General features: G+C 45.2%; 3 protein-coding genes across 4 annotated transcripts; 2 read left to right on the top strand and 1 right to left on the bottom strand.

Moving 5' to 3' along the window:
* Positions 1-68,136: 68,136 nt before the first annotated feature.
* Parn (poly(A)-specific ribonuclease) lies at positions 68,137-247,034 on the bottom strand. The gene is made up of 24 exons (XM_004652276.3): positions 246,886-247,034; positions 246,327-246,404; positions 242,250-242,329; positions 241,543-241,610; positions 241,377-241,458; positions 233,851-233,911; positions 221,667-221,832; positions 219,900-219,965; positions 219,025-219,063; positions 212,475-212,517; positions 211,515-211,595; positions 205,993-206,049; positions 202,867-202,944; positions 197,066-197,109; positions 194,738-194,780; positions 193,210-193,285; positions 189,941-190,051; positions 189,356-189,425; positions 166,961-167,016; positions 164,573-164,659; positions 160,787-160,861; positions 109,771-109,960; positions 75,504-75,691; positions 68,137-69,112 (listed from the first exon to the last, which is right to left on the bottom strand). The coding sequence occupies exons 1-24, from the start codon at positions 246,902-246,904 to the stop codon at positions 69,060-69,062; spliced, it is 1,911 nt and encodes a 636-aa protein (XP_004652333.2). The 5' UTR covers positions 246,905-247,034; the 3' UTR covers positions 68,137-69,059.
* Positions 247,035-249,321: 2,287 nt separating this feature from the next.
* Positions 249,322-284,732, top strand: Bfar (bifunctional apoptosis regulator). 2 transcript variants are annotated; one of them, XM_045161827.1, is made up of 8 exons: positions 249,322-249,456; positions 267,268-267,512; positions 270,079-270,283; positions 271,069-271,238; positions 273,979-274,123; positions 279,337-279,510; positions 283,113-283,315; positions 283,756-284,732. In XM_045161827.1, exons 2-8 carry the CDS (start codon positions 267,334-267,336, stop codon positions 283,946-283,948), a joined length of 1,269 nt encoding a protein of 422 aa, XP_045017762.1. In that variant the 5' UTR covers positions 249,322-249,456; positions 267,268-267,333; the 3' UTR covers positions 283,949-284,732. The 2 variants fall into 2 exon arrangements, with proteins under 2 accessions (XP_045017762.1, XP_004652335.1); XM_004652278.2 differs by having other exon boundaries at positions 267,268-267,593.
* LOC101603062 (periphilin-1-like) lies at positions 249,346-255,381 on the top strand. The gene is made up of 2 exons (XM_045161829.1): positions 249,346-249,456; positions 253,743-255,381. Exon 2 carries the CDS (start codon positions 254,027-254,029, stop codon positions 254,951-254,953), a length of 927 nt encoding a protein of 308 aa, XP_045017764.1. The 5' UTR covers positions 249,346-249,456; positions 253,743-254,026; the 3' UTR covers positions 254,954-255,381.
* Positions 284,733-288,358: the final 3,626 nt, after the last annotated feature.

Genomic DNA, 288,358 nt, shown 5'->3' with positions numbered 1-288,358 from the left:
TGCATGCACACGTGTGTGCCCACACACGTATGAAAATGCATAGATACACACACACCACATACACATGCCCAAAAATGAGAAAAAGGGAAAAAAATAAACAGCTAACATTAAACCAGGCATAGTGGCATACACTTATGATCTCAGCACTTGGGAGGCAAAAGATTAGGAGTTAAGGTCAGCCTGGACTTTATTATGAGACTTTGTTCCAAAACATCCAGGCCTCCAGCTCTCACCTAACGTGCGAGGCTCTGGGTTCCATCCCCACCCCCCAAAAAAGAAAAAAAACATTATGCTGAACAGAGGAAGAGTGTATGCACGGAGGGGAAGATGTCCAGATGTTATGAAGATCTCCAGAGGGACCGACAATGATCCTGGCTATAGGATTCTGCCTTACACCCTCCCCATCACCTGATCTGCTCAGAACGGGCAGATCAGTGAATGTCAGCACTGGAGTTCCTTTCCCCAGCACTGGAATGACAGGTGTGCATGACCACGCCCAGAATTTCCCATGGGTTCTGGAATAAAAGTCAGGTGCTCAGAAGGCAGGCATTTTATCCACTGAGTCATCTCTCAGCACCGGTTATCTTTCCTCCCTCCTTCTTTCCCTTCCTTCTTTCCCTTCCTCCCTCCCTTCCTTCCTTCCTTCCTTCCTTCCTTCCTTCCTTCCTTCCTTCCTTTTTTTGGGAAGTTAGAGCCTCACCATGGAGCCCAGGCTGGCCATGAATTTGTCATCTTCCTGTCTCCACCTCCCAAGAGTTGGGGTGCAGATGTGCACCACATGTCCTGCTCTGATTTTGCTTTTAAGATGCACACGTGCTCATTACACAGGAGTTTGGCTCTGCACATCTACTGAGCTATGCATTTAAGATGCACTCATGCTTCAACGCATCTGTTCTATTTCAATTAACATATTAGAAAACAGATACCCGGGCTGTCAGCTGATATATACCATCATGTTAGCTGAGGCCTTCCCTGGTGGTGGGTTTATGGATTAATCTCATTTTCTGCCCCATATGTTACAACTTTTCTGCAATCAGCCAGCATTAAGTCCATCAAACAACAGACGGGTGCCCATGATAAAGGAGGAGCTGGCACGGACTGTCACCATTCCCTCCCCGGCCCCAACAGGAGATGGGGATGGGTCTGAATGGAAACTCGGCTGTCTCTAGAATTCTTTCCAAATAAATATTTTTAGTACCATTACCCATCCGGTTCAAATGTCCGGCGGATGCCTTGTGGCTCTGATAATCCAAACCAATTCACCGCTGAGTGAGTCTCATGGCTGGGCAGTTAGCTCCCCTGTCCTCTGCCAGAGGAGGTTAATAATAGACCTAACCTCATAGGTGGCTGGAGGCCTATATGGGATCAGGCACATGAAACCTTGTACACAGGGGCCAGGCTGCCATTGACACCTTCTTGATGACAAATGCCCAAGGAATGAGGTATTTTTTTTAATTTTACTATTATTATGTGTGTGTGACAGAGGACAACTTCAAGGTGCCTTTGTTCCACCTTCTTTGAAAGCTTGTTTGGAGGCTCTAGCAGGGAGCACAGCTACTCTTATACCCATAACAGGAGACCACAGCTTCAGGAGGGACGTGCACAGACTGGAGGGAGGAAGGGGACACCAGCCTAGCCGGCGGTCAACGGGGTGACAGGCGTAGCAGCCAGATCGCACTCACACCCTCCACTTTCTCTAAGATGGGGGTCTGTTGTGCTGTAAACACACTATCAGACTGCACATAAACATCAGACTAGCTTCCGGTTGTCCTGGCCCCATCTCCCATTGGCACTGGGGCAACAGATAAATGTGCCATCTTGCATCCCGCTAACATAGGTGGCTTGGGAATCAGACCTAGACTGGAAGGCTTTGTGTGTAACCACTGAGCCATCTTCCCAACCCCTCTGTGTTCTCCCTCAATGACTCAGCCTGAGGGATGGGAAGGGCTGAGGGCCTGTGCCCAGGGAATGATGTCTCTGCTATTTCCACATGCCTGTCCATCCCTGGGGTCCAATTTTGCCCCATATGTGTGTGTGTGTGCATACACACACACACACACACACACACGTGTTTTTTGACGTAGGGTTTCACTGTAGTCCAGGCTAACCTGGAATTCACTCTGCATTTTCAGGGTAGCCTCGGACTCATGGCAATCTTCCTACCTTTGCCTCCCAAGTGCTGGGATTAAAGGCGTGCGCAGCCACACCCAATGCCCTAGATATATTTTATTTATTCATTTGAGAGAGAGAAGAGGCAGAAGGCAGAAAGAGAGAGAGCGAGAGAGGCAGAGAGAGTATGGGCACGCCAGGGCCTCCAGCCACTGCAAATGAACTCCAGATGCATGTGTCCCCTTGTGTATCTGGCTTATGTGGGTCCTGGATAATGGAACCAGAATCCTTTGGCTTTGCAGGCAAACACCTTAACCACTAAGCCATCTCTCCAGTCCTGTCCCCTTTTAGTACCATTACCTATCATTTTGCCTTCCTTTAACAAATCGTTATCTTTCTTGGCTGTGTGTTATTTCCCAGTGTGTGAGACCCTGTCTGAAAGAGAAGTGGACAGTGCTCCTGGATCAATTGATTGATGGATGGATGGATGCATACATGGGTGGTTGCATGCATGGACATATGAATAACACCCACAACTGTCTTCTGGCCACATACATGTGTACACTGCATACCACACACACCCCCATGTATTATTTTTTAAAAAGATGTTCAAAGGGCAGCACACACACCTGGTGCTTTGTCTGGGAGGTTGGGAAGCAAGGGCTGAGTAGTGACTAAGCCAGCCCAGGTCACATCCATCCCTAGAAAGGCGGTGAGGGGTGGTGGCCCAGGCAGGCAGGCAGGCAGGCAGGCAGGCGGCTGTATCCTGCAGACCAGGTTTGTTCCTTATCCCCTTTCTAGGCAGGTGGCACTCTCAAGGGCAGAATGCTAGGGACTGTTTCCCAAGCTGAAAATGTGAGGGCTACATCTTCCTAACAAGATCAGACAGCCCAGGATCAAGAGGAGTGCCAGGAGCATGTTGGCGCCCGCCTTGGGCAGGGCTGGGCAGGAGCAAGATGGGGCTCAGCCCACATCCGTGCAGCGCCTCCTGGAGCAGGCGCAGCCCAGCAGTGACCCCCACATCAGCAGCACTGCATGGACGGATTGATGGAGGCCTTCACAGATGGTTGCATGGGTCGGCATATGAATGGATACACGTAGGGATGCACGTGTGCATGTGTGCATGGATGGATACATAGATGGATGATAGATGCATGTGTGTGGGTGAACAGATGGACATGTAAGTAGATGCGATCATGGGTAGACAGATGAATAGATGGAGGAAAGGATAGTGTTGGCAGATCCAAGAAAGAAAGGGCACCTCTCAGATTCTGGGTGCCAGCTGGGTCTGGTTGAAGCATCCAGTTTCAAGGCAAGCCTTAGCAGCCGGTGAGTCCGCTGCACAGGGTGACGGGGTGATCGCCATTCACACCTAGGACACATGAGATGGCAAGGGGCGTGTGACCACACCTGCACACCTCCAGGCCCTCCCACGTGCTCTTCCTTCTGCCTGGAACGCATCTGTCTACTCCTCCGTCTGCTTGACCCCACTCAGTCTTTTTGCCTTGTTTATCTAAGACAAGATCTCACTCCATAGCCCCAGATGGCCTAGAATTCAGCATCCTCCTGCCTCAGCCTCTTGAGTGGTGGACTTGTAGGTGTGTGTCATCACCTCTACTGTCTTATTTGATTCTGTGGCCCCTTGTCCTCTGATGGCCTTCTTTCACCTCACTTGGCTGAGTTGGGGGTTCCTCCTGTGACACCCCTCCACTGCCCCACATACTCTCCTAAGCAATAGTCAAGGGCTGATGCCACACCTGGCTTCCCAGTGTCCCCAGCACTGGGCCCGACATGCAATGGGCACCCAGGAAGTACCTACCCAAGCCAAGTGTACCAAGGAAGTCATCCAGTCCTCCCCCCGCCCCCAGCCTTGTAGTATTGTGGTTTCATCAGAAATGCACGTGCTGGAGCTGGAGAGATGGCTTAGCGGTTAAGCGTTTGCCTGTGAAGCCTCAGGTCCCCAGTTCAAGGCTCAATTCCCCAGGACCCACATTAGCCAGATGCACAAGGGGGCGCACGCGTCTGGAGTTTGTTTGCAGTGGCTGGAGGTCCTGGCGTGCCCATTCTCTCTTTACCTATCTGCCTCTTTCTCTGTCTATTGCTCTCAAATAAATAAATAAAAAATAAACAAAAAATATTTAAAAAGAAAAGAAATGCACATGCTCCACTGTACTTTAAAAGTTCCCAAAATCTTTATCAATCCCTACACTGTTCAAACATCCAAAGCCTCATCTGGGACTCAAGGCAGTCTCTTAAATATGAATATTACAAAATCAAAATGCACGTTACATGCTGCCGACATATAATGACACGAATAAACATTTCCATTCCAAAAGCAGGGCATGGAGGCGTCTCAAGGAAAAGTCCAGCAGTGACCCCCACATCAGCAGCACTGCATGGACGGATTGATGGAGGCCTTCACAGATGGTTGCATGGGTCGGCATATGAATGGATACACATAGGGATGCACGTGTGCATGTGTGCATGCTTAGATGGAGAAGCACCTACATGGATGGATACATAGATGGATGATAGATGCATGTGTGTGGGTGAACAGATGGACATGTAAGTAGATGCGATCATGGTAGACAGATGAATAGATGGAGGAAAGGATAGTGCTGGTAGAATCCAAGAAAGAAAGGGCACCTCTCAGATTCAGAGCAAGTCTCAAACCTAGCGAGACAGACACCAAATTTTGTGCCTCCATGTTCAGTATCTGGGACTTGTGCTGGAATCACCAGAAGGCTGGGGTAGCCCTGTCTCTCCAGTCATAGCCGGGTGGCCTGTCTCATGGGTCAGAGCTGCCTTTGCCCACAGCTTTTCTTGGGCAGATGCCTCATGGCTGTGGCCTTGCTGTCATTCCGGAGTCTCTGTTGCAAGTCAGGGTTCATCTTCATAGCTTCTTGCTCCTCAGGGTGCCTCTGCAGGGACCCTGACCCTGCCTCACCTTGCTTAGTCTCAACGGCTCTCTAGAACCATGGTGAAGTACCCCACAACTCCCTACACCTTGCATCTTTGATTCTTCCAGAACCAGTACCTCGTGGGTAATGCTACCAAGTTCGGCCATTGGATCAGGAGGAGGAAGCCGGGCGCTCAGGGAACACAGCTGCAGTAGCCTCTGTGTGCTGATCTTGGGGAGCAGAGACCTAGCAGTGGTCTTTGTTTTTTATTTATTTATTTGAGAGCAATAGACAGAGAAAGAGGCAGATAGAGAGAGAGAATGGGCGCGCCAGGGCCTCCAGCCACTGCAAACAAACTACAGAAGCGTGCGCCCCCTTGTGCATCTGGCTAACGTGGGTCCTGGGGAATTGAGCCTTGAACTGGGGACCTGAGGCTTCACAGGCAAGCGCTCAACCGCTAAGCCATCTCTCCAGCTCCAGCACGTGCATTTCTGATGAAACCACAGGACTACAAGGCTGAGGGCGGGGAGGACTGGTCTTCAGGTCAGGTCTTTTCTTTTCTTTTCTTTTCTTTTCTTTTCTTTTCTTTTCTTTTCTTTTCTTTTCTTTTCTTTTTTCTTTTTGTTTTTTTGAGGTAGGGTCTCACTCTACCTCAACCTGACCTGAAATTCACTATGTAGTCTCAGGGTTGGCTTGAACTCATGCCTATCTTCCTACCTCTGCCTCTCGAGTGCTGTGATTAAAAGTGTGTGCCACCACACCCAGCTCCTTCAGGTCTTTTTCTGTCTAAAGAATTCTCATTTTTTTTCTGTCTCCTGTGGGCTGGGTCTTGCCCTTGGGGCATCTTCCCCATTGTCCTTCTGCAAAAGGTGGTCATCTCTTCAACAACTACAGCCAGTATCTGAGGTTGGCACTTTAAATTTGCTCACATTTCTTTCTGTGTCAAACTTTTAATTTATTTATTTTTATTTTTATTTTTTTATTTTTATTTTTCATTTTTATTAACATTTTCCATGATTATAAAATATATCCCATGGTAATTCCCTCCCTCCCCATCCCCACACTTTCCCATTTGAAATTCCATTCTCCATCATATTACCTCCCCATTACAATCATTGTAATTACATATATACAATATCAACCTATTAAGTATCCTCCTCCCTTCCTTAATTTATTTTTTAATGTCATTCTGTTCTGAAATTTGCTCTTTTTCATTGTAGAACTGAATTGGGGTAGGTAAGAAAAAGCCACACCACAGATTCAATGTTATTCTGCCTTGAAATTTTCCCTGTTAAACACTTTAGTCCATTACTTAAAAAAACAAAAACAAAAACATTCAACTTTGCTCAAGTTCTCAAAAGACATGGGCAGAGCCAGGCGTGGTGGCACACGCCTTTAATTCCAGTGCTCAGGAGGCAGAGGTAGGAGGATTGCCACGAGTTTGAGGCCACCCTGAGACTACATAGTGAATTCTAGTTCAGCCTGTACTAGAGAAAGACCCTTCTTCGAAAAACAAAACAAAACAAAACAAAAACAAAAATCAAAACAGACATGGGCAGAATGTGAGCAGTGAATTCCTTCTATGCAGTCCCTTGATGGAATCCTTTTTCCCCTCTGAAACTTTATGAGCAGAGTTTCCATTGTCCACATTTCTCTTGGCCTTCTGGTCTTCCAACTCTCACCAGAATGGCCCATTAATCTCTGCTTATAGCATTGTCAGGCTTCTCTACTCCAAAGTTCCAGATCCTTCCATGTTCCTCCTGCAAAGCAGTTCCAAAAGCCCCTAAGGCCACTTGGTCAGGGTTATCTCAGCCAGAGCTCCACTTCTCAGTTCCAGATTTTCTGTATCCGTTATTCCCTGATTGCTTGGAACAAATTAGCTGACCAAAAGCTGCTTGTGGAAAAGAAGAGGACTCAATATGGCTTATAGCTCCAGAACGTAGAGTCCATCGTGATAAAGAAAGCATGGCAGGACCGGGAAGCTGGCGTTACGTCAGCAGGGGGGAAGCAGACAAAGAAGATCGTGTGGGGCCCAGCTATGACACCTGGGTGCCCACCCACCCACGGGCACACTTCCTCCCGCAAGATGCCGCCTCCTATAGGTTCCACAGCCTTCCCAAACAGTTTCACCAGCTAGGGATTAAGTAGTCAAACACATGAGCCTTCAGGGGACATTTTTCATCCAAACCACCACAGTGTAGTGTGTGTGTGTGTGTGTGTGTGTGTATGTGTATGAGGTGTATGCACATGTATGTGTGGATGTGTCAACCTTGTATGCATGCATGTAGAGGACGTAGGTGTCCCCACCATTGCTCGTCAGCCTTATTTCCTTGAGGCAGAGCCGCTCCCTGAACCTGGGACTTGCTGTTCTTTGGGTAGACTGGCTGAACAGCCAGACCCCAGTGACCCTCCCGTCTCCATCCCCTTTCGTGCTGGAGTTACAGGCATGTGCATTCAGTTCCAAGTTTTTTTCCCTGTGGGTGCTGGGGATCGAACTCAGGTCTTCATGCTTGTGTACCAAGCACTCTTGCCTGCTGAGCCACCTCCCCAGACTGAGGATGGCATTTGATAATGTGGAAAGAACCATAGCAGAAACAAAGAGAAATATCTCTTCATGATTTCCTGCCAACCTGTGACAAGTTTAAAATAAAGTTTTGTTTTTAACTTTTTAAAAAAATATATTTATTAATTTGAGAGAGAGAGAGAGAGAGAGAATGGGTGCACCAGGGCCTCTAGCCACGGCAAACAAACTCCAGATGTGTGTGCCATCTTATGCATCTGGTTTATGTGGGTCCTGGAGAATCGAACTGAGGTCCTTTGGCTTTGCAGGCAAATGCCTTAACTGCTAAGCCATCTCTCCAGCCCCTGAGGGTTTTTTTTTTTTTTTTTTTTTTTTAGGCAGGAGTCTCACTCTAGTCCAGGCTGAGCTGGAATTCACTATGTAGTCTCAGACTGGCCTCAAACTCATAGTGATCCTCCTACCTCTGCCTCCCAAGGGCTCGGATTCAAGGCGCACGCCACCATGCCCGGCCAAACTGAAGAGTGTTAATAAGAAATGATATGCAAGCTAAGATACTGGCGATTTACTGTGAAATCTCCCAACTGGGAGGGAGAAAGCAGGCGAGGCAGGGACCAGGAAGAGGAAAGGCAGGGTTGGGAAGATACTCCTGCAGCCCAAGCTCAAGGTCAGGGTCCAGAAGCCACTCGCGTGTCCTCTATATGGTATCTTCAACAGCCCTTATAATGAAGATGTAAAGCTCACCGGGTGGGGTGCACACATCCAGTCCCAGCGCTCAGGAAGGTCATGAGTGAAAGCGTACGCTGGGCTTACATAGTACGCTCCAGGCCAGTCTGGGCTATACGGGGGTGAGAACTTGTCTCTAAAGAAAAACAAAAATGTTGTGAAACTTACATGGAAGATATGTGAGTGGGTTCACCTACACCCAGGGGCTGACTCACAGCCTGCTCTGAGCCTGGGAACCCTTCCAGACAGCTGTGACTGCATACTGCCAATGAAGAACTGCCCCCCACCCCCGCCCCAAACTGCTTAAACATCAGAATGGAACCTGCTGTACCGGGCGCATGCTTGTTTATGCAAGGTAGAAGGAGAGGGGCCCAGGTCTGCTTTAAACTTCCTGGAAACTGAATGGAGGGGGGCTGGAATGGCCCCTCATAGGGAGATTTCTTGAGCAAGAGAAGACTGTTGGCGGGGGGGGGGGGGCGTTCTGCCTGACCCCTGCATAGCATATGTCAGGATTATTTTATTTTATTTTGAAAATCTTACATTGCAGGCCAGGCTGGTCTCAAACTCAAGGCAATCCTCGTGCTTTAGCTTCCCAACTGCTGAGGCTACAGACGTGTACCCAGCAAGCCCGACTTTGCCCCAGGGTTTGTTCACAGGTATGTGTGGCTGAGAGTGAATGTATTTTCATGTGTGTGTGGGTGTGGGTGTGTGTGTGTGTATGTGTGTGTGCGCGCACAGGCCAGAGGAATCTTCCTCAAATCACTTTCCACATACATTATCCTTTGAGACAGGGTCTCTCACTGAACCAAAGCTCACTAATTTGCTATCTGGGCAACAAACTCTAAAAATCCTCATGTCTCTGCCTCCGCAGAGCTGGGGTTACAGGCAAGGGCCACCAGGTTTGGCACTTGATGAGGGTGCTGAGGATCTAAACCCAGGTCCTCACGTCTGTGTGGCAAGCACTTTATCAACTGAGTCTTCCCAGAGACTTACCTCATCAGGACTTTTTGTTCTATTTTATTTTATTTTTTCAAGGTAGGGTTTCCACTCTAGCCCAGGCTGACCTGGAATTCACTATGTAATCTCAGGGTGGCCTCGAACTCACAGCTATCCTCCTACCTCTGCCTCCCGAGTGCTGGGATTAAAGGCGTGCACCACCACGCCCAGCACTTTATCAGGATTTTTGAAAGATGCTTCCGTCTTGGTGGAAGTCACAGGCTTTCCATTAACAAACAGGTCCAGTGACAACATCAATATCACAAGGTTGCCATGATGGCCAGGTAGCTGCAGCTGTGCCCTGTGCCATCTCAGTGCCAGGACCTGCACAAGGGCTCCAGGCCTAGGGAAACCTTCCATATACTTTACAGCTGCCGCTTTCATTGGCCATATGAGAAACCAAGGCAGAGAGGTCGGGAAACTCACGTAAGGTCACACGGGCACCAGGTTGGAAGAGCTCCTGTCATTCAAATCCACCAGTAAGTTCAAAGCCTTCATAAGTGTCAGAACTTTCTTTTGGGTGTTTTTTTTTTTTTTTTTAACTAGAGTCTCATCACATAGTCCTGGATGGCTTCAAATTTACATGTCGACAAGTTGGCCTCAAGCCAGTGGTTGGGGTTACAGGTGTGTGCCACCATGCCTGGTTTATTACTTTTTGTTTTATTTGTTTCTTGAGGGAGTGTCTCACTCTAGCCCAAGCTGACCTGAAACTTACTCTGTAGTGCCAGGCTGGCCTCGAACTCACAGCAACCCTCCTACCTCTATCTTCCAAGTTCTGGGATAAAAAGTGTATACCACCACACACCCCCAGCTTTTCATTTAAAAATTTAAAGCCTGCTCATAACTTAAACACTTGTTGAGTGAGAGCTACAAAGTGGGCCAGGTGTGGTGGCGCACACCTTTAATCCCAGCACTCGGGAGGCAGAGGCAGGAGGAGTTCAAGGCCACCTTGAGACTACAGAGTGAATTCCAGGTCAGCCTGGGTTAGAACAAGACCCTCCTTTGAAAAACAAAACAAAAAAAGAACTACAAGGTGGAGATGTCCGTTCCTTGCTTCTATCTTGGCCCTCAGTTATGGACGAATGGGACCCAGCCAACTTGACCCCTGATCTTCAGCTGGAGCCAAGGACAACTTTCCACCAGAAAGGGACAAGCAGATGCTCAGGGAAACCTGGGGATGGGGATCCAGGAGGGATCTATATAAACCAAGCCTGGAGCCCCCAACAAAGTGACCACAGTGCCTAACTTCTGGCACCAAAAAATCTCCAGGAGGCCCAATGCCAGAGACAGTATCAGGGCCTTCAAGCAGCGGAGGTGGGCTTCTTCCACCAACCTCAGGAGCAGAGCCCATCCACTGTTGTACGCCCAAGCCTCAGTTTCCCTCCCTGTACAATGAATGGGGTTGGCCCGGCCTACCGTCTGGGAGTGTGAGGACTGACTTGAGGCCACCACAATGTCTCCATCTTTGATGATGCCACCGAAGCAGACAGGGGCAAAGGATTAGCTCGAAAGGACTAGAAGTGACATCATCTATCGGCCCACGCGGCCTGCAGGGACAGGAAGTTCAGGGATGCCCTGTCCGCGCTGCTGCAGGCCTGACCTGTGCCCACTCCACAGTGGGGCTGGCAGATAACAGCAGCACCAGACGGTGTGTCTTGACCTGCAGGCTCCCTGTGAGGCTTAGAAGAGCTTCGGTTTCTGCGGACAGTGTCCGCATGGGGCGCTGAGTCACTGAGAACCTTGGTCTGACTAAGCAGGATGCACCGAGTCACGCCCTGGGACTAAGCCCTCCCCCCCCCCCCCCACACACCCGGGATTGAAGGCTCCTGAGCAGGGATGCCCTGGGGCAGGGTGCGAGGCCTTCAGTGAAGTCTCATGACAACCTTGGCCTCTTTGATGGTGCAGTTTATGGAGCGTTCAAAGCAGACGTGAAGAAGTCCCTTGCAAGGTGAAAGAAAAGGTCAGCTGAGGGCTGGAGAGATGGCTCAGCGGTTAAGCACTTGCCTGTGAAGCCTAAGGACCCCGGTTCGAGGCTCGATGCCCCAGGACCCACATTAGCCAGATGCACAAGGGGGCGCACGCGTCTGGAGTTTGTTTGTAGTGGCTGGAGGCCCTGGTGCACCCATTCTCTCTCTCTGTCTCTCACACAAACACTCTCTCTCAAATACATAAATAAAAGTAAATAAAAAAAGAAAGCTGAAAGGGGGATAAGGAAGAGGAGAAGTTGAAGGCTGGAAATAAGAATAAGGAATATAAGCCGAGCGTGGTGGCGCATGCCTTTAATCCCAGCACTTGGGAGGCAGAGGTAGGAGGATCGCCGTGAGTTCGAGGCCACCCTGAGACTACATAGTGAATTCCAGGACAGCCTGGGCCAGAGTGAGACCCTACCTCAAAAAACCAAAAGAACAACAACAACAACAAAAGAATAAGAATAATGTTATATATATATGAATAATATGGAATAAGAGACAAATGCAGCAAGTGTCACCAATGGAGCTTGAGGCTGGTGCATCTTCCTTCCAGCCTGTAGCCACTGCCGGGGGGCCAAGATGTCAATGCACAGGAATTGGGGGGGACCATGACGCCACAGGTTTTAGCACATCTTGTCCCTTAGAAGTCCCTACGTCAGCCTCAAGGTCATCCTGATGCTCTTCCCCTGGGTACCCCTCAGATATGACCCCCTTCAGGAACTGCAAAGTGCTCATGGGACCCAGGCTGGAGTCCAAAAGTAGAGAACAAAGGTGGGGACAGCAGGTGCCATGAGATCACTGCTGGTCACATGCAAATATGGGCCCAGGACTGCCAGAATTCATTCATTCATTCATTCATTCATTTTCTCCTTCCCACTCTCCTCTCTTTCCCCTCTGTTCCCTTTTCCTTACTTTCCCTTCTCTCTTATTTCATTTCTTCTCTCCCTACTTTTCTTGCTCTGGGCATGGAACCCAGAGAGGTTCAGCAACACATGCCAGGTAATCACTCTACCACTGAGCTGCAATTCCACTCTCTCTTTACTTTTTATTTTGAGACAGGGTCTCATGAAGTCTAGGCTGGCCTTGAACTCAGGACTTTCTGCCCCAGCCTCCTCAGTGTCAGGATGACAGGCTTGAATCAACATGCCCAGTCAGAATTTCCTATTGTTCAAGCAAGTCAGAAACCTGAATTTTAAAATCCTAATTTTTAAAGTTAGTTTATTTTTTATTAACAATATTCCATGGTAATGTCCTCCCTCCTCCCACTTTCCACTTTGAAATTCCATTTTCCATCATATCCCCTCCCCCTCTCAATCAGTCTCTCTTTTAGTTTGATGTCATGATCTTTTCCTCCTATTATGATGGTCTTGTGTAAGTAGTGTCAGGCACTGTGAGGTCATGGATATCCAGGCCATTTTGTGTCTGGGGGGAGCACGTTGTAAGGAGTCCTACCCTTCCTTTGGCTCTTACATTCGTTCCACCACCTCTTCTGCAATAGACCCTGAGCCTTGGAAGGTGTGATAGAGATATTGCAGTGCTGAGCACTCCTGTCACTTATTTCCAGTACCATGATGCCTTCTGAGTCATCCCAAGGTCACTGCCACCTGAAAAGAGAAGATTCTCTACCAAAAATGAAAGTAGTATTAATATAAGGGTATGAACATTAAGAGAAGTGCTTACTGGGCAGTTTGATAAGCATAGTATATACATTTAGCCAGATAGCAGCAGACGTCATACCCCTAGGGCTTGTGACTACCAATGTTGTAGGTTTTCCATATCAGGGATGTATTCTTTCCCATGGAGTGGGCCTTCAGTCCAATTAGAGGGCAGTCAGTTTCCACCCAGACAGACATGCCACGATTGCACCCGTTGCTCATTTGGCCTGGTTGGCCAAATATAAGGCTTGCAATGTCCACTGTTGAGTATCTTCACTGGTGTAAAATCCTAATTTTTAAACACCATAGTTCTAAAAAGACAAGCAGCAGAGTGGGGTCATGACACGGGAGGCTCGTCTGCCCACAGCCACACGTGAGACAAAGCCCTGGCAACCTGGCCTACGGCCCCTCTCTAGGTCCTTCCCACCCTTTCCTCTGACCCCAAGGGACTGACTTCCTGGACATAAGTAGTGGTCTCCAGCTTCATCTACCCCCCGCCCCACCCCAAGCTGCCAGGTTAAGAACTGCTGCCCTGCTAGGCAGCACACAGGAGTCCTTCTGCCCTCTGCTCTAAGCTGCCGCCGCCACCCTGCCAACCGTGTGTCCCGGTTCCTTAAAATGTGGTCCCTGCCCCGCACCCCCCCCCCCCCGCGCCCTAGTTGCTCTCCCTCACTTTCCTCCACAACAGTCAAACCTCTGCGTGGCTCCCACGTGTACCAAATGCTCCCTCCCACCTCAAGACCTTGGCACGTGCCACTTCCATTGCCTAGAATGCTCTCCCTACAGACTTGGATTTGGAGCCGAGCATGGTGGCACACGCCTTTGATCCCAGCACTTGGGAGGCAGAGGTAGGAGGACCGCCATCCTGAGAACACAAAGTGAATTCCAGGTCAGCCTAGACTAGGGTGAGACCCTACCTTGAAAAACCAAAAACAAAAACAAAAAAAACAAAACAAAACAAATAAACAGATTTGAATTTGGTAGGACCACAGCCCAGCCTCTTAAAAGGATAGCTGTGTGGGTTGGGGAGATAGCTTAGTGGGTAAAACGCTTGCCTCACAAGCTTGTGGACCTGAGTGTGAACCCTAGAGGCCAGGTAAAAATGCCAGGCATGGTGGTATACACCTGTAATGCCAGCACTGGGGAGGCAGATACAAGAGGACCCCTGGAGCTAGTGAGGTCCAGACCAATGAGAGACCCTGTCTCAGAAACAAGGCAATGCCGGGTGTGGTGGCGCACGCCTTTAATCCCAGCACTCACTCAGGAGGCAGAGGTAGGAGGATCGCCATGAGTTCAAGGTCAGTTTGAGAGTACATAGTGAATTCCTAGGTCAGTCTAGGCTAGAGTGAGAGCCTACCTCGAAAAACCAAAACAGATTTAAAAAAAAAAAAAAGGCAGATAGCATTTCTCAGGATGACAACCAAGGTTATTCTCTGGCCTCAAAACACATATATCCCCCCCCCCCACACACACATGCCTTACAAAAAAGTATAGCATTGTCCCCTTCAAGTCAACCCTGCCAGGCTGAATCCTGGGCTACTTCCCTCAGGTAGGGGACACTTGTTTCCATTTGGTTCCAAGACCACCCTCTGTGGCCTATCCCCTCTCCTCATCATCCGACCCTGGCAAACAGATCGACATCACCTCTGTGGGCCTTGCAGAAATCCTTGACCTACAGGGGTCAGCTGCTCAGAGAAGGTTCCCACAGAACTCCCCCAGACACCTCTGTGCCCTTTCCCTTATTTCCTTCTAGAACTCCTGGTTTCCTGACGTCACCTTTCTCTCTTGTCTTTTTTTAGAGACAGGGTGTCACTCTGCAGCCCAGGCTGGATTCCAACTCATAATCCACCTGCCTCCACTTCCCAAGTGCTGGGATTACAGGCGTGTGCCACGGCACCCAGCTGCCTGAAATTGTCTTAATCTATTTCTGGCTCTCCAGCTTCACCCATGATCAGGGAGCACCCAGAGCCAGGGACTTCATGGCTCCTTCTCTCTCCTTATGCCACTGCTGTTAAGCAGGTATGCCATTCGGAAAACATTCAGATGATAGAAACACACATGAGAAGCAAGTATTGTTAAGAAATAGCATGTCAGAAGCACGTGTCTCCTCCGCTGCTCATATGCCTGTAACTACATGCCTTGGTAAGTTTATTTTTCTTATTACTTTAAAAAAATATTTAATTATTTATTTACTTGAGAAAGATAGAGGAAGAGGCAGATAGAGAGAAAGAATGGGCATGCCATGACCTTCAGCCACTGAAAACAAACTTTTTTTTTTTTTTTTTCGAGGTAGGGTCTCACTCTAGCCCAGGCTGACCTGGAACTCACTCTGTAGTCTCAGGCTGACCTCGAACTCACGGTGATCCTCCTACCTCTGCCTCCCGAGTGCTGGGATTAAAGGCGTGCGCCACCACGCGGGCTAAAAACAAACTCTTGATGCATGTGCCACCTTGTGCATCTGGCTTATGTGGGTCCTGGGGACTCGAACCTGGGTCCTTTGGCTTTGCAGACAAATGCCTTAACTGCTAAGCCACCTGTCTAGCCCTTTTTTTTTTTATGAGCAAGAGATAGAGAAAGAGAGAATTGGAGCACCAGGGCCTCCAGCCACTGCAATCGAACTCCAGATGTGTGCGCCGTCTTGCACGCATGTGAGACCTTACGTGCTTGCACCACCTTGTGCGTCTGGCTTATGTGGGATCTGGAGAGTTGGACATGGGTCCTTAGGCTTTGCAGGCAAGTGTGTTAACCGCTAAGCCATCTCTCCAACTCCCTCTTATTACTTTTAAAAAATTTTACTTATTTGTGTTGGGGGGAGGGGTGCATGCCAGGGGCTTTTACTAGTACAAACAAATGCCAGACACTTGTGCCACCTTTTGCATTTGGCTCACATGGGTAGCTTGAGACTCCAACCCAGTTTTTCAGGCTTTGCAAGCAAGTGCCTTTAACCACTGAGCCATCCTCCTCGCCATGGTGTGTGTGTGGAGGACAGAGAACAACCTTGGGTGTTGGTCCTCATCTTCTGCCTCGTTTGAGGCGGTGTCTCTTCTTTTTTTTTTTTTAATTGTTTATTTATTTATTTGAGAGCAACAGACACAGAGAGAAAGACAGATAGGGGGAGAGAGAGAGAATGGGCGCGCCAGGGCTTCCAGCCTCTGCAAACGAACTCCAGACGCGTGCGCCCCCTTGTGCATCTGGCTAACGTGGGACCTGGGGAACCGAGCCTCGAACCGGGGTCCATAGGCTTCACAGGCGAGCGCTTAACCGCTAAGCCATCTCTCCAGCCCCCGGTGTCTCTTCTTGTTCACCAGTGCATATGACAGGCTAGCCGACCTGCGGGTTTCGAACCAACTCCTGTTTCCATCACCCGTCTCCCGTAGAGTGTTGGGATTACAGGTGTGTGCTACTGTGTCCAGCTTTACCTGGGTTTTGGGGAAATCCAAATTCAGATCCTCTGACACTTTGCCCACCGAGCTATCTTCCCAGTGCTTGGGTAACTGTAGCCAGCTCATGGTGGTGAGGGAGCCCTCTGTGCCATGCCCACAGCCCCAGGCCAGGCTTCCGTGCAGAGACCACGAAGCACTGCTGGCTCCCATACACGTCGGGATCCGCACCGCAGCACACCGAGGTGACGGGAAGCAGTGTCCCGCCTTTCAGTCAAGGAAGACAGGCCTTGCCCTCCACTGAGGTCAGGGCTGGGATGCATATACCTCCCCTCAGCACCCTAAGGCACCGGCTAAGGAGATTAGGACCCAGCACCTCATCATCTGCCCTGGCTATGGGTGGGTGGGGGGAGGGAGAAGGAAAGAACCAGCTGCAAGGAGGGGTCGCTTTCCCCTCCCGCTTTTCCACTTGGCCCTGCTGGGTGGCTCCAGAGTTAGGTGTACAGGAAGGATGCTCACGCTCTGTTAACACAGCATAGATGGGACCAGGTATGCAAAGACACTGCTCTCCGTGGCCAGTCTGCAGGGAATCGGACCCTCATGCCTGGACTTGGAGAGGACTGGTTTTCAAATGGGAAGCATTCAAAATACCTGGTCCTTTTCTCTCTCTCTCTCTTTTTAGATCTCAGATGGTGACATTCTTCAGAGACTGGTTGCAGAATCCAAGACACCTGAGGCCACCTGTGGTGGTTTGACTCAGGTGTTCCCCATTAACGTAGGTGTTCCGAACGCTAGGTTCCCAGCTGATGGAGATTTGGGAATTAACGCCTCCTGGAGGCGATGTACTGTTGGGAGCGGGCCTATGGCTGTTATGGCCAGCTCCCCCTTGCCAGTGTTTGGCACACTCTCCTGTTCCTATTGTCCACTTTATGTGGGCCAAGGGGTGATGTCCACCCTCTGCTCATGTCGTCATTTTCCCTGCCATCGTGGAGCTTCCCCTCGAGCCTGTAAGCCAAAATAAACCTCTTTTAACCCACAAGCTTCTCTTGGTTGGGTGATTTCTACTGGCAATGTGAATCTGACTGCGACACCACCCACTTGACCATAACTGACCCAAGACTTCTCCCATCTGTGAAGCAACAGCTGCAACATGGGCTTCAGGCCCCCCCACGCCCCTCCCCCGTGTGGACTACAGCCCAGACTCCTCTACCCAAGAGCCTTTGCACCAGCTGATTTCTCCTCCTCTAACACCTTCCTTGCTTTGTCTCTGGCAGTTTCTTTGTGAACATTTCCCTAAAACTTCCCCTGATGGTGTAGCACTCTGTGGCATCCCTTAGCCCCTGACCAAATGAGCCCCTGTGCATAAGTGCCAAATCTAGCATGGTGTTTCTCAAACCCGATATCGTTCGGTAATGTGCACATCTGCATCCTTTGATTACCCTCCTGATACGTGAATGGAAGGCCTCAAGGGTGTCCATTACAAAGGAATGTCCATGAGGGTATGAGGACATAGTTTATACAGCCCACGGATGACCTGCCAGCAAGCCAGCTCTCGTCCACATCGACTTCCTGGTAAGGTCCCAGGGAGCCACTCCTCTGTGCCTTGTCTCTCTGGGTCTAGCTGGAGACATGTTCCTTACAAGAGGCACCTTGGGCCTCCAGAAGGGAACACAAAGGGCTGACCCTCCTTTAAGACACACTTAAAGGCTGGGAGATGGCTCAGTTCGTAAAATGCTTGCTTTGCAAATACAAGGACCTGAGTTCAATCCTCGGAACTGACATTAAAAAAAAAAAAAAAATAACACTCGGGAGGCAGAGGTAGGAGGATCGCCATGAGTTTGAGGCCACCCTGAGACTCCACGGTGAATTCCAGGTCAGCCTGGGCTAGAGTGAGACCCTACCTCAAAAAACCAAATAATAAAAAAAACACAAATAATAATAATAATAAATAAAATAAAATAAACAAGATGGGTTTGATGGCTGGCACACACTTGCAATGCCAGCGCTGGAGAGGTGGAAACAAGTGGATCTCTGGGCTTTGCTGACCAGCCAGTTTAGCCTGTTTGGTGAGTTCCAGGCCAGTGAGAAACTTTCTCTCCCCAAAAGATGGACAGTGCCTGAGGAATGAAACCTGAGGTTGTCCTCTAGATGCATAGAAACACACGTGAGCCAGGCGTGGTGGTGCACTCGAGAGGCAGAGGTAGGAGGACTGCCGTGAGTTCGAGGCCACTCTGAGACTCCATAGTGAATTCCAGGTCAGCCTGGGCTAGAGTGAGACTCTCCTTTAAAAAAAGAAAAAACGGGCTGGAGAGATGGCGTAGTGGTTAAGCGCTTGCCTGTGAAGCCTAAGGACCCCGGTTCGAGGCTCGGTTCCCCAGGTCTCACGTTAGCCAGATGCACAAGGGGGCGTACACGTCTGGAGTTTGTTTGCAGAGGCTGGAAGCCCTGGCGCGCCCATTCTCTCTCCCTCTATCTGTCTTTCTCTCTGTGTCTGTCGCTCTCAAATAAATAGAAATTAAAAAGAAAAAAGAAAAAGAAAGAAAAGTGCATGCACACATGTGCACCCGCAAAACACAAACATGCACACACAGACAGGAAAAAAAAAGATACTTGGGGGCTGGAGAAATGGCTTAGCAGTTAAGCGCTTGCCTGTGAAGCCTAAGGACCCTGGTTCGAGGCTCGATTCCCCAGGACCCACGTAAGCCAGATGCATAAGGTGATGCATGCATCTGGAGTTCGTTTGCAGTGGCTGGAGGCCCTGGCACATCCATTCTCTCTCTCTCTCTCTCTCTCTGCCTCTTTCTCTCTCTGTCTGTCTGTCACTCTCAAATAAATAAATAAAAATTAAAAAATAAATTTAAAAAAGACACTTAACCCAATGTCTCTGTCTCATTTCTTTTGGCCCCTACACACCTCATTCTACTGCCCGGACTTGGTGTAGGCCAGAATGAGGAGATGCTGAAGGCAGACAGAAGCTCCATCCTACTACCTGCCTGGTTCCCCTATGGATAGCCTTTGGCTGTCTCCAAAGCCTGACACCCAAGGACAGTGACTGAAAAACACAAAGAAGTGACAGCTGCAGCCGGGGGCTGATGGATAGCCACACCTGCCCGTGCTCACTGCGTGCCAGGCCCGTTACAACACATTTCCCTTCTTGTCTTAAATCTGAGCAAGGAGGAGGTGGCACTGTGACACCATGGCCTGGCCACCAGAGCCAAGCTGAGGTTCACTCAAGTAGGGCTAGAGATAAGGCTCTGAGAGCTATTGACCCAGACCTCCCTGACAGGCACGGGCGGAGAGAGCCTGCTCTGCTGGGCTCTAGCCCAAAGCCTGAGAGCTCACAGGCCGGGTACTGGGAGCTATGGTCCCTGACCTCTGTGCCAGTGGGCGTGGTGTGGCTCAGGGGCAGGCACAGAGCCCAGTCTGGCTCACGGTCACTCTGACCTCGTAAGCAGGCTGGCGGGAGTCATGGTTTCCAATCCATCAGCAGGGGTTGGCTGCAGCCCCTGTCGGAAGACCCAAGCTGAAGGTTGCTGCTTCCAGTAGCTTCGATGGAAACCATGCTTGCCAAACTTCATCACTGGCTCTGGAGACTTTTTTTTTTTTAATTTTATTTATTTATTTAAGAGAGAGAAAGAGGCAGAGAGAGGAAGAGAATGGACTCACCAGGGCTTCTAGCCACTGCAAAGGAACTCCAGATGCATGCGCCCCTGGTGCCTCTGGCTTACCTGGGTCGTGGAGAATCGAACTGGGATCCTTTGGCTTTGCAGGCAAACGCCTTAACTGCTAAGCCATCTCTCCAGCCTGGCTCTGGAGGTTTGATGCTTTCCCACCCCCTGCTTTGATGCTTTCTCCACCAGCATTTACACCAGGGGACATCAACAGAATCAGTCTGCATTCGCTAGAAACGGAAACACTGTCTCTATGTGGAGAGGCGAGTAAGTGCGCGCACGCATGCGCACAGACACCCACCCGCATGCCGGTGCACAGATAGAGGTCGATGGACAACCTTGGTTGTTTGCAGTCGCTTTGCTTCTTCCTTGAGCCAGGGTCTCTTGTTATCTGGCACTGTGTGCACCATAAGCTTCTAGGGATTTCCTGCTTCTGCTCAAGCCAGTGTCCGGCTTTACGTAGGGCCAGAGATCTGCACTCAGGCCCTGGGCTTCTGTGGCAAGTGCTTCATGCAGCGAGTCATCGCCCCAGGACCCGCCTGATTCTCAGGTGCTGGGGTCTGAGCCTAGTTACTACAGGGGTTACTACCACGGAGCTACAGCCTCGGGTCTTTCTTCCTCCCTCCCCTTCCCTCCCCTCCCCTCTCCTTCCCCTCCCCTCCCCTCCACTCCCCTTCCCTTCCCTCCCCTTCCCTTCCCCTCCCTTTCTTCCCCTCCCTTCCCTCCCCTCCCCTCCCTTCCCATCCCTTCCCCTTCCCTTCCCTTCCCTTTCCTTTTTTTTGTCTGTCTTTGTTGTTGCCACAACAAGGGGTCCCACTAAGCTGCCCAGGCCATCCTGGAATGGCCTTGTGACTCCCCTGCCTTACATTAGCAGTGATGGCTAGAATGTGCCACCATGTCGAGGGAGATCCAAGTTGGGCAACTTTAGCTCCTCCCACACGGCTTTATGATGATTATCTAAATAAAGCATAGCTCACGGTGGGCCGCGAAAATCACGCTCTTCACCAAGAGCAAAGCACCCCATTCTGTCTCAAGGCCTTCCTCTTGAAACCCAAGACCCCCCACTGCAGATTTAAAAAGTGAGAACGTTCCAGCATCTTCCTTTTTTTTTTTTTTTTCCGAGGTAGGTAGGGTCTCACTCTAGAACAGGCTAACCTGGAATTCACTCTGGAGTCTCAGGGTGGCCTCAAACTCAGGACGATCCTCCTACCTCTGCCTCCCCAGCGCAGAGATTAAAGCCTGCACCACCACACCTGGCTGCAGCATCTTCCTTTGGCCCGCAGTGCAGCAAGCAGCAGGTGTGGGCTCAAAGCTGAGCCTCCACATCCTCCCGGGTAAACAGCCCTTAAAACCCACCTTGAGCTGGCAGAGGGCATGGCAGGCTGGAAAGAGCCTGGTGTGGATGAGAAGCCACGAGTCACAGGCTTTGCTCCAAGCCTTGCTGCAAAGTCAGTGACCACCGCCCCCCCCCCACAAGCTGGTCACTTCCCCGGGGAAGAATCTTTCTTAGCTGCCACTACTGAGACAGCCTTGCCTGGCCATGGTCTCCCCATTCCTCAATGACAATGACATCTGGGCCCTATATTCTGTTCCACTGATCTACGTGTCTGTCTTTGTGCCAGTACCATGCTGTTTTTGTTACTATGACTCTGTAATATAGCTTAAAATCAGGTATGGTGATACCACCAGCCTTACTTTTGGTGCTCAGAATTGTTTTGGCTATAAGAGGTTTTTTGTGCTTCCAAATGAATTTTAGGATTGTTTTTTCTATTGCCATGAAGAATGCCATTGGAATTTTAGTGGGGATTGCATTAAATGTGTAGATTGCTTTTGGTAGGACTGACATTTCACAACATTGATTCTTCCAATCCAAGAACATGGGATGTCTTTCCATTTCCTACTATCTTCTGCAATTTCTCTCTTGAGTGTTTTAAAGTTCAAATTGTAGAGATCACTTCCTTGGTTAGGTTTATCCCAAGGCACTTTTTTTTTTTTTTTTTTGAGGCAATTGTGAATGAGAGAGATTCCCTGATTTCATCCTTCACATGTTTATTGTTAGTACATAGAAAAGCAACTGATTTCTGTGTGTTTAGTTTGTATCCTGTTGCATTGCTAAAAGTGTTTATCAGCTCTAACAATTTGCTGGTAGAGTCTTTAGGGTCCTTTATGTATAGAATCATGTCATCTGCAAATAATGATAATTTGATCTCTTCCTTTCCAGGCTGTATTTCTTTTATGAATGTCTCTTGCTTTATTGCTATAGCTAAGACTTCCAGTACTATATTAAATAAAAGTGGGGACAGTGGAACCCTTGTCTTTTTCCTGAATTTACTAGAAAATTTTCAGTGCCAAGGATGGGATACCTTCCAGTGAGTTCTTGGCCAGGGAGGTCCCTGTTGCCTCCAAAAAATTACAGGCTATTACCAAGGCCCTTGGTTTCCCACGAGAAACAGATGGTAAGACCCTATTACTGAAGACTTTACATGTCTGGATGGCAAGGTCACTGAGAAATCAAGCTGGGCTGAGCTGAAAACCTCCTCCCTGTAGACCAGCCAAGTGAAAGTTGGAAAAAGCTGCACTGCATGCAGCCCTATGGGAGACAGAAGCCATCAGCGGTGAAAACCGCTAGTGGACACTGGAAGCTTCAAGTTTGGCCAGACAGGCCAAATGACCAAATGGGTGCAATAGTGGCATGTCTGCTCTGGGGGAAATCAACTGCTCTCTTACTGGACTGGAGGCCTGCTCTATAGGTACTGAAAACCTAATCAAAAGCCTATGGCAGGGGAGGTCATGAATCTTAGGCGTAGAAAGTCTGCTCTTGTCTGGTTAAATGCATATATTACTTTTACCAAACTGCCCAGTAAGCACTACGTTTAATGTTCATCTTCATATATTAATGCTGCTCCCACTTCTGGTTAGCAAAACTCTTTTCAGATGGCAGTGACCACTGGGATGATCCAAAAGGCAACATAGTGCTGAGAAGAAGTGACAGAGGAGTGTCCAGCACTGAAACATCTCTATCACCCAAGGCTCAGGATCCTTTGCAGAAGAGGTGGTGGAAAGAATGTAAGAGCCAAAGGAAGGCTAGGACTCCTTACAATGCAACTGTTCAGACAGAACTTGGCCTCAATACCCATGACCTCACAGTGCCAAACAATACCTTCCCACAAGACCCTCATAATAGGAGAAAAAGATGATGATGTCAAATAAAAGAGAGACTAATAGAGTGAGGGAATATGATGGAAAGCAGAGGTGTGAAGAGGAAAGTGGAGGAGGAGAGGAAATTATCATGGTTTATTGTCTGTAAGTATAGAGGTTTATTGTCTGTAAGTATAGAAGTTGCCAATAATAAAATTATACATTAAAAAATATGATAGTGGGGCTATAGAGATGGCTTAGTAGTTCAAGCACTTGCCTGCAAAGCCAAAGGATGTAAGTTCAATTCCCCAGGACCCGGGTAAGCCAGATGCACAAGGGGACGCACTGCCTGAAGTTTGTTTGCAGTGGCTGGAGGCCCTGGCATGCCTATTCTCTCTCTCTTTCTACCTGGCAATTTCTCTCTCTCTCTCTCTCTCTCTCTTTCTCTCAAATAAATAAGGTGATACTGGAAAATTCTAAAAATAAGCAATTGTTCTGTGGGATGTGATGGAATGTGGTGCCTCACACTGGACTGTGAACCTTCTCTGTGCAGAGTGTCTGCACGGTGCATGCTAGCCTTCCACGGGTCACACTGAGCCCTCACAGCTAGCAGACAGGCTGTCACGGCAAGGCAGCGCTGTGCTCAGGTAACCCTTACTTTGGTTAAGAATGACCCCAAAGTACAAGAGTTATGATGCTGGTGACTCGGAAGTGTCAAAGAGAAACCATGAAGTGTTTCCTTTAAGTGAACATCTGAAAGTACGCTAAGGTATTTTGGCAGATCGAAAGAGACCACATTCATAACACACACACACACACACACACTCTTACACACACGCACATATTTGAGGCAGGGTCTCACGCTGTATCCTCGGCTCACCTGGAACTCACTATGTAGCCTAGGCTGGCCTCAAAGTCATGGCAATGTCTCCTGCTTTAGCTTTCCAAGTTCAGGGATCACAGGCATGAGCCACCATCAATACTTACCAGTACACTACTTATCAATACTTACTGTTGTGCGTCCCTTATTGTGCCTAACTCCTAAGTTAAACTTTATCCTAGGCATGTGCTTCTAGAAAAAATACTAATCATACATAGGGTTCATCACTATGCAAAGTCTCTGGCCTCCTCTGGGGGTCTGGGGACATATCCCCCATGAATGGCGGGTGAGGTGATCTGCAAAATCAATAGTGGTTATGATTCCACAGTTTTTCTTTTTAGATTTTTTTTTTGTTTATTTTAGAGAAAGAGAAAGAGAGAGAGAGAGAGAGAGAGAGAATGGGCACGCCAGGGCCTCCAGCCACTGCAAACGAACTCCAGATGCCTGCACCGCTATGCGCATCTGGCTTATATGGGGCCTGGAAAATTGAACCAGGATCCTTTGACTTTGCAGGCAAATGCCTTAACTGCTAAGCCATCCCTCCAGCCCATGATTCCACAATTCTAAATTTACTAAAATTAACAGAATCATGCCCTTCAAACCCATCAGTTTGGGGCTGTACAGATGGCCCCTGGGAAGTGTGAGGGCCTGAGACCACCAGAATCCAAATCTCCAAATCCCATGTAAGCAGCGGGGCATGGCTGTACCCCAGTGCTGCAGGGAAGCAGAGGCCCACAGCATAAGACTCAGTAAAGAGACGCTGCTCAGAACAAAGACTGGGTGGAAGAAAGCGCTCCCCGCCACAGGCGAGCATATGGGGGTGCCCCGTCACGCCACACCCCAGCACACGCACAGAAAACCTGTGAGTTTTAATAGTATGCACGGCGTATCTCATCAAAGTTGAAACGAAGGCTCCTCTGGGGCTCAGAGAGCTAGCTAAAGACCTGGGCGGCCTCAGCACCAGCTGGTGACCCCAGCTAGGAAACCTCCTAGTCCCATAGGTGACATGAGGGCACCTCCAGCTTGGGGCAGCCAGAGAGAGGACAGAGCAGCTGTCCTTCCCTCTTCTGAGGCAGAGGAGGCGGGCAGGGCCGGACAGGGGAGTCAGGGAGGGAGGAGGAAGGTAATAAGCTCATTTTGCTGCTGCAGGAGCCTCCCGGGACAGCAACCACAGCTGCTCAGCCAGATGGCTTGGGCAGTGTGCATTTACCTGGGTGCCAGCTGAGGCAAAAAGCATAGGCTGAAGATGGGTTGCTGGTGGCATGCATTGCCCCATTTTCTCCCCTGGTATCAGAGGGTGGTCTCTTGCCATGGGCGTTGAACCTTCATTCCAATGTCGTCCAAGCACAGCAGGATCCCTCTATCCCTGAGTGCCAGAGGGCAGCAAGGGCCCATCCTTTACTCAGTTCTCACCAGCTCAAGGAGAAGAGACACTGGAAGTGTGGACTAGTGGTTAGAGTATGGTCCCTGGAATCAGGCTGTCTGGGTTCAATGCCCAGATGAGCCGCTTTGTGGCTGTTTGACCATGAGCAAGTCTTGTAACCTCACTGAGTCAACTTCTTATCTCCAAACAAACTGCCATGGTAAGAGTCTTACCCCTAAGAGGTTAAGGAACGAAGCTGGTAAGAGTGGGCCCAATGTTCCGTCATACTGTGAACAAGGACCCTTTCTGCAGTTTATGTAGTGCCATGAGTCTTGATTCTTGTATTCTTGTGGTATCTAATATTCCTAAGCAAAAGTGGCTATAATGTACCATACAGAGAAAAATCTGTTAGATAAGCTTCCTTCAAGAACAAGGCTGGATAGGGCTGGAAAGATAGATAAGTAGTTAAGGCTCTTGCCTGTGAAGCCTAAGGATCCGGGTTCCATTCCCATGTTTTTCGTGTGTGTGTGTGTTGTGCACATGCCATGGCACACGTGGAGGTCAGAGGACAACCTCGGGGTGGTGGTCCTCCCCTTCTACCTTGTTTGAGACTGGGTCTCCTTTTGTTTTGCTGCTGGGAAGGCCAGGCTGGTGGGCTTGTGAGTTTCAGGGTTCGCTTCCCTACACCCCCCATTGCTGTAGGCATTGGGATTGCACATACTTGTGCTATATCTGGCTTTGGGACCATGCCGGGACCTGAATTCTGGTTGGCAGGCTTGCAGAGCAAGCACCTTTAACCACTGAACCGTCTCCCTAGACCCTGTATTTTTTGGAGATGGGGCCTCACTGTATAGCCCAGGCTGGCCTAGGATTCACTATGTAGTCCAGGCTTGCTCCAAATCTGTGACAATCCTCCTGATTCAGCCTCCTGAGTGCTGGGATCATAGGTGTGAGCCACCACCACCCTTGGCCCTAAGTCAATGTTAAAGAGTTCTGGTGCAATCGATGTTCATGAGCCATCTTTAGACAGAAACACACATAAAACCAGGTTATATCTAAAAATACCATGACCATAGGTGCACAGAAGCCTATACCACCCCCAAGAGCAACGAGGAAAGGCACTCCTTTATCCCCTGTTCACAGACACTTTCAAAGAAGCATAACTCCCTTGAAGGAGGAGAACCAACAACCCTTAGAAATAAAAGTGGAAGAAAAGCCCTTCTCTCTCTCTCTCTTTTTTTTTCTTTCTGTTTTTGGTTTTTCGAGGTAGGGTCTCACTCTAGCCAGGGCTGATCTGGAATTCACTATGTAATCTCAGGGTGACCTCATACTCATGGCTTCCTCCTACCACCACCTCCCGAGTGCTGGGACTCAAGGCGTCTGCCACCAATGCCTGGCAGGAAGCCCTTTTCTACGGAAGAATGCTAGTAAACACTGCAGTAGGGATGATAGAGCTAAAACAATTACAGCTTGCAGGGCTGCAGAAATAGCTCAGCGGGTAGAGTGCCCGCCGCTCAAGCATGAGGACCTGGGTTCTGGCCCCCAGTGATATCGACGTGATAAAATGACTGGATATGGTTGTGCACACCTAAAATCCCAGCACTGGGGAGATAGGGACAAGGAATCCCTAGGGATCACTGGCTGGCTTATCTAGGTGAATGGATGAGCTCGAGGCTCAGTAAGACACCTTGTCTCGGGCTGGAGAGATGGCTGGGAGATTAAGACACTTGCCTGCAAAACTAAAGGACCCTGGTTCAAATCCCCAGGACCCACGTAAGCCAGATGCACAAGGTGACACCTGCACCTGAAGTTTGTTTGCAATGGCTGGAGACCCTGGAGCACCCATTCTCTTTCTCTCTCTCTCAAATAAATAAAGAAATATGTTAAAAAAAAATTTTAAAGTCGGGCATGGTGGTGCACACCTTTAATCCCAGTAGGGGAGACAGTGGTAGAAGGAACACCATGAGTTTGAGGCCACTCTGAGATGACATAGTGAATTCCAGGTCAGACCCTACCTCAGAAAAACAACAGCAACAACAACAACAAAAAAAACCTCAAAGTAAATAAGTCAGTGAAAATAAAATAAAATGAAAGGAGATTCTGTCTCAAAGAATAAAGTGGAGAAGGGATCGAAGGAGCCTCCTGCCCAGCACTGATCTCTGGCCCTCACATGTACATGCATGGGGTGCCCCCTCCCCCCGCCCAAACACACACGGCCCACACTCACACAAAAATTCATTACAAAGGCCTGGCGTGGTGAAACACGCCTTTAATCCCTGCACTCAGGAGGCAGAGGTAGGAGGATTGCTGTGAGTTCAAGGCCGCCCTGAGACTACAGAGTGAATTCCAGGTCAGGCTAGGCTAGAGTGAGACCCTACCTTGAAAAACAAAACCAAAAACAAATTCATAAAAACGTAAAAAAATAAATTACAGGGCTGGAGAGATGGCTTAGCGGTTAAACGCTTGCCTGTGAAGCCTAAGGACCCCCAGTTCGAGGCTCGGTTCCCCAGGTCCCACGTTAGCCAGATGCACAAGGGGGCACACGCGTCTGGAGTTCGTTTGCAGAGGCTGGAAGCCCTGGCGCGCCCATTCTCTCTCTCTCCCTCTATCTGTCCTTCTCTCTGTGTCTGTCGCTCTCAAATAAATAAATAAATAAAAATTAAAAAAAAAATAAATAAATTACAATTTGCAAGCCCTAGGGGCATAGCTGATTCAGGGAAAAGGTCACAGCCACATGCCAAAGCACTGGGACACGGGGGAACAGGCTACTTCCTCGGTGCCAAGATAGCCTCCCTCCTATGGCTGCGGACCAAGCAAGGGCAACACACTTGACAATGGGCACCCAGTGCAGGCACCAGCTCAATGAATAAATGGGGCATAAAAATGGCATGAGCTGCTGATCTAGATGTCATAACCCCTGACCTTCCATAACCAATGGGCCACCATTATGACTGACAGCATCATGCCCCCTTGTCACCCAAGGGAGACAATAACAGTTACCAGTAACAGCAACCACACGGACAGAAGAGCAAGTCAAACAACGTCCTAAGCAACCAATTAGACCATGACAGAGTCAGAAGTTACCTATGAGGCGAAAGACCTAGCTCTTCCTCAAAGACAAGGAGGGCGGGGGCGTAAGAAAGATGGCAGGGGAAAAATACTTCTACAGATGGAAAAGGTGCAGGAAGCCGGGTGTGGAGGGGGGCGGTGCACATCTGAAATCTAGCACTAGGGAGGCTGAGGTGGGAGGATCATGAGTTCAAGGCCAGCCCGGGCTACATAGAAAGACATGTCAGAGAGGAAGGGAGAGAGAGAAGGAGATGGGGTGACGGAGAGGGAGAGGAAAGATGATACTTGGCTGCTCCCTCTCTTGAGAAGCACACACCCACTGTTTATCTTCCGTGCATCCCTTTCTTAAGCCTCCACACCACCTGAGTGCTCCCCCGCTTTCCCTCTCCCCTCAGAGCCTGTGTCTAAATTTACCCGTGTACTTTTTTTTTATGAGAAAGAGAGAGAGAGAATTGGCACACCAGGGCCTCCAGCCACTGTAATCGAACTCCGGACATGCGTGCCACCTTGTGTGCATGTGTGACCTTGCGTGCTTGTATCACCTTGTGCATCTGGCTTAACATGGGACCTGGAGAGTTGAACATGGGTCCTTAGGTTTTGCTAAGCCATATCTTCAGCCCTGCACATGTACTTTTTAAAAACTTTTATAAAAACAATCCAAAAAATTAGTGAAACAAAGAGTTGGTTCTTTGAAAGGATAAACAAGATTGATAAACCCTTAGCAATTCTGACCAAAAGAAAGAGAGAAGAGACACAAATTAATAAAATTAGAGATGAAAAAGGTAACATCACAACAGATTTCAGAGAAATTCATAAAATCATAGGGACATACTATAAAAGCATATACTCCACAAGGTATGAAAATCTGAAAGTAATGGATGATTTCCTTGATTTATATGAAGTACCTAAATTAAATCAAGATGAGATTAATCAATTAAATAGAACTATAACGAGCATGGAGATCCAAACAATTATCAATAATCTCCCAACTAAAAAAAGCCCAGGCCCAGATGGATTCACTGCTGAATTTTACCAGACCTTCAAGGAAGAGCTAACACCATTGCTTCTTAAGCTTTTCCAGGAAATAGAAAAAGAAGGAATTCTACCAAATTCCTTCTATGAAGCCAGCATCACCTTGATACTCAAACCAGGCAAAGATAGAACAAAAAAAGAAAATTACAGATCAATCTCCCTCATGAACATAGATGCAAAAATTCTCAACAAAATATTGGCAAACAGAATACAAGAATATATCAGAAAGATCATTCACCCTGACCAAGTAGGCTTTATCCCAGAGATGCAGGGATGGTTCAACATACGCAAGTCTATAAATGTAATACATTACATAAACGGGTTGAAGGACAAAAATCACATGATCATCTCATTAGATGCAGAGAAAGCATTTGACAAAATCCAACATCCCTTCATGATAAAAGTCTTACAGAGACTGGGAATAGAAGGAACCTATCTCAATATAATAAAAGCTATTTATGACAAGCCTACAGCCAACATATTACTAAATGAGGAAAAACTGGAAGTTTTTCCACTAAAATCAGGAACAAGACAAGGGTGTCCACTGTCCCCACTTTTATTTAATATCGTTTTGGAAGTCTTAGCCATAGCAATAAGGCAAGAGTCACACATAAAAGGGATACAAATTGGAAAGGAAGAGATCAAGTTATCATTATTTGCAGATGACATGATTGTATACATAAAGTACCCTAAAGACTCTGCTAGCAAACTGTTAGAGCTGATCAAAACCTACAGCCATGTAGCAGGATACAAAATAAATACACAGAAATCAGTAGCCTTCATATATGGTAACAACGAACACACAGAGGATGAAATCAGAGAATCACTCCCATTCACAATTACATCAAAAAAAAAAATAATAAAGTACCTTGCAATAAACCTAACCAAGGAAGTAAAGAATCTCTACAATGAGAACTTTAAAACACTCAAGCAAGAAATTGCAGAAGACACTAGAAAGTGGAGAAACATCCCTTGTTCCTGGATTGGAAGAATCAATATTGTGAAAATGACAATCTTACCAAAAGCAATCTACACATTTAATGCAATCCCTATCAAAATTCCAAAGACATTCTTCACAGAAATAGAAAAAACAATCCAAAAATTCCTTTGGAATCACAAAAATCCTCGAATATCTAAAATAATACTGAGCAACAAAAATAAGGCTGGTGGTATCACCACACCTGATTTTAACCTATACTACAGAGCCATAGTAACAAAAACAGCATGGTACTGGCACAAAACAGACATGTAGATCAATGGAACAGAATAGAGGACCCAGATGTAAGTCCAGGTAGCTATAGCCACCTGATATTCGATAAAAATGCCAAAAAGATTCACTGGAGAAAGACAGCCTCTTCAGCAAATGGTGTTTGGAAAACTGGATATATATCTGTATATATATATATATATATATATATATATATATATATATATATATATATATCTCCATGCACAAGAATTAAGTCCAAATGGATTAAAGACCTTAACATCAGACCGGAAACTCTGAAACTGCTAGAGGAAAAAGTAGGGGAAACCCCTCAACATATTGGTCTTGTCAAAGACTTTCTCAATACAACCCCAATTGCTCAGGCAATCAAACCACAGACTAATCACTGGGACCTCATGAAATTACAAAGATTTTGCACTGCAAAGGACACAGTGAAAAAAGCAAAGAGGCAACCTACAGAATGGGAAAAAATCTTCACCAGCTATACATCTGATAGAGGATTAATATCTAGGATATACAAAGAACTCAAAAAGTTATATGATAAGGATTCGAATAAGCCAATCAAAAAATGGGCTATGGAGCTAAATAGAGCATTCTCAAAGGAAGAAATACTAATGGCATATAAGCATCTAAAAAATGTTCTATGTCACTAGTCATCAGGGAAATGCAGATTCAAACTACATTGAGATTCCATCTCACTCCTGTCAGATTGGCTACCATCATAAAAACAAATGATCATAAATGTTGGAGGGGATGTGGAAAAAGAGGAACCCTTCTACACTGCTGGTGGGAATGCAATCTGGTCCAGCCATTGTGGAAATCAGTGTGGAGGTTCCTAACACAGCTAAAGATTGATCTACCATATGACCCAGCTATAGCACTCCTAGGCATATATCCTAAGGACTCATCTCATTTCCTTAGAAGTACGTGCTCAACCATGTTTATTGCTGCTCAATTTATAATAGCTGGGAAATGGAACCAGCCTAGATGTCCCTCAACTGATGAGTGGATAATGAAGATGTGGCACATTTATACAATGGAGTTCTACTCAGCGGTAAAGAAAAATGAAGTTATGAAATTTGCAGAAAAATGGATGGATCTGGAAAGGATTATACTAAGTGAGGTACAGATGATTGGGCTTCTGCATGGGAAGGAAAATACTTAGTAGCAGAGGCCAGTAAGTTAAAAAGGAGATATAAAGGGAAGAGAAAGGAAGGGAGGAGGGTACTTAATAGGTTGGTATTGTATATTTGTAAGTAGAATGATTGAGATGGGGAGGTAATATGATGGAATATGGAATTTCAAAGGGGAAAGTGCGGGGGGGGGGAGGGTATTACCATGGGATATATTTATTTATTTATTTATTTATTTATTTATTTATTTATTTGAGAGCGACAGACACAGAGAAAGACAGATAGAGGGAGAGAGAATGGGCGCGCCAGGGCTTCCAGCCTCTGCAAACGAACTCCAGACGCGTGCGCCCCCTTGTGCATCTGGCTAACGTGGGACCTGGGGAACCGAGCCTCGAACCGGGGTCCTTAGGCTTCACAGGCAAGCACTTAACCACTAAGCCATCTCTCCAGCCCATGGGATATTTTTTATAATCATGGAAAATGTTAATAAAAATTGTGAAAAGATAAAAAAATTATTTATGTTTTTCATTTTTTACAATTAACAACTTCCATGATTGTAAAAACTATCCCATGGTAATTCCCTCCCTCCCCCCACTTCCTCCTTTGAAACTGCACTCTCCATCATATCCCCTCCCCCTCTCAATCAGCATCTCTTTTATTCTGATGTCATTATCTTTTCCTACTATTATGATGGTCTTGTGTAGGTAGTGTCAGGCACTGTGAGGTCATGGATATCCAGTCCATTTGGGTCTGGGGGTAGCACGTTGTAAGGAGTCCTATCCTTCCTTCGGCTTTTACATTCTTTCTCCCACCTCTTCCGCAATAGACCATGAGCCTTGGAAGGTGTGATAGAGATATTGCAGTGCTGAGCACTCCTCTGCCACTTCTCAGCACCGTGTGCCTTCTGAGTCACTGCCATCTGTAAAGAGAAAGTTCTCTAAAGAAAAAGCGAGAATAGCATTAATATATGGGTATGAACTTTAAGAGAAGTGCTTTCTGGGCAGTTTGATGAGCATAGTACATACATTTAGCCAGATACCATCAGACATTATACCCCTAGGGCTCATGACTACCCCTGTTTTAGGTTTTCAGTATCAGGGATGTATTTCCTCCCATGGAGCGGGCCTCCAGTCAAATTAGAGGGCAGTTGGTTTCCACGATGACAGGCATGCCATTATTGCACCCATTGGCTCATTTGACCTGTTTGGCCAAATATAAGGCTTGCAGTATCCAATGTGGAGTATCTTTACACACTTACTTTTTAAAGTGACTCTTCCCCTTCTGAAAAAGTTGAAACCAAATGCAGTGTATTAACCACATAGTACAGGAAAACTACCAGCATTTGAATGGGGACTGGCTTCTTCATACCTGATGACACTGTAATTTGGTGAACCATATTTAAGGAAGGCATTTCTTTTTTATACTTTGAAAGAGAGGCAGAGAGGTACAGAGGGAGAGAGAGAGAGGGAAGAACAGAAAGAGAAGAGAGAGAGTGGATGAATGGTGTGCCAGGGCCTCTTGCTTCCAAACTCCAGTTACATGTGCCACACTGTGCATATGGCTTTATGTAGGCACTTGGGAATTGAACCTAGGCTGGCAGGCTTTGCAAGCAAGAGCCTTAACCACTGAGCCATTGCCTCAGCCTCAGGAATTATATGTCTTTAAGCCTATAAATATTTCTCTTCTTTGATTCTGTGGGTGGAGTCTGAGGATTACACCTCTAGGCCCTTACACCTTATTTCTATATAACTCCCCTTCCCAGAACAACATGAAATAAGTAAATAAATAATTATTGCTTAGGTGTATAAGTGTTTATGGAACTATTTTTTTTTTAAGTTTTCTGTATGTAGGGGCTGCAGAAATGGCTCAGCGGTTAAGGTGCTTGCCTGCAAAACCTAATGACCCAGGTTCAATTCCCCAGCACCTGCATAAAGCCAGATGCACAAATTGGAGTTCAGTTGTAGCAACTGGAGGCCCTAGCACATCCAGGCTCTCTGTCTGTCTCTCTTCTATTTCTCTCTGCTTGCAAATAAATAAATAAGAATATTTTTTAAAGTTTTCTGTATGTAGTAAGTTGTTTATAAGAAAAAAAATGGAAAATTACCTGAAAAATTATAAAGTTCTCTTCTGCAAATTGTAATTTAAATGTATTTAATTCAACATTATTTTACTATAGAGGTTCTTAGGCCTGACATTTGCAGAAAAATAGATGGGACTAAAAATCATTATCTTAAGCAAAATAAGCCAGAAAGACAAATATCACACTATTTTCTCATTTGCAGAAACTGGATTTTAAAAAAAATATATTTTTATTTATTTATTTGACAGAGAGAGAGAAATACAGAAATAGGCAGGTAGAGAGAGAATGGGCATGCCAGGGCCACAGCCCCTACAAATGAACTCCAGATGCATGTGCCCCCTTGTGCATCTGGCTTACGTGGGGTCTGGGGATTAGAACCTGGGTCCTTTGGCTTTGCAGGCAAGTGCCTAAATGGCCAAGCCATCTGTCCAGCCCAGAAACTGGATTTTTAAAACAGTATATATGTATGTGTTTGTGTGTGTATGTGTGTGTGTGTGTGTGTGTGGCGGTAGGGGGGTATCATGAGAAGAGATGAAGTGTTCTTAAGGGAAGAAACAGAAAGTAATGGAATACATGGGACATGAAAGCAGAAGTGGGACCAAGTGGGGGGAGAAATGTGACCATCCAGAGGGCAGCAGGGGCATGAAGAAGGATGTCACAGGAGGGGAGCAAGTTAGAGTAAAGCTTATGACACAAGTGTATGAAAATGCCATAGAGAAACCCATTACTCCACATGTTATTTTAAAAAACAGAGTTGCGGGCTAGAGAGATGGCTTAGTGGTTAAGGCATTTGCCTGCAAAGCCAAAGGATCCAGGTTTGATTCTCCAGGACCCGTGTAAGCCAGATGCACAAGGAGGCACATGCATCTGGGGTTCATTTGCAGGGGCTGAAGGCCCTGGTATGCCCATTCTCTCTTTCTTTCTCTCTGTTTCTTTCTCTGTATCAAATAAATAAATAAGTAAAATGTATTTTAAAAAATAGAGTTGGACGTGGTGGTGCTCATCTTTAATCCCAGCACTTGGGAGGCAGAGGTATGAGGACTGCTGTGAGTTCAAGGCCAGCCTGAAACTACATAATGAATTCCACTATGAAGATAGAGCAAGACCCTACCTCTAAAAAACCAAAATAAATAAATATATTTTTACTATTACTCTGTGTGTGTGTGTGTGTGTATGTGTGTGTGTGTGTGTGCAGTGAGTATGCATGTGCCATGGAGAGGTCAGAGAACAACCTCAGTGTTTTCCTCTTCTGCCTTGAGACAGAATCTCTCTCACTGCTACCTGCAAACTTCTGGATTCTCCTGGCTCCACTCCCATTGCATTGGAATTAGACTCTTGGTCCCCTTTGCAGCTGGCTTTCCATGGGCACTGAGGATCCAACCCAGGTAGTCAGCAGGCTTGCAAACAAGTTCCTTAACCACTGAGCCGTTTCCCCAGTCCCATAAATTTGAAATGTCACTGTCTGTGCTGAGCTCCCCAAGGTTCTAACTTAGCCAGGCTACTTTTAAGATCTGAGGGCTGGCGAGATTGCTTAGTAGTTAAGGTACTTGCCTGCAAAGCCTAAAGACTCAGATTCAATTCCCCAGGACCCACATGAGCCAGACGCACAAGGTGGCACATGCGTCTGGAGTTTGTTTGCAGTGACTAGAGGCCCTGGTGTGCCCATTCTCCGTCTATCTGCCCCTCTCTCTCTTAAATAAATAAATGATTTGCAAGGAGAGAGCCAGAAAGAGAGAGAAAGGAAGAAAGAGAGAGAGAAAGAAGGAAAAAGGAAGAAAGAGAAGGGAGGAGGGAGAGAGGGAAGAAAGGAAGGAAGGAAGAAGAAAAGAGAGTATGGGTGTACCAGGGCCTCTTTTGCTGCAAACAAACTCCAGATGCATCACGCGGGCACTGGGGAATTAACCCCCCCAGGCTAGAGGCTTTGAGACAGGCATCTTGAACCATTGATTGAGCTGTCTCCCCAGTACCAGACGTGACTTGTCGGGCAGGTGTGCTATCAATCCTCATTGAGCAGCTGCCCACGAGGTGATGACCACAAAGGGCAAAACCACCATACCAGGACCCCTGTGGCTGAGCCTATGGCCTGGAGCAGGCTCCTAGCCACCCCCTTCATGCCAGGGTCCCCGTGAGGTGGAGAGATGCTGCCCAGCTGGGAAGTGACCGTTTACTGTGCTCTGCTGACTAAGTGTTACATCAGGTGGTGCTTTCTTCTCACACTTACACATGTAAATCTGGATTACATACTCTATACATCCACGTACACACTGTTCAATCTGTGTAACTAGGATAGTCCTTTGAAAGGGGCCAGTGATTTCACATGGTCCAACTGTACAGTTAGCTTCACATGTGCATTTGGTTTTTGAATTTACTTATTTACGTGTGTGCGGGTAAGCCACAGTGTGAGTGTGGAGGTCGAGGGACAACTTCGAGGTGTGTGTGCTCCTCCTTCTTTGAGACTGGGTCTCTTGCCACTGCAAACAAACTACCAGACAGTAAAGGAACATCAGAGTAGCTGGCCCCCAAGTTTCAGATGCTCCTGGCTCTGCCTATTGTCTTGGGATCACAGATGCACGTGGCTTTATCTGGGTACTGGGAAATTAAACCTGGGATTTACAGGCAAACACCTTTAATTACTGAGCCATTTTCCCAGGTTCCTTATTTGATGTGTTTTGTTTTGTTTTGTTTTTCGAGGTAGGGTCTCACTCTAGCCCAGGCTGACCTGGAATTCACTATGGAGTCTCAGGGTGGCCTTGAACTCATGGCGATTGTTGCAGTCCGGTTCGCATTGCTGTTAGAAATCACCCAACCAAGAGCAGCTTCTGGGAAAAAGAGATTTATTTTGGCTTACAGGCTCGAGGGGAAGCTCCACGATGGCAGGGGAAAACGATGGCATGAGCAGAGGGTGGACATCACCCCCTGGCCAACATAAGATGGACCACAGCAACAGGAGGGTGTGCCAAACACTGGCAAGGGGAAACTGGCTTTAATACCCATAAGCCCGCCCCAAGAATACACTCCCTCCAGGAGGCATTAATTCCAAAATATCCATCAGCTGGGAACCTAGCATTCAGAACACCTAAGTTTATGGGGGATACCTGAATCAAACCACCACAGCGATCCTCCTACCTCTGCCTCCCGAGTGCTGGGATTAAAGGTGTGGGCCACCATGCCCTGCCTTATTTGACTTTTTAAAAAATATTGTCTTGATTATTTAATGAGACAGGATCTCATGTATCCTAGGCTGGCTTCAAACTTACCGTGTAGCTAAGGTTGACTTTGAACTTCTGATCAACCTGCCTCTGCCTCACCTCCCAAGTGCTGGGGTTACTGATGTGTACCACCTTGCCCTTTTATGTGGTGCTGGAAGTAATGGTTCATCTCTGCTTGTCAATCTAATAAGATTTAGACTATGCCCACGAGAACAAATCTCTGGGCATATCTGTGAGAGGGTTTTTTGAAGTGGTTAATTGAAGGAGGACTCACCCGGAACTGGGGGTGGCTCCATTCTGTGCGCTGGGGTCTCAAAGTGACTAGGAGAGGGCTGTCTGAGCAGCAGAGTCCATCGCTCTGTTCTTCTTGACTGTGGACTGACTGTGGCCATTGGACTCGAGTTCCTGCGGCCAGTGTCCTCCCCGCCACCCCAGAATGGCCTCAAGCTCACAGTCTTCCTGACTCAGCCTGGCCTTAAAGGTATGTGTCGCCTTGTCTGGCAGTGATTTTTATTTTTATTTTTTTATTTTTGATGACCATGTATCCAGGAATAACGACCGTGACAGCAAGCTTTCTCTATTTTGTCTTGTGTAGTGCTGGGGACTGAAGCCAAAGCTTTGTGCATCTTAGACAGCAAACTTCTGTTGACCATTCCCTCACTGTAAGCTGTGCGCTGTCCCAGCGTCATCTCACACCACACAGTGAATGACGGTACAGTCCCCATTTCGAGGAGGAGAAAACAGAACATTGACCTCGTTTTCACAAGGGACACTGGTCTTTCATTGATGGTGGAGATGTGAGTTTCCTCTGTGAAGCAGCTCACTGTAAGTGCAATTGATGGGGAGGCAACTGAAGAGAGAGGTCAGTGTGGGCGGGGAGGGCAGAGCAGGAAAGGAGGTCGGGGTGACTGGGGCGGCTGGAACCCGGGGTATATGAGGGGATGCCTGCCTGGGCTGGGCTGGGCTGTTCGCTCAGTGCGATTTCCTTATGTATCGGTTACACAGTGCACATGCAAGGCTCAGAAGGCTCCAAGTTCTCCTATTGAGCTAGGGGTGCCTGTGGTTACAAAACCTCACTTAGGTACTGATCAACCCAGCAGTTGAAACTAGAGTTAAGGAACCAGGCGTGGTGGCACACACCCATAATCCTAGCACTTAGGAGGCAGAGGATTAGGAGTTCAAGGCCAGCCCAAGCTACATGAGACCTTCTCAACACAAGAAGAATCTGAAGGGTTTGCTCAGTGGTTATAGTCACCTGCTTACAAAGTCCGTTTACGAAGCTGGCCTGAGTTCCCCGGTACCCATTGTAAGACTGAATACCAAGTGCATGCATCTGTGATCCCAATGCACGCCCCCACAATGGGATGCAGAGTCAGGAGAATCCAAAGCTTGTAGGTCAGCTAGTCTGGAAGTTCATTTGCAGTGGCAAGAGACCCTGTCTCAAAGAGGGAAGACACAGACACCTACCTCAAAGTTGTTCTCTGATCTCCACACAGGGCTCAAACACACACACACACACACACACACACACACACACACACACACACGAATAAATGAGAATTAAAACAACAACAACAAACAGAGTTAAGTAGAAGATGCATTTAATAACCTGGACTGAAGAGGACGGCTCGGTTACAAGGCACTCAAACATCTGTTATTTCTCACTGGCTGAGCTCTACGCCTCCCCAGCCCAGCACCGCACAGCACTGAGGGCCAGAGCCACTATTGCTAGCTGGGGAAAACATCCATATTCAAATTCAAAGTGTGAGCCAGAGCCAGGGCGTGGTGGCACACTCCTTCCATCCCAGCATCCGGGAGGCAGAGGTAGGAGGATTGCTGCAAGTTCGAGGCCACCCTGAGACTCCATAGTTGACAGTTAATTCCAGGTCAGCCTGGACCAGACTGAGACCCTACCTCGAAAAGAAAACAGTGTGAGCCAGGTCTGGTGGCACATGCCCATAACACACCAGTACTTGGGAGGTTTAGGGCAGGAGGATCATGACTTCAAGGCCAGCCTATGTTATAGTGTTTTTGACCCTCAGAAAGAAAGAAAAAAAAACTTAGTTTCTTTCTTTCCTTTATTCTTTTCCTTCCTTCCTCCATTCGACAGGGACTCATGTAGCTCACACTGACCTCAAATTGCTATGTAGCTGAGGCTGGCCTTGAAATCATTTTTTAAGGTTTTTTTTCCTTCCTTCTTCATTGTTATTTTATATTTTCTTTCTTCATCTATGAGAGGGAGAGAGAATTGGCACACCACGGCCTCTAGCCACTGCAATCGAACTCCAGATGTGTGTGCCACTTTGTGCATCTGGCTTACATGGGCTCTGGGGAGTTGAACCTGAGTCCTTAGGCTTCACAGGCAAGAGCCTTAACTGCTAAGCTATCTCTCTAGCCCTGTTTTTTATTTTATTTTATTTTTTTTTTAAGCAGGTTGACCTGAAACTCACGCTGTGGCCCAGGCTGGCCTCAAACATATGGAGGTCTTCCTGCCTCAGCTTCCCCAGGGCTAGAATCCTGGGCATGTGTCACCACAGCTGCCTAAAGTCTGGTTTCTATTGGAGCCTACTGTCCTGCTCATCACGGAGTGGAAAAGTTACAAGGTGAAGTCGGGGCTGTATATACACCCCCAGGAGTGACGGCTCAGGACTTGCTTACGGCCCCATTACCACAGACATTCAACTCTGCACACCTGGGCAGCATTGCCAGTTGAGATGAGGAAATAGGCTTGGAAGAGCAGAGTCCCCTCCAGAGCCACCGAGCTGGCTGTCCTCCGGCGTGGGGCTTAATCCCGAGCCTCCGAGCGCCGCCTCTCCAGCCCCACCTTGGTGTCCGCGCACAGGGAACTTCCGTGTGGCTGCTGGAAAGTTTCCACCATGCCAGTGAGGAGCCCTGTTCCAGGCCTGGCATCTTAGAGGAGTAAGGAGATAAGACAGACAAGACTTTCTGTCTGCAGGCGCCAGTCACCTTGTCACTCATTCACAGAGGCCAAGGAGGGCGGGGGGAGGAGCCAGGTCTAACCCTCTCTTTTCCCGGCTGTGACCTGGAGGCTCAAGTCCCTGTTACCTCACCTGTGAACGGGACCCTAACTCTACCCCTGCAAAAGGCCAAGAGGCACAGTTGGGGCAGTTCTTAGATTTTATTGATTTTTAATTTGGTTGGTTGGTGAGCTGGTTTGGTTTTTTGAGACAGGGTCTCATGTATCCCAGGCTGGCCTTGACTTCTCAGTATAGCCAAGGAGGACTTTGAACTTCTGATCCTCCTGCCTCTACCTCCCAAGTGCTGCCATTACATGCTTGTGTCATGTCTGATTTAAGCTGTCCTGGGGATGGAAGTCAGGGCTTTGTGTGTGCTGGGCAAGAGCTCTACTCATTGAGCTACACCCCCAGCTCCTCAGTTCTTAAATTTTAGAGGTTTAGCTGGCACAGTAAGTTGCTGGAGAGTCCAGGGAACCTCTGGGAGATGTGTGCATTTTCCCCACTCATTTCACAGACAAGGAGGCTAAGACTCGGCACTGAGCGCTCAAGCTGGGGCGCCAATATGAGCTCTTCCTATTGCCCCTCACCTCTCTCCTGAATTCTTGTAGGAACACACAAGGTTGGGGACAAAGGGAAGACCACAGGAGGCCCTAGTCTCTCCTTCCTCTTTTGCCAGTTTCTGAAAAAGGCAGTTATTGTTGGGCACTCCCTGGGATATTCATTCTATGGTCATCTTCCTATCTCCTAAGTACAAAATAAGCAATGGCAAAATGCTGCTGCCCCAGACTTAACAAAACATAGGCCCTGAAGGTCTAGGCCAACCAGGAAAGCTTTGTCACTGAAGGTAAAATATTGAAGCACCAGCTCATTACCTTGTCAGCACTGGGTCCCAAAGTCTCATTGTAGAGGACAAATGTGAGGAACCAGGGGATAGGAGAAGGAATCTTTTAGGACAAGAGCCAGCAAGTTACAATCCACAGGCCAGTAAATAAAGTTTTTTTTTTTGTTTTTTTTTTGAGATAGGGTTTCACTCTAGTATAAGCTGGCCTGGAATTCACTCTGAATTCCCAGGGTGGCCTCAAACTCATGGCGATCCTCCTACCTCTGTCTCCCGAGTGCTGGGATTAAAGGCGTGTGCCACCATGCTCGGCATGTAAATAAAGTTTTATTAGAACATGACCATGTTGGTTTATCTGGTTCTTGTTGTAAATAAGGATTTATTAAGAGCTGATTCCTGTTTTTCTTTTTAATTTCATTTATTTATTTGATTTATTTGAGAGAGAGAGAGAGAAAAAAAAAAGGGAGATTGAGAGGAAGAATGGGCATACTAGGGCCTTCAGCCACTGCAAATGAACTCCAGACACATGTCTCACCTTGTGCATTTGGCTTATGTTGGTCCCAGGGAATCAAACCTGGGTCCTTTGGCTTTGCAGGCAATTTCCTTAACTGCTAAGCCATCTCTCCAGCCCTGATTCCTGTTTTTATGAAGTTTTAATAAAGTTTTATTAGAACACAGGCATGTTGGTTCAGCTGGCTCTTATTATTGTAAATAAAGTTACATTAGAATGCAGCCATATTTTCCAGCTGTTTCCTGTTGTAAATAAAGTTTTATCAGAACACAGCCATGCCTGTTCACTTACGCGCTACCTGTGGCTGCTTTCGTATGGAGTGGTTGCCATGGAGACCACATGATTATGGACCACAGAGCTTGGAACATTTGATATCTAGCCCTTTATGGAGAGTGCACTCACACAGACACACGCACACACACACACACACACACACCTGCTCCAGAAGATCCATTACACTGGGCTGGGCTTTGTCAGCTTCCTCCCATCCATCTGTCTCCCTAGCCGAGTTGATGTGTGTAAAGTGATGCGAAGGCTTATATCACTTTCTAATTCTGGGGACATGAGCTTGCAGCATGACATGACAGCGTATAGTCAAAACTGCATCTTTCAAGCACGTGAGAGAGCATGCCGCCCGTCCCCACCCGTGCGGGAGCAATGAAGAAGGTGGACCCGCCAAGCCCACTTCTTGACCTGCCTGGGTCTTCCTGCCCCGCCGCGTGTTATGCGTCTCTGGTTCAGCACTGTGGCCTGGGGCTGCCCTGCGAGCCTCGCCAGGCTGTGAATCACCGAGACTGACTCACTCCCCGGCTAAAAATACAGGTTGTTTCCTGCGGGTGGTGTGGCTTTCATTGCCACTTGCACTCAGCCTCGTCTCTTTCCACAGGACTCAGCTCTTGGCGGGCAAGTTCCTGGGTTTTGCCACTCTGGGTGCCCCCTGAGGACCAGGGCCTCTCTGCAGCCTGGAATGGGAAAGGGAGCTAGGAGGAAGAGCTAGGGTTTGGCGCTGGCCGATTTGGGTGCAGATTCTGTCCTGTCAAACTCATTTTCTGTGTGACTCCGGTCCATCACTCAACCTCACTGAGAACCTGGGCTCTTCCTTCAGCCAGGGGGTAGGGGCGTTTAGGGGCCACCCTGAAAGATGAGTACCAGGGTGAACTCAGAACAGAGATGCTGCTGATCATCCGGGTCCCTCTCCTATCTGCTTCTGGGCAAGGGGAATACAGCACTCACCGCTGCCAATGAAATCGTCTAATCCAAAGAAACTGGAACCTGACCTGACACTGCCAAGTGCTGGGGAGCTGAAATTACAGCAAACCAGTGGAAACCATGGGCCTGGCAGAACCTGGAACTTATTTGGGAGCAGAGAGCAGCAGCGAAACACACCACAGCCCTGGGGAGAGGCAGCTGGACCAAGTCAGGACCCAGGCAGTTGTCTGGGAGGGGCAGACTGGACACTGTGAGGCCTGGGGATTGTTGCTTCCCCTCTCTGAGCCTCAGTTGCCATATCTGTGACATACAGGAACTCAGAGAGGACTTCTTCTTTTTCTAAAATTATTTACTTATTTGCAAGCACACACACATTGAGAGAGAGAGAGAGAGAGAGAGAATGAGCATGCCAGGGCCTCCAGATGCTTCAGATGAACTCCAAATGCATGCACCACTGTGCATCTGGCTTTACATGGGAACTGGGGAATCGAACCCAGGTCCTTAGGCTTTGTAGGCAAGCACCCTAACCACTGATCTATATCTCTAACCCCAGAGAGGACTTCTAATGATGCCGAACACTTAAGTCACTGTACCATAGGAACTTCGAGACATGATCCAAGGATAGGGAGTGGCAGGAACCAGAGGTCAGTAATGTCCCCCTCAGTCATATTCAAGAGGAGTTTATGGTGACACAGGGCAGAGCAGAGAAAAAGACTTACCTGGCCCTGTACTGGAAGGAAAGAAATAACAAAGAGATGATTTCCTAAGAGGCCTGGGCCAGTGAGTGAAGAATGAATGGATGAGGGTGCTCAAGGGGAGAGAGGCACATTGCTAAGATGAAATGGGGCGGGGGATGGTGGCTTGAGGGAGCAGTGAGCCACTCAGTGTGCCGTGGACAAATGACAATGGGCTGGGGTAGAAAGGGCCAGCTTAGAATGGGAGGCCTGAGCAATCTTTGGGACTCCAGAGGAAGGAGGCCCACCCTACAGCTGAGAAGGGAAGTGATTTGCCTAGGGTGGCTGATAAGTTAGCACTCCCCTTACCAATTATATCATTTTATTATTTTTTTTGGTGTGCATGAAATAGGTGCTGTATGTACATATGTTGAGATGTGTACACCCTATGCACACATGGGCAGGGGCCATAGGAGGATATCTGGTGTCCTCCTGTATTATTTCTCTATGACAGGCTCTCACTGAACCCAAAGCTCCCCATGTTTTGGTTAGACTTGATGACCAGGGAGCCTTAGTGATCCTCCTGCCTTGGCTCCCCTCAGTGCTGGGATTATAGGCATGAGAGGTGATGCCTGGCTTTCTGTGTGGGTGTTGGGGATCAAACCCACCTCCTCACGCTTGTAAAGCCAGCACTCCTAGCCGCTGAGCCCTTCCTCACTGAAATCCTTTAAACCAAATAAGAACTGCTGAGCCCACAATGTGCCATGGCCTGAGATGAGCAGATGGGAGGGACAGAGCAGTGATGACATGGACCTTGTCCTAATGTCACCCATAGTGAAGGACAAGGATATATATATATATATTACTACCTGCAGCAAGCCTAGAGCTATGGACCCCTAAGATCCTCCTCCTCTCAGCTCAAGTTTGAGTTACTATCTGTCCTGCCCTACCCCACTCCCAGACCTGCCAGTGTGTTTGGTGCAGAGGCAAAACCTTCAACCCCAAACAGACATTGCCCAGTCCTCTTGCCTTCAGGAAGGTGGCTCAGCAGAAGGCATGATAGAGTGGTGGACAAAACAAATGATGTTCCTTGGAGAAAGAGACAGTGGAACAGGGAGAAGAGCAAAGACACCTGCCATGCCCTGTTTGGTTGTCTATCAGAGATAATCCCAGTGTGGCACCCCAGCAGGAGCCTGGCCCATCTCCAGCTCTCATCAAGTGTGGCTTTTTTTTTTTTTTTTTTTTTTGGTTGTTGTTGTTGTTTTTGTTTTTCAAGGTAGGGTCTCATTCAAGCCCATGCTGACCTGGAATTCACTCTGTACTCTCAGGGTGACCTCGAACTCCTGGTGATCCTCCTACCTCAGCCTCCCGAGTGCTGGGATTAAAGGCGTGCACCACCATGCTGGGCTATGGACTGAATAGCTAGAGAAAACTTCCATCTGAAGCCAACAGTACTCCATGGTAGCCCTTGTACAGTCCTGGTGTGTCCTTGGGTCTCCATTGTAAACCATGGTCCATCTTTTAATGGCTTCACTAACTATCAAAGTCATCAGGGGGCAGAGGTAGGAGGATCGCCATGAGTTTGAGGCCACCCTGAGACTACAGAGCTAATTCCAGGTCAGCCTGGACCAGAGTGAGACCCTACCTCAAACAAACAAACAAACAAAAAAAAAAAAAAAACCACAAAAAACCCAGTCTCTATGTCTGTAAATTTTAAATTTGTTTAATTTTTTTAATTTTAAATCTTATATTTCTCAGTTTTATAGCTTTAGTCAAGTACATCAGTCCATTACAAATTTAACTTTGATTAAACTCTCTGAGCATGGGCAGCAGAACACAGCCAGCCCTTTTGCGAGTAGCTCAGTTCCATCAAAGTTTTCTGTAGTCTCTTCTTTCCCTTTGAAAATTCATGTCAAGCCTCCAAATATAATTTGTTCTGTACTTAGAATGTTCAAATTATCACCAGAATAATCCATAAAACTTGGTTATTTCACTTGAAGGCATCTTCAGTTTCAAGTACCAAGTTCATTTTCATTCTTTCAAAACTAAAGTTCCAAATGACCAGAGTCCACATGGTTAGATTCATTGTGCATTAACACCCCACTCCTGGTACCAATTCTTTCATAGTCAGTTTCACATTGTTGGGATAAACTGCGACAAGGGGAACCACAATTAGGGCATCTGAGATTTGTTTTGTGAGAGATGGTCTCATTCTGCAGCCCAAACTGGCCTGGAATTTACAGTCCTACCTCAGCCTTCCAAAAGTTGAGATTACAGGTAGTTGCCTCCATGCCTGGCCCTTAGGACAGCTGACATTTTATGAAGGCACTTTACGTATGTGACGTCATGTTAAGCCTTACATGAGCCCCAGGAAGAAGGAACTGTCTCCATGTCACTGAGCAGGAAGCTGAGGTTCATGGAGAATCAGTACCTCTCCTGAAACAACCGTGTGGTACACAGCAGAGTCAACCCACAACAGACACCAGTGACAATCAGACCAGTGATGGCAACGACACTCATTTGAGATTTTCCTTGGCCATCCTTCATCTCCAGTGCACATAAGGCCAGGCTCTGCTCCTGTGAGCTGATCTCCTTTTGTCTCTGCCTCCTCTTCTAAGGACCATTGTAATGACAACATCTGGCACACCTGGATAATCAAGGTGACTGTCCTTAGGATTCTTGGGGGCATCTGCCAGGTCCCTGAGCAAACCAGGCTCTGTGGCTCAGGACCTCAATCCCATGGGTAATAGTAGCACATACTTGCTGAGGGCCTGGCACAGGCCAAGTTGCCCAAGTGTGTACACAGACCACCTGAGCATCTGGCTAAAGTACAGGATGCCCTGCCACAGGTCTGGCTTTCTAACCAGCACCCAGGTGACAGTCATACTGGTCCAGTGCCCACTCATGGACCTGCAAGGAACTAGAATGGGACTAACAGACTCCTACCTGCCACAGGCCTGATCGCCAACATTTTCAGTTCCATGGGCCTTGAAAATCGTCTCTGTAGACACTACTCAACTCTGCTGCTGAGTTGTAAACACACATACACACACACACACACACACACATACACACACACACACACACACACACACACACACACACAAAATGGGCATGGCCATTACTAGGAATGCTTTTTATTTTATTTTAGTATTTTTATTTATTCGAGAGAAAAAGGCAGAAGCAGATAGAGAGAGTGGGCATGCCAGGGCCACTAGCCACTGCAAATGAACTCCAGCTGCATGCACCACCTTGTGCATCTGGTTTTCTATAGGTACTAGGGAATCAAACCTGGGTCCTTAGACTTTGCAGTCAAGCACCTGAACTGCTGAGCCATCTCTCCAGCCCAACTTCTTTTTTCTTTTCTTTTTTTTTTTTTTTTTTTTTGTGGGAGGAAGGAGGGCTCAAGGTAGGGTCTCACTCTAGCCCAGGCTGACACAGAATTCACTATGTAGTCTTAGGGTGGCCTCAAACTCACGGAGATCCTCCCATCTCTGTCTCCCGAGTGCTGGGAATAAAGGCGTGCGCCACCATGCTCGACCCAGCTTCTTTTTTCTTAAGTAAAAAAGTAATTTACTGACAACCTTCATACATTTACACAATGTACCCTGATCATAATCCCTTTCCACCACCCTCCTTTGTCTCCCTGTCCCATCTCCCTCCACTGATCAACCTCTTCTTCTCAGCTAGCACTTCTTCTATTTTTTAAACATTTTATTTATTTATTTTTTATTTATTTGAGACAGAGAGAGGGAGAGAGGGAAAGAGAGAGAGAGAGAGAAATACAGAGAGTGAGAATGGATGTGCCAGGGCCCTAGTTCACAGTTCAGAGCCCCAGTCTGCAGACCCATGTTTTAGGACAGTTCCACAGAGCACAGAGCGCTATTTAGATTGAAGTCACATCCCTTCATCTAGAATAGGGCCTAACATCCAGTATTCATCTAGAATAGGGCCTAACACCCAGTATTCCTCTAGAATAGGGCCTAGCGTCCAGTATTCATCTAGAATAGGGCCTAGAATCCAGTATTCATCTAGAATAGGGCCTAGCCTCCAGTATTCATCTAGAATAGGGCCTAGCCTCCAGTATTCATCTAGAATAGGGCCTAGCCTCCAGTATTCATCTAGAGTAGGGCCTGGCATCCAGTATTCATCTAGAATAGGGCCTAGCCTCCAGTCATCTAGAATAGGGCCTAGTGTCCAGTATTCATCTAGAATCAGGTCTAGCATCCAGTATTCATCTAGAATAGGGCCTAGCATCCAGTACTGACTCAAAACGTACTTGTTGAATGAATGCACACCCTCTCAATCACATCACTAAGGTGCTAGAGTTAGGGACCCTGTTTTACAGAAAGGGAGCTGATGAGAGTATTTGGGGTTTATTGATGGAAAATTAACCACATTTTTTTATTTATGAGCAGAGAGAGAGGAGAGAGACAAACAGAGAGAATAGGCACACCAGGGCCTCAGCGACTTTAAATGAATGGGCCACTTTATGCATCTGGCTTTAAGTGGGTACTGGGAAATCAAACCCAGGTCATTAGGCTTTGCAGGCAAGTGTATTTGCTTATTTATTCATTTATTGGAAAGAGAGAGGAAGAGAATGAATGGGCACATCAGGGCCTCTGACCACTGCAAAAGAACTCCAGGTGCATGTGCCACCTTGTGCATCTGGCTTTACATGGATCCTGGGGAATCAGACCTGGGTTCTTAGGCTTCAAAGGCAAGTGCCTTAACCACTAAGCCATTTCTCCAGCCTCTTAGAGATGACCATAGAAATGGTGTGTCCCAGGCTCAAGAAGCGGCTCACTGGGTAACGTGCTTACTGTGTAATCATGAGAACCTGAGTTTGGATCTCTAAAGTCACATAAAAGTGACATGTGACTGTAATCCCGGTGCTAGGGAGGTGGAGATGGGATTTGATGGCTAGCTTGCATAGCCAAATGGGTGAGCTCTGGGATCAGTGACTTTGTCTCAAAAGGTAAGATGAAGGAAAATACCTAGTAGCAGAGGCCAGTAAGTTATAAAGGAGACATAAAGGGAAGAGAAAGGAAGGGAGGAGGGTACTTAATAGGTTGATATTGTATATGTGTAAGTACAATGATTGAGATGGGGAGGTAATATGATGGAGAATGGAATTCCAAAGGGGAAAGTGTGTGTGGGGGGAGGGAGGGAATTACCATGGGATTTTTTTTATAATCGTGGAAAATGCTAATAAAAATAAAAAATAAAATAAAATGAAGGGCTGGAGAGATGGCTCAGCAGTTAAGGCACTTGTTTGCAAAGCCTGATGACTAGGGTTCCATTCCCTAGTACCCATGTAAAGCCAGATGCACAAAGTGGTGCAAGCATCTGGAGTTTGTTTGCAGCAGCTGGAGGCCTGGCACACCCATTCTCTCTCTCTCTCTCTGCTTGCAAATAAATAAATAAAATTATTATTATTGTTTTAAGTATTATTTTGTCCATTTTTATTTATTTATTTGAGAGTGACAGAGAGAGAAAGAGACAGATAGAGAGAGAGAGAGAGAGAGAGAGAATGGGCCTGCCAGAGCCTCTAGCCACTGCAAACAAACTCCAGACGCATGCGCCCCCTTGTACATCTGGCTAAGATGGGTACTGGGGAAGCCTTGAACCGGGGTCCTTAGGCTTCACAGGCAAGCACTTAACCGCTAAGCCATCTCTCCAGCTCAAAATTATTATTTTTTATTTTAGAGAGAGTGAGACAGAAAAAGAGAAAGAATGAGTGCACCAGGGCCTCAGCCATTGCAATCGAACTCCAGACACTTATGCCACCTAGGGGCATGTATGACCTTGCACTTGCCTCACTTCTTTGCATGTCTGGCTTACATGGGATCTGGAGAGTCGAACATGGGTCCTTAGGCTTTGCAGGCAAGCACCTTAAGCACCACTAAGCAATCTCTCCAGCCCAAATAAAATAATTAAAAAAAATAAGGTGAGGAATGACTGAAGAGGACACTTGACGTCAACACCTTTGGCCTCCACATGCACACACACACACACACACACACACACACACAATGGAAGGTTGACATCTTGAGGAAAACAAACCCAGTCTGGTCTCCTGGGCAGTGTGGCACCTCCTCAACAGACTGCCACACATGAGGTTCCTGGGCAATTGGAAGCTCTGTCCCAAACAGCCCTTGGTTACTAAAGGCTCCACCCACAAGTAGTCAGAAGCCCTTCCCAAGCAACCCAAGGTCTCACCTCTAACTACCTGCAGACCTACCTGTAAGTATCCCCAAGTAGCCCCAGGACCAAGCTCAGCACAGCTGTCCATATATCCCCCAGCTCCAGTAGCAGGGCTGGCCTCTGGATGCCCGCTGCTCGGTCCGTTAGGACTCTTGAGCTCTTAGAAGGCGAGAAAAGGCCACAGTAAATTCTCGGGCTTTGTTGGGAACAGCAACCCCCCTGGGGTATAGCCAGCCTTGAGCAACCAGGCCCCAGGCTCCTGCAGATGGGTAGAGGTCGAAGATTGATGGCTACGGCTGCTGCAGATGCCAGCAGGTCAGGGCCTGGCAAGCAGGATGCCTTCAGGGGCCAGTCTGGTAACATACCATGTGAAATGGGTGGAGTTGAAACCACAGGCGCCCAGTTGCGGCTTCTGCCATGAGCAGTCCATTTGCCCAGCTTTGTGACTTTGGAAAGCCCTCTGTGGCCAAGAGGACTCATCAAAAATCATTGTGGCCTGAAAGCTTGATTCTTACAGAGGCGGTGTCCATCCCGAGACCTTTGCCATGCTTCCCTCCCCCGACCGCCACAGGGAATCAGTCTTTCCTGGGCACTGCACCCTTGGCTCCCTGCCGCACAGCATGGTCTCCTTTGTTTGGCCCTCTATCTGATCCATGTCTGTTACTTGTATATTGCTTTCCTAGGACTTCTTAACCAACAGAAACTCGTTCTCACACTTCTGCGGGGCTGAAGTCAAGCATTTGGCAGACTTGTCTGTTTTATCTTAATTCGTTTATTGTGCAAGACTGGGGATTGAACCCAGGGCCTTGTGAATACTAGGCAAGTGCTTTACCACTGAGCTGTATCCTCTAGGCTTGCCTCTTTCTGTAGGTTAGTTAGGGGAGAAACCAGCCCATGCCTCTTTCTTGGAGTAGGACTTAGACATGAGATTTTGGGGCCAGTCTCCTAGATTGTGAATTCCACCCCTAGGTCTGCCACACACTCTCATATATCCTGAGCAGTCAGTAATCATGTGCTGACAGCCAGGTTCGTTTTGAGATCTGTGGGCACCCGTGCGAAATAAAGCTGTGAGGTCGGTTGTGCAAAACAAAGAATTTCAAAATGGTGACAGCTGAGCTTCCAACCCAGCAGCCCAGGGACCTGCCAATCAAAGTAAGTTAGATGAGCGCTTTCCCCTCACAGCCGGTGGGTGGCCTACGTTTGACATATGGCCCCCTTCAATTTCCACAGCCTTCCTGTTTACAGAGGGAAGGCTCCAGGCGGAGTTAAGTTCTGGAGGGGTGGGGGTGTCATTGCCATTTGTGTCCAATTCTTTGTGACTTTGAGAGCAGAGGTCTGATCCTCCCAGCTCAGAACTTCCATGTAGCCCCGCCATGAGGATATTATCATAAACCAGTGTCGTTTGGCCAGGAAAAGCGAGCCACAAAGTAGAAGCCTAACCAAGATTCCATGGCTGGCCACCACGATGCCAAAGGAATGTGTTATGCCCGTCTCAGGAGATGCTGGCCTGCTGGGCAGGTGTATGGCGGGAACAGAAGTCAGCTTACCCACGCCCACCTCCCACCCCCTGCCCCTGGCACCATGTCTCCGCCATCCCGAGTGAGGCCGCTGCAGGTGGAAGCAGGCCCGCCCAGGAAGCCACCCTGCATCCTGATGACACGACATCGGCCATCTCCAGCCATGAGGCTTACTTAACCTGGAGCCTCTGCTTAGAAAACAGGGCCAAGGGGTGTGCTTGCCTCTCCAGTGTGTTACCAGGACTCACCATGGTGCAAAACACACCTCACATAACGCCAGGCCCAGAGCTGACATAATAAAGGCTGAGGACAGCTGTGACCACTGAGCTAAATGACCTGATGCTCTGGTAAGGGTGGTCAACCACCCTGGCTGACCCTGCACCACTTTCAGGATTAAATGGGACAGGCAAACAGGGCTTCCCAGAGTCACAGATTCCGTGTAGCCCCACCCTCTGTGGGTCCCGAGCCAGTCTGAACTTGGAGTAGCAGTGGGGAACTTCAGGGGGTGACTAAGGGACATGGGAGGCTGGGTTCTCCCTTTGAAGTGGTCCCAGCTGAAAAAACACTGTGGCCTTTTCTTTCCATTCGTTCCTCTCTTCTCGCAGAAGGAGGCCAGCTTCCTACTCAAAGGCCACAGGGGTGGACTGTATGTCCCCGAGGACCCTGTGCTGGCTTGCTTGGACTGGTGTCACCAAGTGTCACAAGCTAGGTGGCTAGAAATATCAGAACTATCCTCCGTCACCACTCTGGAGGCCAGAAGTCCAAGATCAAAGTATGGACAGGGCCCTGCTCTCTTTGATGGCTTGAGGGAAGACTAATTCTCCTCCTTGCTATGTGTATGTAATTATATATATATATATATATATAATTATATATATATATATATATATATATATATGAGGTGTGTGTTCATATGTGTGAGGCCATGGGAGTCTTCCTCAATCACTCTCTACCTTATTATTATTATTATTTTTTTTTTTTTGAGGTAGCGTTTTACTCTAGCCCAGGCTGACCTGGAATTCACTATGGAATCTCAGGGTGGCCTGGAACTCACGGCGATCCTCCTACCTCTGCCTCCCAAGTGTTGGGATTAAAGGCGTGCGCCACCACGCCCAGCTTACCTTATTCTTTTTTAAAAAAAATTATTTATCCATTTAAAATTTTTTTTGTTATTTATCCATTTTGAGGGAGAGAGAGAGAGAGAGAGAGAGAGAGAGAGAGAAAAAGAGAGAATGGGCATGCAGGGTATCCAGCCACTGCAAATAAACTCCAGACGTATGTGCCACCATGTGCATCTGGTTTACGTGGGTACTGGGGAATCAAACCTGGGTCCTTAGGCTTCACAGGCAAGTACCCTAACTATTAAGCCATCTCTCCAGCCCCTATACCTTATTCTTTAAGATAGGGTTTCTCACTGATTTGTCTAGACTAGCTAACCAGCAAACCCAGGGGTCCTCCTGTCTCTGCCTCCTCAGTGCTGACATCATAGGCACATCCCCCCATGCCCAGCATTTTATCTGAGTTCTGGGGATCCAAACCCAAATCCTCACTTTCAGGCAGGAAGCACTTTTCCCCACTGAGCCACCACCTTAGCTCTCCAGGGAAGACTTCTCTGCCTCTTCCAGGCTTCTGGTGGCGGCCGCAGTTCTTGTCTTGTCTTCCTCAGCTTGTGGCCGCATTCTGCCAATCTCAGTCTCCCTATTGCATAGCTTTCTCCCTATGCGGACCGTGTCCACTGTCCCCCCTTTTTTTTGTTTTTGTTTATGTTTTTTGTTTTTTTTTTTTTTTGAGGCAGGGTCTCACTCTGGCTCAGGCTGACCTGGAATTCACTATGGAGTCTCAGGGTGGCCTCGAACACTCAGCAGTCCTCCTACCTCTGCCTCCCGAGTGCTGGGATTAAAGGCGTGCGCCACCATGCCCGGCTTTGTCCCTCTTTTTATATAGACTTCATTTCTATGCAGTATGACTTCATCTTAACAAATATCCTATTTCCAAGTAAGGTCATATTCTCTGGTTCTGGATTAATGCAGACCTTGGCAGTCACTAGTCAATCCAATGAAGGCCCCTGGGGTCGGTGCCCACCTGTACCACACTGTGTCTGGAAAGGAGGGATTGGATATGGGCACTAATGCTGAAACACCTTCACTCACTGGGCACCAGCGAAGGGTGAAGGTGAGGGAGTCCAGACAGGAGGAAAAGCCAGTGGTCAGAGTGCCCATGGCCAGGGTGGGAGCTGGACCCGGTAGGAGCTTGAAGGCGCCTTTGAAGATTTGCCCGCACTCAATTCATGTGGTTTGCGTAGAGATGACATCATTCCAACTCAGGGTATGCCAGGCTTCTCAAGCCTGGCCAATTAAACAGTGCGGTCCCTGGATAAAAATCTCTAATTTCCACTTAAATTTTTTTTGTTTTTGTTTTTCAAGGTAGAGTCTCGCTCTAGCCCAGGCTGACCTGGAAGTCACTATGGAGTCTCAGGCTGGCTTCAAACTCACAGCCATCCTCCTACCACTGTTCTCCAAGTGCTGGGATTAAAGGCCTGCACCACCACGCCTGGCTGCCAAGTCCCATTTCTACAACTCTTGTCACTGAGCTCAACAGTTTGAAATGCTCATTGCAATTATGGAATGTTCGCAGTGAACACTCAAGCTAGACTCATGTCCTGGCTGCTTCATAAAAGCTCCTGTTTTGGGCTGGAGAGATGGCTTAGTGGTTAAGTGCTTGCCTGTGAAGCCTAAGGACCCCGGTTCGAGGCTCAGTTCCCCAGGTCCCACGTTAGCCAGATGCACAAGGGGGCGCACGCGTCTGGAGTTCGTTTGCAGAGGCTGGAAGCCCTGGCGCGCCCATTCTCTCTCTCTCCCTCTATCTGTCTTTCTCTCTGTGTCTGTCGCTCTCAAATAAATAAATAAATAATTTTAAAAAAATAAAATAAAATAAAAAAAAAATAAAGCTCCTGTTCTTTCATTTTTATACGTGTGTGCTGTGCATGTGTGCATGCACGTTCATGAGTGTCCAGGTACACATGCGCGTGTGGAGGCCAGAGGACAACCTCAGGGGTTGTTCTCAGGAATGCTGTCTACCTCCTTTGAGACAACGTCTCTTATTGGTTCAGAGCTCACCTATTAGGCTGGACGAGCAAGCCCTAGGAATCCTTTTGTCTTCCCAGCTCTGGGATTGTAAGCATATGTTCCCACACCCAGTGTATTTTGCTGTTGTTTTGTGTGTTTTAAAAATTATTTATTTATTTGAGGGCTGGAGAGATGGATGAGCAGTTAAGGCATTTGCCTGTAAAGCCAAAGGACCAGGTTCAATTCCCCAGGACCCACAGGGACAAAGTGACACATGAATCTGGAGTTTGTTTGCAGCAACTGAAGGCCCTGGTGTGCCCATTCTCATTCTCTCTCCCTCTTCCTCTTGCTCTCTCTCACATAAATAAATAAAATTTAAAATATTGACTTATTTGAGAGAGACAGAAAAAAAAGCCAGATATATATAGAGAGAATGAGTGTTCCAAGGCCACTAGCCACTGCAAACCAACTCCAGATGCATGTGCCACTTTGTGGAACTGGCTTACATGGGTCCTGGGGAACTGAACCTGGGTCCTTTGACTTTGCGGGCAATTGCCTTAACTTCTAAGCCACTTCTGCAGCCCTGTTTGTTTGTTTATTTATTTATTTTGAATGAGAGATTGGGTGCGCCAGGGTCTTCAGCCTCTGCAAATGAACTCTAGCTGCATGTACCTTCTTGTGCGCATGTGCGATATTGCACTCCTGCATCACTATGCATCTGGCTTACATCGGACCTGGAGATTCAAACATGAGTTCTTAGGCTTTGCAGGCAAGTGCCTTAACTATTAAGTCATCTTAACCCCTGGTTTTGTTTTTTTTGAGGTAGGATCTCACTCTAGCCCAGGCTGTTCTGGAATTCGCTATGTTGTCTCAGGGTGGCCTCAAACTCATGGGGATCCTTCTACCTCTGCCTCCAGAGTACCGGAATTAAAGGTGCACACCACCACGCCCGGCTCCCCTGTTTTGTTTTTTTTTAAAAGGTGGGTTCTGGGGATTGAACTCTGGTCCTCATGCTTGCAAAGAGAGCACTTTATTCACCAAGCTATCTCCCAAGCTCTTTTTACTTATTTTATAATTAATTTATTTATTTTCCTTTTTTTTTTTTTTTGTTTTTTTTTTTGGTTTTTCAAGGCAAGGTCTCACTCTAGTCCAGGCTGACCTGGAATTAACTATGTAGTCTCAGGGTGGCCTCGAACTCATGGTGATCCTCCTACCTCTGCCTCCCGAGTGCTGGGATTAAAGGCGTGCGCCACCACGCCTGGCTTATTTATTTATTTTGAGATAGGGTCTTTCTTGTATACAAGGCTGGTCTCAAACTTGTGATTCTTCTGTCTCAGCCACCTGAGTGCTTGCACATAGGTTTCACATTGGACTTGTATGTTCAATGCTCATGGGGTCATTTAGCAATGAGGACCTCATGTGGCTCTCCCATAGCAAGGGCAGCCCCGCATTTTACAATCAGAATCCTAATAAGTCTCTAACTTCATGCTAAAATGACATTCTTTTCTTTTTTATTTTATGTGAGAGTGACAGACAGAGAGAGAAAGAGGCAGATAGAGAGAGAATGGGCGCGCCAGGGCCTCCAGCCACTGCAAACGAACTCCAGACAAGTGCGCCCCCCTGTGCATCTGGCTAATGTGGGTCCTGGGGAATTGAGCCTCCAACCAGGGTCCTTAGGTTTCACAGGCAAGCTCTTAACTGCCAAGCCATCTCTCCAGCCCCTAAAATGACATTCTTAATGTCAACTTTAAAATTTTTTACATATATTATTTTTATTTATATTTGAGAGAGAAAGGGGAGGGAAAGAGGCAGAGAGAGAGAGAGAATGGGAGTACCAGGGCCTTCAACCACTGTAAACTCCAGAAGCATGAGCCACCTTGTGCATCTGGCTTATGTGGGTCCTGAGGAATTGAACCTTGGTCCTTTAGCTTTGCAGGCAAGCGCCTTTACCACTGTGCCATCCCTCTAGTCCAACGTCAACCTTTAAAGCATACAAAAATATGTTAGCATGGCATTGACCAAGTGAACAGTACCTAGTAATATTTCCCCCATGTCCCCAATTTTGATGAAATTGCTGCTTTTTAGAGGGGAAAATAATTTGGAATTATAATCTAGAATGTGTCTTTTCTTTAATTTCCTAGAGCACTTGTTTACACTGAATGGTCTGGACTTCCAGATAGTCTGAAAAATTGGGATTTCACTGTATATGAAATGACTCCAGAGTCCATATCCCTTCAGGGTATCATAAATCCTGATGCCTGGGGGAAAGATGGGAACTTAGACTCAATCCTGGCCTCCGTTAGATGCACATTACCTCAGGACCGGGGACACACACACACTCTACTTTTCTTCCATTGACTCCAGGAGGGACAGAGTCCTGAGGATGAATGCAGAGTCTTTGTTCATACTGAGCCAGAGAGACCAGCACTCCCAAAGCTAGCTGGAAAGTCGTAAGGGAACATGGTGTTCATTCATTCCAGAAGTGCCCTGCCATAAACTTGACCTTGACTTCCTCTTTCTTTCAGTCTGGAACACAATGGCCAGAGCTCTGGCAGCTGCCCTTGACCATGGGGTAAACTTGGTAATGGGAACTAGTGTCTTAGTGTCCTTGGACCCCCTGCCTCAGGAGTCTTAAACCACCGTATTCAGAGCTCTGTACTTACACAACCCACTTCTACACAGAGCAGTGTTATTAGGCACATGCACAGAGAAGAAAACCAAGGCTCACAAGAATGTGGAACTTGTCCAAGGTCAAAAGCAAGCAAGCCGGGCGTGGTGGCACACGCCTTCAATCCCAGCACTTGGGAGGCAGAGGAAGGAGGATCATTGTGAGTTCAAGGCCACCCTGAGACTACATAGTGAATTCCAGGTCAGCCTGGGCTAGAGTGAGACCCTACCTTGAAAAACAAAAACAGGGCTGGAGAGATGGCTTAGCGGTTAAGCGCTTGCCTGTGAAGCCTAAGGACCCCGGTTCGAGGCTCGGTTCCCCAGGTCCCACGTTAGCCAGATGCACAAGGGGCGCACGCGTCTGGAGTTCGTTTGCAGAGGCTGGAAGCCCTGGCGCGCCCATTCTCTCTCTCTCCCTCTATCTGTCTTTCTGTGTCTGTCACTCTCAAATAAATAAATAAACAAACAAACAAACAAACAAACAAACAACAACAAAGCATGCAAGTGGTTGAGTAGACTTCCACTGACAAGACTTCCACTCTACCTCATTACAAGCCATATCTTTCTTCCAGTCCTTCCAGAGAGTTCTAGAGGCAGTCATCTGGAACTTCCTGCTCCATCTTTCAGTGTTGAATTGTGAAGCCCTACTGCTATATGCCAGCAGCTTGGCAGAACAGTCCTTCCAGGAGGGAGCAAGCTTGCTGGCTTCTCAGTCACACTCCCCCGTTGCTCCTGTGCGGACACTCAGCAAAAGAACATTGCAGAACTGGAAATTGGTGGCTTGGGGAGTGCTTACAACTTCAGAATAAGTGACCAGGGAAGGCTGGCATGAGGGAGCAAAGAGTCTGCCCAGCAGACGGTTCAGGAAAAGGCTGGGCTGTGTTGGAGGGCAAGCAGTGTGGCGGGTCGTGGGCTAATGACAGACCTCCGTGGGCCAGGCTACTAGCAATGTATCCTCACCTGGCCAGGTATGGTGATGCACTCAGGAGGCTGAGGTAGGAGGGTCATAATATTGAAGCTAGCCTGGATACATAGTAAGACTTTATCTCAAAAAACAAACCATAGCCCAGCGTGGTGGTGCACGCCTTTAATCCTGGCACTCAGGAGGCAGAGGTAGGAGGATCACCATGAGTTCAAGGCCACCCTGAGACTACATAGTGAGTTCCAGGTCAGCCTGGACTAGAGTGACACTCTACTTTGAAAAACCAAAACCAAAACAAAACCAAAACTAAAAAGAAAACAGGTGCGTGTATGGGGGTGAAGGGACAGGGTTGCCAGCCAGAAAGCTCAAGGCATAAAGTTACCTCCAGAAAAAGATTCTAACCAATTTCTCATAGAGAATGCAGGAAGGTTCTAGATGAGGGTTAAACCTTCCTCAGGGGACTCTAGCCCCAGGATTTATGGGCAAACCCCATCTTGTATTGGTGGTGATACCATGCTCCTAGGTTCAGCCTCCCAGCCTGCTTCCATTTGAGGACTCTCACCTCCGTTCACTGATCCTGACCATGCCAGGACAATGTGGCTGGTTGGGTCAACCAACCCACCAGGACTGGAGGACTCCTTATTGCTTCTCAGTCCCGAGGTCAAAAGTTTCCTAAGGATCCGTAAAGATCTCATGTTAGGTTGACTATGTCTCCTGGCCCCTTTGTACTAGCCTGCGAATTTGCAGACTTTGAGTGCTACAGACTTGGCTGTATTAGCAAACTGTTCACAGCCTGTATACAGCGGCAAGTGTGAGCAAAGTAACTCGGTAAACTAAGATGAGCAAAAGGGGGACCTCACCCTGATTTATGTAACCAGAAAAGACTGGGGTGTACCTAGCTTCCTGAACACATGGCTACTGTCCATACGCACCATTAAACTGGGGCCTTCCCTTCTCCTACTGCAAACAGGTCCCTGGTGTGGGCTAGAAACATACCAGCCACATGCACAGGGAACAGTCTCAAACAGGAAGTCTCCTCTGGGTCACCTGCCCACCTCTTGCAGTGAGGGTCAGTAGGAGAATGGCCAGCTCCAGCAGAATCACGGGATGGAGGTTCAGCTCAGAGAAAAGTGTTTCCAGAAAAAAAAAAAAAAAATCACCATTCCCACTTTCACACAGCAAGTGTGGGAAGGTTTTCCTGTGTGTTTGCCAAACCAAGTCTTCCTCAAACCCCGGCTGCAGATGGATCTTTCCGCACGGCCATCCTGAGTCTAGCCCTCCGCTCCCGTCCCTGCTCACCACCGTCTGTCTTCTGTCTCCTATTTTTATTTTGCTTTGGTTTGTTTCTGACACAAGGTCATATTGCATAGACCAGGCTAGCTTCGAACTCATATTCCATGGGAAAAAGGAACAAGTTGTGGCTGAGACGCACTGGCTCCTTGGACTTCTAAGATATATTATTTTGCATGTGTACATGTATGGTATGGGTGCATGTGTGCTCCATATGTGTGTGGGCACATGTGTGTGGAAGCCAGAGGTCTATGTTGGGGATCATCCTCACTCTCCCACCTGTTTTTTTTTTTTTTTTTTTTTTGAGATAGGATCTCTAGTTGAACCTGGAACTCAATGATTCTACTAGATTCCCTGGCCAGCAAGCCCCAAGGATCTTCCTGTCTCTGCATCCCCAGTGCTGTGATTATAGACAAAGACCACCACATTAAAAAAAAATATGTTTATTTGCAAGCAGAAAGAGAGGTAGAGAGAAGAGAGACAGACAGACAGAATGGGCATGCCAGGGCCTCTAGCTGCTACAAACAAACTCCAGGTGCATGTGTCACTTCATGCATCTGGCCTAACATGGGTATTGGGGAATCGAACCCAGGTTGTTAGGCTTTGTAGGCAAGTGTCTTAACCACCTCTCTCCAGCCCCCCTTTTTTTGTGGGACAAAAGGGTTTATTTTGGCTTACAGGCTCAAGGGGAAGCTCCATGATGGCAGGGGAAAACAATGGCATGAGTAGAGGGTGGACATCACCTCCTGGCCAACATTAGGTGGACAACAGCAGGAGAGTGTGCCAAACACTGGCAAGAGGAAAGTGGCTATAACACCCATAAGCCTGCCCCCCAACAATACACTGCCTCTACGAGGCTTTAATTCCCAAATTAAAGCTGGGGAGATCTAGCATTTAGAACACCTAGGTTTATAGGGGACACCTGAGCCAAACCACCACACTCAGCCCCCCTTTTTTACATGGGTGCTCGAGATTCAAAGTCAGGTCCTCCAGCTGGAGAGATGGCTTAGTGTTTAAGTGCTTGCCTGTGAATCCTAAAGACCCCAGTTCAAGGCTCGATTCCCCAGGACCCACATTGGCCAGATGTACAAGGGGGTGCACGCGTCTGGAGTTCGTTTTCAGTGGCTTGAGGCCCTGGTGCGCCTATTTTCTCTCTCTCTCTCTCTGCCTCTTTCTCCCTCTGTCTGTCACTCTCAAATAAATAAATAAAAATGATCAAAATCAGGTCCTCATGCTTGCATGGCAAACACTTAACCCATTGAGCCATCTCCCCAATCCTTACATCTTAATTTTAATTTTGATGCATGATCATTGCAGCTATTGATGAGGCTCAGCGACATCTTAATACGCACATGCAACGTGTAATGAGCAGATCAGGAAATTGACATAGACATCATTTCAGCATTTACCATTCCTTCGTATTAGGAACCTTCAGAGTACCCTCTGCCAGCTAGTTTGAAATGTTGAACTTGTGGTTATCAATCACAGTTACTCTGTTGTGCTATGGAACACTGGAAGTTACTCATCCTACGTTAACTCTGAACCTGTGAACCATCTTCTCTCTATGCTTCCTCCTTAAGATTTTTGTCTCCAAACTGCTTGGGCCATTGAAATCAAACACTCGTCACATTGTTGATGAACCCATGTATTGTATCTGTTCACACAGGTCAGGACGGGGCATTGGGATTAACTCAACAACCACTCAGAAAATTCCCCGGGCATGGCGCCTGCATGGTGCTATGCAGGTGACTGGTATCTGTGGCTAGTTATTGTTGCTATGGAGAGCCTGGAGCCTGCTCCCGAGAGAACGACTGTGCCTGATAAGAGCCCATGAGCATCCTCCACACCCGGCTGTAATTGTGTCCTCTCCCAGCATCGAGATGGCCACAGAAACCCATACTATAACCCCATCGACCTGTTGTTTTTCTTAGACATCTTGTCTTTTGTTTTGTTTTGTTTTATGTTTATTTATTTATTTGAAAGTGACAGACAGAGAAAGAGGCAGAGAGAGAGAGAGAGAGAGAGAGACAGAGTGAGAGAGAATGGGCACGCCAGGACCTCCAGCCACTGCAAACGGACTCCAGACGCATGTGCCCCCTTGTGCATCTGGCTAATGTGGGTCCTGGGTAATCGAGCCTTGAACCGGGGTCCTTAGGCTTCACAGGCAAGCGCTTAACCACTAAGCCATCTCTCCAGCCGACATCTTGTCTTTAATAGCATCAGACTGAAGGTTATCGCCTCTGTGTCGCTGCGTTCCTTTCTTCTGCACGTTGCGTCTGCCCCATTCCTTTTGTTCATGTCACGTGTGCCACTGTGAGCTGTGGAGGTCGGGGTGCTAGCCCTCACGATCTGCCTTCTTTGGGACGGGACCTCTGTGGCTTTGCCCTGTGAAGACCACACTAGTTGGCCCATGAGCTTTGGGATTCCCCTGACGCTGTCTCTCGGTGCCTTAGATGCACTAGGATTAGACACACGCACTGAAACTAGCTGGCTTCCCGTGGTTGCTGGGGATCCAAACTCTGGTTGTCAGGCTTGTGCAGCAAGCTCCTTGACCTCCCCAGGCCTGAGCCCCATTTTCCTTGTTATCCCTGTAGAGGCAGTGATGTGAACACGAGGAAGTGGCGCTGGCCCTTGGGACTGGGTGCCACATCCTGGCGGGTACTAGGGTGGGCTCTGATCTGCTCTCTCCATTAGTTCTCATTTTAAAAGTTTTTAAATTTTTTTTTTAATTTATTTGCAAGCCGAGAGAGACAGACACACAGACAGAATGAGTGCACCAGGGTTCCTAGCCACTGCAAACAAACTCCAGATGCAAGCACCACTTTGTGCATCTGGCTCCATGTGGGGGTGATGGGGAACTGGACCTAGGTCCTTAGGCCTTGCACGCATGTGCCTTGACTGCTGAGCTATCTCTCCAGCCCAATTCTCATTCTTTTTAAATTAAATTAAAAAATGTTTTTGGTATTTTTGAGGTAGGGTCTCACTCTAGCTCAGGCTGACCTAGAATTCACTATTGTAGTCTTAGGATGGCCTCAAACTCACAACAATTCTCCTACCTCTGCCTCCCAAGTGCTGGGATTAAAGGTGTGCACCACCTAGCTAATTTAATTTTTAAAGAGGGCTGTAGAGATGGGTTAGTGGTTAAGGCCTTACCTGCAAAGCCAAAGGACCCAGGTTCGATTCCCTAGGACCCAGGTAAGCCATATGCACAAGGTGGTACATGCATCTGGAGTTTGTTTACAGAAGCTGCCTCTTCCCCCTCTTTCAAATAAAGAAATAAAAAAAAAATTAAAAAATATTATTTGGGCTGGAGATACGGCTTAGCGGTTAAGGTGTTTGCCTGCAAAGCCAAAGGATCCAAGTTTGACTCTCTAGGACCCACGTAAGCCAGATGCACAAGGGGAACATGCATCTGGAGATTGTTTGCAGTGGCTGGTGGCCCTGGCATGCCCATTCTCTCTCTCTCTCTCTCTCCCTGCCTCTCTCTCTCTCAAATAAATAAATAAATATATTTTTTAAAATATTATTTATTTATTTATTTGCAAGCAGAGAGAGATAGAAAAGAGACAGAGAGAATGGGTGCATGAGGGTTTCTAGACACTGCAAACAAACTCCAGATGCATGCGCCACTTTGTGCATCTGGCTCCATATGGGTACTGGAGAATCAGACCTAGGTTCTTAGGCTTTGCAGGCAAGTGCCCTGACTGCTAAGCCACCTCTGTAGTCCAGCTCTCATTCTTTTTAAATTTAATTTATTATTATTTTTTTTGTTTTGTTTTTTCCAGGTAGGGTCTCACTCTAGCCCAGGCTGACCTGAAATTCACTCTGTAGTCTCAGGGTGGCCTTGAACTCATGGTGATCCTCCTACCTCTGCCTCCTGAGTGCTGGGATTAAAGGCATGCACCACCGTGCCTGGATAATTTAATTTTTAAAAAATATTTTATTTAGGGGCTGGAGAGACGGCTTAATGGTTAAACGCTTGCCTGTGAAGCCTAAGAACCCCGGTTTGAGGCTCGATTCTCCAGGACCCATGTTAGCCAGACGCACAAGGGGGCGCACGCATCTGGAGTTCGTTTGCAGTGGCTGGAGGCCCTGGCGTGCCCATTCTCTCTCTCTCTCTCTCTCTGTCTCTTCCTTTCTCTGTCTGTCACTGTCAAATAAATAAGTAAAAATAAATGAAAAAAACCTTTAAAAAAAGAAAAAATATTTTATTTAAAAATTTATTTTTTATTTGCAAGGAGAGAGAGAGAGAGAAAAGACAGACAGAATGGACGCACCAGGTCTTCCAGCCACTGCAAACAAATTCCAAATGCATGTGCTATCTTGTGCATCTGGCTTTATGTGGTTTCTAGGGACTCGAACCCTGGTTGTTAGGCTTTTTAGGCAAGCACCTTAACCATTGAACCATCTCTCCAGCCCTCATTATTTTTTTCTAAAAGTTATTTGCACATGTGTGTACATGCCAGGGTCTCTTGCTGCTACAAATGAATGCTGTCTGGCTTTACTTGGGTGTCTGGGGAATTGAACCCAAGCCAACAAGCTTTGCAAACAAGTGCCTTTAACTGATGAGCCATCTCCCCAGCCAGTGGCTCTCATTCTGATAGTAAAGTCAGGACTCTCACAAGCCCCTAGCTTTTCCTCAAAATGTTAATCTTTCTCCTTCTTTGGGGGGGGTATCCAGAGGGAAGCAGAGGAGAGGGGCAGAATTTTCTAGAATCTTGGCTGAAGCTCTCCATTCTGTGGAGGGACATTTGCTTCCAGAATTGAGCTGTTTCTCGGCACATTGGTCTATTTTTGCAGTAGAGCTGGCCGCCCCATGCCAAGGTTTCTTACCGCAAATAGAAGTTCTGGAAGGGCCTTCTGCTTTCCTCTGGGCTTTCAGACACCTCTTCACATTTCATTTGCCTTCCCTTCTCCATCCCCAAAAGGAAATATTTGGAGTCTCTTGTTTTGTGGCTCTTGCCAGCATTTTGGAGACTGTCCTTCAGGGTCCCTCCAGGAGTAGCAGCCTCACCTCGCCCTTCAGACACCACCCCAGGACACTAAGTCTGGTTCCAGGGTAGCCAGTGTGACAGTCTGGATGTCACACCACCGAACTATTCACTAGTGAAATAACAAGACAGACCAGTACCAGAAGCCCCCACCGGTGCTCTTGTCTCTTCCAAGAACCCATGTCTACCTGCCATTCAAGACAGGATTTGGGAGTTCCTCGTGGTCAGTGATGCTCAACTGAGGCACTTATAAGCCTGGAGTCCAGATGGTCTAGAAACAATTACTTAGAGTTGAGTTAAAAGAGGTGGAACAAAGGTCAAAGACGTCATTACTGATTGGCTAGGGCTTGTCAATCCTGCAAAGGCTATATGTGGCCAAGGCTAGCTTTGGTTTGTCTGGGAGATGCAGGGGAAGCCACTTCTGGAGGCACTCAGAGTAGATTCCAGAGCAACAGCAAACCCAACAGCTCTTGCCTTATGCAAGAGATTCCACGCCTTCTCTCTGGCAGCGTGGCCATGAAGAGTCCAGGCTCCGGCACACAGACTGGATTTGTATCTCTGTTCTGCCACTGCAAGCTGTGTGACCTTAGAACGTTTCTAAATGGTTCTAAGCTTTTGTTCCCACCCCCACTCCCCTTGAGGGAACAAAAAGAGGTAATAAAAATGTGCCCAGCACACAATCAACCTCACAGCATGAATAACAAGTGTTTGCAAGAGCTAGGCTCTCAACATAAGAGAGAGACATTTTCTATGTATGTGGTCTGAATCATGCGAACCAAAATCACTATCATGCAGACTTGTAATGTGACATTTCCCTGGGACTGGTTCCCTGCCCTAAACAAGTGTGGGACATTTCCCTAGGCCGATGCTTTCCTAACTTGTGTGGGCCCAGAGTCCCCTGGAGGCTGTTTGGAGACTGCTGGGCCACCGCCCTGGAGCTCTGACTCAGTGGCCCTGGAGTGCAGCCCAAGAATGTGCTTTTCTGGCTAGCGCTCAGGTGACGCTGACACTGCTGGACCAGGGCCACACTTTTCTGAGAACAAGGAGCTTCAATGACAGGGCACAGGCTGTCTCCACCTTGCCTGGGTAGTGGAGGAGCTGGGCTAAGTCATTTCATCACTCTGCACCTGAACTTCCTTCTCTGTCATTGTTTTTTTTTTTTTTTTTTATTAGCTGGGCACAGTAGCTCACACCTTTTAAAAATTTTTTTGTTTTTGTTTTATTTTATGTATTTATTTGAGAGCGACAGAGAGAGCAAGAGGCAGAGAGAGAGAGAGAATGGGCGCGCGCACCAGGGCCTCCAGCCACTGCAAATGAACTCCAGACATATGCGACCCCTTGTGCACCTGGCTAACGTGGGTCCTTAGGCTTCACAGGCAAGTGCTTAACTGCTAAGCCATCTCTCCAGCCCATCGTCTTATTTTTTTTATGTGTGTGTATGTGTGCATATAGTGGCCAGGGGACAACCTTGGTGTTATCCTCAGGAACACTGCCCACTTTTTTTTTTCTTTTTTTTTTTTTGGTGAGACAGGTTCTCTTATTAATCTGGAGTTCGGGCACACCCTTCTGTTGCTGTGGTCCATCTTCATCTGGAGTTCACCATACATTAGGCCAGCCTGGCTGGCTAGAGCGCCTCAGAGATCATCCCATGTCTGCCTCCCCAGTGCTGGGGTTATAAGCACATGCCATCACACCTGGTGTTTACATGGGCAAATGGGGATTGGATGCAGGTGCAGGTCCTCATGTTTGCAAAGCAAGCACTTTGCTAAAATGTCTGCTAGACCCTGTTTTCTCTTTTTTTAAGCTTTATTGTTTTTTGAGACAGGGTCTCACTATGTAGCCCAGGTTGGATTCAACTCTCAGTCTTCTCAGAGCTGGACACAACAGGTATGCAACTGCCCAGTAATTGTATGTTTATGGGAAACGGTGTGATGACTAGATATCTGTGGACGTCTCCCACGATCAGGTCAGGGTAAAGCGCGTTTCCGTCTCCGCGAGCATCAGTCCTCTGCTGGAAACCTTCGGGCTGCCTTCTAGTTCTTTATACGGTGCACAGTAAATTGACAGGAAGCATGGCTCTCCCCCTGTGCTGTAGCACGCTAGGCCTCCTTTGAAATTGGACTGGGGTCCTCCCAAGGTGGGGTTCTTCTGTTCCCTCCCCCAGGGGTGGTGGTCACCCTGTCATGTTGTGAGGAGCCCGCAGCCGAGCCAGGCGCAGGCGGCATGACTGCTAATGCACGGCTTCCTCGGCCGCTATGAATGGAAACTCTTCCAGGATGCCGATGGCCAGAGTCCACGTGGGATGAGCAAATGGAAACGGGAGACAATGAGGGCTCTGAGCCTCCAAGGTGGGTGCTCCCCATATGAGGACCTGCTGACTCACACACCAGGTGAGATAAAAATCACTGGATCCTGGAGAACAGAGGTGGCTTGTCAAAACACAGGCCATGCCCACAGACCCTCTCTCTCTCTCTCTCTCCACTCAGACCCAGGTGCCAAACAGAGGTGACTGCCTTGGTTGTCAGTGAGTCACCATTGTGGAGCAGAGGGATCTGGAAGTGCACTTCTCTGAGACGTTGCACAATTTTACCCATTCTGCAAAGGAAGGGTGACCTTTCAGGTAGGAACAGTCCTTCCTGGGGGTGGGGGAGGGAAGAGACTCAAATTCTCACAGAAGTAGAAGCAGGTGGTGATGGTGGGGGGGGGGGCGTGTCAACCCAAGAGGGCTGTCAGTCGGCTGTTGTCAACAACGGTCTTCTGGCTTAGGAGAATGTGCAAGGGTACTTAGGGGAGATCCCCCGCCCCCACCCTGCCTCTGCAGGAAGCAACAAGTGCCAAAAGGCTGGTAACTATTTCTCTGGCTGGTATCAGAACCACGGCGAGGCGTTTCCATGGAAAAGCTGCATAGTCCTGGCACACAAGGGCTTCCTGTGCGCAAGCTCCGTGTGAGCCTACACTTGCATGGCCAGGCAGGGTTTCTTGGCACCCAGCTTGGTCTAGAACGTCTCTCTGTATAAGTTTTAAGATCAGCACAAGGACCCATTTCTCATGAAATTCAGATTAAAGTGTCCCCAACCCCAAATGAAAAAAAAAAAAAAGGCTCTATTGTTTTCCTTCTACATAAGCCATGAACTTGCTATGTAGCCGAGGATGACTTTGAACTTCTGATCCTTCTACGTCTACCTCCCAAGACCTGGCAGAGGTAGGAGGATGGTCATGAGTTCAACACCACCCGGAGACTACATGGTGAATTACAGGTCAGCCTGGGCTAGAGTGAGACCCTGCCTCAAAAAACAAAACAACAACAATACTCGAGGCCAGCTTAGGCAATTTAGTGAGATCATAGCTCAAAATAATAGTAAAAGAGGAGCTGAAGAGATGGCTTAACAGTTAAGGTGCTTGCCTGAGAAGCCTAAGGATCCATGTTCGACTACCCAGTACACACATAAGTCAGGTGCACATGGTGGTACGAGCATCTGGAGTTCGTTTGCAGTAGCTGGAAGCCCTGGCACGCCCATATTCTCTCTCTCAAATAAATAAAAATTAAAAAGGGCTGGGGATGTAGCCCGGCATCAGAGTATTTGCCTAGCATATGCAAGGCCCTCAGTTCAATCTCTAGTACCAAAGGGAAAAAAATAATCCATCACACCAATCAGGCTCAGAGACTCCCGAGATCTTTTCAGAAGTGAGGAACATCTAGTGAGTGAATGCATCACTCACTCATTGAAGAGATTGGCTGGAGAGATGGTTCAGTCTGGACCTGAGTTCAACCCCCAGATTCCACATTAAAAAGGGGAGGGTAGAGAGGTGGCTCAGTGGTAAAGTGCTCACTTGCAAAGCTTGATGGCCTGAGTTTGATTCCCCTGTACCCATGTAAAGGCAGATGCACAAAGTAGTGCAAGTGTCTGGAGTTCCTTTGTGGTGGCAGGAGGCCTTGGAGGGCCCATTTCTCTCTCCCCCTTTCTCCTTCCCCCTCTCTCTCCTTGAAAATAAAAAAATAAATTCTTTTCAAGCCAGGTTTGGTGACACGCACTTGCAGCCCCAGAGTAGCAGGGACAAGGGTCCTGACTGGCTAGAGCTCTTAACTGACAAGCTGCAGACAGCTGCCCGAGGAATGACGCCCAGAGCTGTCCTCTGCCTCCACATGCACATGTCTGCATAAACACTTCAACGTATGATTGAAAAAAAGAAAGGAAAGAACCAGGCAGGCTTCTATGAAAATTTCTTTAATTTCATCTTTTGGAAATACATTTTCTTTTTTTTTTGTCACAATACAAAAATGTTAAATATCCAACAATGATCTGTCATGTGGACCTGCTTAAAGGAGACCTGCGATATTTTGCTGCTGCTGGGATCTGTTTACATAGGGCTGGTGTACGTTGCAGGTTTATTGTGAAGGCACAGACACACACACACACACACACACACACACACACACACGCACGCGCGCGCCACATGCCTCAGACACACACAGAAAGAGAAGCAGGGGGACTCACAGCACTGTGAACACAGCACTGCAGGTGCGGACAGACAACCACCTCTTCACGCAGGCCCTGCCCAGTCTCAGGAAGAACAGCAACCGAACAAATGCGCCCAAAGCCGAGACACTGCTCAACCCCTTCACAGGCTGTGTGGAGAGCTACTTCCTGCCGGTGGTGACAGGAAAGAGGAGACACACACCTTCTCATCAGGAAACAGTGACCGTGACCCTTGAGCGCTGCACAGGCCCAGCAAAGGGGACAATGAGCACTTTCCTACGCAGGAAAAAGCTCGAGCCAAAGCTGTGACCAGGACACTCACAGCCGGTTCTCCATGCTTCATAGCTAACCTCCGTGGGGTGGGCTCGCAGACACTCATCAAGGTGGGACAGGTTTCATGGTAGCAATACACGATTAACTGGTTAATAACACACACATTCATAACAGTCTGCAGCTGTGACATATGTCAACAGTTAGAATAAAAAGAAAAAAGGAGACACAGCCACAGAGATAAAACGCACTCTTCTTGGGATGCACACTTGGTTTCAAACCCTTCTTCCACGCCACATTTTATTAGATGAAATACAGTATGGCTTCCACACAGCTGGCTGGCTCTCTGCGACAAAACCGGAGGTGTGTGTCCTACTTGTCTGGGTTACCATGTGTCAGGAACTTCAAAGAGCTCAGCAGGGCTGTCTGCGACGCTTCCTGGTGGGAAAGGAGAAACACGTAAGGGACAAGGTCAGCCGACCGAGGGGAGGACACCTTGGGGCTTCGCTGCCAGTGCCTGCCCAGTACAGGGCCTTGGGTGGGCACGGTAGGGCAGGCTGCTGCACAGACGGGTTCTAGCTGTGGGGACCGAAGCCGCAGAAGCTGCACAGGGGAGGTGGCCGGCCTTGACTGCCCACTTCCTCCTCTGACAGGAGTCTGAACGTGGACATCTTCAGACCGCTCTTGCTGTGCAGGGTTCCCTGCTGCCACCACCCTCGGCATTTAGCGCACGCACTCTTCATAAAAGCCCAGCAGGGTTATCAATGTCCCTATATTGGAGGTGACATGCTACCAAGTGCCTGAGGGGGTCTTCGGAGCAAGCACCAACTGCTGTGTGAGGTGGACCAGCTGCTACCCTCAAGAGAAATCCCAGGGACAGCGACAGGGTGGAAGGATCCACAACCCCGTGCGTGGTGGGGACCAGAGGCCCCCAGACAGCAAAAGCCGCTGCGCCTCTCCCCAGCTTCAGAGATGCTGGGTGAGCCGTCCTGGGTTGCAGCAGGTCACAAATGGCTCACGAGTCACAAGCCCTGCTTTCCATTTGTGCCACTGGCCAGGGCAGCAGCTGGGCTGGGCTGGGGCTTGTATGGGTGTGGGCCGAGTTGGGAGCAGGTGTGCTTTGCACTGCTGAGGTTACATGCAGGGAGCCACCCACCTAGCTGCCAATCCCCCAGCTGGCAACGGTGCCAATGTCCATACACTGTGGAGGGGTTAACAGTGCCACAGCCTCCAAATGGAGCATTCTCAGCCACAGCCAGGAATGTGCGGTGGCACCGTAATTACTGCATCACGCTCAAGGGAGGAAACAAGGGTCATCGATGTCGGAAAATTCTAGAAAAGCCAGACCTGCAGAGACGGAGAGTAAAGCAGCGGTTGCCAGGACTGGGGGTCTGCAGAAGAGACTGACTATAAAGGGATGTGAAAGAAATTTCTGGAATGACAGGACTGTTCTCTATCTTGTTCATTGTATTATAACAAACTCATCAAAAACTTCAGCCAGGCATGGGTGTGTGCCTGCACTCCCAGCTACTCAGAGGCTGAGGCAAGATGATCACTTGAGCACAAGAGTTAGACCCTGTCTCAAAAGAAAAAAAATTTAAATTTAAAAGAAAAAGGAAGGAAGGAAAGGTCACACACAAAAAATGAAGTCTAGGAGCTGTGGGGGGAATTAGGGAGATGGCTCAGTAAGTAAAGTACTTCCACACAGTGTGAAGACCCCAGGTCAGATCCCAGCACCCATATAAAAGCCAGGTGTGGTGAACCACCCGCAGTCGCAGCACTGGCAAAGGAAGAGACAGAAGGATCCCCGGGCTCGCCGGCTAGTTAAGTTAGCTGAACTGGTGCACTCTAGGTTCAATGGAAGACCTTATCTCAACAAATAAGGTGGGAAATGACTGAGGAAACACTCAACACCAACCTCTAGCCTCCACAGGCACATACATACATCCACACCCACATACACATGAGTACCCATACGCATACATACACACACACCAAAAAAATCCAATAAAATCTCAAAATTAAATATGCTAGGGGCACTGGGGAAATGGCTTAGCGGTTAAAGCAGTTGCCTGTGAAGCCTAAGGACCCTGGTTCGATTCCCCAGGACCCACATAAACCAGATGCACAAGGTGGCGCATGCGTCTGGAATTCATTTGCAGTGCTAGAGGCCCTAGTGTGCCCATTCTCTCTCTATCTGCCTCTCTCTCAAATAAATAAATAAAATTATTAAAAATATTATTTTAATACTTGAAATTATTTGAGCCAAAGTGTCTAAACTGGTGGGAAAACCCCTCAGCAAAATGACAAGAGGCATAAAATACACAACATAGCCAGGTATTGTGGTGCACAGCTTTAATCCTAGCACTTGGGAGATGGAGGTAGGAGGACCGCTGTGAGTTCAAGGCTAGCATGGGACTAGAGTGAGTTCCAGGTCAGCTTGAGCTAGAGTGAAACCCTACCTTGAATAAAACAAACAAACAAAAACAACCAACACAAATAAATGTGACACAAAGCTTTATACAAGGTTCCTCTAGGAAAAGCTCTGGAGGTCAGATGGGGTGGACTTCCCACACCACGAAGATGGAAGCCACCAAGTGTTGCCAGGGGTACCGGGAGGACACAGATTAGCACTAGCAGAGTGAAACTGAAAATCACATTTACAGTGTCACTAGGAGGCTCCTTAGAAGGTGCTGGATGCCCCACCCTGGTCGCTCAGGTGAACACGTGACTTAAAAAGAACTGTAATAATCTGAGGAGATTCTGCATTTTAATGCCAGAACCTGAGGGCTGAAGTGGGAGAACTTTGGTGAAAACTAATAAAACTCAGGGTTTTTGGCAAATGTGTGAAGGTCTCATACGCTGTCTTAGGGTCAGGGCGACAGACTTGCCCAATTGTCCATTTGCAGCATGAGAAATGACCATGAGCTGTCTGTCTCTGTCTCTTCCTTCAGTTGCCTGTGTAAATACAGTCTGGTAAGGGGGCTGCTGAAAGCTCCAGCTAGTCGGCCATCCAGTATGCTGAGAATGGTCAGGCACCCACAGTGATTTCCTGGTGATGGGAGTAAAGCTGAGTTGGGGGTCTCTCTGGGCCCCTGGAACACCCCTCAGAAAGAACAAGTCACTATGGAAATTCATATTTTAGCTTGACCTGGAAAAACGACATTTCCCTAAGACAGGTGATCTCAGCATAAATGGCATGTCCCAGTTTTCTTTTATGCTACTAACCAAGAATGTACCTTAAACTGCTCAGAGGGAAGGGAGCTGGTACTACCAGCCACCAAGCAGAGCACATTTAAAAGAGATCATACCATATAGCTTCTTTCCCTCCTCCTCCTCTTATCCTTTTTAATTTAATTTAATTTTTGAGACAAGATTTCATGTAGCTCTGGCTGGCCTCAAACTTATGACACTCCTATCTCCAACCTCTCAAGTGCTGAGATCACAGGCATGCGCCACCATGCGCAGCCACACTTGTTCCTTGAAAACCAGACATGAACACCCACACCTGTGAGAATCAATCCCTTGCTTCTCTAAGGGACTTCATCGTGCAACAGTCCATCTCGTTCCACCTTGTTAATGAATCCTCTACGTCCCGTAAGGTTTGGCTAAAACTCCCCCTCTCACAGCAGAGCACAGGAACTCTGGAGTCAGAGAGAAACCCCCACCCCCACCCCCACCAGCTCTACACTCCAACTCTGCAAGTAGTAACCTCAGTTTCCTTTCTGGCTGGGAAACCATGGTCCCTATGCCAGCTATGTACATAAGGATCATCCAAAATGATGCAGGACGTTCCTGGAGGCTGGGGCACAACTCAATGGCATAATGCTTGCTTAACATGACTAAGGCCGTGGTTCCATTCCCAGCTCCCCAGAGAAGGGAGGTTCCTGGCATATCAGTAGGAGCTGATTTAACTCTGCATGTATCTTACACTTCAAATGTCTGAGAAGGAACATGGCACTGTCTTGCATGGCACCTGTTGGACATCGGTTACCCAGGGCTGGCCCAGCACACCATGTCTCAGGGTCCTGGCTTGTGCTACTTCCTCCTTGGGAAACTGGAAACTCCCACAGACGGGGCCCTGCCTGTTAGCTCTCTCATGCCCGGCATGTACCCTTGTCATGAATCACCCAAGTGCTGATCAAAGCTCAGAACCCATCCCTCAACAATGCTTCCAGGCGGACAGCCTGGGTTGCACATCTCTAACATAGCTCTTGCTACCCGTGCAATCAGGGCCTCTGTTACCGGCACCTTCAAAACCTTTGAGGGTTCACCACAGACTCATCACAGGGCCTTACTCAAAGAACTGAGCAAAGTTGGTTGACTCAATACCTTCAGCCTCTGAGATTTTCTGACATGATTAGATGCTTAAAACAAACCAGGTGAACAGGAGTCGGTACACCTGCCCCTTGCATAGTCAGAACCTTGCTCAGTGAAAAAAGCCAGAAAAAAAGATTCTCCCAAGTTCTCTGATTCAATGAAAAGTTGTCAAGATGTCTCTCTCTCTTAGCAGTACTAACAAAGAAGTACAGAGTTGACATTTCTTTTTATAGCACAAATCTTTTGGCAGTGACAGCTTTACTGTCAATGAGAGGAAAGAACCTTATTTTATTACAGCATTGTAAGTTCAAAACCCTAAATAACTTATAGAAAGTTTTCATTTAAAGGCTAGAGAGATGGCTTAGTGGTTAAGGCGCTTGCCTGCAAAGTCAAAGGACCCAGGTTCGATTCCCCAGGACCCATGTAAAGACAGATGAACAAGGTGGCACATATATCTGGAGTTCATGTGCAGCAGCTAGAGGCCTTGGCATGCCCATTCTCTGCTTCTCTCTTGCCCTTAAATAAAAATAAAATAATTTTAAGCATTTTCATTTAAAATGATGAAAACTATAAAAGAAACTAATCGACTAATGCAATATATGTGTGTATGTATTTTAATTTTAATACCTCTAGGCTATGGTAATTTAGAAAGTAAAGCCAAAAGGCTTACATACCCAAGAAAGACAAACCAGGAATTTTTAAGAAACTGAGGTCCAGGGACCAGGCTCTGGGAGGGGATATGTACGGGCTTAGCATTATCACTGAATCAAATTAATTCAATACCAAGCTGCTTTTGAGCATGGGTAGCTTGGCAGTGGTAACAAGGCACCACACTTGAAGGCTGTGAAAGTGAGAGATCAAAAACATCTCCAGGGCTGGAGGGATGGCTTAGTGGTTAAGGGACTTGCCTGCAAAAAGCAAAGCCAAAGGACCTAGGTTTGATTCCCCAGAACCCATGTTAGCCAGATGCACAAGATGGTGCATGTGTCTGGAGTTTGTTTGCAGAGACTGGAGGCCCTGGTGCACTCATTCTCTCTCCCCCTATTTATCTCCCAAATAAATAAAAAAAAATTTAAAAATTCCTCAGGGCCGGAGAGATGGCTCAATGGTAAAGGAGCTTTCCTGCAAAGCCTAATGACCTGGGTTTGATTCCCCAGGACCCACATAAAGCCAGATACACAAAGTGGCGCATGCATATGGAGTCCGTTTGCAGTGGCTAGAGGCTCTAGGCACCATTCTCTCTGTCTCCCTCTGCTTGCAAGTAAATAAGTAAAAACAGTAATATGTATATGTCTCCAAAGCTAACTTTAAGGAAATGAGGTAAGGCAAGTAACGGGAGAGGCCTAGCCTTACGGGAGCAGGGGAAATACACAAACAAGAGGCTATTTCTGTAAAAATGAAGCTTTGGCATAGTGTACACAAAGCACTGAAACACTTCTGCTGCTCAGCAGTTTCATTAGCATCAAGAAGACTCAGAAGTCTCCAGCAGATCAGGTTACATGCCACCTCAGAAGCAAAGGGTTCTCGCTAGGCCCAGGACCCATCCCCACTGCCTTCCCGTGGTCTGACTCTGCTCTTCTCCCAGAGCTACTGTCCCTATGTGAGACAAAGGGAGAACAACGGCATGAGCCCAGCGTCTCCCGCTTCCTGAGTACACAACACAGGGCTGAGGGTAAAGACGCAACTGGCTTCTCTACAGGACAGATTTAAGGATTCTCGGACTGGCCAAATCACTGATCCGTGGGGCCTCTGTTTTCTTAATCAATGATGAATAATGACAATGATAATAATAATGACAATGAGGAATACCTCAGAGATCTAAATGACTTCTGCCACCTTCAGAACTGTCCTGATAGAGGGCCCTCAGTAAACAGGAGTGGCCTTCCAGACACTGATGACAAGAAGCCACACTGGCCCTTACCCTGGCCTGAGTAGCATCCAAGCACCCCCTGGCACTAGGCTGTGGCTCCACAGTGTATGTGGGGTGGGCACAGCTGGGCTCAGCAGGCCTGGGTTCTCCTGGCTCTGCCCCTTCACCAGAGTGTGGACCTGCTACTCCCCTCAGCTCTCAGAGCCAGGAGCTTGGGTCTCTACAAGGGTCCTGCACCTCGGAGACTACAGAGGATGGCATGCACTAGGCTCTAGAGTCCAGACTGATAAATCCCTCTGAAACCATGAGCCAAAATAAACCTTTTCTCCCTCAGGTTGTTTTGTCAGGTATTATGTAATAGCAATAAAAAAGTTATAAAAAAGCAGGGCATAGTGGCACATGCCTTTACTCCCAGCACTCGGGAGGCAGAGGTAGGAGGATGGCTGTGAGTTCAAGACCACCCTGAGACTACATAGTGAATTCCAGGTCAGCCTGAGCTAGAGTGAGACCCTACCTTGAAACCCCTCCAAAAAAGTTTAAAACAAAAATCATTCCAGACGCAGACCACACCAGGCTGTACCCTCTCCCAGAACGCTGAAGTGGTACACAACCCCAGAACCAGTCAGAGCTGATACAAACCTGCCAGGGAAAGGTCCTTCTTCATCCTTTTTAACTTCTTGGCCTTTCTCCTTCCCTCTGGGAGGGATTCTGCACAGGACTCTGTCTGCTCCAGGTCGGAAATGTCCCCTGGCGCTCTGTCCTCCGAGCTGCCTTCCCCAGGGCTGGGACTCAGGTTTCTCTTTCCCACTGTGTTGGTGGCTGTGAAGCTGAAATGCACAGGATAAAAGAGCGTGAAAGGTGTGTGAGGAACAGGACGAGCAGCCTATGAAAATGCTTCAGTATTCTCAATGCCACAGACACTGTATTGGCAGTCAGCCAGGAGGCAGCGCTGCCTGTGTGCAAACAGCGACGGTGTGCGGGCACTGGTGTCTAAGTACTCACTGGGAAAGGTGGCTCTGCAGCAAGCTCTACCTTATGCTTGTGACAAACATACAAATCTGAGCCACTCTTGTGCTAGCAACAAGCTTTTATAGAACATTCCTGTCTGCTTTTTTAAAAAATTATTTATTTGCAAGCAGAGAGAGACAGAGAGAATGGGTGTACCAGGGCCTACAGTCGCTGCAAACAAACTCCAGATACATGTGCCACTTTGTGCATTTGCCTCTACGCAGGTAAGAGGGAATCAAATCCAGGTTGTTAGACTTTGCAGACAAGCACCTTAACTGCTGAGCCATCTCTCTAGCCCGTCTCTGCTTTCTGATGAAGCTACAGCAATAGGAGTCAAAACACGGGGATAGGGCCACAAATCCCAGCTGTGATGACACTAAGCCAGGAGGCAGCAAGCACACTGCCTTCAGGACTGCTTATGGACACGCTGCAGAATGGGAGAGGCTTCAATCATCTTCTCTCCTAGCTCAAACCTGACGAGACAGAGAGCCCTATCTTCTTGCAGCTCTCATCTCGCCCAAAAAGGCAACTTGTAAAATTTATAATAAGACCTGGACTTGTTTTAAAGGATTTATAGGGTTTGACATGTTGAATTCAATCTGATTATGTGTCCGATTTTTTTTTTTTTCCTGAAGAAACTATGTTCCCTGAAATATAACTTGTTAAAAACACATTCACATGGCCAGTGAGTCCTGTCTCTTTTTCTAAATGGGTCATACAAATAGATTTTTAAAAAATTATAATAAGGGTCTGGAGAGATGGTTAGTGGTTAAGGCACTTGCCTACAAAGCCAAAGGACCCAAGTTCAATTCCCCAGGACCCACATAAGCACGATGCACAAGGTGTTACATGTTTCTGGAGTTTGTTTGCAGAGGCTGGAGGCCCTGGAGGCCCCATTCTCTCTCTCTGCTTCTTTCTCAAATAAATGAATAAATAATATTTAAAAATTCTAACAAGTATTTTAGGGCTGAAGAGATGTCCTAGCAGTTACAGCACTTGCTTGCAAAGCATAACAACCCAGGTTCGATTCCCTAGTGCCAACATAAAGCCAGATTCACAAATTGGTACATGTATCTGGAGTTTGTTTGCAGCAGCTGGAGGCCCTGGAACACCCAGTCTCTCTGCCTGTCTCTCTTCTATCTCTCTCTGCTAGCAAATAAATAAAATATATTTAAAAAAATTTAATCCATGTTTTTATTGACAACTTCCATAACTGTACAGAATAACCCATGGTGATTCCCTCCATTCCCCCTCTTTCCCCTTTGAAACTCCGCTCTCCATCATACCCCTTCCCCTCTCAATCAGTCTCTTTTTCTCTTTGAATAAAATATTTTTTAAAAAGCATTTTTAAGCCGGACATGGTGGCGTACACCTTTAATCCCAGCACTCAGGAGGCAGAGGTAGGAGGATTACTGTAAATTCAAGGATAGCCTGAAACTACACAGGGAATAACGGGGCAGGCTAGGCTACAGCAAGATCCTGCCTCAGGAACAACAACAAAAAATTATTTAAAAAAATCAAGTCATTCCCTTTATTAGAAAACATTTAAGGTCAGAGAGAAAGGGAGAGAGCAGATGAACACACTGTTCCTGCGAGCCTTCCCTAGGAAGCGGTCCTTACGTGTGCACATGTACAAACTCTGCGTGCTCAGTGAGCCCTGTTCCTCCTGATTCTCCTCACTCCCTGCTGCTCCGCACGTGCCAACTGCCCGACAGCTCCCCACCTGCGAGGGAGAGGTCTCAGCACTTGGTCCTAACAGTTGGCCGGCCTTCCACTTGTCCTGTATCATGTCTGTTACACGGAGGTATTTTTTTTTTACTTTTTTTTTATTGATGACTTCCATAAATATAAACAATATACCATGATCATAGTCCCCTACCACCATCCTCCCTTCTCTCCCTCTCAAACCCCACCGCCACTGAATCCTTCTTTCTGACCCATCTCTCTTTTATTCTGATGTCATCATTTCTTTCCCTCTTATTATGCAGGTCTTGTGTAGGTAGGACCAGCCACTGCGAGGTCATGAATATCAAGGACACTCTAGTCTGGAAGAAAGTATTGTAAGCATTCATCCCTTTCCTTTGCCATTTACATTCTTTCTGCCACCTCTTTTCCATTTTTCACATTTTTGTTTATGAGACAGAGTTTTACTGTTTAGCCCAGGCTGGCCTCAAACCTTGATCCAGCTGTCTCAACATTCTGAGTGCTAGGATTATAGTCATTACACCTCAGTAAACATGGCTTTTGGGGACAACTATTTTACTGAGGATCTATAAAGAAAAAGGAAGGTCAGGCGTGGTGGTGCACGCCTTTAATCACAGCACTTGGGAGGCAAAGGTAGGAGGAATGCTGTGAGTTTGAGGCCACCCCGAGACTTATATATAGTGAATTCCAGGTCAGCCTGGGCTAGAGTGAGACCCTATTTTGAAAAACCAAAAAAAAAAAGGGGGGGGGAGATATCAAGGAGGATGATTATTAAAAATCCATGCTATGAGTTTGAGGCCCACCCTGAGACTACAGAGTGAAGTCCATGTCAGCCGGGACTAGAGGGAGACCCTTCTACCTTGAGAAACCAAAAATAAAAGAAATAATAGGGAGGAGGGTACTTAATAGGTTGATATTGTATATATGTAAGTACAATGATTGAGATGGGGAGGTAATATGATGGAGAATGGAATTTCAAAGGGGAAAGTGTCAGGGGGGAGGGAGGGAATTACCATGGGATATTTTTTTTTTTATAATCATGGAAAATGTTAATAACAAATAAAAAATTTAAAAAAAAAATCCATGCTAAAGTTTATTGCTTAAAATTCTGTTAACAGAGCAGGGCATGGTGGCACACGCCTTTAATCCCAGCACTCGGGAGGCAGAGGGCAGAGGAAGGAAAATTGCTGCGAGTTCCAGGGCACCCTGAGATTACATAGCGACTCCCAGGTCAGCCTGGGCCAAAGCAAGACTCTACCTTGGGAAAACAAAAACAAACAAACAAACAAAAATCTGTTAATAGAGGCTGGGGAGATGGCTCTGTGGTTAAAGGTGCTTGCTTGCAAAAAGCCTGCTGGCCTGGGTTCAATTCCCCAGCACCTTTCTGAAGCTGGTCACAAAAGTGGCACATGTGCCTGGTGTTTGTTTGCAGTGGTAAGGGGACTTCACACACTTCCTCTCGCCATGTGCAAATAAATGGATAATTAACTAAAATTTAAAAATAACTGATGAGGGGCTGGAGAGATGGCTTAGTGGTTAAGCACTTCCCTGTGAAGCCTAAGGACCCTGGTTCGAGGCTTGATTCCCCAGGACCCACGTTAGCCAGATGCACAAGGTGGGGCACGTGTCTGGAGTTTGTCTGCGGTGGCTGGAGGCCCTGGCGCACCCATTCTCACTCTCTCTCTCTCTGTTGCTCTCAAATAAATAAGTAAAAATAAACAACAACAACAACAACAAAACAAACCTGGTGATAGGCTGAGCACAATGGTGTACAACTATAAACCCAGTACTCAGGAAGCTGAGGTAGGAAGATCTAGATAGAGTTCAAAGACAGCCTGCACTACACTGTGACAGTTTCAAAAACCAAACAGGGGCCAGGGAGATGGCTCAGTGGTTAAAGGGACTTGCTTGCTTGCAAGCTGGGCCTCCTGAGTATGAATTCCCAGTGCTCAAACAGAGCCAGATACAAAGTGGTGCCTACACTGGTGACCCCAATTAGCCCACAGCAATGGGAAGTGGAACCCAGAAGTCCATGGGTCAGCTGCATTGACTACACACCCACAAGCCACAGGTTGTTACTACAAAAATTTGAGTACCAAAGATGGGATACCTTCCAGTGAATTGTTGGCCAGGGAGGTCCCTGATGCTCCCAAAACAGTAAGGACCATTGCCAAGGCTCTTGTTTTTCTACCAGAACTAGGCTTGCAATGTCTCCTGCTGTTTACCTCTTGTGGTGGTTTGATCAGGTGTCCCCCATAAATTTGTGTGTTCTGAATGCTAGGTTCCCAGCTGATGGAGATTTGGGAATTAATGCCTTCTGGAGGGAGTGTATTGTTGGGGGTGGGCTTATGGGTATTATAGCCAGTTTCCCCATGCCAGTGTTTGGCACACTCTCCTTTTGCTATGATCCACCTTATGTGGGCCAGGGGGTGATGTCCACCCTCTGCTCATGTCATCATTTTCTCTGCCATCATGGAGCTTCCCCCTCGAGCCTGTAAGCCAAAATAAAAACCTTTTTCCCCAAATAAAAAAAGTGGTACCGAGGAGTGGGGTTGCTGCTAGACACCTGACTATGTGGCTTTGGCCTTCTGATGCTAAATTTCAAGAGGAATGTGGAAGGATTTGAAACCTTGGCCTAAGAGATGCCTTGCAGTGCTGTAAGTACAGCTTGATGGACTATTCTGGTCGGAACCGAAAGACCTCAATGCAGTAAGAACTACAGACTGTGAGGTTTGGCTTATGAGGGTGAGAAAGAGCTTTGCCTGGACTGGGCTAGCAGTTTGTGTGGGAAGTTTGCAGTTATGCCCGTGCCCTGAAAAGTTGTGCAGGGTTGCTTTGTGTGGAAATGAACTGGTGTGAGCAGAGGGATATGGCAAGAAAGAAAAATCTTTGGGTGAACTGTTGCCTGTTCAGCTGCAATTGAGAGGTTATAACCTTTGAGACTGAGCTAGCTGACCTGCACTGGGGCAAAAGGAAGAATGCAGACTCGTTTGGAGGGGCCTGCTAGGACAAATGTGCCAACTGGTGCAAAAGTGGCATGTCTATCATGGGAGAAACCACCCACTCTCTAATTGGACTGGAAGGCTGCTCCACAGGAGGTACTACATGCCTGGTACTGAAAACCTAGTCAAAAACTTATGGCGGGGGAGGTCATGAGCCCTAGGGGAATAACACCTGCTGATGTCTGGCTAAATGCATATATTATGCCCACCAAACTGCCCTGTAAGCTTTTTTTTTTGGTGGTTGTTTTTTTTTTTTTTCCAGGTAGGTTCTCACTTTGGTCCAGGCTTACCTGGAATTCACTATGTAGTCTCAGGGTGGCCTTGAAACTCTCAGTGATCCTCCTACCTCTGCCTCCCAAGTGCTTGGATTAAAGGTGTGTGCCACCATGCCAGGCTCCCTGTAAGCATTTTTTTCTTAATGCTCATACCCATATATTAATGCTACTCTTACTTTTGGCTATAGAAGCTTCTCTTTCCAGATGGTGGTGACCACAGGGATGACTCAAAAGTCACCATAATGCAGAAAAGAAATGACAGTGGAGTGTTCAGCATTGAGACATCTCTATCATACCAAGACCCAGGGTCCATTGTGGAAGAGGTGGTGAAAAGAATTTAAGAGCTAAAGGAAGGGTGGGACTGCTTACAATGTCATCTTCCAGACACAAAATGTCCTGGCACTACCTACACAAGACCATAATAGGACATCAGAATAAAAGAGACTTACTGAGAAGGGGAAGGGATATGATGGAGAGTAGATTTGGGAGGGGGCAAGGAGGAGAGATGAGAGAATTATCATGGTTCGTCTATAATTATGGAAGCTGTCAATAGAAAAAGTTCAAAAAAAAATAAAGGTGTTATTACTTGGCAAAGGGGAATAAAAAAGAAAGAAAAGGAGGGGGAAACACCTTAAGGCACCTCAGACCTCCACATGTGCACTGTGGGGCATGCATGCCCCTCGAGCATCACACAAATACACACAAAATAATGTTAAAACCAGTAATATCTTCAAAAGGTTTCCTAAAATGGGGGGTAGGGGTGGAGAGATGACTTAGCAGTTAAGGCACATGCCTACAAAGCCTAAGGACACAGGTTCGATTCTCCATGTCCCATGTAAGCCAGATGCACATGGGGGCACATGTGTCTGGAGTTCATTTGCAGTGGCTGGAGGCTCTGGTGTGCCCATTCTCTCCCTTTATGTCTCTAATAAACAAATAAAAATAAATGTTAAAAAAGTTTTGTTTTTTTTTTTATAAAGATTCTGGTGGGGAAAATGGCTGAGTGGTTAAGGTGTTTGCTTATACATCTAAAGCTCCTGGTTCAACGCCCTAGTACCCATGTAAAGCTAGATGCACAGAACGGTACAAGTGTGTGGAGTTCTACAGTAGCAGGAGGCTCTGGAGTGTCTGTGTTTATTCATTCCCTCCTACTCCTCCTTTCTCTCTCTCGGCTTGCAAATAAATAAATAAAAACATTAAGAAAACATTAGGCAAACTTTGGCTGGTCTTAGAAAATAATTTGGACAAATCAGAAGTCAAAAGTTAACAAATCATAAGAACCTATTTTTCTACTGAAAACAGCATGAGGCATAAAAATTTCTCAGGTTGTAAACTTTGAAACCTGGTAACTTCTGGGATAAGAATGCTATAATGAAAACTTGGCCAGAACCATGAAATACAATGTCCAGAAATAGTCCCAAGTACAGATAGAAAGGCAGTATATGATAAAGGTATGTCTCAAATTATTAGGAGAAAGGTAGCTCTTTTTTTTTTTTTTTTTTGAGGTAGGGTGTTTACTCTAGCCCAGACTGAATTGTAATTTGCTATGTTGTCTCAGGCTGGCCTTGAACTCAGCAATCCTACCTCAGCCTCCAAGTGCTGGGATTAAAGCTGTGTGTCACCATGCCCAACAGGGAAAAGGTAGCTTTTAAAAAATGCTATTCAATGTGGTACATTTATACAATGGAGTTCTACTCAGCGGTAAAGAAAAATGAAGTTATGAAATTTGCAGAAAAATGGATGGACCTGGAAAGTATTATACTAAGTCAGGTAACCCAGGCCCAGAAAGCCAAGCGCCACATGTTCTCTCTCATATGGGGATCCTAGCTACAGATGACTGGGCTTTTGCGTGAGAATGAAAATACTTAGTAGCAGAGGCCAGTAAGTTGAAAAGGAGACATAAAGGGTGGAGAAAGGAAGGGAGGAGGATACTTAATAGGTTGATATTGTATATATGTAATTACAATGATTGTAATGGGGAGGTAATATGATCGAGAATGGAATTTCAAACGGGAAAGTGTGGGGGTGGGGAGGGAGGGAATTACCATGGGGTATATTTTATAATCATGGAAAATGTTAATAAAAAAAAATGCTATTCAAACAAGTGTAAAAGGATAAAATTAGAGCCACTCACTCTCCACACTACACACACGTGACTGATGGGTCAGATACCTGAATGTGACAACGTAGAAGTTCTAAAAACCTGGCATTCGGTTTTCCAGAAAACCTAGGTGAACTATTCCAGCCTAGCTATAGAAAAAGGTTTTCTTGCTATGATTCACCATCTACATATAATGAAAGATTTATAAATTTGACCATAAAAGCATAAAAACTTTGTGCATGGGCAGTTAAATGAGCATAGTCAAAAAGACAAATAAATGCCAGGATGGTGGCATACGCCTTTATTCCCAGCACTCTAGGAGGCAGATGTAGGAGGACCACCATGAGTTCAAAGGCAGCCTGGGACTAAAGAGTGAGTTCTAGGTCAGCCTGGGCTATAGTGAGACCCTACCTTGAAACAAACAAAAAACCAACAAATAACAAACTAGGAAAATACCTTTACAATGCATATCCCAGATAAAGGCTTGATGTCCCTTTCTCTTCCTATAGAAAAATGAGAATGCTATGAATAAACAACTCACCACACACAACACACCTACATGTATGTATATTCTCCTTACACATGGGAAATGAAGCTGAGTGTGGTGGTCCATGCCTTTAATCCCAGCACTCAGGAAGCAGAGGTGTATGAGAATCCCCATGAGTTTGAGGCCACCCTGAAACTACAGGGTGAATTCCAGAGCAAGATCCTACCTCAAAAAACCAACCAACCAAACAAACAAACAAACAAAAAAAAAAAAAATGAGAGGGCTGGAGAGATGGCTTAGTGGTTAAGGCACTTGTCTGCAAAGCCAAAGGACCCACGTTCGATTCCCCAGGACCCACGTAAGCCAGATAAACAAGGAGGCACATGCATGTGGAGTTTGCTTACTACAGTGGCTAAAGGCCCTGGCACACCCATTCTATCTGCCTCTTCTCTCTCTCTCCCCCTCTTTCTCTCTCAAATAAATAAATAAATGCACAAAATATTTTTTAAAAAGAAAATGCAAAAATACATATGTATGAATAATTCATTACAGTATAATTTGTAAGTACAAAAATAGCAAAAAACGGCCCAATACCTGAATATAGGAAACTGAGTGAATACGCTAAGCTATCTACAATTTGCGAAGCATACAGCAGTTACAGAAGCACAAAGGCAGAGTGGGAAAGAGCAGCGACGAAGCTGGCTTTTCCAGTCTCGGAGAGCTGTGGCAGAGAACTAGGGGCCCGCATGCTTTAGCAGGGCTGCTTCTGCTATGGAGAGTGACGTGACCATGAGGAAGGTGCATGCTAACACTAAGCAGGCCAATAAATGTGATGCTGGTGCAAGACAGACACGCTTGACACTAGAAAGAGGGAAGGAAGGAACTGCGAGGATGGACTGATAACTACAACTGCGGGTTTGTGCTTATCATCTCTATAGCAAGCACGTGTTTAGCCACACGTACACATGCACCCACACAGATGGTAAACACATACACACATGGGTGCATACACACATCTCTTCCAACTGCTCGGTGAGAGGAGCAGGCAATGAGGACACATCAACAGCAATGGGAAGTCCTAGTTTCTGGAACTATTCTTTACCAACTGGATCCAGGGGTTCTTGAGGAAGTGGCTGATTCCAAGTCCAGGGCATATGAGCTATGAAATGAAGTTTAACTATCCTATACCACCAGAGAGAATTGCATTGCTTGTGAAATAATGGGGCATTTCACTGGGATAAAGAAACCATCTTGGAAGGGATTTCACTGGTCAAGTCTGGTATAGTTTGAACACTAAAATAACTAAAGGACAGAACAACTGTAAACTAGAGATATACATACATACATATGTGGGAGGGTGAAGGAGCAAGATAGGGAGGCAGGGAGAGGGAAAGAGGAAGAAAGAAAGAGTGGGAAAGAGGGACGCAGGGCTGGTTATTGGCTACTCTTCGTTGCTGTGACAGAACCCCTGACAAGAGCAATTTAAGGAAGGATTTATTCTGCCCCACTATTTGAAAAGGACATAGCCCTTCATGGTTGGGAAATGCATGGCAGTCACAGACGCTGGGTTCCTGCTAGGTGGGGCGTGAGGCGGCTGGCTCACATCTAGGAGGATCAGGAAGAAAGCCTGGCTGGAGCCTTGGCTGACTGTCTGGCCCTGCCTCTACAGCCTCACACCTGCTGTCCAGACCCCATGTCCTAAGGTCCCACCACTTCCCAAAACAGCACCGCCAGCTAGAGACCGAGTATTCAAACACATGAACCCCATGGGAGACATTTTCACATTCCAACCAAAAGAGAAGTGAAGGAAAGAAAGGGAGCAGGAGAGAAAATAAGAGAGTGCATTTTCATGTGGGTTCTTACACCTGACTCTTAAATACACCATCAGCCTATTAGAACAAGAAAAAGGAATTTTTTTTGTTAACCCATTAACAAAAACTGTCCCATTTTAGTGAAACTTCGTCTCATACTCAGGCTCACAGCCTTGGAGACAGCATCAGCCTCTTCATTCTTCAAATGCCCCAGCCTTTGAGCCTCTAGTGACTTAGGCTTCACTTAACAATATTCTCCTAGGGGTCACCTTCAAACACCCCTCAGGCCCACCCTTTCAGGTCTGCCTTCCACCCCTCCTGCTCTTCTGACACACTGTGGGCCCACACCATCTGGCTCCTAGACTCTGACAACAGAGGCCACGTTGGCCACTTTCCCCCATCTCCTCTTCTTCCTTCCTTTTCAAATTCACTACTTCCAGTGTTGCCAAACTTTTCCAAAGCAGAAACCTCATCAAGATTCTCTCAGCATTTAGTGTTCCCAACGCTTTCCATGACAAACTTAAGTTGAACCTGCTTGACAGGGTCCTCTCTCCGCTAGGGCAATCTGTTTCTTTCTTGCCTTCTCCCCTAAGCATCAGTGAAGGCTTACCTAACGCACTCCATCCTATGCCCTCTCCAGGGTCCCATCAGAGATCTGTCAGCCCAAATGCATTCTATCCTTGCTCTAATGTCAAAGCTCACTCCCTGCTCCTCCCTGCTCAAACGCCACCCTCCCCCCACACCAAATGCCAAAATGTTCATTAATCCTTGTTTTTATATGAATGCCAGTTCAGCTTACATGGGTGGCTGGAGAACTGAACCTGGCTGGTCGGCTTTGCAAGACAGCATCCTTAACCACTGAGCCATCTCCCCATCACCGACTCCATGCAACCCTGCTGAATGCTCCCTTCCTTGTTTCTCAGAATGCTCTACTTGCCTTTCAAGGGGCCTTCAAGTCATCTGTCCTTTTTATTTAGGCGAACAGAAGCCACGGACAGTAGAGGTATGCAGCAACAGAAGAACAGCAAAACAAATGGGAGCTGAAACACTTACACTGTGTCACGTAATTCAGCAACAGAAAAGCCAGGAACTGTGATACATCCACCCTGAGTTGTTGCAAAAGCACTCAGTGAACGAAGCCTTCACAGAAAAGAGTGGGTATTTCATAACCCTGTTATATGAAATTCCAGAGAGGCTAAAGTAATATATAGAGAATATATAGAGAATTCAGAATGATGCAAGGGGGAGGGCCAGGCAGCTTTGGATGGGTGGAACACGAAGGAACTTTCTGGCATGCTGTTACTACTCTGTGTGCGTGTAGTGTTTGTGGTATGAGTGTGGTTTATGCACATACATATACAGATGCGTGTGCCCTATATGCATACATAGGGAGGTCTTATTTCCTTGGAGCTGGGTCTCTCACTAAACATGGAGCTTGTTTTTTGGCTAGACTGACTATCAGCAAGCTCCGGTGAGGCTCCTGCCTCTACCTTGGCGCAAAGCCACACCCAACTTTTTGTTGGTGCTGGGGATGAAAGTCAGGTGCCCCTCTACCCCACTGAGCCATCATCTCTCCAGGCCTAATGGTCCATTTCTTTATGAACTACAGATCCACTCTCAGGAGGGGAGCTGGCAATGTAGCTCAGTGAGAAAACTGCCAGCACGCATGGTCTGTACTCAGCCCCAGCACTGCCCACAACAAAGCACAGGTACTGGCTCGCAGTTTAGCACTAAGTGCAGAGGATGACCTGGTAGGTGCTTGCTAGAGACACTGTTGTTACTAGAACCACAGGTTGCTGTGGGATGTGGCTAAAGAGGCCCATGCATCTGTAATGACCCTCCTCCACAAATACCTGAGTGTTTACTATGCAGAAGGGCTACATAAGATGTGCCTTGGGGTGATTTACAAAGCATTTTCTAACAGCTTCAATGAATTTACAAGATATATCTTTGTTCCTGATCTAGGTTTCTGTTTTCAAGTAAGAATTACATCCGGAGAGCCCTCAGACAGGTGTGTCAATATGCATGTGTATGTGTAAGTAAGCAGTGCTCACACTAACAAAATGTATCAGCCACTGTCTTCTAACAAAAATAAATTTACAATCTTATGTCTTAAACACCTTTAGATCAAAAACATTTTTTTTGAGATAATGTCTTGTTATGTAGCCCAAGGTAGCCACAAACTCAAAATCATTCTGCCTCAGCCTCAAAATGCTAGGATTACAGGCAAATATCACCATGCCCAGCATTTTAGAAATATCACTACATACGTATGCATATCTATACATAGTATGGTCTTCATAACACTTTGAAGGCAATCATGTGTGTATATGTAAAGGTGCCTAATATACACGTATTGATAAAGTATTATGTTTATTGCATAAATTTGTGTTTTTGTTTTTTGGGATGATACAGCATCAGCTTTATGACATGTTCAATCTTCTGCGTACCACAGCACCCACACGGCTGCTTGGCAAAGGCCAGGCCTCAGGCTTGCTGCTGCCATGTAGCACTTGAAATATTCTTCTCCACCTAATTTTTTTTGGGGGGTGGGGATCTCACTCCAGCTCAGGTTTACCTGGAATTCACTATGGAGTCTCAGGGTGGCCTCGAACTCACAGCGATCCTCCTACCTCTGCCTCCCGAGTGCTGGGATTAAAATGTGCCACCACACCCCGCCTCCACCTAATTTTTGAGATGGGTTTCTCTACAGCCCAGGCTGGTCTTGAATTCATAATCCATCTGCCTCCACCTGACACAACAGGTGCAAGCCACTGCAGCCAGGTTCAACCTTTAATTCTTAAAACCTTTGCTGAAAACTTATACTGAGCATCATCGTCAAGCTGACTCATGTTGATTTAGAAGGGTTTCACAGTCTGGACCTGATCAAGCCATCCAAATGCAAACATTCAGTCAATATCAAAATAAACACATAAAACTAAAGCTGGTCCAGACAATTCAGACTCCACCAATTTCAATGTTTTGCATTCTATTCCAGCATGACCATGGCTAGACTGACTTTTTTTGTTTTGTTTATCAAGGTAGATTTAAGTGTAGGCCAGGCTGGCCTGGAATGCACTATGTAATCTCAGGGTGGCCTTGAACTCATGGTGATCCTCCTACTTCTGCCTCTTGAATGCTGGGATTAAAGGTGTGTGCCACCACACCCAGCAAGACCAACTTTCTATTCCAGCCTCCACATGGCCATGGATAGAATGACTTTCTATTCCAGCCTCCGCACAGCCATGGCTAAAATGACTTGCTCTTTAGGATCTCAGTTCTCATCTACCTTTGTCTCAGAAGATGACATCAGAAGCCACATTTATCAGTCCTTAGAACCATTCCAGCCACAAGTGGGTTCATGACCCCAAACTGAATTTTTAACTGTTTATTGACAAGCTCTATACATATAGACAATATAACATGCACAGACTGCTTTTAAATGCCAAAGTTAAAACAAGAGCCAAGTAAAACAACTTATTAGTAAGAACTCATTTTGCAACGATAATGAACCAAGTTAGTTTTGCAGTGAATGTAAAGTGCATATTTAAAACCACTGTAAGAAGCGCTGATTAGAAAATAAGATGTGCTGGGCATGGTGGCGCACGCCTTTAATCCCAGCACTTGGGAGGCAGAGGTAGGAGGATCACCGAGAGTTCGAGGCTACTCTGAGACTACATAGTGAATTCCAGGTCAACCTGGGCTACAGTGAAACCCTACCTCGAAAACCCCCAAAATAATAAGTAAACAAATAAATAAAATGTAAAACACACCCACCACAGCTCAGGGAACTTTGCGGAAGAGGGAGTAGAAAAATTATGAGTCTCATGTGGGGTGGGAGGGGCTATCCAGAGACATTGCTCCCCACTTACAATGACTAGCTGCTATTCTCACAACTCATCACTCACAACTCCATGATGAACACCAGCAAGCCCACTGAGGAGGGCCCTCAGTGGAACCAACACATCATGACCTGTCCATACAAATTTTCTTTTCTTTTTTTTTTTTTTTTTTTTTTTGGTTTTTCGAGGTAGGGTCTCACTCTGGTCCAGGCTGACCTGGAATTAACTCTGAAATCCATTCATTTCAAGGGCAGCATTTGGTTATCATTTGGAAATTGCATACAACTTTGACACGTGTACAAAAATCAATATGTCTGTAAAAATCTAATACGGTGACATGAACATATAATTCCAAAACTTGGGAGGCAGAGGCAGGAGGATCATGAGCTGGAGGCCAGACTGGGATCCACAGTGAGACTTTGTCTCAAAACACCAACCAAAGTACAAACAAGAATGAAACTCAGACTCCTGCTGTTCTGCACTCCTGCACATGCCAGCAACCAGCCGCTTGTTGCCCTCAGTGAACCTGCCTCTTCCAGAAGCTCACGTGCATGGAACCACAACCAGCCGCTCGTTCTCATCTGACCTGCTTTTTCCAGGAGTTCATGTGCATGCAGCCACAATACCGAGTCCTGCACTTGCCTCTTTCCACTTAGTCTAGAGCTCAGAGAGCCATAGCATCGCAAGTGCTGGGATTTCAGTCCTTCTGTACCCAAGTCGTAGTAGTCCATAACAGGGATACATTACAATGTGTTCATTGACTTGCCTGTAGATAGACATTTGAGCTGTTTCCAAATTTTTTTAATATAAATAACGCTGTTAGGAGTATTGGTGTAAAAGCTTTTCTGTGAATATATTTTTAAAAATCTCTCTACAGTCAGGCATGGTAGCGCACACCTTTAATCCCAGCACCTGGGAGGCAGAGGTAGGAGGATCACTGTGAGTTTGAGGCCTGCCTGAGAGACTACATAGTAAATTCCAGGTTAGCCTGAGTTAGAAAGAGACCTTACCTCGAAAAACCAAAAAAAAAAAAAAAAAGGTCTCTTTAGGATAAATACCTAGCTGCTGCAGAAATTTTCAGTGATATGTCACCATACACTTACAATGCATGCTTCGAATTATAAGAAATTCCCAGACTATTCATTGACTAGCAGAATATCTTCTTTGACGTGTCTGTTGAAATCTTTTTGTCTTTCCTCACTCATTTTAAAAACTGGGTTCTTTTTCTTCTCTCCCTTTCTCTTCTCTCCTCAACTCTTAAAAAAAAAATAAAAGGCCCCTCCTCTCTCCTCTCCACTTTGTCTGTCTGTCTTAGGAGTTAACCTAGGTGCATGCTCTATGTAAGCACTCTACACTAAATGATACACCCCTGGGTTTTCTTATTTCTGAGGTCTGAGAGTTCTTGATGTTTTCTAACTATAGCGACTTTATTAGATGTGCATTTTACAAATTCTTTTTGTTAGACTGTGACTTCTAGTTTCTTGATAGCCACAGTAGATAAGCACCAGGGCTCACCAGGATACTAAAATCCAGCCATGCTCAAGTCCCTCATGATTCCTATAGATCCCATGCAACATGTGACACAGAGGACACAACATACAGATAGGGACAATGCTGTCCTGGTAGGGAACAATGACAAGAGGAAGGGTCTGCACGCACATGTTCAGAACAGGCACAGTATCTTTTCAATGATCTCTGGCCACAGACTGGTTGAATCCACAGATGCAGGAGCCATGAATGCAGAGCCCATGAATGAGCAGGCCCAGTGGAGTACCTTTAGAAGACAAGCACACCTCACTCTGTCAGCATCTTCCTTTTATGGTTGTCAGCCAGATCTAAGAAATCTGTGTCCACTCCAACACACTAACACCCCTTCATTTCCCTTCAAGCAGGACTACACTGGGCTCCAAAGTCTCTTCATTTTTGAGCTCAGAGCTTCATATCTTGCACAAATCATCCAGTTATTTCAGCACTATCTGCTGACAATCTATCCTTTGCCTACCAGGTTAACAATGACTTTCTCCACTCTTTAAATTCTTCTACATTTCCAATAATTAATTTAAGATTCAGGAATGAGAAAATGGAATTCCCAAACATGAATCTTTTTTCCACAGCATTTCACCCATGTTTTGAAGAATCAGTGATCATAATCACAAAAAGTGAGCTAGCTGCTTTTCTGTGGCAGGGTTCCATGGGATGCTTAAGGGCTACTTCTGTGAAGTAAGATGTGATGTTCAATGAGGGACCACACTGTCTACCTCAACAATATATAAAAGTAAACTTGACCTGGGGTAGGCATTTGACCAAAAAAAAAAAAAAAAAAAAAAATTATAGGAATAAAATAATAGCAGTGAATAGATATCAAGTAAGTATCATTTTAAAATTGGACATGACAAATGTTCCAAATATTGTTTAAAAGCTAACAGATATCTTAAGACACACAGCTCTAATTACAATGTTTATTTTGTGGCAAGTATTCCAAATTTAGAAGAGTTCCTTCATGTTACACTGATGTTGGTTAAACTCGTCAACAAATCGAAGGTGGGCTTTAGACAAGACAAAGCTTCATATAAGCTTGTTGCTGTCTCCCTGACCCCGGCCCGCCCCAGTGCTGAAAACTGTATCTGCTTGCCGTGGTCCAGTTTTGCTGTCACTCTGACATCACAGTGGTTCCGTGGTACAGAATTCCACCATGACAGTCCCCACCTTCTCATGCATGACCTCTGTCAGAGTACTTACACACACGCCTACAGGACACTCAAGCATTCACACACTGGGTGTCACATCTGGAAATGTTAGTGGCTAGCAGCTCTCCACAGACCCATGTTTCAAAACTGTAAATCCTAGCTGGGAGGGGTGGCGCACAGCTTTAGTCCCAGCACTCGGGAGGCAGAGGTAGGTGGATCGCCAAGAGTTCAAGGTCACTCTGAAACTAGTAAATTCCAGGTCAGCCTGGGCTAAGACCGTACCTCAAAAAGACAAAACCAAACAGAACAACAAAACTGTCAATCTTAGGACTGCTTGCAAAATTTATTCTGTCTTGAAACAAGATTGACGGGATTTTTATGAGTGTTTCTTATGTGTTTAAACTTGGTCCATTTTCCTGGTGAGGACGACTGAGGGCTGCAGCAGGCAGGGCGGACAGCACACTGGCCGCAGTGGCAGTAACAGGCAAGGCTGGGTCTTTCTGGCCTTCTCTCCTCCATGTTCTGGAAAAGTTCATCTTGGACTCTATGTGCCACTGACTCTGTTTTTTTGCTTTTTAAAAAAAATATTTATTTATTTTGAGATTGAGAATGAGGCAGATAGAGGAGAGAGAGAATGGGTGCACCTGGGCCTCCAGCAACTGGAAACGAGCTCCAGACACATGTGCCACTTTGTGCATCTGGCTGATGTGGGTCCTGGAGGATTAGACCTGGGTCCTTTGGCTTTGCAGGCAAACATCTTAACCACTATGCCATCTCTCCAGCCCCACTGATTCTGTTTTTGCTTTTGGCTTGGTTCTAAGAAAAGTCTTTGAACTAGTAATGTTCTATTGACTTTGAACTTTAATTGTTGGTGAATTTCTTTTTCCTGATTTCTCATTTCATTTTTCTCGTAATTTGGAATAACAAGAAAACATCCCTAGAAATGGCAGGAAATGATTCCTATTCACAGCACAGGAGACCAGCTGACCACATGTGTGTTTCCATTTGTGGTTGTACTCTCTTGGGTTTCTTGTCAGCACCATACAGTCTTTACTACAGAAGCTCTACAGTGGGTCCTAAAATCAGGTAGAGGGAGTCCAGTTGGTGGCTAGGAAGCTCATGCTGCCGGACAGAACATCAACCGCCTTCCATGGCGAGGTGCTGCTTCGTTTACAGAGCTCCTGCACAGCATGCCTGCGTATGACCAGCAAGGCAGAACACATCCACACCATCTCTGTGGACAAAAACGGCCCCACCTAAGGCTACAGGCTTCCCTACACTGCAAAGCTGGCTGAATTCACCTGGGGCTGTGCTCCCAGCCCAGTGCTCTGGAGCCACTGCAACCTTCCTCCTCCTCATCCTCCCATCCTCACAGGTCTCCACTGGGAGGGACCCCAGAGCGCCTCTTCCATCCCCACCCCAATAACCCACAGCCTTCTTTCCTCTAGGCGGTTTGACCATTTTGTACTCACCTCTGCCTGCACTTTTTGTTCTCTCCCCCTAACCCTCCTCCTTCTCCAACCCCTGTAAGTTCTAGAATTTGTTTCGTTTTGAGGTAGGGTCTCACTCTAGCCCAGGCTAACCTGGAATTTACTGTGTAGTCTCAGGATGGCTTTGAACTCACAATGATCCTCCTACCTCTGCCTCTGGAGTGTTGGGATTAAAGGTGTGCACCACCATACCTGGCACAGGGCCCTGGACAGAATTAGTCTGCTGAATGGGTGAATTAATAAGGGCATGCACTTCCCCCAAAAACAACAAGGCAAGTGACAAACACCAAGTGACTTATTTTGTCCTAAGTTATATATAACGTTCTCAGGTTTAAATTTCATTATAAAAGCAACTAGCTGGACAAAATGCATTCTAGTGTGGTAAGATTTATCAGTTACAGGAATGAAGGAATGTTCCTCTGTGCAAACAGCCTCACACGGCAAGATGAATGAGAAAAATGTGGGTAAGTGGGAGCGAGATATGCTTTGTCATTATGTTCCAAGGCTCTCGTGCTGGGTTCAAATTCCATGGGCATGACTGTTGCTGTGTTTTGGGGCATGGTCTGGGTGGAAGGTGGGGGATGCTGGACAGCTTATAGTTGGTTCAGAAGCCAAGTACTCAAGAGATTGCAATAAACTCTGATTCTTAGGCTAATTCATGTGATAGATCTCTGCAGTCTCCACAAATATAGGCCTCAGATTCCTGAGAGAGAGGGCTGGGCTGTACTCACAGGAAGCAATCTCTCCTAGGGTCCCCATTCCATTGTAGAAGAACAGTATCCCACAGGCCAGCAGGGTCAGTCTCTGGGGACAGTGACCCTGCTGCAGAAGGCACAGCCTCAAGACACCAGGAAGGGTGTGGAGAGTGAACGTGAGCAACACACGGACTAATGGAGCCGGCAGCCATCCGCACTCTGGAGGCTGGTAAGATGCTTGAATGCCCTCCTTCAGTCTGTGGCCAGAACTTATTATATTCCCCAAGCAATAAATCAGAAAATCCATGTAAAAACATTAGTCCTTACAAACGATACCACATGTAATGCTAAAAGTTCCTCTTAATATTAGCAAAACAACGAAGATGTTGGTCTGTCTTATAATTTCTGTTTAACACTGCAGTAGAGACCCTGGCCAATGCAATACAGCAAGAGAAAGAAAGAAAATGCATATGGTCCATTGGGGAGGGAGAACTATAAAACACTATCCTGAAGTCTCAACATAAGTCTAACTTATGATTTGGTGTGAGCATCTTCCTACACCTTAGAACACACTTCACTGCTAGCCCTCATGTAAAATCAGTAGAGGAATTCACAAAGATTCACATAGCAAGCAAACAACAACAACAAAACAAAAACCTCATGCATCAATAATAAATGAGAGGATGGAGAGATGGGTCAGTGGTTAAGTGTGCTTCCTGTGCAAGCACGAGGGCCTGAGGCCGCCTGCGTTCAAATCTTCAGACCTCACATAAACATCGGGGCATGGCCACTCGTGCCTGCAACCCAGACCCACAGAGGAGACTCTTCGGAGCCCTGCAAGCTCCAGAATTAGTAAAAACAGACTCTGGCAGAGGAGCTATGTACACATACACATGCACACAACGCTCACATATATTACTCATACACATACACACACACACACACACACACACACACACACACACACACACATTACACACATAATGCACACAAGCAAAAATAAAAAATAGTACATTGGTTCTTGTCTTTACATATGCTCAGCTCTGTTTTGTTTCTGAGTAAGACAGCATCTTTGAGCCCCCAGGTCCCCTGTGTAACAGGACACAAGATGGTCACTTCAAAGTTCCCTCCAGCTCCACAAGGACATGGCTTGTCAGGTCACACTCTGGTAGAGATGCCATCCATTACTGGAAATACATTCGCATTTCCTCGAAGCCCATGTGTGTTAGTCCTCAGGCTTCCCTTCCATCCCCTAGATCCCTTGGTCTGGGTCTGCGCCATGACGACTGACAGGCGCAGGAAGAGTGCTCAAAGCACTTCCTCTTTGAGGAACAACAGGGCTTACAATGATTCTTAGTTCTCTGTGCTTCATTCCATCTCTTTGGAAATTGTCATTTTTGGTTCTTTCTGGCTTTTGTTTTTTAACCCCAATAACTCCAACCTGAGAAGGTTCTAAGAAATCCTCCCCCCCCACACACACAGTCACCTGGGCAGGGTCAAGTCTGGAAGTGAACTACTGCTTCACACACAATGGGGAAATGGGCAGTGGTGCCCGGAAGGACACAACCAGCCTCTGACTATGTGTTCCCCTTTATCTGCTGCCCTTTGCAGGCAAAAGGTCAGAGCAAACAGAGAAACTAGGGGCGAGAGAAGGGACCAAAGAAGGCTGCCAGCCAGGTGAACTCTGCTCTAAGGTTCGTGGTTTCACTCTGGGTCACTAACTTAGCTGTCCCAATGAGCAGTGTGGTGGGTGCACCACAGGCCAAGGCCAAATGAGGCAGTATCATTGGCATCATCAACTTGATCTGAAAAATCAAGATGCGACCCCTTCACCGGAGAGACAAAAGGACAATCTGCCTCCAGACAGGTTGCTCATGATGGGGAGAATGTCACTTCTGCTCCCTCACAACAGTGACCGGCCCACTGAAAGACATTCACATGCTCCTTGCACTATGGGCAGGTCTGTGGAGAGGCTGCTGCTGGGGTTCTGTTTACAACTACAGCAAACTAGAAACCGACCTTTTCCAAGGACTAGACCCTTTCCCTCATGAACGAAAGCACCCCATGGGCTAGAGCAAGACGGGACCTGTGCAACTTTGAGAGCAGGCGTGTGCACGCTGGTGTCTGCAGGGTCACAGGGATGGGAGTCCTGCTAAGTTATTTTCCCTTCAAGGAATGTAACAGGGCATGAAGGAAAAGTCTTTGGACCTGAGCACTTCCCAGGCATCGAAGGAAGTCCACTCCCTCCTTCAGATAGCTCTTTCAGTCAAGGTGATAGGCAAGGAAGGCAATGAGGTAAACACTGGTGTGATTTTTAGAAGGAATGCCATTCCTCTCTTATTTTCAAGTAAGCAATTGAAAACATCCTTAGCATGACTTGACTGGATTGAAGAAAAAAGGCATGGGGAGATGGCTCAGTGGATAAAGCGCTTGCTCGAGTACCCGCATTCGGATGGGCAGTGCCCATGTAAAGGCCGAATGCTCTAGCCGGCACCTGTAATCCTACAGAGTGTTGAACAAGAGATACTGCTTCAAATAAGGTGGAAAGCCAAAACCAACACCCCAAAGCACCATGGCTTGCATGTGCCACATTTACACACATGAACTTGTATACACACAACACCATACAAACATACTCACCAAAAAAATTCAAGAGAAAAGGCATGGACCTGAGGAAGGAAGACGTGCTCTAAGTGCGCGTTCTCTTGTTGGCTCACTGACCCCAACACCTTTCTGAGGGAACAAGTGCAATCTATGGATACTGGAATGCTGATATCAATGAGCAAGAATCCCCAACTTGACCCCCTGTGGCTTCTTACTGGAGTCTCCAAGCAGAGAGTGGCGCAGAAGGTTCTTCGCGGGCACTCCTAGTGGCGGAGATCGTGAGTGCACATATGAAGAGGAAGCGGTCTCATTTGGAAAAGTGTGCAGATGAAATTTGAGAAGCAAGAGATAAGGGCTTGGATCTAGGGCATGTCTTTCATCGGGTGTGGTACTTAGAACAAGTTTCTTGATAGAAGATTAACTAAGAAACAAACAAAACTGAGCCAAGTGTAATAGCCCATGTCTTTAAGCCCAGCACTTGGGAAGCTGAGATAGGAGGTCTACCTTGACTGAGACCAACCTGAGCTACAGAGTGAGTTCCAGGTCAGCCGTGCTTCAAAGAAGTAAGATAAGGGCTGGAGAAAATGGCTTAGTGGTTAAGGCGTTTGCCTCCAAAGCCGAAGGACCCCGGTTTGATTCCCCAGGACCCACGTAAGCCAGATGCACAAGGGGGCACATGTATCTGGAGTTCATTTGTAGTGGGTAGAGACCCTGGTGTGCCCATTTCTCTCTCTCTCTCTCTACCTCTTTCTCTCTCTCAAATAAATAAATAAAATAAAATAAAATAAGCCAGGCATGGTGGCATATCCCTTTAATCTCAGCAATTGGGAGGCAGAAGGAGGCAGATCTCTGTGAGGTCAAGGCCAGCCTGACACTACAGAGTGAATTCCAGGTCAGCCTGAGTTAGAGTGAAACCCTACCTTGAAAAATAAAAGATCATTAAATAAAACAAACAGAATTACACTTATGGTGCCTGGCACGTGGCAAACTCCACAAAGGCAGGTGCATTTAATGTTCCCTTGCCTGCTCCTGAGGCGGACATCCATGTTTCTGCGGGTGACACTGATGTGGATCTTGTGAGACCGTGGTCTCAACCTTTGAAAAGCTGCAGGAAGGAGGACAAAGAAGGACGTGAAGCAGGGGGCACAAACAGCAAGCAGTGCCAGTCCTGGCAGTGGGTGGTGAGAAAGCCAGCAAGTGCCTCCAGGTGGGCCATGAGGCATCTTTGGGGTTCCTGGGACCCATGGGTCACCAGGAATCATCCACACTGTCCTACTCTACTGAAATTTACAAAGGACTCCTGGGAGACACAGCCCCACTTCCACAACATCTTACTCTGAAAACTTCAAATATGTAGATAAATTTAAAGACCATATGACCACCATGTACTTTGTACTTTTGCACTTGGAAAAAAGAGACACAAATGGGAAAATCTAGAATATTCTCATCTGACAAACACTTGGAGAAAATGATTCAGCAGCTCATGGTGTCTGCTTGCAAAGCCTGCCAACCCTGGTTCAGCTCCTCAGTACCCATGTAAAGCCAGATGCAAAGTGGCACATGTGAACAGAGTTTGCTTCCATTAGCAAGAGGTCCTGGTACACCCATATTTTCTCTCACATTCATGCAAACAAATTAAAAAAAAAAAACAACCACCATCTGGTGCTTCAACTACAGTGGCGGGAAATAAAAACTCTCTGTTTTGGTGATTCTGTTTGTGTGCGTGGTGGGTATGGCATGTGTAGTGTGTACATGTGTATGTGTACAAGAATGCTCCCAAATGCACGCATGTGGAGGCCAGAGGGGAATGTCTGGTGCCCTTCTCTGTCAGCATGCTTCCTTGAGACACTTTCTTTTTAAAAAAAAATATTTTTAGCTGGGTCATATGGTAGATCAATCTTTAGCTGTTTTAGGAACCTCCACACTGATTTCCACAATGGCTGGACCAGACTGCATTCCCACCAACAGTGTAGAAGGGTTCCTCTTTTTCCACATCCCCAGCAACATTTATGATCAGTTGTTTTCATGATGGTAGCCAATCTGACAGGAGTGAGATGGAATCTCAATGTAGTTTTAATCTGCATTTCCCTATGACTAGAGACGTAGAACATTTTTTTAGGTGCTTATATGCCATCCGTATTTCTTCCTTTGAGAATGCTCTATTTAGCTCCATAGCCCATTTTTTAAATGGCTTGATTTCTTATTATTTAACTTTTTGAGTTCTTTGTATATCCTAGATATTAATCCTCTATCAGATATATAGCTGGCGAAGATTTTTTCCCATTCTGTAGGTTGTTGCTTCTTTGCTTTATTCACAGTGTCCTTTGCAGTACAAAATCTTTGTAATTTCATGAGGTCCCAGTGGTTAATCTGTGGTTTTATTGCCTGAGCAATTGGGGTTGTATTCAGAAAGTCTTTGCCAAGACCAGTATGTTTAAGGGTTTCCCCTACTTTATCCTCTAGCAGTTTTATAGTTTCAGGTCTGATGTTAAGGTCTTTAATCCATTTGGGCTTAATTCTTGTGCAAGGAGAGAAAGAAGAATCTATTTTCATCCTTCTACAGATATATATCCAGTTTTCCCAACACCATTTGCTGAAGAGACAGTCTTTTCTCCAATGAGTATTTTGTCATTTTTATCAAATATCAAGTGGCTAGAGCTGCTTGGACTTACATCTAGGGTTCTCTATTCTGTTCCATTGATCTACATGTCTGCTTTTGTGCCAGTACCATGCTGTTTTTGTTACTATGGCTCTGTAGTATAGGTTAAAATCAGGTATGGTGATACCACCAGCCTTATTTTTGTTGCTCAGTATTATTTTAGATATTCGAGGTTTTTTGTGATTCCAAATGAATTTTTGGACTGTTTTTTCTATTTCCGTGAAGAATGCCTTTGGAATTTTGAACTCATCTCATTTCCTTAGAAGCACCTGCTCAACCATGTTTATTGCTGCTCAATTTATAATAGCTGGGAAATGGAACCAGCCTAGATGTCCCTCAACTGATGAGTGGATAATGAAAACATGGCACATTTATACAATGGAGTTGTACTCAGCGGTAATGAAAAATGAAGTTATGAAATTTGCAGAAAAATGGATGGATCTGGAAAGGATTATACTAAGTGAGGTAACCCAGGCCCAGAAAGCCAAGCGCCACATGTTCTCTCTCATATGTGGATCCTAGCTACAGATAATTGGTCTTCTGTGTGAGAAGGAAAAGTCTCAGTAGCAGATGCCGGTAAGCTAAAAATGAGATACAAAGGAAAGAGAAGGGAAGGGAGGAGGATACTTAATAGGTTGGTATTGTATATATGTAAGTAGAAGAGTAGATTAATGGGGGTGAAAAGGCCCAAAGTGAGGTCAGGGGAGGAGATTGAGTACAGTAAAGGTGGAGGGAGGGCTAATCAAAATCTGAGAGGATATAAATAAATCAAATGGAATCCTTCAGCTTTGGACAATGGAACACTCAGAAGCCATGTATCATTGCTAGAAAAATTTCAGTGCCAGGGATGGGATATCTTCCAGTGAGTTGTTGGCCAGGGAGGTCCCTGATGCCCTCAAAACATTATAGGCCATTGCCGAGGCCCTTGGTTTCCCACCAGGAACAGATGGTAAGACCCTACTGCTGAAGACTCAACATACTTGGGCTGCAAGGCCACTGAGAAATCCTGCTGGAACTGAGCTGATAACCTCCTCCATGTAGACCAGCTGACAGAAAGCTGGAAGAAGCCATTCTACATGCTGTTCAATGGGAGAAAGATACATCACCAGTGAAGTTACTCAACAGTGGACACTACAAGCCTTATAATTGGCCAGCTAGGCCAAATGAGCCAACGGGTGCAATAGTGTCACATCTGTCATGGTGGAAACCAACTGCCTTCCAATTGGACTGAAGGCCCACTCCAAGGGAAGGAATACATCCCTAATACTGAAAACTTAAAACAGGGGTAGTCATGAGCCCTCAGGTTGTAACATCTGCTGATGTCTGAATTAGGGTATATACTATGCTTATCAAACTGCCCAGTAAGCACTTCTCTTAATATTCATACCCTTATATTAATGCTACTCTCACTTTGGATAGAGAATCTTCTTTTTTCAGATGGCAGTGACCTTGGGACAACTCAGAAGGTATCATGGTGCTGGAAAGAAGTAACTAGAGTACAAAATAACATCTCGATCACACCTTCCAAGGCTCAGGGTCTAATGCAGAAGAGGTGGCAGAAAGAATGTAAGAGCCAAAGGAAGGGTTGGACTCCTTACAACGTGCTCCCTCCAGACAAAAAATTGGCCTCAATATCCATGACCTCATAATGCCTGACACTACCTACATAAGACCATCATAAGAGGAGGGAAGGATCATGGCATCCAAATAGAGGAGAGACTTATTGAGATGGGGAGTGGATGTGATGGAGAAGGAAATTTCAAAGGGGAAAAGGGGGGAAGAGGGGTATTACTATGGGATATTTTTTATAATCATGGAAAATGTTTAATACAATTGAGAAAAAATAAATAAAGAAATAAAGAAATAAAGAAATAAAGAAATAAAGAAAGAAAGAAAGAAAGAAAGAAAGAAAGAAAGAAAGAAAGAAGGAAAAAAATTTTTCTTTCTTTCTTTATTGGAGTGGGGGCAGATAGAGAGGGAACGGGCATGCCAGAGCCTTTGGCCATTGCAAATGAACTCCAGACACAGGTGCCACCTTGTGCCTCTGTCTTACATGGGTCCTGAAGAATTGAGCCTGTGGTCCTTTGGCTTTGCAGACAAGTGCCTTAACCATCTCTCCAGCCCAAGACAGTTTTTATTTATTTATTTATTTATTTATTTATTTATTTAAGAGTGACAGAGAGAGAAAGAGAAAGAGAGGGAGAATGGAGGAAGGAGGGAGAGAATGGGCATGCCAGGGCCTCCAGCCACTGCATACGAATTCCAGATGCATGCGCCCCCTTGTACATCTGGCTTACATGGGTCCTGGGGAATCGAGCCTCGAACTGGGGTCCTTAGACTTCACAGGCAAGCGCCTAACTGCTAAGCCATCTCTCCAGCCCCCAAGACAGTTTCTTACTGAATGCAGAGCTACCATTTTTTGGTTAAACTGGCTGACCAGTGTGCCCCAGTGATTCTCCAGTCTCCACTGGCCTATGGTTACCGGCATGCATGGCCACGACAATATGTTTATGTGAATATTTGGGAATCAAACTCAGGATGACTCAGTCCCTTACAGCCTTCATGCTTTATGCTCAGTGCTCTTATCCACTGAGCCATTTCTCCAGCTTCTGTTTGTCTTTGAGATGGATCTCAGGTTGGAGAGATGGCTCAGCAGTTAAGGCACTTGCCTGTAAAGCCTAAAGACCCAGGTTCAATTCCCCAGTGCCCACATAAACCCAGATGTACAAGGTGGTCCATGTGTTTGGAATTTATTTGCAGTATCTAGAGGCCCTAGCATGACCAATCTCTCTCTCTCTGCTTCTTTTTCTCTTTGTCTCATATAAATAAAGTATTTTTAAAGAGATAGGATCTCACCATATAGCCCTGGCTGACCTGATATGTATTATGGAAGCCAGGCTGGCTTTAAACTCCAACAATACTCTTGCCTCATCTTCACAAGTATTCTTGAACAAACAAAAGGCCATATCCCAGATCTGCAGACCAAAGGTGTGGTGGTGCAAGTCTTTAATCCCAGCCCTTGGGAGGCAGAGGTAGGAGGATGGCTTGAGTTCGAGGCCACCCTGAGACCACATAGTGAATTCTAGATCAGCCTGGGCTAGAGGGAGACCCAACCTCGAAAACAACAAAGAAGTATTATAGATTTCTTCATCTGGCAATTGCAATACTGGGTTTACATATTGCATACTTTTTTAAGCTAACATGATCATCAAAATATAAAAATAAGCTTTAATGGATGTTATTTGGGCAATGTACACTGAAAATTTGTTTTGTATGTAGTTACCAGACCCAGCATTCGACTTCCTATCAATGAAATGTGCTAGGGTAATTTGTGTCAATTGCCAGCACCATTCATTACACAATTACAAAAAATTATACTATTCTAGGAAGATAAGTATGACTAATACAACACATTTTTAGAAGCACAGATGACAAGGGCTTTTAATTATGGTTAATCAAGTAAATAACATGAAGATATGGGAAGAAAACATTAATCTTCAAACATACTGCCAACATCAAACACGAAATTGCTTCAACATGTCAAAAGTCATGTGCATGTAAAGACCTTCAACTCAGCTTTGTTACTGAAGACAAAATGCTGAGGTGACACACTGCCTCAAGTGTGAGATGAAAGCTGGCTTGGCATTTGGCCTTACAGTCCAGATTTCTGCACATAGGAGCTCCTTAGGAAACTCTTACTGGGGCCAGTGGCAAACCTTTCTGTTTTCAAATTTATTTATTTATTTAAAATTTTTTGTTCATTTTTTATTTATTTATTTGAGAGTGACAGAGAGAGAGAGAGAGAGAGAGAAAGAGACAGAGAGAAAGAGAAAGAGAGAGAGAGAGAGAGAGAGAGAGAGAGGTTGAGAACGGGCGCACCAGGGCTTCCAGCCACTGCAAATGAATTCTAGATGCGTGCGCCCCCTTGTGCATCTGGCTAACGTGGGTCCTGGGGAGCCGAGCCTTGAACCAGGGTCCTTAGGCTTCACAGGCAAGTGCTTAACCTCTGAGCCATCTCTCCAGCCCGTTTTCAAATTTAAAGAAGGCCAAATCTCAGCTAACATCTTCTCAACTTTAATGAATAATTGCAGATTTTTGAAAAATCAACTGAAGAAAGCATAGACTGAACTCTAAAATTACACAGGCAGAAGAACTCCTGCCAACATGTACATGGCTCCTCACTACCAGAAAACAAACAAATAAGCCCTAAAGTACACATGCAGACAATTTTAATAAATGTAATTCTGTTGTCCCTGCTGTGCTTTATAATGTCTACAGAGGTGATGCTATACTGTAGCTGAGCTAAAGCACCTTCATCTAAAAAGAAAAATCACTTCGAGTTGTCAAATGGCACTGCAGCCCATACCACAGATGAGAAAAGAAAGGTAGAGCACTTACCTAGCATGCACAGGGCCTGGGTTCAATCCCCAACACCACAAGAAAAGGAAAAAGCATTTTAACAGGTTATGCATAAATAATAAGCAAGCAGCAATGGATGTCAGGACCTCATCTACCAGCTCCCTTCCTGGGTGTTGATGCCTAATTCTCCTTCTGGGTATCCCAACATTCTTTCCATTCCCTACCACCATGAAAAAGGTCTCAAGTCAAATTCTACTGTGGCAGTTCTATTCCAAGTTGCCAATATCTCTTCTTTTTAAAAAAAATTTTAAGTGTGATTAAGTATCCATAACTTAAAATTTCCACCCCAACCTGTATGTATGTGTGATTCTGGGATCAAAGACAAAGATCAGACCGGGGGCCTTGCTCGCCTGTGTGAAGCCAGAGCACTCCCACCGAGCCCAGTCCCTGTTTCCAAGCGTACAGCACACTAGTGTTAAGTACATGCACACTGTTGTGCAACCAACCTCGGGATGCTCTTGTCTTACACAGCAGCACCGAGCAACTCGTCGGCCTGTCTTTTCTATCTGCCATTCTACCCTGTCTCTGTGATTCCTCACGTAGGAAATCACACACGATGCATCTACTTTTGATAACTATTTTACATGGCATATCCTTAAGATGCAACTATGCTCTTGTTGAAGTTAGAATTCCTTCCTTTATAAGGCTGTGTACAATTCTACTGTGTGTTTACACCACGCTGTGTTTATCCAAATTGTCGGCATCGCTGTGCCATGCCATGCCATGCCACGCTCTTCTTATGATCCCTGCTCAAGCACTCCCTCTGAGGAGCAGCAACAGCCCTCTGCGCTATAGGAAAGAGGAGCCAAAGAAAGTTAGCTAGCCATGCTGGCTCACTTGTCCAACATCTGGCCAGGCGGAGGAAGTGGAAGGAAGCCTATTAGAGTTGGGCTACATCAAGACTGAAAATTAGCCTTCATGTCTTAGGGACATTCTATAGGAAATAGTTAACCACTGGATTTTATTAGCAACTCTATACTCTAAAATCCACCAGATTCCAACTTTATATTGAATATTTATCTCAATTTCTTAAAAACAGCATAGAAGCTAAGGACATGGCTCAATAAATAAAGCACTTGCCACACAAATGTAGGTACATGAGTTCGGATCCCCACATCCCATGAAAAGCTGGACTCTGTAGCAGCGTCAGCATGCCTATGATAAGAAGGGAGGTAGAGACCAGAAACTTGTGGGTCAGCTTGCCTGGTGAAAGCAGTGGCAAATGAGAGACCCTGCCTCAACACAAGTTGGAAGGCGAGGACCAACACACCAAAGTCGCCTTTGATCTCCACGCGCACACACAGCAGACGAGTCCTTTCTTTCGACCACTGACTGGTAAAGGTAAAGCAACTGCGGAGCCAGGGCCGTGCTGCTCCGCCTCACAAACAAAAGCACACTTCAGAGCGCGCACGGAAGGTCTCAGGCACTCCGACAGTCTGGCGCCAGAAAACCATCAGCCCTGGCCACCATGAGCAGGTGGCAAGGCACAGGTTCAGAGAGTCTTGGCCATGGCAGTGCTGTGCCAAGGCTGGAGGAAGTCTTACCCTCTAGGAGCCTACAGTTCTCTCATCAGCTCATGAGGGCCAGGGATGCTCCTGAGCTCACCAGGGTTCTCACTGAAGGTGAGCCCACCAGTGGCTCTTCTGCGGTCCCTCCTGCTGCCCATCGCTTCTCTCCCAGGCTGAGAAGACTCATCGCCCTCCCTTTTGCCACCCCACTCACTCTCTCCTGGACTCCAAGTCTTCTACTTGAAGCCACCCAAGCGGCTCACTAGAGACCAAGACCAGATTCAGCAGGATGAGGAGAATGCTGAGCACATCAAGCATGGCACATTGGCACTGTCCATATTGGCATACTCACTTCTGGTCATGGTACTACCAGCTAAATCCTCTCCCCCAAAGAAGCAAGCTTGAAATCTAGAGGTTTTCTTAGAGCTTTTTTATCAGATTAAAATTTTTTTTTCAAAAGGAATCAATTTATAAAAACGAAATGTCTTGAATCTGTAGTCAGGTGCAAGCAACTTAATGATATAGATCCCAGGTGTCTCTAGGGTGGATTCCTGCGTAACTTTAGCTGGACTGTTTCACTTCCCGGAGGCCCAGCCTTGTCCTATGTAAGTGTGGAACATGTTATCACTGGGTCTGGCTGACTCGGGACACAGGTTAAATAAAATGATGACAAGTACCTAGCATAGCACCTAAGAAGGAAAAACACCTTGTTAACAAATATGAAGGGCTGAGACGCGGCTCAGTGCTCAAACATACTTACTTGCAAAGCCTGCTGGCCTGGGTTCAATTCCCCAGCCACCCAAGTAAAACTGAATGGGCATTCATTTGCAGGGGCAAGAGACCCTGGGGTGCCCATACACACATATACAGGCATGTGCATGTAAATAAACAATATTTTATTAAAATCTTGGTTTTCAGTTGTTCTATAAATATTCCAGAAAGCATACTGTGTGCCAGGAGCAGGAGGAGTGGGAGATGAACCAAAACTTCCTCCTCTGTAAGCTAACTTAAAAATAAGGAGCTGGGAAGATGGCTTAGCAGGTTAAAGGTACTTGCTTGCAAGCTTGCTGGCCCAAGTTAGTTCCACAGCATGCATGCAAAGGCAGACACAAAGAGGCTCAGGCATCTGTGATCCCAGCGCAGCGATGGGAGGTGGAGGCAAGAGAACACAAGATCCTAGACCAGCTAGATTGGTCAACACAAAGTGGCAAAAACCAGACAAGGGAGACCCTGTTTCAAGCGAGGTGGAAGAACACAAACACCCCAAGGTTGTTCTCCAACCGCCATTCATGCTCCGTGGCAGACAAAATAAAAGAGTAGTTAAATAAAAATTAAGAAAATGAAAAATACAGATCTAAAAAACATAGTCCCCAAAATAAAAAACCAAAAGCTCCTAAATGTGTATTGAGTTTAGAGGTTTTTTTTTTTTTTGAGTTTATAGTTTAATCACACAGAAAGGAATTATTCCAAGGGACTTTAAACCACAGATTCTCTTTCCAGTGCCAGGGGACTCAAACCCATGACTTCACACATCCTAGGTGAACACTTTACCACTGAGCTGCGCCCAAAGCCCCCAAACACAATAATCAGGCCTTTGCTCCTACATATACTCTAATGACAAAAATAATTCCAGGACTGGAGAGATGGCTCGGCGGTTAAGAGCACTTCCCGGATAAGCATGAGGAGGCCTGAGACCATTCAATTTTGATTTCCATGACATACACCAACAGCTGGGCATGGCGTGGGGAGCAGAGACCTGAGAGTCACTGGAGAACATGAAAAACACTGCTCCAGAATCAGTAAGAGACTGGTTCAAGGAAGAACAAGTAGAAGAGTGATGAAGTGAGCACCCAACATTCAGCTTCAGTCGCCACAAGCAAGCATACCCCACCACTAGAGAGGGCATGGGTACCACATAGGCACACACACCTGCACATACACCTTACAAATGCATACATGCATGCAAAAAAGGAGAGAAAACTTGCAATTTGAAAAAAATTCTTAAAATTTTTTCCTATGGAAAATAGAGAAATAAATTAAGTTCTTCTAAAGTTTAAATGAAATGGAAATGCCAGTATAAATTTATGTTAAAAGTAAGAAAGGAAGACAGACATCCTTGCTATCTTTCCTTTCAAAAGGATTATAAAATAACAGCCAATCCAACATCTACAAACACCCCTGGAGCTCAGATTATGTTCTGTAAGCATCATTCCTTAGTAACAGGAATCACACTCCTTAGAGAAACAAGTGGTTCCAGATAGAAGGCAGAATCTGTGCAGGAGGAGCCTGGACCATCTTGTTATACAAGAAGCCAAAAAAGCTATTAAAAACTATTGGGATTGTGAGGACTGGGGAGATGGCTCAGTGGTATGTGCTTTTAATCTCATAGCCAGGGAAGTAGAAGCAGGAGGACCTCCTGGGCTCACCTGCCAGCCAGTGTGGTGGTATGGTGAGCTCCAGGCTCTATCTCAAAAAGAGGTGGATAGTGGCAGGTGGCTGTTCTTTATATTAATGGTGTGGTTCATAGGCACAGAGCTCTGCATACATAAAAACATACCTTGTTTCCTGTGCTCGTACTTCAGAAAGTCACAAAGATACCAGATGCTGCTGGTACTGGCCTCCTGGGAGGTGGGGTTAGGGCGTATGTGAGTGCTGTTCCTATAACTGGTGTAGTGGTTTAGGATTTTATCAAGGTGTTTTTCCCATTTTAAAAATCGTATTAGTGCTCTGGAGAGAAGGCTTAGCGGTTACAGTGTTTGCCTGCAAAGCTAAAGGATCCCGGGTCAATTTTCCAGAACCCACGTAAGTCAGATGTGTAAGGGAGCGTATGCATCTGGAGTTCATTTGCAGTGGCTAGAGGCCCTGATGTTCCCATTCTCTTCTCTCTCCCCCCGTCTTTCTCTCAAATAAATAAATAGATAAAATATATTTAAAAAATCATATTAGCCAGGTATAGTAGCATAGGCCTCTAATCTGAGCACTCAGGCTCTGGGCAGAGATAGGAGGATCACTGAGTTTGAGGTCAGTCTGGGGCTAGATGGGACTGCAGAGTGCATTCCAGGTCAGGTGGGTAGAATGAGACCCTACCTCAAAAAGAAAAAACAAAGCCAGGCATGGTGGCGCACGCCTATAATCTCAGCACTTGGGAGGCAGAGGTAGGAGGATCGCTGTGAATTCAAGGCTACCCTGAGACTATAGAGTGAATTCCAGGTCAGCCTGGACTAGAGTGAGACCCTACCTCAAAACAATCAGATTATTATTATTATTATTTTGGTTTCTCGAGGTAGTCTCACTGACCTGGAACTCACTCTGTAGTCTCAGGTGGCCCTGAAATCACAGTGATCCTCCTACCTTGGCCTCACAAGTGCTGGGAATAAAGGTGTGCCCTGGTGTGGGGGGGATGGTAAGTGTGGTGCTTTGATTCAGGTGTCCCCCATAAACTTAGGTGTTCTGAACACTAGGTCCCCAGCTGGTGGTATTTGGGAAGTGAAGCCTCCTACAGGCAGTGTATTGTCATGGGTGTTACATCTAGCTTCCCTTTGGCCGTGTTTGACACACTTTTCTGTTGCTGTTGTCCATGTGATGTTGGCCTGAAGGTGATGTTCACTTCTACTCATGCCACTGTTTTCCCCTGCCATTATGGAGCTTCTCCTCGAGTCTGTAAGCCAAAATAGATACTTTTCCCCACAGGATGCTCTTGGTCAGGTGTTATCTGCCAGCAATGTGAACCTGACTGCAACAATGAGTGAGGGGTGGGGTGCGGGGAGAATATAAGTGGACACACTAAGACCTCTAGCTATTGCAAATGAACTCTAGACACATGAGCCACTTTATAGAAATGGGTTTACTTGAGTACTAGGGAACTGAACATAGGTTGTTAGGACTTATGGGCACATGCCTTAACTGTTGACCCATCTCTCCAACCCCGTTATTTCACTTTTATCCTTGGGCTGTGCAAATGGTTTATAGGCTTCAGGTATGGACTACGAAGGGGCATGAAGACACTTTGGGGGAAGGAAAAGGATATCTCATCTATCCATCAATCCTTCCGGTAGTACTGAGGATAGAACTTGGGGTCTTGGGCATGCTAGGTGAGCACTCCACCACTGCACCACACCCCCACTGTGTGGGTCAGTATCCACCTGGGATCTAAAAGAAGTCAGCAGCTCATGCACAGCCCACTTGGCACCTGGGGAGAGGAAGAGACTGGGTGCAAACAAGTACAGCTCTAATCCTGGTCTTGCACAAGCCAGCGCCACATGTCCGCCTCAGCACAGTTCTAATGGGAAGAGCTGGGGGTCTATCAAGAACCTCTCAGAGCCAGGGAATTAAAGTAGTAGCCACAAGCTGATGCAGGCCTGCAATCCCAGCACCCAGAGGGTAGAGGCAAAAAAAAAAAAAAAAAAAAAAAAAAGACTGCAAGTTCAAGGCCAGCTTTGACTACTTGCTGAGACCCTGTCACAAAATAATAAAACAGAAACTAAAATACTAGTCGCTTCCAATGCTATAGGAAAGGCTAGGGAAAACAAATCTTCCTTAAAAGTTCTATCTTTTACTTACATCATGGAGGAAGCACAGCGAAGAGCTGCCGGAAGAGTCTCTGTGAGCGCTCACCTGTCGGTGTGGTAATAGTGGTTCCTCAGTGCCTGGGACAGGACCTGCATGTTGGGCCGTTTTCTCTCCACCTCCTTCCAGCTGTCTTCGGTCCACTTCCTCTTGATCTGCCTCTCTTCTTGCTTCTTCCCCACATACTCAGCATAGGTCTGGATCCGATAGCTTTCTGCATATTTGCTGGTATTGACAGCTACAAGGGAAAGAACGGATCCTTAGGAAAGCTGGCCTGAGGGGACCAAAGAAGCCCTGGGCTCAGGTCTGAATTCTGGCACTTAGGAGACAGATGTTCTTGGGTGCATCCTTCAAACCCTTCTAGGCTGAGTCTGAGCCTCCCCAGTCTCCCTCACAGTGTGAGGTACTTTTTAAACTGGAAATCACGGTCATGACAAATACTGACTTTCGAGATACTTGCAGTTCACACAACTGCCTGAAAAGCGTTCATTTCCAGAGTGAGAAACATTTTTGACCACTGGGCAAGAACTGTAAAGCCTGCCTATTTTGTTAAAAATAAAAGTGATGACAAAAGCTGTTTGGACAATGGTGGTGACTGCTGCATCCAACACAGGCTGCTGTGTCTGCGCTCGTGTTAGGAGACCACGGTCACTGACAAGAGAGGATTTGTGTTTAACAATGAGAAGCAAGGTTACAGAGGTCATGGGTTTGCGGAAGGCCTAAGCGCAGGCCATGATGCTCCAGGACTACAGTGCTTACACTGCCTGTTTTCTAAGAGCTTTTCACCTGCTCTGCACCCACCATTGCAAATTCCAGTCTCCCCCCAACAGCTGATGCTTAAGCGCCTTTTGTCCTTTCACCCAATTCCCTGCACCCTCTGCCTGGCTGGCAGAGAACTTGAAAGTCAGAGCCATGTCCCTACATGCAAAGGCTTCAGACGAGAGCCAGCTCGGGTTAGTTTTGTTTCTGTTTTACAGTGTTCTACCACTGAGCTACATCCAGCTCTGTGCAGGCAGTTCTGTTTTAGTGCCGTGCTCCCCTCCTCTGAGGCCGCAGGCGGGACACACTGACGACAGGCTAGTGAGGAGGGCAGGGAGCCTGTGGGCGGACGGCCTCCGTGTGCTGACACTGGGTCGCGCAGCTCGGGCACATACTTTGCTTGCCCGCTGTCATTTCTTACGTTGACAGTGACATGTCAAGAGCTTGGCCATGCCATCAGGGGCAGTCTCAGTACTTGGGTAGCTGTATCAACACCCGGATGTCGACAGTGCAAATACCCACACCTTGCAGAGTTTGTGGTATGGAGTGGTCCTCAATAAATGTGATATGAATGAATGCATGACGATACAAGGCAGCGGGGAGATGAGCAAGCAGCTGCTAGGCACCCCAGAACTGGGTAAGGGACCAGGTGTGGTAAAGCCTGCCTGTAACACCAGCAGCACTCAGGAGGCTGAGGCAGGAGGGCTGGAAGTTCAAGGCCAACCTGAGCTACAGAGCAAGTTCCAGGTTTGTTTGGCCTACAGGGTAAGATCCTGCCTCAAAAACAAACAGGGCTGGAGAGAAGGCTTAGTGTTTAAGCACTTACCTGTGAAGCCTAAGGATCCTGGTTCGAGGCTCAATTCCCCAGGACCCACATAAGCCTGATGCACAATGTGGCACATTTTTATGGTTTTTTAAAAAATACATTTTTATATAGTCATTTGAGAGAGAAAGAGGTAGAGAGTGAGAGAGAGAGAATGGATGGCCGCCAGCCACTGCAAATGAACTCCAGATGCATGTGTCCCCTTGTGCCTATGTAGGTCCTGGAGAATAGAACCAGGATCCTTTGGCTTTGCAGGCAAGCACCTTAACGGCTAAGCCATCTCTCCAGCCGAAGATACATATATTTTTACTGTTTGCTGTATTTCTGAAGTACTCACTTTATAGGTATGACATCTGAGCTTGTCCTCCTGCCTACACCCACACACACATAAACACGGACACTTATGCATATACACACGTGCATTTAAAAAAGAGCAAGCAGTCTCCTTCAAGAGTAGCTGGAAACATTCCTGAAACATGATCTCAAAGAAGCAGCTCTACCTCAGAGAGATGGGGAGGTGGGAGCTGCCAGTTCTGGAGAGAGCCAAGGATGGACATGGCCCCCATCAGTGAGTGCCACAATGTGACAGTGTCAATGGCTGGCAGGTAACCGTCTCCTACAGCTTCCTCTTTCTTACGTGTCATTCTTTCATCTGGAAGATTTGTTCCGAAGCCTGACCCAAAAGATAGCACTACAACAATCCTCTCGAGTTTAATTTGCACTCCAAAGGAGAAGGGTAGATTCAGCTTGGTCTCCCTCATCACAGTGAGCGTGATGACAGGGCCCCAGGCAGCCAAGATGATGTGTTCAACTGGTAATCCCACTGTTCCCATCAATGCACTCTCAGCTCTGGGGACAAATGCCACAAACAACTCACTAACATGGAGAGGGAATTCATCTGAGCACATTTGGAATTAGAATCACTTAAAAGGGAAGACAAATAACAGCCCACTTTTCACTGCTGGCCCTCACATGACAATAATTTACCAGCATTCCTTCAAGTCCCAGCAGCTTTGCGGCTCTGGGTCTTTAATCTAAAAGCCAAGCTCTGGCCCAGAGCCGTGCCTCTGATGGATGAATCAGCAAAATGAATTGGCCGTCAGCTGAGTCCTCCAGTGTCCAGCTCGCCTGTTAGAAGTGGCGTGCGGCAGCTGTCTGGCACTGCTAGTGTTTTCCATATCTGCCCAAGAAGTGATTCAGAGCTATCTTTTCTCCCGCCACTCTGTCAAGCCACTAGGAATAAACACATGTCCCCTGCAGGCTAGTGAGGCAGTTCTCACAGAACGATGTCATCCACTCTGTTGTCTCCTGACAGTGCACACATCATAGCACTTAATCTTCAGATCTCCCAGATGACAGCATGTTTCAGTGACCATCGATAAACACACAGAGCACCAGAAAAACTCAACAGCTACCTGAGGCCTTGCAAGAGCAGCAAGAACAGGGTGCAGCCAATATGTGAGAAACATGTAGAGATAAAAATCATGTCAGGCTGAAGAGATAGGTTACCAGTTAAGGCACTTGCCTGCAAAGCCTAAGGACCCAGGTTTGATTCTCTGGTACCCACATTAATCCATGCCGCTTGTGTCTGGAGTTCATTTGCAGTGGCTGGACACCCTTTCTCTCTCAAATAAATAAATAAAATTTTTCTTAAAAAATCACATGTCGAGCCAAGCGTGGTGGCGCATGCCTTTAATCCCAGCACTCGGGTGGCAGAGGTAGGAGGATTGCCATGAGTTCAAAGCCAGCCTGAGACTACATAGTGAATCCCCAGGTCAGCCTGGGCCAGAGTAAGACCCTACCTTGGAAAACAAAACAAAAACAAAACAAAACAAAAATCACATGTCTATTTTCTAGGGATTTAGAAGTGTTTTTATCAGGGGCTGGAGAGATGGCTTAGCACTTAAGGTGCTTGCCTGCAATGCCAAAGAACCCAGGTTCAATTCCCCAGGGCCCACATAAGCCAGATGTACAAGATGGTGGTACATGCATCTGGAGTTCATTTGCAGTGGCTAGGGGCCCTGGCATGCCTATTCTCTCTCTCTTTCAAATAAATACCTAAAAATAAAATATAAAAAAGATGACAATTATCAAATCCTGTATAAGGAGTCTTTGATTAAAAATTTATTTTATAATTACATTTTTTTAGTTGGCATACAAAATAATGGGTCTCATGATGACATGATTTCATACTAGACTTAAGAACTTTATTGTTCGCCAAGTGTGGAAGGCATGTCCCTAATCCCAGCTCTGCAGAGGCAGAGGCTGGAGGGCCACCAAACATTCCAACTTGAGTTACAGCTCACCCAGACTTGTACTGAGAACCTTGAAAGAAGGAAGAAAAGAGGGCAAGAGGGAGAGGAGAAGAAAGGCAGGAAGAAAGGGAGGGACAGAGGAAGGAAAGAAGGAAGGATATAGGCAGAAAGAGGGTGAGAAGAAAGAAATATGAAAGAAATCAGGGACAGAAGGTGGACAGAAGAAAGTAGAAAAAAGAACAAGATCTTTATCGTTGCTGGGTGTGGTGGTGTATGCCTTTAATTCCAGCACTCAGGAGGCAGAGGTAGGAGGATCGCCATGAGTTCAAGGCCACCCTGAGACTACATAGTGAATTCCAGGTCAGCCTGGGCTAGAGTGAGAACCTACCTCGAAAAGTCAAAAAAAAAAAAAAAAAAAAGGTATTTATTGTCAATCAAAATTTCTCTAAGTTGATAGGTACATTATATTTATACAAATAAATCTCTTCTCTATAGATTGAATGCAACCCCAGCAAAATGTCAACATTTTAATTAATATTGCAGAAATTTAAAAATTAGTATGAAAAAAATTTCATCCAGGTAAGGTGGCTCATACCTGTAATCTTATACTTGGGAAACTGAGTCAGGAGGTTAACCAAGAGCTTGAGGACAGCCTGAATTGCTGTGTGAGATTCTGTCTCAAAACAACAAAAGACAGTGTAGAATGGGGCAAATATGAACAAATTGGCCAACAATATAAAAGACCCTAGAAAAAGAATTGTGCATGTACAAAACTTTGATGTTTGTCAGTACTGCCTAGAAAAATCAAGCATTGGAAAACTTGTTTATCCATAGGAAAAAATGAAATCAGATTCTCTGTCATAGCAGGCCAAAAAATCCACTCCAGATGGATGAAGAACTTAAATGTCAAAGACAAACTTTGAAAACTTGAAAAGAAAACAGAAGTGAATATCTTTTTGAGCCTGAAGTAGGAAAAATTTATGAAGATACCAAAAAAGCTTAAGCATAAGAGAACAGATCAGGAAGTTTGCCTACATTAATATTAAAACATTTGTTCATCAAAAGACACTTTAAGGAGCATTAAGACAATCTGCGAGCTGGGAGAAGACGTTAGTGTGACATCCGCCTGGCAGAGTTCATGAAAATGCCTGCAGATCAGTACGAGCACAAGAAAAATGGGCAAAAGACATGAAAAGCATGTGCCTTCACTGCACAGAAGAAGCAGAAAAGACCAGCAAACGTGTGGAGACAAACTCCAGCTCAGGCAAAGGTGATTTTGGAACACAAAAAGATAGCACTATGGTATGCAGAGTATGGTGATTCCTGCCTTTAATCCCAGCACTCCAGAGGCTAGAGTAAGAGAATCACCAAGAGTTCGAGGCCAGCTTGGAGCTACAGAATGAGTTCCAGGTCAACCTGAGCTGGAAACAAAACAAAACATTTTGGGAGCCGGGAGACAACTCAAAAGTTAAAGGTGTGTGCTAATAAAGCCTGTTGGCCCATGTTCAATTCCATAGCACACACATAAAGCCAGATGCGCAGTAGAGACAGGTGCTGCAGTAAGAGTCAAGGAGGAGAGACAGGAGCCAGCCCCAGGGACATTAAGCAAGCAGTGGTGAAGGGCAGAAACACTCTTGGCACATGCCATTTCAAGGAGTAACCAAGGTGTCCAGAGAATCTGGAGAGATAGGTAGACTTTGATGCCCTTGTGGAGAGATGTATACCTTTCTCACTGCCAGGGGACACCATCTGAGAACCTTCTAATTTTATTTTTTTTCCTTCTAAGATAGGCTCTTGCTCTAGTCAAGACTGACCTGGAATTCACTATGTAGTCTCTCAGGGTAGCCTCAGTCTCTCTACCTCCAGAGTGCTAGGATTAAAGGCATGTACTACCACACCCCACTGTATGTGGTATTGTGAAATGAATATATGCTTCAGTTGGACACCAGCCCAAACACTTATCTCTGTGGCCTTTGGTTGAACACTTGTTCTGTTTCCTTCTCTGTAGAATCAGGTTGATACTGTATAGGTTTCTGGTTTTGATAGAGTAAGTAAGGATCCAGTAAGTAACTCTCTTTCTTGTGACCACTAAATTGATAGTATGGTAATTCCCTTAGTCCTTGAGAACTTGGATACTGGATGAGATAAGCCATTGCAAAAACCTCCAGGACAAAGACAGTATATTAGCTTTTGGGGCTTGCAACTGTGGCTCTCCACCTCAGCAGTTACCTAGTATAGCCCCTGTCTCTGAGCCTCAACTCTCACTACTGCAGCCCCTGTCTCTACTGTGCATCTGGCTTTATGTGTGTGCTATGGAATTGAACATGGGCCAACAGGCTTTATTAGAACACACCTTTAACTTTTGAGTTGTCTCCCCAGCTCCCAAAATGCTTTGTTTTGTTTCCAGCTCAGGTTGACCTGGAAATCATTCTGTAGCTCCAAGCTGGCCTGGAACTCTTGGTGATTCTCTTACTCTAGCCAATCTCTGTGACACCTGCTAGAACCCGCCACACACCCAGGGTCTTCATGATCATCTCGCCTTCAGCTCTTAGGCTTCCAGACATTAACTGGTCTGCCTCCAAGGAAAGGGCCATGTCTCTTTGTAGCTCCTGAAGTCTGCCCTGGCACTTTCGTAGGAATCCACAATGTGGTTAAGCAAGGAAGAAGCACAGCCTTCATATCTACTGGCAGATATTTATAAACCTTTCATCCTAAAACCCTGTGTCGTAGTGCGCTGTGTGAACAAAGACCCAGGGCTAGAACAAGAGGCTGTGACTCTGACCAGCCGCTTCCCCTGGGCAGTAATAATTGGCACCATCACCACATCTGAGTCTCACAGCACTGCTGGGGAAACGGCTCACCGCCACCCATGGTCTCCACTGGGCCAGCGCACTTGCCTCAGTCACATAGCTGGACTCAAGACTTGTGATTTCCTGCCCCTTGTTCCTCCTCTCAATCATGGGGGTCTCTCCAGCAAAGGACTTTTTTTTAAAGTACTGAGGCTGAGAGTGAGAACTAGGGCAATGAAAGAGATCCAACCCCCGTGAGGAACAGACAGACCAGACAAAGGATGGGAATAGTGGTGCACACCCATAAATCACAGTCCCAACACTCGGGAAACTGAGGCAGGAGGATTTTGAGTTCAAGGTCAGCTGGGGATACAGAGAGACCCTGTCTCAAGCAAAACAACACAGAAGAAACTAATGAAGGAAGAGAGAGGGCTCCACTTATCTCCCTCTACTGTCCACTTTTTCCTTGGGTCACTGTCATTGTATCCAGCAGAAGAGGCACTCAGTAAAGGAAATGAATGACGAGAAGGAAGCAGACCCAGAGGACCACACTTTCAGAGCTGCAAGCAGCAGGTGTGGTAGTGAGAGCAGCTAACAGCATCCACATAGCTGCCCCAGCCTGTGCAGGCACCCTGGGCCATGGAGACCTAGGAGGCTAAGGTGTGATCACAGTTCTGCCCCCACTCTCCACGTCATCCTCCCAAGTAAATAAACTCAGGCCATTGTTCTTAGATCTCATTTCACCTCACAAGTCTCCACCAAAGGCCATGGAAGGAAGTCGTAAGTCGTAAAGAAAACATTCCTCAGATAGTAGTGATATTTCATTCCTTAAAACCCGAAGGGTCAAGAAGGAAAACCACAGGTGGTGAGGCAGTGCAGGCCCGGGCTTCAATCCTGCTCTCATCTCAAGTTGTCCGAGGCGAGTTGACCGCCTTCCTGGGTTTCCAGTTCTTCACCCACCCTGCAGAGCACAGCCAGTTACATCAAGCCGTCACCACAAGGCCTGGGACAAAGCAGATGCCTAAGTAATGATGGGACTGCTCTTAAATCCAACCAGCCACTTCAGATAAAAGAACTGTGCCTCATGCTTCGATTGTAGGACACCACGAAATCAAGATGGAACTGAACTGGAAGCCTTCCCCTGCTGGCTATCTGTCCTAGAACTGGAAAGAACTCATGTAGCCTGATGGAGGAGAAAAGTCATCAAATAGTCTTACCCAGCAGTGGACTCCAGCCAAGCAAGAAGTGCCCAATGGTGTAAAAGTGGCATGACTGGCAAGAGGGTAACCAGCTGCTCTCTGACTGGATCTGAGGCCTGCTCTACAGAAGTAAATTCATGCTTAGTACTGAACACTACCAAAACCTATGGCTGGGAAGGTCATAGTTCTTAGGAGAGGCCTACTACTGCTGTTTGGCTAAATGGATTTTTGTGTCAAATTACCCTCTGAATAGTTATGCCCATAAATTAGTGATGCTCTCATCTTTGGTTGGAGAAAGTTCCTTTTAAAAATATGTTTATTTCATTTATGAGAGAGAATAGGCACCCCAGGGCATCCTGCCACTGCAAATGATCTTCAGATGTGCCATGTTGTGTTTCTGGCTTTACTTGAGTACTGGGGAATTGAACCCAGGTCATCTGGTTTTGCAAGTATGTGCATTTAACCACTGAGCCACCTCCCCAGCCCCGGAGAAGCTTATTTTGGGCAGCTGGCAGTGATGATTGAGGAGACTCAACACTCATCAGAGTGCTGAGAAGAGCTGACTGTTGAGTGCTCAGTGCTAAACGACACATCTCTACCATGCCCTCCAAGGCTCAGAGGACAAAGCAGAAGAGGCAGAAAGAGTTGAAGATTCAGAGGATGGAGAGGAGGGCTATGGACATGGAGTGGCCACTGCATTCATGTCCTCACAGCACCTGTTCTCTGCAGAAGATCTGCCCAGCCACATTCCATCATGGCTAGTGGATGGTGGAGCAGGGGGAAGGACAGCAAAGTAGAAGGGGGACTAGTTGGAAAGAATAGGGGACAAGAGACAGAAGGTAACGAGGGGTTTGTGATCAAAGCACACTGTGTACGCGTATGAAAGCAGTCAAGGACCTGTGCCTGCACCAACGTAAGACACTCCGCAGCCCTAAAGATTCGGTACACGCACAATGCCACCCTGAGACACAGGTCTCTGGCGTACTTTGAGCCTGCACTAGTTCATGGAAACAGCCCTACCACTTGGCGTTTGGGTGCCATCTAGATGAGGTATGAAGGAAGGGAGAGACTGGAAGGGAGCTGTGTGAGAAAAGATGCTTTTCATGTAACTATGGGCAGAACAAAAGAACACTGTAAAGGGCTTGGGAGGTGACTCAGGAGATGGGCACTAGCTGCTTAAGCCTGAGTACCGGTGTTTAATCCCCAGATCCCATGTTTGAAAAAAAAATGCCAGAAGCCATGACAGGCTTCTCTAATTCTAGCATACTGACACTGATGGTGCGATAGGAGACAGAGGTAAAGAGAATTTTCCAGAAGCTCATGAAAAACAAAGCAGAGCAAGAATCCAGAGTGAGAAACCCTGGTAGATAGGCAAGGACGAACCTGAAAGTTGTCCTCTGACCTCCACATATGTATTGTGGCATGCATGCACACACACACACACATACACACACACACATACACACACACACATATACACAAAATCTTGACAATACTATTTATTTACTTATTTATGAGAGAGAGAAAATGAGAGAAAGGGGGCAGTGTGTATGTATTGCAGGGCCTTTTGCAGATATAAACGAACCCCAGAAGCTTGTGCCACTTTGTGCATCTGACTTTATGTGGATACTAGGGAATTAAACCCAGGCCAGCAGGCTTTGCAAGCAGTACCATTAACCGCTGAGCCATTTTTAAAAGGCTACTGTGAGCTGGTCATGCCAATTGTCTCACATTTAATGAATATTGTCATTAAGGAATAGTTTGCATTAACCAGCTTGGTGTTTTCTTTTTTTTCTTTTCTTGCAGCATGGCTGCAAGTTGAAAAGTCAATTGAGGGCTGGAGGGATGGCTTAGCGGTTAAGGCACTTGCCTGCAAAGCCAAAGATTCCAGGTTTGATTCCCTGAGACCCACGTTAAGACAGATGCACAAGGTGGCACATGCGTCTGGAGTTCATTTGCAACTGCTGAAGGCCCTGGAATGGCCATTCTCTTTGCTTCTTCCTCTGTTTCTCAAGTAAATAAATAAAAGCAATTTTAAAAAGTCAATTAAAAAACAAAGCCACTGGTATTAAGTGCTTATGATATGTCAAGAACTATGCTAACTACTTTACAAATAAATTTAGTGCTTACTTGCTTGTGTGTTCAGTTATCCACTCACACACAGCAAACCCTTTTAATCTTTGGCTTGTGTGCAGTATGTGCGTGATGTCTGCCTGTGTCTGTATGTATAGATGCAGTGCCCTGCGAGCTTGCCTGCACGCAGCCCGAGGACACCACCAAGGGCCCTTCCCCATCACTCTCCACTGCGGCTTTCCTTGTAATGGCCTCTTATTGATTCCTGACCCCAGTGATCCACTGATCTTCACTCCTCATAAGACTGAGGTTACAGATGTGTGTGGTCATGCCCAGCTGTTTATGTGGGTTCTGGAGATTCAGACTTGGACTGTCTCAGGCCCCTTGGGCCTTCAGGCTTGTGCCTGACGTGCACTTAACCATGGATTCGTCTCTCCAGCCCCCTTTAATTTTAAATAGTTTGGTTTGTTATTTATTTGCATGTAGAGGGAGGGAGAGAGAGGTGCCAGCAAGGGCCTTCTGCCACTGCAACTGACCTCCAGGTGCGTAGGTACCGGGGAATTGAACCTAGGCCATTAGGCCTTACAAGAAAGGTCCTTAACTGCTGAACCATCTCTTCAACTCCATCTTTTTCTGATAAAGGGTCTCACCTGGAACTCAGTGACCCGCTTGTCTCGGCCTCCTGATCACGGAATACATCTTTTAAAAAATATTTTGTTTATCTGAGAGAGAAAAAAAAGGGAAAGAGAAAAGGGCCTCCAGCCACTGCAAATGAACTTCCAGATACATGTGCCACTTTATGCATCTGGCTTTACATGGTTATTGGGGCATCCAACCCAGGTCCTTAGGCTTTGCAGACAAACACCTTAACTGCTGAGCCGAACAAACCCTCAATGCAGTCAATCCAGCAGCCACTCAAAACCCCATCAAACACAAAAGGGCTGACAGAGCTCCTGACACTATGTAGAAAGTTAAGAAGCAAGTCTGAAAGAATCTAGTACAAACTGGTGGGGTTCAAGGAAAAGTCTACAACTATTACTTTTTAAAGTATTTTATTTTTATTAATTTGTTAGGGAGGAAGAAAGAGAGAAAGACTGGGCAGGCCAGGACCTCTAGCCATTGCAAACGAATTCCAGATGCATGTGACACCTTGTGCATCTGGTTTACGTGGGTCCTGGGGAATTGAACCTGGGTCCTTAGGCTTTGCAGGCCTTAACCACTAAGCCATTTCTTCAGCCCCAAGAACTATTACTTTTTTATTTTTTTAAATATTTTTTACTTATTAGAGAAAGAGGGGGAACAGAGACAGAATAAATGGGCACTCCAGCGCCTATAGCCACTGCAAACAAACTCCAGATACATGTGTCATGTGCGCATCTGGCTTATGTGGGTACTGGAGAATCAAACCTGGGTCCTTAGGCTTGGCAGGCAAGCACCTTAATTGTTAAGCTATCTCTCCAGCCTCAGAACTATTACTTTTTAAAAACCAACTTAAACAGGAACTGGGAAGCAACTCCACACACAGCAGTCCTAGGGGGCTTGACAGACAGCTGAAAGACCTGAGCAATTTACAATGCTCGTCATACTTCAGGGGAGGAAATTAAGATTGATGTCTCAACTACACCAACATGATTTAAGGTAAAACCAAAAAAAATCTCCTGTATCATAAGAAGTGACACACCCCGAGGTCAAAGAGCACAAAATACATTTCACCCCAGGGAGGGCTGATGAGCTCGGGTTTCAGTCACGCTGGTTGTTGTTGTTTTTGTTTTTAGAGTATGTGTGTTTGTCTTCTCTTCTACTTTTGCTTGAGACAGGGTTTCCCTTGGTCTTTTTGCCATGGCGTGTATGCCACAAGCTTACTGCTTCCAGGTGTCCCTGGCTCCAGCTCTAATGGCCATCACAGATGTGTGGGCTACTTTGCATCAGGCTTTCTGTGGGTGCTGGGAAGTCAAACTCAAGCCAGCTGACTTGCAAGCAGACGCCTTTAACCACTGAGCCAAGCAGTAACTTTAAGGTCTACTTAGATCCACAATATGAAGGAATACAAATAAATAATACTTGTTTTTAGGAAGGTTATTGTATACTAGCTACTCACACCATCTATAATTTTAGTGAATTTCTATTATATTTATTTATTTTTGGTTTTTTAGGTAGGGTTTTGCTCTAGCCCAGGCAGACCTGGAATTCACTATGTAATCTCAGGGTGGCCTTGAGCTCACAATGATCCTGCTACCTCTGCATCCCAAGTGCTAGGATTAAAGGCTTGTGCCACCACACCTGGCCTCATTTCTGTTTTTTTGTTTGTTTGTTTTGGTTTTTCGAGGTAAGGTCTCACTCTAGCCCAGGCTGACCTGGAATTCACTATGGAGTCTCAGGGTGGCCTCGAACTCACAGCGATCTTCCTACCTCTGCCTCCCAAGTGCTGGGATTAAAGGTGTGCGCACCACGCCCGTCTCTCTGCTATCTTTTTATTGACAACCTCAGTACATGTAGAGAATACGCCATGATCACAGGCCCATCCCACCACCTTCCCTCTTTCTATTATCTTATGACTTTATACTAATACATCCTCTCTTCTCTCTGATCTTACTGTGACAGTATGGCTCCATTTTGGACATGATAGCAGTGAGCCTCAGAGAGTTCAAGTGCCCTGCCTGATGTAGCAATGCCAGCGTCAGACTGGCAAAGGGTTTCCATCACTGACCCTGCTTCCCTGATACAGTATCTTTCCCGCTTTGAAGGCAGCATGCCCCATGCACTGAGGCTCAAATTGTCAGATGTCTGCAGACAACACCTACCTCGGCACAGGAAGCTCAATCTGATATTTTCTGTTTTGCCGCTTCTCCTGTTTTGGTTTTTTAAGGTAGGGTCTTGCTTTAGCCCAGGCTGACCTGGAATTCACTATGTAGTCTCAGGCCTTGAACCCCCAGTGATCCTCCTAGCAAGGCCTCCCAAGTTTTGTGATTTAAGGCTTGCACCACAATGGCTGGCTCCTTTAAAAGAAAATTAAAAAATTTTTTTTGAGGTAGGGTCTCACTCTAGTTCAGGCTGACCTGGAATTCACTATGAAGTCTTAGGCTGGCCTTGAACTCATGGTGATCCTCTTACCTATGCCTTCTGAGTGCTGGGACTAAAGGGGTGCACCACCACACCAGGCATTTTTTTTTTTTAATAAGAGAGAGAGAATTGGCACACCAGGGCCTCCAGCCACTGCAATCTAACTCCAGATGTGTGTGCTATCTTGTACGCATGTGTGACCTTGCGTGCTTGTGTCACCTTGTGTGTCTGGCTTATGTGGGACCTGGAGAGTGGAACATGGGCCCTTAGGCTTCACAAGCAAGTGCCTTAACTGCTAAGCCATCTGTCCAGCACCTCCCTTTTTTTTACATTTAAAAACATTTTGTTTTTATTTATTTATTTGAGAGAGGGGGGAAAGAGACAGGTAGAAAGAGAATGGGCACACTAGGGCCTCCAGCCGTTGCAAACAAACTCCAGACATGTGTGCCACCTTGTACGTCTGGCCTATGTGGGTCCTGGGGAATTGAACCAGGCAACAGCCTTAATGGCTAAGACATCTCGCCAGGACCCCTCCCTTTCTTTCTTTCTTTCTTTTTTTTTTTTTTTTAAACACTGGTATCCACCAGCACTGATTTCCTGAGCCACTCACAGTCTCTGACCTAAGGTTTGAAGCATTCCAGACTTACTGATAGCCACCATTCAAATAGCATTTCTAAGTGACAATGTGCTCTGTGTTCTCAAAGGTTAATCCACAAAAGAACTTTCAGAACACAACCTATTCACAGCCTGTGTGTAACTGAACTACTGGCTGCAGTCTGTGGTTGGACCCATGGTCACGGTAAAGTCCCCTCCAAGGCTAAGGGAATGAGAGGGAAGTTAGGTAGCTTTGTTAGGCAGGCAGTCAGGGAGGGAAAGGCTCTCAAGGGGGAAACATCCCAAAGGCAGCTATACTACCAGCCAGCTGCAGAACTGGAATTCATTATCTATCTGCTGCAGCCTCATCTAATCAGCTCTCTCTCTCTTTACCCAGGTATCTGTGGACCCCTCCCTAAGGCCAGACCAATTAGCTCTCTCTAACGCACACACTACTCAGGTGTGCAGACCCCTTTCTGAGAGCAGACTCATTGGCTCTCACACTCTACTCTAACCTCCAGGTGTGGCAACCTCTTTCTGAGACAGGCCCCTTGAGCCCAGTAAACAGAGATTTGGTGGGGGTACCCTCTATTTTTTTTGAGCTTCTTGGCTGTTCGTCTCTCCATACCTGAATCTTGGTTCCAATGCTGGTAAGACTATGTCCTTCCCACTATAGCAGCCACTCCCAGAGTGGGAAAGAGTATTCTTTTTCTATTACTTTTTAAATGTTTTATTCTTTTTCTAGTATTTTTATGACCTTTTAATTTTTACATTTTTTTTGCTTAATTTTATTTATTTGTTTGAGAGCAACAGACAGAAAGAGGCAGACAGATAGAGAGAGAATGGGAATGTGAGGGCCTCCAGCCACTGCAAACAAACTCCAGACACATGTGCTACCTTGTATATCTGGCTTACATGGGTCCTGGGGAATCAAGCCTTGAACCAAGGTCCTTAGGCTTCACAGGCTTAACTGCTAAGCCATCTCTCCAGCCTGACCTTTCAATTTTTTTAATTTAATTTAATTTATTTATTTGAGAGCGACAGACACAGGGAGAAAGACAGATGGAGGGAGAGTGAGAGAATGGGCGCGCCAGGGCTTCCAGCCTCTGCAAACGAACTCCAGACGTGTGCGCCCCCTTGTGCATCTGGCTAACGTGGGACCTGGGGAACCGGGGTCCTTAGGCTTCACAGGCAAGCGCTTAACCGCTAAGCCATCTTTCCAGCTCTGACCTTTCAATTTTTAACAAATATTTTATTTATTTATTTGCACAGAAAGAGACACACACACACAGAGAATGAATAGGCACACCAGGGCCTTGAGCCACTGCAAACATACTTCAGACACGTGCCACTTTGTGCATCTGGCTTTATGTGTGTACTGAGAAACTGAACCTGGGTTGTTAGGCTTTGCAGACAAGAGCCTTAACCGCCAAGCCACCTCTCCAGACTGGCTTTTTTTTTTTTAAGAGTCAGAGAAAGAGAGAGCAAGCAGGAGACAGCGAAAATGGGCACACCAGAACCTCTAGCCACTGCAAACGAACTCCAGACACATGTGCCACCCTGTACATCTGGCTTACATGGATCCTGGGGAATCAAACCTGGGTCCTTTTGGCTTTGCAGGCAAGTGCCTTAGCTGCTAATCCATCCCTCTAGCCCCCCCCCTTTTTTTTGAGGTAGGGTCTCACTCTAGCTCAGGGTGACCTGGAACTCACTATGTAGTCTCAGGGTGGCCTTAAACTCATGGTAATCTCCCTACATCTGCCTCCCAAGTGCTGGGATTAAAGGTGTGCGCCACCACGCCTGGCTAATTTTTTAAGCACAAACTATTTTATTTTTTAGAAGAAAATCCCTTTTCAGTTATTTGGGCCCAAGCTCAACTCCCACATGGGCTCTCAAATATTTTGATTTAATGAAATCAAAATATTTGTCCCTCCAATATCATAAATTAATATGTAAAACTTTAACTACCTCCCAAGCTAATGTGAATTATGAGGTTGCTCTTAAGAATAAATACCTCAGAACAGAGTGCTCACGCCCAAAAATGCCTTGCTTTTTTGGACAATGGCATACCCAGAAGCCAATAGATTATTACTATAAAAATTTCAGTGCCAAGGACAGGAGACCTTCCAGTGAGTTGTTACCAGGGATAACAGGCCATTTTCAAAACCCTTGGTTTCTGCTGAAGACACCACATGCTTGGGCTGCAAGGCAACTGAGAAATCCTGCTGGAGCTGAGCTGAAAAACCTCCTCCATGTAGACCAGCTGACAGAAAGCTGGAAAAAGCCACACTGCATGCAGTTCAATGGGAGAGAGAGAAATCACCAGTGAAGAAAAAGAACAGTAGGTACTACAAGCCTTAAATTTTGCCAGGCCAAATGGGCCAATGGGTGCAATAGTGGCATGTCTGTTATGGGAGAAACCAACTACTCTAATTGGAAGTGGAGGCCCACTCCACAGGAGAGAATAAATCCCTGGTACCGAAAACCTACAAACAGAGGAGGTTATGTCTGCTGCTGTCTGGCTAAATGCACATATTATGCTCACCACACTGCCCAGTAAGCACTTCTCTTAATGTTCATACCCATATTATTAATGCTACTCTCACTTTTAGTTATACAAACACCAAATATAAAAACACACCGCATGTACCCAAGGGGGACTCCCCAACATGAACACTTGTGGAGCTGCTCCTGAAATGACACAAACAATGCTATTAGAAATCTAAGTATCAGGATCTCCACCTCCCTCAAGCAAGACCAAAACCCAAGTGAGGAGTACATGGTGGACAATTCAAAGGTCTCAATGGCTGAGACGCCTTATTTATAAGCTACCAGAGGCTCGTTAAATGTCTCTCTGCAGGTGTTTGGAAGTGGTTTTCATTTGGTAAGAGAATGTCCTTACCCCTTATGACTCACTCATCAAGCCAGAAACCCAGCAGGAAGGAGAGGAACTGGAGGAGAATGAGAATGACAGGCCCCTGTCAGCCAGGCAGGGTTGAGCAGCTGTAAGGTGAGTCACTACCCCTGGGAGGAGGGGTATCAGCTGCTTCCTACCTACTAGGGAGTCACAGACATTCCACAGAAACTCCAAAGAGGACAACCACCAGCAGGAGGAGGTACAGCGTACCCTGGTGGTTTCAAATACCCAAACTCCGTATCAAGCATCCATACTTGGCCCTCCAAGTGTCTCCAGGACACCCATGTATGATGCCTCACCTCCCCACATTAAGGTTTGCCAGATGCCAGCACATCTTCAGTACTTGGTCATCCATGTCCCTGCTGTCATGGAGCACTTGCCTTTTCTAAGTCAAGAGAACAGTTTCATGAGAAGAAGAGTGAAATCTTCATCTCAGGTCACGGGTTGTCTGCACAGTGGTGCTGACTTTCTACAAATGGAAAATCCTGACATCAGAAGAACTCCATATAAGAATCACACTTCTCCAGTGGGGAATAGGTGAAGATGAGGACACACTGATCCCTCTGACAAGAAGTTCCTGAAAAGTAACTTACTTCACTGAGGGTTCTGTCTGCAAAACACACTCTAATGCTAGGGATTACCAAACACGCCAAAGGGTGACACAAAACAAAGCACATCTGCTTTTATCGTTTATTTATTTGGACGGGATCTTGTTAGCGGTTCAGACTGACCACAAACTCGTGGGCTAAAGTAATCTTCCTGCCTCAGCTTCCCAAGTAGCTGGAACTACAGATGCATATCATCATGCTCAGAAACTATTATTATTTTTGAGACTGGGTCTCCTGCAGTTTGAGCTGGTTTTTATTTTTTGTTTTATTTTGTTTTGTTTTAGGGAGAGACAGGGATGGAGAGATAGCTTAGTGAGTAAAGCACTTGCCTGAGAAGCCTAAGGACCCAGGTTTGATTCTCCAGAACCCACATAAGTCAGATATACAAGGTGGCATATACATCTAGAGTTCGTCTGCAGTGGCTAGAGGCCCTGGTGTGCCCATTATCTCTCTCCACCCCCTCCCCCCGTATCTCTAATAAAATTTTTTAAAAGATCTGTGTTCTGGCTTTCTATGGGTACTAGGGAATCAAACCCAGACCATCAAGCTTTGCAAGCAAGTGCCTTTAACTATTGAACCATCTCTGAGCTAGCTTTGAAATACTGATCCAAAGTTGGGCATGGTGGCACATGCTTTCAATTCCAGCACTTGGGAGGCAGAGGTAGGAGGATCACCATGAGTTCAAGGGGATTCTCAGACTACATAGTGAATTCCAGGTCAGCCAGGGCTAGAGTGAGACCCTATCTTGAAAAAAAAAAAAAAAAAGAATAAACTTTTCCCATGGTACATGGTTTTTTTTTTTTTTTGGTTTTTCGAGATAGGGTCTCACTCTGGCTCAGGCTGACCTGGAATTCACTATGTAGTCTCAGGGTGGCCTCGAACTCACGGTGATCCTCCTACCTCTGCCTCCCGAGTGCTGGGATTAAAGGTGTGCGCCACCACGCCCGGCCAAGGTACATGGTTTTGTAGGGAAGCAACACCCGCCAGGCAGAAGTAACAAGTTCTACACCACTGCTGCACAGTGGAATGGCCTGTGAAATCCTCTGCCAGCCAGCCAGCCACAGGATGTAAGTTGCTTGTTCAAGAGGCATGAAGGTCTGGGAATGAGTTCAGTGGCAGAGCATGTGCTTAGCACACAGGAGGACCTGAGTTCTCCCATCTGCAACACACACACACACACACACACACACATTGTTGCCTCAGCCTCACTGCATCACATTATTAATGGCTCGACACTGTTCTATGCACTCATTTTGTTTTCTACATCCTCAAAAGAAATAATGTAAATCTTTTTGAGAGTTTGGACAAAAAAGCGTATGTATATCATCACACACACATGTCTGTGTAGTTTACAATGCTCAACTAGAGGGCTGTGAGAATTTGTCTTCACGAGGGAAAAGTAGATCCAATGCTCCCATCTCCTATCCAACACACACACACACACACACACACACACACACACACACACACACACACACACACACACACACGTTTCCCAAGCAGAGTGATAAAGCCAGTCTCACTACTTCAAAATCTTCACCCAAAGCATCTATGTTTGAATCACAAAAATTTACACATTTTATGACACAGCTTTATTGTCTTCCTAGTGAATAAATGCGCCTCAGTAACTGCTCTTTCACCACACATGCCCAAGTGCTAGAGACAAGAAATTACCTAATTCTGCAGCATCAGGGCAGAATTTCTAACACTTGATTCTCCTCTACTTCTGACCAGCCTTGTGCATGTAACTCCTGAGTCAACAGGCCTACTTTCCTCAGGGAAGGGTTTCATTGGAGACCAGGGAGAAAAAGTTAAATAGTTCATCTGGTAAGTTTAAGCATTTTAGTATTAAGACAAAATGGATGTATTATAGAGCAGCATTTAAAAAATTTGTGAGAATGGTTTAAATAAAACATAACCCTCAAGCTGGAGAGATGGCTTAGCAGTTAAGGTGGTTTGCCTGTGAAGCCTAAGGACCCAGGTTCGATTCCGCAATATCCATATAAGCCAGATGCACAAGGTGGCACATGTGTCTGGAGTTTGTTTGGTAATGCACCCCTATAATCCTAGCAGTCAGGCAGGAGTATCAGAAGTTCAAGGTTATTCTCAGTTATGTAGCAGGATGGAGGACAGCCTTGCTTACATGAGAACCTATCACCAAAAAATTAAAGACAAAAATAAAAAGTTGATGACAATTTTGGAAAGAAAAATGCCTAATGCTTGATGGACTGTAACTGCTAAAACCTTTTGAATAGCATGAAAATGTACGAGAAGCTCTGGCTTTCTAACTCTATAATGTTATAGACGTATGACAAGCAAAATTCCAGAAATTTTAATTTCTCATTTGAAGCTCCTTCTTCCACACAGAAGTCTAAACGGGCTCAGTAGTATTATTTACAAAATAAAAAGTGGCCTTAAAATCTGATAAGGGTACTGATGGATAAGTATGATATGTAACTGGAGGGCTTATCCAATAACTTCCAACAATAAAATGTATTCATAATTTTAAAAATGAAAAAAGTAAAACAAAGTTCTACTTATATCACAATCATACCTATATAAATTGGCAAGGTAAGAAACTGGTAAAAAATACATTACGATTTTATCATAATTATTTCTGGTGGTGATGTTCTTTAGCATATGTATGTACTTTCCAAGTTCCCTGCCACATGTTCTTTGTACAACAGGCCAAAAAAAAAAAAAAAGAGTAACAATGAGGGGGTGGAGAGATGGCTTAGTGATTAAGGTGCTTGCCTGCAAAGCCTAAGGACCCAGGTTCAATTTTCTAGGTCCCATGTAAGACAGATGCACATGGACGCACATGCGTCTAGAGTTCATTTGCAGTGGCTAGAGGCCTTGATGTGCCCATTCTCTCTCTCTCTCCTTCTGTCTCTAATAAATAAATAAATAAATAATAAATTTTTTAAAAAATGTAACAATGAGCTACATGCTCAGTATCACTATATTTTTAAAAATATTTTATTTATTTATTTGAGAGAAAGCGCGACAGAGGAAGAGGTGGAGAGAAAGAATGAGCATGCCAGGACTGGCAGCCTCTGCAAACGAACTACGGATATGTGGGCCCCTTTGTGCATCTGGCTCACGTGGGTCCTGGAATTGAACTGGGGTCCTTAGGATTTACAGACAAATGCCTTAAGCCATTTCCCCAGCCTGTCTCACTGTATTTTTAAAAGTGTTTTATTTGCCGGGCGTGGTGGCACACATCTTTTAATACCAGCACCTGGGAGGCAGAGGTAGGAGAATTATTGTCAGTTCAAGGCCACTCTGAGACTACGTAGTGAATTCCAGGGCAGCCTGGGCTACAGTGAGACCCTCGGGAGGGAAAAAAGTGTTTTATTTGGGAGGAAGGGCTCAGGAGATGGGTCAGGTTAAGAGTGTTTCCCATGTAAGCATGAGGGCCTGAAAGGGCCCAAGACTACCTAAGTTAGATCCCCAGCACCCACATGAAAAGCAGGGTATGACCACTCACATCTGAACCCCAATCTTGTGGGGAACAGCACCTAGAGAATTACTGGGGCTCACTGGTCAGCCAGTCTGACTGAAAATGGCAGCTCTGGGCTCAGTGAGAGACTTTGCCTCTAGGAAACAGGTAGAAAACCAAAGAGGAAGAGGACACTCCACATCTCCTCTGGCCTCTGCATGCACATTTGCATGGGGCATGTACATATGCACATACACGTGCATAAACCACAAACACACACCACACCACATATACTACATGCACACATACATATACTATACCCCACATACTGCATACACATCCCATACATATTTTATATACATGGAAAAAACAGAGTTACCAAGTTGGGGCTATGGGTGTTGCTCAGCAGTAAGGGCTTGCCTAACATGCGCAATCCCTAGGTTGGATCCCTAGCATCACAAAAACAAACCCTGCCTTGGGGTGAAGAAAAGGCTTCTTTCAATAAATGTGACTTGGGGCTGGAAAGATGCCTCAGTGGTTAAGGGACTTGCTTGCAAAGCCAGGCAGTCTGGGTTCATATCCCCAGTACCCATGTCAACCCAGGTGCACAAAGTGGTGCATGCATCTGGAATTCATTTGCAGGGGCAGGAGGCCCTGGCATACTCACCATTCATTCTCTCTGTCTCTCTCTCTCTCTGCTTACAAACAAAAAATTAAAATTTTCAATCATGCATGGTGGCATACATCTTTAATTCTAGCACTTGGGAGGCAGAGGTAGAAGGATCACAGTGAGTTAGAGACCACCCTGAAACAACATAGTGAATTCCAGGTCAGACTGTACTACAGGGAGATCCTTGAAAAACCAAAATAAATAAATAATTTTTTAAAGATGTGATTTACTGCATAATCATTCAGTATGTTTTCCATTAGCAATAAATAAACCTCTATTATTTTTAAATGTTATCACAAGTAACATAGCAATTTAATTACTGATCCATTTCCATGTGAAAGGGTATTTGATCATACACCTCAGAAGACAGGTATCAAATGGACAGTGGTTGTGACATCATCTCTCATCATCCTCACCATTGAAACCCATGAGGACCTGGTACAGAGGCTAATGCTGCAGCCCCAGCTACTGGGAGGAAATATTCTGGAAACATTCCTGTCTAGAAAGATTCCCGCACACTCCACACCACTAGCTAAATCCAGGGCCAGAGGGTAGGGCACCTCTCAGAAGGCAGAGCAGACAGCAGCACGTTGGGGGACATGCTCACTTGTAAGAAAAGGTGAAGGTCATTTCCACAGTACCCAGAAATGAGTTTTACCAAGCAAAATGCACAAGACTAAAAAAGAAATGATTAATCCCTATGATTACCCCAAAAAAAGAAAGAAAAGAAAGAAAGAAAACAAGAATCCCCAAATTCAAAGAGAAAGAAAATAGGAAAACAGTTACTTAGTAAAGATGAAAAGACAAGGAAATCCAAATGTTCAGCTGATCTTTTTTTCTTTCTGAGGATGCTCTATGTGGCCCAGACTAGCCTCCTGGGACTCCAGGTCTGAGCCACCATGCCTGGCTGTACTTAGTTTCTTAACCCATCTCTGTGCTTTTCTAAAGCCTACAGGGTGCTATGCTAAGTCCAGGTCTTTACCCAAGCCATCTGCTGGGCAATGGCAGAGGCACAGACAGACATACAGCAGGCCAACCTGCCACTATCAGCTCTCTGAACAGGGTTAGTCTTCTGTTAAACCACCCCACAGAGAAATGACTGAACCAAAAAAGAAGTTTTTTATAGAAATAGCAGAAAATGGCTGGGTGTGGTGGCACACGCCTTTATACTCAGCCCTCGGGAGGCAGAGGTAGGAGGATTGCTGTGAGTTCAAGGCCACCCTGAGACTAAATAGTGAATTCCAGGTCAGCCTGGGCTACGGCGAAACCCTACCTCAAAAAAACAAAAGAAAGAAACAGCAGAAAATATGTCAACACATTTTCTTTTCAGAAGAGAACTAAGCCAAAAGAAAAGAAAGATTCATCACTGTCAAAAATTCAGAATGCACAGTGCATGGTGGCACACACCTTTAATCCCAGCACTCAGGAGGCAGAGGTAGGAGGATTGCTATGAGATTGAGGCCACCCTGAGACTACAGAGTGAATTCCAGGTCAGCCTGAGCTGGAGAGACCCTACCTCAAAAAACAAAAACAGGGCTGGAGAGATGGCTTAGCAGTTAAGCACTTGCCTGTGAAGCCTAAGGACCCCGGTTCGAGGCTCGGATCCCCAGGTCCCACGTTAGCCAGATGCACAAGAGGGCGCACGCGTCTGGAGTTTGTTTGCAGAGGCTGGAAGCCCTGGCACGCCCATTCTCTCTCTCTTCCTCTATCTGTCTTTCTCTCTGTGTCTGTCGCTCTCAAATATATAAATAAAAAATTAAAAAAAAAAACAAAAACAAAAAAATTCTGAATGCTACCCAACCACAGGATTTTGTCCAAAGGTAGTTTCTGAAACATTTCCCTTTAAAAAAGTCCTATGAACACAATAATCAGACCATAAGTTCCTATTCTAAATGTTTATATAAACATGACATTAACATCACTGCTAGCTCAAACCCACTGCAACAGGTTGCTTGTGTCCGTGAACTGACACATAAAAGTCCTAGGTCCCCATCTTATGAAGGTCAACCCTGGCCTGCTCTGTGGACCCTTTATAAGAATGTCACTTTCACTTAATGAGAAATTAGTATTTTCTATTTCTCATAATCATATGGTCCAAATTGGCTCTTAGACGCTCAGCCTTGAATAAAATAATAAACCATGGTATCTCTGTAACTCACACTGGTAGGCTTCTCTAAGGCCTTTTCAAATGCTAATTGCCAACCAGCTATCCATTTTCAAACCAGAGGCCAATTCAAATGCTAGTTGGAGGGCTGACTGCCTGTTATGTGTTACTTTAAGAATTGTCCTGGGCTGGAGAGATGGCTTAGCGGTTAAGCGCTTGCCTGTGAAGCCTAAGGACCCCGGTTCGAGGCTCGGTTCCCCAGGTCCCACGTTGGCCAGATGCACAAGGGGGCACACGCATCTGGAGTTTACAGTGGCTGGAAGCCCTGGCATGCCCATTCTCTCTCTACCTCTATCTGTCTTTCTCTCTGAATGAACAAAAAATATTAAAAAAAAAAAAAAAAAAGAATGTCACTTCCTCAAAGGACAGGACAGTGTCTAGACAGCCCAGAACAACCCTCTCTGCTGCTGAGAAGCACTAAGACACATTTTATGGGATGGATCAGTAAAGAAGGGGGGCTAGAGTGTAGTTCAGTGGGAGAGCACTTGCTGAGCATGCAAATAGGCCTTTGGTGTCATCCCCAGCATGGTCAAAAAATCTTTCACTGGAGATGTATTCAAGCAGCACATGGATTCTTAGACTAGTCAGAAGGAACAGCTAATAAACAACACATCATACATAATGTAAGCTTGAATCATCAAGCTGCAATCATGACAATAATACGAGATCAAATAAAGCCAAAAACAGCAGTCTAAAATATCTTTCACTCTCTCCTACCTACTGAACTACGAGGAGGTTCAGCAGACTCAAGGAGAGCTCTGTGAGCCCAAGGCTGAATGCAACCAAGAACTACATTGCAAGTAATTCCAAAAAGTCTTCAGAGCCTAAAAGTAAGTGACTTGACCCCATTTTCTGAAAGCCAGACATTAAAAGGCTACTAAGTGTATACAAAACAAGAAATTTCTCTTCAGCTCATAGGTAGGAGCTGCTTAGCTGAACTCTCCCAGCCTGCCAGGTCTGCTGAGTATGGACTCACAATCGCACCCACGCATCCTCAGCAGTGCACAGCAAAGGCATTATGCCTGTGCTTGAGAGATGCACTATGATACTGACAGGACAGGTCTACAGAATACCTTCAAAACAAAATGCAAGGGGAGAAAGTGGGTCTTTAGAAAGATGACCTGGATGGGCCTCATAGAGGCTCAAGGAGAAAGGGTGAATACATGAGTCATTAGAGCCTTCAAACAAACAAACAAACAAACAAACAAACAAACAAACAAACTCCTTCCCCAAAACAACCTGTCTTTAAAACTTTTCACCAATAAAATGCCCAAGCAAAGCAGCCCACTCGTACCTGCCTGTCCTCACCTCTCCAGTGACAGCATACTACTTTTCCCTTTGATGCTCTGGTCCAGTTCTCCAGAGGCTCAACTAAGGTCAAGGACTGGCCTGCACATTTCACCTCTGCTGCCCGTCAGTGTGGTGGCGCATGCCTGGAATCTTGGCACTTAGAAGAGACAGGAGGGCCGGGCGTGATGGCGCACGACTCTAATCCCAGCACTTGGGAGGCAGGGGTATGAACATTGCTGTGAGTTTGAGGTCAGCCTGAAACTACACAGTGAATTCCAGATCAGCCTAGGCTAGAGCAAGATCCTACCTCAAAAAAAATAAAAAATCAAAATAAAGTTTGCCAGGCGTGGTGGTACACACCTTTAATCCAGCATTCGGGAGGCAGAGGTAGGAGGATCTTGGAGAGTTTGAGGCCACTCTCAGACTATGTAGTGAACTCCAGGTCAGCCTGGGCGAGAGCGAGACCCCTATCTCAAAAAAAAAAAAAAAAGATGGGGGGCAGGATTGCTGCAAGTTTGATGCCACTCTGACTACAGAGGGAGTTCCATGCCAACCTAGACTACATAGCCAGACCATGTTTCAAAAAATAAACAAAAGAGCTGCTACAATGTACTCAGGTGTAAACCTAAACATTCTCTTTTATTTTGCATACAGAAAAACAAAATAAAAGAGTACCAAGGTTAACCAAGAGGAGGCCTAAGCCTTGACTAAGACATATTCCTTGTGAACCTTCATATGAATGGGACTCACAGCGGAACAGGGAGTAAACTCACCACCAAACACAAACCCGATTCACAAAGCTGGTTCTCCGAAGCACACCAAGGTGAGCCACAAACTATTCTGGTCCCAGGCCACCCTGTCCTTCAGCCTAGCAGGTATGTGACATATCAGTAAATAAACACACAGGACCAGAGGACATGAGTCCACACCAACATAGAAATGTTTTTGATTCCTACTTGGACTATTTGTTAAATATTACAAAGGAGCTTTAAAAAAAAGTAGTTCAGCCGGGCGTGGTAGCGCACCCTTTAATCCCAGCACTCGGGAGGCAGAGGTAGGAGGATTGCAGTGAGTTCAAGGCCACCTTGAGATGACAGAGTTAATTCCAGGTCAGCCTGGACCAGAGTGAGACTCTACCTCAAAAAACCGAAAAACAAAACAAAATAAAACAAAGGTAGTTCAGCAAGTAAAAGCAAGGGGAACCCAAATGCCAACGCTACTGAAGTATCTTTGGCCACAGTCATCATATGGACCATATCAAGAACTAAATAGTCTAATAGATGGGAATACAGCTCAGTGGTTGAACACCTGGCTAACATGTACAAGGCCTTGGGTTCAAGTCCCAGCCCTGTTTAAAAAAAGAAAATCATGCTGGTCGTGGTGGCGCACACCTTTAATCCCAGCACTCGGGAGGCAGAGGTAGGAGGATTGCTGTGAGTTCAAGGTCACCCTGAGACTCCATAGTGAATTCCAGGTCAGCCTGGGCTAGAGTGAGACCCTACCTCAAAAAAAAAAAAAAAAAAAAATCAAACAGAACTGGGATGACTTAGAGAGTGCTAGATCTCAGCAGCCCAAAAGAAGAGGGAACCTGAAGCCAAGGCATTGAGTAAGAACAGTGGGCTAGGAGCACCACAGATCTCTGAGAGAAATCCCACCCCAAGCCGGCTCTGCAAGAGGCTGTTACGATACAAAGAAGGGCTGAGGGGACGGTTCAGTGGGTAAAGCGCTTGCCACACAAGTGTGAGTACCTGAGTTTGGATCTCCAGACCCCACATAAAAAGCCAGACTAAACGGAAGGCAGAGACAGAAGAATCACCTGGAAGCCTGCACGCCAGCTAGCCTGTAAACACAGTGGTAAACAATGAGATTATCTCAAACACGGTGGAAGGCCATCCTCTGACCTCCACACTCATGCTGTGATATACCGGAGTGCGTGTGCGCGTGCATGCGCACAAGGAAAAAGCATAATAAACAGCATGGAAACCAAATTCACTATTTAAAACACTCAGAAGAAAAGCAAGTTTGTATGTACATGCTGATCACTTTCAAAAAATATTTTTTGCCCTCAAATACATAAATAAAAATAAAAAATAGGGCTGGAGAGATGGCTTAGTGGCGCTTGCCTGCAAAGCTAAAGGATCCAGGTTTGATTTCCCAGGACCCACGTAAGCCAGATGCACGAGGGGAGCACATGTGTCTGGAGTTCGTTTGCAATGGCTGGAGGCCCTGCTGCATCCATTTTCTCTCTCTCTCAAATAATTTTAAAAATTATTTTTATTTATTTATTTGAGAGAGAGAGAGAGAAGCAGATAGAGAGAGAGAACAGGCACATCAGGGCCTCTAGCCACTACAGATGGATTCCAGACGCATGAACGGCCTTGTGCATCTGGCTTACACAGTAACTGGGGAATTTAACCTGGTTCCTTAGGCTTCATAGGCAAGTGCTTAACCACTAAGTCATATCTCCAGCTCCAAAGGTATATATAGCGCTCAGGAGATAGCTCAGTGGTTAAAGCCACTTGCTTGCAAAGCCTGCCAGCCCAGGTTCAATTCTCTAATACCCACAAAAGCCAGAAGTACAAAATGGCACATGGCATGAAGTTTGTTTGCAGTGGCAAGAGACCCTGGTACACCCATAGACACTCTTTTAAATCAGTCAATAAATACATTAATTAATTAATTAAGTCACAAGCATATCTAAAGCAACTCTGAAAAAAAAGCCACACGTCATGGTTCATGCCTGTATCCCCGGCACTTCAGAGGCAGGAGGATTGCTGTGAATAGAGGCCAGCCTGGGCTATAAAGTAAGACCTGTCTCAACAGAACAAAAAAGAAAGCAGAACAATTCTGCAAATGGAAAAAGATGCATCAGGCAAAAACTAAGGAAAAAAGAAATCTTAGTTTAATTAAGTTGTACCAAATTAAATGAATTTAAGGCAAAAAATTTAAACCACTGTTTAGAAAAGCACTGAACTATGCAAGACAAAAGTTGACAGAATAAGGAAAATCCAACAATTTCACAACTGCAATATGTGTTAGAAATATAGATTCCGATCACATATTTACAGATGAAGCAAATAAAAACATTAGTAAATATATAAAAATTGGCACATACTTTAGTAACTGTGACATACTAGACAAACTTATTTATCAATCATCAGAAACACACCATCAAGCATACTTGGAAAATTTACAAGAACTAAGTCATAAAGTAAGACTCAACAAATACCACAGACTCTTAGCTACGCTCCTCAACACAGTGCAGTAAAAGCAGAAACTAGTATAGAGACTGGGTGCACACTGCAACAGTCTCCAGTTTCCTCCACTTCTCCATAGTCAGAGGAGCCTCCTCCCACAGAAGCAGTAGGAAAGCCGAAGGTGCGTATGGAGACGGCTGACACAGAAAGGCTGCACGTGTACATAGATCACGGGCGGTCAAAGGTGCCGCAGCAAGGTTGGAGGTACAGCTCCGTGGTACAGTGTTCACCTACATGTACAAGGCCGTTCAATCCCTTCTTAAGAAGGAGGGAAGAAGGGAGGGAGGGAGGGAGGGCAGGCTCCAGTTGCATGAGGTAAAGATAACCCACTTGTACCTCCTGAGAGTAACCCAAAAATGATGGGAATGAAAGACAGCTGGTGAGGGGCAAGGGAAGTCCTGAAACATTCAGGGTCTGAACACACGAGTATAATTTAAACTCTCATTATTTTTGCCTAGGACATTTAAACACTGCACAAACTTGTCTTCCCACAGCAGCTATGTAGTCATGAATTGTTTTGTCTTTTGTCATCAGTACTCTCTCAAAGAAGCCCGAAGAGGCCTGGGGCCACACCTGTGCACTGCCAGCACCTTGGTCCAGCACTGGCCATTTAGAGCTTCAAGATTCATGACCAGAAACATGCTTCTGTCCAAACACAAACCATGAAGAGATCTTTCCTCCTAGGGCAGCTGCTCACTGTTGTTAAATGCCAGCATCCAGACCACCCAATGCATCAAGGTAAGACAGAGATCAAGCTACTACATAATCACCTTTCAAAAGGCTTCAAGCATTTCACAGGGGAAAGTCCCCTGACCTGAGACAGAAATCGTGTGAAACTTCAGAGGACGCTCTTTACTTATTTTACCTCTACTTAGACATAATTTCCCAAATAGTACAGTGAAGATGTCTCTCAAGCCATACTAAAAATGTGTGACAGGATTAATGTCACCCAAATGCAGCCATCATACTGGTCTTTACACGTGTCTTTCTCTGCTCAAATCCATTACATCTATTATCATACACACCAAATGAAACACCCACTTCATTTGTATATCAAAATGAATCTCTCCTCTAAACATTCACCTACACGAACATCTAACATTCTAGTATCTATAGTGGGGAGGAAAAAGGATCTCATTTCATGAGAGAGGAATTAAACAATGACCAATTTTTACAAATCCATGATAATTAAAAAAAAAACAAAACCCACAGGGCATGGTGGCACCCAGGAGGCCAAGTTAAGAGAATTGCTGTGAGTTCGAGGCCAGCATGAGACTACATAGTGAATTCCAGGTCCGCCTGGCCTACAGCAAAACCCTACCTCAAAAGCAACCAACCAACCATGAGAGGCATTGAATAAAATATTTTCTTGTCTCTACTTGTATGAAGTTATCCCAGACATTTATAGATGATCCCAAGAAAGAATTTTATTCAAAGTTCTTTCAGAGAAACAGCCACACTGCATCATAAATGTCACCTCCATGGATAAGGGAGTAAATGTACCAGTAGACAGGCTGAGCTTGTGAGTTCAAGGCTAGCCTGAGACTACACAGTAAATCCAGGTCAGCCTGGACTAGAGCAAGACCCTACCTCAAAAAAAAAGGGGGGGAGCTGGAGAGATGGCTTAGCAGTTAAGCGCTTGCCTGTGAAGCCTAAGGACCCTGGTTCAAGGCTCCATTCCCCAAGACCCATGTTAGCTAGATACACAAGGGGGCTCATGGGTCTGGAGTTGGTTTGCAGTGGCTAGAAGCCCTGGCGCGCCCATTCTCTCTCTGTCTCTCTATCTGCCTCTTTGTCTCTGTCACTCTCAAATAAAATAAATAAATAAAAATGAACAAAATATTTTTAAAAAAAGAAGAAACAACAAAAAAGGGCTGGAGAGATGGTTTAGTGGTTAAGGCATTTGCCTGCAAAGCCAAAGGACCCAGGTTCAATTCCCAGAACCCATGTTAGCCAGATGCATTAGGGGGCGTATGCATCTAGAGTTCGTTTGCAGAGGCTGGAGGCCCTGGCGCACACATTTTTTCCCTCCCTCCCTCTTTCTCTGTCAAATAAATATAAAAAGAAAATTTTTTTTAAAGAAATGAGCAGGTAGCCCTACTGCCGCCCTGCAGACAAGGATGAGTCTGGAAAACTCCGCAAGGGTTAAAGCTCTTTAGACTCACCAGTTTTCTAGCTCCTAACACTAGCACAGTCCCACTGACACACGGGTCATAAAACAGACTCCTGTGAGATGGCAAAGCGGGTAGGTCCCCAGTCATTCTCAGGCACAACACCCTTGGAAGGTAAGTAGCTGGAACAAACTGCCTCTACAGTTGCCTGGTTCAGGCATGAGTGGAAGCAGTGCGCGCAGTCATGGCATGTCCTCCGTGATCAACCACTTTCCCAGAGGCCCCACGTGCCGGTGGCAAGGCAAAGCCACTCAGTAAATCCCCGGACTTGATTAGCTCAACAGACCACAAACCACACTTTCCTTACAGGCTCCATGGGAAAAGGCTGTTCTATGTGTCACATGTACAGATGAGGAGAGAGACTGTGCAACAGTGTTCCCATTTTGATTGCAAGCAAACTTGCTCATGTTACTCTCTCCAACTTCCTGTCAAAAGAATCAAATGAGCTATCCACTGTCTTTTCTCTTCTCCCATCTCAGGCTTCCGCCCTTTGTGAATGCAGCTGAAATGAAGAGCTGAAAGAAGCACAAACTTTAACCTGAAGCCTCACTACACAAAGCAAAGCAAAGGTGGCAATCTACACTAAGAGCTTGCGTCTGAAAAACAAGGCACTGAGAAAGAAGAAATGAGGGCTGGGGAGGTGGCTCAGCAGTTAAAGGCACTTGCTTACAAAGCCTGTGGCCCAGGGTTCAATTCCTCAATACCCATGTAAGGTCAGATGCACAAAGTGGCAAAAAGTGTTGTTTGCTGTGGCAAGAGGCCTTGGTTTGACTAATCTCCCCCACCTCAACAAAAAAGAAAGGAAAGAAAGAGGGAAGGGAGAGGGAAAGGAAAGGGAAGGGAGAGGGAAGGGAGAGGGAAGGGCAAGGGCAAAGGGCAAAGGGGCAAGGGGGAAGGGAAGGGAAGGGAAGGGAAGGGAAGGGGGAAGGGGGAAGGGGGAAGGAGGAAGGGGAAGGGGAAGGGAAGGGAAAGGGAAAGGGAAAGGGAAAGGGAAAGGGAAAGGGAAAGGGAAAGGGGAGGGGAAAGGGGAAAGGGGAAAGGGGAAAGGGGAGGGGAAGGGAAGGGAAGGGAAGGGGGAAGGGAAGGGGAAGGGGAAGGGAAGGGGAAGGGAAGGGGAAGGGGAAGGGAAGGGGGGAGGGGGAAGGGGAAGGGGAAGGGAAGGGGGGAGGGGGAAGGGGAAGGGGAAGGGGAAGGGGGAGGGGAGGGGAGGGAAGGGAAGGGAAGGGAAGGGAAAGAGAAGGAAACGGAGGGGAGGGAATTAGAACACTGTTCTCAGTGATGGTCAAATCCAAGTTACACCTATGTTTCTGACCCTTCACCTAACTATCCAGACGTCAATAGTTCTTGCATGAGGGTTAAAGCTACAGCCACCTACCAGCAGGGCCAACAGACCTATGCAAGCCTGAAGGAAGCCCCACATGGCAGCTTTGTTCCTATGGGCAAGAAACACCAAGACCCCTGGAGCTCTGCAGTAAGTTCCTCTCCCTGTTCAGACTAAGTGTGCTGGGTGTTGGCTCCTCGGTGGGGCGCTTACCTAGCATGTGCAAAGACCTGGGCTCCACCCAGTGCTACAGAAACCACACACAATCACAAAGCAGGCAGCTCGGAAACCTTCTCCCTAAGGGCTTTCAGACCAATATCCTGGAGGAGAAAGGAAGATGGAAGCAAAAATAAAATAAAATAGAGGAAGATCTTGTGCAGTTACGTCAGTTATACCCTTTCAAGTCTCCATGAATACTGCAGCGTGCAAATGGAACCCTGCTTTGGAGAATATGCAGGGGGTCTGGCCCCTGTGACACTTAAGTCACACCTTTGTCAACCAATCAATATGTAACCCTGTTTAAAGACACCTTATCTCATATAGGCGGTTGATGAATTAACACTGAGCTCACAGCCAGCAGCTCTGTAACTCACGCAGCAACTTCGTGCCTCGCCCATGTGCCTCTGAGAGGCCCAGAGGCACAGCACAGCCTCCTTCCACTGAAGAACTCCACACAGCCCCTCAGCACCAGGCGCTGGGGCCATTCTAAGTAGCAAAGTCACCAACAAGAAGTATAAAAATTCAGAAAATGTGGCACTAATTAGAGACACTTGTTTACAGTCTGAGAGCTGAAACAAGAAGGCAGAGCCTCACCTGGTTCAACCTGGGAAAGTGCAGGACAGTAACTCACACGTTCCCTACTCTGCATATGTTTGAGAATGGCCATGCAATCAGTGTATTGATTATAAGGTTACAAAATACTTAACAAGGTGAATTTGCAAGTACAGAACCTGTGAATCTGAAGACTATGTTCTAACATTGTACCAGGACCAGCTTCCAAAACTGTGCTTGACAATAAATCCACAGACCCAAGGAGCCCAGCCTAACACAGCCAGCAGACTTCTTTGTGTTGCATCTCTGACTACTTGGATTATCTGGTATCTTACTTATTTATTGTGTGTGCTGGGGTGGGGTGGGAGGGGAATGGCAAGGTCTCTTGCTGCTGCAAATGAATACCTGACCAGCTTATATGGGCAGCTGGAGAACTGAACCTGGGATGTCAGGCTTTGCAAGCAAGTACCTTACACTGCTGAGCCGTATCCCTTGTCCTCCACCTTCAAATTACTTCTGAGACTTCTCCAGAGCTAATGTCAATGACAGAAAGCTGCTTCAGTCACCAGCAAACTGGGATCTGTGTGGCTCCAAGGCACACGCTGACTGTGTTTATTGATAAGAGATTAATTAAAATGGCAACCCTGAGCTGAAGGGATGGCTTAGTGGTTGAGGCACTTGACTGCAAAGCCAGAAGACCCAGTTTGATTCTCCAGGATCCATGTAAGCCAGATGCACAAAGTACATGTGTCTGGAGTTCATTTGCAGCAGCTGATGGCCTGGTACACCCATTCTCTCTTTCTCTTCCTCCCTCTTGTTTTCTCTCTCAAATAAATAAGTGAAAACCTAGCTGCAGGCAATCATGGAAAGAAAAGCAGAAACAATTACTCTTGGAGGGATGGAGAGATAGAGCTTAGCAGTTAAGGCACTTGCTGCAAAACCTAAGGACCCAAGTTTGATTCTCCAGAACCCACATAAAGCCAGATGCACAAGGTGGGACATGCATCTGGAATTTGTTTGCAGTGGCTAAAGGCCCTGCTGCACCCATATTCATTCATTCATTCATTTATTCTCTCTCATAAATAAAATAAAATACTTAAAAATACTCTTGGAAACAATTTTTGATCTTCTGTTCAAAAAGCACGCAAGTATCCCTACTGCAGTGTAGAGAGGACCCTGAACAAACACGGGAGCAACAACAGAAAACACAACAAAAACCATGGGAGCAGGTCCTTGTGCCAAGTTCCTCCCGGTCCACACTTCAAAGGTTTGGATTCACAAGTGTCCACATGGCCTGCCTGTGGTCATGTTGCCGGAGGGTCATGGGCACTGCAGATTCCGAATGCTGTCATTCCACGTTGCCGAGCATGAATAAGCATTTAGGTGACAAGTTTTACTTGAACTTGGAGAGGCGGAATAGTAGCCAGCACGACAGCACCACCTTCTGGTTGGTGAAGCAGGATTAAGACCTACAAAGCCCCATCCGGAGTCAAAAAGCATTTCGTACGTTTTTTAACTAGAGGGGCAGAACCTAGAATATTTGCATTTTCCATAAAATCCAAACAATGCCATTAGCAAGAAGCCCCCTCACAGACCAATCATGAAAAGGAAAATGGTTTCACTGAAAGTTACTTGACTCCACTTTTGGAAACACCACTTCCCCTCACTGGCTGGGCACCCTAGAAAGGGAATTCCTTCCTATGTTAGGAGAGATACGCCCATCTCTGGGTGTGCAAAATGTTCTTTACTGCTCACATTCAAAGACCACATTTGATGGGATGGCTATTAAGAATGGAAAATGGGGACTGGAGAGATGGCTTAGCAGTTAAGCCCTTGCCTGTGAAGCCTAAGGACCCCGGTTCGAGGCTCGGTTCCCCAGGTCCCACGTTAGCCAGATGCACAAGGGGGCGCACGCGTCTGGAGTTCGTTTGCAGAGGCTGGAAGCCCTGGCGCGCCCATTCATTCTCTCTCTCTTCCTCTATCTGTCTTTCTCTCTGTGTCTGTCGCTCTCAAATAAAAAAAAAAAAAAAAAAAAAAAGAATGGAAAATGGTGCCTCACAAGCAAGTTTCCTCCAGCCCTGGCAGCCCTGGGGGAATTCGCACCCCCTCCCCCATTGCTCTAGCAGCCAAGAGAGAAGCTCCATGGTGCAGCCCGTGGGGTTGGTCCTGGGCCTGAGCTCCAGAGGTGGCTTCCTTCTACAGCTGCTGCCACTCACACAGGAATCCAGGATGAACTCCAAAGATCCGGAACCAACCCAAAACAGACCCTAGTGGCTGCTTCCCAGACCTGCCTTCTTCCAGGCCGCCCACCCACTTGCCTTCCCCAGGGGCAGCACAAGCAAGGCGGAGGGAGTGGCCAGGGTTCCCACCCTCCCTCAGTGAGAAATGTCAAGTCCACCAGCCCTGGAGGCATAGGGTAAAGGGACAAGCATTCCTCCAGAGGGATCTGGAAGCCAGGGCCCTACACTGGTCTGGAGCTAAGCAGCACCTGCAGGGAGAGCTTTGCCAGGGCTCCTTTTCTCCTTCCTGCACTGCGCTCTGTTCCGAAGGTAGAGCGCAACTCCTTAATGAACACTGTCTCCTAAACCAGATGCACATTCTTATTACAGCCTTGTACAGTGTTATTTATAAGTATGATTTACCCTCGAAAAATTATATTAAAATTTAAAATAATAATAAAAAAAAGATTTGTGGCTGTGCCTCACTGGTAAGTGCTTGCCTAGCAATTAAGAGATACTAGGCTCCATTCCCAGTACAGAAAGAAAGAAAGAAAGAAAGAAAGAAAGAAAGAAAGAAAGAAAGAAAGAAAGAAAGAGAGAGAGAAGGAGGGAGGGAGGGAACGAAAAGAAAAGAAAAGACAGACAGAAGAGAACATGGTGGCACACTGTCCTCAGGAGGTTAGGCTACAAAGCAAAGTCTCAAAGCACCAAACACTGACTTTGTTATCTGGGAAACACATTTGTAACTAGTCCTTTGCCATAAATACTGAGAATTGGGGACATAAGCTCAGCAGAGCATGTCACAAATATTGAAGAGTGGAGACGCACGCTTAGCACAGCATTTGTAACGAATATTGAGGACTGGGGAGATAAACTCACCAGAGCATCTGTCACAAAAACTGAGGACTGGGAGTGTAAGCTCAGGACAGCGTTTGCCGAATACACAAGAGACCCTGGACCCAAGATCAGCACCACCAAAAAGCCCTGGGCCAGTCACTCAATGACTTCGCAACTGAGAGAGTCAGCTGACTGTGTGAACTAACTCTGAATTAGGAAAAGTGTACCGTCACCGATTCTTGAACACCATGGCTTATTTATTACCCCTTATAGCATTTGTAGATGTGGCAGCTTCTCAGGTAAATTCAGCTTTCTGAATATATGATCTGCTTGATATTCAATACTTGAAAATCTTTTCCAAAGTCCAAGATTTTTCAGACATAAATGGGTAAATGTGGCATTTTATTTTAAAACCTACTATTATAATCAAAAAGGTGACCTTGAACTAGAGCTGCTCCTGTCACAGCCTCCTGAGTGCCACAGGGGTTATAGGTGTGAGCCACCATGCCCAGTGGTTTCATTTCTTAAAAAATAGTAAGGCTGGGGGGCTGGAGAGATGGCTTAACAGTTAAGGTGCCTGTATGCAAAGCCAAAGGACCCAGGTTTGATTCTCTAGTACCCACGTAAAACCAGATGCACCAAGTGGCGCATGCATCTGTAGTTCGTTTGAAGTGGCTGGTATGCCCATTCTTTCTCTCCCTATTTGCTGCCCCCCCCCCACACACACACATAAATAACTAAATATTAAAATAGTAAGGCTGTAGAAAACAAGACTTGTATGTGACAAAACAATGTCCATGTGCAATGGCTGAAACAACCAACTGGTCTATGACTTCATTTCATCCAGTGGCAAAACAACAAAACGGCATTAGAAGCCTCAGAAACAGGCAAGGAGAGGCACAACATCACGGCCTCCTCACGGAAGACCGAGCCCAGAGGTCTGAGGACAGCGGGTTACCTGTCCTACTGCCACCAGCGTCCTGAGTATTTTCCAACAGTGAACAGGACCTGCTTCAAGCCTTGGAAACCCCGTGCCTCAAGCAAGAGCAGCAAGGGCAGCTTTTTAAAAAGTTTTTTTTTTTTTTATTTTATTTATATGAGGGGGGTAGAGAGAGAGAGAGACTGGGCACGCAGGGCTGCTAGGCACTACAAACAAAGTCCAGACACATGCGCCATCTTGAGCATCTGGCTTATGTGGGGACTGGGGGATTGAACTTGGGTTCTTAGGCTTCACAGGCAAGCGCCTTAACTGCTAAGCCATGTCTCCAGCCCTTAATTAGTAATTTCTTTCTTTCTTTTTTTATGAGAGAGAGAGAGAGAGAGACCGGTGCACCAGGATCTACAGCCACTATAAGCCAACTCTAATTGTGTGTTCCACCTGGTGTGCGTGTGCAACCTTACGCATGCGTCACCCTCTGTCTGGCTTACGTGGATCTGGGGAGCCAGACATGGGTCCTCAGGCTTTGCAGGCAAGCACCTTAACTACTAAGCCATCTCTCCAGCCCCTTAATTGGTACTTTAAATATATATATATTTGTTTGCAGGGCGTGATGGTGCACACCTTTAATCCCAGCACTTGGGAGGCAGAGGTAGGAGGACTATTGAGAGCTCAAGGCCACCCTGAGATTCACCCTAGTGAATCCAGGTCAGCCTGGGCTAGAGCAAGACTACTTTGAAAAACCAAAGAAATATATATATTTTTTCATTTATTTATTTATTTGAGTGTTGAGGGAGCAGAGAGAAAGAGAGAGAAAATGGGCATGCCAGGGCTTCTAACCACTGCAAACAAACTCCAGATGCATGCACCACCTTGCGCATCTGACTTTCATGGATACTGGGAAATCAAACCCAGGTCATTAGGATGCACAGATAAGCACCTTAATTACTAAGCCATTTCTCTAGCCCTGGTACTCTTTTGCTGATGCTGCAGTTATGAGGATTAGACCTGGGGCCTCACACATGCTAGGCAAGCACTCTATCACTGAGATACATTTCCACCCCTTTTTACTTTTTATTTTGAAACAGGGTCAAGACAGTCTTGAACTCATCCTGTAGCCCACACAGGCCTTTGACTGGCAATCCTCCTGTCTCAGATTACAAACTACACCAACAGACCCAGCATGAGTTTCATTTTTAATATTTTAATATTTTCTTAAAGAGTTATTAAACAAGAAGCTTCCACACAGTACATAATATGCAGGAAGATCTGGATCAACAAGAAGGTACTGTAACGCAACAGTTAAGAAGCATGGGCAAGGAGCTCTATCTTAGCTAGAAGAATAAAATCCTAATAAACGGATCTCCCCACAGGTAGTATAAGCTCAAATAATATTTTTTAGAAAGGATCTGAAGGTTCTAGATCATGAACAAAATCAGAGTGACTTTAGAGGAGGGTTAAAAAATTGGAGGAAGCAATCTGACTCAGAGAATTTTCACAGGTGTCATGCCTGAGGGGCAGCTGTGGTTATAGGGGCAGGGGTCAGCTACAACTGGTAAAAAAAAAAAAAACAAAAAAAAACCTATCTTTCTGGTATTAGAACCCAGAAAAGTGTTGTAGCTGTCTTCTTGTTGCTGGGACAAAGCACCCCACCAAAAGTAGCTGACAAAGGGAAAGTTTTCATTGTAGCTTACAGTCTCGAGGGGAAGGTACATGATGGCAGGGGAAAGCATGGCATGAGCAGAGATTGGACGTCACCTTTGCTACTCAGGTGGACAACAGCAGCAGGACAGTGAGTCTAACTCTGACAATGGGAAGCTAGCTGCCTCCCAACAACACACCTTCTCCAGCAAGGCCTCTCCTCCCAAATCGCCACCAGCTGGGGGCCAAGCATTCAGAACATGAGTTTATGGGGGACATTGATTCAAACCACTACAAAAAGCAGCCAAGAGAAACAAAGTAAGGAAAGACCTCCAGAGGAAATGAGAACCCCAAATTTAGGACCTAGACTGTGGGCATAGTGGCCCACACCTTTAATTTTAGTATATGGAAGGCTGAGGTAGAAGGATCACCACAAGTTCAAGACCTGCCTGAGGCTACAGAGTGAGTTCCACAACAGCTTGAGCTAGAGTCAGACCCTTCTTCCAAAAGGATGTAGGGCTGGAGAAATGGCTTATCGGTTAAGGTGCTTGCCTACAAAGCCTAAGGACCCAGGCTCAATTCCCCAGTGCCCATATAAGCCATATGCACAAGATGGCGTACAAATCTGGGGTGTGTTTGCAGTGGCTAGACACCCTGGCATACCCATCCTCTCTCTGTGTCTATCTGCCTCTCTCTCAAATAAATGAATTAAAAAGTTTTTTTAAAGAAAAAGGATGTTTAAGGATTTAGACTGGAATGAATCCCTGGCTGACTCTTAACCACATGGCAGCCTGTGCATCTGAGCAAGATCTGAGCCAGCAGGTTGCTTGCCAAAACTAAAACTAAAACACCAACACCCCTATTCAAAGTGTTTAGGGAACAAGCCCAAATTAACTCAGCACACAGAGACCAAGAAAACATGACCTATTCTGAAGAGAAAGACTTTGTCAACAAGGACCAGTACCCAGATGATGCAGGTACTGGGTCACCAGACAAGGACTTCAGCCCAGGGCAACTATGTTCAATAAGGTAAAGGAAGCAAGTAACAAGAGAAAGGTTAGAAAATCTCAGCAGATCTGGAAACAGAAAAATAACCTCAGCATGCAGATGATCTGGACATACTACAGTTCAAATCACAATTTTCTGGTGTTAGGATGGAACACAGGTATTCTCTCTGCTTTCAGTACAGAATACAATGAATTACATAAGGTCAACACCTTTTCATGGAAAGGGGGTTGTAGGAAATGATTCTGTCCTACCAGAAGCTAATACAAATGTTTTGAGCATATTTAAGTGATGGTATTCAATAGGCTAGGTATATCAAGTGTATTTTCAACTGATCTAGATGTAAGCCCACTGTTAGGCAGTATCAGTATGTAAGATAAAACACAACAACACTGGGGCTGGGGAAGTGGCTCAGCAGTTAAGGCGCTTGCCTACAAAGCCAAAGGACCCCGGTTCAATTCCCCAGGACCACATAAGACAGATGCACAAGGCAGCACATGTGTTTGGAGTTCATTTGCAGTGGTTGGAGACCCTGACGTGCCATTCTCTCTCTCCCTCTTTCTCTGTTAAATTAGTAAATAAAAATAAGGTTAAAAATAAAATAATAATAATAATGCAAAGAGATTTTAAAAATACAAAAATTAAGATAAACCTGTAATCCTAGCTACTTGGGAGGTTGAGGCAGGAAGATTACAAATACAAGGCTAGCCTGATTAACTTAGTGAGATCCTATCTCAAAATAAAAAGTAATAAGGAGAATGGAGAGATGGCTTATTGGTTGAAACACTTGCCTGCAAAGCCTAAGGACTCATGTTCAACTCTCCAAGTCCCATGTAAGCCAGACGCAGTGACACAAGTGTGTAATGTCATACAATGTCATACACAAAGGGGCACACACGTCTGGAGTTAGACCACAGTGGCTGGAAGCCCTGGTGCACCAATTCTCTCTTTCTCTCTCTCTTTCATTAAAAAAGGGTGGGGCAGTCTGTTGGGCTTGCCTCAAAAAAAAAAAAAAAAAAAAAAAGTAATAGGGTCTTGAGATGTAGAACACTTACCTAGCATGCACAAGGCCCTGGCTTCAATTCTCAGAACCACAAAAAGATAATTAATTATCTAACTGATTGATTAAAATAAATGGAATTCTGTGAAAATTTAAGTAATCCAAAAGACAGAGAAGGGGTTGTGGTGGTTTGAATGTAAGCTGTCCCCACAGCCTTACGTGCTTCTGACTAAGTCTCATGCTTGGTCCCCAGCCAGGGGAAAGTGGGAGGTGGAACCTTGCTGGAGAAGGTGTCGCTGCTGGACAGGCCTCAGGGTACTATGATTCTGCCTCCATCGCCAGTGTTAGCTAGCCTCTTGCAGCTTCTTACAATGTGATGTGACAAGATGTGACTGTCCTGCCATGCTTTCCCCAATTTGGTGAAGCTTCCCTAGAAATTATCTGCTGAAATAAAGCCTTTCCTTCCACAAGCTGCTTCTGGCCCAGCAGTAAGAAGGAACTACAACAGAGGCAAACACAGGCTGAAGTGGTGAAAGGTGCTGGCTTGCAAAGTCTGAAGGCCTGAGTTTGTTTCCCTAGTACCCACATAAGGCCACCGCACTTGTGACGAGCTCATTTGCAGAGGTACCAGGCTCTGGTGTGCCATTCTCATATTCTCTTCTCTCTTCTTATAAATAGATAAGTGCTATTTTTAAAAAAGCAGATGCTGCCAGTTGTGGTAGCACACGCCTTAATCCCAGCACTCAGGAGGCACAGGTAGGAAGATGGCTGTGAGTTAGAGGCCACCGAGACTACATAGTGAATTCCAGGTCAGCCTGGGCTAGTGAGACCCTACTATGAAAAATAAAAAGCAGATGCTAAAACCACAAACCTAACTACATCAGTATTTAAGCAAGTGCTCTCTAGTTACTGTCCGTCCCACTTCCCTCTTGAAGTGTCTAGGACTGGGGAGATAACTCAGTGGTTCCAGGTGCTTGCTTGTAAAGCCTGCCAGCCTAGGTTCAATTCTCATCACTCAGTTACAATGACAAAGAGACAGTTTCTGGCAAGGAAGGCTTAAGATATTTTAGAAGAATTTAGAAAAACAGAAAAGGCAAACCATCTACATATGGTTCTGCCTCAAGAAACTAGAGAGTGAAGAGTCCAGTAAACCCAAGGCAAGTACAAGAAAGAAATCTTCAAAAAAGTAGAAATCAAAAAGAAAGAAAAAAAATCACAACTAACAATACAGTAAGATGAACCAAGCCAAAAGCTGGTTCTTGGAAAAGATCAGTAACTTGGTGTCTAGCTAGTCATGTAGTAAAAGAGCATAAATTACCAGTATCACCAGTTCAAAGCAGTCATCAGTACAGGTTTCTATGTGTGTTTTCCAAGGTAGGATCACACTCTAGCTCAGGCTGACCTGGCATTCACTACATAGTCTCAGAGTGACCTCAAACTCACAGTGATCCTCCTACCTCTGCCTCCCAAATGCTGGGATTAAAGGCGAGGTTTTGCAAACATTAACAGACTAGTAATTGTTACAGTCAGGTTCACAGGGCTAGCAGAAAACACCCAACCAAGAGCAGCTTGTGGGGAAAAAAGGATTTATTTTGGCTTACAGATTTGAGGGGAAGCTCCATGATGGCAAAAGAAAACAATGACCTGAGTAGAGGTTGGGCATCACCTCCTGGCCAACATCAGATGGACAACAGCAACAGGAGGGTATGCCAAACACTGGCAAGAGGAAGCTGGCTATAGCAGCCAGAAGCCCACCCCCAACAACACACTGCCTCCATGAGTCTTCAATTCCCATGTTGCCACCAGCTGAGGACCTAAGAGTCAGAACATGTGAGTTTATGGAAGACACCTGAATCAAACCATCACAGTAATAGTAACAATATTTTTACAACACAGGCAAAATTTAAAGTTATAAGACACCTTGTCAGGTGTGGTGGCACTCGCCTTTAATCCCACACTTGGGAGGCAGAGGTAGGAGGGAAGCTGTGAGATTTAGGCCAGTCTGGGACTACAAAGTGAGTTCCAAGTCAGCCTACCTTAGGAGGGGGGAAAAAAAGTCTTTAAAAATTATTTAGTTATTTATAAGACAGAGAGGAAGATAGAGAGAATATCAGTGTGTCAGGGCCTCCAGCCACTGCAAACTAACTCCAGACACATGTGCCACCAGGTATATCTGGCTTTACATGGGTATTGGGGAACCTCACCTGGGTCCTTTGGCTTTGAGCGAGAGCACCTCAACCACTAAGTCATTCCTCCAGCCTGTCTTTAAGCAAACTGGGTGGTAAATAACCATGCAGAAATTGCTGTACCCACACTTACGTCTTTGTTCAGCACAGCTAAAGTGCTCAGTTAGGGAATGACTTAACGTATGCATGCTCATGACTTCAGCCTCTCCCAAGAATGGTCTTGAGCAAGAGCCTAAGGACATGCATAGTGAATTTGGGCTGGCATTACAAATTAACTCCCGGGTTTTGACTTCTAACATGCCATTTTCAATTTCTGCGCCTTAAAAATCTCTTGGAAGAATCTCAGTGTACCCTGGTCTTCCGATTTCAAAATGAACAACAAAAAAAGTATTTTTCTTAAGTCATTTAATGAAAACTATAGTCTAAGAAGTAATATACTATACTTGAGGGTGCTAAAGACAGTATCCAAACTGGAGCATGCATTGGAAATACAGAGCGGAGGCTGGAGCGATGGCTCAGCGGTTAAAGACACTTGCTTGAAATACAGAGCTGGTGTAGCTCAGTGGTGGAGTGCCTGCCCTCACACACACAAGTTCCTGGGTTCACAAAATTTATTAGTTGATTATAATTAATTACAATTTCTAAGCATGAACAAGCTTGATTTACCATTAAAAATTGTCTCTCTCTTATGCTGGAGTGATGGCCTAGTGGTTAAAGCACTTGCCTACAAAGCCCAAGGACCCATGTTCAACTCCCCAGATCCCACATAAGTCAGATGTACAAGGTGATACAAGTGTGTAAGGTCACACACATGTGTACAAGGTGGCATGCACATTTGGAGTTCAATTGCAGTGGCTAAAGGCCCTGGTGTGCCAATTCTCTCACTCGCTCTTTCATAAAGGCATGTGCCACCATGCCCAGCAAAAAATAAAAATAAATAAATAATGACCTCTCATGGGCTGGAAAGATGGGTCAGCAGTTAAGGCACTTGCCTGAAAAGCCTAACGACCTGGATTAGATTCCCCAATACCCACATAAAGCCAGATGCACAAAGTAGTGCATGTGTTGGAGTTTATTTGCAGTAGCTAGAGGCCCTGGCATGTCCATTCTCTCTGTCTCTCTCTGCTTACAAATTAAATAAATTTTTAAAAAAAAACTGATCTCATCAGGGCATGGTGGTACATACATGCCTTTAGTCCCAGCACTCAGGAGGCAGAGGTAGGAGGAGTGTCGTGGGTTTGAGGCCAGCCCAAGACTATGTAGTGAATCCCAGGCCAGCCTGAGCTAGAGCGAGACCCTACCTCAAAAAAAAAAAAAAAGAAAAAAAAGAAAATTATCTCTCATTTGACTACTTGGAGCAAATTCTCAAATGGTGACATTATCTCTGTGGCATTGTGTCCACACCAGCCTCACACTGCATCACCTGACAAGCCAGAGGGAGGAATGCTCAATACACAATTTGAGCGGCTATCATTTACTTAAGACCCTAAAGTTACCAGGGACCCTCATCTTCATAGAGGCAGCAAACAAGAAACAACAACATTCACATGTGGTGGCACACACATGTAATCCCTGCAGTTGGGAGGCTGAGGTAAGGCTGGAAGATCACTGTGAGTTCAAGGCCAACCTGGGCTACTAAGCAAGTTCTAAGTTAACCAGGACGAGAGTGAGAAACTGGGAGGGGAGGGGAGCGGAAGAGAGGAGAGGAGAGGCAAGGCAACAGGCATTAAGTCAAATAGCACACGGCAGAAAGGTTTTATGTGAGAAGGGAACTGTAGTTTGGCCTCCCAGCATAAACGGCGACAGCGGATGACTGCTGGCAGACGGAAGTCATGTGCAGCCTCTGGTGGGATGCCCATTCTGCAGTAACCAACCCCCCCACCCATGATCATGCAAGTGACCCCAATATTAACTCAATGAATAAAAGAAAACTGGTAATAATGAAAACAATGCGTGAGAGTAGAATGGGGATCTAATGAGAAGAAGGATTTTAGTGGGAGGGGAGAAAGAAAAAGTGTAATTGGGGAAGTGGGATCGCAATGCACTATATACATGCGTTTATATGTCAAAAGATAAAATGAGTTTTTCTAAATATAGATTAGAATTAATACCAAAAGGAAAATACAGGTGTCAATTCAAACCAAACTCCTTGGACGTAAATCAGAATCAGCTTGAATCACAGCCCAAGAATCCATTATGAGTTGCTATATAAATAGATATTTAAAGATTTTTTGACTGTTATGTTACTGATCTAGCAGACCCTCTGTTTCTGATGAAATGACTAAGTAATTTTTAAAGATAACACTAATAGTATTCACAGCACATTTATATACTCGGGCCCCTGGCCTTATTAGAATCACCACTACTAAAACAAATTCCACACTGTCTTTCCATGAAACACCTGCATGATTTTAGAAATAAGGAGGAGCATGGCTAAAAAGTAAGAGCCAGAAGATGGGAACGAGTGCTATGTGACGCTGCCTTCCAGACATTAAAGCCCTTACACACACGTTTGTGACTACCTGCTCAAAACCTGCCAAAGACAGAGCCGGTCAGCATTCCATCATGGACAGTAGAAGGGCTCATGAGGTCCCACCCCTCCCTGAGGAGTTATTGGCAACTACTGGTTCCTGGGGTGGGAGACATTTTCTTTAGTATTATAGCCGCTGGTAAACTGCCCATGGTCCAGCAAATAACCCCCACCCCATACTCATGCAGGCAATCCTAATTAAACTCAATGGATGACTATGGGTGGTGAATATAATAATCAACATATGGGGCTAGAGTGATGACTCAGCAGTTAAGGTGCTTGCCTGCAAAGCCTAAGGACCAGGTTTGATTCCCCAGGACCCATGTAAAGTTAGACGTACAAAGTAGAACATACCTCTGGAGTTCATTTGCAGTGGCTACAGGGCCTGGTGTGCTCATTCTCTATCTACCTCTGTCTTTCTCTCTTAAATAAATAAATAAATAAAATATCTGCAATATATACACACATATTAGATACATAAGATAATTGTCAAAAAATTAATTTAAAAAAACAGATAATAAACTCTAGCAATAGTTTATCCATTTATTAGCCAGAACACAGTATTAAAAAACTGTTTCTGGGGCTGGAGAGATGGCTTAGTGGTTAAGTGCTTGCCTGTGAAGCCTAAGGACCCCGGTTCGAGGCTCGGTTCCCCAGGTCCCACGTTAGCCAGATGCACAAGGGGGCGCACGCATCTGGAGTTCGTTGGCAGAGGCTGGAAGCCCTGGAGCACCCATTCCCTCTCTCTCCCTCTCTCTTTCTGTGTCTGTCGCTCTCAAATAAATTAATTAATTAATTTAAAAAAAAAAACTGTTTCTGGGGCTGGAGAGATGGCTTAGTGGTTAAGCGCTTGCCTGTGAAGCCTAAGGACTCCGGTTCGAGGCTCGGTTCCCCAGGTCCCACGTTAGCCAGATGCACAAGGGGGCGCACGTGTCTGGAGTTCGTTTGCAGAGGCTGGAAGCCCTGGCGCGCCCATTCTCTCTCTCTCCCTCTATCTGTCTTTCTCTCTGTGTCTGTCACTCTCAAATAAATAAATAAATAAATAAATAAATAAAATTTAAAAAAAAAAACTGTTTCTGGGCTGGAGAAATAGCTTAGTGTTTAAGGCGCTTGCTTGCTAAGCCAAAGGACCCAGGTTCAATTCCCCAGGACCCGCATAAGCCAGATGCACAAGAGGATACATGCATTTGGAGTTCGTCTGCAGTGGCTGGAGGCCCTGGCACACCCATTCTCTCTTTCTCCCTGCCTATTTCTCTCTCTCAAATAAATAAAGAAAAATAAAATATTTTAAAAAACTTAAGCCGGGCGTGGTGGCGCATGCCTTTAATCCCAGCACTCGGGAGGCAGAGGTAGGAGGATTGCTGTGAGTTCAAGGCCACCTTGAGACTACAGAGTGAATTCCATGTCAGCCTGAGCTAGAGTGAGACCCTACCTTGAAAAACCAAAAAAAAAAAAACAAAAAAAAACTGTTTCCTAGACTGGGGAGATGGCTTAGTAATTAGAAGCACTTACTTGCAAAGGCTGCTGGCATGGGTTTAATTGTCCAGCACCCACAAAAGCCAGATACACAAAATCACATATGCTTCTGGAGTTCATCTGCAGCATCAAGAGGCCCTGGCATACCAATATACTCTTCTCTCTCAAAAATAAATAAACAAACCATTTCTTGCCAGGTATATAGTCCCAGCATTCAGGAGGCTAAAGCAGGCAGATCACCATGTGTTCAAAGCCAGCATGGGCAACAGAGTGAATTAAGGACAATATGGACTTCAGGAGACTGCCTCAAAAACAAACAAAAAAATAAAAATAAAAAACAATGGGGAATGTGGGGGGAGGGAGGGTATTACCATGGGATATTTTTTATAATCATCAAAGTTGTTAATAAAAAAATTTTTTGGCCAAAAAAAAACAGGAGCTGGAGAGATGGCTTAATGGTTAAGACATTTGTCTGTGAAGCCTAAGGACCCATGTTTGATTTTCCCATGTAAACCAGATGCACAGAGCGGTGCATGCATCTGGGATTTGTTTGTATGTGGCTAGAGGCCCTGGCATGCCTATTCTTTCTCACTCACATAAATAAAATATTTAAAAAATGAATAATTAAAAGAAAAAAAAACCCGTTCCTTGAATGGGAAAAAAAAAGAAAGGAAATCAGAGAGGACAAAACAGACAAAAAGACGTTTCTAAGTTATGATGCCCTGAGTATAACTTATTCAATTCAGTCAATACTGGCCACTCAGTGACTAAAGTCAGACCCTGTGCTCTGCGCTGTGAACACAGTATTCCCTACGTCCCATCCCGCAGGGTGCGCAGTCTGCCTGTGAGGACGGTGACGCGGCGGGCCAGGAGTGCCACACAAGCTCAGGGTGCGGGGCTGACCCCTAAGCAGCCAGGAATTGTGATGTCTACACTGGAAGAAATGGGAAGCAGGGCTTTGCCCAGTTCTGCAGGGAGGGGACAGTCTGACAAAGAAAAGGACACTCTGACAAAGGAAACCAGCTCAGAGGCATCGTGTAGTCAAGGTTCCAGGGACTTTGTGAACAGCTGTCATATGCTGGAAGAGACCACAGTGAATAATTAAGATTCTAGAGCAAGCTTCATATGATCGAAAGATAACCACTGGTCATGGTGTGGTGGTGCATGTGCAATCCCAGCAGGCCGAGGGGGGAAACTACGAGTTCAACCCCTGCCTGAGCAATTAAGCAAGATCCTGTCTCAAAACAAACCTTAAAAGAAGGCTGGAGAGATGGCTTAGCGGTTAAGCGCTTGCCTGTGAAGCCTAAGGACCCCGGTTCAAGGCTCGGTTCCCCAGGTCCCACGTTAGCCAGATGCACAAGGGAGCGCACGTGTCTGGAGCTCGTTTGCAGAGGCTGGAAGCCCTGGCGCGCCCATTCTCTCTCTCTCCCTCTATCTGTCTTTCTCTCTGTCTGTCACTCTCAAATAAATAAATAAATAAATAAAATTAAAAAAAAAAAAAAAAAGAAGGCTGGGAGAGGGCAGGATGTGGTGGCGCACGCCTTTAATCCCAACACTCAGGGGGCAGAGGTTGGAGGATCATTGTGAGTTCCAGGCCAGCATGGGACTACAGAGTTAGTGCCAGGTCAGCCTGGGTTAGAGACCTTACATCAAGAAAAAAAGAAACAAGTACTTGTTGCTCAAGCCTGACAAATGGAGTTAGGATCCCCCAAACCCACGTAAAACCAAGTTGTGCAGATGTCTGTAAACCCAATGTACCCCATGGCCACGTAGGGTAGAATCAGGAGACTCCCAAAGCACAAAAGCGGGATCGTGTTTGCAGCAGCAAAGCAGAAGACCTTGTCTCAAACAAGATGGAAGGTGAGAGCCAACACCCCAATGTTGTCTTGTGACCTCCACATGTGCAATGGCATGCACATACCCATACACACATACACTATCTCTCTCTCTCTCTCCCCCCTCCTCTCTCTCTCTCTCTCTCTCTCTCTCTCTCTCTCACACACACACACACTAGTGTTGGACAGAAGTCACAGCATCTTTACATAGTCTCATTCTTACTCATCACAGGAAGGAGGACAAGTTGACACTTTACAGGTGCCAACCACTCAGGAACTCACAGAGACAGGTTCTCCATGGGGACTCGATATCATGATTCAATTGATCCTGCAGAGTGACCACAATCATGACCCTCTCAGAGACAGGAAGCTGTGGCCCAAAGGTATAGATAACTCACCCAAAGACATATGCTGACAAGTTATGGAGCTACAGTGACTCCCCTGGTTGGACTGACTTCAAAGCCTGTGCATCTACTCTTTCCCACTGTATGACTCAATGTCACCCAAATGTGACGAGAGTGGCAGCTAGAGCGTGGACACTGCACAGAGGTGACACCAGTCTGTGTGGAGAGGGGAAGTTCTAACTGAGCCACCTTTTATCCATACTGAAGCCTCTCTACAACCTGCATCATGAGGTCCCTGCACCCACATAAAATCATCTTTGACTTGCTAGTAAGTTGATCTCTTTGGATTCTAAGTCATCTGTCTGAAGACTGTGATAATGGATTGCAGAAACATATCCATGCAAAACATAATTTTTGTTTTGTTTTGCTTTGTTTTTGAGGTAGGGTTTCGCTCTAGCCCAGGCTAGCCTGGAGTTGACTATGTAGTCTTAGGTTGGCCTTGAACTCACAGTGATCCTCTCACTTTCAAGAACTAGGATTAAAGGTGTGTGTTATCATGCTTAACCAAAAGCATAAAATATTTAATAAGCATAATTCATATGCTATATCCAACACTATCTCCAAGAGCCATGTATTTCTGAACTACATTCTAGATTGAAATCCATTCATCAATTTACATCAAATTTATATACACAAGCTCATGCACTACAATGATCCAAACAAGTCCATCCCATTATCCTTACTGTGTAGAATAAACAAGTTTATCCAAGCTTAAATACCATGTCCAAGGCATGCTACAGGTGATAAAGTAGTAATTATTCCTGAGCATACACTTTTATCTCTACAACACAGCCTGTATTCCCGAGATGGCTGGAAATTAAACAAAAATAAGCATGGGACCCTGCAGACTACAAAATCAACGAGCCAGACAAGAAGTACACACTTTTGCGATAGTGGCACATGGCCTCTACAAGTAACCAACTCTTCTCTAATTGGGCAGGAGGCCTGCTAAATGGGACAGAACTCTTATCTGGTACCGAAAACCAAGGTCAGGAAACCCAGACTTCAAAGAGAAGCCCTCACTGCTGCTCTCTGGAGAAAAAGAGTGGGCTTGCACACCAAAAATCTTTCAAATAACTTTGCACACCCCCTTTAACCCAAGCTGCTTTCTTTCACTCTTGGTTAGAGAACCTGCTTTATTTTACAGATGGCAGATAAGATGGAGGAGGACAGCCAACTGCCCACCATGATACATGCCAATCCTATCACATCTTCCAGGGCCTAGAAGCAATTGCAGAGGAAGTGGCAACATGATTACTGCTCTTACTGCTAGCCTGACAATCAGTTCCAGGGCAATGGTGACACGGTTATCAATCAAAACCTAACAGAAATCCAGAGGCTACTGAGAGCTCAACTCTAAACGAGACTGCCAACAGCTTGCCATGGCTCAGGGAACATTGCAGAAGAGGAGGCAACAGATTTTAAAAGCCACAGAGTGGGTAGGAATATTCTAAAGCACAGTCCCTCTGCTGCTCCACAGGGACTGACTGAGGCCTCTATGACCCACAGTGAATCCCATAACCCCACTGAGGGGCTCCAGGGTGACGGGAGCAGAGGTGCAGGGATACAGAGTATAACCTGTTATAATATAAAAAATAAATTAAATAAAAAGTGGGATAAAAGGGAAAGCACAATGGGAAAGGAACAGAGTGAAGGCATTAGGAAAAATACGCTGAGTAGCAAGTCTAATGCAGGGCTTTTTCATCTTTTTCCACTCATAACCCCATTTTACCTAAGAAATTGTTATATAACCCAGGGAAAACAAGCATACAAATCAGACAATTACTGCTAATAAGTTATAAAGAAGTCCAGGAGTGGTGGCACACACCTTTAATCCCAGCACTCAAGAGGCTGAGATAGGAGAAGCACTGTGGGTTAAAAGGTCAACCTGAGACTAAATAGTGAATTCTAGGTCAGCCTGGGCTACAGTGAGACCCTACCTCAAAAAAAAAAGAAAGAAAGAAAGAAGAAACATGTTTTAAAACAATTCTTTGGTATTTGCACAACTTTATCATTTATTCCAACAAAAACAGGAGCTGGAGAAATGTCTCAATAAACAGCCTGCTTGTAAAGCCTGAGGTCCAGAATCAGTTCCCTAGAACCCACATAAAGCCAGACATACAAAGTGGTGCATGCATCTGAAGTTTATCTGCAGTGGCAGGAGGCCCTGGAGAGGCCATGTTCTCCCTCTCCCTCTCTCTCTTAAATAAATAAAAATATTTTACAAAAGACAAAAACAAATTTTCATGCTGAGATCGATGTGGATACAGTCCAATGATATACTCATTTAATATGTGCTGAGAATGGCAGCAGGAAAATGTTAAAAACCTTTGTTTCCATAATTAATAATGAGCAAAAAACCTAGCATATACAATAAAAATGGTGCACTTCGTAACGCACGGAAGTCTCAAATCTGAGCTGAGGCGCTCCAGGCCACACACATGCCCGTTACGTGACAACATGCACGGTGCGAAGGGCACACGCTGTGTGTTCAGAAATAAGGCCAAGGCAAAGACATGTGGGCAAGCGCTCCAGAAACACCTGATCCATTATGCATTTAATTTTGGATTAATTTTTGGTCACTGCATGTTCAGAAACATGTTACTGTTGCCAAATTATTTGAACCCCCATGGTCAGTTATGGGGCTGTAAGCCATACTTTGAGCATGTTTAGTCTAATAAATCCAAAAATTCAACTTCTCAGCTATACACATTTCATGTTTATTTCTTATTTTTTACAGGCAATGCCAGTGAATAAGCTAACAGAAATCACAGATTTCAGACTGAAGACCCTCCATTTCAATATTCAAAATAGACACCTCAGACACTTACCAATTTGCACTTGCTCAGGCTGGCTGAGAGACACAAAGGCTGATGTGTCATCAATCCAAGATATCTGAATATTACCTGTCAATATCAAATTATAAATAAAGTGAACATTTGACCAGTTTCAGAGCTGTGAGATAAACTACCTATCTGACATATGCCAGCACATGCTACAGTCTGGAGAGGTGAGGGGCCAGCTTAAAACCTGATCAGATCTCAGTTCTCTATCTCTCTATCTCTATCTCTATCTCTATCTCTATCTCCATCCCCATCCCCATCCCCATCCCCATCCCCATATCTATCTATCTATCTATCTATCTATCTATCTATCTATCTATCTATCTATCTATCTATCTATCTATAGGTTATAGGGGCTGGAGAGATTGTTCAGCAGTTGAGATACTTGCCTGCAAAGCCTAACGACCTGAGCTCAATTCCCCAATACCCATATATATAAAGCCAGATGCACAAAGTAGTGCATGCATCTGGAGTTCATTTATAGTGGCTGGAGGCCCTGATGTGCCTATTCTCCACCCCCCCCACATATGTGTATGTGTGTGTGTGTTCTTACTATCTCTTTCTGCTTGCAAATAAATGAAAATATTAAATACATATATGTTTTATGCCAGGTGTGGTGGCACATGCCTTTAATTCCAGCCCCTAGAAAGCAGAGTAGGAGATCACCATGAGTTTGAGGCCACCCTGAGACGAATTCCAAGTCAGCCTGAGCTAGAGTGAGACCCTACCTCAGGATATATATATTTTAACTTTATGAAAATTTATAAAAAGCCAGAAATTTTTAAAAACCACCTTGTTTACTCATCAAAGGAAAATAAACATCTACTTCCAGCCTCACAGTAGGACATCTCTCAGCCCTTCTCAATTTCAGAGGCCACTTCCTGCTAGTAAATCACCTTACCACCCAGGTGACACGAGCTGCCTCTTAGATAAATCACAACCATTAGCTTCTACTGAGGAGCTGCTCCAGGTCACACACTGCTCTGTGCCTTCTAGGGGTTAGGCACCTCTACCCTAGTGAAATGCTAAGGAAACAGCTATTACTATATTATTATTATTATTATTATTATTATTATTATTATTATTATTCCTACTACTACAACTACCATTACCACTACTGAAGAAACAAAGATACAGAGGGGACATGTGTGCAAGGTCAAATGGCTATTTTTATAACTAAACTGAAAAAATTCCTACTGGGTCCATTTTATTTAATTTAGCCAATTACAGTTTGACTTCACAGGTAAAGACAAGATGGGAAATGGCAGCAGTCTCCAGAGGAAAGGAGCCTTGACAGTCACCTGCCTTTCTATAGTTGCACTGCAATCAAAAAGCAGGCAGAGCTTGAAATGACACCTAGTCCAGAAATGCACCTGCTTTCACATACGCTTCCAAAGATTAAGCCCATAAGGTAAGAAGCCACATAGAGTTATTTTAGGAACTACAAAAGGCACAGATGAACAAAGTTCATTTCCCTTACATCTGATTTTTCTATGTTTAAAAAAAATGTGTTATAGAAGAATCCTACATTGTATTTGATTTTTACTAAATATTAAAATACCAACACTTGGGCTGGAGAGATGGCTCAGGGGTTAAAGGTGCTTGCTTGCAAAGCCTGATGGCTGGGGTTCTATTCCCCAGAACCCAAGTAAAGGCAGATGCACAAAGTGGCACATGTGTCTGGAGTTTGTCTGTAGTGGGAGAAGGCCCTGGCAAAGCCTAACAATCCCAGCTCAATTCCCCAATAGCCACATAATACCAGATGCACAAATTGGCATACTCATCTAGAATTTGTTTGCAGCAGCTAGAGGCCCTGGCACGCCCATTCTTTCTGTCTGTCTTTCTTCTCTGTCTGCTTGCAAATACATACAGATATATTTTGGGTTTTTTGTTTTTTCCCCCTGAGATAGGGTCTCGCTCTAGCCCAGGCTGACCTAGAATTCACTATGTAGTCTCAGGGTGGCCTCACACTCACAGTGATCCTCCTACCTCTGCCTCCCAAGTGCTGGGATTAAAGGTGTGCACCACCATGCCCGGCTAACATGTATTTTTGAAATAAAATAAAATATAAACACTTCACCATCTCTTTAATACACTCACATATTTATTAAATACGTATTTTCTTTTTAAATATTTATTTATTTAGAGTACGATGATATGAATGTATGGTCCCATAGACTCACATTAACCTTATAACTTGAGTCTCCAGCAGCCTGGCTGGGGGAGGTGTCACTGGGGCCAGATCTTGGAGTCCAGCACTAAGGTGTAAAGGAGCAGTTTGAGTTGTGGTGGGTTTGTGATGCTGGCTGTTTGGTGTCTCTCTGCTTGGATCTATGAAAGTGAGCCAGCTTTTTCCATCATTGATGGTATTCCCCTGGAATTTGCAAGCCTGAAGTAAACTTTTTCCTCCCATAAGCTGCTTCTGGTTGGGTGTTTGTCCTAGAAACAAGAAGCTGACTTTAAACGAGTGAGAAGAGCTGGAGGAATGGATTAGCAGTTAAGGCACTTGCCTGCAAAGCCAAAGGGCCCAGGTTTGATTCCCCAAGACCCATGTTAGACAGATGCACAAGGGGGTGCATTCATCTGGAGTTCGTTTGCAGAGGCTGGAGGCCCTGGCACACCCATTCTCTTTCTCTCCCTCTTTCCCTGTCAAATTAATAAATATTATTATTTTTTTAAACAGAGTGAGGAGAGGGGGATAAAAACAGAATGGGCAAGCCAGGACCTCCTGCCATTGCAAATGAACTCCAAATACATGCACTACTTTGTGTATCTAGCTTGACAGGGGTACTGTGGAAACAAATCTAGGCTATCAGGCTTTGCAAGCATGCACCTTTAAACACTGAGCCATTCTCTAGCCCATATTTTCTTTTTTGAAGGTTTTTAATTTTTTAAACTTATTTGTGCATGCATACATGTATATGTGTATGCATGTTCCTGTGTGTGCATGCACATGCTATAGCATGCATGTGAAAGTCAGGACAACTTGGGGGTCGGTCTTCTGCCTTGCCACCTCATTTGAAGAAGGATTTCTCACTCAAGATTCTTGCTCTTGTGAAGCTTCCAGGAAATTCTCTTGTCTGCTTCCCATCTCACCAGCCTCATGGCTTCTGACTTTTTATTTCTTTAACATGGACTAGAACTCAGGCACTCTGGCTCGAGCAGTGGGTGCTTTATCCACTGAGCCATCTCCCCAGCCCTAAATACACATTTTCTTAAAAGCCTGGATACAAAGGTCCTTGAGGAGACATGTCAGCCTTTCTTAGCACCCTCCCTACCAGCCGGGGCTGCCTTCACTTCCTCAGGAACGTCAAAACACTTGATAACATTACATGTGCACGGCTCCAGCCCACCTAAGGAAGAATCCTTATGAACCCTGATCACGTGACCCATGAAGAAAGAAGAAGTGCCTGACCTAACACATCTGTTAACTTAGTCTGCTCAGACATGTGCCTGTAGCTTTACTTATTTAATCTTGAGTACACACTGCCTGTCCTTCCTTATAAAGCAGACATTCTCTCTGAATTGAATTTCCCCTCAGCCTAGGAATCTCTTCCCCGTTAGGCAGCAAGTAAGGGCAGTCAGAGTAATGGCTTCTCACTTTCCACATGATGAAGGGTCATACAATGCTACCCAGATCTTATCAGCAAACACCAAAAAGAGTGACATTAACCTTGCCCAGTGACATTCTTTTATGCTGTGTGCTTCAGACCACCTATATGCTGAATGAATTGGAAAGCCCTGAGATGCACAAGCCTCTTGGGTTTTACTTACCAAAGGCACTGAAAAGCTGGTAAAGGTCGCTGGTTCTCCATTCCCTGGGGAACGTCACGTGCAGAACATGATCGCGCTTGGGTTGCACTGTAAGAGAAACATGTGATAACAGGCTGACAGTGAAAAGGTGACCAAGGAAAACCAGAAATTCTTTTCTTTTTGAGACAGGGATCTGCCACACAGCCCAGGCTGACCTGGAGCTCACACCATCCTGCCTCCTGTACACAGGAGTGCATGGGCACCACCACATCCAGCAGTCTCCACAGCCAGGCTCCAGAATGCTGGGCTGCATGGGCACCGCCACACCTGCTGGCAACCAGGGATTCTTCTAAAACGAGCCTATGTTAGCTTTGGGGTTGCTATAAATGCTTCAGTGTTGCCACACAATTCCTGTGAGTATCCTTAGGACTGAGAGAGCCCTCGGGCTCTGGCCCTTTCTCCCCCTTGTGTTTGGGACAGACTCTCTCACTAGGTAGCCCTGGCTGGCTTGAAACCCAGCTCAGGATACAGAGTCAGGAGGATTAATTCAAGTTTTAAATCAGCCCTAGGCTACACAGCAAGACTTTATCTTTAAAAACACATTTTTAATAGAAAAGGAGGCTAGAGAGATGCTCAGCCATTAAAGGCACTTGCTTGTAAGTTTGATGCCCCAGTTTGTTTGTTTTTTTAATTTTTTTTGTTTATTTTTATTTATTTATCTGACAGTGACAGAGATAGGGGGAGAGAGAGAGAGAGAGAGAGAGAGAGAGAGAGAGTGAGAGAGAGAGAGAGAGAATGGGCGCGCCAGGGCTTCCAGCCACTGCAAATGAACTCCAGACACGTGCGCCCCCTTGTGCATCTGGCTAACATGGGTCCTGGAGAATCAAGCCTCGAACCAGGGTCCTTAGGCTTCACAGGCAAGCACTTAACCACTAAACCATCTCTCCAGCCCATGATGCCCCAGTTTTGATTCCCCAGTACCCATGTAAAACCAGACACACAAAGTGGTACAGGTGTCTGCAGTTTGTTTACACTGGTAGTAGGCCTCTGTCTGCCTCTTTCTGTCTTTCAAATAAATAAATAAATAAATAAATTTTTGAATGAAAAAGGGAGGGTAGTGGAAAGGGGATTATAATCATGGCATACTGCCTATATGTATGGAGATTGTCAGTAAAGCTTAAAAATGTGGATGGAAGGGAAAAGGAAGAGAGGGAGGAAGAAGGAAGAAGGAAAAAGGAAGGCTAGTAAGACTGTTCAAGACCTTTCACTGACCATTTAACCCACATGAGCTCATGTTTATTTAGTACTCTATCCAAATGAAATGGGACATTTCTAAGTACAGGCTGTCCTGAGACATAAATCTTGTGTTCTAATCCCAGACCCAACACTTAACTGTGTAATTCTAAGAAAGGGACATGACCACTACGCCCGCTCCTGGCTATGAGCCGAGATTGGTGGTATTTAGCCTTGCTGGGAATGACAGGCACGACCAGCAGGGACGGAGAACACCACATCGTCTCCTCAAACCGTCTCGGCAAAGGTCATCACCACCAAGTGAAGGTCACCCATTTCCAAATGGCAGTGACACAGAGTAAGGCAAATAAACCAAGACACAAGCAGTATGGTGGATGGAGGATGAAGCTGAGAAAAGCAGCAGCACCTGCCTCCCAAGGAGATGGGCTTCCGGGGTATGGGTTTGGCTCTGGCAGAGCTGGGCACTGAACACAGGGCCTTGCATATGCTAAGCATGCATTCTACCACTGACCTGCAACCCTTTCAAAGGTTTTAATGAAGACAGAAAATAAGAATCAGCCCATTAAATTTAAATAGACGCATACTCCAGTAATTAGTAACGTTAACAAGTTACTGACACAGACAAATCTTAAAACCTTATAAATCTTAAGATCTATTATAAATATGAAGAAATTATTAAAATTCAGAGGTAAAATGAAACAATGAGGAGAACCCTATTTATAGCTTTTTTAAGAATCATAAGCTATAAGAGATGACAAATGAAAGCCTAGGAGTATCACTGACTTAAGAATATTATTCATATCAACCATAAGTAACTATTTACTTTTTTAAAGTGGCAAAAACTCTCTTCCATCCTTTTTCCTGTTATCCCTTTCTGACTACACACAGGCATGTGAAAATTCAATTAAAAAAAATACAGTCTAGGGCTGGAGAGGTAGCTCAGTGGTTAAAGGTACTACTTGTAAAGTCTGACAGCCCATGGTTCAATTCTCCCAGTATCCACGTAAAGCCACATGCACAAATGGTGCATGCGTCTGGAGTTCTTCTGCAGTGACAGGTGACCCTGGCATTGTGTACAGATTTTCTTTCTCTTTCTCTCTCTTTCATAATTAAAAAATATATACATATATATTTTTAAAATACAATGTTACTCACAGTCTGGTCCTTCCAAATTCAGATAGGGAATATCCATCACCCTCATAAGAAATAACCTGCAAAAACAAAAATAGGTAACAAACTGATAGGGCATCTAATAGAAATTTTAGTAGATGGCCCTTGTGTGTATTTATCTATTTCTAAAATATTTCTGGAGCGCTTAGTATTCATTTCAAAGATTCTTTTTCCTGGGCCACATCCTTATCACAACAGAAAAGCATGAGCAGCACTTCTCGGCACAGTAGCTGCTCAATGAGAACTAAATGGATCAAATGACGGATGAAGAGGGTGAAAGAAAGCCCTGTGCAAAGCTGCCATGGTCGTCCAAACACACTGAAGAAAACTAAGAGACACCATCTTCAGAAAAAAGACTCCTAGCCGGGCGTGGTGGCGCACGCCTTTAATCCCAGCATTCGGGAGGCAGAGGTAGGAAGATCACTCTGAGTTCGAGGCCACCCTGAGACTCCATAGTGAATTCCAGGTCAGCCTGGGCTAGAGTGAGACCCTACCTCGAAAAACCTGTAGGGTTGTAAAGCCACCCTCATGAATGGCGGAGCTAAAGCTAGGAAGATGGTGGCACTTGTTTCTTTCTCTTCTTGAATTGAAACACAAAGTAACTAGATGTGTGCTGATCTCTCAGGGCAAATTGCACAGGCGAAAATAACTGACTCTCAAATGCCTGCAGCATTATTGCCACTTAAGACATACTGAAACAGCCTAAAGCAATACAAACCTACATACAGCTGAAACACTACTATAAGCCACAGGATCATTTCATGTGTATTTTCCCACATGGATTAGAACAACAACAACAACAAAAAGAGTACTTGTTAATTACACCTCCCTGGAATGTCATTTTGTTTTCTTTCACTTGTTAGATTATGGGCAAAATTCCTGTGTAAGATGATGTTAATGAGCTCTATTTGGACAACAATATGTTGTGTGCTCCTGGTAGAAATTACATTATCTGGCAAATTAAAGAGGCAATCCAAGTGTCCAACAAGCAATTAGTTTGGCTTCACTGACCTGCAATTAAGGCACATTATTACCAGGCATTCAAAAGCCAAGCAGGGTATAAGCCAGTTCAAATGGAACCAATGACACAAACACTGCCTGTTATGTTAATTCAAAAAACTAGGTGGTAGTCGGTGGTTTGAGGGCCTACAAGTTAATAAACCAAATCCCATGGCTAAGAAACCAAACTTATTTTTTGTTCATTAATTTGGACTAAAGTGCCGGGCGTGGTGGCACACACCTTTAATCCCAGCACTCGGGAGGCAGAGGTAGGAAAATCACTGTGAGTTCAAGGCCACCCTGAGACTAGAGTGAATTCTAGGTCAGCCTCGGCTAAAGTGGGACCCTACCTCGAAAAACCAAAAAAAAAAAAAAAAAATTGGACTAAAGTGTACTATTCTGCTTATATAAACTGTTTTACCCAATTTAATCCTATTCCTTACAATGACAGGAACCAGTAACACCTAAGCGTGGAGCACAGCAGGTCTGCGTGGTCAAGCACCTGGCTCAATCCTACCAACCCCAGCACAGCAAGAGATTCCAAGATTAGAAGTGTCAGAAGTTTTATGCCAAGCCGGGCGTGGTGACATGTCTTTAATCCCAACACTCGGGAGGCAGAGGTAGGAAGAGCGTCGTGAGTTTAAGGCCTCTCAAAAAAAAATAAATAAATAAAATAAGGAAAACTTCACTGAAATAATATATCCGAAACCTCACTTCAAAAAATCTACTTACTTCAACTACTGCTGTTGTGGCTCCCCAGGGCCACCTTGCTTTGCTCCGACACATCCTCATGCTGACCAGATAGGCCACAAGGACAGAAGTAACTGTTCATAATAAGTTTAAAAATAAAAAGAAAGAAAAAGAAAAGTCTACCTAGGGGCTGGAGAGATGGCTTAGTGGTTAAGGCACTCAATGTCTGACTCTCCAGATCCCACATAAGCCAGATGCACAAGGTGAAACAAGTGCAAGGTCACACATATACACAAGGTGGGGCACACGTCTGGAGTTCGATTACAATGGATGGAGGTCCGGGCACACCAACTCTCTCCTGCCATCCTTATTAAAAAAAGGGGGAAGGGCTGGAGAGATGGCTTAGAGGTTAAGACCTTTGCCTCCAAAGCCAAAGGATCCCAGTTTACTCTCCAGGACCCACGTAAGCCAGATGCACAAGGGGGCGCATGCATCTGGAGTTTATTTGCAGTGGCTGGAGGCCCTGGCTTGCCCACTCTCTCTCTCTCTTTCTCATAAATAATATACATACATATATATATATATTTTTTAAAAAAACAAAGGGCCAGTCTATTGGGCTTGCCTCAAAATAAATAAATAAATATATATATATGTATGTGTATATATATGTATACACACACACACACACACACACACACACAGGTCTAAGTAGCCCAAGGACCCAGGTTCACTTCTCCAGAACCCACGTAAGCCAGATACACAAGGTGGTACATGCATCTAGAGTTTGTTTGCAGTGGATAGAGGCCCTGGCATCCCCATTTTCTCTCCTTCTCTCATAAATAATTTTTTTTAAGTCTACATAGCTGGGCATAGCGACACATACCTTTAATCCCAACACTCAGTAGGAAGAACAATGTGAGTTCAAGGCCAGCCTGAGACTAACTACATAGTGAATTCCAGGTCAGCCTGGGCTAGTTCGAGACTCTACCTCAAAAAATAAAAAACAAAACAAACAAAAAAGTCTACCTAATCTTAGCCAGCAGAAATTGCTCTTTTAACCCTTTGACTATAAACTCCTTTCAAAAAAAGTCTTCCTCTTTCCCTGTGGCCCCACCTTCATGTCTGGGCTTCAGAGAACTGAATAGCCCCACAGCCTGTAGGAACACAAGTACCAGCTCTCTGTGTGACTTGGCACACTGTGGCTCTGGAAAGAGCCATGCAATTGTGAAAGCGACTCTAAAGCTGTAGCTGAACACCAGGGGAACTGAACCAAAGTAAACTTTCGCGGCAAGTGGCCGCCCACCTCCTGCCGCCACACTGTTTGCCCTTCCGACGGGAAATGAAAACATCTCGGTGCCTGCCTGCCTCACGCACAGGCTGCACGAGGGCCTGCGCCGTCACCCTAGGAGGACTGGACCAAGCGGCTCCCAGGCCACATTCACAGTTTTCCTGTCCGTGGAGGAGAGCCACTAGGCAAGCAGACGGCTAAAGGACAGAGGAGGGGCTCTCCACGGCGGCCAGGGCAGAAGAAAGTCTTCCCTGACTTTCTTCTGCAGGTAGCAAGGAGGCACTCAAACCAAAAACACATGCATGAAGTGCAAGTTCTAAATTCAACAAGAGCCAACATGGCTATCATTGGTCAAGATGCTCAATCAAGACTATGCATGGGGCTGGGCGTGGTGGCGCACGCCTTTAATCCCAGCACTTGGAAGCAGATGTAGGAGGATTGCCAGGAGTTCAAGGCCACCCTGAGACTACATAGTGAATTCCAGGTCAGCCTGAGCTGCGGTGAGACCCTGCCTCGGAGAACAAAAACAAACAAAAAAAGACTATGCATGGGAATGCTGCAACATTCCTGAGGCTTTCTAACAAACTACTTATAGAGATGAGGTGGATCTCATCTCTAACAAAGACAAAAACTTGAAGCTCCCACTTGATACAGTGACCAACTTGACAACAGAATTCTATCCTAAGAAATTAGACAATTCAAACTTACATTCTAGATGCCATAAAATATGCAAATGCTAGCCTTTGTGGAATCTGTGGACTAGTTAATAGTCCACACGTGACCTGGCAGCTTTCAAACAAGTCTGGAAAGATTCAAGGGGAAATAACAGTGTACTTTCAGGGTCCTTTCATCACCACACTGGGTCGATTCAGCTCAATGGTGTCCTTTTTTTTTTAAGAAGGAAGGAGGAAGAGAGAGAAAGAGCATGTGAGAGTGAGCTAGCGCACACGTGCCAGGGCCTCCAGCCATTGCAAAGGATCTCCAGATGCGTGTGCCACCTTGTGCATCTGGCTTATGTGGGGCAAACGCCTTAACTACTAAGCTATCTTCTCCAGCCCTTTTAAAAATTTTATTTATTTGAGAAAGAGGCAAACAGAAAGAGAATGGGCACACCAGGGACTGCAGCCACTGCAAACAAACTCCAAATGCATGCACTACCTTGTGCATATTGCTTATGTAGGTACTGGGGAATCAAACCTGGGTCCTTTAGAGCTTTGCAGACAAGCACCTTAACACTAAGCCATCTCTCCAGTCCCGAATGGTGTCTTTATAAAAGCATCCTTTCAAACTCTGAAACCAGGGCAGCATGGCGCAGTGTCCCAGATGACCGAAAATTCTCCACTGCTGGAGAATTTCATTTCAGATATAAACTTCCCCATAGCTGCACATGTTGGCTCAGGCACATAACCCTAGCACCTGGGAGGCTAAGGCAGGAGGATTACAAGGACTATATAGCCAGATCCTGTCTAAACAAACAAGCAAATAAATAAATAAATCTTCTCAGGAGCATAGAAAATTGAGTCCTAGCCAGGCCTGGTGGCACACACCTTTAATCCCAGCACTTGGGAAGCAGAGGTAGAAGGATCGCCATGAGTTTATTAGGGCCACCCTGAGACTACACAGTGAATTCCAGGTCAGCAAAAATTGAAACTGTTTCTGTGAATTGACCACAAATTAAGCTTTCGCCACATATGCTCTAGTGAAGACTGGCCAACACTTCTAATACACATGACCTTGATCATAATCCTCCAGACTGACCAGCAAGCTTCAGAGACCGACTCTGGCAGGCACACTACCTCACGCAGCAGTGCGCGGAGATCAAAGGTTAGGATGAGATGACACAACAGCCTGCCTTGAACTATGGCGTATCTGAACATTCACTGGTTGTCCAAAAAGTTTGCAACACAGTGCCAGTATTAACCTGTTATATGCACTAAGTTTACAGAGCCAAAGAGGCACATGTGATACTCAACACGTGCATGGAAGAAGTTCTGAAGATGCTGGGTGTGGCTGTAGTCCCTGCCTGTAGTCCCAGCACTGGAAGGCTGAGGCAGGAAGAGCAAGATTTCAAGGCTAGCCTGGGCTCAGAGCAAAACGCTATCTGAAAAAAAAAAAAAAAAATGAGTCCTGAGGAGACTTGGACAAACTCTAAATGGAGGCTCAAGCTTAGGAACTGAAGAGTACTGCAACTTATTACAATTCTGCATTGCTAAACCTACACATGAAATCACCAATTCTATTCAGAAATAAAAGGAAATGGCTCGTTTTTTTAAACTTTTTGTTTATTTTAAATTATTTATTTGAGAGCGACAGAGAGAAAGAAGCAGACAGAGAGAGAGAAAGAGAGAGAGAGAGAGAGAATGGGCATGCCAGGGCCTCCAGCCACTGCAAACAAACTCCAGATGCGTGTGCCTCCTTGTGCATTTGGCTAACGTGGGTCCTGGGGAATTGAGCCTCGAACCAGGGTCCCTTAGGCTTCACAGGCAAGCGCTTAACCACTAAGCCACCTCTCCAGCCCTTGTTTTGATTTTAAAGCAGTGGACTTTGCAAACAGCACAGCAACTGAAGGCATATGGAGAAAATAAATAGGACAGGCAAGCTGACAGTGGCTGAGGAGGAGCTCGGCAGTTAAAGGTGCTTGCTCTGCATGTCTGCTAAGAATTGTTCAAATCCCCAGCAACCCATGAGGCCAGAAGCAGACTGGCACATCACAACATGACTAGTGCAATGGGAGTCAGAGCCAGGAGAATCGGAAGCCAGCTAGACCGGTGTTCACGGCAGCAAAAACAAGAGAGATGCTGCTCCAGACAAGGTGGAAAGAGAGCACAAACACTTCAAGTTTGTTCTATTATACACACATACACACACACACACACACACACACAAACAAAAAAAGAAATAAAGGGGATGGAGAGATGACTAGTGATTAAAGGTACTTGCTTACAAGGCCTACTGACCTAGTTTTGATTCCCCAGTATCCACGTAAAGCCAGATGCACAAAGTGATGCATGCATCTGCATTCATTTGCAGTGGCAGGAGGCCCTGGCACCCCCATTCCTTCTCAATCTCATTTCTTCTTGCAAATGAATAAATAAATAAATAATTTTTTTTTTTTTACAGTACAGCCAGGCATGGTGGCATATTCCTTTAATACCAGCACTTGGAGGCAGAGGTAGGAGGATCTCTGTGAGTTCCAGGTCAACCTGGGCTAAACTGAGACCTTACCTCAAAAAGAAAAACAAAATCAAACAAAGAAAAAAATAGATATCAAGTGGGCATAATGGTAAAAAGTTTGTAGCCCTTGATTTGGAGGCATAAGGATTACCTGAGACCAGGAGTTGGAGGCTAGCCTAGGTAACAAGGTGAGCCCCTCCTCTTCAAAAATAAAAACCTGCTCCTGGCCAGCTCTGGAAAGAAATCAACCCAGAGGAAGTGCTCACAGTGACAGAGAGGACCAAACCTAAAGGGAACATTGGGAGAGAAGCAAGGAGACCTACCTGACAGCATAAAGGCTCTCTGCATGGTGGTAAGTGCTGATTTAACGTCTTTGAAATCTTCTTATTAATGCCTTTAACTTTCAAAATCCTAGCACTAGTATAATCAATCAGTAGATGAAAAATGCTAATCTCAATTAGTAAATGAAATAGACACAGAACACACTAATTGGGAAGTCATTAAAATGAGGGCAGATTTTCTTTCAGGCTAGGGATTTATAAATGGACTTTTTTGTTTTAATCTGGAAGAAAAATAAGTATCACCTTCCTGACTAAAATAACATGGGGAGTGGGGAAAAGACAGGGTCTCATATAGCCCAGACGGGCCTTGAGCTAACTATGAGGAAAATCTTGAACTTCTGATTCTCCTGTCTGACCTCCGAGTGCTGGGATTACAGTAGGTATGTGCCACCATACCCGGCTTGTGCAGTGCTGGGGATGGAACCCAGGGCCTCTTCACGTGAGGCAAGCTCTCTACCAACTGATCCACATCCCCAGCCTAAAATACAATACTTATCATCATCACCATTCAGCTTCATAATCCTCTGAGGTCTAGAGGTTAGACACAGATGCAACATTCTCTTATCTGAGGAATGAGAAAGATTTCCCATGTTCAGGGGCCAGCATTAGACCAGAGGGATCAGGGCTAGCACTCAGAACATGCTTCCACTGCTAGCCCCACTGCCTTCCCTGATGTCAACCCCTCTCCTAGAGGCGGTCAGTCTGAGTTGGTTGTAAAGCCTTCAGGTAAATGCTGAACTTTGAGACCATCCTGAATCACCAGCTAAACCCCTACTGGGTGCCAATGGAACCAGAGCTCAGCATGCAAGAGACGATCCCAGGCACAGTTTTTTGTTGTGTTCTAAGGGCTAATTAAATTATAGCTGCATATGATGGCAAAGAGCCCAGATACAAGGAAAGGGGGCTGCTGCCTGAGGAAGGGTTTTGCGTAGAGTGACTTTTCAAGGCAATAAGAACAGGTAATAAAGACAGCTATGTGGCCACAGATGAAAAGGACTACTACAGTACATCTGCAGTGATAAACAAGCTGCTTCCTGGGCTTCAGGCCTCCATCATACCTGCCCCAAAGACCAGGGTTGCCACTAGGAATACCAGTGACTCAGCACAGCTCGGGGCTGAGACATCAAGGGGGTCTGAATACAGGGCTCACCTCATGCAGCTTCAGATGTGCGTGTGCACACAGGCTGGAACTTTGAAAGATCGCGACTATCATGACACTTATTCTGGTCTTTCTCCTAGTGATAGGAAGAGGCACACACCTCCATACTCTTCTTTGTCCTCCAAAACCTTCAGTATCTCACTCCTTGAGTAAATCTGCAAGCACTCATCACTTTCCACTTGCATCAAGACTACATTATCTGGCACACTGGAGAGAAGGCTCAGTGGTTAAAGGAGCTAAAAGGCAAAAGCCCAACAGCCTGGGTTTGATTCCCCAATTCCCACATAAAGCCAGATACACAAAGTGGCACATGGGTATGGATTTTGTTTGCAGTGGCAGGAGGCCCTAGCACATCCATATTCTCTTTCCCCAACCACCCTTACTTCTCTCTCAAATAAATATTTTATTTATTTCAAATATTTAAAAATATTTGAGCAGGGGAGAGAGAGGATGAACACACAAGGGCCTCCTGTCACTGCAAACAACTCCAGATGCATAAGCCACTTTGTACATCTGGCTTTACATGAGGACTAGGGAACCAAACCTGGGTCACTAGGTTTTGCAGACAATTGTCTTAACCACTAAGCCATCTCACCAGACATTTTTTTAAAAGACTACTTTGGACTAGAGGGATGGATTAGTGATTAAGGTGTTTGCCTGTAAAGCCAAAGGACCCAGGTTCAATTCTCCAGGACCCACATTAGCCAGATGCACAAGGGGGCGCATGTGTCTGGAGTTCATCTGCAGTGGCTAGAGGCCCTAGTACACCCATATTGTCTTTCTCTTTCTTTCTCTCTCTCTCTCTCTCTCTCTCCCCCCATCTTTCTCTGTCAAATAAATAAATAGTATTTTTTTAAAAGACAACTTTTTTTTTTTTTTAATTTGAGAGCAACAGAGAAGGGGGGGATGAGACTGGGGGCACCAGGGCCTCCAGCCACTGCAAACGAACTCCAGACGTGTGCGCTCCCCTGTGCATCTGACTAATGTGGGTCCTGGGGAATCGAGTCTTGAACCTGGGTCCTTAGACGTCACAGGCAAGTGCTTAACCACTAAGCCACCTCTCCAGCCCCTTAAAAGACTACTTAATCTGAAGAAAAAAAAAAAAGAGGTTGCCAAGGAAAATTGCATCTCTATCACACCACTGCAGACCAAGATACAGAAATGTTAGGTGCAATCTAATCCCAACACAATCTGAACAGAGAATGTGAAGCTTGTCTCAAGTCCCCAGCCTCCCAGTGGAAAACTGAAGTTTTCTGATGGCTACTAGCTCTACTATACTTGCAAATAGCCTTGGTATTTCCTCCAGGGCACAGCGGTAAAAGCACTTCATAAGAGCCTCATATGCAAAGGCTCATCATTATACATATTTATGTGCTATAAAAAACCAATTTTGTCATGGGGTAGGGAGCATGCAGACAGCTCTCACAAAATAAGCTCATTTATTTAGCTCACTAGTGCCTCTGTGTAATAAGGGTAACCGCTGGCCAGAAGGGACTCAATGTTGCTTCAGTTATTCTAATGCCACTCAGGTGGGGGGGATACAATTTCCAATCTAGCTTGCCGGTTTGACAAATAGAGCATTACCCAACATTTGTCCTGAAGCCAACTCGCATCCTTCCTTAAACAGAATCAACACTAAAACCAAGAGTCAAAAAAAGGCTAAGAAAACCAACAGCTCACTGAAACAGTCTCCGGCAAATGAACCATATCAAATTACATCAAATAAAAATGTTAAACTAAGCATTATACCAGGCCTGTAAAACAGCTGTGGGATGTCAGAGGAAACCAGCCCCACACAACCCCATGGTCAAAGTCAACATCTTTTAGCATCACTCCTCAAGCCAAGCACCAGAGGGGAAGAAATCGTGCAGAGATACTGACATGTTGTAATGAAACACACAGCACCGGGCAGCACTGCCTCTTTCAGATTCCTGTTGTGGAGAAAGCATCATGTTATCAGCCAAGGGCAGACGTGGGCTATCCATGAATCTGCCACATCTCAGCTCTAAACACAGACATCATCACCCACCCGTAAGGACTACCGTCAGGAAGGACGGTCAATGCAAGGAACATTCTGCGCGGTGGAAGGTGATTGATGGGGGTGTTATTGGGCAGCTGGGCTCAATTTCTTAAGAGTACAGTGCTCACAGTTGAGCATTACAAATTAAACACTAGTACTGCTCAGTTGCTCCTGCCAGGCCAAAGCAAGGCCAGAAAGACCCACGAACTGACTTTATTACTCATTTATAGTGAGCTGAATGGTGGTCTACAAAGAGATATGGCCACATTCTAATCCTTGGGGCTTGTGAATGTCACCTTATGTGAAGAAAAGGGGCTCTCAGTAGCTGTGAGACGACCCTAAATTCTCCAAGTGAGGCCCAAATGCCATCACAAGTGTTCTTAGAAAGTCTGAGCGGTAGGACACACTCACAGAAGAGGTGACAGTATGTGATCACGGATACAGAGGTCATTGATGTGGTCATATCAAAAAATGCCAGGCAGGAGCCACCAGAAGCTAGAGATGGCCTTGGAGGAAGCTCAACTCTGCAACTGTCTTGATTTGGAAGCTGGGCCTTCAAACTGTGAGAGAATAAATCTCTGCTGTTTTAGGCCACTAAACTTGCAATAATTTGTTACTGCAGCCACAGGACACTAATAAAATACCCACTATGGAGGAGGCAAGCTGCTCCAATAAACATCTGGGAGTTGATGAATTTCTTTCCACTTCAACAAGTGACTTTTTATTGTAATGCTAAGTGGAGCCAGAGGGAATGCACTTGCAAGTAGCCAGAGCAAACACAAAACTAGAACACAGACCAGCTCAGCCCAAGGAAGTCCCTATAGTGCTCACAGGATTGGAACACGAGGTGAAGACTGCTGAGAGGTTCCTTCCAAGGTTTGAGAAGTAGCCTTCATTTTATACAAGTATGAAATTATCAAACATAATTATTAAAGTAGCCTTGTGCCTGTCTGTGTTCCCATTTGCATATTCACGTGGAAGCCACAGAACAACTTTGGGGGGTCACCCTCAACAATGCTGAGCACCATTTTTTTGAGACAGGGTCTCTCCTTGGTTGGGGCTTCCCCATTAGGCTGGAGAGGCTGGTGAGTGAGCCCCCAGGAACTGTCTCCCCAGTGTCAGGATTACAGTTGAACACTGTCACCAGTATGTGCTAGGAATCAAACTCGGGTCCTCATGCTTGTGAGGAAGCTTGTAGACTATCTCCCTGGCTGAAAAAGGAGCTGCTGTAGTCAGTGTTGCTGGCAGAAATCACCCGACCAAGAGCAGCTTTGGGGGGAAAAAAAGAGGGGTTATTTTGGCTTACAGACTCGAGGGGACACTTCAGGATGGCAGGGAAAATGATGGCATAAGCAGAGAGTAGACAACAGTAACAGGAGAGTGTGCTAAAACTTGGCAAGGGAGACTGGCTATAATACCCATAAGCCTATCTCCAACAATACACTGCCTCCAGGAGGCGTTAAGTCCCAAATCTCCATCAGCTGGGAACCTAGCATTCCGAACACCTCAGTTTATGAGGGACACCTGAATCAAACCACCACAGGAGGAGCTTGCCAATAAATCTTCTGACCATTAGACTGTGAGGCGGAATTAGGCAAGGTGATCCTGGCTTGAAGAAAGGCCACCTCCTGAGTTTGACTCCCTGGAACTCACCAAACAGCTATACATGGCTAAGCATGCCTAGAATGCCAGTATCATGAGGAACAGAGACTGGAGAACTGCTGGGGCTTACTGGTCAGCCAGTGTGATGAAAAATAGCAATTCCAGCCAGGCATGGTGGTGCACGCCCTTAATCGCAGCACTCGGGAGACAGAGGTAGGAGGATCATGGTGAGTTCGAGGCCACCCTGAAACTATGTAGTGAATTCCAGGTCAGCCTGGGCTAGAGTGAGACCCTACCTCAAAAGACAACAACAAAAAAGGCTGGAGAGATGGCTTAGCGGTTAAGCACTTGCCTGTGAAGCCTTAAGACCCCAGTTCAAGGCTCGATTCCCCAGGATCCACTTTAGCCAGATGCAAAATGGGGCGCATGCGTCTGGAGTTCATTTGCAGTGGCTCGAGGCCCTGGCATACCCATTTTCTCTCTCTCTCTCTGCCGCTCTCAAATAAATAAATAAGAATAAAAAAATATTTAAAAAAAATAGCAACTCCAGGCTCAGCACACAACTCTACCTCAAGGAAACACACAGAGGAGCAAGACAGAAGGACACCCACATTCTCCTCTGGCCTCCACATGCATGAACATGGCAAACATGCACACACAGACAGAAACAAAAAAAAAAAAAAGGAAAAGGAAACAAAAATGGCATGAATGTAACTGGTAAAATGCAAGTTCAGGTAGGTGAAAACAAAACACACTAAGTATCCTGGGGAAAAAAGCATTCAGTGTACTAGAATAAAACTAGCTTCGGGCCTCCTGGAAGCCAGAGGATGTTCTGAGCCAATGCTATGATTCAGCTCCAAAACCTACATGATCTTGACAAGCTAAAATGGGAGTCCATCATACAGAAAGTTTAATTCTCAGCCTCCTTATGTGTGATGACCACAGTCATGCCAAGTCCACATTCAATCAGCTCATGAGTTACACTTTTTTGTTGTTTTTTTGAGGTAAGGTTTCACTCCAGCCCAGGCTGACTGTGGTCTCAGGGTGGCCTTGAACTCACAGCAATCCTACCTGTCCTGGGATTAAAGGCATGCACCACCACACCAGGCATATGAGTCACACATTTTTGTTTTTGTTTTTGAGGTAGGGTCTCACTCTAGCCCAGGCTGACTTGGAAATCATTCTGTAGTTCCAATACTGACCTCAAACTCACAACAATCCACCTACCTCCACCTTCCAAGTGCAGGGATTAAAAGTATGCACCAGCATACTAGGCTACCATGAGTCATACTTCTTATCCAGAATTCCAAATCCACTTTTTAAAAAAATATATTTTATTTATTTCTTTGAGTGAGAGACAGAGGGAGAGAGAGAAATAGAATGGGCTTGCCAGGGCCTCCAGACACTCCATATGCATGCACCCTCTTGTGAATCTGGCTTCCACGGGTCCTGAAGCATCAAACTGGGAACCTTTGGCTTTGCAGGCAAATGCCTTAAGCGCTAAGCCATCTCTTCAGCCCCAAATCCACTTTAAAAAAAAATACTTGTTTTTTTAGAGACAGAGGGGGTCAGATAGAAAGAATGGGCATGCCAGGGCCTTCGGCCACTGCAAATGAATTCCAGATGCGTGTGCCACCTTGTGTATCTGGCTTATGTGGGTTCTAGGGAATCTACTAGGTCCTTAGGCTTCACAGGCAAATGCCTTAAGTGCTAAGCCATTTCATCAGCCCCGAAAACCACTTTTGAGAAATGCAAGGGGACAGAAGAGTTCATAGTCAGAAAGATGTGTGTTAGTTACTTCCTTATTCAAGCACCCACAATGAAACCTGAAGGATGACAACTACCATGTCCTTGGGACATTTAGCTAACAGAAGGGAGGAGCCCATGATCACCAGTGCTAACTCGCTTCTGTCCTACCTACCCTGGACTGGCTTAAGCATAGCCAGGGGCTTGGGAAGGGGACGTGAATGGCACATAGGAGGAGGAAGCCACCTTCCTCACTCTGCTACCTCCCAACTTACACAGCTTTTTCACAGCCATGGACTCAATGCACCAGCAGACAGAGCAGGTATTTTCTTCTCATTCACAGCCCAACTTCAAATCACATTTGTTTTTTTTCTTTTTTGTTTTTTGGTTTTTTGAGGTAGGGTCTCACTCTAGCCCAGGCTGACCTGGAATTCACTATGCAGTCTCAGGGTGGCCTCAAACTCACAGCAGTCCTCCTACCTTTGCCTCCCAAGTGCTAGGATTAAAGGCGTGTGCCACCACACCTGACTTGTTTTTTTTTTTTTTGAAAAAGGATCTCAGTCTAGCCAGGCTGGCCTGGAACTCACAATGAACGGTCCTCCTACCTCTGCTTCGAGAGTGTTGGGATTAATGGCATGCACCACCATAACCTGGCTCACGTAAAGTCCTTTTAAACTGAGATAAATAAAAGGAATCAAAATGCAGTGGTGAACACCTTTTGAGTTCAGTACTTGGGAATTAAAGGTATGAATGTTAGGAGTTCAAGGCCAGTCTGAGCTACAGTGATTGATAGCCTGAGCTATAAGAGATCCTGTCTCAGAAAAAAAAAAGAAAGATGCTGGGCGTGGTGGTACATACCTTTAATCCCAGACTTTGGGAGGCAGAGGTAGGAGGATTGCTGTGAGTTTTGAGGCCACCCTGAGACTACACAGTGAATTCCAGGTCAGCCTGAGCTAGAGTGAGACCCTACCTCGAAAAAAAAAAAAAAAAAATTAATTAATTAGGGGATGTAGCCCAAGTGTGTGCTTGGGGCTACGGAAATGGCTTAGTGGTTAAGATGTTTGCCTAGGAAGCCTAGGGATCCTGGTTCAATTCCCCAGAACCCACATAAGCCAGATGCATAAGGTGGCACATGCATCTGGAGTTTGTATGCGGTGGCTAGAGGCCCTGGCATGTCTATTCTCTATCTGCCTCTTTCTCTCAAATAAATAAAAAAAAATTTTTAAAAAGTGTGTGCTTATCATATCTGAGACCCCAAGCTCTAGTCCCAGCACCAAAACAAGTATGCATTTTGGGGGCTGGAGAGGGGCCTCAGTGGTTGAGAGCACTTCCTGCACCACCACGAGTTCCTGAGATGGGCTGAGACTGCAGAGTTCCAGTCCCCAGAACTCATGCAAACAGCTGGACATGGCCACACACATCTGTAATCCTGACCCTGAGAGGAGCAGAGACCAGAGAATCACTGAGGCTAGTGAACATTACAGAGCTCCCAGAATCAGGGAGGAGACTCCGACACATGGAAAAATGCACAGAAACAATGGAGAGGGACATCCGACGTCCTCCTTTGGCCTGTACACAGGGTGCCATATCAAACACTCTTGGGCCTGTACCACACACCTATTACATGCTCATGCAAAAGTAAAAGTGGGGCTGGGGAGATGCTTAGCAGTTGAAGATGCCTGTTTGCAAAGCCTGCTGGTCCAGGTTCAATTTCTCAACCACCAAAGTGAAGCCAGACAGACATCTGCGGTGGCAAAAAACCCTGGCATGCGCAAATGCATGTTCTTGCACAAGCACACACACAGAGACACACACACAAATGATTCATTTTAGAAGTATTTTCCCCCCAAAGAGAGAGCCAAAGAAAGGGTAGGACTCTTTACAACATGCTCCTCCAGACACAAAATGGCCTGGGTATACATGACCTCATAGTGCCTGACACTATCTACACAAGACCATCAAAATAGGAGGAAAGGGCTAGAGAGATGGCTTAGCGGTTAAGTGCTTGGCCTGTGAAGCCTAAGGACCCCGGTTCGAGGCTCGGTTCCCCAGGTCCCACGCTAGCCAGATGCACAAGGGGGCGCACGCGTCTGGAGTTCGTTTGCAGTGGCTGGAAGCCCTGGCGCGCCCATTCTCTCTCTCTTTCTCTCTGCCTCTTTCCGTCTGTCTCTCGCTAATAAATAAATAAATAAAAATGTTTAAAAAAATTAAAAAAAATATTTAAAAAAAAAATAGGAGGAAAAGATCATGACATCAAAATAAAAGAGAGGCCAAGCAAGGTGGTGCATGCCTTTAATCCTAGCACTTAGGAAGCAGAGGTTGGAGGATCACCATGAGTTCAAGGCCACCCTGAGACTACATAGTGAATTCCAAGTCAGCCTGGGCTAGAGACCCTACCTCAAAAAGCACAAATAAATAAATAAGAGAGAAACTGACTGACAGGAGGGAGGGGGGGTTTGATGGAGAGTGGAGTTTCAAAGGGGCAAGTGGGAGGAGGGAGGGAATTACTATGGGTTATTGTCTATAGTTAGGGAAATTGCCAATAAAAAATTTTTTTTCAAAAAAGAGTAGTCCTCTAGTTCACACCTGCCATATTGGTTCTCATACTGCACGTGACGGCAGAACTAGGTGGTGATATTTTCTTGACTTTCTGTGTGGTGTAAGCCACAATAACGACTAGGCCTTCTTAGCAATGCTGCTGCCCTAACAAGGGGACATTATCATCTTCACACACGACAGTGCTCCACCTGGGAGATGAGACATTCGTCCAGCAGACACCTTCTTGTGCCCCCACCCTCTTCTTCCTCCACCCCTGAGCCCAGCTTACAAGCTGATGTCAGCAGAGATGGCCCCACAAACACACACCTGAAGCGATCAAAACAGACAATCAGGAGAGAAAATGCTCCAGCTGCTTCCAAAGGACCAAGTTTTAATAATTTGAACTCTTACCAGAGCACTGCATGGCTTAAACAGTATGATAGTTTAAACTTATGTCTCCCAATAGACTCAGTTTATTAAAGCTTATAAGCCGGATTTCCAGTTACCAGGCTGGAGGAGGTGTCACTGTGAGCAGATCCTGGGGTGCAGCCCTAGGTGTTAAGGGAGGCAGGTCTGAATTCCAACCTAATGTATGCAGAGTGCTTGAGCTCTGTCTGGGGTTCCCAGCGTGTGCTTGCTGGTGGTGCTGGTGGTGGCTTTTCTCTCTGTGTGGATTTGGATTCCACCACTGGAACAGGCCCCTGGATCTGTAGGCCTGAAATAAATACCATTCCTCCCACGAACTGTGTCTGGTTGGGAGGTTCATCCCAGCAGTGTGGAGCTGACTACAACAAACAGTAAAAGTACCAATCTTTTTTTAAATGTTTTATTTATTTATTAGAGAGAGAGAAAGAGAAAGAGGCAGACAGAAAGAGTGAGCACGGGCACACCAGGGCCTCTTGCCACTGCAAACTCCAGATGATACCTTATGCATCTGGCTTTATGGGGCCATCAGGCTTTGCAAGCAAGTGCCTGTAACAGCTGAGCCATCTGTCCACCCCCCAAAAAAAACACATACAAGCCAGGTATGGTGGTGCTTGTCTTAAATCCCAGCATGCAGGAGGCAGAAATAAGAGGATCACTCTGAGTTCAAGGACAGCCTGGGACTACAGTGTGAGTTCTAGGCTACAGTGAGACCCTAACATCAAAAAAAAATTACATAAACAAACAAAGACAAGAAAACCGCATTCTGTTGCCAGCACATGATTGCTTCCCATAAGGAAAAGAAAAACCCTGGTGTGTTTTATTTCAGGCATCATTAAAGGGTCCACTCTCCACTCTACTTAGAATTCTTTAAAAAATAATAATATGTCATTTATTTATTTGAATGTGGCAGACAGAGAGAAAATGATCACGCCACAGCCTCCAGCCACTGGAAAGAAACTCCAGAAGCATGTGCCACCTTGTTTATCTGGCTTCACATGGGTACTGGGGAATCAAACTCGGGTCCTTAGGTTTTGCAGGCAAGCACCTTAATGGCTGAGCCATCTCTTCAGTCTATTGCTTAGGACCCTTTAAATTTTTTTATGTACATTTATTTACTTGACAGAGAGAAAGTATGGGTGTGCCAAGGCATCTTGCCACTGCAACTGTTGGCAAGGCTAACAGGCTTTGCAAGCAAGCACCTTTAATTGATGAGCCACTACTTAAGACGTAGTGTGCCTGTACAACCCCCTGTAAATTCTGACATTAGTTGTCTGGATTGCAAAACTACTTCTAATGCTCCAAACACAGCAATCTTGCTTCCATTAAGTACAGTAACAGCCTTCACCGTGACACAGCACACTAGGAAACAGGAGCGAGCCACAGCCCGCACTCGGCCTGGGCTGCCGCTACACTGCAACTATGTCCACTGCTGCGGTCAGGCTCATATTGCTGCCAGAAAATACCTGACCAAGAGCAGCGTGTGAGGTGGAGGGGTTATTTTGGCTTACAGGCTCGAGGAGAAGCTCCATGATGGCAGGGAAAATGATGGCATGAGGACAGGCTGGACAGCAACCACCTGGTCAGTATGAGATGGACCACAGCAACAGCAGAGTGTGCCAAACACTGGCAAAGGGAAACTGGCTAATACCCATAAGCCTGCCCCCAACAATACTCTGCCTCCAGGAGGTATTAATTCCCAAATCGCCATCAGCTGGAAACCTAGCGTTCAGAATATCTAAGTTTATGGGGGACATCTGAGTCAGACCAGCACATCCACACAGTAATTGTTCTTCAGTATCATGGAAACTAAAAACATGCACCATGCCCCATGAGCACAGCTATTTCTTTTTTAAAATATAGTTTGTTTATTTATTTATTTGAGAGAAAGAAAGAGACAGAGAGAGAGAGAGAAGGAGAGAATGGACATGTCAGGGCCTCTAGCCACTGCAAACAAACTCCAGATGCATGTGCCCCTTTGTGCATCTGGCTTATGTGGGTCTTGGGGAATTGAACCAGGATCCTCTGGCTTTGCAGGTAAACACCTTACATGCTAAGCCCTCTCCAGCCCCTAGCACAGCTACTTCTTTTGTAGGGAGGAGGGGCAGTGCTGAGGAGAGTCTCAGGGTAGCCTCGAACTCAAGGTGATCCTCCTGCCACTACCTCCCAAGTGCAGGAATTAAAAGCATGTGCCCCCCCCCAAAAAAAAAAAAAAAAAAAAAGAGCCAGGCATAGTGGCACACACCTTTAATCCCAGCACTCGAGAGGCAGAGGTAAGAGGATCACCAGTGAGTTCAAAGCACCCTGAGACTACATAGTGAATTTCAGGTCAGCCTGGGCCAGAGAAAGACCCTAACTCGAAAAACAAAAAACAAAACAAAACAAAACAAAAAAAAAGGCATGTGCCACCACACCCAACTCCCCTTCCTCTTCCTAAGAACTAAGGTAAGGGGAAAATAAAGCACCCAAAAAAACCTTCATGAAAGGTCATCTATACAACAGAGTTCAAGATGCCTTACAGAGACTGTTAATAAAATTTAAGACAAAAGTCAGGCTCTGTGTTTTCTGTGGCACAATAAAAGTAAAAGCAGAGAATATTTTTAGCTCTATTGCAGCCTAAATGGATTTGGCCAAAGTACCTTCTCTAAGACTAATTTTCCATGCATTGATTAAAAATGTCCAAGGTTATAAAAGAAAAGAAATTGTTTTCTGATGAGTCTGGAACATAAACACAGAGGACACTGCCCACAGCCATCACCAGCAGCCATCTGAGCCTGACCGCCATGACTGCATTCTTTGATTCCAAGCCTAATTCCAAGAGAATGGCACAATGGCAACCCACAAGATCCCCAGTGGACTTTCTACACAAGTACGGCTTAGCCTTGGAGTACTATTGTTTTGAGATGTCCTCAATAAATATATGACTCAACAAAGCTTCCCAACGGCAGGGCCTCGTGGTACCTGCCTGTAATCCCAGCACTCAGAAGAGTGAGGTAGAAGAATCATGACTTCCAAGTTTAGGAGCTAGAAGATGGCTCAGTGGTAAAGGATTTGCTTACAGAGCCTGGTAAACCAGGTTCAATTCCCAGGCCACTCACATGAGCTGGATGCAAAAAATGGTGCAAACATCTAGTGTAAGACTGAAGCAGCAAGAGGCCCTGGTGTGGCGCCACACACACACACACACACACACACACACAAATGTGAAAATAAAGTGTACTCAAAACGCATAACTGATGCCATCCAATGCCATTTTTCAATAATACAGAGCTGAGCGTGATGGCATGCACCTATACTCCCAGCTATTTTGGAGGCTAAAGTAGAAAAATGAACTGAACTCAGGAGTTCAAGACCAGTGTGGACAACACAGAATAACCCATCTTATCCATGCATTAATTCATGAACACATAAATAATTGACTTATAGACTAGAGGCATAGGTCAATGTAAGTTAAAGCATGTGTTTAGCATTCATGAGGCCCTGGGTTCAACCTTCAACCCCGAGAGAGAGAGAGAAAAGGAAGGGAAGAAGGGTGGGGAGAGCAGAAATAGGTGGGGTTTATTTACCCTCAAGGAATACTTTTTAAAACAAAAGTCCGATGAGAGCAAAACATGCTATTTGATGTACTTAATGGGCAGCATGATGCCCATCCAAATTTATGTCACTTTGGCAAAGGTTGCACTTAGACAAGCCTGGAATAAAAATAAACTGAGGGGTTGGAGAGATGGCTTAGCAGTTAAGGTGTTTGCCTGTAAAGCCAAAGGATCCCAGTTTGACTCTCCAGGACCCACATAAGCCAGATGCACAAGAGGGTGCATGCACCTGGACGTTTGTTTGCAGTGGCTGGAGGCCTTGGCATGCCCATTCTCTCTCTCTCTCTCAAATATATTAAAAAAATAAATAAATAAACTGAGGCTGGGCATGGTGGAGCACGCCTGTAATCCCAGCACTCAGGAGGCAGAGGTAGGAGGATCACCATGAATTTAAGGCCAGCCTCGGATGACAGAGTGAGTTCCAGGTCAGCCTGGGCTAGAGTGAGACCCTACCTCTAAATATTAATCAGTAAACAAATAAATCTTCGGTAAACAAAACTGTTTGCTAAAATCAGCTGGATATTTATATTCAGGGGTAATCTTGAAAAATGCCAAAACTCCAGGTAAAGTCTCATAAATCACATCTGCAAACCAGAAAGACCAGGTCAGTAATGAACAGGAGAGATGATGAAGGAAGCAACAGTAGCTCTTCCTTGTACAGATGGATTAACAACGTGTGACTAGATCCATCCCAGTTACCCCAACACAGAACAAGAACACCATGTTTCATTTCAAATGCTGCTGGAATTGTTTTCCCTTCAAAGGTAAAGAAAATAATTTTTAACACATGAGGAAAAATAGACTAAATTTAATTTGTTTTGTTTGTTTTTTGTGAGAGGTAGGGTCTCACTCTAGCCCAGGCTGACTGGAATTCACTATAGTCAGGGTGGCCTCGAACTCACAGTGATTTTCCTACCTCAGACTTCTCCCGAGTGCTAGGATTAAAGGAGTGCACCACCACATCCGGCTAAAGTCAAATTTTTAGTGGAAAATCATAGAGGATTCCTGATTATGGATCCTCTTAGGTTTCAGCCCCCCGCAAAGACAAGTTGTTCCCATATAAAATGAACTATATATTTCTTCTTTTTTTCCTTCCATCTTCTTCCTCTCCCTCCATTCTTTTTTTCTTTTAAGACATGGTCTCATACTAACTCAGAACTAATCTCATATTGAAGGTGATGGTCCTAGCTCAGCCTCCAGAGTACTGGTTGTCTTTTTCACAGTTTCTTTCTTTAAAAGAATATATATATATATATATATATATATATATATATATATATATATATATATACATATATTATATATATTACATATTACATATATATATATATATTCTTTTTATTTATTTATTTATTTGGTTTTTAAAGGTAGGATCTCACTCTAGCCCAGGCTGACCTGGGTAGTCTCAGGATGGCCTTGAACTCACAGCAATCCTTCTACCTCTGCCTCCCAGTGCTGGGATTAAAGGCGCGGGCCACCCCGCCGGCTCTCCCCTCCTTCCCCTGATATGCGCATGTGTGAGGAGTACACACAACTAGGTGCATGTGTACCCTCCTCAACTGCTCTTCCACTACTTCCTGGAAATGGAATCTCACTGAACCCTGAGTTGCCTTTCTTTGTTGGTCAGATTGGCCCAGCTTCTTCTTTTTTTTTTTTGTCAGTATATCTAATAAATTATTTCCCAAAAGGTCAATTTCTATTTTCAAAAGCAATCTGGGAGCTCCCTGCACCGGACAGTGTGTGGGCGGGCGCGGCAGTGTGGAATTCTGCTTCTCTTTTGCAGATGGGAGCGAGAGGGAGGAGATAGCGACCCAGCGTACTTCACCCTGGCCCCAGCTGAAACCACAGAGGAACTGGGAACTGAGCAACAGTGCTGCTTTCTTGGTGAACCTGATATCAGCACCCAACACCTACCAGAGGCTCCTTAGAGCCCATCACTAAAGCAGACTTAAAATGCACCCAACATGGCTCAGGGAATTTTGCAGAAGAGGGGTTGGAAAGATTGTTAGAGCCACAGGTTGGGACATTTTGCACAGAGACATTGCCTCTCCTCTGTAACTGACTGCTGCCCCCATAATGCAAGACCCACAATCCCCATGGCATTGACCTGCATCCTCAATGAGGAGGGCCTCTTTGGAAAAGAGGCAGGGAGGAGGGAAAGGATGGTACCAACATGTGTTGTTTACATACTATGTATGTCCATATCTAATAAAAATAAGTGTTTTTTAAAAAAAGGCAGAAAGGGCTGGAGAGATGGCTTAGCAGTTAAGGTGTTTGCCTACAAAACCAAAAGACCCTGGTTTGATTCCCCAGGACACACATTAGCCAGATGCACAAGGACATCTGAAGTTCATTTGCAGTGGCTGGAGGCCCTGGCGCACCCATTCATATCTCCCCACCTTTCTGTCAAATAAGTAAATAAAAATAATTTTTTAAAAAAAGAGTACGAGAATCTTATATTTAAAAAAAAAAAAGATAAGAAAGAAAATCTGGGGCTGGAGAGATGGCTTAGCAGTTAAGATGCTTACCTGCGAAGCCTAAGGTCTCAGGTTCTATTTCCTAGTACCCATGAAAACCAGATAAACATGGTGGTGCATGCATCTGGAGTTTGTTTGCAGTGGCTGGAGGCCCTGACACACCCATTCTCTGTCTCTCTCTCTCTCTCTAATAAATAAGTAAATAAATAAAAATCTGATTTACTAAATATAGTACTTGATCTAAAGGTGTACTACAGCCCCTAGTAACCCCAAGTTGCTGCATTCATCCACAGTAAGAGAACTAGGCATTGGGACCCTCTGATTACTTACTTGTTAAAAAAGGGTTCAATGAGTTGTGATCTGGCAGACACACAGGGTTTCGGAGGACTAAGACAAGAACCTAAGGAAGAAATGAAGCAGGATGTTATGCAGTCGGACTGGAAGCACAAGCAGAAACACAGTCACTCAACGGACGGTTCAGCAAGGGTGAACGGCACTCTCACAAGACAAGCGCCACTGTGTCGCTCCCTGCCCACGTTCTCCAGCTCCTCCCTCAGAGCCCTCTTACTTCTAACTGGGTAAGCGGATCCTGGAAAAACAGACACACATCACACTTCAGACTGAATGCCCATCACACCTTCCCCACTTCTATGGGGAAGTCTAATCCCCAGCGTGATGGTTTATGGAAGTGAGCTACTTGATGCTGTCCACCATGTAAGGATACACAAGAACACAGCTGTCCGCAAACCTGGAGGCAGGTTTCATCAGGCACCAGGTCTGTCAGCACCTTAACCTCGGACTTCCCAGTCTCCAGAACCATGAGAAATCCCTAAACCCTAAACCCTCTAGTCTACAGTGATCTCCCACGAGGCTGAGACAGAAAGGATCCACCTCAGTGGACAGATGAGAACCTACCTAGATAGTCTGCCATGGAGATGAAGCACAGGCCTGTGATGTACGCATCATAGCCAGCCTCGTGCAGCTGTTCCGAAGAAGTGTCGTAACTTGGAAAGCCTTCTGCACTTTCTAAAGAGACAAAAAGGAAGAAAAACATATCTCAGGACATCATAAAACACAAAAACCAATAAGCACAATGCCCTTTGTGTCCTTTAATTACATAACTGTCACTAAAAATGAGGGCTTTGGTTCAGAACAGTTTCCTTATCAAAGCTCAGCGTGGGTTCTCAGTTGACACTGGGAACTGTTATTTGCACTCCTGTGTTGCTTGTCCTGTGATGTCTCCTCCAGTGCTGGCTTTCCAGGGCTAAGGACATGAAAATCTTCCCCATACATGCAGGACTCTTACACCTGTGATCGCAACACTTAGAAGGCTGAAGCAGGAATATCACTCCAAGTCTGGGGGCAGCCAAGACTACAGAATGAGTTCAAGGACAGTCTGGGCTACAGAGTGAGACACTGTCCTTAAAAAATAAAATAAGGCCAGGCGTGCTGGCGCACGCCTTTAATCCCAACACTTGGGAGGCAGAGGTAGGAGGATCGCCGTGAGTTCGAGGCCACCCTGAGACTACATAGTGAATTCCAGGTCAGCCTGAGCTAGAGTGAGACCCTACCTCAAAAACCAAAAAATAAAATAAAATAACATAAAATAACATAACATAACATAACATAACATAAAAAATAAAATAAAATAAAATAAAATAAATAAAATAAAATAAAATGAAGAGCCAGGCATAGTGGCACAGACCTTTAATCCCAGCACTCGGGAGGCAGAGGTAAGAGAATCGCCATGAATCTGAGGCCACCCTGAGAATACAGAGTGAATTTCAGGTCAGCCTAGGCTAGAGTGAGACCCTACCTCAAAAAAACAAAAATAAATAAATAAATAAATAAATAAACAAAATTAGGGGCTGGAGAGATGGCTTAGTAGTAAAAGCATTTGCCTGCAAAGCCAAAGAACCTTGGTTCAATTCCCCAGGACCCATGTAAGCCAGATGCACAAGGACACATGCATCTGGAGTTCATTTGCAGTGGCTGGAAGCCCTGGCACGCCCATTCTCTCTCTTTCTCTCTCTCTCTCTCAAATAAATAAATAAATATTCTTTTTTTCTTTTTCTTTTTTTTTTTTTTCCGAGGTAGGGTCTCACTCTGGTCCAGGCTGACCTGGAATTCACTATGTAGTCTCAGGGTGGCCTTGAACTCATGGCGATCCTCCTACCTCTGCCTCCCGAGCGCTGGGATTAAAGGCGTGTGCCACCACGCCCGGCTTAAGTAAATATTCTTTAAAAATTAAATTAAAAGTGCAACAGGACTTGAGAGTCACACTGTCTGAATCTCAGCTCCATCACATACATGCTCATGATACTGGCCAAGTCACTTCAATGCTGAGCCTCCAGCCTTAAAATAGGACAAGATAATCAAACTTTTCTCATCAGGCTTTTGGCAGCATGAAATAACATTAAAGCTCTGACCAAGTGCTTGGCCTGTGATACCTGCTCATCATTATTATCTATCAACATATCAGGCAACTCAAAGTCAGTCCTGCCCTTGACTATGTTATGTGCCCAAGGTTAGAGATCCAAAGGGAACAGCACACACAACTCCAAAATAGGTCAGAACTTGCTGTAATTCTGCCCTTAGGTCATGGGGTGTCTGCATTGCAAAGTCATTTTATAACATGATGCTACAATCACAGTGATATACAGAGATGCTAAGAGCATGACATCTGAAAATGACCTACTTTCAAATACATCCTCTACCAGAGACATCAGAAATACATATGGAAATAATAGGTAAAACTCTTGCTCACGAATAATAATTTCCTAGAATCATTCTGAAGACAAGTGTCAGGAAAGCCACAACAACACATATTCCAAAGCATGAATGGAAGAATGATTTAATGGCAAGAGTTGTTTTTTTAATGAATGCAAGTATTATTTTTAACATTTTTTTTGTTTACTTTTATTATTTATTTGAGAGCAACAGAGAAAGAGGGAGACAGAGAGAGAGAGAGAATGGGCGCGCCAGGGCTTTCAGCCACTGCAAACGGACTCCAGATGTGGCTAACGTGGGTCCTGGGGAATCGAGCCTCGAACCAGGGTCCTTAGGCTTCACAGGCAAGTACTTAACCAGTAAGCCATCTCTCCAGCCTGCAAGAATTGTTTTGATGCCAATACAATGCTCTTTGAGGAAGAATTTTTTAACCTCCTTGAGTGTTAACTCTTAGACTGGAAGCTTTGTAAGAAAGTCTCTTAGCAATAATGAAGCTCACTACTCCCAAAATCAATCATTCCATTATATTGTCACACACAAAGTCTGAGCTTCCTTCCCCCCGCCCCTCTGTTTAAGTCCTTTCTTGGACAATTACCCAGAAAGGGAAACAAACACCCACAATCACGGCTACTTTAATACTTCCTATTATCGATATTTGAGCCACTGGGGATATTACTCATGTCTTTAGAAGTCTATAGGCCACAGCCAGTAGAATACTAGCTACAGTGTCAGCAGCACAGTGACATTAAAAGGACCATGGACATAGTACTCCATATGTAACACAAGGGTGATGGCCACATGTGGCCAGCTAACAAGAAGCATACCTCTTGACCACCAGTTTTCCTCAACAGCGCTGTCTCTCCCTCAACCAGCACAGCATGATATAGGTACAGGCTCTCCTTGAATCTCATCAGCAAGCCCAGCCCTTCAGCTCTTCTCAGGCAGAGAGTGTATTTTCCTTCCCCCCTAATGACAAGTCACCAACTCTTTATTTCTGCTTCAACCATGCAGCATATGAAAGGACACATCAAGTTTTGGGGGAACGCCAAGCATTAGGAAATGAAAACCTTGAGGCTTAGCCGGGCGTGGTGGCACACGCCTTTAGTCCCAGCACTCGGGAGACAGAGATAGGAGGATCGCCATGAGTTCAAGGCCACCCTGAGACTACAGAGTTAATTCCAGGTGAGCCTGGACCAGAGTGAGACTCTACCTCAAAAAAAAACAAAACAAAAAAAAAACTTGGGGTTTTAATTGCCAAACTTCTCAATGAACACCTACCTGACTCTATTAAGACAAAATAAATGTGAAATCAGAACATCTTCCTTATTCAGAAAACAGTACGTTAACTTGACCAAAGTCTATAAATACACAATATGCTTCCACAGCCATATCACCTCTCTTCTACAAACTGTAAATTACCAGAGTAGGGTGCTTCTCAGATTTAATATTCTTACCAACATTAGGGGTACTGAAAGGTGTCTCTTTTAGCCGCTTTTCCAATTCCGCAAGGGATGTGTTGTTAATGATATCCTGCAAACCAGAAAGCAGAGAATTGTGACGTTCCATCATCTCTGAGCAACCAACACCTGTGTTAAGGAGCGCCCCTTCAAGATATGCTGGGGGAAAGCATCTCATACTGCCCCCTGGTGTCTGTCCAAGGAAAGAAAGTCATCTTTTATTTCACACCAAAGAGAAGCAGCAAGTCTAATGTTCACTTCACAAAACGTACAGCCAAATGAAAGGTTTCTACAGACAGTATAAAAGCCTACAGATGTAGCAGGCCTATAATCCCAGCTATTTGGGAGGACCACGACTTTGAGGCTAACTTGGGCACAACAGTAAGACCACATCACCAAAGGGGAACGAGGGAGAATAAAGCCCCTGCAATTTCCTCAGATGGGGATGCAGTGGCACCATGCACTGTCCTGCATGTGGCTCATTCGAGTGCATAAAGTCCTTCCCAAAGTGCCAAATCATTCTACATGCACTTGAACCTTCTACTTAGAAAATATATCCAAAATATATAAAATAAGCCAGGCAATGGCTCACACCTTTAAAGTTCCAGGTCAACTTGAGCTAGACAGAATGAAACCATGCCTCAAAAAAAATTATATATGTATATATAATACATACTTCCATATGCATAATAATGAAAAGAATATGGAGGAAGGACAAACTGGATGCATGCATAACCCACTGAAAACTATAAACTATCAGGACTGGTGAGATTGCTCAATGGTTAAAGGCACATGCTTGCAAAGCCTGCCATCCTAGGGTTTAATTCCCCAACCTTCTATGTAAAACCATACCCCAAAGGTGGCAGCAGACTCAAAAGGCACAAGTGTCTGGCATTCTGCTTGCAGTGGCAAGAGGCCCTGGCAAGCCCCCGCCCACACACACACAAATTTTTATTTAAAAAGCCAAATGCAAAAATGTAAGTTAAAACCACATTTGGTGGTGCACACTTGACATCCCGCCCTGAGGAACCTCATGACAGGGAGGATCAGAAGTCTAAAACCAACTTAGACTACAGAGGAAAAACTTGACTCAGGAAAAAAAAATACATAGATAGTAATTAAGCAAACATTTTGTATTTTAAAGTTTAAATCCAAGTAAAGAGGGGAAATAAAAAACACAATTCTATCACCGAAAGACAACTATCACATTTTGATACATTTCTCTTCTTTTCCATGTATCTTTTCCTTGTATCTGGAATTACATTATTTAAATAGACCAGAATTTCAAGGCTATTATGTAGCAATTCAGAGAATGTCAGAACAGAGCCAGGTGTGGTAGCGTCTGGCCACAATTCCAGCACTTAGGAGGTGGAAGCAGGAGGATCAGGACCTCAAGGTCATTCTTAGCTACATAAGTAGGTACAAGGCCAGCCATGGATAAGAGAAACCCTATCTCAAAAGGGAAAAAAAGAAAAAAAAAACTCTAAATATGACCTATCAGTAATAATGTAGATTTAAATAATACCTTAAAAGGTTGTGTGCTGGCCATCAATTTAGTATCCAAGAGCCTAAAAACAAAAGAAATTTCAATAAGGTAAACAAAACATTTATCAAAAATACCCAAAATGTCTTTTACCCAAATGCAAAAAAAAACTTAAAATATTTCTCAGATAAAATTCACACATACTTAAAATATGAAATATTTGAAACATGCTTAATTCTGAGAACACTTAAAGCGGGCAGACGAGCGGAGCACAGGAGCAGGTGGGAAGCCAGCTCAAGCAGCCGGCGGCGGCTCTTCGGCGCGGGCCCCACCACCGGCAGCCCGCGCGCCAGCACGGCACAGGAGCAGCTCCAGATGTGTCTGCGGCTCACAGCGTGTGCGCCGCACCGGTCCTGAGGGCTTGGTAAGCCCTCTCCCACGCCTTTAAATGGTCCTAACTGCTGCAAGTTCCCATCTAATACTACTGCTCTGGTCTGCACAACAGAAATTCTTACAACTGCTGCCATTTTCTACTGTGAAAGGTAATCTTCATTGTCAAAGTGACTATATCTGGAACTGAGGACAGAAGACCCAGTGCCGTGACCGTGGACACCACTATCGGGCACAAGGAGAAGTGAAGAAGGGGATCTCTAGCAACACAACCTTTTTTTCCTATTAATTATGAACTTTATTTCCCTTGGGTCATACTCATATCCCCTTTTTCCCATCACCATTCCACTAAGGGCTCTCCTCAGAGGGGCTATTGGTATTCACTCTGTGGTCATGAATGCATCAGTCATTCTCTTTTGGGGGACAGTGCCTCAGGATACTTCTTCCCACCTGTATCCACACAGTTCTTACTGAGGACAGTGTGCTCTCAGTTGGACATGTCAACAGTTAAAAGGTAAGTCTCGGGCTGGAGAGATGGCTTAGCAGTTAAGCGCTTGCCTGTGAAGCCTAAGGACCCCGGTTCAAGGCTCAGTTCCCCAGGTCCCACGTTAGCCAGGTGCACAAGGGGGCACACATGTCTGGAGTTCGTTTGCAGAGGCTGGAAGCCCTGGAGCGCCCATTCTCTCTCTCTCCCTCTATCTGTCTTTCTCCCTGTGTCTGTCGCTCTCAAATAAATAAATAAAAATGAACAAAAAATATTTTTTTTTAAAAAAAGGTTTAAGTCTCACATGCATGAGAGACCAGTGTCACAGGAACCTTCACCAGCCCTATAGACAAGATATAGGATAACAAGGGTGGAGAGATGGCTTAGCAATTAAGACACTTGCCTGCAAAAATGTAAAGACCCAGGTTTGATTCCCCAGTGCCCACATAAACCAGATGAACAAGGTGGCGATGTGGCTAGTTTGTTTGCAATAGCTAGAAGCTCTGGTGCATCCATTCCCTCTCTCTATCTTGCTTTTCTCTCTCTCAAATAAATAAAAAAATAAAATAAAATATTTTTTGTTTTTATTTTTATTTAGTTATCTGAGAACAATAGACAAAGAGAGAATGGGTGTGCCATGGCCTCCAGATGCACGCACCCCCTTATGCATCTGGCTAACATGGGTCCTGGGGAATCAAACCTCAAACCAGGGTCCTTAGGCTTCACAGGCAAGCATTTAACTGCTAAGCCATCGCTCCAGCCCTAAAATATTTTTTTAAAAGACACAGGAGGGCTGGAGCGATGGCTTAGTGGTTAAGGTGCTTGCCTGCAAGCCAAAGAACTCAGGCTCAATTCCCCAGGACCCATGAAAGACAGGTACACAAGGCGGCACATGTATTTGGAGTTTGCAGTGCCTGAAGGCTCTGGTGCACCCATTCTCTCTCTCTCAAATAAAATAAATAGATTTTTAAAATATATATATACTATAAGATATATAATATAATGTATATATTTTATATATGTTTTATATATTTATAATATATAAATATATATATAAATAAAATATAAATATATATATATATGTTTATATATATATAAAAACATAGAGGATAACCAAAAAGGACTCACTATCTACATTCATTCAGCTCAAATTCTGGTTTTTGAGCCAGGTGAGATGACACACACCTTTAATCCCAGCACTTGGAAGGCAGAGGTAGGAGGATCAGCATGAATTTGAGGCCACCCTGAGACTACATAGTGTATTCCAGGTCAGCCTGGGCTAGAGCAAGACCCTACCTTGAAAAAGAAAAAAGTAAACAAGAAAAATTGATCTTTAATTGGCTGACAAAAGCAGTCATAAATTTAAATGGCCAATTATCACAAAGTTGCAGATACTAAATCTATGAAACCATTCCCCAGTTTATATAAACTGCCTGTTTTTCCTGCATATGTCTCAGTGATTGTTTAAAATGAAAGAAGTTCTTAAGAAAGCCTACCTGGGGAAGACGCATGTTGTCACCTCCTTAAACTCGTTCAAATCCTAAAAGTCAAGAGAATGACTCGTTACAGTTTTCCTAGCACATCCATAGCACTAAAAACATCGATAAGGGCTGAAAAGATGGCTTAGTAGTTAAGGTCCTTGCTTGCAAAGCCACAGGTCACAGGTTTTACCCCCAATACCCACATAAAGCCAGATGCACAAGGTGGTGCATTCATCCGGAATTTGTCTACAGTGGCTAGAGGCCCTGGTGTGCCCATTCTATCTCTCTATCTGCCTCTCTCTCTCTCAAATAAATATTATTTTAAAAAGCACACATAAGCAGCTCAGATTCTTACCTACTGTCTCAAACATTAACCATCAAGCCTCACACAGGCCTTATGCTAAACTACAAAAATCTACTTTTAATTAGTAATTACTTTTAAACATACTTGTATTTATTTATTCACACGCGAGAGAAAAAGTGAGCATGGGAACACCAGGGCCTCTTGCCACTGCAAATAAACTCCAGATGCATGTGTCACTTTGGGCATCTGGCTTCACATGGATAGTGAGGAATTGAACTCAGGCCAGCAGGCTTTGCAAGCGACACCTTTAACCACTGAGCCAATTCCCCAGCCCTAGTTAATAATTACTTTCTTTAAAAAAAATTCTTCCCAATCCTCACTCATTGGGAACTATATGACTTGATAATTAATCTCTGCAAAATCAAAGTATTAGATGGCTAAAATAAGAGAGTTACCTCAAGAAAAGTTCCAGTAACAGACAACAACTTCTCATCATAATGACATTAGCAGTGTCATTAAATGGTTACGAGAAATGGACACAGTGTAAACTAGCTAATACCTCTAGTGAGACCACCTTTAAACGTTAGTTAAAACAGCCATTAAACACAGACATTTCCATATACATATGATTCCAACTCCACGTGCTCAGGAAATTACTAAAGTGGTACTAATAGCAAGTGCCTAAATTACACTATGCATTTCCCAAGTTTATTTTGATCAGGAAGTCTAGAGCAGAAATGAGAATACTCTAATTTTGAATTAACTCATTTACATACATAATTGCCATGCTAGACTGGGTAGTCACACTCCTGACCCTTTGTAAACCACACTTCTCTTCAGCATTATTCATGCTTTTATCAAGCTGCCATTTCCAATTAGCTTTCCAAGCTGTAAATACAGGCTGTATTTAGCTAGCCTGAAATACACAAGAGCCTTTTCAGTGGCTGTCATTAAATCAATGGACAATGCATGAACACATGGCTTCAAGGCTATGTCAAACAAAAGTGCAGTAATGACTGTTGTTAATCTCTCAAGACCACAATGACAACATGTTACAAGCATGAGAAAAGTAGAAATAAGGCTACCTCTAAGACAAACAGACAGAGAGCTCCAGGCCAATACCTTCTACAAGGTCATGCTCACTTACCAAGAAGTCACATAAAGACTTTCTCGTAAGGTAGTTCCAAGATACAGATTTGTTACTCTTAACCCGTTAAAAACATAATGCCAAGCTGGGTGTGGTGGTACACACCTTTAATCCCAGCACTTGGGAGGCAGAGGTAGGAGGATCACTGTGAGTTCAAGGACACCTTGAGACTATATATGATTTCCATGTCAGCCTGGGCTAGAGTGAAATCCTACCTTGAAAAACAAAAATAAAAACAAGCTGGAGAGATGGCTTAGTGGTTAAGGAGCTTGCCTACAAAGCCAAAGGACCCAAATAAACCAGATGAACAAGGGGGTACACGCATCTGGAGTTCGTTTGCAATGGCTGGAAGTCCTGACGTGCCCATTCTCTCCCTCCCTCCCTCCCTCCCTCCCCCCTCCCTCCCTCCCTCCCTCTCTCCCTCTCTCTCTCTCTCTCTCTCTCTCTCTCTCTCTCTCTCTGCCTATTTCTGTATGTCTCTTTCTCTCTGATAAATAAAAATAAAATATCAAATAAATAAAATTAGCCAGGCATGGTGGTACACACCTTTAATCCCAGCACTTGGGAGGCAGAGGTAGAAGGATTGCCATAAGTTCGAGGCCACCCTGAGACTACATAGTGAATGCCAGTTCTGCCTGGGCTCGAATGAGACTCTACCTCACAAAAACCAAAAATAAATAAAATTTTACAAATAAAAACATGATGCCAGTTCATGTAAAAGTTATACTATGTTACATGGACTTTTTTTTCCCCGTTATTCTCCTCGTTTCTTCCAAGGTAAACAGAATAAAACTGTTTCTCCTGCTGACAATATCAGAACATATAATTGAATAAACTGCCCTGGTTGCTTTGGTATTAAGCAAGATAAAACTGCTTACCCTAAGTCCCCACCACTGTATACAAATCACCTGCAGGACTCCATACAACATGCTCCCTCCAGACACAAAATGGCCTGGATATCCATAGCTTCACAATGCCTGATACTACCTGCATAAGACCATCATAAGAGGAGGAAAAGATCAAGACATCAAAAGTAAAAGAGAGACTGATTGAGATGGGGAAGGGGTATGATGGACAGTGGAGATTCAAAGGGGTAAGTGGGGGGAGGGAGGGTATCACCATGGGGTATTTTTTATAATCATGGAAGTTGTTAAAAAAAAAAATCACCTGCTTTCCACTAGAATCTTACACTAGCCTCAGTCAAGTTCACATTTATTAAGTGCTCACCACAAAGTGCTTCGACAATGACGTCTAGCTTCCTAGGAGCAATCACCTAGACAGGGTCATATAGTATAAATAGGGTAACACTTGTGTATCAGAGAGGTACAAGGTTTGTGGAACTGAGGAAGTACAGAATGTGTGGGGGCAAGCAGCAGGCAGGGAAGCCTGGTGGCATAAGCAGGCCCTGGGCGGGGCAGGTGAAGCTGCAGGCCGCAAACTCGGGAAAGCCACGGCAGCACATTGGCTGAAGCTGTGCCAAACCACAGACGTGGGCAGACACAGCACTCCTGGGGAGCCCGTCAGCCAGCCAGGTGGGACAAGGGGAATAACAAGTGGATGACCATACCATACAACACACGAGTGTGGTGGCACACACCTTAAATCGTAGCACTTGGGAGGCAGAGGTGGGAGGATCGCTGTGAGTTCAGGGCCACTCTGAGACTACATAGTGAAATCCAGGTCAGCCTGGGCTAGAACAAGACTCTACCTCAGAAAAACAAAAACGAAATTAAAAATTAAAAAAGACCCAGCTGCATGCAAAACAAAGAATGAGTGGCATCTGAGAACCTGCAGCAGGGTTAGTGAACAGCACCATAAATCAGGAGACCCCAAAGCCAGCCATCCGAAAACTCATTCATCAAATCAACATGTAACATGTCCTATGTGCGAAGCCTGTTTGGTAGCCACAGCATCTAATGCAGGGTTAAATATGCTTCCCTCTGTCCTTCTTGATAGCTCCACTGCTTTGAAGTCAAGCCAGGAGCTGCTCCTCCAGTCTGTTTGGCCAGTAAGAAAAGAGTGGTCTGAAATCAATGTTATAAATCTCGGGCCATCACACTGAGCTGACTTAAGCAGCCATGACGCCTCGGCACCACGGAGGGGGTCACTCGAGTGTAAAGGTGCAGAACTAAGACCCGGGAGCAGCAGGCCGGACGCGCTCTCGGGTGAGCCAGGCCGTGAGCTTCCGAGGGAGCGATCCAACGTGAGGAGAGCTTGCAGGTTCGTGAACTGGACCAACCGCCCAGCGCAGAGGCAACAAAAGATTATTCCAAACTGGTAGCAGTTCAAAACAGGGGTTGGGCCCGGCAAAGGGGCATACACCTGTAATCCCAGCACTTGGGATAAAAAAAGAGTTCCAGGTCATCCTCAGCTATATATTGAGTTCAAGGTCAGACTGGGTTGCATGAGACCCTGTCTCAAAAAGTAAGACAAAATAAATTTTAAAAAGCAGGGGTTGGAAAATGATGGCCTACAGCCCAAACTTGGGCCACTATCTATTTTTTTAATTAAAATTGATGCAACAGAGCCATGTACTCACGTACTGTCTGGTCGTTTGGGGCTGTGACGGCATTTGAGAGTTGTCACAAGCGTGACACAACCTGGAAAGCCCAAAGTGTTGTACTATGTGGCCCTTTATGGAAAAAATTGGCCAACCTATAGTGCAAAGTACAAGATGAATGTTAAAGGAAGACATGGAATCTAGCAGGTACTTTGCTGAAGTCCAGGTGAGAAATAAGGCTACTTGTGAGAGAATGAGAAAAACGTGGGCAACAGACCACATGGAGATGGTATCAAGACCCGCAGAGGAAAACCCCTAGAAGACAGGAAAACCAGAGCTGGAGCTCGAGGAAAGTCAAAGCCAGAAAAAATGAATTTGCATGGAAACAACAGAAGACAGTAAAAATTAAAAATCTGGACTCAGACTGGAGAGATGGCTTAGTGGTTAAGGCACTTGCCTACAAAGCAAAAGGACCCAGGTTTGATTCTCCAGGACCCATGTAAGCCAGATACACAAGGTGGTTCATGTGTCTGGAGTTCATTTACAGCGGTGAAGGCTCTGGAATGCCCAATCTCTCTCCCTCCCCCACCCCGAAATAAATAAATATATAATATGGTTTTTCTCTTTTGGCTATTTTACCTCTCCTGAACTTCCAGGTCTGCTCTGGTAAACCCCTTGTCTTGGCCCCGCTGGGCTGAGATGGGGGGAGGGAACCACTATTCCCACTTGGGCTCTCTACCCCCTCCTGCCTTCCACTTCACAAGAGCTCTCTGAACTTCCTCCTCTTTTCTTTTCTTAATCTAATAAAGTTTCTCTAAACCTTAAAAAAATAAATAAAGCTCTTGGGCTGGAGAGATGGCTCAGTGGGTAAAACACTTGCTGAGCAACATGGAGTTATGTGAGTTCAGATCCAAGAGCCCACATAAACAATGGAAGCCATGGCAGGCTGCTGTAATCCCAGTACACCTATGGTGAGAAGAGAGATGGAGTCAGAATTTCCTAGAAGTTCATGATAGGAGCGATGAGCAAGGGACCCTGACTCAAATGAAACAGGAAGTGAGGTCCAGCTTCAAAGTTGTCCTCTGACCTCCACATGTGCGTGGGGGTAGACCTGTACCTGCACCCATGCATGCACACACACACACACCCCAAATAAAAAGAAATGTACACCTCTCATTTGTGATAAATAAATCCTAAATGACTCTCAGCCTGTAGGCTAGCCAGGGAACAGTGCCGAGTCCAGCATGAAATGTAACCTAGACCTGAAAGACCAGAGCCGAGAAGATGCTGGTGTCTGTGCTGAAGTAGTGACAATGGGAGAGAGCACCCAAGACCAACAGACAGAAAATCCAGGAGGGAGGCGGACAGTGACAGGGACAGTGAGGTGCAGCCATGTTCCACAGGAAGCAAGAGCAAGCAAAGAGGCCAAAGGCCCTTGTGCTTTGCACTTAGATGACCTGTTCCAAGGGTAAAGAAGATACCACTGAGGTCCCCTGAGTCCCTCGGGGCAGCAACTCAGCAGGAGGCACTCAGGATCTCTGGGGCTGACTCGTTTCCACGGGCACTGCCTTTTTAGTGGCCCCAGACATCTAACTTCAGCAGCACCAAACCAGCAGGCCACACCTGTGGCCTACCCTACCCCACCCAGCACTAAATGAGTAAACCACAAGCATCAAGCAAAGAAACAAACATTTACCCTGGCTCTAGCAATGGCACATGACTAAGGAGCCCTTAAAATAGCTTATGTGCACAACCTTGTCAGAAGTGGACAAACAAGCATGTGTCTGAGAAGACATGCACAAGGCAGCAAAGCACAGACCATCTTCTCCATAAAGCGCGGTGCACGCTGACGCTGAGCCACTTACCACAGGCAGAGGGCAGTAGAACTGATGGACTGTATGCATGACATCCAAGAGCATATTGTGTCCGATAACAAGCTTGCCCTAGAGAAAGGTTAGAAGGTTAAGAAGAACACTTCAGATTCCAACAGGATTTTGCACTTGCTTTTATTCATTTAAAATACACACACACACACACACACACACACACACACACACACGCCAGGTGTGGTGGCGCACGCTTTTAATCCCAGCACTTGGGAAGCAGAGGTAGGATGATCTCTGTGAATTCCGAGGCCAGCCTGAGGCTACACAGTGAATTCCAGGTCAGCCTGAACTACAGTTAGACTCTACCTTGGAAAACCAAAAAATAAAAAATAAAAAAAAATAAAAATATATATATATGTATATACACATACACACACACACACACACACATACATATATATATATGGCTAGAGACATGGCTTAGCACTTAAAGCGCTTGCCTGCAAAGCCAAAGGACCCAAGTTCAATTCCCAGGACCCATGTAAGCCAGATGCACAAGGTGGTGCATGTGTCGAGTTCGTTTACAGTAGCTAGGCCCTGATGTACCCATTCTCTCTCTCTCTCTCTCTCTCTCCCTCCCTCCCTATCTCAAATAAATAAATAAAATCTTTAAAAATTAACATACATACATAAGTTTGGGCTGGCTTTATTTTCTTGTTCAATATTTATTTTGGTGCGGAGTGCATGTGTGCACGCGTGTGCATATGTAGGAGGGCATATGCGCTCCACAGGCATTTGTATGACGGTCAGAGGACAACTTTCAGACGTCAGCACCTTCCTCTACCTTGCTTGAAGACAACGTCTCTTATTCTTATTGTTCACCCCTACATTTATCAGGCTAGCTGGTCCATGAGCTTCTGAACCATGGCTTCCAACTTTTATGCAGGGTCTGGTAACCTAACTTAGGTCCTCAGGCTTGTATGACATGTGTTTTGTCCACTGAACCATATTCCCAACACCAGCTGGCTTCATTTCTCTGGAATGTTCAGTGCAAAATCAAACGCCCCCATGATTGGAGGAATGGGAAGTTCTTGATGGGTTTCTTCGACGGAAGGAAGTTGATACTGCTATTTGAAGACAGTATCCCATGTAGCCGGGCATGGTGGTGCATGTTTTCAGTCCCAGCACTCAGGAGACAGAGGTAGGAGGACCACCATGAGTTTGAAGCCACCCTGAGACTACACAGTGAATTCCAGGTCAGCCTGGGCTAGAGCAAAACCCTACCTTGAAAAATGAAAAAAAAAGGTCCCATAAGAACCCAGGCTAGTTTACAACTCACTGTGTAGTCCAGGCATGCCTCAAACGTACACTCCTCCTGCTTTCAGCCTCTGAAACGCTGAGGTAGCAGGTGTGCACCACTATGCTGGTTCTAAGTAATTTTTTCATATTTTTATTAATCAAAAATTGGAAGTAGGTTATTTTGAGAAGTGTCTTGCTAGTTTTCCCAGGCTGGCCCTGAACACCTGTAATAATGTGAAAGTCCTGCCTCAGCCGCATGAATAGCTAGGAGTTTGAAGTATACTTCCTGCGCTTGACTAAAAGGAGTAAAATATTGACTCAAGCCCTCTTCTCTTACTGCTTTTAACTTATTGTTTTAGTATTTTATTTATTTATGAAAGAGTCAAATAGACAGATAATGGGCACATCAGGCCCTCCTGCTGCTACAAATGAACGACAGAGACTTCTGCCACTTTTTGCATTTGGCTTACATGGGTGGCTTGGGAACTGAACACCAGACAAGCAGGCTTTGCAAGCAAATGCCTTCAACCGCTAAGCCATCATTCTAGCACTGTGAACTATTCTTCATAGGAAAGATGCCACAGAGGTATAGAGCAAGTGAAGATTATGTTAATGCGTGCAAGCTAAACAAACATCACAACTCTGGAATGTTAAATTACTGTGCTAGCTACAAGAGAGCTCCACATTAACAGACAGCCCATAGCTGTGTTACACAGCCAACCTGGGTCAAACCAGCCATGCTGCTGAAGGGTTCCAGCTCAGGGGGAGCAGCCTGGGCAGGTGTGGCAAGAGCCTCCACTCGGCTTTTCTGCTCCCTGCAATCTTAGTAGCTGCAGAAGAGCCTGGCACCTTTGTTCCTCCTCAGGTTCACTCAACTTTGTGCTCTGCTGTTTACAGGTAGCCTGCGCTCTTCTTTTACAAGGCTCTTTAATTTGTGCTTATCCACAAGCGAAGAGAGTGATGTGCCTCCCCAGCTATGGATCTCTGAGAGAATCTCCATGGCCTTGATGTTCCTCTGATGCAAAGCTCAGCGTCTAACAGAAAAGATGCCTTCTACCACACCCACAAGATTCCAGGCAAGTTTCTGAGCAGGGCAGGTTTATCAATGCATAATGTGGATACTTTCAGAATGGAAGCAAAGAAACATGATAGCCATAGAATTCTCTAACACATTTATACAAACAGCAAACACAGTTTTAAAGCTTACATAATATTATTTAGTTATTTTATGTGTGTGTGTGTGTGTGTGTGTATTCAATTACAGTTATATAAAAAGTCAACATAGGCATAATTATTTTTATTCTCTGGAATATTCTACATAGAGAATAACATACCTTCGGTCAAATATCTGATTGCTTCTCCTCATAGAATTTAGTCTATAATTCCACTTAAGGTTTTTGTTTTGTTTTGTTAATTTTATTTACTTATTTGAGAGAGAGGGAGAGTATGGGTGCACCAGGGCCTCTTGCCACTGCAAATGAACTCCAGATGTATGTGCCACTTTGTGCATCTGGCTTTACATACATACTAGGGAATCCAGCAGGCTTTGCAAACAAACAAGTTAAACCACTGAGCCATCTCCCCAGCCCCTACTCAAGGGTTCTAAGAATTATAAAGCTATGTTCCTGTAGCCAAAAAAGGTTGCTGGAGGATAGCATAATCCTCTATGTATTTTCATAAAACAGGATTTCTGAAAAATGGTTTAGATATAATTCGGTAGTTACATCTCCATGCAGCTCTAACCTCTTCCTCCACACCATGTGAGCATTCTAAGAGACCAATGATTCTGAGATAGATATTAGATACATCTCCCTAAATAAGATGTTTAGCCATTCAATGAGAAAACAAAAACTATGGTTTACTTACCGAATTAGAAATGGCATGGATGACTCTTGAAAATCCCACAGCATCATTCAGCTCCTCCTAAAAAATATTATATACATATATATGTGTGTGCATAAGTATATATATAAAGACACACTATTTTCCTTATTTGAAAGAACTAAAACATGTTATAGCTTGGATGTCATCAGTACATCTAAAATGATCTTCATATATAATCTTCTCTTAAGAAAGCAAACACAGAGCAAATTACTCATCAGCTACTGAAGTAACAATGGCCAAAGTTTACCCATCACTTTTCATAATTTCTTAAAATTTCCAAGTCAGTCAAGGTGTTTAAAAAAAAAAAAAAAACAGACAGGTGTGGAGGCACATGCTTTTTTTTTTTTATTCATTTATTTGAGAGCGACAGACACAGAGAGAAATTCAGATAGAGGGAGAGAGAGAGAGAATGGTCGCGCCAGGGCTTCCAGCCTCTGCAAACGAACTCCAGACGCGTGCGCCCCCTTGTGCATCTGGCTAACGTGGGACCTGGGGAACCAAGCCTCGAACCAGGGTCTTTAGGCTTCACAGGCAAGCGCTTAACCACTAAGCCATCTCTCCAGCCCGGCACATGCTTTTAATCCCAGCAGAGGCAGAAGTAGGAGGATTGCTATGAGTTCGAGGCCACCCTGAGATTACATAGTCAATTCCAGGTCAGCCTGGACAATAGGAAACCTTACATTGAAAAGCCAAAACAACAACAAAACAACGTAGCTGGGCATGGTGGTACACACCTTTAATCCCAAGACTTGAGAGGCAGAGGTAGAAGGATAGCTGTGAGTTTGAGGCTCCATAGTGAATTTCAGGTCAGCCTAAGCTAGAGTGAGACCCTACCTTGAAAAAAAAAAACCTAACCAGGCGAGCTAGTGCATACCTTTCCTCCCAGCACTAGGAGAGGCAGGAGGCAGGGGCAGGAGAATCACCATGAGTTCAAGGCCAGACAGAGACTACATAGTTAATTCCAGATCAGCCTGGGGTAGAGTTCGACCCTACTCAAAAAAAACAAACATGCCAGGCATGGTGGCATACACCTTTAATCTCAGCACTCAGGAGGCAGAGATAGGATTGTCATGAACTTGAGGTCACCCTGAGACTACATAGTGAATTCCAGGTCAGCCTGGGCTACAGTGAGACCCTATCTGGGAGGGAAAAAAAGTTCCTCCATATATTAATTCCAATTTAACCCCTAAGTGTTACCATCTCACTGCTCTCTGCTTCAACCTCACTGAATTGCTTACATCAGCAAAACTACTCCCAAAGGAAATACCAGACCCATTTTTCTTTGCAGGGAAGCAACTTAACCACTAAGCCATCTCTCCAGCCCAGGGAATTCTTGATAAGAATGTAAAATGGGTCTGGTGGTTAAGGCATTTGCCTGCAAAGCCAAAAGATCCCAGTTCGATTCTCCAGGACCCACATAAGCCAGATGCACAAGGGGTGCATACATCTGGAGTTTGTTTACAGTGGCAGAAGGCCCTAGTGTGCCCATTCTCCCTCCCTCCCTCCCTCCCTCCCTCCCTCTCTCTCTCTCTCTCTGTATTAAATAAATAAATAAATAGATAAAATTTTTAGAGATGTAAAACATATATGGGGGGGGGCTAAAGAAACGGTTTAGCAGGTAAAATGCCTGCCTGCGAAGCCTAAAGACCCAGGTTCAATTCTCCAGGACCCAAGTAGGCCAGATGCACAAGGTAGCATATGCGTCTGGAGTTCATGTGCAGTGGCTAGATGCCCTGGCATTCCCATTCTCTCTCTCTCTTCTCCTCTCTCCCTCTTTCTCTCTCTCAAATAAATAAAGGAAAAAAATATATATATATATATATACATATTAAGAAGGGCTGGAGAGATGGCTTAGCCATTAAGACACTTGTCTGTGAAACCTAAAGACCCATATTCAACTCTCCAAGTCCTATGTAAGCCAGATGTACAAAGTGATGTAAGCATGCAAAGTCACACATGCGCACAAAGGGGTGCACCCGCCTACAGTATGACTGCAGTGGCTAGAGGCCCTGTTGTGCCAATTCAATTCTCTCTCACACATGCATGCACATGCTCTCTCATGTTGAAAACAAAGGCCAGTCTGTTGGGCTTGCCTCAAAAAAAAAAAAAAATTATACACACACACACACACACACACACACACACACGTATGCGTATATATATAAAAAACTAAACTTCATGGGACTGAAAACAGAATGTTAAAGCTGGTATGGTCTGCACAGGAGACAGGAAGCAAGAAGGTCAGAAGGTAAGGGCATCTTCCACTACATGGCATACATGAAACCCTACCTCCAAAAACAAAAAAAAGCAACAATGGGAATAAAAGAGGAGGTCAGTAAGAGACCAAAAAAATTAAGTACATATGAAAAAAACCTTAAGGAAACCTACTATGTAAACTAGTTAAAAAATAAAATTATTCTGTCGGGTGTGGTAGCGCACGCCTTTAATCCCAGCACTCAGGAGGCAAAGGTAGGAGGATCGCCATGAGTTCAAAGCCACCCTGAGACTACATGGTAAATTCCAGGTCAGCCTGAGCTAGAGTGAAACTCTACCTTGAAAAAAACAACAAAAATAAATAAATAAAATAAAATTTTTCTGCCTCCCCCCACCACCAAAAAAAAGTTCTAGGACCACAATTCTCGGGGGAGTGGGACAGGAACTTGGAAAGGGTGACATCAAGATCAACATATAAGCCAGGCATGGTGGTATGTGCCTTTAATTGCAGCACTCAGGAGGCCAAGACAGGAGGACTACTATGAGTTTGAGGTTAGCCTGGGACTAGAGAGTGAGTTCCAAGACAGCCTGGGCTAGAGCGAGACTCTTAACTCAAAAAAAAAAAAAAAAATCAACATATAAGTAGAGGTGATAGAAACCTCCCCAATGCTGGCTACACATATAGATAGAGCCTGCATTATACAACTGTGGGTGTGGGAGAGGTGGGTGCTGTGTAAATGACCTATGATAGGCCATAAGACTCAATGCCTACTGCTTTTCAAGGTATACCTTTTCCAAGGTCTCTAGCCCACTTCCATTCTTTTTTATTTTATTTTATTTTATTTTTATTTTTTTTTATTTGAGAGCGAGAGACACAGAGAGAAATTCAGATAGAGGGAGAGAGAGAGAATGGGCGCGCCAGGGCTTCCAGCCTCTGCAAACGAACTCCAGACGCGTGCGCCCCTTGTGCGTCTGGCTAACGTGGGACCTGGGGAACCGAGCCTTGAACCGGGGTCCTTAGGCTTCACAGGCAAGCACTTAACCGCTAAGCCATCTCTCCAGCCCCCACTTCCATTCTTGACAGTGAATTCCAGGTCAGCCTGGGCTACAGTGAGAATCTATCTTGGAAAAAAAAAAAAAAAAGAATGGGAGCATGGCTGGGCATGGTGGTGCACACCTTTAATCCCAACACTCGGGAGGCAGAGGTAGGAGGATAGTCATGAGTTCAAGGCCACCTACCTTGAAAAACCAAAAAGAAAAAAAAAAATAAGAGAATGGGAACATGAATAGTGGTCTCCTGGATCTGGAGACGTGGACGGCAGCATCAGTGGAATGGGAGTAAGTGTGACTGGAGGAGAGAGAGAAGAGAAGGATGAGGCTCCAGAAGTCTGAGTGACAAAGGACTAAAATCAGTTCACTTAGATGGTGTGGCCTGAGTAATATTTTAGGAACTACAGGAGGAGGAGGCCAGGAGTAGATGTACGGTGGTGTACTCCTGACTGACAACCAGTAACGACATAAAGAGCCACTCTCAGCTTTAGACAACTTACTACCTTCACAGAGAAAGGAAGTTTAGCCAAAAATGTCAGCTGCCTGTGGTCCTTGTCTCTTACACCAAAAAGGGCAACACTGAAACAAAAGGGACAAATATTACCTGCCCAGAAATCCTTAGGAAGAACCTGACAGAATGTTGAGCTGCGGAGATGGCTCAGCAGTTAAAGGTGCTTGCTTGTAAAGCCTGTCACAAGTTTAATTCCCCAGTACCCACAAAAGGTCAGCTTCAGCTACATACTGACTTTGAGGCCAGCCTAGGCTACATGGGACTCTGTCTCAAAATAAAAACACTTTCTTTGCTAAAAATTGGTGCTTGAACCCAAGCCTTATGTATATAGGAGAGCTCTCTACCATGGAGCTACACCACCATCCCAAGAATAGTTTCTTTGTTTTTTATTTATTTTTTTATTTTTTGCCAAGAATACTTTCTTCAAGACATTTAAATAGAAACTGGCCAATCGTGATATAAAGGAACTAAGCTAATGTTTAAATTTAATGATCCCTTATTCAAGCCTACAGTTTTGTATTAGTTCAATTCTTCTATGGCAGAAACCTATATATCAAATTAAGTCTAGCTGGACACAGGGGAACACACCTGTAATCCCACCATTCAAGGAGCGGAGGGCAAGAAGATGTCAAATTTGAAACCAGCTTTGCAAAATATATGGAAAGACCCTGTATCAAATAAATGCATGAAGAAATGAAGTACAAAATAAACTACTCCAACATGCAATCTAGAAATACATAAAATGAGGGCTGGGGAAATGGCTCAGCACTTAAAGGTTCTTGCTTATAAAGTCTGCCAACCCAAAACTGATTCTCAAGCATTCCTGGTAAAGCTGGATACAAGCTGTTGCACATCTGTCATCCCAATGTGCCCACAATGTGAGGCAGAGCCCGAGAGCAGCCAAAGTTCACAGGTCATCTAGATTGGCATGTGCAATACCAAGAGAACATGTCTTGAGCGAAGTAGAGAGAGAGTGTGTTGATCTGCTTCTTTCCTTCCTTTCCTTTCACCTTTCCTTCTTCCCTTCCCTTCCCTTCCCTTCCTTTTCCCCTTTCCTTCTTCCCTCCGTCCGTTTCTTCCTTTCTATCCCAGATAAAGGGCCAGCACTCAGGGGTGGAGATAGGGTCCACTGAGACAAACTGGCTAGCTAGACTAGCTTAACCAGTGAGCACCAGGTTCTACAAGAAACCCTGTCTTGATAGATAAGGTGGAAAACAGATGAGAAAGACACCCGATATTGACCTCTGACATCCCACCACACACAGGTATGTCTGCCAACACATGTGAACACGAGCATGCACATGTACACATATACACTGCACAGATACACATGCAAGAGAAATCCATGAAAATGAAGAATCGTGATGACGTCACGACAAGCCTGACAAAGTGGGTAGAATAAAAAAGACTGACACTATTATCCAGTATAGATGCTGAGCATCTGGGTCCAGGTCGCAGCTTCTCACTAAACGTACATGGCACACCAAAATCTCTCTCCTAGGTATCTACCCAATAAAATATGTGCTCATGCTAAAAAAACAAAAAACAAGAGCAAGACCAACCCTGTCTCAAAGGTAGGAGATTGGACACCTCAAGGCTGACTTCTAACCTCCACACACACTGTGATATGCACGCATCCATAAATAACACACACAAATAAATAAATACAGAAAAAGGAACAGCTCACAGCCATACTACCAATTCTCCCGCAGGGGAGAGAGCCCACTACCTGCTCTTTCGCATGCTTCTGCTGCTCTCTTCTTTTGCGCTCCTCTTCATCAACTTTGCTGATGACTATGTATCTCTCCTTCTAAAAGAAAAGGCAAATACGCAATTTTCTACAAGTAAATTGAATCCACAAAAAATCATAATTCTGCTACCACTAAAAGTAATCAGCTGGGCATGGTGGCACATGCCTTTAATCCCAGCACTCCGGAGGCAGAGGTAGGAGAATCACTGTAATTTCGAGGCCAACCTGAGACTACATAGTGAATTCCAGGTTAGCCTGAGCTAGAGTGAGATCGTACCTCAACACTCCCCCCCCCAAAAAAAGTTATAATCAGCTGGGCATGGTGGCACATGTCTTTAATCCCAGCACTCAGGAGGCAGAGGTAGGAGGATCACCATGAGTTTGAGGTCACCCTGAGACTACATAGTGAATTCCAGGTCAGCCTGGGCTACAGTGAGACCCTACCTCAAAAAAACAAACAAATAAGTAAAAGTTATAATCAAAGTCTGGAGAGATGGCTCAGTAGTTTCAGGGAGGCCTAGAACTCACAGCAATCCTCCTGAGTATTGGAATTAAAAGCATGCACCACCACGCCTGGCTGACTCCAATTCTTAAAGTTATTGTTCCCTGCCAACATGACATGAAACCATTCTGCTCCCACAAGCCAGTACACATTCCCACCACAGTATGGGCATGACCTAGCACTGTACACTCTCAAAATCATAAAGCATGTTCACATTACAAAAAAAAAAAGTAAAGCTCACTCCCATTCATCCACTGAATCACCATTAGAAAAGCTGTAAGCTAGGTATAGACCAAAATGGTCACACTCAGCCCAATGTACAAGTAAGGCTCAGAGCCACCAGTTAATGGGGAGCATGGGTGCAAACTCTGCTTTCAAGCACCTCAGTGGATCACAGGGTATGCTTCATGTCACCACTAAATAATTCTTAAGGTTACCTTTTCAGTCTCTAAAGTCTCAACATGAATGCCTTTGGGATACCTAGAGAAAAACAGGGAAACATGGCATCAGTACACCACCAGCGAACACAAAGTATTTTCAAAGCATCCATGTAGCTACAAACTGAATGAAGATTTACTAAAATGGAATAATTACCACTACAATAAAAACACAGGGACTGGAGAGATGGCTTAGTTAAGGCACTTGCCTTCAAAACAAAGGACCCAGGTTCTATCCCCCAGTAAGGTAGCACATGCATCTGAGCATTTGCAGTGGCTAGAGGCCCCGGCACATCCATTCCTTTTCCTTTCCCCCACTTAAATAAATAGGTAAATTTTCTACTCTGGATTTTTGAGGTAGGTGGCAAAGCCAAAGGATCCAGGTTCAACTCCCCAGTACCCATGTTTAAGCCAGATGCACAAAATGGTGCCACCACACATGGCAACAAGTAATTTTTTAAAAAACCACAGGTCTACAGGCATGGTAGCACATGCCTTTAATCCCAGCACTCGGGAGGCAGAGGTAGAAGGACTGCTGTGAGTTGGAGGCCACCCTGAGACTACATAGTGAATTCCAGAACAGCCTGGGCTAGAGTGAGACTCTGCCTTGAAAAAAAGAAAAAAAAAAAAAAACCCTCAGGTCTGAGGTGGCTCTGTGGGTGGAGCGCTTGCCTACCACGGATGGCAACCCTGGGTTCCATTCCAATACCACAGAAGTAGAAACAGTGGCACATGTCTGAAGTGCAGCACTTGGAAAGTGGAGGCAGGAGGATCAGAAATTTAAAGTCATCCTCAGCTACACAGTGAGATCAAGGACAGCCTAGGGCACGGGAGGCACTATCTCAAGATAAAAGAATTTTAGAGTTTTTCTTGCCTACCCCCCAAAAAAAATTACTTTCTAATACTTTAGCTACTAGCTGTTTCCCTCTCTCTACTTTCTTTTTAAAAGAAAAAAATAGCCGGGAGTGGTGGCGCACGCCTTTAATCCCAGCACTAGGCACTAGGGAGGCAGAGGTAGGAGGATTGGCATGAGTTCAAGGCCACCCTGAGATGACAGAGTTAATTCCCAGGCCAGCCTGGACCAGAGTGAGACCCTACCTCGAAAAACCAAAAAATAAAAATAGTGTTTTATTAACTACCACAATGTTTTAATACACTTTAGATGTACAATAAGGTAGCATTTAAATTTGAGGTGGTCTTAAAGAAGACAAATGAACAAAATTCCAAGTTTTTGAAATTGGTGAACTGCTGCAGTTGTCGGTATACACTTAGCAAATCTGAATAGCACTTACAAGACCAGCAACATATCTTTATTTTGTACATTTGTAACCAAAAATATAAACAATACAAAAGAAAATACATCATAATAAAAAAGACAATTCGGTGGGGCTGGAAACATGGCTTAGTGTTTAAGCGCTTGCCTATGAAGCCTAAGGACCCCGGTTCAAGGCTTGATTCTCCAGGACCCACGTTAGCCAGATGCACAAGGGGGCGCATGGGTCTGGAGTTCATTTGCAGTGGCTGGAAGCCCTGGCGCACCCATTCTCTCCCCCTAACCCCCCCCCCGTTACTCTTTAAATAAATAAATAAATGAACAAAAAAAATTTTAAAAAAAACACAATTCAGGCTGGGAAAATGGCTTGGTGGTTAGTTAAGCCATTAGCCTGCAAAGCCAAAGGACCCTGGTTCGATTCCCTGGGACCCACGTAAGACAGATACACAAAGAGGGTGCATGCATCTGGAGTTAGTTTGCAGAGTCTAGAGGCCCTGGTGTGCCCATTCTCTCTCTATCTGCCCCCCACCCCTCAAATAAATAAATAAATACAATATTTAAAAATAAAACAATTCTGAATGAAATGTACTGGATACATAAAAATTTTAAGGGAAGAAGCAAAAAAAAGACTATCTAGACAAAAAAACTTTAAAAAATGTCATAAAACGTCTAGTTTCTATGACTAACACCCATATGGTTGGAGTACTGTCACTACGAAAGTGATTTTGTTACGTTTATATATGTTACACTTCACTGGTAATTTACATAATGGCTTTTAAGACCCTGGAAGACATGCTTTTGGAAACAAGATTGAATAAAAATCACTGCTAAGACACAATACACCTTTTTTTAAATTATTATGTTTATTGAGGGAAGTACAGAGCCTAGGAAAGGCACCTACATGGTTAGGGACCCCATGTGGAGAGTCTGGAGTAAAGCATGGAAAGCAAGAGAAAAGAAGGTTCAAGGAGCTCCTGCCATGTGGGGAACTGGAGCGGATAAAAACCCGTACAGAGAATAAGGGCTGGGGGGCTCTCCCAGCTGGGCCTGGGCCTGGACCGAGTCAGCCCAGGCCCTAGCTGAGGGAAAAACTCATCCACAGCTGTAAGCCCCCCCGCCCAAGATTTTTTTTTTTTGGTCCTCCAAAATCCAAGAAAAGGGTAATTCACTAGAACATTTCCTTACCACACGAATACCTCAACCTATAAATATTTTAAACTTTTTAGATATTGGTAATATTGTCCAACTTTATTACTGAAAGAATATTGACATAACACTATTTTGGCAAATTAAATCTTAAACATGGCTTTTCAACAGGATTTAAAAGGTGACTATTTCTAAAGTTCCATGTTAAATGTGGTTTTCAAAATCTTACAGGAGTGATGTTTAAAATATTGTACATAGGTAACCTAATTAAAATAATTAGCTTCAAAATGATAAATTGATAAGCTAAGTAAAGCCTACACTATGTAACATTTGCTTGGAAATTTGATTTGTTAGTTATGCCTAATAAAAATTCCAAGCTGAAATGGGAAAGTGTGGCGGTGGGGAGGAAGGGAATTACCATGGGATATATTTTATACTCATGGAAAATGTTAATAAAAATTAAAAAAAAAAATTCCAAGCTGGGCACGGTGACTCACGACCTTAATCCCAGCACTTGGGAAGCAAAGGTAGGAGGATCACTGCAAGCTCAAGGCCACCCCAAAAACACAGAGTGAATTCTAGGTCAGCCTGTGATAGAGTGAGACTCAATCTCAAAAAAAAAAAAAATTACAAAAATTTTATCATAGCATTCACCCAACTTCTTTTTAAATTTTACAATAGATAAGTACCAACAGTTTCTCATCTTTACACTAAACCACACAGGATTTATGCATTAGGTTAGACTATCATTCACATTGTTAAATTCAATTTTCTCTTTATATGACTTGGTAAAATTTCATTTCTTCTAGACTCCAAAAGTACCTACAAAACCCATGCAATTTTACCATTTTAATATACTATTGAATATCACACAAAGTAAGACATTTCAGTGTCATATATAACCAAGTCACTATCAATGAAAAAATTTTTGCACATCAATAAAAAGATACCTAAGAACTTAGGAACAATATTCTTCTCACTACTGTATAAAAATAACCACACTGGTAGCCAGGTATGGTGGCACATGCCTTTAATCCCAGCACTCAGGAGGCAGAAGTAGGAGGATCACCATGAGTTCAAGGCCATCCTGAGACTACATAGTTAATCTGAGGTTGAGATCCTACCTCAAAAAACCCAAATAAATAATAAATAAATAAATAGCCACAGTGGGGCTGGAGAGATGGCTTACCAGTTAAGGTGCATGCCTGCACAGCCTAAGGACCCAGATTTGACTCTCCAGGACCCACGTGAGCCAGATGCACAAGGGGGCTCATGTATCTAGAGTTTGTTTGCAGTGGCTAGAGGCCCTGTTGCACCCATTCCCTCTCTCTCTCTGTCTCTAATAAATAAAGAAAAATAAATCTTTAAAAAAAAACAAAACACACTGAATAAGTACTTGTGTAATATTTACTCCGCTGTCTCATTTCCAAAACCTATGTGACAAGCTATAAAGGTATTTCAGGGTTGGTAAGGATATATTGATTGCTTGTGGCAGAAATATTAACAGTTCCTATCCCTGAAAAAAAAAACCTTGTTGGATATTTGCAAGGATAAGAGTTGTTCCTCCTATAATCAAAGTATCTTCACACCAGCTTCCACAGATCCTCTCTATTCTTTTTTTTGTTTGTTTTGTTCTGTTTTGTTTTTCGAGGTAGGGTCTCACTCTAGCTCAGGTTGACCTGGAATTAGTCTCAGGGTGGCCTCAAACTCATGGTGATCCTCCTACCCCTCCTCTCTACTCTTAAACACACAGGAATGTTGCCAATTTCAAAGTAAGCTTTTTAGGGCTTTAGCATTTTATTTCCTTACTATGTATTTGAATCTTCCTTCCAAGTGTAACAATACCTATCCTAACTGAAGTATGGAAGGTCTCTATAGATGGGACACACAAAGGGATGGTTTGGGAAGGCCAGCTGAGCTGCAGTTGGCTTGGTAGTTTGCAACTGCCAAGGAAGGGAGGGATTTGGAAAGCACATGGATTAAGCTGCAAGGGCAGGAAAGGAGGCCAGCCAGGCAGCTAAGAGTAGTTTCCTGTTTGAAGACTATTCCCCACTCACCTATTCACCTACTACTGAGCAGCATCCCAGCCCCACATGGCATGATAATGGAAGGACAGTAAAATGCAAAGGCTATCCAGGTGCTACCTAAGTGTCTGTTAAAGAAAAACACGGGCACAAAACTTTAAAGGTGAACTCAGAAGAGTTTTGGCCCTCTTAAAACCCACCCATAGCCTCACTCCAAACTAAGAAACCCTGCTTTAGAAAAAGGGTTTCAGTATTTTCTAGATAGTAAAACTACTTCTGGGACTGAGAAATAGCTTTCGGTAAAGCACTTGCCATGCAAGCATGAGGAAGCAAGTGTGGATCTCCAGCATCCACATGAGTGGACCTGTCATCCCAGCACTGGGGAGGCAGAGAGGAGTTCCCAGAACAAACTAGACACCTGGACTAGCTGGATGTGAGCTCTGGGTCCAGCAGATGTTTGTCTTAACAAGTAAGGTAGAAAGCAAGAAAAAGAGACATCCAATGTCAACCTCTGGTACAACACACACATGTGCCCACACACATACAAACATGCATACATACATGCATGTACATCACACTTACAGAAGAAAAAAAACTGTCTAAGTCTGGTGACACAGGTCTATAATTCCAGCTACTTAGGAGGCTGAAGCAGTTGGATCACAACTTCAATGTCTGCCTGTGCTACAGGGGGTATTAAAGGCCAACCTGGACAACTTAGTAAAATCTTGTCTCTAAATAAAAAGTTAAAAAAAAAAAAAAAAAGAGTTGGGTGTGATGGCACATGCCTTTAATCCCAGCACTTGGGAGTCAGGAGTAGAAGGATCACCATGAGTTCAAGACCACCCTGAGACTATACAGTAAATTAAAGGTCAGCCTTGAGCTACAGCAAGAACCTACTTCAAAAAACCAAAAAAAAAAAAATGGGGGGGGCTGGAGGGATGGCTTTGTAGTTAAGGCGTTTGCCTGCAAAGCCAAAGGACCCAGATTCTATTCCTCAGGACCCACATTAGCCTGATGCACAAGGGGATGCACGTGTCTGGAGTTCACTTGCAGTGGCTGGAGGCCCTGGCATGCCCATTCTTCCCCCCCTTTCTCTGTCAAATAAATGGAAATAAAAAATATGAAAGAAAAAAGAAAAAGGTGGAGACAAAGCTCAGAGTTAAGACAATTACCTAGTATGTAAGAGACGCTGGGTCCAATCTCCAATACCACATATACACAGAAAAAAAATTGATGTATGTAGTATGCAGTATGGGTTCTCATGTGGTATATGAACATGTACATGCAGATGTACACATCAAGTGACCTCCTCTATGTCCCTTTTCTCCTATTCCCTCAGTCTCTCACTGAACATGAAGCTCCCAGGTTTTGTCAAAATTGGCTGACTAGAGAGCCTCAGAAACCATCCTATGTACCCCCTCTCAGTGCTAGGGTTACAAGCATGTATTCCATGACTTTTTTACATAGATGCTGGGAATAGAATTCAAGTCCTCATGCTTGCATAGCAAGTCCTCTAAACTAGAGTCAGTTCTCCAGCCTGAAGCACCTAAATCGTTATCATATACCTCAAAGAACAAAAACATAATGCCAGGCTTGGTAGTACATGCCTTAAAGTAAGTGCCTTTAACCACTGAACCATCATCTTCCCAGCCCCAAAGGTGCACACCATTAATCCCAGCACTCAGGAGGCTGAGGTAGGAAGAGTCCCATGAGTTCAAGGCCAGCCTGGGCTACAGAGTAAATTCCAGGTTAGCCTGGGCTATAGTAAGAATCTACTTCAAGGAAAAAAAAAAAAAAAAGACCAGTCATGGTGGTACATGCCTTTAATCGTAGCACTCAGGAGGCAGAGGTAGTTAAGACTGTCATGAGTTCAAGGCCAGCCTGAGACTACATAGTGAGCTCCAGGTCAGCCTGGGCTAGAGTGAGACCCTACCTTGAAAAGCCAAAAAAAATTAAAAAGTAAAAAAGGAAAAGAAATAATAATTAGGGGGAACTTGAAAGGGTCAAACTAAAGAATTTCAAAACAGAAATAAGAACAAAAAGATTCCATTAACTTTCAATATACTGGGTCTTTCACAGAGCACTCACATACAATATAAACACTTACTTCCAGCTCAAAGTCTGATAAATTAATTTTCTTTGGAACCTATAAAACAAAAAAAGGAGGTGTCAATTAGACTATTAACAATCAACCTGACTGCAAAGCATAAGTGGGAAAGGGTTTACTTTTAAAGAGTCCATCAGGACGGGAGACTTTCTGAGGTGGGAGGATTCTTGTCACTTGTCAAAACTGTACAATCAAAATTATACCATCATTTATTGTTTTTAGAGAGCAAGAAGAAATTCCAATCAGATCAAAACATTCCTTCCTGCAGCCGTGTGAACAGTCTGAAGAAGACAGAGGTATTAAAGTACTTTCATGAGGCCGGGCGTGGTGGCGCACGCCTTTAATCCCAGCACTTGGGAGGCAGAGGTAGGAGGATCACCGTTAGTTTGAGGCCACCCTGAAACTACATAGTGAACTCCAGGTCAGCCTGGGCCAGAGTGAGACCCTACCTTGAAAAGCCAAAAAAAAACTTTCATGAAACTTGTCATAAAATATGTTTGAGACACCACATTGACTCTAAATGCTCATTTTGTTGTTGTTTTCTCTGCAGAGAGACGTTAAAAGGAAAAGAGGTAGAATCCTTCCTCTGAGGCCCTCATGCTGCAAACACTCCTCCAGGCCAAAGCCACCATGCCAGTATGAGGCACAACCTGAAGCCAAAGGGGCAGAATAGGCACTCCCAGCCAAAGACAAGACAGAGCACTCAGAGTCTCAGCATACAATCTTTCCCCCTGTGTTAATGCCAATGTTAGCATTAAATCTTGGAAGCCTATCTGGAATAAAACTTTTATTTATAAGGATGTTTTCAAAAGACCAAAGGCTCCAAAGGCCAAAAATCATCTCCTGCATGTGTGGGAACATGCAGGACAACTCACCCAGTGCAGGGTTCTAAGTCCAAGTTCTTTTTCTCTTCACTTTGTAATAAATCTTCTATTTTCTTTCTGAGAATAGACATAAGAATCATCAGTACTTAAAGGAATGAAGTCATCAACCAACAGGTGATTTGAATCGTACTCAGAATAAGCAACAGTTATACTCAAAACTCAGTAGAGCTGGATGTGGTGGCGCACACCTTCAATCCCAGCACTTGGGAGGCAGAGGTAAGATTGCCATGAGTTCAAGGCCAAAATTCCAAGTCAGCCTGGGCTAGAGCAATACCCTACCTTGAAAAACCAAAAAGAAAGAAAAAAGAAAAAGCTCAGTGGGTGAGCATTTGCCTAGCATATTTAAGGCTCTGGGTTCCAAAACACACACACACACACACAGTCTAAATATAAAAACATATGTCTTACACATATAATTCTTATTTCTGTTCACTCAGAACAAATCATATAATAAGTTTTAAGTACAAAAAGACAGAAACCTTATTTTGGCATATACTTTGGGTAGAATTGTTGTCGTTAACAAAATCATAACAAGCTCTCAAGAATGCATGGAGCCAGTGAGGCCCTGGTGCGCCCATTCTCTCTCTGTTGGTCTGCCTGACGTTTTCTCTTGCTCTCTCAAATAAATAAATAAATAAAATTTGTTTTAATTAAAAAAAAAAAAAAGAATGCATGGAGCCAGGCATGGTGGCACACGCTTTGAGCCCCAGTACTTGAGCAGCTAAAGTAAGAGAAACACTGTGAGTTCAAGGCCAGCCTGGGAATACAGAGTGAGATCCAAGTCAGCCTGGGCTAGAGTGAGACCCTGCCTCAAAAAAAAAAGGCATCAATGGTCTAGAGGGATGGCTTAGCGGCTAAGGCATTTGCCTGCAAAGCCAAAGAACCCTGGTTCAATTCCCCAGGACCCATGTTAGCCAAATGCATAAGGGGGTGCATGCATCTGGAGTGCATTTGCAGTGGCTGGAGGCCTTGGTGTGCCCATTCTCTCTTTCTCCCCCTCTTTCCCTGTCAAATAAATAAATATATACTTTTTTTTAAAAAAAAGGCATCAAAACGAGTAATCTATTTTTTTTTCTCATAAAGTAATACTGGTAATAAACTACACAAAATCTCTTCACGTGGCACATTTTCTTATCAGAAGTTTCACTGAGAGAAAAATGCATGTATATGCAGTGGGCTTCCAAGAAACTGCACACAGCGCTCAGGCCTGTGGTCCAAGCAGATATGCCCACCTGCTGAGACCTCCTGTGCGGTGACATGGAGCAAGTGCAAGTACGATGCCGTTTCCAGTTACTGCAGACTTGGGAATGTGAGCCTGGCACTTGTACACCACGTCCAGGCATGAACCTGTGTGTGAGCACAGGTGTGGGAGACTGACATTGCTAGATATGTAAGAACCAGAGCCTGCCACTCACATCATGTGTAGGCATGTACCAAAATATGTGCCACAGTGGGGCGTGGTGGCACATGTGTTTAATCCAAGCACTCGGGAGGCAGAGGTAGGAGGATCACCATGAGTTCAAGGCCACTGTGAGACTACATAGTTAATTCCAGGTCAGTCTGGACCAGAATGAGATACTACCTTGAAAAACCAAAAATCACTAAATAAATAAACATGTGCCACAGGTGTGAGACAGCCATCATTAACTAAGCCACAATAACAGCCTGCCAATCACAACATCACACCTGTAAGGTACAGGTGCCAGGGACAGGCATCAGTCTACCAAGTGGACAAATGATTTCACTTTCAGAACATACATCACTTGGTCAATGAACTTCTTCTGATCCTCAGGAATTGTCACAGGACATTTAGAAGTATTAGGAGAGGAATATGCCAGCACTCCTGCCCCATTGGCCTGAGAACGTTTTTCATCATGTTGCTCTCTCAGCTGCCTTTCTTCTTCCTGATTCAAATATGGAATTCCTGCATATAAATTTTAAAAGAATAAATTAGCAGAAGGAACAGATTTACAAATGTTTTTCTAACACACTAAAGACTCTATCATATTCTGGAGGATGAGACCATATTTAACTATATCACCAAAACAACTCATCAGAAAGAAATGGTGTTTTCTAATGTGTCCATTCATTCATTTATTCTTTTAATAAACATTTACTTGGCAATGATGTTGCAATTCATTTATCAGGCATTTAGGGATATGACGGAGATGGCAGGATGATCAATTTGTAAGATCCTGTCTCAAAATTAAAAAAAAAGGGGCAAGCAGGATGTGGTGGCACACACCTTTAATCCCAGCACACATGAGGCAGAGGTAAAAGGACTGCAGTGAGATCAAGGCCACCCTGAGACTATAGAGTGAATGGTGGCACATGCCTTTAATACCAGAACTTGGAAGGCACAGGTAGAATAAAGAAGAAGAAATCAAAGAAGAAGAAAGAAGGAGGAGGAGGGGGGAGAAGAAAAAGTAGGAGGAGGAAGAAGAAGGAAAAAAGAAGAAGAGAGGGAGGGGGAAGAGGGAGGAGGAGGAAGAGGAAGAAGGAGAAGAAGAGGAGGAAGAAGAAGGAGAAGAGGAAGAGAAGGAAGAGGAAGAAGAGGAGGAAGAGAAGAGAAAGAAGAACAGGAAGAGGAGGAGGAAGAAGAAGAGGAAGAAGAACAAAGGAAAAAAAAACCTGGGAATAGTAGCTCTTCTTATAATCCCAGCACTTGAGACAGGATTGCTGAGTTTACTGCCAGACTAGGCTATATACAGCATTACAAGCTACAGAATAAGACCCTGTCTAAATACATAATTATCATGTGTGTTCTCATACAAAAATGATCATAGTCTAAGAGCATTAGAAGACCTGACTTTCTTCATGTCTGAGAGTCATGCTAACCCCATAGAAGTAGAAGGAAGGTCAGTGAAGACCAGAGGATGGCAGCTCAGATCAGAGATCAGCTATTTTTTTGGTATGGGTGTATGCAGATGCAGGAGCCTTATGTGCATGCACAGGGAACCCATCAGGTCTCCTTTATAACTATTCTACCATGCTGTGAGGAGCAGTCTCTCTCACTAAGCTTGGAACTCCCAATTCTAGGTTAGACTGGCTAAGCAGTGAGCCAATTCTCTCCATCTCTCTCCTCTCTGTCTTTAATTAAAAAAAAAAAAAAAAAAAGCAAAAGCCAGTCTGTTGAGTTTGCCTTGTAATAATAATAATAACAGAAAGCAAAAAATAAGAAAAAAATTACAAGCTGGTGAGAGAAGAGCCGATCTGGACATTAAGAAGCAAAACAGGAGAAAATGAGTTAAATGAACAGCTGAGGGCAGAATAAGAAGAAAGAGGGAAGATGGAGGAAAAGGGGGAACAAAAGGGAAGGAGGAGAGAGGGAAGAGAAGAAGGCCTGTACTTACACACCCACACACATATGCACACTTCTACACACACACATGCACTCACATACGAACACACCACACAAAAATAAACATACAAAAAAGAAAACATACCTCGCCAGGCGTGGTGGCACACGCCTTTAATCCCAGCACTCGGGAGGCAGAGGTAGGAGGATCACTGTGAGTTCAAGGCCACCCTGAGACTACAGAGTAAATTCCAGGTCAGCCTGGGCCAGAGTGAGACCCTACCTCGAAAAACAAAAACAAAAAAAAAGTACTCGTTTAAGGCATAATGCTGTGTAGGCATGCTTTGAGGTAGACAAGGAGTGATGTGGAATGGGGAGTTTGGACTTGATTTGGTTGTTTATTATGATGGAGATACACAGCTGGGCGTGGTGGCGCACGTCTTTAATACCAGCACTCAGGCGGCAGAGGGAGGAGAATCACCGTGAGTTCGAGGCCACCCTGAGACTACATAGTGAATTCCTGGTCAGCGTGGACTAGAGTGAGACCCTACCTTGAAAAACAAATAACAACAAAAGATGGAGATACTCCTGCAAGAATACTTAACCTTCTAGAACCTTAGATTTCAACGGCATCTGGTAAAGCCTCAGAGAATGACAGATATGTAAACTTAAGAAATAAAGAAAAGCAAGTACATGGGCTGGAGAATGGCTCAGCAGTTAAGGCACTTGCCCACAAAGCCTAACAACTAGGGATTCACCAGTGCCCTCATAAAGCCAGATGCAAAGTGGCGCAAACATCTGGAGTTCGTTTACAGTGGCTAGAGGCCTTGGTGCACCCATACTCATTCACTCTTCTCTGTATCTCCTTGCAAATAAAAAAGAAGGAAGGAAAGAAAGAGAGAGAGAGAGAGAAGGAAAGAAAGAAAGAAAGAGAGAGGGAGGGAGGGAGGGAGGGAAGAAGGCAGGCAGGCAAATGTATAAAATAGTAGTAAAAACACTTTCAAGGGCATGGTTGCTCACGCCTAATCCCAGCACTCAGTAGACAGATGTAGGAGGATCGCTGAGTTCAAAGCCACCCTGAGACCATCTTGAGTAAATTCCAGGTCAGCCTGGGCCAGAGTGAGCCCCCACTTCCAACCCCCCCCCAAAAAAATCTGGGCTGGAAAGATTGCTCACAGGTTAATGGTGCTTGCTTGTAAAGCCGACCCGGCAGGGTTCCATTACCCAGCCATCCACGTAAAGTCAGATGGGCATTCATTTGCCGCACTAAGAGACACTTTGTAATCTGTGGTATTATGCTTTTCTTTACTTCTTTTTTTATTTTCTGTTTTTATCAAGGTAAAGTCTTACTCACTCTAGCCCAGCTGACCTGGAACTTGTTCTTTCATCCCTGGTTGGCCTCAAATTCACAGCGATCCTCCTACTTCTGCCTCCCAAGTGCTAGGATTAAGGGTGTGCATCATCGCACCTAGCTGTGCTTTTCTTTTTTCTTTTTTTTTTTTTCAAGGTAGGGTCTCACTCTAACCCAGACTAACCTGGAATTTACTGCATAGTCTCAGGGTGGCCTAGAACTCACAGCAATCCTCCTACCTCTGCCTCCCGAGTTCTAGGATTAAAGGCGTGTACCAACACACCCAGCTTTTTTCTTTTTCTTTTTTTTAATTTTAGCAAGGCGTGGTGGTGCACACCTTTAATCCTAACACTCGGGAGGCAGAGGTGGGAGGGTCACTGTGAGTTCAAGGCCACCCTGAGACTACATAGTGAATTCCAGGTCAGCCTGAACTAGAGTGAGACCCTACCTAAAAAAAAACAGAAAAAAAAAATTATTTTTTTTATTTTACTTATTTATTTGAGAAGAGAGAGGCAGACAGAGAAATGGGTATGCCAGGGCCTCCAGCTACTGCAAATGAACTCCAGATGCATGTGGTACCTTGTGCATCTGGCTTTACATGTGTACCAGAGAACTGAACAGGAGTACTTTGGCTTTGCTGCTAAGCTATCTCTCTAGCCTCAAGAGAGACAGAGAAAGAGAATGGGCATGCCAGGGTCTCTAGCCACTACAAACAAACTCCAGATGCACATACCACTTTGTGCATCTGGCTTTAGGTGGGTACCGGGAAATTGAACCCAGGTCATCAAGCTTTGCAAGCTAAGGCATCCATCTCTCTTACTTTTCTTTTTAATACAAAAAAAATATATAAATATAAAAATTTGAAAGGGAAAAAAAAGATACAAAGAAGAGACTAGTAAAAAGCAGGTGTTCAATGGAAGGTGGACAGAGGAGGAGGGACAAAAAAAATTAATGAGAGGAGAGGTTAAAATTCATTTTGTAGGCCTGGAGGGATGGCTTAGTGGTTAAGGCGTTTGCCTGCAAAGCTAAAGGACCCAGGTTCAATTCCCCAGGACCCATGTTAGCCAGATGCACAAGGGGGCACACAAGTCTGGAGTTCATTTGCAATGGCTGGAGGCTTTGGCACGCCCATTTGAGAGAGCTCTCTCTCTCTCTCTCTCTCTCTCTCTTTCTCTCTCTCTCTCTCTCTCGTTCTCTCTCCCTCTGTCAAATAATTAAGTAAAAATATGTTTAAAAAAATTCATTGACATGTATGAAACCTGTCAACAAAAATGTTTTCGCCAGGCATGACGGTGCACACCTTTAATCTCAGCACTCAGGAGGCAGAGGTAGGAGGATCACTGTGAGTTCAAGGCCACCCTAAGACTACATAGTGAATTTCTGGTCAGCCTAAACTAGAGTGAGACACTACCTCAAAAACACACACACACAAAGTTTTAAAAGAGGGGCTGGCTAAGGTGCCTGTCTATAAAGCCTACCAACCTGGGTTCAGTTCCCCACTATCCACACAAAGCCAGATGCACAAAGTGGCACATGAATCTGGTGATCGTTTGCACTGGCAGGAGGCCATGGTACAACCATATTCGTCTTTCTGTCCCTTTCTCAAATAGTAAATAAATAAATAAAGTTTATAAAAAGATTGATGGCAATGAAGAAATACTCAGGAGGAAGAGAAGCAAACCAGAAAAGCTAGCCGCTGACAGGAGCCAGAGGAGCCTTGGATGCGCCCGTGGCACGCTCTGCTGGTAGAGCGGAGGATGGGAGACTGAGCAGGGGAGCTGTGCGCAGGCACGAGGCACAGGCTCTGCCTCTGCTTTCAGGAGGCAGGAAGAAAACCCTGGCTGGGTTTGGACCAAGGATGGACTTGGAAGTTGGTGGTAAGACTAGGAAGCAGCCCTTCACTCAAAGTTTCTAGTTGCACTGGAGAGATGTGGTCTCTCCAGGAAGCCCAAGGAAAGAGGAAATAAAAAGCTGTGTCCTCTAGAGTTGGAAAGGGAAGCTCTACAGCAGGAAAATAAGATTTTGAGCACAACTGGGTGCTAGGTTGAAGCTTGTACCCATGAATTCAGAGATGCAGACTTTTCTGCAAAATTCAGGCGCTCAGAAAGAAAGGGAGGGTTCATATGCAAACAGGCCGGGAACCATGATAGGCAAGTAAAATGGAGACACAAACACAGAGGTAAAGAAAGGGAAACGGGCTGGAGAGATGGCTTAGCAGTTAAGCGCTTGCCTGTGAAGCCTAAGCACCCTGGTTCGAGGCTCGGTTGCCCAGGTCCCACGTTAGCCAGATGCACAAGGGGGCGCACGCGTCTGGAGTTCATTTGCAGAGGCTGGAAGCCCTGGCACGCCCATTCTCTCTCTGTCTCCCTTTATCAGTCTTTCTCTCTGTGTCTCTCGCTCTCAAATAAATAAATAATTTAAAAAAAAAAAAAAAAAAGAAAGGGAAACAACAGGCCATGGGGGCAAGAAGAAAGGGTGGGTCACGGAAGGAAAAGCAGCCGACAGCAACAAGGCAGTGCAAGTGAGCCTGCTGAATGAGGTCCCAGAGTTAAATGGCAAGGAGGAGAGGCAGTGGTCACAGAGAAGGCCCTTGGCTGCTGGTAAATGATGACAAAACCCACTCTGGTGCCAAGAGTGGGGGACTACAGCAACAAATGCAAAGACCACTGGTGCTGTTCACAAAACACACAGGCTGGGCGTGGAGGCACATGCCTTTAATCCCAGCACTCTGGAGGCAGAGGAAGGAGGATCACTGTGAGTTCAAGGCCACCACAAGACTACATAGTGAATTCCAGGTCAGCCTGGGCTAGAGTGAAATCCCACCTCGAAACAAACACAGAGAGAGGGTATTACAGGGTATTTGCTGGTCAACACTGATGCCACAGAGAGCAGGTAGAGGGGCAGGTGTACCAAGAAAGATGACAGGTCAGAGCACAAGGCTGCTGGTGAATCCCTCGAAGTCACAGAGCTGGTAACACAGCCCTAAAAAATGTGCAGGTGCTTCTGTTTGTTGAGACAAGGTTTCTGACTAGGTAGACCAGGTAGTCACTATCCTGACTACTAGTTTATAGAAAAACACCACCACATGTGATTCCCAAACAATTTTGTGTGTGTGTCAGAGAGAGAGAGAGAGAGAGAGAGAGAGAGAGAGATATGTGATAGAATGTAGGGCCTCATGGATACTAGGCAAGTGATCCACCACTGACCTACACTTAAGTGTTCACAAACATAGGGAAATAAAGAAAAAGGCAGGCTGCTCTAGTTTGTTCTAATGTCCAGGACTCCTGCTCCATCACTTGTGCAAATCGTTGACAGTCACCTCACTACTAAATAGGCAGTGTGCCCTACCAGGAGGAGGGGACATGAGCAAGACAGTCCCTCCTTAAGGTGCTGTCCAGCCCACATCCCACAGGTTGGCCACACAAGCATGCCACCTACATATACTCTCGTCTCCCATGAGACACTGTCTTCAAAACTAAGACAAGCGGAAATGGAAAGGGGCTTTCCTGACAGCATGATGAGAATACAGCTGCTGTTTAAAATTCTATCTGCACATGTCACAACGAAGAAAACAGGAACACACGTGACCCCTTAGGAGACTAAGTGACATCAGTGGTGGCATAAAGCACCCTGCCTCCTATCAGGACTGTGAGAGGGCTCGTTAGCACACAAGGTCTAGTGCCTACTCCTGCTCAGCTCACAACTGACTCAGCTTCAAAGCTCATGATGAAAAGTTGAGAAAAACTGTAAGGGTCACGTGGTGAACGGCAATTCTTGAGACTCTGTCTCAGACAGCAGACATTGAATGACAATTCGTAAGGGAGTGTGGCGGCGCGCACGTGCATTCCCAGCTCTCAGGAGGTCGAGGCTGGAGGACTGCAAGTCCCAGGCTAGCCGGGTTAAACAGTTGAGCTCAGGCCAGCTTTGGTTATATAGTCCTCAAAAACAAAAAATAAAAAATAAAATGGGGGGGGGTGCAGAAATAGCTTAGTGGTTAATGCACTTGCCTGAGAAGCCTAAGGACCAAGGTTCGATCCTTCAGTATCCATGTAAGCCAGATGCACAAAGTGACGCATGCATCTGGGGTTCAACTGCAGAGGCTGGAGACCCTGGAATGCCCATTCTCCCTCTATGTGCCACTTTCTCTCCAATAAATATATAAGTAAAAATATTTTTAAGAAATAAAATTGGATGGGGAGGTAATATGATGGAGAATGGAATTTCAAAGGGGAAAGCATGGGGGGGAGGGGATTACCATGGGATATTTTTTTATAATCATGGAAAATGCTAATAAATTCTACCAAACTCCTTCTATAAGGCCAGCATCACCCTGATACCAAAACCAGGCAAAGATAGAACAAAAAAAGAAAATTACAGACCAATCTCCCTCATGAACATAGATGCAAAAATTCTCAACAAAATATTGGCAAACAGAATACAAGAGTATATCAAAAAGATCATTCACCCTGACCAAGTAGGCTTTATCCCAGAGATGCAGGGATGGTTCAACATACGCAAATCTATAAATGTAATACATTACATAAATGGGTTGAAGGACAAAAATCACATGATCATCTCATTAGATGCAGAGAAAGCATTTGACAAAATCCAACATCCCTTCATGATAAAAGTCCTACAGAGACTGGGAATAGAAGGAATATATCTCAATATAATAAAGGCTATTTATGACAAGCCTACAGCCAACATATTACTAAATGGGGAAAAACTGGAAGCTTTTCCACTAAAATCAGGAACAAGACAAGGGTGTCCACTGTCTCCACTTCTATTTAATATAGTTTTGGAAGTCTTAGCCATAGCAATAAGGCAAGAGACACACATAAAAGGGATACAAATTGGAAAGGAAGAAATCAAGTTATCATTATTTGCAGATGACATGATTCTATACATAAAGGACCCTAAAGACTCTACTAGCAAGCTGCTAGAGCTAATCAAAACCTACAGCAATGTAGCAGGATACAAAATAAATACACAGAAATCAGTAGCCTTCGTATATGCTAACAACAAACACACAGAGGATGAAATCAGAGAATCACTCCCATTCACAATTGCATCAAAAAAAATAAAATACCTTGGAATAAACCTAACCAAGGAAGTAAAGAATCTATACAATGAGAACTTTAAAACACTCAAGCGAGAAATTGCAGAAGACACTAGAAAGTGGAGAAATATCCCTTGTTCCTGGCTTGGAAGAATCAATATCGTGAAAATGGCAATCTTACCTAAAGCAATCTACACATTTAATGCAATCCCTATCAAAATTCCAAAGGCTTTCTTCATGGAAATAGAAAAAACAATCCAAAAATTCATTTGGAATCACAAAAAACCTCGAATATCTAAAATAATACTGAGCAACAAAAAAGAGGCTGGTGGTATCACCATACCTGATTTTAACCTATACTACAGAGCCATAGTAACAAAAACAGCATGGTACTGGCACAAAAACAGACATGTAGATCAGTGGAACAGAATAGAGGACCCAGATGTAAGCCCAAGTAGCTATAGCCACCTGATATTCGATAAAAATGCCAAAAATACTCATTGGAGAAGAGACAGCCTCTTCAGCAAATGGTGTTTTGAAAACTGGACAAATATCTGCAGAAGGATGAAAATAGATTCTTCTCTCTCGCCATGCACAAGAATTAAGTCCAAATGGATTAAAGACCTTAACATCAGACTGGAAACTTTGAAACTGCTAGAGGAAAAAGTAGGGGAAACCCTTCAACATATTGGTCTTGGCAAAGACTTTCTGAATACAACCCCAATTGCTCAGGCAATAAAACCACAGATTAACCACTGGGACCTAATGAAATTACAAAGATTTTGCACCGCAAAGGACACAGTGAAAAAAGCAAAGAGGCAACCTACAGAATGGGAAAAAATCTTCGCCAGCTATATATCTGATAGAGGATTAATATCTAGAATATACAAAGAACTCAAAAAGTTAACCAATAAGGAATCAAACAAGCCAATCAAAAAATGGGCTAAGGAGCTAAATAGAGAGTTCTCAAAGGAAGAAATACGAATGGCATATAAGCACCTAAAAAAATGTTCTACGTCACTAGTCATCAGGGAAATGCAGATTAAAACTACATTGAGATTCCATCTCACTCCTGTCAGATTGGCCACCATCATGAAAACAAATGATCATAAATGTTGGCGGGGATGTGGAAAAAAAGGAACCCTTCTGCACTGCTGGTGGGAATGCAATCTGGTCCAGCCATTGTGGAAAACAGTGTGGAGGTTCCTAAAGCAGCTAGAGATTGATCTACCATATGACCCAGCTATAGCACTCCTAGGCATATATCCAAAGGACTCATCTCATTTCCTTAGAAGTACATGCTCAACCATGTTTATTGCTGCTCAATTTATAATAGCTGGGAAATGGAACCAGCCTAGATGTCCCTCAACAGATGAGTGGATAATGAAGATGTGGCACATTTATACAATGGAGTTCTACTCAGCGGTAAAGAAAAATGAAGTTATGAAATTTGCAGAAAAATGGATGGACCTGGAAAGTATTATACTAAGTCAGGTAACCCAGGCCCAGAAAGCCAAGCGCCACATGTTCTCTCTCATATGGGGATCCTAGCTACAGATGACTGGGCTTCTGTGTGAGAATGAAAATACTTAGTAGCAGAGGCCAGTAAGTTGAAAAGGAGACATAAAGGGTGGAGAAAGGAAGGGAGGAGGATACTTAATAGGTTGATATTGTATATATGTAATTACAATGATTGTAATGGGGAGGTAATATGATTGAGAATGGAATTTCAAACGGGAAAGTGTGGGGGTGGGGAGGGAGGGAATTACCATGGGATATATTTTATAATCATGGAAAATGTTAATAAAAATTAAAAAAAATAAAATAAAATAAAATGGTAAAAAAAAAATGGGTTATGGAGCTAAATAGAGAGTTCTCAAAGGAAGAAATACGAATGGCATATAAGCATCTAAAAAAATGTTCTACATCACTAGTCATCTGGGAAATGCAGATTAAAACTACATTGAGATTCCATCTCACTCCTGTCAGATTGGCCACCATCATGAAAACAAATGATCATAAATGTTGGCGGGGATGTGGAAAAAAAGGAACCCTTCTGCACTTCTGGTGGGAATGCAATCTGGTCCAGCCATTGTGGAAAACAGTGTGGAGGTTCCTAAAACAGCTAGAGATTGATCTACCATATGAGCCAGCTATAGCACTCCTAGGCATATATCCAAAGGACTCATCTCATTTCCTTAGAAGTACGTGCTCAACCATGTTTATTGCTGCTCAATTTAAAATAGCTGGGAAATGGAACCAGCCTAGATGTCCCTCAACAGATGAGTGGATAATGAAGATGTGGCACATTTATACAATGGAGTTCTACTCAGCGGTAAAGAAAAATGAAGTTATGAAATTTGCAGAAAAATGGATGGACCTGGAAAGTATTATACTAAGTCAGGTAACCCAGGCCCAGAAAGCCAAGCGCCACATGTTCTCTCTCATATGTGGATCCTAGCTACAGATGATTGGGCTTCTGCATGAGAATGAAAATACTTAGTAGCAGAGGCCAGTAAGTTTAAAAGGAGACATAAAGGGTAGAGAAAGGAAGGGAGGAGGATACTTAATAGGTTGATATTGTATATATGTAATTACAAGGAAGGTAATGGGGAGGTAATATGATGGAGAATGGAATTTCAAATGGGAAAGTGTGGGGGTGGGGAGGGAGGGAATTACCATGGGATATATTTTATAATCATGGAAAATGTTAATAAAAATAAAAATTAAAAAAAAAATTAAAAAGGCATGTGCCACAATGCCCCCCCCCCCAAAAAAAAAGAAAAGAAAAGAAATAAAATTGGGGCTGAGGACATGGCTTAGCAGGTAACAAAACTTATTGTACAGATATGCAGGCCTCAGAGGGCATGAGTTTGATTCCAGCACCAACATAAAAACTAGGCACGGGGGAGGGGGGGCTGGAGAGATGGCTTAGCAATAAGGAGCTTGCCAGCAAAGTCTAAGGACCCAGGTTCAATTCCCCAGTTCCCATGTAAACCAGATATACAAGATGGCACATGCATCTGGAAATTGTTTGCGGTGGCTAGAGGCCCTGGAGCACCCACTCTTCCTGCTCCCCAACCCCCCCCACACACACTCTCAAATAAAAATAAAAGAATAATCTAAAAAAAAGGCGGGGGGCTGGAGAGATGGCTTAGCGGTTAAGTGCTTGCCTGTGAAGCGTAAGGACCCAAATTCAAGGCTCGATTCCCCAGGACCCACGTAAGCCAGATGCACAAGGGGGCGCACGCATCTGAAGTTTATTTGCAGTGGCGGGAGGCCCTGGCGCACCCATTCTTTCTCTCTCTCCCTCTCTCCCTCCCTCCCTCCTTCTTCTTCTCTCCCCCTCACCCACCCCCTTCTGGAGTTTGTTTACGGTGGCTAAAGGCCCTGGCATGCCCATTCTCTTTCTGTCTGTCTCTCTTCTATCTCTCTCTGTGCTTGCAAATAAATAAAATAAAATAAAGATTTGTAAAAGATCTTTAAATATATATATATATGAAGTGGTTAAAAAAAAAAAAACTGGGCATGGTCATGGACACCTGTAATCACAGTGCTGTGGGGAGCAGACAAGAGAAGTGCTGGGGCTTGCCTGCCAGCCAGTCTAACTGAAAACAGCAGCTCCAAGTTCGGTAGCTGACCTGGTTTCAAGGAAACAAGTAAAACAGAGATAGAGGACACCTAACACTCCTCTGGGCTGCACACATGCACTCATGGAGGGCTCTCATCTTCACACACATATCACCACCACACCACACACACTACACACATACATGCAAACGAAATTGAAAAATAAAAACAAAAATTAAAGATTGGGACTGGGAAAATGGTTTAGTCAGTAAAATGATTTCAGCACAAGCATGAGGACCTGAGCTCAGGTCCTGACTATGTAAAAGCCCGCTGAGCTGCAATGAAGCTGTGATCCCAGTGCTAGAGAGGAGACGGGAGGATTTCTGGGGCTTGCTGTCTAGCTAGTCTAGCAGGATCAGTAAATGCTGGGTTCAGCAACAAATCCTGATGTTGACCTCTGGCCTTTACACATACATGCGTTCACGCATGTAAGAACATATGTATACACAACCATGCACGCCACTCACATACATATGCAAAAAATTAAAATAAATGAAAGAAAAAGACTTTTCAAAAGCGGTAATTCTCCACTAAAATGAGATTTACTTCCCAAGGACACTGTGAAGGCTTATCAACTCTAAACATAAGTTACATCTAGTCTTACCATCACGAAAAACTTTATTAAAGTCAAATCCTTGGCTCGCTAGAAAGTCAATGCTGGAGCTCTGAAACAAGACAACATACAGTTCAGTGAGGTTAGTGGCAGGTATGGGAACAGCAGCAGAGAAATGACTCATGCAGTAAATGACCAGTGAGCAAGGAGATGACAGGACAAGGTCAGGAGAAAGGGACTTCTCTCCATGACAGCTAAATGCCTGACTCGTTTACTGAAAGCATCAGGGCTCTTCTCAACAGCTGATAAAACAAGTGTTTCCTTTAGGATATTTGTTAAAATCCACTGGGGGTTGAAAAGGGACAAATTTTCTTCCAATGGCAGTAGAGTCCTGACATCTTATTACTAGCTATACTGATGACAAGAAACCATAAACTTGTATCACAAAGGTACAAACTTAAAGAAAACCACATGTGCAGATTGTACACCATTAACAACCACCTCAGATAAGATACTAAAAGCCTAAATATATTTTTTAAGGTAGGATCTTGCTGTAGCCCAAGCTGACCTGGAACTCACTATGTAGTCTCAGGGTGGCCTCAAACAGTGATCTTCCTACCTCTGCCTCCTGGGATTAAAGGTGTGCGCCATCACGCCCAGCTCTGAAAGCTTAAACTTTTAATTAGATGTCCTTTCTCTTTGAACTTTTGTTTTCTTTTGCAGTACTGGGTATTGAACCTAGGATTTCACACATGCTAGGCTAGGCAAACGCTCTATCACTTAGCCATACCCCAGCCCTCCTCTTTTTACTGTGTGTATGAATGAGAGCAAGATGTGTGTATGTGTTCATGTGCAGACATACATGTACCGCAGCAGGCGCATGTGCTACAGTCAACGTGTGGAGGTCAGAGGACGACTTTCAGATGTTAGTCCTCGATTTTCACTTCATTTGAGGTGGGGTTCTAATTCACCGCTGTGTTCCTTAGGTTAGCTGTCCCCACACACTTCCAGAATATTGTTTCCATCAACTTGTTACCATGCTGGGATCATAGAAACCAGCCACAGCTCCCAGGTTTTACGATGGCTCTATGGATCTAACTGTAGTATTCAAGCTTGGGTAGCAAGCACTTTACCCACCAAGTCATCTCCCTAGCCCATTCTTACTTTTTATTTTGAGACAAGATCTTACTGGATGGCCCAAGTAAGCCTTGAACTCATTCCTCCTGCCTTGGCCTCTCTAGTACGACAGATTAATAGGCCTGCATCAAGATGCCTGGTAAAGTAATTTTCTTAATATTCAAGACAAATAAATCAAAGTTTGGGCTGGAGAGATGGCTCAGCAGTTAAGGTGCTTGACTGCAAAGCCTAAGGACCAGAGTACAATTCTCCAGTACCCACATGAAGGCAGATGCACAAGGTGGCACATGTGTCTGAAGTTCATTTGCAGTAGCTAGAGGTCCTGGCACACCCATTCTCTTGTTCTCTCTCTGCCTTGCTCTCTCAAATAAATAAACAAGTAAATAAAATATTTTTAAAAAGGAAAGAAAGAGCCAGACATGGTGGTGCATGCCTTTAATCCCAGCACTTGAGAGGCAGAGGCAGGAGGAATGCTGTGAGTTCGAGGCAACCCTGAGACTACATAGTGAATTCCAGGTCAGCCTGAGCTACAGACCCTACCTCCAAAAAAAAAAAAAGGAAAGAAAGCGGGCTTCCCTGCAAAGCCAAAGAACCTCGGTTCCATTCCCCAGGACCCACGTAAGCCAGATGCACAAGATGGCACACACATGTGGAGTTTGTTTGCAGTGGCTGGAGGCCCTGGCACACCCATTCTCTGTCTCTCTTTCTCTCAAATATATAAACATTAAAAAAAAAAAGAAAGAAAGAAAGCAAAGTTCTCAGTAACAAACCCAGCTAAACAAACATGCCTCAAACCTAGAAGTGGAAATACGTAAAAAAATAGTTCTGTGGTGGTTTGATTCAGATGTCTCCTATAAACATATGTGTTCTGAATGCTAGGTCCCCAGCTGATGGCAACTTGGGAACTGGAACCTTCTTGGAGGTGTGTTGTTGGGTGCAGGCTTATGGGTGTTATAGACAGCTCCTCCTTGCCAGTGTTTGGCACACTCTCCTGCCACTGTCTACTGGATATTGGCCAGGGGATGACATCCATCCTCTGCGCAGGCCTGTTTTCCCCTGCCATTATATGGTGCTTCTGTTCAAGTCTATAAGCCAAACTAAACCCTTTCCTCTCATAAACTGCTTTTGGTAAGGTACTTTCTGCAAGCAATGTGAAACTGACCAAAACAAGATCTAAACTTAAAAGTTAAGCATATGGATGTGGTAGTGCAGACCTTTAATCCCAACACTCAGAGGGCAGAGGTAGGAGGATGGCTGTGAGTTCAAGGCCAACCTAGGACTACAGAAGGAGTTCCAGGTCAGCCTAGGCTAGAGACCCTACCTTGCAAATAAATAAATTAATGAAATAAATAAAAAGTAAAGCAAATAGCCAGATATGGTGCTCATCCCTTGAGAATAGGAGGATCACCATGAGTTTGAGGCTAGCCTGAGCTATAGAGTGTTTGAGGCTAGCCTGAGCTACAAAGTTGAGTTCCAGGTCAGCCTGGGATAGAATACGACCTTGCCTCAAAAACAAAAAGTCATGTAAATAATTTTAGAGATGACATCTGAGCAAGACCAAGTCCCAGTGACCGTAAGGGGGAGATCAATACTGTAGCTACTCAAACCTTAAACACCAGGATGGCGCCCAACTGTACACCATAACCATCCTAACCTGATGCCTCAGAGAAACGTCCTTCCTGGAGCCTTGCAAGGTGGCACACTTGTAATCCTGGCACTCAGAAGGCTGAAGCAGGAATACTGCTGCAAATGTAAAGATACCCTGAGCTGGTAGTAAGTTCCAAGGCTAGGAAGTACACCTCCACACCAAGCATCTTTATGTGGGTACCAAGAATCTAACTCGGGTCCTCATGCTTGTGAGGCAAATACTGTACTAGCAGTAGAGTTATCTCCTGTGGGTGAAGATGGGAATTGCTGGAACCCACTGGTCAGCAAGTCTGATCTAAAACAGTAGATTCATGTTCAGTAAGGAATTCTGTCTGAAGGAAACAACACACAAGAGTGATAGAGGAAGACACCTGACATTCTTTTCTGGCCTCTGTACAAGTGGGGCACAGGGCACATGCATCTACACACACATGCACACACTCACTTTGCATACATTATACACACTACATACACATATTACACACTACCAAAAAATATTATACTATACTATACTATACACATACCAAAAAACAATGAAATGAAATGAAATAAAACAAAGAATTAATTCCCTAATCAATGTGTTTTTGTTTATTTGGGTTTGGGGTTGAATGTTTTTGAGGCAGGGTCTCACTTTAACCTAAGCTAAGCGGGAACTCACTCTAGCTGGACTTGACGTCACAGTGCTCCTACTACCTTAGCTTCCCAAGTGCTGGGATTAAAAGTGTGAGTGTGGTGGCGCATGCCTTTAATCCCAGCTCTGGGGAGGCTCAGGTAGAAGGATCATCATGAGTTCAAGGCCAACCAGGCTACAGAGTGAATCTAAATCATCCTGAGCTGCAGTAAGACCCTGCTTAAAAAAAAAAAAACAAAAAACACTACAGGGGGTGGAAAAATGGCTTAGCAGTTAAGGCATTTGCCTGCAAAGCTAAAGGACCATAGTTTGATTGCCCACTACGATGCACAAGGTAGCATATGCATCCGGAGTTCGTTTGCAATGGCTGGAGACTCTGGAGTGCCCATGCTCTCTCTATCTGCCCCCCCCCTCTCAAATAAATACATTAAAAAAACTAGAGAAAAAAAGAAAGGAAGGAATAAAGCAAGCACTTAACCACATCCCCTATCCAAAACAGGTATCACTCAGGCAGAAAAGGAAACTGGTATTTATCCAGTGTGTCAAAAATCATCTACCACTACCTAAGAGGAAACCTCCTTGCATCCTCACCTTGCCCCATGCAGACCCTTCCTTCTCAAGAGGAAGTCGCAATCTTTTTCTCTACCTTCCCTTATGATTGGCGAGCTGAGTAGTAGCATTGGTCGCTCTCTGCTTCCTGACTGTGGCTGAGTAGACCCGCTGCCTCAGCTCCTGCTGCCGCGCCTGCCCGTCATGATGGACTGTGAGCTTTGTCAGAGTTTTCCCCCAGTAATGAGAATAGTAACTATTACAGTGAACTTGGGGAAAGGGCCTTATTTAAGCAGTGTGGCCCCTTCTGGGTTTTCTCTCTGCTCATACACATACTCGGTTCTTCCAGAACAGGAAGCTCCACCCTTAGAGGTGGGAAAAGACACTGAGACAGGAAGACATCTTCAGGTCTTCATACAGGGCTTAATTCAGACAAGATGAAAGTGAATTATCAAAGCATGTCACATATGATGTCACATAATCTCATATTCAGCTTAAATTTTAAGGTAGTTTGCTTATTCATTTATTCATTCATACAATCTTGTGAGGCGGGTTATTTGCATGTGTGGTGTGCATGTAGATGTTAACATGCATGAGGGGTATGTGTATGTGTATATGTGTGTATATGCAGAGGCTAGAGGTTAACATTGAGTGTCTTCTTCAATGCAAACACTGCCCATCTTTTTGGAGGTAGGACAGGTGGCCAGTGTCTCATTTCAGTGCAGACTGACCTGGACCTCACTCTATAGTCCCAGGCTGGTCTTGAACACACAACAATCCTACTTCAGCCACCTCAGTGCTGAGATTATATGCATGAACCACCAAGCAAGGCTGCTACCTTATCTTTTTTTTCTGATTTACTTATTTATTAGAGACAGAGAGAGAGAGAGAGAATGGGCACACCAGGGCCTCTAGCCACTGCAAATGAACTCCAGATGCATGCACCATCATGTGCATCTGGCTTACCTGGAACCTGGAGAATCGAACTTGGGTCCTCAGGCTTCACAGGCAAGTGCCTTAACTGCTAAGCCATCTCTCCAGCCCTGCTACCTTATTTTTTATAACAGGGTCTTTCACTAAATCTGAAGTTCACCAACTGACTAGACTAGCTAGCCAGAAAGCCAGGGATCCTGCTGTCTCCACCTCCCCAAGCCTGGGATTACACCTATACATTGCTGCACTCAGCCATCTCATGGGTACTAGATACAAATTCAGGTACTCGTGCATGAATTACAAGACAGGGCCATATCCAAAGCCCCCAAATCCAGCTTTATTAATACAGTTCACAGGCTGGAAAGGTGGTTCAGCCATTAAGGCACTTGCCTGCAAAGCCTAATGACTCAGGTTCTATTTTCTAGTACCCACATAAAGGCAGATGCACATAGTGGCATATGCATCTGGAGTTCGTTTGCAGAGGCTGAAGGTCCTGGCACACCACTCCCTCTATCTCTCTTCTCTCTATCTCTGCCTGCAAACAAATAAATAAAAATATGAAAATAAATAAATAAAAATAGAAACCAGGCGTGGTGGCACACACCTTTAATCCCAGCACTCGGGAGGCAGAGGTAGAAAGATTGCCATGAGTTCGAGGCCACCCTGAAATAACCTAGTGAATTCCAGGTCAGCCTGGGCTAGAGGGAGACCCTACCTCAAAAAAACAAAAATAAATAAATAAAAATAGAGCTGCCTATGGTGATACAAGTCTTTACTTCTAGCACTTGGGAGACAGAGAGAAGAGAATTGCCATGAGTTCAAGGCCACCCAGAGATTACATACTGAATTACAGGTCAGCCTGGCCTTGAGCAAGACCCTACCCTGAAAAACCAAAAAATAAATATAATAAACTTCACACTCAGATTTCCATCTATCTTTGTGTTTTGTTTTGGTTTTTTCAAAGGCAGGGTTTCAATTTAGCCCAGGCTGACCTGGAATTCACCCTGCAGACCCAGGCTGGCCTCAAACTCTCAGCCATCTTCCTACCTCAGCCACCCGTGAGTGGGATCAAAGACATGTGCCATCACATCTGGCTCCATCTCTTTGTAGTTTATTTTTTTAAGGTATGCTGAAGAAAAAAAGGAAGTAACCATTTCATTAATTTAAACACCTCAGCCAGGGGCTGGAGAGATGGCTTAGTGGTTAAGGCATTTTGCCTGGCAAGCCAAAGGATGCAGGTTTGATTCCCCAGGACACATGTAAGCCAGATGCACAAGGGGGCACGTGCATCTGGAGTTCATTTGCAGTGGCTGGGGGCCCTAACACACCCATTCTCCTTCTCTCTCCCTCTTTCTCTCAAATAAATAAACAAACAAACAAACCTCAGGCAGGTGTAGTGGAACACGCCTTTAATGCCAAGACTTGGGAGGCACAGGTAGGAGGATTGCCATGAGATTAAGGACACCCTGAGAATACAGAGTCACTTCCTGGCCGGCCTGGGCTACAATGAGACCCTACCTTAGGGAAAAATAAAAAAATAAAAAAAACTCAAATAGGGCTGCAGAGATGGCTTAGCAGTTAAGGCACTTACCTATAAAGCTTAGGAACTCATGTTCGACTCTCCATGTCCCACATAAGCCAAATGTACCAGGTGACACAAGCACATAAGGTCACGCATGCACACAAGATGGCACATGTGTCTGCAGTTCAACTGCAGTGGTAGGAGGCCCTGGCACACCAATTCTCTCTCTCTCTCCTCCCTTTCTCACACTTGAGCTCTCTCATTAAAAAAGAAATATAGTGCTGGAGAGATGGCTTAGTGGTTAAGCACTTGCCTGTAAAGCCTAAGGACCCCAGTTCAAGGCTCGATTCCCCAGGACCCATGTTAGCCAGATGCACAAGGGGGCGCACATGCCTGGAGTTCATCTACAATGGCTGGAGGCCCTGGCGTGCCCATTCTCACTCTCTCTCTCTCTTTCCCCCTGCCTCTTTCTCTCTCTGTCGCTCGTAAATAAATAAAAATAAACAAAAAAATTTTTTTTCTAATTATATACACATATATATCGCAAATAGAGCCAGGTGTGGTGGCATATGCCTTTAATCCTAGCACTTGTGAGGCTAAGGAAGGATTAGGGATTCAAAATGAAAAGACAAAACTAAAATAGAAGCTCAATGAGGTAAAACAATCTGCCTAAAGCCCAAAGTTCCCTTGGCTGGAAAGGCATGGCAGCAATGTACGTATGTATGGGCATGCATGCCATGCGTGCACTCTGTACATGGGTACTGGGGAACTCAACTCACACCAACTGGCTTTGCAAGCAAGCACCTTTACCCACCGAGCCATCTCTCCAGCCTTAGAATCCAATGTTGAGAGAATTCTGGGGCTGGAGGGATGGCTTAGAAGTTAAGGCATTTGCCTGCAAAGCCAAAGGACCCATGTTCGATTCCACAGGACCCATGTTAGCCAGATGCACAAAGGGGCACACACATCTGGAGTTTGTCTACACTGGCTGGAGGCCCTGGTGTGCCCATTACTTCTCTCCCCCTCCCACCCTTTCTCTTTCAAATAAATAAATAAAAATTAAAATTAAAAAAAAAAAATAAAGAGAATTCTGACTCTACATTTCCACTATGCCTCACTGACAATTCATGAAAGGAAGTGTTCAATTAATGTACTAACCTGACAAACAAACTTGACATCTGGTGAGGATCTACTGAAGGGCTTGGGGAAAACATAGAAGTTAAATGACTTCGTTATATACCTGAAAAATCAAGAGAAAAGGAGAATTGGAGGGTGTCCCTGCACCACAACATAAGAATGCTTACCACCTGTTACAACTACCTACTTTGAATCTGTGTGGTCATACTTAAAAGTGCAAAGGCCAAACTGAAACAGCAAAAAGTCCATGGAATGCTAGAAAAGGGAAATAAACATATGTCACAATACAGCTGCATATTTCACCTGAGCAACAATATTCTCAATCAAGTGTCTTTCTGTTTTGTCAGACTAGACTTTGGCAGAACGCTGCCACCTGGCACAGATTACACAGATTAAGTATCAGAAGCACTAATTTATACACATTATTTAATTTTTTTCCAATGAAGCACTTATCATCAGTCAAAACATCATATTAGGCCTAGTTACTAAAACAACCACATCATTTATTTCCCGTAAATTACATTAATAATGTAATTAATAGCCGGGTGTGGTGGCGCACGCCTTTAATCCCAGCACTTGGGAGGCAGAGATAGGAGGATCACCTTGGGTTTGAGGCCACCTTGAGATTACAGAGTGAATTCCAGGTCAGCCTGAGCTAGAGTGAGTGAGACCCTACCTTAAAAAACCAAAACAAAAAACAAAAGTAATTAATAATAACCCTTCCCAAAAATGTTTCCCAACAAACAGTTATATCCACTGTTATAAACACTAAATATGGTCTTGTGGCTGGAGCTGATAAGTGGTGTTATACTTACAAAATGTTAACATGCAAGTTAAATGACTCTATCTCTATAATTCAGTGAACAAGGATCTACACTGGGCACAAGCACTTGCCTTTTTAAGCTTCTGATACCTCTCTTCTGGTGTGTCAAAACCATTTGTTAATGCAGTGACTGAGGGTCCATCACTGATTCCTAGATTTAAAAAAAAAAAGTTTTGGGCTCATTAATTAAACCTAGTATAAAACTGTCAGTCATCATCCAATAGCTTTATAATTACATACCACTATAAGTTAAAATTTATTGGAATAACCACTCTCTAATATTTTCAAAATTAGCGTGAGTTTATGCTGTAATATGCTCACTGGCAAGATTGTATGCCTAGCACGAGAAGCCCTGAGTTGGATGCCCTGCTCCACAAGTAAACAGATAAACAAACAGACTAGCCACCAATCAAAACTTTTGTAACAATAACTTGAGAGACATGAGTATTTCAATTTGAGAATGGACAGATCCTGTGTCTAAAACAGGTCTCAAAGCACAGCAATAATTTAAGAAAACCTCACACTAGGCATAATGGTGCACTCCTGTAATCCAAGCATTTAGGAGACAGAGGCAGGAAGATTGCTGGAAGTTCAAAGCCAGCCTGGTCTATAAAATAACAAGTTGCATGCTAGTCAGGGTTACAAATCAATAAATAAACTAAAAAAAGAAAATAGGGAGCCGGGTGTGGTAGTGCCTACCCTTAATCCCAGCACTCAGGAAGCAGAGGTAGGAGGATCGCCATGAGTTCGAGGCCACCCTGAGACTATATAGTGAATTCCAGGTCAGTCTGGACTAGAGTGAAACCCTACCTGGGGGGGGGGGGAAGGGTGTGATGGTACACACCTTAAATCCCAGCATTCAGAAGGCCAAAGTAGGACAGCCATGAGTTCAAGGCCAGCCTGGGCTACACAGTGAGTTTTTGGTCAGCTTGGGCTACAGTGAGACCCTGCCTTTAAAAAAAAAAAAAGATAGGGCTGGAGAGATGGCTTACTGGTTAAACGCTTGCCTATGAAGCCTAAGGACCCCGGTTCGAGGCTCGGTTCTCCAGGTCCCACGTTAGCCAGATGCACAAGGGGGCGCATGCGTCTGGAGTTCGTTTGCAGAGGCTGGAAGCCCTGGCGCACCCATTCTCTCTCTTTCCCTCTATCTGTCTTTCTCTCTGTGTCGCTCTCAAATAAATAAATAAATAAAAATTTTAAAAATATATTAAAAAAAAAGATATTGGGTTATGGTAGCACACTCTAGTAGCAAACTGCTGAAGAGATGTGGAGGAAGGAGGATCAGGAGTTCAAGGCCAGCCTAGGCTACACACTGACCTAAAGAGATGGCTCAGTGGTTAAAGGTGTGGGCTTATAAAGCCTGACAGCCCAGGTATGATACCCTAATACCCACATAAAGCCAGATTCACAAAGTGACACATGTCTGGAGTTCATTTCTGGACGCAGGAGGCCCTGGCCCATGTTTTCTCTCTGTCTCTTTCAAATAAATAAAACAAAATATTTTGAGGCTGAAGAGATGGCTTAGCAGTTAAGTTGCTTGCCTGCAAAGCCAAAGAACCCAGGCTGGATTCCCCAGAACCCACCTAAGCCAGATGTACAAGGTGGCACCTGTGTCTGGAGTTTGTTTGCAGTGGCTAGATTCCTTGGCATGCCCATTCTCTCTCTCTCTCTCAGATATTACACACACACACATACACACACACACACACACACACACACACATATTTTTTTTTGAGGTAGGGTCTCACTCTAGCCCAGGCTGACCTGGAATTCACTAGGTAGTCTCAGGGTGGCCTCAAACTCATGGCAATCCTCCTACTTCTGCCTCCCGAGTGCTGGGATTAAAGGCATGCACACCATGCATAACTTTTTTTTCTTTTTTGTTAAAAGACCAGGTTTGGTAGCACATGCCATTAATCCCAGCACTTGGGAGGCAGAAGTAGCAAGATGCTGTGAATCCAAGGCCAGCCTGGAACAACAGAGCAATTTCCAGGTCAGCCTGGGCAAGAGTGAGACCCTACCTCAAACATACACACACACACACAGACACACACACCCCAAAATAAAAATCTAAAAAAAAAAAGGAAAATAACCTCTACAAGGCTGGGGAGATGGCTTAGTGGTTAAAAGCACTCCTGACAGCCAGGTTTCAATTCTTTCATCCATGTAAAGCCAGATGCACAAAACAGCACAAGCATCTGTTCACTTGCAGCAGCAAGAAACCCTGGCACACTCATACACAAACATATACACACATACACAAACATAAATATATTTTTAAAAGAAAATAAAGGGGGCTGGAGAGATGGCTTAGCAGTTAAGGTGCTTGCCTACAAAGCCTAAGGACCCAGGTCCAATTCCCCAGAACCCACATAAGCCTGATACACAAGGTGGCGCATGCTTCTAGAGTTCATTTACAGTAGCTGGAGGCCCTGGTGAGCTCATATTCTTCTTCTCTCTTTCTCTCCCTCTTTATGTCTCTCAAATAAATAACTTTTTAAAATAAAATGTAGAAGTTAGGCTGGGTATGGTGGCCTACGCTTTTAATCCCAGCACTTGGGAGGCAGAGGTAGGAGGATCACCATGAGTTCAAGGCCACCCTGAGACTACATAGTGAATTCCAGGTCAGCCTGGGCTACAGTGAGACCCGACCTCGAAACGACACCCCTCCCCCTGCCGAAAAAAAAAAAGCTAGTACCCAAAAAAAAATAATTGCACTTATAGATGGTGTGGATTGCATACACACGCACACGCTCACACACATACAGAGGTACCAAATGAGGTAGTCAAGGAATGTTTTCACTAATTCATAATGTCCTTATTTACAGTCAAAAATTTGGCCCTAGCCAGTCACAAACGGACATGACTCCATTCAGATGATGGGTCCCAAGTGGTCAAATTCAGAAACCAGTGGTGACTGACAGACGAGATAAGCAGAGTGTGGTGTGCAAGCCTTAAATCCCAGCACTAGGGAGGTTGAGGTAGGAGGATCACTGGCAGTTCGAAGCCAGCCTGGGGTTACAGAGTTCCAGGTCAGCCAGGGCTAGAGTAAGACCATACCTCAAAAAAAAAAAAAAAAATTAAAAAATAAATGAATAAAAGATAAGAAAAGCCAGGGCTGAAGGGATGGCTTAGCAGTTAAGGTGCTTGTCTGCAAAGCCAAAGGACCCAGGTTCAATTCTCCAGGAACCACATAAGCCAGATGCATGCGTCTGGAGTTCATTTGCAGTGGCTAGAGCCCTGGCACACCCACTCATATTCTCTCTCTCTCTCTGTCAAATAGATAAATAAAATATAAGAAAATCACAGTATTTAGAATAGGATAAATGATAGATAGGGGAGAAGAAGGAAGGAGGGAGAGAGAGGGGGAGGTTTTCAATAAAAAAATTTAAAAAAGAAGATGAGAAAATTCCAGAGCTGGATGACAATGGCAAAGTGAATATAAATTAAGTATGTTTACCGCCACCAAACTGGAAAACCACTTTAAAAACTGAGTGACAGCACTCAGGAGGCTGAGGTAGGAGGATCATTGTGAGTTTGAGGCCAGCCTGAGCTACAGAATGAGTTCCAGGTCAGCCTGAGCTAGAGCAAGACCCTACCTCAAAAAAAAAAACAAAAAAAAAAACACGGGCTGCAGAGATGGCTCAGCAGGTAAGGTACTTGCCTGCAAAGCCTAAGGACCTGAGTTCCTTTCCCCAGTACCCATGTAAAGCCAGATACTCCAAGTGCACATGTATCTGGAGACCATTTGCAATGGCTGTAAGCTCTGGCACTCCCATCATTCTCTCTCACACACACACAAATAAATAAATAAAACATTTTTTAAAAGAACAAGAACAAAGAATGACACAATAAATTTGGTTATGGTATTATTTGGCCACGAAAAAGACCTCACCCCTTATTTTCCTACTACATACACATAAATTTCTGTAAGCGGCACCTCATCCACAACCTATCTGCAACCTTCACAGCATGACCAACACAAGACCAAGGCATCTCTTCCACACTTTGGGAACATTTCAAAGGAAAACATCAACACTTCTGCAACCCCTCCGAGGACACAAACAGCAAGAAACTGCCGGCAGCCAAGATGGGGTCCACAGGGGAACGTGTCTATGCAAAGCCCCAAGCTTGTAAGGAAGGGATACCTGAAAACTCCCCATCGATGGCGAAGAAGTCAGCCTCCTCTATGGCCTGGTACACTTTGTGAAGATTACTCTTAAAATCTGCGGAGAAACCGAGAAGAGGCTCAGAACCGGTGAGGTGGCTTCCTGCACAACAACTCCGAAGGGGCGAAGGGAAAAAAACAATTATTTTTAAGGGTCCAGGAGCGCCTGAGGCCGCGGGCTACAAGGGGACACGTCTCGGAGGTGTGCACGAGCTGGAAGAGGCCCCGAGGCGTGCATGGACCCACGGGAAGAAATGTCGAAGGCTGGCAGAGCCTGAGATGGGACAAGCCCCAAAGGATGCACATGCCAGAAAGGGAACAAGGCCTCCTCTCTGGGGGGGAACCCCAACAAAGTAAGGCAACGGCCTCATGGGTGCACAGTTCACAAGTCCCTAGGCGGTGCACAGGCTTAAGGAGGGGACACCCGCAGGAGCGGCCTCAGCCCAGGGCCTCGCCAAGCAGGATGCCCATGGGTCCGGGCCTAGCAGGCTAGTGAGGAGGAAGCATGGGGACCGGAGAGGTGCACGGCGGACACGCACTGCTCCTGATTATCTCCATGCTGCAGAGTGGCCGGAACCGGGCCCCCGCCCGGCCCGGGGCCGCCTCGGGCCGTTCTACTGGCGGAGAGCCGCAGAGACCGCAGCGCAGGAGGCAGTGGCGGGAGAGGCGGTACACACGGCGGTCAGCCGCGACTTCCGGAAACAGCGCGCGCCGCCTGCGCCTGCGCCTGCGTCAGCGTCTGCGTCACGGGCGGGGGCGGGGCCAACGCCGAGGCCCTCTAGGTCCCAGGTCAGAAAGGGGGCGTGGCTGGCCTGAACTGACCGAGGCTTTATCTTTGAGAAGAAATCGTGCCAGTCCTGCTGCCCTTTAGTTATCGAGACCTAGGAGCTGGCTTAGCGGTTAAGGCACTTGCAAAGCCTAACGGACTGAGTTCAATTCCGCGGTACCCATGTAAAGTCTGATGCACAAAGTGACGCATGCATCTGGCTCTCTGTACTTGCAAATAAATCAAGGACCCCGGTTCGAGGCTCGATTTCCCAGTACCCATGTAAGCCGGATGCACAAGGTGGCACATGCATTTGGAGTTCGTTTGCTGTGGCTGGAGGCCCTGGTGCACCCATTCTCTCTCTCAAATAAGTAAATAATAAAAATAAGAAGAGGAGTGCTGCAACCTCAAATAATGGGGTTTGGGTTTTCTTAGGGGATCAGAGAAAACAATGCTGAGACCTTTCCTATGGTAGCTTATGGAGGCTTATGTTGGTTTGAGTCAATGCTCAATAACGGGTTGAGTGAATAAATTCAAGTTGGTCTTTCACAAAACCGTATTATAAAGCTGATTAGGGATGGTTTAGCTGTTAAGGCGCTTTCCTGTGAAGCCTAAGGACCCAGATTCAATTCCTCAGTACCCACATAAACCAGATGCACAAGGTGGCGTATGTCTGGGTTCATTTGAGGTTGGAGGCCCTGGTGCATCCATTCTATTTGCCTCTTCCTCCCTCTCCCCCCCCCCCCCGCCTCAAATAAATAAAAAGATTTTTAAAAATCGGGCTGGAAGAGATGGCTTAGTGGTTTAAACGTTTACCTACAAAGCCAAAGGACCCAGTTCAATTCCTCAGGACCCATGTAAGCCAGATGAAGAAGGTGGCAAATGTGTCTGGAGTTCATTTACAGTGGCTGAAGGCTCTGGCTCACCCACTCTCTCACACTTTATCAGCCTCTTTCTCTCTCTCCCTCTTTCTCAAATAAATAAAATAAATAATAAAGTTTTAATTTTTAAAAAAGATAAAAATTAAGCCAGGCACGTGGCATATGCCTTTAATCCCAGCACTTGAGAGACAGAGGTAGGTGGATCACTGTGAGGTCAAGGCCAGCCTGAGACTGTATAATGAATTACAGGTCAGCCTGGGCTAAAGTGAAATCCTACCTTGTAAAACAAAACAGCAGGGCTGGAGAGATGACTTAGCAGTTAAGATGCAGGCCTGTTAAGCCTAAGGACCCAGGTTTGATTCTCCAGATCTGATATAAGCCATATGCACATGGTGGCACATGCATTTGGAGTTTGTCTGCAGTGGCTATAGGCCCTGGTGCATCCACCTTCTTTCTTTCTGTGAGTGTCTCTAATAAATAAATAAATAAAATAAATCTTAAAAAATTAGAAACCTAAGCCCTACTCTGTAACTTTTTGGGGGGGGGGCGGTTTCGAGGTAGGGTCTCACTCTAGTCCAGGGTGACCTAGAACTCACAGCGATCCTCCTACCTCTGCCTCCCGAAGACTGAGATTAAAGGCGTTTGCTACTACACCTGTATGATTTTTTTTTTTAGGTAGGGTCGCGCTCGCGCTCTCTATCTCTCTCTCTCTCTCTCTCTCTCTCTCTCTCCTCCCTCCACCCCCCCCCCCGCTCAAGCTAACCTGGAAGTCATTCTGTAGCCCAGGCTGGCCTCTTATTACTGCAATCGTTCTAGTTCAGCTGGGATTATAGGCGCCCAGCTTGGAGTTCTGTGGTTTTTCTGGGGGGGGGGGTGGATTGGTGAGTCGCTAAGCGTGGTGGCGCACACCTTTACTCCTAGTACTCAGGAGGCAGAGGTAGGAGGATCGCCGTGAGTTCAAGGCCACCCTGAGACTCCATAGTGAATTCCAGGTCAGCCTGGGGCTAAAGCGAGACTCTATCTCGAACAACAGAAAGTGAAAGCCAAAACTAAGCTTAAGGTGCAGTTTTATTATTTTAATGTCTACACAAAACTGTCTCCTCGGGACAAACACCCCGTCGATGAGCAGTTATAAAACACCTCTCGCCTTGCCCTCCGGCTGCAGCTCTGCCGTGGCTGAGCAAGAAAGGGCGGGCCGGCGTGAGTACGCATGCGCCGGGGGCCTCCGCCCCGGGAGTGGCCGCTCTAGGCAGCGGGGAGGTCGCGGGGTGGAGCGGGCTGAGTAATGGGTGCGGCGTCTCCTCTATGGTCGCGGGCCTGGGGGCACGCAGCTCTGCAGTCCCGGCTGGGTTACTTCCGGAAGTGAGGCGCCTCCCTTCTCCTCGGCTCTCGCCGGGGGAGGGTCTCACGGACCCCCCCGGGGGAAAGTGGCCCGGAGGTCTGGTCCTGACAGCGGTGCACTGGTAAGACCCGACGCTGCGGAGGCTCGTTGCGGGGTGGCCGCGAGTCGAGTTCCGGCTACCGCGCGCCGCACGGAACGGACGGCATGCGCCCGCTCGAGCCGCCCGGCGGGGGTCGGTGGAGGCGCGCGGGCCTGTCCTCGCCGGGGCTGGGCCTTCTCTTCGTGGCCGCGGGCAGCGGACCCCCCCCAGCTTGGCTTCTCCCCGGTTCCTCCCCGTGAACCCCGCTCCCCCGCGTCCCGTGGGCGTCGGGATCCGAAGCCACCCCTCTCCCTGGGGCTTCCCCCGGGCTGGAGGGGAGGGTGTCCGTCTCCCGGTACCGAGACGGGGCGTCTCGACCCGAGCCCACCCGCCAGATCCATAAAGGTCCGGTTGGCGAGGCCCCGTCCCGCCCCCAAGGCCAGAGGGTTAGTCCTCTCCTCCCGAGTGCGGTAACCGGGACGCGGGAAGGGGAACGTGAAAGGCCGGCAGAGTCACCCTTAGGCCGGGGTTAGAACCCCGCTCTTGGGATTCAAAACCTCAACACTCAGAAATCCGGAACGTGTACAAAAAGGAGGGTTTTGTTGTTGCTGCTGCTGCTGTTGTTTTTTTTAAAAGAGGGAGGACTGAATGACGATCTGTCCAACTGGAGGGCCCGTCTCCAACTTTGGTTGAAAGAGAGGAAAAAAAGGTTTGACTGCCAGGCGGCCCCGCAAACTGTCGCCTTGGGTCCTCCCCGCCGAAGCCCATTGGTTGTCCTTGGGGTGGCCCCAACGTCACGCCCGGAGGGGCCAATACGAAAGCCTTGGGTTCTCGTCCTCAGGCACATCCCAGAGCCCGGGCAGAGATTTTTCTGGTTGTCACTGATGTTTTGTAAACAGCCCTCGTGGTAGTATCCTGTGGGATGTGCTCGGTATTTGCCTGGGTATTTCCCATAATAAGCCACTGGTGGGAAAATTACTTCTCTGGGACTACTCTGTCCTTTTTTTTTTTTTTCTTTATCCTCCTTCAAGCTTTGATATTAGCACTAACTACTTAGTAGCCACCACGCAGTATAATGCTGCTGTTAGTAATCATGACTATCAGTCTACCAAGGGCATATAGTTTTCAATTTCTATGGATATAGTTTGCCATTGATTCTTCCCAATAACCCTTCAAGGTTGATGGTAAGTGGGAAATTAGAGGTTTGAGGAGGATAAAGGATGACCAGATTGAGAACCTAGGTCATTGAGCTGCAACCCAGAAAATGACAGATAAAGCTTATACTAATGCCCAGAGGCTGGAAAGATTAACTTGGGGGAGGGGTGATTAGTCTTGAAAGGCTTGATTTGGATCTTGTCAGTGTATACCTTTGACTGATGTGGAAAGGAGCTATGGGACAGATGCATGAATATGGAAGAATACCTGAAGTTCGGATTTGTGGGTGGGACCACATTGTAGTGTTTGAGCAAGAGAGTAGTAGAGGATGATCATGGCTATGTGTGAAGCACATATTTGAGTGCTATATTTATTAATTATTCTCCTTTCAATGTTTCCTCCCCCCCTCCCCCCAATGTAGGCTCTCACTCTAGCCCAGGCTAACCTGGAATCCTAGAATTCACTATGTAGTCTCAAGGTAGCCTTGAATGAACTCTTCAATGTCCAATTTACAACCGTGGGTTTTATTTTCTTATAGTCCAGAAGGCTTTGAACAGTGGAGGAACTTGATGGGAATTTTGCCCTAGGAAGATGATTCTGGTGAAGGAAAGAGGAGACACAGCTTCAGGTTCGCCGAGATGAACTTCCAGACCAGGCACAGTTATGGAGGAAGGGATATTTATTGAAGCTTACAGCTTACAGGGGAAGTTACATAATGGCAGAAGAAGCTGGCCTGCCTTCACAGGTCCAAGGAGAGAGAGAGAGAGAGAGAGAGAGAGAGAGAGAGAGAGAGAGAGAGAGAGAGGGAGGGAGGGGGGGGGGATATGCCCAAGCCAAAAGCTACACAGCACAGCACACTTCAGGCACTCCAGCTAGGCACACTTTATATATCTTTAGATTGAAATCTCAAACCCACACCACACCACACCTTCAGCCACACGACTACATATGCAAACTATAAACTAATAAAACACTGAATATATTGGGGGCCATCTATTCAAACTACCACAACTGGCAAACAGAAGATTAGAAGAATCATTTAACTCGTATTTTATTCATACCTTGCCTGAGGCATCTCTGGGCCTTTAAGTGTTGATTTGTATGTAACATATCTCTGGTTCCTAAACTTGCAAGTATATTCTGATCTCATGAAGGACTTGTTTAAAGGGTACCTTATCTGTGGATTCCACATCCCAAATTCAACCAACCATGGTTATAAGCTTTTTAAAATTCTAGAAAGTTCCAAAAAGCAAACGGAACTTGACTTGTGTTGAGCACTACACTGACTCCAGGGAAATGAAGTAATATGTAGGCAGACATATCCTGCTGTAGCTTCCTGTCAGTTCCCATATCCTCTGTCTCTAGCACTCTTAGAGTATCTGCTTTGTGTTTTGTTGCTGTGTGTACAAGACCAACACTGGCTGTATCTGTACTGAAAATGTATGCCACCTTCTTGTCATGGTTCCCTGAACAATACGTGATAACTGCTATTTACACAGCATTTATGGTGTATTACCTTAATCTAGACGTGATAGGGACATACTACGTAGGCTATATATAAGCACTGTATCATTTTATGTAAGACTTGAATATTTATGGGTTTGGGCATCTGTGGGGTTTCCTGGAACCAGTCCCTCCCAGATAGCAAGTGGCTACAGTGCATTCCTCTGCCCTGCTTCCAGACTCCCTGGTTCTTGTTCACTAACGTACTGGCAGATGATTTTGATGGAGATCTTAAGAGCTACTTTAACAAGGAATCAAGTATTGTTTTTGACTTTCATCTGTAAATATCTAGAGCCCAGCCTTAGCTGTTATCTGCTATGATAGAATTTTGTGGCTTGGTTCACCATTTCAAGGAGCCCAGGACTTGGTAGCAAATGTCTTTAACCACTGAGCCATCTCTCTAGCCCTGAGCCTAGGATTTAGTTGAAGAGGCAAAGACAGCTGAAACAGTAATGTGTGAAAATTGTAGGAATGAGGTAAAGGGGTTCATTGTACTTTTCCCAGAGGTGAATAAGCCACAGAACTGGAGTCCCGTCCTGCATTTGAATTGTATGATAATTTCACCCTTGCTAGGATTGACCAGGTAGATTTTTGTCATAAAAGGAGTCTGTCGCTTCTTTGGAGCAGTTTAATATGCAATAAGAGTACCAGACTAGGTAATTTCCATGACCATTGGGGAAGTCAGTAATTTTATTAAATGTGTTTGACATAGCAGCTCAGTGTTAGGCACTTTTGGGAGATTTTTTTTTTAATTTTTATTAACATTTTCCATGATTACAAAATATATCCCATGGTAATTCCCTCCCTCCCCACCCCCACACTTTCCCATTTGAAATTCCATTCTCCATCATATTATCTCCCCATTACAATCATTGTAATTACATATATACAATATCAACCTATTAAGCATCCTCCTCCCTTCCTTTCTCTACCCTTTATGTCTCCTTTTTAGCTTACTGGCCTCTGCTACTAAGTAGTTTCCTTCTCATGCAGAAGCCCAATCATCTGTAGCTAGGATCCACATATGAGAGAGAACATGTGGCGCTTGGCTTTCTGGGCCTGGGTTACCTCACTTAGTATAATACTTTCCATGTCTGAGATTTTTATTTTTTAAGAGAAAGGAGTTCAAGTTAGGCCTCTTTCTGGTTGAAATCTCAATATATTTGGAGAGATAAGATCAACTTGGAGAGAGGTGGGTTTACAGAATGACTCATCTTGAGTATGATGTAGACATATTGAACTTCTTGGCATCTTTTTTTCTTCTCTTTTCTTTTTGGTTTTTCCAGGTAGGGTTTTGCTGTAGCCCAAGCTGACCTGGAATTCACTCTGTTGTCCCAGGCTGGCCTTGAACTCAGTGATTCTCCTATCTCTGCCTCCCGTAGTGCTTAGATTAATGGCATGCACCACCACGCTTGGGCCTTTTTACTTGATACGGGCTTAGTGGAAGAGAGGATAGCTGTGAGTTTAAGCCAGCCTTGGGCTACAAAATGAGTTTCAGGTCAGCATGTGCTACAAGTAGGCCCTACCTCAAAAAAAAAAAAAAAAATTATAGTAGACATGCAACTGCTTTTTGTCTGAGAGGTTATAAGAGGTCTATTATTCCTACAGAAAAATCGGACACTAATGCAAGGTAGTTTACACTTTATTCTACTTAACTTTGACACATACAGACCAAGTCTCTAACTCCTCCCTTGGGAGCCTGAGTGCCAGCAGCTTGGACCCCAGAGCCTGACCTGGAACCTGCACAATTAATCCAAACTGAAGCCAGTGTGTTTTAGAGGAACAGAAATACCATCGATCTATGGTGTGTAACTGAAGAGAGACGCCTGTCCATGCTACCAGAGGGCTGCTGGGACTAACTGTCTTGGCAAGCTTGTGCCCAGCCACCCCTCCTGTGCTTCACATACCTGTTATCTTTGGTAATCACCCAGGATTGGCTTACAGAAGAAATGAGATGTGGTCAAAGGGACCATATAATTATAAGGGACTTCCAAGTGAAGACCTAAATTCTCAGAGTCCTGCCAGTGATGAGTCTGGCCATGGAAAGAGGAGAGGTGATCATTCTGCAAGCCAGCAGCATGAGTACAAGCATACAAGAGAGAACTTCAGAAGAAAATGCCACAGCTCTTCCCATTATTTAAGAGAACGGTCTCCCTATAAGAGGGATGCTTACCTTTTCAGAACATCAAGCGTAGCTGGAAAGGACTTTCCACACAGCCAGTCTGGCTCCAGTAGAAGACAGTATCCAAAACAAAGCAAGCCATGCTCTTCCCATCGGTCTAAGAGTAGAGAGCCTGAACATGTTCATGCCTCTTGCAAATGGCAGAATGAAGGAAAGCTGGAAAGTGGTAGAGAGAGACCTGTCCAGTCTTCAAAACCATCCAGAGACACATCATCCTCACGTTGTCGCACCCTTCCTTTATCAAAGGCATTAGATAAGCCCAGCAGGACAACTGAAAAGGAATTTACTGAAGTCACAAACAAGTGGGATGCTGAAAAGTTGGAGGCATCCCATGAAGGTAACTGGCCTGAAATTTCTGAATTTGAGATAAAATTTACAGGGCCTCCATTCATTGACCAGCCAGAAGAACCTGAATCGAAGAGAACAGACAGCACAAGATCACCTGAACATGGTCAGCTGACCGATCGCTTGAAATCTATAGCATCAAAAACCAGAGAGATTGAACAGGCTTTCCAACGAGACTGTGAAACTTTTGGAATGGTAGTGCAAATGCTGATTGAAAAACAGCCTTCTTTAGAAAAGACCATTCAGCTTGCACTTAGGCAGAATTTACGTGAATTAAGTGAGCAGTGTGTGCAGGAACTCAGACATTTCATTGAAGAGTATGACGCTTCCACTCGAGATGGAGGAGAGCCTTAAAGGATTGGTGCTAGTGCAAAAATATATACTTCTGGATTGCTTTTCCAGGGTTGTGTAAATCCTTCATGTGTGAAAGTTTTTGTGATGAAGAAAAATACTTCATGTCAGGCAACCATATTCCCAATATCAAGTAAACATCTAAAGTGGTCTGCTTAAAGTAGTTAATTAGAATGTTTATCTGCATGTAGAACCTCTTAGTCTCTCCTTACCCCCTCTAAAAATAAGTGGTCGATTTCTTCATCATTGGGCTGCTGGAGAGCAGTGCCTGCACTTACTTCTGTCATATTCCATGGTCCCTGGTCATTTGGTCATCAGTGTAATTTATAGCAAGAGATCACTCCACATAAGCATTTAGTAGAGCTTTTGTTTTGTTTTGTTGTTTTGTTTTTGTTTTTGCATTTCATAGTAAATGATACCATGTGAACATGTTAGAATTTTGAGTTGTGATTTCATTGGCATGGCGCTTGATTTTCTTAGACTTTGTAGTTTTTTAATATAAAAGTATGCTATCTATCCTGAACCAGGTGCAGTGGTTTACACCTTTAATCCCAGCACTCAGTAGGTTGAAGATCTCAGGAAGTTCCTGCCCAGCTGGGCTACAGAGTGAATTCCAGGTCAGCATGGGCTGCAATGAGACGCTGCCTAAGGATCTAAAAACCTTTAAAAAAAAGCACTATTCTAATAAATTAGTATTTTGGTATCTTAAAGAATAAAAAAAAACTGTAGGAATAAGCTGGGTGCACATCTTTAATCCCAGCACTCAGGAAGCAAGGGTAGGAGGATCACTGTGAGTTCAAGGTCACCCTGATACTACATAGTGAATTCCAGGTCAGCCTGGGCTAGAATGAGACCTAAAAAAAAACTATAGGAATGAGCTGACTCTTCAAAGGATATATTTGTTTTTAATATACGAGTCATAATTGAATGGTTTGTGTGTGTGTGTGTTTGAAAATTAAACCAGGACCATTGCAAATTAGCAACCACTCTACCACTGAACTATACCACCACCGATAGGATTGAAATTGTTTTTACATTATTATTTATTTGCAAGCAGAGAGAAATAAAGGGAAGAGACAGAAAGAATGGACATGCCAGGGCCTCTAGCAGCTGCAAACAAACGCCACACGCACATGCCGCTCTCTGCATCTGGCTTTCCATAGGTACTGGGGAATCGAACCCAAGTCGTTAGGCTTTGCAGGCAGTTGCTTTAACCATTGAGCAATCCCTCCAGCCCTAATTGCATTTTTTTTTTTTTTTTTGGAGGTAGGGTCTCACTCTAGCCCAGGCTGACCTGGAATTCACTATGTAGTCTCAGGGTGACCTCGAACTCACGGTGATCCTCTCACTTCAGCCTCCCAAGTGCTGGGATTAAAGGCGTGCACCACCACACCTGGCCCTAATTGCATATTTTAAACCAGGAGTTAAAGTACAGGTACCTTGGTAACCTCAGTAGTGTTTCTCTTGTTTTTAATACAAAGTTGCTGAGTTGTTGGTAGAGGACAGAGCAGGTCCTTAGGTACCACCACAGAGTAAACACAGGACAGGTACAGAGCCAGGACACCCTTCTGAGTCTGCCCTTGTCTTGCCCATGGCACTCAAGGCAGCAAATACAGAGCTTCAAAGTTCAGGCAGCAAGTCAATATCTAAAGGCATGGTCTACCTTTGCCCTAGTGATTTTTTACCTTACCCCCACCCCCAAAAAATCTTTTTGGAATTGGAAAGTACCAGGTTTTATACTTACATAGTCAGAGGCTGAAAATGCATTTATTAGTGGCAGAGCTAGTTTTCCTGCCTGCACTGGAAGTTCATAGGAATACCCTGCCCTTGCTGCCAGTTCTGACCCTTGCCTTACTTAACTTGGGCACAGTGACTTTTATTTCATAGTCACCAGAAATGAGGAGACAGTCTTTGGGCATTTGATGTCTGAAGAATTTGGCTTGTGTTTATAGAGGTATTCCCAGGAGTGGGCCTGACCAGAAGTCATAGCCTACAGCCCATCCCTCCCTGTTTCTATTGTGAATGCTTTTCTGGGAAACAGTATGCTCACCCCAACACTTATCTGCTGGAGTTCAGGCTCCAAATAGATTGCCAAATCCTAGTTTGTTCCCAGCTGCGCAATAGCTCTTCGATGTGGCCCAGTGATAAAGGGGCAACTCAGTGCTTTGAACTAATAACTTAGTAAAGACTTCTAAAATGGGTGCTATCTTTATGAAGACAGGCTTTAAGTCAGACCATGATTTAAAACCTGGCTCTGAGCTGTGGAGATGGCTTATTCAGTAAAGTGCTTGCCTTGCATTAGATTCCAAGAACCCATGATAAAAAATATAGAATGGGCACAGGTCTGTAATCCTAGTGCCTGTCAGCCAGTCTAGCTACAGCAAGCTTCTGGCCAGTGAGAGAGACCCTGTCTTAGAAAAAGGTGGATGCTCGCTCTATCTATAATCCCTGCACTCAGGATTACAAAGTAAATTTTCTATTTTATCCTAAACCAAAATAAGACTTTGCCTCAAAAAAGAAAAAAAAAAAATGAGCAGGATGTAATAGTGCATGCCTTTAATCCCAGGCTGAGGTAGGAGGATCTCTTTGAGTACAAGGTCAACCTGAAACTACATAGTGAATTCCAGGTAAGTCTGAGTTAGGGTGAAGCCCTACCTCAAAAAAAAAAAAAAAAAAAAAAAAGATTGAGATCTTATTTTTAGCCTGGAACCCCAATAAATTAGATCCTAAAATGAATATTCCTAATATATTAGGCATAACTGCAGTCTCAATAACTATCATGTCATCCTGCCTCAATCTCTCTGCTGCTGGAATTACAAACACAGAACATGCCTAGTTCATAAATGCATGTTGAATGGGGTTGAACCATAGTATACTGCTGAAGTAATCTGTATTAAGTGTGCAACTTCAAGGGCTGGGACATAGTGGCTCACACCTTTAATCCCAGCACTGGGAAGGCAGAGAGGTAGGAGGATTGCAGTGAGTTCGAGGCCATCCTGACACTACATAGTGAATTTCACGTCAGCCTGGGCTAGAGTGAGACCCTACCTCAAAACACCAAAAAAAAAAAGTGCAATTTCAAACGTGTTCATGTTAAAAATCATTACAGGGCTGGAGAGATGGCTTAGTGGTTAGGCACTTGCTTGTGAAGCCTAAGGACTCTGGTTTGAGGCTCGATTCCCCAGGTCCCACGTTAGCCAGATGCACAAGGGGGCGCACGCGTCTGGAGTTCGTTTGCAGAGGCTGGAAGCCCTGGCGCACCCATTCTGTCTTTCTCGCACGCGTGTGCTCTCTCTCTCTCTCCCCCTCCCTCCCTCCCTCCTTCTCTCTGCTCTCAAATAAATAAATAATTTAAAAAATATATATTTCAGAAAAATCATTACAGAGGGCTGGAGATATGGCTTAGCAGTTAAGGCACTTGCCAGCAAAGTCAAAGGACCCAGGTTCAATTCCCCAGTACTCACATAAAGCAGATGCACAAGGTGGTGCATGCATCTGGAATTCATTTGCAGTGGCTAGAGGCCTTTAAATGCCCTTTCTGTATCTGCACCCTCCCTCTCTCATAAATAAATAAAATTTAAATTAAAAAAATCATTACAGAGTGAAATGTTCGTAAGTTAAGGGAAAAGTCTTAATCTTAAATTGGTCATGGTGGTACACACCGGAATTCCAGCACTGGGGAGGTGGAGGTAGAAGGAGTGCCTTGAAGCTGGCCTGGACTACATACTGAGAGACCTTATGTAGGAGGAGAGACAGAGAAACACACGGGAGCTGGACATGGTGGTACATGCCTGTAATCCCAGCACCTGGAAGGTAGAGATTGGAGGGTAAGGCATTCAAGGTCATCCTCAGCTACTAGTGAGTTCAAAACCAACCAGAGCTACATTACATGACACCCTATCAAAAAAAAGAAAAGAAAGAAAGAAATTTGCTGGGCGTGGTGGCGCCTTTAATCCCAGCACTCAGGAGGCAGTGGTAAAAGGATTGCCATGAGTTCAAGGCCACCCTGAGTCTAAATAGTGGATTGCAGGTCAGCCTGGGCTAGAGTGAGACCCTACCTCAGCCCCCCTCCTGCAAAAAAAAAAAATTCCTATGCTCAGAATGAATGCATTCTTTGATGACTTCAATAAACATTGGGGTGTTAAAGCAGGTGTGGTAGAGCACACCTGTCATTCCAGCACTTGTAAAGGACCCTGTCTCAAAAAAAAAAAGGTTTGCTCTTCCTCTTGGCCCTTCTTCCCTCCCTCCCTCCCGTCTATCAGGAACTCAGCCACTTCCCTCTACCACATGCCCTGTCCCTGATGTTCACCTCACCACACATAGGCCCAGAAGCAGTGTAACTAAGTTCCCAGAGCTTGAAACCATGCCACCTGCTGTGTGAGGTCCATCTCCTTGCCCTCTGTGCCCCATGCCCTAAACACAGCCACAGAATGAAGTCCCCACCAGTAGGTGTGGTCACAGACCAAGTGCTCTGAAACAGACAGCAGTGGAAAAGGCCTTAGGAACTTGCGGGTGGCTAATCCTGGACACATACAACCCAAAGCAAGTGCTGGCAATGAGAACCAGGTCACCACCGCGCCCACTAGAATAGAAAAAGATAACTCCAGGGCTGGATAGATGGCTTAGTGGTTAAGGTGCTTGCCTGCAAAGCCAGCGGACCTTGATTCGATTCCCCAGGATCCAAGTAAGCCAGATGCACAAGGTGGCACATGCGTCAAGTTTGTTTGCACTGGCTGGAGGCCCTGGCGCACCCATTCTGCCTTTCTCTGTCTACCTGCCTGCCCCCCCCCCCATATATATATATATCAAATAAATAAAAGCAAAATATTTTTTAAAAAGAAAAAAAGTAACTCCAGAGTGTTTGTTTTCTTGGCAAGGGGTGATGTGGAGTGCTACAGATGGGGGTCTCTATAGCCCAGGCTGGCCTCTAACTGGTGGCAGTCCCCCTGAGTGATGGGATTACAGGTATAAGCCACCACAAGCTAGCTTCAATAACTGTAGTTCTCAACAACTTTAAACAGCTATTGGTGAGGCAAGAGGAAGAAATAAGCCACTGATCTCGAGGCAAGATGAGAAATAAATACATGTAAGCTGTAGTGGCTAAATAATAATGGCCTTCCTACATTGGTGTCTAGAGAAGCAAACAGGTCACAACAGTGCTACAGCCTCATTCTGAGAGGAAGCAACTAACTCCAATAAATGTGTACCTAAGGCCAAGCCAGATAGAACATTGTTCCTTCCAAGGGAGCAGCCATCTACATCCCAAGGTCTTCAGTGGCAACATCACTGGGGGACTGCATGTGTCCTGAGCTCATTTTTCTTTCACAGATGACTAGACCTCATCAGTTAGGTATTTCTTTGGGGAGAAAAAAGGAATGTTAAACCAGGCATGGTGGTGCACCCCTATGATGCCAGCACTGGGTAGGCTGAGGCAAGAAGACCACCTTGAATTCTAGGCCATCCTACACTACCTCCAAGGAAGCCTGGCTATACTGTGAAACCCTCCCCAAAAGCCAAGAGTACCTCAAGTCATCAGAGACCATTCCTTTTGATTCCTTTTGTGGTCCCTGTCCTCGGTCCACGTGGAATTTTAGAGCTGGGTTCTCTGGTCTCAGACTCTAGAACTAGAATAGAAGCTATATTTTAGAAAAAAAAGTGTGCACGAGCTATAGCAATAGCAGCTAAGGAGCTTGCCCGTAAAGCCTAGCACCCCAGGTTTGATTCCCCAGCACCCATGTAAAGCCAGATGCACCAGGTGGCATGTATGGCTGGAGTCTATTTGCAGTGGCTGGAGTCCTTAGTGCATCCATTTTCTGTCTTTCTCTGTCCTTGGAAATGAATAAAAAGACTGGCGCATGGTGGCACATGCCTTTAATCCCAGCACTGTGGGAAGCAGAGGTAGGAGGATAGCCGTGAGTTCAAGGCCACCCTAAGACTATGTACTGTATTCCAGGTCAGCCTGAGCTAGAGTGAAACTCTACCTCGAAAATTAAAAAAAAAAATCTCTATCTCAAATAAATGAAAATAAATCTTTAAAAAAATGGGCTGAAGAGATGGCTTACCAGTTAAGATACATGCCTGCATAGCCAAAGGACTCAAGTTCGATTCTATAGGTCCCACGTTAGCCACATGCACAAAGGGGCACGTGTGTCTGGAGTTCATTTGCAGTGGCTGGAGGCCCTGGTGCGCCCCTTCTCACTCACTCTATCCCACTCTCTCTGTCTCAAGTAAATAAAAATAAGGGCTGGAGAGATGGCTTAGCGGCTAAGGCTCTTGCCTGCTGCAAAGCCAAAGGACCCAGGTTCAATTCCCCAGGACGCATATAAGCCAGATGCACAAAGTGGTCCATGCATCTGGAGTTTGTTTGCAGTGGCTGGAGGCCCTGGAGCACCCATTTTCTCCCTCCCTCCCTTCCTCTCTCTCTCTCCCCCTATTTCTGTATCTATCAAATAAAAAATTAAAACATAAATAAATAAATATCTTTTAAAAAGTGTGCAACACCTCAGAGGCAGCCACTACATAGGCTGACCTTGAACTCAGTATGTCGCCTAGGGGTGACTTTGAACACCCACCTGATCCTCTTTTCACCTTCCAGGTGCTAGGATTACCACCACATCTGGCTCCAAATATGCTTTCAAAACAAAGAAGTAAAAGGTAGGAGAATCGCCATGAATTCGAGGCCACCCTGAGACTACATAGTGAATTCCAGGTCAGCCTGGGCTAGATTGAGACCCTACCTCGAAAAACCAAAAAAAGAAAAAGAAAGAAAGAAAGAAAGAAAGAGAGAGAGAGAGAGAGAGAGGAAGGAAGGAAGGAAGGAAGGAAGGAAGGAAGGAAGGAAATAGTAGGGGGTGGTGGCGCAAGCTCGATGGGCACAGCTACCTGGAAGGCTGAGACAAGAGCCCCTGAGGTCAAGACCAGCCTGAGCAAACCAGACCCAAGCTCTGGAACACACTGAAGGAAGCCCTGCTTGCTGTGGCAGGGTGGCAAGCCTAGGACAGGACATGGATGCCACTGCCAATAGGCTGTGCCATTGTAAGGGACTTGCCTAGCCTATTCTATCCACTTGGCAAAGCAGAATAATGTTTGCATTAGGAGCCTTTCATTGTGTGGAGGTAGATAAACTAGTTCCTAACCTTATCAGAGGACTTAGTAGAACCCTTAGGGGAAATGTGGAATTCAGACCAGGCTTCAGTTGAGGACCCCACTTTAACTCAGAAACCCCCTGCTCTTCACAGTGACTCAGTTGCTGTGGGACCTCCTAAGGGTTTGCTGCATCAGCAGCCCATAGGTTCAGTCTGCCATTTTAAGCTGCCTGCAGTTCTGTATACCTTCGCAGAGTCGGAGGCTCTTCCCACTAGTTTTGGACCAGGTCATTAACACTCTTAATTTCCTAATCACTGTATCCATGTGACCAGAAGGGTGCTGGAGGCGGGAGCATTTGTCTTGCCCCAAGGCTTGCTCCCGGCTGCTCAGTCTTCTTCAAGGTCTGTGAGGCAAATGAAGGACAGGTGAAGAGAACCCAGCGAGGCCAGATTGGCTCTCTACCACGGCTTACTTGTGAAGCAGCCCCCAGCTGGCCACGTTTGCAGAGAGCAGCTGTAAACAGCCTCAGGTGCAAGGCTTCTCCTCAGAGAGGCCTTTATTCATTGCCAGGGCACAGGATGTGTTTACCCAAGTCACAACACTGCAGCTTTTTTTTTTTTTTTTTTTTTTTTTAGTTTACAGAAAAAGAGGCTGATAGAGAGAGAGTGGGCGGGCCAGGGCCTCCAGACACTACAAACGAAGTCCACATGCATGTGCTCCCTTGTGCATCTTGCTAACGTAGGTCCTGGGGAATCAAGCCTCAATCAGGGGGCCTTAGGCTTCACAAGCAAGCGCTTAACCACTAAGCCATCTCTCTAGCCCAACACTGCAACTTTTTTTTTTAATTTTTTTGTTTATTTTTACTTATTTGAGAGTGACAGAGAGAGAATGGGCACGCCAGGGCCTCCAGCCACTGCAAACCGAACTCCAAACGCATGCGCCCCCTTGTGCATCTGGCTAATGTGGGTCCTGGAGAATCGAGCCTCGAACCTAGGTCTTCAGGCTTCACAGGCAAGCACTTAACCACTAAGCCATCTCTCCAGCCCCACTTCAGCTTTTAACGTTAGTGGCACATTAGATTTTATCACCAAGAGACACTTTTGCTTTGGTTTCTTTTATCAGTGGGCTCCCCACAGAAGAGCAGCTGAATTGGAAGAGGGATATGCACCCTTTCTCTGCTAGTTTTCAGGGTGGTTGTTTCAGGATCTTGCACTGTGGCACAGGCTGGCCCTGAACTGGTGCTCCTCCTGGGTGCTGGGATTACAAGTATGTGTCGTCACACCCAGCTGCTCCTCAGGTTCTGAGTTGAAGGGTTATATTTCCAAGACTGGCACTGTTGTTTGTAGTGGCTCAAGTCTTTTTCCCTTTTGTGAAACAGTCAACATATTTGATGATTCTTTTTTAAAAATGTTTTTTTTTATTTATTTGAGAAAGAAAGAGCCAGAGAAAGAGAGAATGGGTGTGCCAGGGCCTCTAGCCACTGCAAATGAACTCCAAACACATGTGCCACTTTGTGTATCTGGCTTATGTGGGTACTGGGGAATTGAACCTGGGTCCTTAGGCTTCACAGATTAGCACCTTCACCGCTAAGCCATCTCTCTAGCCCTACCATTCTTTTACTCTTTAATTTTTTTTTTTTTGTATAGTGCAGGCTGCTTTGAATTAAGTTATTGGCTGGGAAGATGGCTTAGTGGTTAAAAGGTACATGCTTGCAAAGCCTGTGGGCCTGGGTTTAAATCCTTAGCCACCTATGTAAGCTGGATGCAAAAAGTACCTTAAGGGTCTGAAATTCACTTGCAGAGGCAAGAGGCCCTGGCACACCCACACACACATACACACATGCACACAATAAATAACTAAAGTTTTTTAAAGTGGGGCTGGGGAGATACTCAACAGTTAAAGGCATTTGATTGCAAAGCCTACTGGCCCAGGGTTTGATTCCCCAGCACCCACATTAAATCAGACATACACATGTATCTCCCTTTCTTTCTCTTTCTCTCCCTTTCTCTTTTGGCAAACAAATAAATTAATTTTTTTTAATTTCATATTATTGGTTTAACATCCTGCATTTTCTTTCTTCACTCTCCCAAAGAGCTATATTCCTAATCCCACATTTTCATTTCTGTTACCTTAGTTCCAGAAGTTAATACCTCATTATTTACTTATTTGTTTGTTTGTTTAGTTTTTATTTTTATTTTGTTTTGTTTTAGTTTTTCGAGGTAGGGATTCATTCTGGTCCAGGCTGACCTGGAATTCACTATGGATTCTCAGGGTGGCCTCGAACTCACAGCGATCCTCCTACCTCTGCCTCCCAAGTGCTGAGATTAAAGGTGTGCGCCACCACAGCTGGCCTGTTTAGTTTTTCTTCCTCTGTTCTGACCCTACATTTAACAGCCTGGAGGTTGTGATCCTGCCTCAGCCTCCTGAATGCTGGAATTAAAGGTGTTGTACACCTTTACTATGCTGATAGAGATGAAACAACAGTCATTTGGTGAGCATTATTCTAAGAAGTAGACTCCAATATGCATGAATGAATGCATGTGTGCATACATACATATTTGTGATGCTGGAGACAGAATCCAGCACTCTACCACTAAGTTTCATCCCAGACATCACTATTAAGAATCTTCTAGCTGGGTGTAGTGGTGCACGCCTTTAATCCCAGCACTCGGGAGGCAGAGGTAGGAGGATCACCATGAGATCAAGGCCACCCTGAGACTACATAGTGAATTCCAGGTCAACCTGGGCTAGAGTGAAACCCTACCTAAAAAAAAAAAAAAAAAAAGTATTAGAACTTTGGGGGCTCTCTCTCTCTTTCTCCCCTCATCTCTCTTCTCTCTTCTCTCTTCTCCTCTCTTCTCTTCTCTTCTCTTCTCTTCTCTTCTCTTCTCTTCTCTTCTCTTCTCTTCTCTTCTCTTCTCCTCTCCTCTCTTCTCCTCTCCTCTCCTCTCTTCTCCTCTCTTCTCCTCTCTTCTCCTCTCTTCTCCTCTCTTCTCCTCTCTTCTCCTCTCTTTCTCTTTCTCTTTCTCTTTCTCTTTCTCTTTCTCTTTCTCTTTCTCTTTCTCTTTCTCTTTCTCTTTCTCTTTCTCTTTCTCTTCTCTTTCTCTTCTCTTTCTCTTCTCTTCCTCTTCCTCTTCCTCTTCCTCTTCCTCTTCCTCTTCCTCTTCTCTTCCTCTTCTCTTCCTCTTCTCTTCCTCTTCTCTTCCTCTTCTCTTCCTCTTCTCTTCCTCTTCTCTTCCTCTTCTCTTCCTCTTCTCTTCCTCTTCTCTTCCTCTTCTCTTCCTCTTCTCTTCCTCTTCTCTTCCTCTTCTCTTCCTCTTCTCTTCCTCTTCTCTTCCTCTTCTCTTCCTCTTCTCTTCCTCTTCTCTTCCTCTTCTCTTCCTCTTCTCTTCTCTTCTCTTCTCTTCTCTTCTCTTTCTCTCTCTCTCTCTCTCTCTCTCTCTCTCTGCTTCCAAACAAATAAACAGGATGTGAGGGCGATGTGGCTGCAGTACCTGTCACTCCACTGATCGCCAGGGTTAACCTGGCTGGCTAGGCCGGTGTCCCCTTACTTCCTCACTGCTCTATGTGTGTCCCTCCCAAAGCTGCACATTGATCCCCACCTCTACCTAGTAGAGGAGGACACATCTTTGGTCAAGGGTATGCAACTAGCTACACTCCCCTGCTAGAACCTCCAAACAAGCTCTCAAATAAATAAAATATTTTAAAAATAAATAAAAAAGAACAAAACACAAAGAATTAGAATGCTGGTGGCATGAGTTCAAGGCCAGCCTGGAGCTATAGAGTGAGTTCCAGGTCAGCCTGGGCTAGAGTGAGACCCTGCCACAGGGGGGAAAAAAAGAGATAAGCACTTTGGGGCTGAAGCTATAGTGCAGTGGCAGAGCATTTACCTAGAATGCATGAGGCTCTGGGCTCGAGCCCCAGCACCACAAGAAATTAAATAAATAAAAATTTGGCCATGTGTGGTGATTCGTACTTTTAATCCCAGTACTTGGGAGGCAAAGTAGGAGGATTGCTGTGAGTTCAAGGCCACTCTGAAACTGCAGAATGAATTCCAGGTCAGCCTGGGCTACAGTGAGACCCTACCTCAAAAACAAACAAAAAAAAAATTGAACTGGAGGGGCTGGAGGGATGGCTTAGAAGTTAAGACATTTGCCTGCAAAGCCAAAGGACCCAGGTTCAATTCCCCAAGACCCGCATTAGCCAGATGCACAAGGAGGCGCACACATCTGGAATTCTTTGCAGTGGCTGGAGGCCCTGGTGTGCCCATTCTCTCTCTCCCTCTTTCTCTGTCAAATAAATAAACAAATAATGAAAAATTGAACTGGAGCTGGGCAGATGGCTCAGCAGATATGGTATTTGCCTGCAAAGTCTAATGACTCAGGTTCTGTTCCCCAGTACTCATGTAAAACCAGATGCACAAAGTGGCATATGCATCTGGAGTTTGTTTGCAGCAGCTACAGGCCCTAGCAGTTTTCTCTGTCGCTCATGTCTGTACTTGTAAATAAAATGGGGCTGGAAGCTGGGCATGGTGGTTCACACCTTTAATCCTAGCACTTGGCAGGCCTAGGTAGTAGGATCACTGAGTTCAAGGCCCCCCTGAGACTACATAGTGAATTCCAGGTCCACCTGGGCTAGAGTGAGACCCTAACTCAAAAACAAAAAAAAAAAAAATGGACAGAAGGAAGAAAAGAGACAGCTGGAGAGATGGCTCAGTGGTTAAGATGCTTGCTAAAAAGCCTGCTGGCCTGGGTTTGATTGCCCAGTACCCATGTAAAGTGTAAAGCGGGATCATAGAGTAGCACATGCATCTGGAGTTCATTTGAGGTGGCTGGAGGCCCTGGCATACTCATTCTGTCTATATCTCTCTCTCTCTGCTTGCAAATAGCTGAAAAAAATTAAAAATAAACATTTTTTTAAAAAGTAAGAACTTTAGGGCTGGAGAGATGGCTTAGCGGTTAGGCGCTTGCCTGTGAAATCTAAGGACCCTGGTTCGAGGCTTGATTCCCCAGGACCCACATTAGCCAGATGCACAAGGGGGTGCATGTGTCTGGAGTTCATTTGCAGTGGCTGGAGGCCCTGGCACACCCATTCTCCCCCCCCCCCTCGTGCACACGCGCACACGCTCAAATATAAATAAAAATAAAAATATATTTTTTTTAATTTTTTAAATAGAACTTTAGTAGAGTCCAGTCATCAACAACTGTTTATTCCATTGTGTTTTCTCCCAGGTATTATGATGTTTCATCACAGACCCCTGAGTCTGAAAGGTTCTGCGGATCCCAGTGCTTGCTGAGATGGAGGAACCTCAAAAGAATGATCTGAGCACGACCAGCCCAGAGGATGACCCTGTCAGCAGCTCCAGCCGTCAGATTTCCGTCAGTGAATTTTCTTGCCATTGCTGCTGTGACATCCTGGTTAACCCTACCACCTTGAACTGTGGGCACAGCTTCTGCCGGCACTGCCTGGCGTTATGGTGGGTGTCTTCAAAGAAAACAGAGTGTCCGGAATGCAGGGAAAAATGGGAAGGCTTCCCCAAAGTCAACATTCTCCTCAGGTAATGCTGGGTCCTATTGGCAGCACTCATGGCTGTGCAGTGTGGTTTCTCTTTATGGCACGTCTGTGTCTGGAAAAGTGGCAAGGCAGGCTCAAAGCTGACCCATGGTGCTCCTGTTGCCTCTGTATGGATGGGAGCTCAGAACCTAAAGTCCAGGTCCCTTCCTCACACATGACTTCAGTTTGCCATTTTGTTAGTCATTTATTTTTTCTTTTGAAAAATATATATTCATTATACAAAATGGTGAATTTCATTGTCACATTTTTCTTCTTTTCTTTGTTTAGGTTTTTTGAGGTAGGGTCTCCCTGTAGCCCAGGTTGACCTGGAATTCACTCTATTCTCAGGGTGGCCTCAAACTCAAGGTGATTCTCCTACCTCTGCCTCCCGAGTGCTGAGATTAAAGACGTGCACCACTGCGCCTGGCTTTTTTTTCTTTCTTTTTTTTTTAACGTGTAGCTCAGACTGGCCTGGAACTCCTGAACTGCCTGCCTCTGCCTCTGCCTCTTCAGCAATTTTCTACTGGCATGAGGCACCCACCACAACTGGCTGTGACATTTTCTTTATGTACATATGAGTGGGTCTGTGTGTTGGGGTAGAGGCCAGAGCTTCATGTCAGTGTCTTCCTTACTCTATTTCATGGAGGGAGGCTTTCTCACTTGAGCTCACTGAGCTCCAGATAGCTTGCTCGGCTCTGGGGATGCCTGTCAAGCACACTGGAATTACTGGGGGCCACCACACCCAGCTGGCATTTACCCAGTTGTAGGCATCCAAATTCTAGTCCTCATGCTTATATCCCATTGTCTGCCCACTGAGCCACCCCACCCGACCCTTGTCATGAAGTTTTCATACATGTACATCATATGCTTTGCTCATATTCTCTCCCATGACCCTCTCTCCACTCACCACCTGTGTTTTTTTTTTTTTTTTTTCTTTTTAAGACAGTTTCACTGTGTAGCCTAGACTGGCATCAAACTCAGGGTGATTCTGCTGCCTCAACCTACTAAACTCTGTCACTACAGGTATGTGCCACCCTGCCCAGCTGATTGTCATTTATTCTTTTTTTTTAAATTATTTATGTATTTATTTGAGAGCGACAGACACAGAGAGAAAGACAGATAGAGGGAGAGAGAGAGAATGGGCGCGCCAGGGCTTCCAGCCTCTGCAAACGAACTCCAGACACGTGCGCCCCCTTGTGCATCTGGCTAACGTGGGACCTGGGGCACCGAGCCTCGAACCGGGGTCCTTAGGCTTCACAGGCAAGCGCTTAACCGCTAAGCCATCTCTCCAGCCCTGATTGTCATTTATTCTAAAAGGAACAACATAAATCTGTGGCTGTCAGACAACCCACTGATTTTGAGTCTACCTTCTTACATGATCCTAAGGTTTGGGACTATGGAGTACTGAGCCCTCTCCCCAGCCTCCAGAAAATAAAATAGTACTTTTGAGCATGTTTGTGCTGACAAAAAATGCAAATATTTTCTCACATCAGTGGTCTGTGTGGCTCTGCATTGTACTTTTTTCCAACATTATATATGCTTTAAGTGTACCCATCTTGACACTTAGTGACCCTAAAGGCATTTGTGAAAATAGTATTCTACGATAAGAATACACCCTACTTCATAGGCTGGGAAGATGGCTCAGTGAGTAAGAGTGTTTATAAGCATGAGGACCTGAGTTCACTCCCTAGCACCCACATAAAAGACCAGGTATGGCTACACGTGTCTACACCTAATGCTGAGAGGCGAAAACAGTGGAATCCCTGGGGCTCATTGGCCAGCCAGTCTCACAAAAAAAAAAAAAAAAAAAAAAAAAAAGTAGCTCTGGGTTCAGCAAGAGACTTTGTTTCAGGAAATAAGGCAGAAGAGCATCCCTGCCTCTAATGCATGTGCACAGGACACACAAGTGTGCCCATACACACTCCATATATTCTATACAAACATAGCCCTCAAACAGAAATTATAAGAGAGAATGGGTGCGCCAGAGCCTCCAGCCACTGCAAATGAACTCCAGACGTGTGCCTCCCCTTGTGCATCTGGCTTATGTAGGTCCTGGGGAATTGAACCAGGGTCCTTTGGCTTTGCAGGCAGGTTCCTTAACAGCTAAGCCCAGTAAAATTATTTTTAAAAGGAACATATTTCATTTAGCTGTTTCCTTAACAGTGGACATGTAGGTTTCTAAATGTTTGCTTTTACCAAAGCACAGCTATAGCAAGTTTCTGTTTTTCAAGGTAGGATTTCACTCTAACTCAGGCTGATCTGGAATTCAGTATATAGCCTCAGGGTGGCCTTGAACTCGTGGTGATCCTCCTACTTTTGCCTCCCTAGTTCTGGGATTAAAGGTGTGCACCACCATGTCCGGCTGTACCAAGTATTTTTTCCCATTCTCCTAAGCACTTGTGTGTATTATGTAATATTATTGGTAGGATTGGAACTCTAAACATTATATTAAGTCAAACATCTGTCCTGTGATTCTCTTTTCTCCATAGGGATGCCATTGAAAAATTATTTCCTGATGCCATTAGAGTGAGAATTGAAGATATTCAGCAGAACAATGACATAGGTCAATGCCTTGCAGCCTTTCAAAAATATGGGAATGATCATGGTCCATTAGCACCCAACACAGGCCGAGCGAACCAGCAGAGAGGAGGGGGATTCTTCTCTGGGGTACTCACAGCTTTAACGGGTGTAGCAGTAAGTATGGCTCTATATCTCTGTATCTGAACCCAGCCCCAGCTCCCACCGCAGTCATTTGTGCTGATACCACAGTGGATGGCATGGCCATGTGCCACTCATTACCCACATGGCAGTTCTGTATGGTGCTAACTCAGACCACGCATAAGTCGTTGCCTAGTAATTGTCTTGATCTTAACCTGAGTACCAGGCACCACTGTCCCCATTGTAGAGCTGAGAAAAGAAGAAGACTGGACCTTGCCATCACCTCTGCCTTGATAATAGAACCTTGGAGGCACACACTTCACTGAGTGACCTTTGTTCAGTCCAATGCTTTGAAAACCATAATGTTTTTTGGTTTTGGTTTTTTGGGGATTTTTTTGAGGTAGGGTCCACTCTAGCCCAGGATGACCTAGAATTTACTATGTAGTCTCAGGGTGGCCTCATACTCATGAACAATCCACGTACCTCTGCCTCCCGAGTGCTGAGATTAAAGGCGTGCACCACCACACCCAGCAAAAACCGTAATGTTTTTCTAGTACAAAAGCTGAGTTGGTGTGGTTAGGGATGCGCCTGCTCCCAGGCCTTCCAGATCTCTGTCCGTCTCCATGACTGGCCATCAGTAGGGATAAACCTGAAGACAGCTGTGTCCCTAGTTCTCTGTGGCAGTGGTATTTCCCACTCCATGTATGCACTTGGCATCATTCTTTTCATGCCCAGCCCTTACGTTGCCCTGCCCCACATCCACATACTTTGAACCTCTGGCCTTCCTGTGTCTGTCTTGTGATCCCTGTCTCTCATCCCAGGTGGTCCTGCTTGTGTATCACTGGAGCAGCAGGGAATCTGAGCATGACCTCCTGGTCCACAAGGCTGTGGCCAAATGGACAGCGGAAGAAGTTGTCCTGTGGCTGGAGCAGCTGGGCCCTTGGGCCTCTCTGTACAGAGACAGATTTTTATCTGAACGAGTAAATGGAAGGTGAGGAGAAAATCTTCTGGCACTCCATGGACATTTTTGTAGACGGTCTTATTGAGATGTGTTACATCTGCCATAAATTCCTCGAAGTAAAATGTAGAGACATTGGTTTTTCATGTATTTACAGCTGTGTGAACCATTGCCATGGAGCCTACCTCGAGAACAATTTCTTGAGCCTAACAAGAGAATTCTCTTTTTTAAATTTATTTTTATTAGATATGGACATCTTTAGTATGTAAACAACACATGTTGGTACCATCCTTTCCCTCTTCCCTGCCCCTTTTCTGAAGAGACTCTCATTGGGGAATGCAGGTCAACCCCATGGGATATGTAGGGGGAGAGGCAATGTCTCTGTGCAAAATGTCCCAACTTGTTGCTCCAACATTCTTTTTACCACCTCTTCCACAAAATTCCCTGAGCCATGCTGGGAGCATTTTAAGTCTACTTCAGTGATGGGCTCTTAGGAGCCTCTGGGTCTCTAGTTTGGTAGGTGTTGAGTATCCTCAGTGCCTTATCTCCTTCACCTTTGTGTTAATATCAGATCACTAAGAAAGCTGCACTCTTGCTCATTTCCCTAAATCCTCTGTGATTTCAGCTGGGGCCGAGGTGAAGTGTACTGGGTAATTTATCTCCTCAGGTAACAAAAGAATTCTTAACTTTGACTAGTCAGTTTTTACTTCCCTTCACCCTGGCAAACACCATTCATCTTCCTTTCTTCAAAACAGACTTTCCTATTCTGGAAATGCAATGTATATGACTAGCATCATAGAGTACATAATGCTCCATCGAGCTTTTGCACTCAGCATAGTACTTCCAAGGACCACACAGGACACATCTTGTATCAGTGCTTCATTCCTTTCTGAGGTGGAAAAATGCTCCATTCTCTTTTCCATTCTTCAGATGATGGACATTTTGGGTTGATTTTAATGTAGCCATGATTATTCATATACAGGCATTGTGTGGAGATATATATATATGTATGTATGTATTTCAGACATGCTCTTAGAGTGGAATGGCTAGGTCATAGGATAATTCAATATTTCTTTTCTCTTCCCTCCCCCCATGCCAAGGTAGGGTCTCACTCTAGCCCAGGCTAACCTGGAACTCACTCTAGCCCCAGGCTGGCCTCGAACTCATATGATCCTCTTACCTCTGCCTCCTGAGTGCTGGGATTGAAGGCATGTGCCACCATGCCCAACTTCAAATAAGAATTTTTCTAGAGCCAGTTTCATGATGTAGTCTTGAATTTTTTTTTCCTGGTTTTTCGTGGTAGGGTGTAACTCTAGCCCAGGCTGACCTGGAATTCAGTATGTAATCTCAGGGTGGCCTCGAACTCACAGCAATCCTCCTACCTCTGCCTCCTGAGTACTGGGATTAAAGGTATGTGGTAACACCTGGCTAGTCTTGAATTTTTAGTCCTCCTGCCTCAGTTTCCTAAGTGGTGTGTTGAATGGAGTGTACCAAACTTCAGTATTTTTTGCTGCTAAATTATTTTTTATTTATTGACAACTTCCATGTATATGAATAATATACCATGATCATCATCATCATTCCCTCCCAACTCCCCTTCACTGAATTCTTTTTTTTTTTTTTTTTTTTTTTTTTTTGGTTTTTCAAGGTAGGGTCTTGCTGTAGCCCAGGCTGATGTGGAATTCACTATGTAGTCTCCGGGTGGCCTCAAACTCATGGCAATCCTCCTACTTCTGCCTCCAGAATGCTGGGATTAAAGGTATGTGTCACCACACCCAGCTGAATTCTTTCTTCTTTCCAACTCTTTTTTTTTTTTTAGGTAGATCTCACTCTAGTTAGGCTGACCTGAAACTCATTCTGTAGTCACAGCAATCCTCCTACCTCTGCCTTCTGAGTGTTTGAATTAAAGGCATACACCACCACACCCAACAAAACCACCACTCTCAGTTTCATATTTTATTGGATTGCCCTCTGATTTTTTTTCCTATATAACATAGGTAAACATCTACATTTTCAAAATTTTTATTTGCAGGGAGAGTAGGAGAGAGAATGGTTGCACCAGGACCTCCTGCCACTGCAAATGAACTCAGACACATGCACCACTTTCTGCCTGTGACTTTATATCTGGGTACTGGGAAATAGTACCCAGACTGTCAGGCTTTGCAAGCAAGTGCCTTAACTGCTGAGCCATCTCTTCAGCCCTACATATACACTTTTAAAAGTAGAAAAATAGGAGAGACTTGGAGTCTGAACATTTGTGTGCCTGGGCAGGTCATTTTACTTCCAGTCCAGTTTTCTGATACATAAAAGGGACACAGTGCCACTCACTCTGCAGAGTTAAATGGATCAATGATGGTTGATGACACTGTTTGGCACTATGTACCAGCAAGGACTAAACTTTCCATTATTTGCTGTCATTACTACTACTACTAGATATGTTAATGTCACACTTACCTCAAGCCTAAAGTGTTGGCATGGGTTAAGGTAGAACTCAGTGTGAAAATAGACCCCCAGTGAATAATCTCAAATTTCTTTTTTTTAAATTCTATTTATTTGTATTCATGTATTAGAGAGAGACAGAGAGAGAGAATGGGCATGCCAGGGCCTCTAGCCAATGCAAACGAACTCCAGACACATGTGTCACCTTGTGCATCTGGCTTACGTGGGTCCTGGGGAATTGAACCTGGGTCCTTTGGCTTTGCAGGATAACTCAAATGCTGAGCCATCCATCCCTCCAGCCCAGTCTCAAATTTTTTATGCCTGTCCCCCACAGATTGCTTTTAACTTTAACCGAAGAAGAATTTTCCAGGGCACCATATACCATAGAAAACAGCAGCCACAGAAGAGTCATCCTCACGGAGCTGGAGCGCGTCAAAGCTCTGGGCGTGAAGCCTCCTCAGAACCTCTGGGAATATAAGGTGAACTCTTTGCTTTTGTAACTGAAGAACCCTGTAGAGGACATCTGCATGCTCACTGCCTGACTTAGTAAGAAAACACAGACACAACTGCAGCCCTAGGTTCCCCTCACTCGCTAGAGGTGTCCAAGCTATAGTTGTGGATGCTTCGCATCCCCTGGGCCTAACCTAACTTATGGATGATGGCCTCAGAAGTGGGAGTATGGTCTAGCAGGATTTCACCTTTACATAATAGGCAGGAACAGAGTGTGCTCAGCAGGTAGCTTTTCTCTGTGGGACTTCAGTCACTTGTTTACTCTTGTACAGTGTTCTATTGGAGATGTATGTGACATTTTATGCCTTTTCCTGTTGATGAACACTTCATCTTTGCTATTACAAGTGGTGTTGGCTATGGGCATTCTTTTTTTCACTTTGGTTTTTCAAGGTAGAGTCTCACTCTAGTCCAGGCTGACCTGGAATTCACTATGTAGTCTCAGGGTGGCCTTGAACTCCTGCCTCTGCCTACCGAGTACTGGGATTAAAGGTTGGCACCACCACACCCGGCTGCTGTGGGCATTCTTGAGTCTTCTGGCTGGTACCAAAGCCCTTCATTACAGAACATTCTTCAGTCCTAAATCTGATACACAAAAACATTTCTTTTATTAATAATAAATTATTTATTTATTTGTTTATTTATGAGAGAAAGAGGCAGATAGAGAAAATGGATGTGCCAGAGCCTCCAGCCACTACAAACTACAGATACATGCACCACCTTGTGCATCTGGTTTACGTGGGTACTGGGGAATTGAGCCTAGGTCCTTTGACTTCAAAGGGTGGGATGCAAGAACCTTGACAATGGCCTGTAATGTTTTTGGGGGCATCAGGAACCTCCCTGGCTAACAACTCACTGGAAGGTATCCCATCCCTGGCACTGAAATCTTATAATAATAATCTATGGCTTCTGGGTGTGCCATTATCCAAAGAAGTAGGTTTCCATATGGCTTATTTATAACATCTTAAACTTTTATTAACCTTCTTACCACACTTCCTTTACTCAATCCCTTCCCCTGACCTCACTTAGTCCATTGCACCCCCAGTAATCTGTTCATCTACTTACATATATACAATACCTTCTTCTTAAGGCCTCCCCTCTCCTCCCTCTCTTAGAACCCTTTCTAACTTACTGGCCTCTGCTACTGATTTTTATACCAACTCATACACAAGTCTAAACATTTGTAGCTAGGATCTACATATGAGAGAGCATGCAGTGTTTGGCTTTGTGGACCTGGGTTGCCTCACTTAGTATAATCCTTTCCAGATCTGTCCATTTCCCTGCAAACTTCATTTTATTTTGCTACTGAATGGAACTACATTGTATAAATATACCACATCTTTATTATCCATTCATCAGCTAAGGGACATCTAGGCTAGTTCCATTTCCTAGCTATTGTGAATAGAGCAGCAATAAACATGGATGAGCAAGTATCTCTAAGGTAGTAAGTAGAGTCCTTAGGATATATGCCATGGGTTGGTATAGTTGGGTCATATGATAAATCTATTTTTAGCTGTCTCAAGAACCTCCCCACTGGTTTCCACAATAGCTATACCAGTTTATATTCCCACCAACTGTGTAGAAAGGTTCCTCTTTTTCCACATCCTCACCAGCATTTATAGTCATTCGTTTTCTTTTTTTTTATTAGTTATATACACAGTGTGTACAGTCATGTTGGTAACATCATTACCCTCTTGCCTGTCCTCCCTCTGTAGGGACCCTCCTCATTAGGGAGCATGGGTTGTGCATTGCACTGTCTCTGTGCATCAATTGTTTTCTTGATAGCCATTCTGGCAGGCATGAGGTAGAATTTCAAAATAGTCTTAATTTGCATTTCCCCAATGGCTAAGGATATAGAACATATTTTTAGATGTTTGTTTGTAGGCCATCTGAATTTTTTCTTTTATTTTTTTTTCCGGTTTTTCAAGGTAGGGTTTTGCTGTAGCCCAGGCTGACCTGGAATTCACTATGTAGTCTCAGGGTGGTCTCGAACTCACAGTGATCCTCCTATCTCTGCCTCCCGAGTGCTGGGATTAAAGTTGTGCACCATCATGCCCATCTATCATTCAGTTTTTTGAATTCTTTGTATATCATGGATATTAATCCTCTCAGATGTATAGCTGGCAAAGATTTTCTCCCATTCTGTAGAGCCTCTCTGCTGTATTCATAGTGTCCTTTGCTGTATAAGAACTTTACGGGTTTTTTTTTTTTTTTTCCTAAGTAGGTTCTCTAGCCCATGCTGGCCTCAAACTTACAGGGATCCTCCTACCTCTGCTTCTTGAGTGCTGAGATTAAAGGCATATGCCACCACACATGACTGTACAAAAGCTTTTATTTATTTATTTATTCATTCATTCATTTATTTTTCGAGGTAGGGTCTCACTCTAGCTCAGGGTGACCTAGAATTCACTATGTAGCTTCATGGTGGCCTCCACCTCATGCCAATTCACCTACCTCTGCCTCCCAAGTGCTGGGATTAAAGGTGTGTGCCACCAACGCACAGGTACAAAGCCTTTTAACTTCACAAGGTCCAGTGGTTGATTAGTGGTCTTACTTCCTGAGCAATTGGGGTTATGTTTAGAAAGTTGCGTAGGTCAATATGTTGAAGTTTTATTTTCTCGTACTTTTTCCTCTAGCAGTTTCAGAGTTTTAGGTATTTGATTCATTTGGACTTGATTCTTGTGCATGGAGAGAGAAAAGGATCTATTTTCATTCTTTTACATAGAGATACCCAGTTTTTCCAGCACCATTTGTTAAAGAAGCTGTCTTTTCTCCAATGAATATGAGCCACACACTTGCACAGCAAGCACTGTAAGACTCACTGAGCTATCTCCTCAGTTGCAGTTTTATGTTATATGAGATAGTCAGTCATTGTAGCCAATGCTGGCCTTGAACTCAAGGAAATTCTCCTACTGTAACCTCCCAAGCATTAGGATTACAGATGTATACCAAGTATTCAAGTTGAATCATTTCTAAGATTACTTTTTTTAAGCTGTTGTTTATTTACAAGCAGAGAGAGAGAGAAAGGAGAGAGGCAAGAAATAGAAATTGAGAATGGGCCGGGCCAGGTCCCACAACCACTGCAAACGAATTCCAGATGCGTGTGCCACTGTGCATATCTCACTTTCCATGAGTCTTGGGGAATCAAACTCAGGTTGTTAGGCTTTGCATGGAAGACCCTTAATCACTGTGTCATCTTTCCAGCTCCCTAAAATTACTTTTTTTGTTGTATTGTTGTTTTGTTTTTTTGAGGTAGAATCTCACTGTATTCGAGACTGACCTTGAATTTACTATATAGTCTCAGGGTGGCCTTGAACTCATAGCAATCCTCCTATCCTGCCTCCCAAGTGCTGGGATTTAAGGCCTGCTCTACCACGCCCGGCTCTAAAATTACTTTTAAAAAAATATTTTTTTATTTGTAAGCGGAGAGAAAGCGAGAAGAGAGACAGACAAAGAGAATGAATGCACTAGGGCCTCAGACACTGCAAACAAACTCTAGGTACATGTGCCACTTTGTGCATTTGGCTTTTACATGGTTACTGGGGAATCAAACTATGGTCATTAGGCTTTATATTTATAGGCAAGTGCCTTAACTGCTAAGCCATCTCTCCAGCCCTAAAATTACTCTTATGATCAACTAAAAACTAAACAGGAGCCAAGTATGGTAGGTCGTACCTGTAATGCCAACACTCAGGTAGCTGGAGCAGGAGGATTAATGAGTTTGAAGCCAGCTAAACCATAAAGATAGGAACTAGAGTGCTGGGTCAGTGGTTAAGATACTTGCCTGAAAACCCTAATGACCCAGGTTCAGTTCCCCAGTACCCACGTAAATCCAGATGCACAAAATGGGGCATGCATCTGGAGTTTGTTTACAACAGCTACAGGCCATGGCATACCCATTCTTTTCTCTGTCTGTCTCTGTCTTTCTCTGCTTGCAAATATTTAGATATAGATATATAGATATTTTTAGGAAAACATAAAGACAAAATAGAAATGGGCATTCATTGTAATCAAATGTGTAGTATTTACAAAAGTAAAAGTTAAGAGCCGGGCGTGGTGGCACACGCCTTTAATCCCAGCACTCGGGAGGCAGAGGTAGGAGGATCCCAGTGAGTTCCCCTGAGATTACATAGTAAATTCCAGGTCACCCTGGGCTAGAGAGAGACTCTACCTTGAAAAACAAAACAAACAACAACAACAACAAAAAAAAAAAACAGTAAAAGTTAAGGAATTTCCATAATCTCTCCTGAAATCAAACACAGATTAACCTTGGGTTTTGCTTCATTTCTTTCCTGAACTATTCTACGTGCCGCTTCAACACCCGTCACTTACCCTTTCAGCACATATCTGTTGATGGTTGAGAGCCAAGTGCTCTTAGGGAAGCAACCACAGGCCTGAGGGTCATGAGGCTGTTTTTACCTAGGTTATCTTGCTACACATCTGCGGATCTTTTTTCATGTAAAAGTAACATGTGATCTAAACTTTCTCATATTCCTTTTCCAATGACAATATGCATTCCATATTAAACACCTCATGGAATTTGCCTAGGCTGTGACTTTAGTGGTTTTACTACTGTCCCCATGCAAGCACTGGCCATCTCATTCAAGAAGCCTTTTCCACTTCTGATGATCTTTATAAAGTGGCCCTACCTTCAGATTGGTTATATTAAACTTGTGATGTAGTTTGTAAAGATGCTTACCCAAAATGTCATGTTCTTTGAACATGACGTAAGAGCAAGATTCTCAGCCTTCCCGCAATAGATAGAGGTTGGACCCCCATCCGTGTTAGATAGCAAGTCCAGGACTTGGGCATGCTAAGCACGCTACCTCTGAGCCACATCCCTACCTCTTGGTTTTTGAAACAGGGTCCTGCTGTGTAATGAGAACTGACCTTAAACATGCTATGTCACCCAGGCTACCTTTGGGTTTTTGATCCTCCTGCCTCAGCCTCCATAGTTCTGGGATTACAGGTATGTGCCACCATGCACAGAAAGGTTGGAATTTTTCACATCACAGCCAACAAGTGGATTACTTGGCCTTTTTTTTTTTTTTTGCCATTCATTTATTAAGTCCATACACCACAAGAAAGGCTAATGGCAAAAGGCATGGGGCCACCATCACAGCACAGAAGAGGAGACAGCCACCATGGCTGTAACGTATCTCTGTGTCTGCCTTGCCCTCTGCAGGCTGTGAACCCAGGCAGGTCCCTGTTCCTGCTGTATGCCCTCAAGAGCTCCCCAAGACTCGGTCTGCTCTATCTGTACCTGTTTGACTATACAGACACCTTCCTGCCCTTCATCCACACCATCTGCCCTCTGCACGAAGACAGCTCCGGGGAGGATATCCTTACCAAGATTCTGGTAGGTCTGCAGAGCTCCTGGAGCAGAGTGAGTCTGCTCCCCGTCAGCACAATACAGAATCAGAGAGCAAGCAGCAAGCAGCCTTCCTGCAAAAGAAAAGAAAGACGTTCCCATTCCTAGAAACCCATTTTGGGCTGACCCTCTAAGGCTTGAAAGTTTTTTAAATTATTTTTTATTTATTTGTAAGCAGAGAGGAAAGAGAGAGATAGAGAGGGGACACACCAGGGCTTCTAGCTCCCGCAAATGAATTCCAGATGCATACACCACTTTGCGCATCTGGCTTTTCATGGGTACTGAGGAATTGAACCTGGGGCCTTTGGCTTTGCAGGCAGTGCCTTAACTGCTGAGCCGTCTTTCCAGCTCACATATTTTTGTTGGTTTGTTTTTTCTAAGTAGGGTCTTATTGTAGCCCAGGCTGACCTGGAATTCACTATGTAGTCTCAAGGTAGCCTCAAACTCATGGAGATCCTCCAACCTCTGCCTACTGAGTGCTGGGATGAAAGGTGTGCACCACCATACTTGGCTCACCAACTTTTTTTTGTTTTTTTTTTTTTTTTTGAGGTAGAATTTCACTCTAGCCCAGGCTGCCCTGGAATTCACTATGTAGTCTCAGGGTGGCCTTAAACTCATGGAGATCCTCCAACCTCTGCCTACTGAGTGCTGGGATGAAAGGTGTGCACCACCATACTTGGCTCACCAACTTTTTTTTGTTTTTTTTTTTTTTTTGAGGTAGAATTTCACTCTAGCCCAGGCTGCCCTGGAATTCACTATGTAGTCTCAGGGTGGCCTTAAACTCATGGCGATCCTCCTACCTCTGCCACCCAAGTGCTGGGATTAAAGGAGTGTGCTACCACGCCTAGCCAATTTTTTTTTAATTGTAAGGTGTTGCCTTTGCCATGTTTGTTTGTTTGTTTGAAAGAGTGAGAGAGGCAGAGAGAGAGAGGGAGAGAATGCCCATCCCAAGGCCTCTAGCCACTACAAAGGAATTCCAGATGTATGAGTCACCCTGTGCATCTGACTTACATGGGTCCTGGGGAATCTAACCCGGGGCCTTAACTGGCTCCTTCAGCTTCACGGGCAAGCACCTTAACTGGTAAGCCATCTCCAGACCAGATAGTTCTTTTAAATATTCTTTTGTCCTTTTCATTTTTCTTATTTATGTATTTTTTTTTATTTGCAAGCAGAGAGAGAAGAGAGACAGAGAGAATGGTACACCAACTGCTGCAGACAAACTCCAGAGGCATGCACTTCTTTGTGCATCTGGCTTAACGTGGATACTGGGGAATTGAACCTGGGTTGTTAGGACTTGCAGGTGAACACCTTAATTATTAAGCCATTTCTCCATCCCGAAAATACTGTTTAACTTGTATGTGTGTGCACATGCACACACACATACCGAAGTCTTTTGCTGTTGTAAACAAATGCCTATTGGTTTTATGTGGGTGACTGGAGAATTGAACACAGGCCAACAGGCTTTGCAATAAACCACTTTAACCACTGATCCATCTTTCCAGCCCCATCAAGTTACCTTTAAAATATTTTTTTATATATGTATTTGAGAGACTGAAAGTGTGTCAGTCTGGGCATGGGCATGCCAAGGCTTCTTGCCATTGCAAACGAATACCAGACACATGTGCCACTTTGTGCGTCTGACTTTACATGGGTACTGGGGAATCAAATCTAGGCCATCAGGGCTTTGAAAACATCTTTAATTACTGAGCCATCTCTTCAGTCCAAGCTAACTTGTTCTTTTGAGGGGGCAGGTTTCAAGGTAGGGTCTCGAGATGATCTAACTTTTTTATATACTAGTACTTATTTAACTGTGTGTGTGTGTGTGTATACATACATACATACACACATACACACATACACACACACACACACATACACACACACACACACACACACACACACACACACACACACACACTAGTACTTATAATTAAAAATGTAGAAGCCAGATGTGGTGGCGCAGGCCTTTAATCCCAGCACTCGGGAGGTAGAGGTAGGAGGATCGTGGTGAGTTCAAGGCCACCCTGAGACTACATAGTGAATTTCAGGTCAGCCTAGACCACAGTGAGACCCTACCTTGGAGAAAAAAAAAAAAAACAACCCATGTGTGGTGGTGTGTGCCTATAATTTCAGCACTCAGAAGGCAGAGGCAGGAAAATCCAAAAGAAAACCAGGCATGGTGGCACACACCTTTAAATCCCAGCACTTGGGGGGCAGATGTAGGGGGATCGCTGTGAGTTCAAGGCCACCCTGAAACTACATAGTGAATTCCAGGTCAACCTGTACTAGAGCAAGACCCTACCTCAGAAAAAAAAAAAAAAAAAGAAGAAGAAAGAAAAGAAAAATCTAAAAGAAAAAAATTAAACATTCCCAAAAGATTGTAGTTCCAAAGTACTTATTTATTTATGTTTGTTCTTCAATTTCCCTACTATTATTCTCCCACAGCTGCGATGTTGCAATTTTGGATGTGGTTTGACTTACCTATGCAGGAACAGAGTACTGATTTTTTTAAAAAATGTTTTATTCATTGATTTATTTATTTGAGACAGAGAGGGGTAGATAGAGAATGGGCACACCAGGGCCTCTAGCCACTGCAAACAAACTCCAGATGCCTGTGCCACTTTGTGCAGCTGACTTTATGTGGGTGCTGGGGAATCAAACCTGGGTCCTTAGGCTTCAAAGGCAAGTACCTTGTAATAGTGATTTTATATTCATTTCAACTCAGTTATTCGTAATTCAGGTTTATTTCGATTCTTCTGCGCTTTCAAAATTCTATAACAAACATCTCAGCTCAGGCTTTTTGATAGTATTTATCTAATTTAAGATGAATTATTAGAAGGAAGGTTGATAAATTAAAGTTTTACTTTAAGGGCTGAGAATATCACTTATAGGCTAAAGGCACTTGTTTGCAAAGCCTGCCGGCCCCAGTTTAGTTCCCAGTCCCCATCCTTCAGTAAAGCCAGACGCACAAAGGGGCGCATGCATCTGGGGTTGGTTTGTGGCGGCAGATGCCCTCGACCTGCCCATATTCATTAATTCATTCTTGCTTCATAAATAAATAAAAATATTTTTTAAAATAAGGTTTTATTTTAATCCACACATGGTGACTTTTGCCTGTAATCCTAATACTTAGGGGGTTGAGACAGGAAGAGTAAGTGTTAAAGCTAGCCTGGGTTACATGCTGAGACCCTGTCTGAACAACAACAACAAAAAAAGCCAGGCAGGCATGGTGGCGCACACCTTTAATCCTAGCACTCGGGAGGCAGAGGTATGAGGATAGCCATGAGACTGTATAGTGAATTCCAGGTCAGCCTGGGCTAGAGTGAGACCCTGCCTCGAAAAATAAACAACAGCTGGCCATGGTGGCGCACACCTTTAATCCCAGCACTCAGGAGGCAGAGGTAGGGGGATCGCTGTGATTTTAAGGCCGTCCTAAGACTACAGAGTGAATTCCAGGTCAGCCTGGGCTACAGCATCTTAAGACCCTACCTCAAAAAAAACTGTATTTTCATGGTCAGAGTGTTTCCGCACACGTAAGCTTGTGTTGCAGTCACTTGTGTTGTTCTGAGGCCTGCATGTTTCTCTTCAAGGACCCGAGGGAGCCCACCTGGAGGCAGTGGAGAGAATTCCTTATCAAATATTCCTTTCTTCCATACCAACTGATTGCTGAATTTGCCTGGGACTGGCTGGAGGTCCACTACTGGACATCACGGTTCCTCATCGTCAATGCCATGCTGCTCTCAGTTCTGGAATTGTTCTCTTTTTGGAGGATCTGGTCAAGAAGTGAGCTGAAGTAAGTGTGCTTTTAAGTGTGGGCAATGGCTGGGGCAACAAGGACTGGGAAAGAAATACCAAATGGTGGAGAATGGAATTTCAAAGGGGAAAGTGTCGGGGGGTAGGGAGGGAATTACCATGGGATATTTTTTTTTTATAATCATGGAAAATGTTAATAAAAATTAAAAAATAAAAAAAAAGAAATGCCAAACAGGGAGAGAGCCCTGCTTTGAAGGATTTGTCAGACTTGGAAAAATATCCTTCTGTACCAAGACTCCTCAGACTTGGTGTGAGAAATACTATTTAAGCATCAAACCCAGACGGTAGATGGCCTGGTTGCAGAGGTGTGTCCCAGGCACCGGCAGCTGGGGTCCTGCAGCGTGGGGAGCAGGCCCCGTGAGGCCTGAGGGAAAGGCCCAGGTCATCCGACCCCTCCCTGAGCAACTCTTCTCTTTTCAGGACAGTGCCCCAGAGGATGTGGAGCCATTTTTGGAAAGTGTCAACGCAAGGGCTTTTTGTGGCCATGTTCTGGCCACTTATTCCTCAGTTTGTCTGCAACTGTTTGTTTTACTGGGCCCTATACTTCAACCCAATTATTAACATTGACCTCGTGGTCAAGGAAGTCCGGCGGCTGGAAACCCAAGTGTTATGACTGGCAGTACCACAGCTCTGAGAAACTGCAGGTCTCCCTGACGCCTGAGCCCGATGCTTCAAAAGGGCGAGGGAGGGACAGACTTCCTGTTTCTACCCCTGGCAGAGCAAGGTGCTGCTTTGTATGTCAGGGGTCCCACCAGGTCCTCTCTCTTCTGCCTGTGGTTCTGTGGCAGCCAGGCCTGACATCCAGCGCACGAGACGGCGTGGCCACCAGAGCAGCAGCGACCCTCCCACCCAGCCACCTGGACTTGGGAGGCTCAGTCCACTGTGGTCACCAGGACTCGGGTCTTCAGAGGACATAGTGTGGGTAACATCAGAAGGTTACCACGGCCGGCAGCCCTAACCTCAGTGACTGACGGAGGCTTGTTGGGGCCAAGCCTGTCATACGTCAAGCTTAGGAAAACAGGGATAAGATTTTGTCATAGGTAAAGTTACACGTAAGAAATACAGAGGAAAACCCAGAATTCACCCTTGCTGAATAGTTGGTACATTGCAGAGTAAACCTTAAAGGATTCAGCCTGCCGTTAGAGCGATAGTCAGCTGCCTTCACCGTCTCCTTTCATGTACTTGGAAGTTTGTGAGCAGGGAGGGCGGGCGGCGGTATGTCAGCCCGAGCTGCGTCAAGCTACATAAGCACATTGTTTGGGGTTTGTTTTGTCTTAAATTTAATCTGTAAAATAAATCCAGTAGTCTTTGTCCAAGGAAACATTTTATAAGTTGACCTCACTGTATGACATATGGTGTTTACTATCCTTTCTGAAGTATAAACAGCAGTGTCATTATGCCAAGTGCTGTCAGTGTGTATAGGGAGTGTGCTGAAGGGGGGCCTCGTCCTTCTTGCCAGTGTGAACACAGCAGGGTGAAGTGTGGGCTCAGCCACGTTGCGCGTGTGGAGATAAGCGTGTGTCGACGTGTGTGCCTCCACGAGCATTCAGTACCCCTTTGTGTCCGTGAGTGAAGATGTCTCTCAAACTTCACATCAGAAAGTGTGAAGGAATTACTTGAAATAAGAAATAAATAAAGATTTTTTTTTATACAAGTAAAAGCTCCATACAGTGAAATAGTGTTTAGGAAATGCCAACAAAAAATAACATTGTTTAATGTGATATAATCTAGTCATAATTAAGTGCCCAGCTCCATTGGGCATTGAGTCATGGTAAAGGAGAGTTTCTGCCTGGGTCTACTCAAGTCTCCAAGCCTGCCTAATTTTACCTGTTTTGCCTCCCCTGACCACAGGAGACACGACTCTGGTTCTTGGGACAATGCAGTATTTGTATATTCCTGGAATTACTAGTATTGCACATGACAAGATGGGGATGGCAGACCAGGACACTGAGCTGTCCCTGGCTAGCATGGGTACAACAGGGTCCAGGCCGGACCACAAGTTGCCAGACTCCCTCACCCATGACCTCACACACTGACCCCACCTGCTTCCACACCCTGCCCCAGACATGAGTAATACCCCGATCTGCTCTGAGCGGACAGATACGCTGGGTGCTTGCGCTTCACTACTGGGTGGGGTGGGCATGCCCCACTCAGGGCCACAGGCTGCTTCTCAAAGCATGCTTGGAGGCATCAAAAGGAGTATCCACACAACCATTCATCCTAAAAATGCCATTTCTTCACATCTGAGCCAACGGAAATTAACGGGCATTTCTTTCTTTTTTTTTTTTCTTTGGTGTGTGTGTGTGTTGTTGGTTTGTTTTCGGGGTAGGGTCTTGCTCTAGCCCTGGCTGACCTGGAATTCACTACATAGTGTCAGGGTGGACTTGAATTCAAGGGACTCCTACCTCTGCCTCCCGAGTGCTGGGATTAAAGGCATGCGCCACCACGCCTGGCAAGGGGATTTCTTTATAGGCATCCTAATTAGAACAATTGATTATGACCAAAGCACATACACATGTATGAAACTGTCAAACATACTTTACAAACAAACAGGAATTAACTTTTTTTTTTTTTTTTTGGTTTTACAAGGTAGAGTAGCTATAGCCCAGACTGACCTGGAAATTACTATGTAGTCTCAGGCTGGCCTTGAACTCATGGCAGTCCTCCTGAGTGTACGCTGCCATGCCCAGCTAGGAATTAACATTTTTTAAAATTTATTTGAATATTCTATCTATGTATTTTTGGTTTATTTTTATTTATTTATTTGAGAGCAACAGACAGAGAGAAAGAGGCAGAGAGAGAGAGAGAAAAAATGGACGTGCCAGGTCCTCCAGCCACTGTAAACGAACTCTAGACATGTGCGCCCCCTTATGCATCTTGCTAACGTGGGTCCTGGGGAATCGAGCCTTGAACCGGGGTCCTTAGGCTTCATAGGCAAGCGTTTAACCACTGACCCAACTCTCCAGCCCTTATGTATTTTTTTTTAACAACTTCCATGATTATAAACAATATCCCATGGTAATGCTCTCCCTCCCCTCCTTTTCCCTTTGAAACTCCATTCTCCATCATATCCCCTCCTCTTCTCAATCAGTCTCTCTTATTTTGATGTCTCATCTTCTCCTATTATGATGGTATCGTGTAGGTGGTGTCAGGCACTGAGGTCATGGATATCCAGACCATTTTGTGTCTGGAGGAGCACGTTGTAAGAAGTCCTACCCTTCTAGAATTAATTTTGATACCCAAAAATTGGTGATTTAAAATTGCATCTAATCCTTGTTTTGTTCTTTGTTTTGTATGAGCCTAGGGCCTCATACAAGGTAGGTAAGTGCTCTACTATGAAATATGAGCCTATCCTAATGCAGCTTTTCAATAGAAAGTTTTCAAAGGGTTTTTTTTTTCCCCTTCATGACAGAAGGGTTTGTGAAAACTAAAGAAAAGACCAAAGCTGCATAGTTCAAAACTATAAAAAAGACCAAAGCCGGGCATGGTGGCGCACACCTTTAATCCCAGCACTCGGGAGGCAGAGGTAGGAGGATCACCGTGAGTTCGAGGCCACCCCAAGACTCCATAGAGAATTCTAGGTCAGCCTGGGTTACAGTGAGACCCTACCTCAGAAAACCAAAAAAAAAAAGACAAGACAAGACCAGTGCTTGGCACCCTCAAGACACTAACTGATTATTCTGTATTGTTGGAGTTGCACTGTGTGGTGGCACTTGCCTTTAGTCCCAGCACTTGGGAAGCAGAGTAGGAGGATCACCATGAGTTTGAAGCCACTCTGAGACTGTGAATTCCAGGTCCTACTTCTGTCTCCTGAGTGCTGGGATTAAAGACTTGTACCACCACACCCAGCTAAAAATATTTTTTTATTTATTTGAGACAGAAAAAGGCAGACAGAGAATGGGTGTGCCAGGGCCTCTAGCCACTGCAAATGAACTCCAGACACATGTGCCACCTTGTACTTCTGGCTTACATGATACTGGGGAATCAAACCTGGGTCCTTAGGCTTCTCAGGCAAGCACCTTAACTGCTCAGCCATCTCCCTCTAACCCGCCCCCCCTCGAGGTAGAGTCTCACTCTAGCCCAGGCTGACATGGAATTCACTATGTAGTCTCAGGTGGCCTTGAACTCATGGCAATCCTACCTCTACCTCCCAAATGCTGGGATTAAAAGTGTTCACCACCATGCCCAGTTTTTTTTTTGTTTATTTGGTTGGTTGGTTGGTTTTTTCAGGTAGGATATCACTCTAGCCCAGGCTGACCTGGAATTAATAACTTCATTTAAATTTTTTTTTTTTATTTGACAGAGAATGGGCGTGCCAGGGCCTCCAGCTGCTGCAAACGAACTCCAGATTCATGTGCCACCTTGACTCACTTATATGAATCCTGGAGAATTGAACCTGGGCCCTTTGGCTTTGCAGGCAAGCACCTTAACCACTAAGCTATCCCTCCAGCCCTAATAATTTCATTTTTAATGTTTTTTTATATTATGTATTTTCCTTTTATTACTAATTTTTTTATTGACAGCTTAAATAATTATAGACAATAAACCATGATAATTCCCTCCCTACCTCGACTTTAACCCTCACAAGTCTTCATCATATCCTCTCCCCCTCAGCCTTTTATTTTGATATCATTTTTCCTCCTATTATGAAGATCTTGTGCAGGTAATGCCAGGCACTGGGAGATCATGGGTATCCAGGCCATTTTCTATCTGGAAGATTGCATTGTAAGCAGTCCTGCCATTCTTTGTCTCTTACATTCTTTTTGCCGCTTCTTCCTCAATGGACCCTGAGCCTTGGATTTTTGGTTTTGGAGGTGTGTGTTTTTGTTTGCTTGCTTGCTTGCTTGCAGTGCTGGAGATCAAACCTAGGGCCTCAAGCATGCTAGGTAAGTGCTCTCATCACAGCTGTACATCCAGCCCAGGAAACAATTCTGGTTTTTTCCTTTTAACAACAGTATCTTGGGCTGGGGAGTAGCTCACTGGAAAAAGCACTTGCCACTCAAACCTGAGTGCCTGAGTCTGG

This window comes from Jaculus jaculus, chromosome 11 (genome assembly GCF_020740685.1).
Source record: "Jaculus jaculus isolate mJacJac1 chromosome 11, mJacJac1.mat.Y.cur, whole genome shotgun sequence".
NCBI classification, from domain to species: domain Eukaryota; kingdom Metazoa; phylum Chordata; class Mammalia; order Rodentia; family Dipodidae; genus Jaculus; species Jaculus jaculus.
Note: the sequence above shows the minus strand (reverse complement) of the source record. Positions and strands in the feature narration are given on the sequence as shown.

Excerpts from the sequence above, each read along its gene's own strand:
- Parn (XM_004652276.3), bottom strand. Across the intron at positions 219,966-221,666 it reads AAGTTCATTGACCAAGTGAT|AAAGAAAATAGAAGATTTAT; the intron begins GTATGTTCTGAA and ends GTCTATTCTCAG. Across the intron at positions 167,017-189,355 it reads ATTGAACCCTTTTTTAACAA|GTTATTTCTTATGAGGGTGA; the intron begins GTAAGTAATCAG and ends TTGTTTTTGCAG.
- LOC101603062 (XM_045161829.1), top strand. The coding sequence starts at position 254,027 with ATGTGGTCAAAGGGACCATATAATTATAAGGGACTTCCAAGTGAAGAC.
- Bfar (XM_004652278.2), top strand. The coding sequence starts at position 267,334 with ATGGAGGAACCTCAAAAGAATGATCTGAGCACGACCAGCCCAGAGGAT. Across the intron at positions 267,594-270,078 it reads AAAGTCAACATTCTCCTCAG|GGATGCCATTGAAAAATTAT; the intron begins GTAATGCTGGGT and ends TTTTCTCCATAG. Across the intron at positions 274,124-279,336 it reads AGAACCTCTGGGAATATAAG|GCTGTGAACCCAGGCAGGTC; the intron begins GTGAACTCTTTG and ends TGCCCTCTGCAG.